Source organism: Phalacrocorax carbo, chromosome 10 (assembly GCF_963921805.1).
Source record: "Phalacrocorax carbo chromosome 10, bPhaCar2.1, whole genome shotgun sequence".
In the NCBI taxonomy this organism is placed as follows: domain Eukaryota; kingdom Metazoa; phylum Chordata; class Aves; order Suliformes; family Phalacrocoracidae; genus Phalacrocorax; species Phalacrocorax carbo.
Window position 1 is genome coordinate 1,695,679 of NC_087522.1, and position 278,329 is coordinate 1,974,007.

Below are 278,329 nucleotides of genomic sequence, written 5' to 3' on the forward strand. Positions count from 1 at the left end.
CCGACGTTCGGCTGGTACTACCCTGAACAATTGTTCTGGCTCCCCGCTGCTTGCACTCTTTGGATGCTTGCGGACAGCTAGCATGTCTCTCACCCACCCCGTTTTGTTGTGGTTTCTCCCTTGAAAGCTGCCAGGCTGATTTCCTGAGCCCACCAGTTGACAGGGCCCCACTGACACAGCGCCTGCTGTAGAGCGTCAGGGCGGCAGCCCCCCAGCACGCCCGCCGTCGGAGCGCTGGGGAACGCGCGTGGGAGCTGCAAAAGCTGGCGGAGGCGAGAGCTCTGCATGGGAGGCAGCTCTCCTCGGCTGCGCAAGCTGCTTCCGACAAGTACAAAACGCCTCTCAGCCTGGCAGCGGGGCGGCTGGCTGTTGGAGGGGTGCAGCCTCTCTGCGGGTGGGTTACTCACCCGTACGGCGGAGAGAGCGGCCCATCTCGCAGAGCTGCTTGTCAGGCAGCACTTCCAGAGGTTTTTGTAAAGAGTAATTGCTGCAACAGCCGTGACTGAACAGACCACGGCTTCGGTTTTGCACGAGGGCAGTCCCGGGGACTCCCGGGGACACTTGTGTGCTTGATGGTGGCAAGGCTGAGCGGGAGCGATGTGCTGCACTGAACTTAAATGTTGGATATGAATTTTTTAAAATGTGTGAATGGCTGCAAGAATTAATGGAACTGCATAAACGAAGAGCGAGACGCTCTTGTTTTCCTTCAGCAAAAAACCCTGCTCAAAGTTTTGTCCGGATCAGCAGATCTCAGAAGGAGAACGTGCCTTTGGTTGGCACTTCAGATACCAGCCCCCACCGACCAAAACAGCACCTGTCTCTGGAGGGTGTGCAGGATTTACCACTCTGTGAGTCTGTGCCTCTCCAATGTCCCTTCCCAGGCCACTCACTGCAGGGAAGCACTGGGCAGGGTGCACTGCTCCACTGCTTCCCCCCAAATCTCCATCTTTCTGGGGGTCAGGCCTCCAGCAGCTTGCTGCCTAGTGCCAGGCTTGCATCTCTCGCACAGACCACCACGTATATACACGTTTGCGGTGTTTATGGTGAGAAATCCCTGCTCGGCTGGGCAGGAGCCGCTGGTTTGCAGAGTTTCCATCTGGCATGGAACAAGACGAGTGCTTCAAAGCAAGAACTTCTTCCATATTTTATTTGAGCTTCCTTGTGTCTTCCCCTCGGCTGATGGCTGGGGCCATGTTCCGTACATACCATCCCACAGTAACATGGCATGTGTTAAACACTAACAAATTAGGGTCCCTGTAAAATTACCAGCTAGCACACCTTCTCCACTGCTTTCAGCCGGGGCTGGGTTTGGTTTTGGAGAGATGCCCTCTATAAGGACAGAGTTATGCTTCCTTTGGTTGCTTTATTTTAGTCATATTTTCAGTCACTTTAAACTAGAACCAGTTCAGATCCCTGAGGAGCCATCATATGCTGGCAGGATGGACCTCACCGGGTCTAGCCAGGTCTGAACGACAGCCAGTGGCCTGGGCCAGCGCAGGGTGCAAGTGGCACTGAAACCCAATGGCTTTGCAATGGTTAGCACTAAAAACCACACAGAAAAAGTACCTGCCTTGTTCTTCACCTCGCTCCAAAATACCTGAATGACCTACTGTGCTGTATGCATGTAACACACACCGGACCCTGCGAGTCTTATCGGACCCAGCAGCCTCGGGAACGGGCACCAGCCACGGGAACTGAGCACCAAACCCCTTTGGGGAGGGTGCAGGTGCTTATCCTCCCCCCTGCCCACCACCCATGTGTGCGCCGAGGGAAAGCCCTCCCCGGTAACTCTGAGACAACCAAAGCATCCGTCTAGCAGAACTCCATGCTGCATTGGCTGTCCCGCGCCGTTTCTGAGATGCCCCCCACCAGGATAACCCCTGCTTCCCGGGATGCTCCTGCTCTGCAGGAATGCCGCAGCCCCCCGGGATGCCCCCCTGCTCCCCAGGCTGGCTGTGTCCCCTGGGGATGACCCCTCCCCTCCAGGATGCTCCTGCTCTGCAGGAATGACCCTGCTCCCGGGGATGCCCCCTGCTCCCCAGGATACCCCCTGCCCCCCGGGATGCCGCTGTCCCCCAGGAGGCCCGTGCCCCCCGGGATGACCCTGCTCCCAGTGACGCTCCTGTCCCCAGGATGCCCGTGTCCCCCGGGATGGCCCCTGACCGCCGGGATGCCCCTGCTCCCCGAGATGCCCGTGCTCCCCGGGATCCCGCTGCTCCCTGGGATGCCCGTGTCCCCCGGGATGCCCGTGCCCCCCGGGATGGCCCCTGACCGCCGGGATGCCCCTGCTCCCCGAGATGCCCGTGTCCCCCGGGATCCCGCTGCTCCCTGGGATGCCCGTGTCCCCCGGGATGCCCGTGCCCCCCGGGATGGCCCCTGACCGCCGGGATGCCCCTGCTCCCCGAGATGCCCGTGCTCCCCGGGATCCCGCTGCTCCCTGGGATGCCCGTGTCCCCCGGGATGCCCGTGCCACCCGGGATGGCCCCTGACCGCCGGGATGCCCCTGCTCCCCGAGATGCCCGTGTCCCCCGGGATCCCGCTGCTCCCTGGGATGCCCGTGTCCCCCGGGATGCCCGTGCCACCCGGGATGGCCCCTGACCGCCGGGATGCCCCTGCTCCCCGAGATGCCCGTGCTCCCCGGGATCCCGCTGCTCCCTGGGATGCCCGTGTCCCCCGGGATGCCCGTGCCCCCCGGGATGGCCCCTGACCGCCGGGATGCCCCTGCTCCCCGAGATGCCCGTGTCCCCCGGGATCCCGCTGCTCCCTGGGATGCCCGTGTCCCCCGGGATGCCCGTGCCACCCGGGATGGCCCCTGACCGCCGGGATGCCCCTGCTCCCCGAGATGCCCGTGCTCCCCGGGATCCCGCTGCTCCTCCTCGCCGAACAGGGACCGGGAGCCGCGTACCCGGGGCCCGGGCCGGGAGCCCCGCCGCAGCGGCCGCCGCGCCCGGGATGGCGGTGGAGGGGGGGCTGGGGGGGGGGCGCGGCGGGGGCGGCCCGGGCGGGCGGCGGGGCTGGAGCGGCGCCGGGTTTCCGCCGGGCGGGAGGCGGAGCGGGGAGGCGGCGGCGGCCGCGGGCCGGGCGGAGCGCAGAGCCGAGCGGCGGCGGCGGCGGCGGAGCGGGGCTGTCAGCGCGGGGAGCCGGGAGCCCAGCGGGCCGGGCCGGGCCGGGCCGGGCCGGGCCGGGCGCCGCCGCCCAGCAGCGCGCAGCGCCAGCCCTGAGGAGGAGGCCGCCATGGCGGGCGGGCGCTGAGGCGGGCGCGGAGCGGAGCCGAGCGGCCGAGCGGGGCGGGGCGCGGCCGGGCCCGGCCGGCCGGCCGGGGGAGCGGCGGGCCGGGGCCATGCCATGCCCGTAGGGAGAGATGCCTTTTGGAAATGGAGACACTGGATCACAGCGCAAACATGGCGTCCCCGCGGCGCGGCTGCCCCTCTCGGGCTGGTGCCTGCTCTGCTCCCTGCTGTGCGGGGGGCTGGCGGCGGCCCCGGCCCCCGCCTGCCAGCCCTGCGCCGCCGGCTGTACCTGCGCCGGCCCCGCCTGCCTGGTCAACTGCTCTGCCCGGGGGATGGAGCACCCGGCGGCCGGCATCCCTCCCGCCGCCACGGCGCTGTGAGTACCGCGGGCCCGGGGGCGGCGGGCCGGGGCGGGAAGGGGGGGCGCGGCGGGAGGCTCCGCTCCCCGGCAGCTGGACGGGGGCCTCCGGTATTTCCTTGTTGTGCCTTGCGCCGCGATGGAGGTGGGACGCGTGAGAGCGGGGACGAACGTGGAGACGCGGCAGAAAGTTTGCCGTGAGGCTGCGGGGTCGGTCACGGGCAGGAGTGGGTTAGACACAGGCAGAAGCGGGTCGGTCACGGGCGGGAGTGGGTTAGACACAGGCAGAAGCAGGTCGGTCACGGGCGGGAGTGGGTTAGACACAGGCAGAAGCGGGTCGGTCACGGGCGGGAGTGGGTTAGACACAGGCAGAAGCGGGTCGGTCACGGGCGGGAGTGGGTTAGACACAGGCAGAAGCGGGTCGGTCACGGGCGGGAGTGGGTTAGACACAGGCAGAAGCAGGTCGGTCACGGGCGGGAGTGGGTTAGACACAGGCAGAAGCAGGTCGGTCACGGGCGGGAGTGGGTTAGACACAGGCAGAAGCGGGTCGGTCACGGGCAGGAGTGGGTTAGACACAGGCAGAAGCGGGTCGGTCACGGGCAGGAGTGGGTTAGACACAGGCAGAAGCGGGTCGGTCACGGGCAGGAGTGGGTTAGACACAGGCAGAAGCGGGTCGGTCACGGGCGGGAGTGGGTTAGACACAGGCAGAAGCGGGTCGGTCACGGGCAGGAGTGGGTTAGACACAGGCAGAAGCGGGTCGGTCACGGGCGGGAGTGGGTTAGACACAGGCAGAGGCAGGTCGGTCACGGGCAGGAGTGGGTTAGACACAGGCAGAAGCAGGTCGGTCACGGGCGGGAGTGGGTTAGACACAGGCAGAAGCAGGTCGGTCACGGGCAGGAGTGGGTTAGACACAGGCAGAAGCAGGTCGGTCACGGGCAGGAGTGGGTTAGACACAGGCAGAGGCAGGTTGGTCACGGGCGGGAGTGGCCCGAGCAAAGCAAAAGGGAGAACAGCCTCTGTGTGCAAAGTCTTGCCGGCCCAGCGTGGCATTGCTGCTGGGGCAGGGCTGGCACGGCTGCGTTAATGCCCCCCAAAAGTCACAGCCGCGGCGATGCGCTCGGTTCCGCACCTGGAGGAGCGTTTTTCAGGATTCAGCCCAAACCTGGTCATCCCATAATGCTGCTTCTGTCTTGCCAAGAGTTGGCAAGCCGCGGGGCGCACTAGGTACGGTGGCGCGTGGGGTCAGGGACACCCCAGCAGCTATGTCGGGCAGGCCCGAGGGTGATGTTCCCCGAGGAGCAGGAGGATTTTGTGCCGCGAGTTTAATTCCTGAGGTTCAGGGGGAAATCGCAGGAAGAGGATGGTGTTGGGAGATGAGCCGTTAAACACTGTCCTGTTAACAGCAAATCCAAAAGACTCAATTAACAAGTTAAAATCAAAAATTCTTCTGTGAAAGCGCTAGGATGGGATGATGGTTGTGTTTGTGTCCTGATGCTGATTCTGTTGTTTTGGGAAAAATCAGTCAGAAAGGTGCGTTTCTTGGAGGGGCATTAGAACGGTCCGTATCCTCAGTCACTTAAAGTCACTGTATGATGCAAAAAACAGACTTAGGAGAAAGGTGGGGGGTTTTTAAAATTTATTTTTGAACCTAAATTTGTTTTCCTTAGGGAGCAACTTTTTTCTTCTTGAGGAGAGAAAAGCATCCAGTGATTCATGTAAGAGAGATGACTTGGGGCCCGGCACAGTAGAAAAATCTCACATGAACTAATTTCTACTGGTATTTCAATAGTTAAGGGTCTGATTTTCTATTTGGATCTTCTTAACAAAGTTTCCAGTTTTTAGCATCAATATAGATGAGATATTGACAAAGTTGCAAAGTTGCACAGTAAACATTGAAGTGTAGATCGGCAAGCTCTATCTAGACTAACTTCAGCGAAGTGTGCGTGTCTAAGTCCAGCAGACAAGGTGTTTTCCAGCTGTTTTCTTACGAGATGCTGAAGTTTAGGCTTTTCCAAACAAACTTGCCATTGTTTGTTGCAGAAAGTCCCTAACTGGGAAAGGCTGATTTTTATTAAGGGGTTTCTAAGGCTGCGTTATCTGTCGTCAGTTAGACATGGGGATCTACAGCTCAGGAGACCGAATGCGCCGTTTGCGGCGGAGGTGGAACGTGCCAGCGCTTCGCTGGTCACTGCAGAGCAGCGCGAGCAGAAGGACTGTGATGAGAAGTCCTTCATTTGGCTTTTTCAGGATTTGGGGTTATTACAGTGTGTTTCTAGGATTATTAATTTTGGTAGTAAGCGTTTGAGACCACTTATATTATTGTTGTTCGGAGGCGTTGAGTTGTAAAAGCTCCCAGAACGTTTTGGATTAGATCCTATTATGCAATGACAAATTGAAGTTGGACATAAAGCTCTTGCAGGTCAATAAAAAAACGTGCCTGGAATGTGGGAAGGGGAAATCTTCTAAAGCAAATGGGCTGAAACGGCAGGATAGTGTTACTGACATCTTCCTCTGATTTCGATGGAGAAATGTTTGTTTACAGCACTGTTGAGAGCAGTGCGGTACGGGGAAGAGCTTCGCTCTGCTGAGGGATGATTGTCTTTGGGATTAGGGCTGTAGAGTTGCCTTTGTCAGCCAGCAGGTCGTCTTGTGTGTACGGTCACGACTCGGCTGAAAAAGTCTCTGCTGGTAATATTCTGATGACTGGTATAAGATGTGCTGAAGCAGTCTGCTGTGGCACAGGGACTTCTGCTCGGGAGAAGTCTACTGCCCTGTTTAACCTCCTGGCGATGGGAGGGAAGGCACGTCTGCTTACGTTGTTGTTATAACCATGAAGGATTTACAGATTCATTTCTGTCGGGATGAGAGGGACTCTGGCTCATGACACAGCAAAGTTACGCAAGCGGTTTTGTCTATTCATTTTATGTTCCCTTTACTGAACACTGACAGATAAAGTAAATAATGCTTTTAATGATTTGCTGTTTGTTCTCTCATTAGAGGGAAGGATTTTTTAAATATCTCCACAAAACACTTATTTTTTATTAGTCTGAAATGAAAAACAGCCTTTAAGAAGGCCGAGTTCAGAAAATCACCGGCGCCAAAGCTCCTCGATTCCGCGGCAGGCGTGTGTGCTAGCAGTCGCACTCAGCAAACGTGATCCCGTACCTCTAGCTGTAGAAGTAAGGCCTAGGAAACGAATTCCTCTCGTACCCGACACGACAGACGTAGCAACTTTGAAGAAATACATGCCAACTTCGGCAGCACTGTTACTAGGAGTACAGAAGAAATGCCACATCCAAAGAATCACTAAGGAAATAAGCTCTGCTGCTTGCAGACGCTACATACCTAGCTGGAAGCAGTCTCCAGGCAGACCGAATGGGAATATTGGCCCCTTCCCATTGCCAGAGTCGGGTTATTGAAGTGTAATGCAAAGTCTGGCTGGAATCGAGACCAAAGCCTGTATTTTTCCAAATAATCTGCAGCGTGCAACTTAAAAAAAGAAAATATTATACTTCAAGGGTAACACGCTTCAAGTGGCGGCATTTGCACTTCTCAGTTTCTCCATCTGAGAAATGCTTTGATCCGATCTCTTGTCAAGTGCTCTGCTCGCAGGGCTACCGGATTTTGTTCCCATTTGCTTTGGGACGTAGCTGTTCCGTGAGCTGGTATCGCTGCTCTCCTTCCCCAGCTGGAAGTAAACTCAAAGATTTTCTGACTTGCCCGTGCAAATATTGCCTGTTTCTGACACATCTTCAGTGTCGTGGTACTTCTGAACTGGAGATTAGAGTCTCGATTTATAAGACTAGAGTTGGAACTCCCTTATTTTTCCTTCATTAATGTGGAATACTCTTTGTGGATGGTTAAGAAGGAGAAAGGGAAAATATCAGAGGACCTCAGCTATCACCACACTCCTGCAGAAGCAGAAGCTTTGCAGATTTGGGGGTGATAACTTTCATCCAAAGCCCAGCGGGGGTTTTTTTGTGGATTTGGCAGTGAGCCCTGGGGTTGCACTGCCTAGCCGGTGACTTCACCTAAGCAAATCTTCTTAAAATAAACAGATTTTATGATTCAGGAACATACAGTCTGTGATATTTTAAAATTCAAGAGTTGGCAGCCATCGGTGGATTTCGGTATTGTTATGTGATGCAGTAAAAGCCTTTTCAAGGCTCGAGGTATCTTCAAAAGCTGTCGGGGGAAAAAAAAAAGCACAAAACGAAAATCCAACTCAAGTAAAATCACAAGCAGTGGCGTGTCCAGTAGTCTCCAGCCCTCAAAGGCAAAATAGCTTTACTTTCTGTTCCTAGAAAAAACTTAACCAGCCTGTTATGTCATTTTATAACAAGCCGTGTCCCCAGCGAAAACAAGGCTGTGTTTCTCTTTTGTAAGAAACTTTGGAGGGGGGAAAAAATGAGGTGCCAGGTGAATATTTTGCAAGTGAGGTTCGTTCAGCCTATGGAAGGGACCCATCGCGTAAGCAAATCCTAACTATAATTTAAGCACCAAACAAGGAGGCAATTCTGTGTTATTCTGTCAGAGCATAACGGTCTCTGGTGTGAGTGAAGTGTCACTGTAATGCTGTTACAGCAGTGGCACGAGCAGGTCTGCGTTGTTTATTGTGCTCCTTCCTAAAGCTTTGGAGGAATTTGAGTGCTGTTCCCATGAGTGAGAAAGTCGCCCTTCTTAAAATTAAAACTTGGGCTTTTTTTGGTGGGGGTTAAAAACGTCCGAACAAAAATGCTCTGCTGGGTAAGAAATGGCGGCCCCCGGAGAGGTGGCGTTTGAAGGCATTCCTGCTCCCTGGCAAATGGTGTGATTAAATAATCCCGAGCAGCACCAAGGTGTCTCGCTTCCTCGACGCTAGCCCAGCATTTAAAGATTTTTGCTGTTTGCAATTTGGTGCAGCCAAACGCACAAACCCCGGTAGTGACAGGAAACCACGCGTTGAGAAACCGTAGCCGAACATCTCCCAGCCCGGCTGGGCAGCGGGAAGACCTGCTGGCTGAATGCCCGCTGCCGGCCTCGTCGGACGTTAGTAGAAAGGAAGACAGTGTCTCTGCTCACCTCGTTTTTTGGGGTTCCTTTGACACCTGGTGCATTTTTTGCCGGGTGCTGTTTGCGCTGATTTCTCCCTGTATTTCCCACAATTTTTAAGTTTATTGGTGGTGTCTTTCTGCGTGTGGCTTTTTCCCTGTTGGAGCGAACAGTTTCTCCTGCTGGCAAGCCCCCGCCAGGTCTCTCTCACGTTTCACCCAGCTGCTTTCATTCTGCTCCCACAGAGAAGGGTTTTAAAAAGAAAATCACTTAAATCAGAAGGTAGGGGTGAAACAACTCATATGGTTTGCGAATGCTTCTCTCCCTGTCTGCTATTTAATGGGATTCCTTGTTTTATCTCTTGTCACGCCGCGGTTTCCACACTGTGGTTTCCATAATGCGTTTCTGCGTCATTCTTTCTTCATTTCTTCAAGCTTTGTTGTCCTTTGATTGATCGTTGCAGTTCAGCTTGATTTTGTATCTCGTCTCTTATTTACCCCATATGTCCCCAAACATTTCTCTGAGTTGTAATAAGAAAGCGAGCGGGGGTGAAGAAGGAGAGCTCAGGAGCAGAAGCGTGCTTTCCAGTGCCAGGGTGGAGCGGGCTGGGAGCTGCACGGGCAGAGGTGCTTGCTCTTACTGGGAGGAGAGTGCACGGGGGAGTGGGGGGGACCCGGCACTTGTGAATTAGTCCCTCCGTAGCCATGAGCACAATTTAGGCAGTCACTGTCAGGCTCAAAGAGAAAATTTCTGTCTCTTCCACAGTGGAAAGTTGGCAGCTCCGTTTGTGGGCTGCGCTTATGGCGCTATTGCTGTTTGGAGGAACGGCTGCCACCCCGCATCATCCCACCTTTCTCTCCAGGCTTTGCTGAGACCAGGCTTAAAGGCAGGAAAGCTACTGAGACTGCAGGGCCGCAGAGTTACCGACCGCACAGAGCTACCGACCGCGCTCCCCTTGCAGCTTCTGCCACCTACACGAACGTGCTCTGCCGAAGGTCGCTGCCTGTCCCACCAGCAGGATGAGGGCTTCAAATCAGACCTCCCCAGCCCGTATTTATTAACCTGTCTTTGCAGTAAAGAACTACCTTGTTTCTCATACCGAAGGACTGTTGTTTACTTAGACACTGAAGCTAAGTTGGCATCTCTGTTTGCCAAAACTAAAAATGTTGAATTGAAACATAACCTTATTTTTTTTGCTTTGCAAAGAGCACAAAAAGCAAAAAACCATGTGATTACAGCCATTCCCATGTTTTTAAGGGATAACTATCCTCGGGAAGGGCATCAACAACGTGCAGGTTGACCTCATCTGTAGCATTTGCGGTCTATTATAGGAGCCATGACCAGTAAACGGATTCTGTCCTCGCTTTCCAGCTCCTCCCTTTCCCTCAAAAGATGGCATCCATTTCGATAATGTGCTACCACTGGATTTAAACAGAGGTAATCAAAACAAAGCGTAATATTCTTCAGTGATCTGTTTCTGCCAGCCTGACAGTAAAAATAGTTCCCCTCAGGTTGGGAACGAGTACATCCCTTCCTGGCGTCAGGCCTAATAAAAACTTTAATAAGCTGCCGTTGGAGACGAAGTTTCAGATGTGGCATACGGTCTCATGTTTCTCCGCTTAATCCAGTGTCATTTTTAATTTCATTAGCAACCCATGTTAAGGTAGTGTAATGCGCTGGTTTGGTAACAGTACGTGGTGGAAGGAAATGACGATGTTCGCTTTGTGGTAATGAGTCTCCCACCTACGGCATTTTTCAGTCGCGGAGCATGTGTGTTGGCCGTGTGGCCCTGCTTTACCTCCAGTCTGGGGTCTACAGGCTGCTCTCCGGCAGCGCGGTGCTGGGAGGCGATGGGACTCTCTCCTCCCGCTGCCGTCGTGCTGGCATATACTCTTGAGCATCACCGGGAGGAGGCTTGTACATGCTCGGACAGCAGACGCAGTCTGCAGCAGCTCTTGCTTTTGATGAGCCTGCGGGACGATCTGTAGTGACATGAATTCTGCATCCAAGCCAGGGCTCAGTCAGCCTGTTTGCTATTCATTTGAAATTGTACCTGGACACCATACCATGCCCTTTTTTATCGTCGTGACAGCTGTGCAACAGGTATTCTGCCCGCCCGTACAGACACCTCCATGTACCAAGAAACACATTTGGCTCTGTGCAGTAGTATTTTGCATGGCTGTGATGAAGTCATGAGGTCTAATCACTGGTTTGAAACTGAGATTTCCAGGGTGGAGTCTGTAGCCCTGGCTAGAGCCTGTGCCCACCTCCTTGGACAGACATGGCTAATGGTACTTGCAGATCCCCAGCAATGGCTCCTTCACGGCTCCATTGCAACAACCCCTGGCAGTACCTCGGCCCTGGCTCCCACAGGATCCGTGCTGCGCTGGGCTCCTTTAGCAGGGAGGAGGACTTCTGCAGATCCAGGAGCAAAAGAGCAGTTTTCCCCTGCAGCTCTGGTTGAGATAGACAGTGAAACCTCTCCTTCCTCTCCCTGGTGTGGGGGCTGGCATGGGGTTCTGTAAACACCTTTCCCTGCTGGATCGCGGGGCATGGATCCTGCTGGGAATGGGTTAAGTAGGTTCTGCTAGAGCAAATGCTTCAGCGTCAGGGAGAGGTGGGAGTGGCTCTCTAAAAAGAGGATCTAGGGTGTGGGTTGAGTCCTCCTGAGGGAGGAACCCGAGGAACAGCTAAGCCTGGGAAAGCAAGAGCCCAGACAAATTGTGTTGGCCAAAGTTGTTAGTTTCTCTCTCAAAGCCACGCCTCGGGAAGGGGGTGGAGTGAGTCCGGCCTGAAGCATGCAGATTTTGGTTTAGGTCAGGTTGGTGACAGCATCTGTGTCTAGTCCCATCAGGGACCCTGTGTGGAAGCTGCGTGTGACTCTTGCTGCGCTGCAAACTTCTAGCTGGGGGGTGGCGGGAGTGCACTGTGAACACGGAGCTGTGAGTCGAGGGGATGCGTCTTTTACCTTGTTGCAGCGATGTGAGCGCACGTGTCCCTCTAACAGCTGGAAAAAACCCCATGATCATTCCTTTATGTGTATTTATTTTTGTAGGGCAACCTCGTGTTGCTTGACAGAGCACTACAGAAGTAGCTATTTTTATACTTCTCTGTTCATCTGCTTGCCTCACAGCTGGGCTGGTTGTGTTTTAGGGGTGGAATACAGCTTAGCTTTTCCAAGCGTGGCTCGGAAAAACCAGATGTTTCGGTTCCCGTCTCCACTGCCGATGCTCCCATATGCCACATTTCCAACAGCAGGACATCAGTGCTGGCACACAGGCCCTGGACTGTGCGCGGGGGAGGCTCTGTGGGGCTCTTCAGCTCTCCAGCGTCTCTGTGCCGTTTGTGGAGCTGTCAGGAGAGCTGGCCAGACGAGTGTTAACTTTGAAGGGACACTCATGGCTCCTGGTCAGCACCTGCGTGCAGCCCGGTGCCGGCACCCCGGCGTCTCGCTGGCAGCAGGGGCCGGCGTGCTGTCGGTACGGGAATGTTCACGAGTTTAGCCTCACGGGGTTGCTTCTGTGCTATCGCTTAATGGCTTTCACATGCCGAGGCTGCGTAGCTGTTTGTGAGCAGAGAGAACCATCTGAGCCACACTTCAGCCAGTGCCAGGCAGTCTGTGGGGTGATAAGAATAATAATCACTGGCTCCATCCTGCGATGCGTGCTCCCAGCGAAGAGCGTGTGCGCCGCATTTCCTCTCCTGGGGCTTAAAGAGCCGAGGGAACAGTTGGAAACCACAATGAGATGCAGAGTAGTCTCCAGGAAAAGTGTTGCAGCCACATTCCCTCTACTTAACTGTGCTTTTCACTCCCTCAGACACCTCTGCGTAAGCTGCATTTCTTCCTCGGAAGGAGGAGTGGGACAGGGTTTTGGAGACAGCCTCTTCCTCGTCACCCACAGACAGATGCTTGCACAGGAGCGTTGTGAAGCCCTTGTGAAAGGGTCCGTGCTCTGCCCGAGCCTGTGCAGCCGGCATCGTGTGCTACCTGGGGTGTGGAGCTGGCCCTCGGCAGAGGGTTGTGTTTCACCCCTCCCCAGGTGAAAAGGATTGGAAAGCTTTTTGGAAAGAGTGAGTTTTCAAAGGAGGAGTCTGGATATGGGAAGAGCAATCAACTGGCACCTTTAATATTTTGTACTGCTGTACCACCTCTGGGATCTCATCGCTTAGGCATAGTGCAGGCGCAGCAGGGAGACAGCTCTTACCCGAGACCTTGCAGGTGGTCCAAGCAATCCTGCAAAAGCATAAGCTTGGAATATGGGCACTTGCCTTTGAGGTGTTAGCAGAGCTGCTGCTGCTGCGCTCTTGTAAATGATTCCAGCAGGCCATGTAGTGACTTTCAGTGATTTGTGTCACGAACCTGCCCTTGCACCTAAGCATAGCACAATTAAAAAGAAATCTTCTCCTATTTCCTAAAACAAACCAAAGCACTCCTCTGAAATACGATGCAGGGTGATTCCCTGGGAGAAGAGTTTCCATTGGAAAATATCTTGGCTCTCGACCAACCCTCTGTAAAGCAGTTGTAGAGGGTGGCTCATTATCGCTACCTGGGTGATTTTCTAGAAGAGGACTGTTATATAAACAACTGGTTGGCAAAGCCCTTAGTCAGGATCCCTTCTCAGCTATTTCACTACATGGTAAAAAAAAAAAGATCCCTGTCCTCCCGGACACAGGAGGCGACTGCAAATAGAGAGCCACTGAAATGAACAAAGTGATGTTGGCCAGAGATTCATAAGTAATGAATTAAATCTGTGCAGATCAAAGGTTTCTATCAGAGTGTGGGAACGTTATTTTACTCCTACAGAGGGAAAACATGAAGTCACTGGCTTTATGAACAGAACTCTGCCTAGATTTGCAACCCCAGATTGCATGGATCAGTGCAAAGTTTGCATCAGAAGTCTTAAAAAAATTTAGTATAGACAAAACTGAGGTGGTAAGACAAAAGCTAGAAGAGGCCAAGGGGTAGGCTGTGTTAGTCTTTCAGTTGCCTTAAGAAAATTCTCTGTAGCTAATATATGTGGATTGGGTTCATACCAGCAGTCAGTAACGGCTTTACTTAAGAAAAGGGAAAAACGAAAACTGCTGCCCGTTCGTGCAGTAAAGCTGTTATAGGGCATAGCTCGTATTAGGATGGCACTATGGAAACAAAGCTTAAGCTGTCTGGGTGGTAGTCGAGGCTCTGCTAGTCTGGCACAACACAATTCCCAAGTATGAATTTAGAGAGAAGACACACCCCGTTTTTTGCAGGGAGTGCCAGGAGCATCGCTGGTTCCTGAATCTGTGTTTCATCAACACAAAATAACTTCAACAGCCAGACCCTGAACTCTGAGACCCTTGGCCCTCACTGCTGCCCCTGTTGTCACTCATTGCACCCAGCAAGTAGCCATTTCCTGAAAAGCTTTCTGCCTTTCCAGTGCCTGCAGGAGAGTAAACTGTCAAGGTAGCAATGTCACTGTCCTTGGACAAAATAGTTTCTGTTTACATGCACAGATTGCGTCTGATACAGCCAGCAATTTAAGTTGCTTTACCTTGGATTTGCTTTGCGCTGAGTGTAGTGACCCATGTTATGCAGCCAGTCAGATTGGAGTATTACTTTCTGGCATAGTTTAGAATTGGCAGCATTTAAAGGGTTAATTACAGCTAGCCATCAAATCTCTAAATCAAGCCAGCAAAGCCCACTGCTGCCTTCTGTCTTCCTGCGGATTAGCTGTGGCACGTCCAAGCCTGTAGCTTGATCCCAGAACTTCAGAGAGAACTGGGAGAGGAGACTAAGTTTGGAAATTCATCTCCAACAGGAGATTAATCTTTGCTTCCCGCTCCCACAGGATGCAAAGCTTCCCCTGAAGTAGATGCACTCGCTAGCTGCTTGGGAAAGATGTTTCGTAAGTCATCGGAGAGTCCTGGATCTTTGAGGGCATGCGGCCCTACTCCAGATCCTCTCCTCTTGCAGGTGATCGGTCTGATCAGCAACAGGGAGCACCTTTATCTCCCTGTGCGCACTGACCACAACCGCTGTTCGTTCCCGCGGAGAGGGGAAGTGGCAGTGGAGCAGCGATGGTTCATTGGCTTTCCGTGCAGTTCCTGGAAGCTGCTAAATTCTGCGGCAGCCATGGAGGGCTGCGTACAGCGTGCTTAAGGCTGGGATTTGCTTCCCCCTCTGTCCTCCCCTCCACAATCAGGGGACTGAAGTGCATACCTTAGTTTGGGAAGAAAGCCGAGCTACTGGGGGCAGTGTTGTCTAACAGCTGGAACACAGAGGGGAAAGCGGGACTTCTTGATTTTATTTTCAGTTCTGACCCTGGTTGTGTGGGCTGGGCTGTCATTGATTCATCTGCACTCAGTCTCCCCTGTCTGAGCAATGGAGCTGGTGCTTCCTTGCGTCGTGGGAGTATTGTAGTGGTTATTTATGGGAATGAAATGCTTGTGGAGGGCTTAAATGCTGGGCTGCTGGATAAATGCCCTGGATTTCTACTTCCTAGCTGCTTGGTGCTCTGCCATCCTTGTGAGAATGCAGCAAAACCTTACCCTATACCAACTGTCAGGAAGCTGAATCTTCCTGATTGAATTTTTTTTCAATCATTACCTTGACTCTGAGCAGGGTAGATGGCAGGCAGCAAAACACCCATGTATACTTGTTTTGACAGGCTTATTGGTAACCTTGGTCCTGCCTTCCTGCCCCTGCCTGTGCTTCAACCCCTTCCTGCCATCGTCCTCTGAACTAAACAGACAACCTTGTGCTTCGCTGGTACGTCTGTGTGGCAGGTACCGGAGCTGGCAGGATCTCGCTGTGATATTGTAGCTGGATAACCATCCGTTTTTCTTTTAAAGCATCTGAAAAAGCTTTGTTTTCTGCCCGGCTTTATTTTTTGTTTCGAGGCAGTGCCATCAGTTTCCCAAAGAGAGACATCCCAGCCCCAAATGGGAAGGCAGCGCTGCCTCCTGCCCGGGCCGCCAGCTCCTGGGAGAGATGTGGCTGCTCCCTCGGGGCAGAAGGATATGGGGCTGGGAGTGTTTTCCTCACCAGGAGCAGCCTGGGGAAAGGAACCGTGTAGCCCCAGGCTGCGGGTACAGAGGTGGATGTGCAGGCCCAGGGCCGTGCTGCTGGGGCAGGACAGCCTGCGGCCATGCTCATGGGCCTCCCTCCCCTTGGCGGAGAGCGAGGACTGGGGTGGCTCTCCAGTGCTGGCAGCACCTCCACTCTTCCTCCCTCAGCCAGGAGCCAGTTTACCTCAGCCAGGAGCCAGTTTACCTCAGCCAGGAGCCAGTTTACCTCAGCCAGGAGCCAGTTTACCTCAGCCAGGAACCATTTTGCTTCAACCAGGCGCCACTTCACCTCAGCCAGGCGCCATTTTAGTCTCAGCAGCTGCCATATTCCCACAGCTGTGGGGCAGTTTCTGTTCTCTTGTGCCATTTAACCCCTCCCAGATCAGCCAGCCCACAGCTCAGGGGATCTGGCAGGCAGGATGCTGTGCTGTTAGCAGTCCAACCCTGTTTCTCCTCCCTGGGCAGCCCTCCTGGGTGCCTTCACCCAGCAGGGCTGTAGCCGGCTGCTTGTCGCAGTCACCGTGGCACCGCGGGGCCCGTCATGGCCCCTGCGCCCCCATCTCCTTCCCTGCCTCGCACCTCTGCTGTCTCCGTGTCCCCTGCACGGTCAGCACCCGTCGGGCACGCAGGGCCTCGGCGCTGCGTGCGCCTCGCAGCGGGGCCGGCTCGGCCGCGGGGAAGGGTGCCGTGGGCTGCCCCGCGTCCCGGGCTGGGCGCCCCGCGGGGCTGAGCCGGCTGCCCTGCCGGGGGGCTGCGGAGCTGGCCCTGCTGACACCGCCGCGGTGCGGGTTCGGGATCAGGCGGTCGGTAGCTCTTGGCTGTAGTGCATACTACAAGATCCCCGCTGTTAGTTGTTTGTTTAATGATGGTTGATTAGAGGGAGAGGAGACTAGCCCTTTCCTCCTCCTTAGGGGCTGCGTTTCGGTATTCCGACTGGGAGTTTGAGGATGTCTTGATCCTCTGCCTAATCAAACTCAGCGCAGGGCATGAAGAGCCCCGTCTCCGCTGCGCTGCTGCCACTGCAGCCTGGAGCACGGCCTTCCAGAGGGGAGGGGTTCGGTCTTTTACAATACAAAACACATTTCAGCAGCAGCATTTTTTTTTTCTTTATTGAATCTAGAGCAAAAAAGCCCTCAGCAGGAGCTTGAGCTTACTGTTGGGATGAGACACAGGCCTGTGGCAGGGATGGGTCCCAATTCTCCTGGCTGCAGCTCAACTTTTACACTTGTTTCTTTTAACTTCTTGGGGTCCTAATTCTTGCCGGCTCATGGGCTGTCTGGCAGTAGCGAAGCCATGGTTGGCCACCTATGGGGAAGAAAAGAGTTTGCGATTGGTGGCAGTGTGAGTGGAAGAGGATCAGCATAAGGGCAAGTGTCTGGTGTGGCCATGAGAACGGTCCCGTCAGATTTATATTACTGAATTAATCTACAGAATTAAAGACCGTGGGGAACTTGTGTTGTTTTACTGTTTCTGCATGGGCCACAGACAGATGGGAGTCTTGGCGTTGCAGCGTCAGGTCCTGGCTTCTGCACAGGAGTGTTTAATCCTTCCCACCTACCCTTTCAGATGCACCATGTTGTGCTGAGCAAGGGCTGCTCCTAAATCCCACCTGTGTGCACGCTATGAAGTACCCTGTCTGCCATACTTCAAGAACAGGTTTCTGGGTCTTGGGATAATGGGAATCCCTGAATTTCAGACCTCAATGTACAGTTTTAGCTGGTATCTCCCTGTTTGGAGTGTGCACCGTGAAGGTCCTGGTGTTGAAAGCCCAAGCAGATACCTGTTGTGGTGCATGGGCTGAGGTTGCACGGGTGGCTCAGTGTCACTCACTGATGAAACCCAGGCACAGCAGTGGGAGAGCAAGAGCCATTTACTCACGTGTTGCTCTCCATGCCAGGGACTTTGGTGACAGGCTCTGGTGGTGAGTGGCTTTCAGCAGATGCCTGCGAAACTGTACAGTTCTTCTTCTTCTAGTGGGAGGAAATTATGAACTTTTAATGTGAGACCCAAAGACTTTCTGTCCTGACAGCAGAGCAGGACTTCCAGGCTTCTTGCCTACTGCTAGTCATTGGGTGCTGAAGAAGCAGCAGGGGAGTAAACTCCTGACATGTCAGCAGTGCTGTCATCTTTTTGTATGTGAAGGTACCAGAAAGCCCAATTAAAATGCAGAAATTCGGTTGTATCTCTACTGCATGGTACCATGGTATCTGTGGGTTTGCAGAAAAGACCCAAAGCTCTAGGAACTGTTTTTTACATGTGTTGTGCTGCACGTCCTGGGCAGGATTGGGACCTCATAGCGCTGCGTACCGCACGCAAGTGTACTGAAAACAGACCTTATCCTATCCTCAGGATCTTGTAATAAAAATAGACAAGGCAAAAGAAGAAGGAAGTCTTCCTGTTTTTCAGCTGGGTAAGGCTGTAAAAGCTTTAACTCATAGAGAGTAAGGGAGTTGCCTGAGGTCATACAGAGAGTTTGTGACTGAGCCCGGCACGGAGCCCTCCCAATCTTCTGGGGTGCAGCTGAGTGAGATAAACACGTGGGCTTGCACGTGCACATGGGGCCAATCTGACATGAAGATCTTGCCGCGTGAGATGACTTGCTGGGGGTGCACACGCATCTAGCTGCCACTGGTCTGCAGCATCTTAAGACTGGCAGGGCTGCATTCTCTCTCTTGTCCTAGTCCCAAAGGCAGCACGGCATGGCTGAGATGTGGTTCATTTTGGAAAGGGGAGAGCAACATTTCATCATGAATTTTTGCCGGGGTTCTGGATTAATCATTACTGCACTTAATGTGTTTTAACTCAAAGCTAGAACCATCTGCATCACCTGACCACTCTGCAAGCAAAACCAACCCAGTATCAGATTTTGGCATGGCTTTGCTACCTGGGACTGGGGTTTCTGCAAGGCATGGAGAGCAATGGTTAATAGGTAGGATGGAGTTAATCATTCACTGAATTCCTTAGCTACAAACTCTCTCCTCAGTCATTTTTTTTGGTGCATTGCTGGAAAGGAAATCCGGGTATGTGAAGCAAAACCATGCTTAACAAGTCACAGTAGCCCTGGTGTGTGTAGGATTTCTTGCTTCTTGCTGAGGGTGGAGCTCCCCTGTGGCAGGAGATGCTTGAATAACCTGATAGAGCTGAGCACTGCTGGGAAATTCAATATATCTGCATCTTTCACTTTGGATGCCTGGGCCAGAGATGGAAGAAGGAAGTGCCTGGCCTTTCACCTGCCTGAGACCCAAGGCAAAGATCTGTGTTTTTCTTGCAGCAGTCGGTGGCATCGCCCACACCTCAAACAGAAATGGTAAAACTTACCTTAATTAATAAAATAGTGAGGATGTAATTACTTACCAGAGTCCAGCCTTGCCAGCCAAAATATGAGTCAGCTACCTCTCATAAATCTTGAGATTAAAAATAAACCAAAAAAGGCCAAATGTTGTTGCCGTCTCGGTTTTGAGCCTGAAGTCCCACGTAGGAGATATTTGGAGGCATCGGTACTTCTCAGTAAGGAGATGCAAAGGAAGAAAAAATACTTCAGCAAAATAAAAGGGAAGGAAAGAAGCAGAGATTATAATTTAATGTCATGATTGCAGGAGACAACTTTAGGGAACCCACCACTTCTCTTACAGCAAGGCTGAGTATATCTTCTAAGTCCTTTTTTGGGGTAAAAGTGGGACATCTAGAGCCATATACCATGGGACTAGATACTGGAATTGGTTAGGATTCAAGCGAGGTTGACACAGGCTTTGAGGTTGGTAAAGAGGCAGCTGAAATGTGGAGGGTCATTTTTAGAGGATTTATCATGTGATCAGTTGGATTGTATGACATTTCTGCTGTTTAGAGGTAAATATTTAATCTGTAGGTAGCCCAAGGCTGAACTGAATACTGTGCCAGATGGAGCTGGCCTTCGATCCAGGAATCTGACTCTGCCTTCCTCTTCCTCCCAGCCCTGATTCACCTCCCAAACACCACTGAGACCTTGAGAAATTTTATCCCTGAGCTTGTGGCTTTTGCCTCTGTAGAGTTGGGGCTGGTGGTTACAGGGTGGTTGCAGAGTTGGGGATGTGATGTGCCCAACTGTGACAGATCTGCTGTCTTCCTCGAGAGTGCTGGCTGGACCCGAGAGGTCTGACTGTAACTGGGACCTGCAGGTTCAGGATCTATTTAGTGGGTAGCATCAAATTCAAATACTGCAAAGTATTTAATGGGAAGGGCAAGTTCCTCCAGCTCCCTCTTTGATTTCAGAGGTCTCTTCAGTTCTTCCAGCCTCAGAGGGATATCTTACCAATATTTTTCTCGCTCCTTCTCAGGACTCTGGTGAAAAATTGTGTCTTGAAGCCTGATTCTGATCTGTGTCGTGGCAAAGATCACAGTGTTGTTCAGCTGCGTGCTGTAAACCCACGCCAGGAGTACATAGGTGGGAGAGCAGATTCCGACTTTTCCTGTGCCGGTAGAACTTGTGAGCCTTTGCATGCCAAGTCTAACGGCTCGTGCCAGCCCCCGGGGTGTCTGCACATAATAGACGTGGATGGATTGCTTGTGTAGCTGATTGTTTCCAATTTGGAACTACACCCTCTAATTGCTCACTGTAAGTTACCAAGACTCCCCACGTGGAATCTCATTAGACAGCATAGTTAGCGGGAGAGCAGAGGGAGCATTTTCAAGTGTGTTTGATGATATGTTGAACTAAGGAAAATTTGTCTAAGAGTACAGATGCCGTTAGATGGGGAAATCTTGCTGTAGCTCTGTTCCCCTCTTAGGAGCCAGTAGTTGTAGGGTAGGGGCTGTTTTCACATCTAGAGAGGTAGGTTATTACAAGAAAAGGATGGATTTAATTTAGTTTCTTGCAGGGCTTTTTTTGAGACTTCTAAGACCCCAGGTAAGATGAACATGCTGGCCGTTTCCAGGATCCTCTGGGAGCTGCTGTTGTGCAGGGAGGGGCTCCTGGAACCGGCTCTGTGGCTGCATTTCTTGGGAAGTCTCTCCCATTTCTTTCCATGCTATTAGTGATGTTCCCAACCCAGTTTGCCTCCTCCATTAAGATGAAGCCACAGACTGGCAAGGAGGGGGAGAGGTCATGGAGGGAGAGTTCTGAAATCACCCGAATCCATGGTTCAGAGACATCCAGTTGCGAAAGACTTTTCCTGGTAGGGGAAAGTGTTGGTTCCATAGGGTGTTTCGTAAGCCACTGCCTGCCTCCTGCTTCCTGGGCCCGTCTCTGCCCCTGCTGCCAGGTCCTGGCCAGTTTAGTGCGTGCAGCTGACCGGAGTCTGCTGGTCTCTTTTAAGCACAGGGCAGAATATTGCTTTCAGGAGCATCAGTACAAGTACAGAAGAGCCTAAGTCAGGAAAGGTCCTGCAGCTCTTTGCTGAGGGCTGAAGCCAGCCTCATGGGAAAAGTCACCTTCCTCCTTTAACTTCTGTTACAGACTACAGGCCTGTAGGTCTGCATCTTTTTCCTTCTGCCATCCTGTCTTACTCTGCTACATCAGTTGCAGTTGCCCTCTATCTGAGAGAAAGTCATATTTGCACGCTGCTTTTGGTCGCCGAGTCAGGGAATGCAGCAGCTTGCCCCTATACCTCTTCAGTCACAGATTTGCTGGTGAACTCTTATCCCTGCACATCCAGCACCCTGTTTGTCACTCGCCTGTTACTCTGCTGCTCTGCTCCGCTCTCCTGTCTGCTATGACAGCCAAAAAAAAGCCAAATGAGACTGAAAAATAACCTAGCTGGTGTTAGTCATGCTGCAGAATGCGTTAGCAGTTCAACAATGGCGTTAAACACCTAGTGGGATCCAATTTAAACCCATAAAAGTGAGGACGTCCGGACTTGGAGCCAGTTCTTCTACCTGTGTAAGCAGCCATGTGTGTAGTAGCTGTGGTATACGCAGGCTAGGAAGGCATTGGGAATTTTTTTTTTTTTTTTACTCCTTTAAACAGTTGTCATTTGTTTCCAAGGATTTGATTTTATTGCTCCTCCTATTTCACGCAGCAGGAAATTAAAAAAACCCAAACTCACAAGACACAGATGCAAATATTTATTTGCTCAAATTATGCTGAACGTAGGAGCTGGGACTCCAGGTAGCTTCACAGACATGTCATGGTATTTGATGATTCTGAATGTAATAAAAATATATGAAATCCATGCTCAGGCCACCGAGACCAGATCTGCCTTTGCGTGATACGGAGGAACACTAGTCACAAGTACAAACCCCTTCCTGCGTTAAAGCCCAGGCCTGTGCATGAGCAAGTGATGGCTGTCTCGTTTCCAGTGCATTGCCTTCCCTCTTCACTTCATCTGCTGTAAACCTCGCCATGGTCCTTCTGTCTTAGAAAGCTTCCAAACCCCGTAGGAGCTGGGCAGCTGGCCTCCCTCCGAAGGACCCAAAATGCCTAATATACTTCAGAGTCACCCCTTGCTCTCCCCGAGCCTTTCCTCTCTAGGCTACCAGAAGAGTCTCAGCCCCTTGGTGAGGAGGGAGGACGGAGCTTTGCAGATGTCCCACGGCGCCGCTGAGCAGTGCCGCAGCGGCCAGCCCTGGTGCGGGTCCCTCCGTGTGCGTGCCTGTGCTCACTGGGAGGACTCTGCAGGAGGAAGCGTTTGCCAGACATGGCAGGCAGCTCTCGGAGTTTTCTTGGCAGGAGGGTGTGGAAAATGTTGGAAAGGGAAAATGGAGCAAAGGCAGTCTGTAGCTCAGTCTGCCTTGAGATCAGACGTGTGCGCAGGGCTGGGGAGCTCTGCATCACATACTCCGTGGTCCCCCTGCCTGCATGAAGTCCCTCCCCAGTCACTGCTATACTTAGACTCCTTACATGCTCGTAATTTTATTTTATTTTTTTAATTTATTTTGAGGGAAACAGTAGCTCTTTGACAGCCTTCCAAGGGGTGAGATGGGACAGACAGACTACTTATTGGGAGAAGCCTGGGGGTCCTTGTTTCCTGAACCCACCGACTAACACAAAGCACAGCTTCCAGCATGTCTAGGCTGCTGTTTGTGTTGCGAGACAGAGGGAGGGGTGCAATCAGCGTGGGTTGACACTGTTTGAATAGGCATGACTGGGCAGCGATCCCAGCATGACTTAGCCAAATAAGGGACTGGTTTTGTCTTTTAGTGCGTGACCCAGGACCTTTTCTGACCACAGGTGCCTGGGCCGTGGTTTCCCTGTCTGCTGGAGAGCAGCGTTCCCAGCCGCTCTGCTCTCCCAGGCACGCACAAGGTGCCTGGCAGTCTGTCGGGGCAGCACGGCCCCGAGCTGAGCTGGGGATGGCACAGACGTGCTCCCCCGTTGGCTGCTAAAGAGCGGGGGTTCCAGCGCTTGTCATTGTCCCGGAGAGATCTGGGCATAGTCTTGTCAGCAAAAAGCAGCACGTCTCCTCTGACAGGTCTGCAGAGGGCAGGCCGTGGGTCCTGGTCAGCAGCACGACGGAGGGTTCAGTTCTTGCTCCACGGCGTCCCTTGCCTAGTTCACTGGCGATTCCTCTTTCCATCTTAAACTCTGCTTTAATGCTGATTTCACCCTCAAAGAGCAGTGGCTGTATTTCAGGGGTGGATTGCATAATCCCTGTGCACAGAGCGTGCTGCAGTGAGTTAAATTGGTGATGTTCTTTTGGATCCGAGAGGAAGAGGGGTGCTATGGAAACGTAACTTGTTATTATTATATGGGAATGAAATTTGTTATTTCGTTCTTCTGCCTCAGTTTGTGATTACACCATGGAGCAATTTTTAGCCTTGGCAAGAAGGTGCTTTAACATAAGACCAAAAATGCAGCTTAACTCGGTGTCTACCATAAATCCTGAGAAATGATGGTGCCGTGTAAGGCTCGGTGCGCCTCGAGAACGGGGCAAATGTTCTTTCTGCCAGCAGAGCTGATGTAAGGTCTGATTTATGAATGTGATACTTCTTGACATCGCTGTGGCGTCCAAAGATTACCAGGGATGTTTACTGAAACTCCCCAGAGTCTCCGTATGGAGCCTAAGAAGGGATCAGACTGAATTTACGTGTCCTGCTGTGCCAAGCCTGCTCTTGGTAACCTTCCAGTCTCTGCGGCACCCGGAGCAGAGGCCGTGGATGGTGCTAGCAGGGCGCAGAGCACGCTGGTGCCCGCTTCGCCTGCCACACGGCACAGGAGAGCGGGCCACGAGCCTCCACTTGTTGGGGGCACTCTGTCCTTAGTATTTTATTGGGCTTAGCTTTGCTTCAGTTCATGCTCTTCTTTCCATTTTAAAAAAAAGCAAATTTACTGGTGGTTTGTATTTACCACTAACACCTTCTTACACAATCACCCTCGTGGTTTTTATCTTCAGCGTAGGGTAGAAGAATAGGGTAGAGTAATTTTGTATTTAATCATTAAATCAAGACGTACCCCAAGACAGTTGCCTGAACCTGAAGCGAAGCATCAGCGTCCCCAAAGACCCCTCAACCATGTTTCACTTTGAGTAGCGCTGTGCCAGAGACGGGACGCAACTTTGGGTTCTGTTTGACTCAACAGAAAGTGAAACAACAACAAAATCAATTCATTTACAGTAGAAAATAAATCTGTGAAGTTGAAGAGGTGTAACTTTTTTTTATTCTAACTGTCTGTGCCTGCTCCGGTGACATGTGCCCTGTTGGGTCTCTGATGGTTCCTTTCTTCTTTCTCGGTGTGTGCTTTGACAACTGTGTGATGTGCAATGGCTGTGGGTGTTAGACAGCCTGTCATTAAGGTGAGTCGTCAGAGGACCTGTGCCTGGGAACTTCGGGGAAACCCTGAACTGAGGAAGATTTAAGCTGACTAATCAAGTAAAGATTTCTGGGAGGAAGAATCAGCTCCTGGGGAAAAACCCCTTTGCTGCAGCCATTTGAAACTGAAGCGGAGGAGAGATGGGCCAGGCTGTGCTGGGGCAGACCTTCGGGTACCCGTGCTCTGTCCCCTGCGAGCCTTTGGCACCGCCTCGGTGACTGGGGGGGCTGGGAGCGCCATGGGGTGCTGAGCCCCTCAGCCACTGTGTCAGTCCCAGCCCACGCCGGCGTGGGCAGTAGGCAATGATTTAACAGATTTTACAGTTTGACGTGCCTGTACATATTGACCTGTGAAAGAAATGTCTCTTGGCTTTGCGTATGAAAAGGGAAAAAATACATAGCATAGGCTGCCGTTGGTGAGGTTCACCCCCGGGCACAGAGCCAGCACAAACACGGCCCATGAAACCACTTCAGCCTTATTCTGAGGTCTTGAGGGGGACAGGAGTGTTTCGCAGGCCTTGTTCTGGTCTTGTGCGTGGGGGAATGCTTAACCCTGGCTAGCTGAACCACAGCAGCCTTCGCCTGGGACTTCTCACCAGGGCTGCGGCACACGGCGTCTTGAGCAGATGCAGAAATCAAACTGCAGGCTCTGGGATGTCCCGTGCCTGTTCTTGCTAATACGATTAAGAAACTGGGGGGAAAAGCATCGCAAAAGGCGCAGGGAAGGGATGCTTGCCGGAAAGAAATAATAATTAAAGAAAAAGGGTGCTGTAGTAGAAGAAAATATGCTGATTGTGAATCATCAACTGTCCGTGACTTTCCTGCTGTAAAAGGTTGAATGGTCCACTCTGTGTATTTGTGCTGGCAGTGAGCGATCTCTACAATAACAGCCATACCCTGTTTAGCTTTGCTACTATTTGGAGGATCTGTGCCAGGACTTATTGGAATCCCCCGGGCGGGCATTTAGAAGATCTTTTAAAATTGGAGGGGGCAGTGGGAGCTAAAACCCCTACTCACCCTCCAGAGAAATTGGCTTTGTTTTAAAAAAAAAAAAATCCACAGTAGGATGCTGAAGCATGGTGAGATGTGTAATATGACAGCTTTTAATGCGATCAGGAAAGGAATACCTCCCAGTAGTATTCACAGGTATTAAATCATTAGGAAGATTAGCAGAGTTGCAAGGGTTTTGTTTTTTTTTTCCCCTCCCTGGACAGTTTATTCCACATAATGGCGTTTTAAAAAGAGGATTGTAGGCGTTGGTCCTGTGGGAGAAGGGAGCAGACACCATCGCGATCTTCCCTTTAACAGATCACCGACATGACCTGTAGTCTGAAGTGAATGGAATTATCTTTTCTGTGATTCCCTCACTACAAAACCAGACCGTCTGCGTTTCCATTATATGTTTGCTTTGAGGGAGACACATCCCTTTTCCAAAGCTGATCAGAGAAAGGAGTCTGCAGAAACAGGCCCCTCCTCGTGAGGAGAGGGATGTGGGTACAGCCAGCCTGTCGCACCAGCTCCGTGCCCACTGTGGTTCCTCTGGGAAGCAGACTGGGACCTTCGAGCCTCTTCCCTGTACGCTGTGGAATGGCTGCTGTGAGTTCCTCCTGTTTTTCCTTAGGCTGAGTTGAAACAAATGCTCTAGGGATAACTTGTTCTTGACCTGAAAGTGTGTGCGACTTACATACATGTAGGGATAGTAGAAGTGCCAGGACAGGGGGTGATGCCTGGCATCGAGCTGTGGAAGTTGTGAAGGGTCAGGGTGCCTTTCCCCAAGGCAGCATGGAATTTCTCCCTCAGAAGCACACACCTTCTTCTTCATCAGCCAGTGGTGGCTTTTGAGCACAGCCCAGCTTGTCCACTCGGACTGCAGCTGAGCCCTTCTAGGCAGCAGGTAGTAGGAAGAGCCTGCAGGTGCTGAAGGCCTTGTGGGCTGCAGTAAGGCAGCACAGAAGCTGGCTTACAGCCGGCAGAGGCAAGCCCAAGGGGTCTTTGAGTGAGCCAGAGGTTGGAGCTAAATTATTTTCATTGCTCTGGACAGGTAGAGGTCAGTCCATGCCAAGGGGAAGAGTTGAGCTGAGGGGAGCCATGTAAAAGCAGGTTATCTCGAGGTCAGCTGCATCTTTCCAGGATAAACTGATGACTTGACCGGAGCATTCTTCCAGAGCTCTTTCCAGGGATTTGTCCTTTGCTCTCCACCCCATACCTCCAGATATGTTGCATAGTGGATTTATCAGCCATTAATATTTGGCAGAAGTGTGGGCAGTTACTTGTCCCAGGCAGATCATGTTAAAGCTTTGGCTCTCTCCTATCTGGAGTTTAAATTTTCCAAGCAATGGGTAGAGTTTTAGATGTGTGAGTCCTGTTTAACCTGTGAGATCCAAACCCTTCCTTTCTGCAGCATCAGGCTTGTATCGTGCCAGCTGTATCACTGCTAACGTGTCAGTTGTGCCATGTACGCCCTTTGCACGTTGAGGAGCTGTTGGCATCTCTTGATGCACAATGCGTAGAAACGAGTGGATCCCTGGGGTGCGTCTCTTGGCTTCGGGGCTGGATTTGTCCCATGGCTGCTTGACAAGTTTTGTCCTAAAATTCCCTATTATTCTTGTGGTTTTGTCCTTCACCCTTCTTAGCAGGAACATTGGTTGGCTGTTTTGATGGGTTGCGCAGGGAATGGCCCATCTTCTCTGATGAGGGAGGTATGACTAAAACCCAGAGCTTAGCTGATAGTGATGCAAGAGTGCGAAATCCGGGGTGGGTTCAGAGGAGGACACTGCGCAGGCTCCTGTGCACAGCGGTCCAGAAGAGAACCAGAAATGTACGTCACCTACACCTGAGCCTGGCGCACGATCTGACTTGATGAGGACCGCCGCCGCGCTGGCAGCAGTACCTGCAGACACCGAGCCCGACAGCCCGCTGAAGCAGCACTAAGCGTGGCCAGGGACCACAGCAAGCCTCCTCTGATGGCTTCAGGGTGATGGGTCTGTCCTGCCTGCTGGAGGAGCCTCAAGAAAAAGGAGATTTCCATCTTCGTGCTTTTCCTTGGAACTCCCAAGAGGGAAGGGTGGGCGGTTTCTGTGGAGCGTGTGGTCAGCTCCTGCTGAAGCCCCTGTGCTTGGACCTGACGCCGCATCGGTTGGGTGATGGAGGATAAGGAGAATGGCAGGGGCTCCTCAGCCTGTCCACGCTCCGATCCCGGCAGTGGAGGCAGTGCTAAGGAGAGGAGCAGCGTTGTGTCGTTCCACAATTTGTCTGCTTGCGGTGCCCGCGTCCCCTCTTGCTACAGCAGCGCGAGGAAGTGTCAGCTCTTTCGCTGCAACAGCAAAGCGACATTCTTCTGGAGATCTTGCGCAGGGGACAAATCGGTTGCTGTTTCCCACGCCTGTTCACAAGGTCTTGTAGAGGGGGCGGCTCTGCCGCAGAGCTCGGGGCCCTGCAGAGGCCCAAGCAAGCTGCTCATTTTCCTTTGTACCTACTTTGGGGCCTCTGAACATCAGCATTTTTTGGAGTAGAAATATTCTGACTGCATCACAGAAGGCTTTCTAATGCTAAAAGGAAGCAACCCAACCACACAGATTATTAATGCCAGAAGCACGCAAATGCATTTTGCACTGGAACCAGCAGGTCTATATCAGGTTCTAATTGTTTTTTGTTTTCAGAAGGAGGATGTTTAAGGATCTATAGTGAACATGTTCCAAAAACATTCAGAGCAGAGCCCTCCAACCCAAACAACCACATTTGAAAAAACACAGGGGAGCTTGTATCAGTATCGGCACCGGAACACAGGGAACGTCCTTCGGCATCTTGTAAACCATTCCCTTTTTCTCTGTCTGTCTGTCCAGTTGCAGAACAGACTGGTTCTGGGTCTTTACCATGCCCTGTGATTTACGGCACATGATGTCAGCCAAAACTGCTGTTTAATGAATTCCTTGAGTGTTTCTGTTCCAACAGGGATTCATGGGCCTGACTTTGAATTATGGCGCCCTTGTGCTAGAGGGATGTTTACAACAAAACAGTAGATTGGAAGCCTTTTTTCCTGGGAATCGTGGAAATACTGTTATGTCAAGGTTTGGAAGGAAGTGTGGTGCACGGAGACCACCCGAGGCGCAGCCCCACCTGGCAGCAGAGCACCTCAGTCTCTGGTCAGTCTGTACACCTCCATTTGGTTTAGGCTGCTTAATTAATGAGGTTTGAGGGGGGGTTTTTATGCTTAGAGAAAACCTCTAGGGTTGATTCTAAATCTGTTATTGCCCAGCAGACCAGAATGGTAACTACACATTTAGGCAGTTTCTCCGAAAGTGTTTTCTTTAGCTGATAGACACAGCAGCTCCTGCAGAACTGCTGCTGGGATCCTTTAATGAAACACATATTTAGGTGTTTAAAACAACAGTCGCTGATTGTTTCTGTATCTGATAAAATGTATTTGAATAAGAAAGTCCATTTGGGGATAAAATATCTGTTTGGCTCTGTGTCTGTGTGTGTATATATCTGTTTGTCTGGCTATCTGTCTAATTTCAAACCCAGAATATTGTAACACCCATGGATCCAGGGAGTGTGGAAGTGAGCCAGGAGAGGAAAGGAGATGTGCTTCAGGGACTGGCATAGGTGATATTTGTTGGCAGATATTTCAGCGACCATCAGAAGTAGGAGAGATGCTGCAAACCTAAAACCTTGGCCAGCCTTTCAGAAGTCACGCCTGATGTTGATGCCCAGCCTGAAACAGCGGGAGGAGATCAGGGCTTCTGGAGCTGTCATCTGCAGACCCTCAACCCTTCTGCTGGAACCCCGTCGGCACACGGGTCACAGCAGCTTCGTGGCACCTTTCCCTGGGCCACCTGGAATCGTCCCAGTGGTGGCCCCATGGCTTGCACTGGTCTGACTTCCCCGCTCTCACACAGCCGCTCCTCACCTCCCATTTTCCCCGCAGCCTTCCCTGAAAGGAGTCATCCGTTCCCGTGTCTCTTCTGCCTTCGCAGCTCCCAGCGAACACCGCTGTGGTCACGCCACCCCCGTGTTCCTGCCGTGTACCTGCGGGGAGGCAGCGAGATTTGGCACAGGCTGGGCTGAGCCCTCATCCCCTGGAAAGCGTGGATCCCCTGACGCAGCTACGGCCTAGGGGAGATGGAGGAGTCCTCAACAGCCCAGTTTCTTGCTACGTTCATGGTAACTTCAGCCTGATGAATAACAGAGCTTTGCCCTTGATACTCCTGAGAGAATATCCCTTCCTGAGGGCCTGCAGGCTTTTCCCTGGTTGCTGTAGCACAGGACTCGCGTCCCTCACGTACTCATTTCACTTCTCCTCTTCCTGGTGCTGGCACAGGCTGCCAAACATTTTGTTTCTTCCACCCCACAGATGTGTCTGCATCCACTGCTGTTTGTGTTCCTGCTTTCCTTTAGAGGCCTTAGTTGGTTTTTTTTTTTTGAACATCAGTTGCATTTTTATCATATTTGGATCCTGCGAGTTAGAGATCGCTGCACAGCATGGGGCGAGGAGGAGGATGCTGTGCAGATAACGTCCCTGTTCTGTCACCTGCCCTGTGGCTGTCAGGAGCAGACCAGGTTGGCTGAAGACCAGTGCCCAAAGGGTTTAACCAGCAGACCTATAGCTTCCCCTTCTTTGCAGGCCACGCTGGGAAGCAGCCAAGCCTCCCTCTGGCTCCTTTGCTGCTCATTTTGCTCTCACGCTGCTTTTCAGAGGTGCCTGGAGAAATGGCCCTTGTCCTTGTCTCTCCTGAGGTTTTCTTTAATGCGAGAAGAAATCGGGCACCTGGAAGAAATGTGGACCCCAGGACCGGCTGAAATCTCTTGAAGGAGACCCCACAGAGCGGAGCGGCTGGCCTCGTGGCCAGCGTCAGCGTGGCAGCGCAGCGGGTGTCGGGTCCCTCGGTCCCTCCTGGCTCTCGGTGGGTGTCGGGGACCAGGGCACCGGGACGGGGCCGGAGAGGAGCCGCGCTCCGGGCTGGAGCTGGACGAGCGTTACATAACGCACCGCTCCGCTCCAGAGACAAGTCAAATGATTAATTTGAGGCTCTGGCAGCCACTTCCCTGTAATAATATTTTAAACATTACTTTTCCACTGGTCCTTGCCAGCAATCGTTATTTTGCGCTGTGGAGGCTGTAAAATTTCACTTCAAGGATGGGTTTCACTCCCGTTACAAAATGTGTCTGGAATGTGCAGATGTTTCCTTCGGGGAATAGCGAGCCAATCCGCTCTAACACATCATCCCCACGGGGAGGACTCAACGTGCTAAGCAGCCCTATTCACAAAGTCACAAACAAACACACACACACACACAGAGCCCTGTGGAGCCGTACCCGGGCCGGGCATGTCGCTCAAAGCCCTGTTGATGTAAAAAGCCCAACGTCTCTGCTGGAGCAGCGGAAGGCTTTGGGCTGGGCTGCTGCTGGGCTGCAGGGACACGTGTGCTGGTCGCGGAGAGGTGCCTCTCTGCAGCCCGCGGGAGCTGTGCGTGTTGTTATTGCAGCTCGGCTTTTACACAGTGCCACATATTACTGTTTTCTGGAGACGGATTGGAAGAACTACGAGAACTTTGGCTTGCGGGGTGCAAAATAACATCCCGCAGGTATCCAAGGGTGTGCACGCCAAGGACAAAGAAGAGTTGCTGTAGATGCGCCAGAGTTAGAGAAAATGGAGAGATGGGATTTAACTGAACAAAAAAAAAAAAGTTTGCATGGAGAGTGGAGAACACTGAAATATGGTTTTTATGGAACAGCCACTGGCAGACGGGAACACCAGCAGCTGGGACTTGACATTAAGGCTGTAGCCACCCCTGAGGAATATCTTATGGGGCTGATCCTGATTTTTTAGGAGGATCCAGGAGATCACTCATTCTTGTGACTGATTGAATCAAGTGAAAGTGAATGTGAGATTACACATTACTTGTGTAATTTTCTCTTTCAGTATCGTCTTTACTACGTGGGATGGGAGAGCAAAGCTGTTAGGGGCGGCAGGTCCTCGGCACCCCTAAAGGGGTTGTCTGTCGTGGACACGGCAGTAGACCTGCTGTTCAGTGCTCCTGGAGTCCTCCCGCTCTGCCCCACGCCGGCTGCTCCCCTCCGCTCCCAGCCTTGTGCCTCCTGCACGGCCGTTCCCGTGTCTGCAGCTCACAAAGGCCAGCCTTTTGGAGACGGGTGCCGTCCTTCTGCAGCTCCAGATGGTATATCTGGACTGTCTTAATCTGTGCTGAGCTGTGTTGCTTGAAACCCTGCCTCTAATGCAGTGAGAGCCTTCTGGGCCCACAGCATCTCTAGGGAGAACCTCATCTGGGGTGCTGGATAGGTTTTGGCGATGGGGTCTGCCTTGATCCTGATGTGCACCTCTGTATTAATCAGTATACAGGGCTGCCTTGCCTTACACCCTGCATAAAATCCAGGTGGAGCCTGGAGGAGAAATGAAGGCAGTTGTGGAAAATAAATGTGGAAGATGATACAGTACTGGGAAAGAGAGATGTTGGTAGCGATGAGTACGTGTTGGGTGCTCAAGCCCACTGAATGGTGATAAGCAAAGGAACGCAAGGAAAAGTCTGTGGCCAGTGAGGGTGAGAAGAATGAAGAGTTTTTCAAGTGTATTGGGAACTAAAGGAATTAAATGATACTGGTCTTTTAATAGATGGACTTGGTCAAATTATCAATGAAAATACAGAAAAGGCAGGACTGTTCAGTAAATATTTCTATTTTTTATTTGGAAAAAAGCCAGATGATGTATTTGTATCATATGAGGATGATGAAACACTTTCCACTCCAGCAGTAACTGAAGAGGATGTTAAACAGCTGCTATTAATGTTAGACTTTCTTAAACTAGCAAGTTCAGATATTTTGCATCCAAGAACTTTAAAAGGTCTGGCTGAAGAGCCCTCTGGGCTCTTAACGTGCACTTCTAGTGGGGTTTTGGGCAGCAGGGAAATTCCCAAGGACTGGATCAAAATGAACACGGTGCCAGTGTTAGCAGAAGGTAAATGGGATGGTACAAACATTAGTTAGCCTGGTGCCCTGATTGTCTAGCCCAAGGAGAAACAATACAGTGCATAGCATGGACATTAGCTGGAAGTTATAGGGGATAGTGTAATTAGTGGCAATCAACATGGAAAATTCACTTATGGAAAATAGATCTCACGAACCTCTGCCTTTTAAGTAAGTTTACAGATGGAGTAGATGAAGATGATGACGTTGATGTAATACACATATGACTTCTGTAGGGTATTTGACTCAATGTCGCATATATTTGTCAGAAATTGGAATGAAAAAAATCAGCACTACATATATTGAAGGGATTAAACACTGGCTTCAAAATGTAAGGGGAAACTGGAGTCGTCATGAAGAGCTGTGTTGCAGTGAAGTGTCTCAGACTGGTTGCCAGCTGCCTCCACAGTGTATTTGTCAAGAGGCTGGAGGAAGACAAAAATCATTAGCGATGCCGTACTGAGAGTGCCAAAGCGCAGAGAAGGAAACGGGGCTCTGCTTTGGTTGGAGACCCGGTCACAAAAAAGAGCAACGATGCTGCCAAGTGCAAGATCGTACATCTGGGACCAAGGAAGGCAGGCCTGGTGTGTAGGATGGGAACCTTCTCGCGGAAGGCAAGGACTTGGTCTTGGAAGGGGTGGTGTGGGATGAAGGATACGGCCACCAAAATGATTAGTGCAACCCGGGGATGTGTAAGCGGGGAGCTGTGGAGCAGAGGGGTTGTATTTCCTGGTGGCCTTGCTCGTGGAGATAGTGATATCCTATAGAATCCAGCCAAAAGTGTATCTGAAGGGCTGTCTCGTGGGAGGCAGCTGGTGTTTGCTGCACCAGCAGGAATGTGGTAGGTGACTGCAGCCTAGGGTTAATTGTGGTTAAACCCAGAAAACATACTAGAAGGACACCCTCAGTTTAGCGGACAGGCAGAGTGAATCCTATACCTGGTAAGACAAGCTAAGCAAATTCAGACCAGAAATAAGCCTAACTGACTAACCCCCAACAGCTTGCCAGAGGCGGTGATGGCCGAGCCGCCCCTGGGAGTCTTTACGTGAAGACGGGAACGTTCTCTAGAAGGATGAGGGATTGCTTGCGTAGGCTTCATGCAGGAGTTGATTGTGAGGAGCCCGATGGTTTGCAGTACGTGAGTTGTTGGGGTGAATGATCACGTTAATATGTGAGTCATTCCCGTTGCTCTTTGTTAGTGGGAGAAGGCGGCTGCCAAAAGGGAAGGGTTAGTAGCTTTGTGTCCTGTTCCCCCCTTCCCCAAAACTGGCTCATGTATTGGGTAGGTCCCAGGGCTTCAGAACATCTGGAGAGCCAGTCCCTCACTGAGGAGACCACAGAAAGCAGACATAACACCAGGATTGCAAGGAAAGCACAAACCGGATTGTGCTGCAGCCGTGGTTTGGCCAGGTCTTGTGTCCTGAACATGCTGCACTTTTCTTTTTGCTTCAGGCTCCCCTGGTTTGTGGATTTTCTGTCGCAGGCAGTGGGCTGTGAACTCTGTGGTTGTGCTCAGCATCATTGTTTTCACAGAGCGGCACCATTTACTTTGTGCTATTTTTACACATTTCAAGTGCTAATGTGACTGCCCAAAATCCCAAAGTTTCCTCTCTGGAGAAGAAGAAAATAAGTGAGGGGCTCAGCAGCTCTCCAGCACAGGCTGTGCTGCAACATGTTGCTGAAAGTTGTTCTCCATCGCTAATAACGCACTGCCAGGCCTGGACCTGGCTGAGTCTTCCTCGTCTTTACTCGGCCTTTTCCCCATCTCAGCTGTCTTTAGTTAGCATCCCGTGCTTTGCCCTCAAGGGTGTTGGTGAGAGCCTGGAATAGGGAGTCTCTTAAATGAAAAGAAACGCGGTTGGTATAACCTATCGGAGATGAAAATCAGTGGACAGACAGGGCTGAAATACACACAAAAATGTTTTTCTTAAGCAACCACGTAGGAACTTGGAAAACTTGCTTGTCTGTTAGAGATTGCTGTTAGTTAAAAGTCGAAGGAATTTGTACCGTCAGCCTCAAAAGGGAAAGCATTTGGGGGAGTGTTATCGCCCACGGGACGCAACTGTTGAGATCTGGCTATGGGGCCGGCGTTACCAAGGGTGGGTGGAAAGTCGGGTCCGTTTCGGCTCCGGGGCGATGCTGGCGGGTCTGTGCCAGAGCCTGGGGAGCCAGGCTGGTGGCACCGCCGCTCCCCTCCGCTCCCCGGGCCCGGCGGGAGCTATGGGCTGGGGGATTTTGGAGCAGGACCCTGGGAGCTGGAGCTCAAACTTTGCAAATGCCCGCGGAGGAAATGGCCGCAATATCTTTGTTAGGTCCGCGTCGCCTTTGCGCTGCTCCGACAGCGGGAGGTCCAGAGCGGGGAGCGTGCTGTGCCCACCCCAGGCTGCTCCCGCGCCCGGAGGGGTAAAGGGACACAGCGACGCTGTGGCATTTGGCCGTGAGACTTTCCCCGTCTGTTCTCACACTGGTTTGGATCCGGGGTGCCCTCTTCGTGTCCGCTCTACCTGCCACGCGTGCGTGGCTTTGGCTGGTAGGTGATGTTACTCCTAAGTCCTCGATGCTTTGTGAATCCCCATAAATGCCGTGTTTTGTTCCCTCGTGGCTTTGTTTCCCTGTTTGCGTGCGGGGCCTGACAACGCACTGACTGTTCTCCCAGTGTGAGAAATGAGAGAAGTATTTCCCAACCGTTTGAAAAAATTACTTTTGATCTGGTGCTGCCTTATCAGTCTCACTCTCGCTCAGCTGGCTCGCGGTCTGAAGTCAAGCAGGAAGCGGCATTAAGTTTTTTACAGATCTCACCAGGGCATTTCAGATGATCAGGAGGATCCTGGTTCACAGTTCTCGTGCTGTACTGATGCCCAGTTGTTCCGCTGTTCCTTTTGGGATACAAAACACGGATGCCCCAGAAGGTTTCCGAGGAAGAGGCTATGCAAATATTTTTTCATACTGTGTCAGTGTTTGCAGACTGGACGTGTGCTTTGGAGAAGACTTTGTCGGAGTTCTCGGTGTCTCTCGGCTCCAGCTCCTGTGTCAGCTCAGCGATGTCGGTTCAAGAGCATCCCGAGCCTCCTGCATGCCATGAACCTTGCCTGTGGCTCTCGATTGTTGTGTATAGCAGAAGTTACGGTGCTGGGGAAAAATAGCGTTGTGGTTTTATTATTTCTCACAGAGAAATAATATCCCTAAAGGATAGCTATTCAAGCAAAGGCATCACATTAAAATAAATAAAAATAGGATAATAAAAAAACAGGACCTAAAGGTTATGTACTCCATCCCCTGTCCCGGTGGAGAATTAATATCAACATTACCTAAACATTTATTGAAAACTCTTGACTTTCTGTGAGGAAGAGTAAGCACTGAGTAGCTCAGCTGCGTAATTCCTAAATTACAGCTTGCAGAGGGCTCACTTTTCATGGTAAAATAAAATATCACTGGGCTCTGAACATGCTGACTTGGAAACACTCTGTGTTTTCGAGAGACCGGAGCTGGGCACTGAAGGAGCGGTATGTTGGCATGCAATGCCGCAGGACCCGGGCGCTCCCTCGATGGATGCTTTTTCGGGGAAGAAGCGGGTATCTGCGTGGAACGTGGTTGGACTTGGGCTGCAGGCATCTAACATGGTCTGCTTTCTTGAACTCTGCCATGTGTCCTGGGAAGATACTTGGTTTTATTGAATCTTTGGTTTCCTTGCAAACTTTCCATGAAACAAATGTATATTTGCAGGGCTGACATTTAGCTGGATGAAACTGCAGACAGCTTGTTTATGTGCAGCACTAATTATGGACATTAACTTTATTTAAATATTTGGGCTGCTGCTTTCCCAAGCTGAAGGTCTTCTCTGTTCTCATCTTTTAAGTGTGATGTTACAGAGGCAGAGCAGGGCTGGGTGATGCCCGATGTTTCAAGCCTTATTTGATGCCACATTAAGTCACCTCTTGGCAGTGGAGGGGAGGACCACGTCCAGTGCCAGCTCTGGTCACTGCTGGCTCCTGGTGACTCATGTGGCTCAGAAGGTGAGACCTGGCATGAAAAGCCTCTCTCATAATGGTGGCCGTCCCTGTAGCCAGCTCCTCATCCCACCGGAGCGCCTTGCAGAGGCTCTTGGTGACCTCCACAAGCACAGGAGGCCCCTGGTGACTCCCCAGTGCTCCCCTCGCCTTTGGCTCCATTGTTCGGTGTTGGGAATGAGGCGATGAAGTCAGTGGCAGTCTAAGAATAACTTGTAAAATGAGCTGTGCTGTGGGTCCCTGCGCAGACACCAGCGCTCTGGTTCCTGGGAGCCTCTTGTGTGAAAAAGCCCCCACCCAGCCCTCCCGGCCGGGGACGAGAGGGATGGAGCGCATGATGCCATTGCCTGTGAGCCAGCCCTGCCAGAACATGACGTCGCTCCATGAGGTAACACGTCCCCTCTGTTTGAATGGCTTCATCCCTGATCTGACTTTATAACCATATTTGGGAAAGTCTGCGGAAAGCTGCTGGCTGTGGGGATCCGAGGAGCTGCGCTTTGAGTCTCAGCTGCCCTGCAGACAGCTCCCACCTGGGAGGGTGGGAATGCACTGGCCACAGTGGTGATGCCCTGGTCATGGTTGGGATGCCCTGGCCACGGTGGTGATGCCCTGGCCATGTTGTGATGCCCTGGCCATGGTGGTGATGCCCTGGCCATGGTTGGGACGCCCTGGCCGTGGTTGGGACGCCCTGGCCGTGGTTGGGACGCCCTGACCGTGGTTGTGATGCCCTGGCCGTGGTTGGGATGCCCTGGCCGTGGTTGGGATGCCCTGGCCGTGGTTGGGACGCCCTGGCCATGGTTGTGATGCCCTGGCCGTGGTTGGGACTCCCTGGCTGTGGTTGGGACACCCTGGCCGTGGTTGGGACTCCCTGGCTGTGGTTGGGACGCCCTGGTCGTGGTTGGGACTCCCTGGCTGTGGTTGGGACGCCCTGGCCGTGGTTGGGACGCCCTGGCCGTGGTTGTGATGCCCTGGCCGTGGTTGTGATGCCCTGGCCGTGGTTGTGATGCCCTGGCCGTGGTTGGGACGCCCTGGCCGTGGTTGGGATGCCCTGGCCGTGGTTGGGACGCCCTGGCCGTGGTTGGGATGCCCTGGCTGTGGTTGGGATGCCCTGGCCGTGGTTGGGACGCCCTGACCGTGGTTGTGACGCCCTGGCCGTGGTTGGGATGCCCTGGCCGTGGTTGGGACGCCCTGGCCGTGGTTGGGACGCCCTGGCCGTGGTTGGGACTCCCTGGCCGTGGTTGTGATGCCCTGGCCGTGGTTGTGATGCCCTGGCCGTGGTTGGGACGCCCTGGCCGTGGTTGGGATGCCCTGGCCGTGGTTGGGACTCCCTGGCTGTGGTTGGGATGCCCTGGCCATGGTTGTGATGCCCTGGCCGTGGTTGGGATGCCCTGGCCGTGGTTGGGACGCCCTGGCCGTGGTTGGGACACCCTGGCCGTGGTTGGGACTCCCTGGCTGTGGTTGGGACACCCTGGCCGTGGTTGGGACTCCCTGGCCGTGGTTGGGACGCCCTGGCCGTGGTTGGGACGCCCTGGTCGTGGTTGGGACGCCCTGGCCGTGGTTGGGACGCCCTGGCTGTGGTTGGGACGCCCTGGCCGTGCATCCTGCAGGCATGCGCAGCATCACCTCCTCTGTCTGCTCCGGGAATGGGGCACAGGCACAGGAGCAGAGGGAGTGCGGGTGAGCAGTGGCTGGGTAGGGACTGCCGTGTCATCTGGGGTGTCCCGAGCTCTTTGCTCGGTCTTGTGCAGGGCTCAGGGACCAGTCTTTCCCACGCTGCTTTTGAAGCACAGGCTCTCGCAGCCCCTTTTCCCCAGCCGCCAGCAGGGACGCAGACACCTGCTGCCCAGCTTCAACCCTGAGCTCACGGGCTCCGCCGAGAGCTAAGGGAGTTTTACACCGCCCTATGGGCAGCTGCCTGCTTCTCAGCAGGATCATGAAGAACCTGTGGCCCCAACCCAGCAAGACAAGTAGGATTTATTCATACAAATCTGAGGGTCACGTTGTGCTGGTGCTCCGGGAGAGGCTTGCGGCAGGACGAGGCAGGGCAGGCTGAGCCGGGGAAGGAGCATTGCTTCACTCCCGTTGCTCAGAGGGGAGCCCGCAGTGATGGGGTGACCTGCTCGTGGTCCTGCTGCGGAGCTGGGAGTTACATCTGAGTCTGCTTCATGTCAAACCCAGCTGTCTCCTGGCACAGCTGCCTTGCAAGGGCATGTGTGAGAGTGCTTTGCAGTTCTCCCAGGAGAGCGCAAAGTGTACAGGACATTGCAAAAATGCTTTTATCCTTGCCCTACGTTTTCATATCAACAATTACAATTTTGCTGTGGGACAAAAAACATTTAGATTTTAGATGTGTATTTGTGAAAAAGTCTTTTGGGGCAAATTCCTTAGAGAGAGCTAAGACTCAGGCCAGCGTTTGAAACTCATAAATTCAAAGCGAACAAATAAATTGTCATCATGCTGTGACAGCCTCGGGGAGACGAGGGTGCTCGCCGCCGTCTGCCAGCGCCAGCGTGCAGCGCTCTGCTCAGGACTCGCTCTCAGCAGCTGCTGGTGTCTCCCTAAGCCTTTCCCTGGGCAGCCCTCCATCTCGTGTGTTTGCTCCCTAACAGCCTCGCCGTTCTTCGGGGGCCGATCTCTGCAGTGGAGTCCCAGGCACGTGGATGAAACGCAGCCTCCGCTGGGGTGGGATGCATCAGTTCACGGTGACCCGCTGCTGAGTGGCTTTGGGAAAGAAAGGGGTGAAGCCCGCTAGCGAAAGGCCCCTCGTCGGCTGCAGCTCTCGGAGGTGATGTGCGGTGGAGCTGGAATCCCTTTGCCTTGGAAAGTCCCTGCTTCAGCGTGATTGAAACCAGTAGCTGGTGATGAAGATCTCCATATGCCGTTGCCCTCCTGTCTGTGCTGAAAGGCTGAGAGCTCATCGTGCCGGAGAGCTGTTCCTCCCAGCCTGCCAGCCAGGGTGTCCCTGCACCAAGTGCAGGATGACAGTGTTGCTTCCTGCGCCCAGCACACGGAGAAGCCTGTGTTTTTTCAGATTTCCATAGCCACTGTGGCAAGAACCTCTGTTCCCCCCTCCGCACACAAGCGCCGTTACTTCTGCTGTGCTTCCTAGGAGAGGTGCAAGCCAAAAGACAAAAAAAGGAATCAGATCAGCAAAAACCTATAATTTTTCCTGGCTCAAACATGCAAAAACACATAGGGTTTTTCCTCCTCTTTTCTGGAAAGTCTATTATGTACGTCAGGCAGTATCAGCACAGCACTGCTGCATGGGGCACTGTGCTGCCTTTTATTCCTGGAGACTAGAAATGTACTAGCCACGGTAACTCATAAGACAGCGTTTCGGCTGTACAGGCGACCTCTCAGGCAGTTTGCTGCTCTGGCAGCTGGCGGAGGGCTCTGGGAGCAGTGGGCTTCGCCGTGTCTCGCAAGCCGTCTCACATGTCCCTCTGTCACTTGTCCTCTCTGGCTGCAAGGTGTGGAACGGTGCGGCCCGGCTTTTGGTGGGGGTGAGCGATGGGAGCGTCTCTGGGGGCTGCTCGGAGCATCGCTGGGCAGCTGCTGCCGCCGGCGGCGTTTTCTGTGCCTCGGTTTGCCGCTCGCTTTGGCGGTTGCCTCTCCTCCCTGGTTGCTGCGAGGCTTTAGCCACAGGAACTGCCGAGGACTGAGCACCTTCATATTTGGTGGGTGCTTGGGTGAAGCATGTGGAGTTTGTTGAGATCAGAAAGGGGGAACTGTTTCCGCTGGAAGATGTGCTTGGGACAGAGAAGCCTCAGGCAATCTGGGAAAGGCTCTGGACTCAGGAGTGGGGCAGAGAAGATAAATAAGAACAATTATTCAGTGTTCATGGTGCATAAAATTAGGCAGTATCCAATGAAGTGATGCCTCTGGCAGGTTTCAGCAAACCTAAGAAAGTACTTTTTTTGTGATTATGTAAATTACGGAGTTCTTGTGGAGCCCAGGCTGGCTCAGGAAGGGGTGGACGCCGCTCAGGACGGCGTCGTGGAAGATCGGTCTGTTGGTGGCTGTTAAATATGACAGTCTGGTGCAGTTTCTGGCTCTGAAGATGCTCTGTTGCTGGCTGCCAACAGCTGGGAAGTGTGTTGGGGAAGGATCGCTCGCTGGGAGCTTTGCTTGTACGTCCCCCTGAACACCTGGTACTGACCACAGCGGGGATGAGATATGGAGCAGGATGGACCCTTGATCCCAGGGACAGTGCTGTTCCTACATCCCTGCAACCACTCCTGCTGTTAAAACACAGTTTCTGGGCCAAAATGGGGCCCAGCCTGTCCCTGTTACTGTTAGTTTGGTCAAACAGACGTGAGGCAAACTCCATTTTGCAGGGGGGGTCTGTCCTGGATCAGGGAGGACTGGCTGGCTGGGAAAGCCCAGCCTGGCTGATCCACGGGGAGAAAGTGGTTTTCCCCCAAGGACATGGTGTCTCTGCCGCAGATGCTGCATTTACTCACCCTGTGTGTCCTGTCAGGCCAGCCCAGCTCAGGAGGATGGGCTGAGAGGTAGAAAAGCTTTTCCCTTGACTGCAAGCTGCAGCCGGCAGCCTGGAGGGTGGATGCTTTATCCCTCCTGCACTGTTGCAGGCCCCTTAGTAGCCACTGTAGAGGCTCCTGTGCAGACCCTGGATGGAAATATGACTGAACCCAAGCCGACATCGTTCCCTAGCACCTCTGGAGCTTCGCTGACCCACAAAAATGTCAGCTTTTACTGTGGCTTACGGACCTGGAGTTCTACTGAACCGCTGCGGCTCTCCCAGCCTGCACACAGGCTCCTCTCTGCACAGACGCTTCTCTCCGTCTGCGGATGCTTTTCCCATTACTGTTCTGGCTGGGCTCCACGCACCAAAAGGGCTGGGGAAGGCACAAGCCAGCACTGCCCCCCCTTCCCTTCCCTCCCTTTTTTGTGAAATGAAGGCAGAGCGGGCCCACAAATGACATAATGAGAGCATGACATCAGGCTTGGCAGGCAGAGGCGTGCTATACTCTGCTTAACATTATATGTTCTGTGGAATTAAGGAAAAAACAGCAGTGCACCAAAAAAAGCCTGTCCACCACAGCGCTACAGAAATAACCCCCATTGCTGCCCCGGGCTCGCCGCTGCCGGGCCGTGGAGCCCGTCTGAGCATCACGAGGGGACAAAGCGGGCGGCACCAAGCCCTGCTGCTCGCTTCCATCAGCGGCTGCTGGAGGGCAGCAGCTAGGTGAGGGCACGCCAGTGCTCGATGCTTTTTACCCCCAGACGTTACCCGACCCCGTTTGCAGGAGGTCTTGCTGGCAGTGTTTGTGATTCATCCATCCTCACGCTCTCCGTGAGACGGGCTGCTGTTAGCCCTGCGGCGCGCACAGCTCTGGAGAGGTTCGGTGGCTCACCCAGCATCACGCGGGGAATCGATAGCAGAGCTGGGATGGAGCTGAAGGCTCCCAAGGCTCAGGTTGACGCCCTCATTACCAAATGTTCCCTTATCCAAAGCTTCACCTTCCCCCCATGACCAACTCCACTTCCAGAATAAGTGTTTTTGAAACTTCCTGTGCTTGGCATGTAAGTTAAACGTGGGAGTGTTTGCTGGGGCACTTAGGGAGCTGCAAGATGCTCTCTAAGGCACCTTTCACACACTGCTTGTTCTGTACCATAGTCGTTGTTGGGGTTTGGTGCCCCTTGTCCCACAGAGATCTGCGGAGAAGTGGGCCAGCCCTCCCAGCCTCCTCTGGCATTACGTGGCTCCATTTTACAGGTGTGGAAACTGACGCAGGGTCGAGAAGTTGTGACTTGCCCATAGCTGCCTTCTTCCAGGCAGCAGCACAGACTGTTCTCAATATCCCCTGCTGCAAAAATAAATGAAATTTTTCTTTCTTCTTGTGGAGAGGGTGGCAGTCTGCGTGCACAGTGCGTTTCAATGGAGAGCCTTGTTTTCTGCTGGCTTCAGCTCTGCTTTGAACCTGCTCCGAATTTCCTCCAGCCTGGCAGTGGGCTGGGAAAATACAGTCGTGGCAGTTTGTGGCACCGAGAGGCTGAGCTCTGTCCCACAGCCTTTGCCTTGGGTTTTATAGCTCAGTATTTCCTGATATTATTTTTTTTTTCCTGCAACCTAGCTTGGTTCACAGCCATCTTTCCCATGCCAGGAAGGCATAATATGATTTTCCATACAAGTTGGAGGGGGAGCAGTGGGAGAAGGCAAGCAGGCGGCTGGGAGCCCAGCTCACTGACTCGCAGCTGGAGGTGCCAGGCGCTGGCATCTGCTGCCGTTCCTCGCTTCTCCAAGCTGTCCCGTCAACAGCAGCTCTGCTTCCCTTGCAGGCTCTGCACCGAGGAGGTCTGGGGAGGTTGAAAGCTGGGAGGTTTTATACCAGTTCCTCATCAGATCATGAAGCCAAGGGTAGAAAATAGCAAGAGAATTGGGCTCTGGTTTGTAGGTACCGGTGGATGGTCTTGGGATCCCTTGGAAGGCACGTGGGTTGTAGTTAAGTGACAAAGTGTCAGGGTATAGACAGAGCTTGGGTAATTACAAGCTCCAAGGGTTCAGAGCATCTCACAGCCTCTGAAGCAGCCTCGCCTGGGAAATGAGCCCCAGCTTTCACCTTGAAAGCCCGCTGGTGGAGCTTCTCCGCTTGCAGGGCCGTGGGTCAGTGTTGGCTTTGGGTGCAGGATAGATGAATGAGCTCAGATGATCTGGCAGCATCAGCTTGGTGATGGTGTGTGTGGAACGACCGACAAGCTGTACTATCAGGAGAAGAGGGAAAAGGCGCAGGAGCCTGCTCCAGCCCATCCGCTGTGACACCGTGGAGGCTCACTGGGGCACGGCAGTGCCGATACCCCAGAGACACGCATCCGAGTGGCCTGAGGCCCCCACGAGCTGTCCCGGCCATACAAAGCAGCACAGTCCCTTCAGCAAATCAGGGGCTTGAGGGTTGTCACTTCTTAGTTTGTGAGGCACAGCTTCTCCTGGCCCTTCCTGAACAAAACCCGCTGGCCGCAGCCACGGCACCAGGCGTCCTGCACCCCTTGAGTCCCCGCTGGATCACCCTTGTTCACCAGAGCTCCTTCCCCCGTGCATGCCGCTCAGTAGGCAGTGACATCTAGTGTCAGTCCAACACACTGTGGAGAAGCAGCACTGCGTGGGGAATTACTGCCTGTATTTGCATTTTACCTGGTTGCTGAGGCTGGTGGGAGCAGCTCTGCCACTGTGCATCTTCCTGGAGCAGGTGCCGGGTCACAGTCATCCCTGGTCCTGCTCTTGGGGAGGAATGGAGCTGACTGACCCCTGGGAGTCGAGGTTTTGGGGTCTTAGCCTTCACTTACCTGAAGTTTAAAGCTTTCTTTGAGGTGAAATGGAAACAATGATAAGGGATGTTTGTAAGGGGCTGGGGGAGGCTCAGGACCAACCCCTCCATGCCTGGCACTGTGGCAGAGGGATGGAGAAGAGCAGACCTGCCCCGCTGGGGTTGGCCACTTCCTACTTGGGAAGGAGGGAGGTGGCTGGAGAGAAAGCCGCGGAGAGCTGCAGAGAAGGCGGCTGGGCTTGGGGCTGGCTGCCCCGGCACCCTGCGTGGCTCGCTGTGCCACCTGCGGAGCCGGGAGCTTCACCCTGCCCTGCGCGCTCTCTTCCCCCTGCAGCCGAGCCGTGCTCCTGAGGAGGCTCTTTGAAATGCCAAAGCCCTGGTTTTGTAGCAGCAGAATGGTTTGTTTTGGAGGCCTCTCTTGTCTGGGCAAGGAGCAAGAAGGCATCAGAGCTGAAACACCATTTCCTTCTGTTGTGGGCTTGAGGTGCTGCCTAAGAACTAAATGGATTATTTCCAGATGTTTCAAAGAAGAGAAATAGCTTTACTGGTCTCCCCATAAGGTAGCTGGTTGGTGGTCTGGTCCTTTCCAAAACTAGTCAAGTAATGGAAGGAGGTGCAGAGGCAGAGGAGTACAATTTATAGAAAATGCTCGTGGAGAAGCGGAGCAGGAGCCTCCCTGAGGCGGCATCTGACCTGGCTGGCAGCAGCTGGGGTTCCAGTCCAAGCTGTCTTGTGTGTTTGTCTTGCAAGTGGGAGCTGGAAATGAGTTTGGAGGTGACTTTCACGTCTCCTGTGCAGAATGTGACTCCCATGTGGTCTGTGACACTTCAGCAACGGGTGCTCTGTATTCCTGAACTATCGTCCCAGCTTCCCCAAGACAAAAGAGCGCTGGCTCGGTCGGGTATTTTTGCTAGCATCCTTTTTTAAAGTGTATTTGTTGAGCTTTCATTTTGCACATTTCTTGGACTTCTTTATTGATGTTGCTGGTGCACTCTTCTGAATCCACTCTCAGCTTGGCGAAGAAATCCTGGACAGCAAAATCAGGGAAAATAAACCTTTTAAAGAGACATCCATCCCTGTTACTTATCCCCAGAGTTTCCTGGAATTGTACGTAATTTTCCTGCCAGTTTGGCAGAATTCTTTTCATTGGGATAAATTAAGTTTAAATGTCAGCTCAAAGCAAGAATTAATCGGCTAGGGGATAAAAATGAGAGGTGAGACAGCAAGGAGAAATTACGGGAGATGCTTTTAGGAAGAAAGGTGAGAAAGGAGGCGGGTAGGAGAGCGCCTTTGTTGACGCGGCACGGCCGTGGCTGCAGAGACTCCAGCCCTGTCTGCCTCCCTGGGCTCTGCCAGAAATCCTTGAAGGATAATGACCATTGCATGGGCTCAGAATAAGTATTTTGATGCTGCTAAAAGAAGGTTTTGGCCAAAGGAAATTAGTCTGAAACCCAAGAGTGAAGTTTATTGGGAATGAGCGGAGACCGATCAGCGAAACTTTCACTTCTTAGCTGAGTGACATTTTAAAATTGAAGAAGAGGGCATGGGGTGGAAAGAGAGAGCTGGACCAGAGGACAGAAACCTTTTTGCTTTGGATGAGTTGAAGGTTATTGGTGTTACAGGGAGCGATTAGAGATTTTTTAAAACAGTGTTGCTTTTATAAGGACAATCTAATCTGATTTAAAATGGAAAATAGTCTTTGTTACTTCTTCTTCCCTTAAAAGTGTTTCCAAAAAGATCTTTAAAACGTAAAAGTTGAACACATCAATTGTGTAATTAATGATTACTTCTTTGGCGCCAGAAATGGACTTGGAAGTTCCTCATAAATTTTTCTCCAAGTTAATTACTACTTTGGTCTAAGTTATTTCTTAATTACTTCTTTGAAAATATATTGGACTTGAATTTTTTTTTTAAAGGATACATCAAATTTAGTAACACATTTGTCACGTCTGTAATTACTCTAGACACGCCGCAGAACGGTACGCACATAATGATAGTCCTAATCTGTATCTACACGTTACACAGAGCTTTGAGCAGCAAATGCTTTACAGCTGGGAGAAACGCTCCGCTTGAGCACACCAAAACCTTCCAGTCTGGGCTCTGGATGGAGTTTGGAGACAGGCTCCTCTGAGGTCTGGAAATGGAGGAATGACAAAATGAAAGTTGAAGGAAAAGTGAAAATTGTGTTTTCTTTCCCTAGGGATCTTTCCAATAACAAGATCAGTGGTTTAGATGTTCAGATATTCGAAAGCCTGACTTCCCTGGCAAATCTGTAAGTAGACGCTGTGTCCTTCCCGTCCTCCCGCTCACCGTGCACGTCTGAGCTGGTACCTAGAACGCATGCTTGTGCTTCACAAGTTAGCCTTGCTCTCGCTTGACCTCATCTGTCGAGCCCAGATGGATGTGTCCACGGGCTCCTTCCTCGAGGCATTTAGCTGCACAGTCCGGCCGATGACTGGTTCCCTCGTTGGCAGGGAATTTGGCAGGGTCTGACCCGCTGTACTGCTAGATGGAGAGGAGATCAAGGCAAGAGAATGAGATTTGTTGCAAGATGTGTGTCTGTACATGGAAAATGATGATAAAGCTGCGGTGTCCGGATCCCACTTATCTTCTGAGGGATTTGGGTACTGAGTCTGAGGGTCCTTTGAGGACCCTGGCCCTGGTGGGGGAAGGGCCCCAGTGTGCCATCGCTCCCCACACCCTGAGCTGTCCCAAAGGCTGCCCAGACTCTGTGGGCCAGCAGCAGAGGGGAGCTTTGACCGTTAGCAAACTCACTGGTTCAGCTGCTGATCAGGTGAGTTGGCACTGTTACTTGCTGATGGTTCATAGAGAAGATAAACTGTTTTTTTTAAAAGAAAAATTGGACTGTCAGAACAAAAAAGGCAGCAATACAGCCAGCACCAAAACCTGCTTTGGCGGTTCCAGCTGAGTAGCTGGCTGCCTGGGCAGCCTGCCACCTTTACACCTCAAAATCTCCTACAAGGAGAAGGGCTCATGGAAGGACTTGGAGCACAGGGACTGGACTTGAACATGGAAGCAGGCTGCCCAGGGAGGTTGTGGAGTCTCCGTCCTCGGGGACACTCAAAAGCAGGCTGGACATGGTTGTGGGCAGCCCGCTGTAGGTGGCCCTGCTTGAGCAGGGGGGTTGGACCTGATGACTTCGCGAGGTCCCTTCCAACCCCAACCACGCTGTGATGCCATGACTTAGTGCCTGACCGGACATTTTGCTATCATATGTTTGTGGCTGGTGAGACTCAAGGTACTCAGAGAGTAACTGGAACCCAAGCAGAGCTTGGGACAGAGGTTGATCCTGTGTGTTGGCCAGGAAGTTGTTACCAGCCTGATGGACTTTCCTTTTCATTTTCCCTCTTTTGCAGAGATATAAGCCACAACAAGATTTCTACATTAGAAGATGGAATATTTGATAATTTATTTAATTTAAGTGAAATGTAAGTTAATTTTCTTTGTTTCCCAGTTCTCTATTTGCACCTTTCCTCGAATCAGCTCTTCCCTTCCCGGCGGGGTGGGACGCAGCGCTGTCCCGGGGAGAGCTGGGGCATGTAGCCATCCAAGCAGCTGCCTTTTGGACTCTCTCCAGTTTCTTCCTCAAGCTGTGTCCTGGGCCCGGGTCCTGTCGGTGCCCTTCAAGCATAACCTCTTCCCAGACTTTGCTTCTGTCTCCTGGATACCTCCAACCTCTGCTGCTGCCTTCCTGGCTTCCCTGCTTCTCTCCCACAGCAGCTCTGCCGAGGTTCTTGTCTCCGGCCGTGCTCCGGGTCACACGTGCTGTTCCTGTTTGTATGGTCGCACCTTGGGACGGGGGAACCTGATGAAAAGGGCACTGACCTGCAGCGTGGGAGGCCCTGGCAGAGGTGTCTAAGTCACTTGAAGACACTTGAAGATGTTCTCCCTAAGCGATTCAAGTCCTTAGGCTTGTAGTGGTTTTTAATTGAAGTGATTAAAATCTGTTCTGTTATGTGAAGGGCGGCGAGGGGTTGCCACGCTTTTCTGGGAGCGATATATGAAGTGACAGCACAGAATGGCCATTCTGTATGTGAATGAGCCAAAGGATTAACCCCGTGCAGGCACTCGTGGCAAGCAGGAAGAAAGCTAAGCCACACATTCTCCCTGAGGACAGGACACAAAGGGCATTTTCAGCTCTGCATTTTTGCTTACAAGTGGCACTGAAAAGACACAGAGGATCCAGGCTAGGACCGAGTGAGTCTGTCCCTGCTAAGGCTGGTCGGCAAAGTGGTGCTTTCAGTATAAAAATCCTGGGTTCAGCCCCTGCGGCAGCCCAGCCCAGCTGGCGTCAGCTAAACAAACAGCTTTCCATCTCTGTCCCGTTCGCAGCTGAATGCCAAAGGCTGTAATTTGGATCAAGCTTAGCTGCAATTAAAGTTTCCATCCTTTCATTAAACTGCCACATGGAAAGATTATCATTGACTTTGCATTTCTTTTTTGACAGATCAATTTTATTCTCAGCTATTTTTTAATGGAGCTGTAAATAGTCTCCCTTAGCTGGAGAGGCTGCCATTACATCCAATGGCTGTTAGATGGCAGACTATTTTAAATATAAGATTGTGTCTGTAATTTGCTTCTAATTGCAACAATTATTTGTGGAGTGAAAAAAGTACTTGAAGTACTCGCCTAATTCTAGCCTCTAGAAAAATCATGTTAATTATTGCTTGATTCCTTATTCATTAACTCCCCTCGCCAATCTTTCTGAAGCATTTCGGTGGAGCGGCGCAGATGGGAACAGCGAGGGATCGGCACGCTGCTGTAATTAGCACTTAGCACATGTCACGTTAATGCCTGACTTTCGCCTGATCTCCCTGTTACAGAAACTTAAGTTGGAATCCATTTGTTTGTGACTGCAAACTTTCCTGGTTGCCCCACTGGGTGGAAGACAGAAAAGTGAAAGTTATTCAGGCGTCAGATACGAGATGTGCCCACCCTGCCGAGGTGGCAAACCTTTCCCTCTTCGACGTCTCGTTCGTCAATGCTACTTGTGGTAAGGAAACGCTGCGGGCTGTGGCGGGGGAGATGACTAAACCAGTGGAAATGATGGGCCCAAGGGGTGCTGGGATCATATCGAGACCTCTTTATTCCTCAAGTCACCAGTTCTAATCTGATTAAGCAAATAACGGTAGCGTATGACTATACCCTCATGCCTGAAGGCTGGAGTCAGTCACACCAGGGCTGAGATCAGCAAACTCATTGCAGCCCAAGCTTCAGGCAGCCATCAGAGGGCACTAGCTCCATGACCTCCAGCCTTAGGCTTTCACTCTCTCAAGATTTAGCAGTCTGACTTTTAAGCAGTGAAATCTCTTGGAGTTGATGGGACCTGAGGACACGCGAAGCTGAATCTTTGCAGGTGACAGGGCTCCATGTCGGGAGCGTTGAATGAACACTGCCCCGATCTGCAGCCTGTTGCCTGCTCTGGGTGTGTTTTTCTGACTGCTTTGGCTAGCAGAAACGTGAGGAGGTGTTTACCTGGAGAGTAGGAGGGGAGCCCTAAGAAAACTAATGCCCCCTGGATGCTCAGCTAACTCTAGGTAAGAGAGAGAGAGGGAGGGAGAACAAGTACTCCCCACAGCAGGCATCAAGCATCTCCTTCAGTGCAAGATGGGAGGATGCAGTGATGAGCTGGTGGGTGCCAGCTGAGCTGCCTGAGGAAGTGCAGTGCTCCCGCAGGGCCAAACCCCAGGTGGTGGTTGCTCCACCTTCCCCAGCAGTTACGCCAGCCTTGCAGCACCTCGGTAGTACACTGCTTGCCTGGTGCTGGAATTACCGAGGGAAATAACACCGGCACTGCTATTCCTCTTGACAATTAGTTGTTCCCCTCTTGAACTACTTTAAGTTAGTGCGGGAACAATAATGTGAGGCTGTCTTTTGGGTAATTCAGCGTAGTGGTAGTAGGCTGGGGACAGCCTGCCAGCTACTGACAGTTGTTACTGACCGCCAGGGAATGAAGAAGTACGACCAGGCTGGTGTTAAAAAGCAAAGCAGTTCCCATGCCTTGGTCCTCCTCACAGGACTTTTCTTAAGTGGCTCAAAATTTGCAGGAAGGCCGTGGAGAAAGCCGGTCGGTTGGATGGATACGATATGGGAAGATCACACAAGGCCAGAGCTCTTGAGATGTTCGGGGGGGAGATGTTGTAGCAACCGGCAGAAACAGAGGAGCAAACATGGCTCGGTTGCGTGGGCAGAGCTGGAGAGGAGGCCAGGCAGTCCCAGCTGGGCTGCGGCTGTGCACGTGGCAGGGGCCCTGCCTGTGTGTTTGTGGCAGAGAAACGTCCCAGCCCTTGCAAACCAGTGAGGGGGAAGTAAACTCCAGGGAATGAGCTGTTTCTCTGAGAATAGGGCCATTGCGGCTGCCATCATTGTACGTGTCCGTGCATGTGTGTATGTGTGCTCCCTATAGCCAGGCATGTGTTGTTTCTCTGCATCCTTCCCACGAACGCATACACATGCATCCTTCCACACCCCTCGGGTGCAGGCTGGGTGTGGCACTGCCTCCTTTCCTACCACCAGCTTTTGCCTGCAGGTAGGTGGGAAACTCTTGGCTCTCCCCGTGGAGGAAGGTGGCTGCAGTGTCTGCCCACCTCCAGCGTGGGCCTGGTGGGGAATCCGGTGGCATTTCCCCCGTGCCCCTGATGTGCCGCTCTGCCCAGCTGTGTCTGGTTACAGACTTGTTGCTGGAAGCCCGAGGCAGCATGCACTGAAATGTGCTGCACCGGAGCAAGCCAAGGGACAGCCAAGGGACAGCCTTTTCTCCTGGTCTCACTTGGTGGCTAGTCCTTTGGGCTCCTCTGAGGGTCAGGCTCAGCGGCTCCGTGTCCCGTGGGACTGCCAGGCTCTCGAAAGACCCCTTTTATGTGCTAAGTGTTGCTGCTCCATAAATCTGTGTGACTGGCTTGTTATTTCTGTCATCATTAATTAGCATAAAGAGTTTGGAAATCATTGCTGAGGGATTAAAGACTTCCCAGGCCAGTCTCAAAAAGGAAATGCTTAGAGTAGGAGCTTCTCAGGAGAAGTCCGTTCCCAGGGGTGTGGGGTGGTGTCTTTTGGAGGGTTTCACCAAGCCACGGCTTCACAGTGTCAATTTGCAAGAGGTTCTTCTGTTCTTTCCCCAGGAGCTCGATACATAACGTGTCCGACAAGCAACCACACAGAAGGGGCTGAATTTGTCATCCTCTTCACGTCTGTTCACCCCGGGAACCTCACCGAGGAGACCTGCAGTGCCCTCTGCTCTGCCGAACACCAGGAATATGGAGGTTTCAGCGCCGAGGGGCAGTGTTTGTGTGGTACTGCCCATAAATCAAACTCTTCCTCCAGCTGTTTGCCATTTTGCACTGAGCATTTGTCTGGGCAGGCCTGTGGTGGCCCATCACTCGTCCCCTCTCCCTTCCAGGCACACCTGCCTGCGTTTTTCACAGGACTCCGGCCCCGGTACAGCCTGCACCAGGCCGTGCTCTTCAATGTCAGTATTCCCATTGCTGTCAGCACTTTACTGTGGGAATTTGGGGACCAGACAGAGGTTCTCAACACCACTGGAAATGCAGCTGTCCACATGTATGCCTTACCTGGGCAGTACAATGTCACTGCCACCGTCTTCGTGGGTGCCAAGGTCTTACCTGTGCTGGCAGAAATTGAGGTGGTGGCTTCACCCCAACAGTTAGAACTGCAATGTCCTTCCTTGGTCAAGACGAATGAGAGTCTGGACATACGGATCAGCAACAGAGGTGGCACTGGCCTCATGGTGTTGTACGGCATCACTGCAGAGGCTGGAGAGCCGGGCAGAGGTAAGCGGGGTGGGCTGGGTAGGTGCTGGCCAAGGGAGGAATGGCACTGCCTCCTGGGCCCTTTCCGTTCCTTCTCAATAAGGAGTAAAGGGTGACTTCTTTGGCCACTTCTTGCCCCCCTGTCTGACCAGGCAGTGTTTTGCACTGTCCTGGGCCAAGAAGATGACCACACAGAGTGCAGGTCAACACCGACGGGGATTTACGGGCTTCAAGAAGGATGGGACATTCCTGGAGCCTCGCTCCTTAGATTGGATTGGGGGTGTGTGGGCCCACAGAAGGGACATCATGCTTGTGTTCTTCTACTTCATGCAGCAGTTCACCCCATGTGCCCCCCTGATGGCTTGGTTTTCCCGGGCAATAACCACTGCTACCAGCTGGTGGTGGAGAAAGCTGAGTGGCTGGAGGCCCAGCAGCACTGCCAGGAGCATGGCAACGGAGAGCTGGCTTTTGTGAGCAGCCCCGAGATCCAGAGCTTCTTGGTCGCTCATGTCATCAGGTAAGCGAGGAGGGAAAGGGTTAAGCTTTCCTAGGGTCAGGTCCTGTGTTCTGGGGGGTCACATCTGCAGAGGGGTCAGAGGGAGGGTCCCGCCAAGCCCCCTGTGCAGCCAGTCAGGCTGGAGAGACACACGGGTCCAGGCTGGGGAGATGGTAGGGGTGGTGCTGCTGAACAAAGAGGAGGGAAAAGTAGAGCTTGAGCCCTTGCTGAACTTGGCTTCTTTGCTTACAGACTGTGGAGGGAATAGGGCAGGAAGGCTGGGAGTCAGAACTGGGAACTGTGGGATTGCTGCTGGTGGGCATCTTGTACTCTGTGTTTGTGCCTGTGGGTGCATCTGACGTGGTGCAGGGAGGTGCAGGGTCGGGAGCAAACGGGGCTGGGGTGAGCAGACCTTCCACCTGGCAGTTCAGCAAAATCTGCAGGCTCACGTGGAGAGGGTCAGGTGCTCGTGTCCAGAGGGTGTTTGGCTGCCAGGCAGGGCCCGAGGGTGACCTCGCAACCAGCTCCCTCCATCAGCAGAATTACAGCCGGATTGTCCCATGCACGACAGCCACTCTAGCAAAGCCCAAGCCAGCGCTGCAATCCTGCCTCCCAGCTGGGATCCCGCACCCTCCCAGGCATGGCTGCAGCCTGAAGCCCAGACCTCTTCCCCTTCTTATGCCTCCTGAGAAGGAGCAGCGCTCATCTCCGAGTGTCAGGCTCCAGCAGCATCTGCTCCACCTCAGGGCTTGGGCTTTATAAACAGAGAGCACTGAAAGTGTCAGCCTTTGATTAAATCCGACCCTCTGAGTGTCCTTTCTGCAACCAGCCGTCTTGGGGGGGGAGGATGACCAGGAGAGCTTTCAGGGGTCTGACAGCTCTTGTCAGCACTCCCGGAGGCAGATGCTGGAGATGGCCCCTTAATAAAGACGGCCCAGAAAGCACATGCAAAGGGAGCAGCTGCTGGTGATGTAGGCCTCGAACGGTCCTGCCAAAGGTCTGGCAGCCCCTTCTCCCCAAATGTTGTATCCTTGCCCTGTTCCCTTCACACTGGGATTTATCCTGAGATTGTAAACATGTGGTCCCTGCTCTCAGGAAGAGGAGTCTGTCCTTTCCCGCGGGTTAGGGGCTGGTCAGTCGGTGCTCTGAGTTATCAGGCATTGCGTGCAGGGCTTTGATGGACTGCAGTGCAAAGAAAGCATGAGACCTCAGAAGGGAATGAGCCGCCCAAGCTGTTTCCCAGCTGCTGCCTCACGTTGCTCTCTTTCCCAGCCCCCTTTATTTCATGTATTTGTTTTATTAATCCATTCAGATAAACATGAATGAGGCAGTTCCAGGATGTGATTTCCCTGGTGATAAAAGACAAATCAACCGAGCTGCAGGTTTTTGGAACATGCAACCCCCATAGTTTCTTGTGGGAAAATGACAGAAGCAGAAATCTGTTTCCCATTAGATCACGCAGCGGCGAGGACCACTCTCTCCTCTCCTTTACTCCTGTCATTTGATGGCCTCCCCAGGAGCAGCATGCGCTGAGCTGGTCCCCTCCCCGCCTCCAGAAGCAGAGTGCTCAAGCCCACACCCCTGCCAGGGGACCCCGCTTTCCCCTCTGAGGCAGTGCAAGGAGCCCTTCTCCCCTTCCAGGCTTCCTCAGGCTTCATTCTGCTCCTGCTGCCCTGAGCAAGGCAGCTCGTTCCTTCCTCAGAGGCAGGGGGATGCTCACATCTCGCTTCAGAAGAGGGTGTCGTGACCCCTCCTGTTCCTCTCTGCAAGGTAATGGGCCAAGCAGTGGGGCAGAGGTGGGAAGGAAGCCAGCCAGCCTACTTTTTTTTCCCTTTTGATGACTTGCAGTTAGATCATAGCTGGAATTAGAAAAGGAAAATCTCTATCGAGTTTTACTAACAGCAGCAAACAGGCGGTTTCCTAGCCTGGTCTCCCTAATCCCCTGCCAGTGGTTCGGGAGCAGAGGATAGCGGTTATTTATTTTTTAATCTTATTTGCAGTGAAAACTACTGATTCACAGAACAGTTATTTTTGTCATCGTTTTTCAGCATGACCTCATTAATCATTTCGTCTGGCCTGAGCCTACTGGTGGAGAGACACCAATTACCTCCCTGGTCTGCTGTTTTGCAGAGCAGTTGTACCACCCTGGGAGCACACTGGAGCAAAGGGGCAAGGCAGAGTTTACTGCAACCTGCAGGAGGGAGCGAGGGGAAGGAGCCGGGGGCTTTGAAGGGTGCATGGTGAGGCTGTTCCCCCCCCCACCCCCCAGAAGTTAATATGGAACAAATGCCTCACTTTCTGCTGGGTGCGATTAGAAACAGTTGTCCAGGCTGTTTGTGGCTATGAAAGACCGCTCAGCACTTTCCACCAGAATCTCTGCTGGGATTCAGCCAGTTTCCAAATGTGGAAGGGACATTTCATCTTCCTAAAACGATCCTGGCAGTTCCTTTTGTATGTGGGGTTCATCTGCCTGCAGTGCTTTGGCCTCTGCTGCCGGTGCCTTGTCCCCAGGCGGCTGCTGCCTTTCAGTGGTGGCTGAGGAGCTGATGATCCCCCAGCAGCCGCATCAGAGGTGCCCCGGTTTGAACAGGAGCTCGTGGACCTGGCACCGTCCGAGGTCTAATCCTGCACTGGTCCCGGTTCCACTTGGAGTGGAGAATTGACTAGTGGCAAACTCCGCAGGTCTGCACAAATGAAGCACAAGATTTCTAAAGGATGCAGCTCTTTTAGAGAGTTTTGTTCGACCATACCATTCCTCTCAAGCGATGACTCAGTCTGGCTTGAAAGGGTCTGTGAGGGTCATTCAAGCCGCAGTGCAGGCAGGCCATTCCGACAAACTGCTCTCCTGAGAGGTGTCCGAGCTTCCAGTCAGCCTGCTGATACCCCTTAGTCTGCGGGTAGTCCCACTCCCCTGTATCGTGCAGGGTTTACTCTGCCGTGGGAGAGCTGGTCTCAGCCCTTCCAGCCCCCGCGGGTGGCCATCGGCCCCCCATGCCCGCGGGGAGGGCCAGCAAGGTGATACTGATAAACATATTGATATGAAGGAAGCAACTCCATCCTGGAGAAGCAGAAGATGTGCAATTGGAGGGGGTGCTGGGAATTTCTGAAAGCAATAAAAATTCGTTCTGCTCGCCGGCCGATGACATCTCATTATCCTCTCTGATATTTTTGTGCTGTACCAGTTGTGGCTGGCATGAATCAGTGCTTACCAGTATGTCACAAGCTCTGTGGTGCTGGTGGAACCTTTAACCGGCTCCTCGTGAAACTTGAGCGAGAGAGGCTGGCATTTTGGGAACGGGGTGACCCAAGCTGTGGGGTGGCGATCATCAAGGGGCTGACTCAGCTGCACACAGGGACCCCCTGAGCTGCTGCTCCCTCCCAGCTCTGCTGCGCTGCAGTGACGGTGTTCCTTGCTCTCTCTGCATCCTTTTGGCTCAGCTGTGCCCTCAGCACATCAGAGGGCAGGTGGCTTTCTGTAGGACAGAGGTTTGAAGGGCCGGTGGATAGCAGGATGGTGTGCTGTGAAGGAGCTCTTACCGAAGAGCCAGGTTCTGGTGGTAGAACAGATACTGACATCCTTCAGTAACCAAAAGGCTCCGTTAAACACAGGCTGTGACACCCAGATGAAGCTGTTGTTGCTAAGATGACTATTTTCATAGAGAACCATAGATGGCACCTGTCCCAGATCTTTCTAATATTCACGATTTCCTGAAATCCCTCCCCCTTCTTTATTTTTGTTTTTTGAAGGAGCCTCGATGTCTGGATTGGATTCAATGATTTTGCAAGCACCGGAGCGCAGCAAAGAGGCGAAGGATTTAATCTGGAGAGCTGTCAGAACTGGCTGCCAGGAGAACCCCATCCGTCAAACGCTGACCACTGTGTCCGGATGGGCCCGACGGGCCAGTGTAACACAGACCTGTGCATGGCCAAGCACAGCTACGTCTGCGAGTACAAGCCAAAAGGTGGGCTCCGCTCCTCTCCTGCTGTCCGCTGGCGGCGTGGGCAGGCGGCTGTCCTGCTCACTGGCGTGTGCCAAGGAAAAATAGGGCTGCATGGAGGGGGTCATCCAAAGCATCGCCCCAGATCAAGCGGGACTAGCAACAACCCCAGTATTCCCAACAGGGGCTTGACGGATAAACTTTCAGAAACCTGGCCTCAGCCCAAAGGGAAGAATTTGGCCCACTGCAGTCTTTGCCATCAACAGGAGGAGAGGGAGGAGCAAAGCTCTGAGGCAGAGCTTTGGAAATAGCTTTTCTCTCTTATTTGAGCAGTCTCTGCTGCTGCCAGGATCTGAGGCCGTGGTGCTGCCTCGGCGGCTCCTGCTGTCCTTGGCACCCTGTACTTTGTGAGATGTTGGGGTCTTGTGACTTAAAAGAGTATAGGGCCTTGGAGATCCTGAGGTGAGCTTTTATGTGGTGTGCGCTGTGCAGGTTTGTGTTTGTGCAGCCTCCCAGACCTGCCAAAGCGGTGTAGGGAGTAAGAAAGAGAAGCTGAAAGGACACAAAATATGGGAGAAGATGTGGGAAAGAAGGAAAAGCCAGCGCTAGGCAGAGAGCCCACTGGCCCTGGTAGGAGGGACAGCATCAGCGGGCTGCGCTCCGTCCCCAGAGCCTGACCTGGATGGGAATGAGCCAGAGGCGTGTGCCACTGGTGGAAACCAGCTGGTCCTGGCCACGTTCCCCATGAAGTCCAGGGGGACAGGGAGGATGGCGAGTGTACCTTGTGCTCAAAAATTCGAAGCAAGTGATGGGGTGTTGGAAGGGAGAAGTGTTTGCAGAGTTCCTAAAAGTCAAAGCTGCTGAGAGTTGCAAATGCAAACATTACTCGTGCAGGAAGAGAAAGAAATCAAAACACCTGTAAGAAGAAGAATGAAACTACAGGATTATGGCAGCTGCTTCTCCAGTAAAGCTGGAGTTACAGATTCCTGAGTGGTCCAAGCCCTGCTACAGCCCTGCTGCACGGTGTGAGCAAGCATGAGCAGGGTGGGGGAATAGCTTCAGGCCTTGCCGAGTCTCACGGGCTCAAATATTCCCTTTGTAAACAGGAGTTCTCTTAAATGCCGAAAACTTCTTTGTGGGAGACCCTATGTTTGACACACATGAGGCTGTGAAAAACGTGACAGAAGATGTGCTGTCAGCTCCGTGGCAAGCTGTGGAGGTAAGAAGGGTTTGCTCCTCCTGCGGCTGCAGAGGGAGTCCAGGGAGATGCAGGCGGGTGAGAGCCTTGTCTGTTTTGCAGGTGATGGTGTTCCCTGAGCTGGCATTCAGGCATGAGGGATATTTGACTGCCCTGGAGTTTGTGACACAGGAACTGCATCAACCTGTTCAAGTGAGGTTCCAGGTGCATAGACTGATAGATGGAGAAGGTGAGGCACCTCCTCTCAATGCTTGTGGTATTGTTAGAGCTGACACCATCAGGACCCTGTCAAACTGGGTGTGTGTGGCCTTGTGGCCCCTCTGTCTTCAAAGGAGAAGCTTTGAAGCCTTAAAGGCTCAGAGATTTGGTTCTGTTTTTTGAGGAGACTCAAGTGCAAATCTGCAGGCATGATTGGACAGCCTGAGGTTGCCTTGGAGAAGAAACTGTAAGTTTTAGGAACATGTGTAGAAGTGAATCGATCTGAGCTATTCTTTTATACTTTGGGAAGACAGGACATGTCAAAAGGGAATGTCTTCTGGTCCATCTGGCCCTACAGGTTAAGAAGGAAGAACGTTTTCCTGAGCCCATTTCTTCCTGATGGATGAGATAATCTAATAAGCCCATTATTCCTTGTACAACAGCTCAATAGTCAATGTTGGCAACAATTAATTTTGCAGCAGAATGTTTGCTCTAGCCATGGGGTTGGCTGGTTACAAAAGGATATTTTTTGACACTGAAAAGCTGATACTTTAACATGGAAACATTAACTTCAGAAAAGTTGCTTAATGTGTTTTCAGTGTCAAAGCCAGCTCTGCTTTTACTTGGACTCGCTTTCGCTTGAGCATAGATCTCTCTTAGATTGCGAATCGGTGCATTTTCTCTGGAAAAGAGACTAACTGCTTTTAACAATCTTTGTGCCTTTGTGAGCTTTTCCTGTAAAACAGGACAGTTGTCTTACGAAGTACCAAGATGCATTGCAGTTGCAGCTTTTACTGAGAGAGGGGAAAACCAGTGAATTTGGAGTGAAGTTGTCCACCAGAAGTGTTACTTGTCAGAATGGTGATCTTTGCTTTCTCTTTCACTTCTTCCAGACGACCAAGAGGGCAAAAATGCTACAGAACCATTCCACACTGTTCAGGATGACGGGAACTGGACTCTACTTGAATGTCCTCCTGGTTTCCAGTGGTGTAATTTGACTAATTTGTGCTCGTCACTAAACAATTGCTGCAACGCAACCGAGTGTGCCAACAGTTCTCTTGCCAGCAGCCCTACCCCCGTTTCCCTTCAGTACGATGAGAGCCAGCTCAGCTATGAACTCATCAAGGAATTTCTCTTCTCAATACCAGCTGGCCCATCTTCCCAGTATCTGGTCAGTGTTTATTAGCTGCTGTAACCAGTGAGTAGGTGGGGCAGTTTTCTCGAGTGCTTTGGGGAAATAAAGAATTGTTCCCAGTTTGCAGATGGAGATGCTGAAGTCCATTCAAGTGAAAGGAGTTGCCCAGTGTCACAAATGCCACCATTTTCTGTCTCCCCCGCTCTAAGCCATGGACCTCCTGCAGTAACCTGTTGCAGTAGCAGACGGTCAAAAGGCTGTGCAGATTTCCTGGGCTATTCCCATTGCACTTATGAAGTGGAGGTAGAGCATAAAGCTGCCTTCCGTGTGAACACTTGTAATTCAGAGTGGCCAAGGAGAGCAGGGTGGCGAAATGTCTCCTCATGCTGCGTTTGGATCTGCGGCTTTTCTGTTGGTTTCCACTAGGCAGTAAATCCAGCTGTCTTGCCCAGGAAAGAGTTGGGTGCTGAGTGCTCTTGATTTAAGGCATTAATCAAAAAACACCTCCTCTCTCTGCAGGTCACATTCAGAAAAGAAAACATTTTTGTCAGGCCCAAGGACATCTTCAGCATCCAGCACAACGCAGGCTCGGGCTTACTCCTCCAGTGCCAGCCAAGTGCCACGTCCCCTTACAGGACCAACGTCTTAATCACGAACTCTTCAGAGTGGGCACCTGGCCTGTCCGACAGCTCCGTCGGTGCCACCTGGTTAAACAACACTGTTTGCTCTCTCCGAGTTCGCTACGCCGAGGAACAGCTGGTCCCGGTGATCAGCCCCCACAACGCGGGGCTGGAGCATCCGGGTCGCTACACGGTCAGAGCCAGCGTGGACAACGGGGTCTTCAGCGCCAATCTGTCTTGCAGTTTCTGGGTGACTTCCTGGGTGTCAGGCCTGCGTGTCATCCATCCCGCTCCTCAGGGCGGCAGGGTCTACCTACCATCCAACCACACTACCCTGGTCGTCAAACTCTCCTCAGGGGTGAACGCCACAGCTAGCTGGCTCGGGGACAACCACACCTTCCCCTTCAAGGGGTCCTGCCCAGTGGCTGTCGAACCGCTCGTAGCAGACTGTGCCAGGGAGACCAACGACACCTGGTTTGCTGTGGTCAGCCTGAGCGGCCTCAGGGAGGGGGTGAGCACCCACGTGCTCGTTGCGGAGAACGCCGTGAGCTCCCAGAACATCACCGTCACGGTGAAAGTGGAGGAGCCCATCCGCGGGCTGCGGGCCACCCCTGACCCCGAGAGCAGAGTCCTGCTAAATACACGAGTGGTGAGTGATGTCTGCTGCTTTCAATTGGTTGGTAGTGTTTTTAGCTGACGTGGGTTTGGCTTACGAGGAGGGCTGGGGCTCAGCTCCACACTGGTCAGGTGTAGCGCTGCTTGCTGCTAAGCGCCAGCTCCCCGGCCATGCAGACAGCGCTGCTGCAGGCACAGGCATGTGGCAGAAAGCACTGATGCTCTCCAGCAGCTCAGCCCTATGTTTAATTACCTCAGAGGTAAGGCAGCACCTCCTTTGAGGGGGACACTGGCTTTCCAGTTCCACGGAAAAGCGGAGGCTTCATGAAAGGCCAGTATTTACCTTCTTTCGGCTTGTCATGGTAGTTATTCCTTTAGGTGTTCAGATTTACTATACTAAATCTTTCCATCAGCTGGCTGAAGCTATAAAAATGTTTCATCCACCCATCCCTCCAAGTCTCGGAGTTACTCTGGTGTTTGCAGTCTTTTTTTCAGAGCTACAGCCGAGCTCTAGGAACCTGTTCCATAACTGCCCATCGGGATCTGTGAAATGCTCTGTTCAATCTCTGGCTGCTAATAGCAGAACCCTGTGCCTGCAATGCCTCTTGGTCTCACCCTTCCTGGCTACCACAGCCTGCTCAGGAGGCACTCTAGGAGTGAGCAGGGAGCCTGCCCTGCCCAGTGCAGGTCAACCATTTTAGCCTTTGGGTCAGGCTCCATCAACAGATGAGGGTCAGAGACTCAGCTTACTGGTGTAGCTAAAGCTGAGTTGTTTCCGCAAAGGTACCGGAAAGTTTTTTAGCCAGCAAGAAAGAGCCCTGATCACAAGGGCAGAGCTCTAGGTTGTGGGAGCAGGCAGCATGGGTTCTGCTCCCAGCTCTGCTGTGGATTTATGGAGTCAGGGTTGGCATTTCTCTATCAGCAACAAAGCCACAGATGATTTTGCACCTCTGTGTCATGCTCTGAGGGCGCTGTCTTACAGGTGTGTGATGCCTCCCAGTCTGGCTCTACTCCCTCTCCAGTTCAGCTGGAGATCTCCTGGGAAGTACTGTGCATGCTTTTCTCTTGCACTGGTATAAAATGTCCTCATGCCTTTCAGAGCTACGTCCCTGTGATGGAAGCTGGGTCAGATGTGACTTTCCGGTGGACAGTAGATGATAAGCCATCTTTCACTTTTTACAATGTTGTCTTCAACGTTATCTACCAAAGCCCAGCTGTGTACAAGCTTTCGGTAAGCCAAGGCCTTTCCCATGATACCATTTCAATCCGGGGGTTCCATCTCAGCCCACAAACGAAGCAGGAAAAGCAGCAGGGAGAGGAGAAGGCAGAGTTGAGCTGGGGAGGATTTTGCTGTGCTCCTAATGAGCTCGTCTGCTATTTCTCACTGAGCTGCTCTTGCAAATGCAAATAGTAAGTTTCTTCCTGTTCTTCCATTACAGCCGACTTCACTGTCTTCGCTTTCTCTTCTTTTCTCCAGTGTTCTCCTTTCTGTTCCTGGAGCGTCTGTCCTTACTCCTCCCCAGCAGGAATGAGGCAGGGAGCCCCGCTGCAGGGTGCTGGCCCCGGCTTTGGCAGGCAGGAGGTGTGGATTCAGAACCAGGCAGAGGCAGGATGCAAACGTCAGGCTTTCACAGGCAGGGCAGAGCTTCTGCCACAAGCTCTTCTGGTCTTTGTCCTGTTCTCTTTCTACTGGTGCAGACTGGGACGCTGGGTTTTGTCATGACCCCAGAAGAAGGACAGGGGAGAGAGTCTGGGCAGAGCGAGGCATCTCTTGTGGAACAGTTTATCTCTGGCCAGTATCATGCCCTGTACTGCCATGCAGAGCCCTGGTCTGGCTCCGAGCTGCTCGATCCGTTTGCAGGGTAACTGCTGGCTTCCTGAAGCGACACCAGCCCTAGCTCCGAGGGCACGCTAGCACTAACTTGCTTGGTGCAGCACTATGCTGAGTAGCACTAATTTGCTGGGCGAAGCACTGTGCTGACAAGCCTGGATTGCTTTTACTTACAGAGTTGACAAGGTGGCATTAGTCTGGGATTGACTGGCTTCAGTGTAACAGATCTGCAGAAGCCTAGGCACAAACTTCTTTTATCTCTTGGGGTGGGAGGTCTCTATTAAACCAGGTTTGAAGGGTCCCTTCTGTCAGCAGCTCAGCTCTCCTGCAGGTGAGGAGGTGGCAAGATGCTTCGCCATTAGGTGCCGTGTCAGTGTTACATGCCTAGATAATCCTGAGGATGCTGCTCTACTGTCATGTCTCTTCGGTCTCTTGCCCAACCATTCTTCCTTTCCCTCCTCTGCCCAACTTTGCTCTCCTGCTCTGTGCCCACCGTCCAGGATGCTGGAGCTGCACTTGGCGTGATTGGTTTTACGATTCTCTCCCATCCCCGCTCTCTGTGCTTGGAGCCACTCGTCTGCCACTGTCCTAAGGAAAACGGGTGGCTGTTGCCCCCTCGGTGGCAGCAAGTGCCTGTGCTTAGCAGCTGGAGACAGTGTGCAGGGCACCTCGGAGCAGGCAAAAGGGTAACCGGCAAGTTCGGAGCCAGAGGAGTCTCAGGATGAGAGGCTGTTCTCCTTGTCCTCTTGCTGTAGAACCAGTCCTTCCTTGGACTGACTTTAGTGGTGGAGATGTGGTTCCAGCAAGAGGTGGCTTTGCTGGCTAGGTGACCTTCCAGTCTGTGCTGCTTTCAGTGCCCACTGAGGCTATTGCCCCTGCCTCCCTGTCCGCTACTCTTCTCTGACCTAACCTTCTCGCCTGCCTGGGGGACCTCTTCAGACAGCGAAGCCCCGCTCTCAGGAAAGGGTGGCACGGCAAGGAGATCCCCGATGCATTCTTTGTCCCACTGTCCTTCCCAGCTCACCGCCTCCAACCACGTCAGTAACTTTACGGTCAATTACAACGTCACGGTGGAGATGATGAATAAGATGAAGAACCTGACTGTGTTGGGTGTCCTGCCGGTCCTCCCTCAGAACAGCACCGTGGAGCTTACAGCAAGAGTTCGGGTTGATTCAGCTGTGGATGCTATGTTCCTGTGAGTCCTTTGCAAGTTGCCTGAACTTAGGAACTTACTGTGCATAGTTTACCAGCCTTGCCTGCACTATTTCTCTTCCCAGGGCCAGCTGATGTCAAACGGCTCATTTCTCAGCTGCTGTCTAGTTAATTTGAAATCCCTGCAAGTGAGGTTCTGTCACACTGGCTGGGACCTGTAGTTCAGGCTGAAATACTCTTCCTTTAAAGGATTGCAACGTTGCTTTAATATTGAATTCCTCCTCCTCTTACCAGTGCTATACTCCTCTCACAGCAATGATTCTGCAGCGTTGGGCACAGCTACTGCTTTGATAGTTGGCGTTGTATTTCCTACAGCTTTTCTGAAAACCCCAGCCCTGAGCCTGAAAGACAGCCCTAGACCGGGCCAGGGTTCCTCTGGGCTTTCTATGATTGTCCTGTTGTGCGGTGTAACATGGTTTGCATGTTTCTCCAGGTGGGATTTTGGAGATGGCGCCCAGGAGACATACCTCTTCCGACCTCCCTACAACAAGTCTTTCCTCGTTCCTGATCCCAGTGTCCATGAGGTTGTAATTGAGCACAATGTTTCACATGTCTATCAAGACCCAGGTAGGCTCAGGACGGTTCTCTGGGGAAGAAGGGGCTCAGCTATTTTTGTTGTGTGAGGGTTACAAGGCACCTTCCAATAAAACAATGGCTTGAAAGTCCTGAGCAAACAGCCAGAGTGGCTGGGAGCTTCCAGCAATTGCCATCCTCTGCAACTGTAGAAGTTTGTCCACGCTGTAAGAAGCAGGTCCACCGCACACAGTCCCCTCCCTGGGCAGTCCCAGCGGGTAGATGAGCGGCAGGGGAGCTGCCGATGGGAAGGGGGGTGGGGAGCTCTGCTGCCGGCAGCGGGAAGGGGCTCTGTTTTGTGAGCGAACAGAAAGAAAATACTTTCTCTGTATCTGTCGGACTGGCTTCTTTCTTGGTGTTTGGTCGTCATGTGCATGGCCTGGTTGTAATTCCTGCCTGGCCTGGGCCGGAGGAGGGAAGCCCAGGATGTGTGCGCTGCGGTCCCCTGCCACGCTCCCCACACTGCTGCAGGACTGAGGAAGGTGTTGCACGAGCATCTTCTCACAACCGGTCTTTTTCTGCTCTCTTCCTGTGCAGGCGAATATGCCCTGGTGGTTCTCGTGTCAAACCAGTTTGAGAACCTCACCCACTTGACCCCAGTTCACATCCATAGTTATCTGATTGATGTGAAGATGGAAGCAGAGGAGGAAGTATTGGTTGTAGGCCATCCGGTCACCTTCAGAGCCAATCCACTGCCGTCTCCTTACGGCGTCGTGTACACCTGGGACTTCGGGGACGGGTCCTCACCGTTCACAGAGAGCCAGTCTGCAGTGACGTACAGCTACTCCAGAAGAGGGGTATACAACATCACCGTGACAGCAAACAACACCATCAGCAGCGTGGAGACGGTTGAGTGCTACCAAGTGTTTGAAGAGATAACTGGGCTCCGTGTTTCCGCAGATGAGGCAGCAGAGCTGGGAGCGTCTGTGACCCTTAATGCTTCAGTGCAGACGGGGGACAGTATCACCTGGATATTTGATATGGGGGACGGGACGGTGCTGAGGAGTCAGGTGCCAGTGGTAGAACATGTGTACATAAAGGACATCAACTGCACGGTGAACGTGACAGCTGTGAATCCTGTGAACTCTGTCTCCCAGACTGTCCCTGTTCGGGTATTTGTCCTGGAAGTACTCAAAATAGAGCCTACGTCTTGCATCCCGGAGCACCCAGATGTGCGGCTCACTGCATATGTGACAGGGAATCCTGATGAATACATCTTTGACTGGACTTTTGGAGACGGCTCGTCCAATGTCACAATCAGTGGGGACCCTGTGGTGATGCACAACTTCACCCGAAGTGGGACATTCCCCCTCTCCCTGACTCTCTCAAGCAGGTTTAACAAGGCTCACTATTTCACCAGCGTCTGTGTGGAGCCAGAGATAGTCAACGTCACCCTTCTCCCTTCCAAACAGTTTGTGAGGCTCGGTGAAGAGAGCAGCTTCCAGGTCAGCGCCGTGCCGCTCTACCAGTACCGCTACCGCTGGGATTTCGGGAACAATGAGTCCACTAGATCGAGTGGGACTGAAGTGACCTACACCTACAAGAACACAGGGGTCTTCCTGGTCACGGTGACCGTCTCCAACAACGTCTCTTTCAACAACGACACAGCGTTTGTGGAAGTCCAGGAACCAGTTGGGGTAGCAAAGATTGAATATAACGGGACAAGTGTTCTGGAGCTGAACCAGATCTATCTGTTCTCCGCCAGCATGAACGGAACCAAAGTGAGGTACTGTTGGGACTTTGGAGATGGCACTACCCAGCCTGGCCAAATCGCTGCCCACTCCTACAACAACACCGGCCATTACACTATAACTGTGACGGGCCAGAACGATGTGAGCATTAATGAGACCATCATTGACGTCACAGTGAAACGTCGGCTCCATGGGCTGACCATCAATGCCAGCAGGACCGTGGTGCCATTAAACGGTTCGGTGAGTTTTGTAGCCACGCTTGTAGCTGGCAGTGCCACCCGCTACTCGTGGATCCTCTGTGACCGGTGCACTCCTATCCAAGGCTCCTCCACAATTTCCTACACTTTCCGGTCCGTGGGCACATTCAATGTCATCGTGACAGCAGAGAACAAGATCAGCTCGTTGCAGGACAGCATCTACATCTACGTCCTGGAGCAGATTGAAGGCCTGCAGGTGGTTAGCAGTGACCTGGTGGAGGATCTCTATTTCCCAACGAACAAAACACTCCATTTGCAGGCTGTGGTAAGGGAGGGAACAAACATCTCTTACAGCTGGGTGGCCCAAAGAGATGGCACTGCTGTGCAGACCTTCACTGGGAAAACCTTCTCCTTGAGTGTCCTAGAAGCTGGAAACTACACTGTCTATCTGAAAGCCACTAATATGCTGGGATGCACAACTGCTAACAGGACACTGGAGTTCATTGAAAGCATTGGTCTTTTAAAGCCTTATGCCTTCCCCAACCCAGTTGCGATTAATGCTTCTGTTAACATAAGTACCACCATAACCAGTGGCACTGGCATCACGTATGTTTGGTACCTAGAGGATGGCTTCTCTCCTCTTACCTCTGAACCCTTTATTATACACTCCTTCCAAAGCCCTGGAGTAATAGAGGTCGTCATTGGAGCAGAAAACAAGCTGGATTCAACCAACGCAACGATTTATATCTGTGTAGAGGAGGTCATAGAGGGGCTGAGTATAGGGACCGCAGAGCTGGACTGTAGGTATGTCTCATCAGGCTCCACGGTGGTCTTCGAGGGAGAGCTGCAGAAGGGGACTGAAGTGACATGGTTTTGGGAGGTGCCAAATGGCACGTTGACGGGCCAGTCTGTGGCAGTCATGTTCCCCACAGCAGGGTTGTATACAGTCTATCTGAATGCATCAAATGACATCAGCTGGGCTCTGGCCAGCAGGAATATCTCAGTGCTGGACAGGATTCAAGGACTGGAAGTTCTTGCCAGCAAGAAGGTGGTGGAGCCAGGGGAACAGGTCACGTTTGTGATCAGGATGTTGTCGGGTACCTCTGTGAGTTACTTGGTGAGCATAAGCGGGGACTACTCTGTGGTGCTCAACGGGTCCAAGTACACGCACGAGTTCACCAAGAGCGGTGATTATTTGGTGACCGTCACAGTGCAGAACCAAATCAGCATTGCGCACGCCCAGGTGCTCATCTCTGTGCTGGAGGCCATCCGCGATGTCAGGCTCCTGAACTGCTGTGAGGAAGGCATGCCCACGGGCACGGAGAAGAGCTTCAGTGCCCAGGTGGGAAGCGGCTCGCGTGTGTCATTCTCCTGGCAGTTCTCCCTGTGGAAAGAGCAAGGTCGATCCGTGGTCACTGTGGCAGGAGAGAGTGTTTCCTACACGCCAGAAGCTGCAGGGCTGCTCGAGATTCACCTCAATGCCTTCAATGACTTGGGAGGTGTCAATATCACCAGAACCATCCAGGTCCAAGACCCGATAGTCCAAGTCTCCCTCACTGCCTCCAATGCCTTTGTCAACAGGACGGCACTGTTTGAAGCAGCAGTGGTGCCCAGCAGCAGGAGTGTTGAGTTCCTGTGGACCTTTGGGGATGGCTCTTCCACTCAAATGACCAGGGTTGCGGTTGCCAACTATTCTTACCTGAGCCCTGGGGATTACCTGGTGGAGGTGAATGCCACCAATCTCATCAGCTTCTTCATAGCCCACCTCACTGTCACTGTCAAAGTCCTGGAGTGTGAGGAGCCAGAGGTGGAGTTAGCCTTGCCCCCTCAAGTAGTCATGAAGCGGTCCCAGAGGAACTACCTAGAGGCACAGATTGACCTCCGAGGATGCATCAAGTACCAGACAGAGCACCTATGGGAGATCTACCGAGCACCCAGCTGCATGAACTTGGATGACTCCAGCAGGATCCGCCTGCCAAACGTTGATGTGAACAGGCCCCAGTTAGTCATACCGAAGCTTGCCCTGGAGGTTGGGAACTATTGCTTCATCTTTATTGTCTCCTTTGGAGATACCCCGCTGTCCAAAAGCATCTTTGCCAATGTAACTGTGATACCAAGTAAGCTGGTCCCAATCATTGATGGGGGATCGTACCGGGTATGGTCCAACACTCAGGACTTAATCTTGGATGGAGAAAAATCCTATGACCCGAACTTGGATGACGGTGAACAGACTCCGTTGTTATACGATTGGTCTTGTACGTTCTCCTCCAAGGTAAGAGCAGCTTTGCACAGCCAGAGAGGGTGATCGTTTGGGAGCTCCAACTGCACGTCAGCTCCACTACAAGCACATGTCTGGGTTGGAATGGTGTTGAGGGGAGCTTTTGTGAGCATCTTTAACAAAGCCGCTCCGGAAGGAGGGTTGCAAAGGTTTCCCAGTTCCCAGCTCGGGGTGACGGTACAAATATCGCTGCGGAGAGTTGTGCAGCGCAGCCTGCTGCATCCCGCCGCTGCGCAGCGTCCCCGGGCCGGGCGGGGGTGTCGGCGCTGGGAGCTGAGGCATTCGCATTGCTGCTGCCTTTGTACTTGGCCTCTGGTTCACCGTTTCAGCGTCGCTGCTTCCATTACGGAGCTGCTGACCGCAGGCCAGGGGGCCGAGGGCTCTGGTCCCTCTCCCGTTAATGGTTAAATGTCTCCAATTTCAGCAGGGGCCAAAGTTAGACTTTGGAGGAGTCAAGTGACCCTAGGTCACGGTCACGGTGGTCACTAGCAGGTCACTGTCCTCACACACTGAAATGGTCTGACCCTACAGCGATAGAAGGGCAAGGGAGGACTGCCCCTCAGATTCTTTGGATCAGGAGCATTTTTTGATTGAATGTGGGATTCTTTTGCTTGTAAAAAGTCATTGTTTTCTATCTTTACCTCAGAATAGAAAGATGTGGAGTGTGCGTGGATTAGACTTTTGAGTTCGATGTGAACTTTTTTGTGTTGTTTGGCAATGTCTGTAAGCTATTTAATGAAGAATTAATTGCTATAAAATAAGAACATGAAGGTCAGATGAAATGCAGGAGTATTCCAAGTACTGCTTACTAACCTGAAGAATAGGATAATGTGCTTTATGGCCACACACCACCCCGTTTCTCCCACCCCAGCGGTGGCATTGCACAGTAAGATCTGTAACAGTGACTTTGTGTGGACCTGAATGTTTTGGCTGTGGACTAACCCGATGTGCACCCGTACCAAGGAGGGTTTGAAAGTTCTTTTCTCCTTGAAAGCAGAGCTCGGCTGCAGGGTGCTCTCTGAATTTCAGTGCCAAGGAAGGAATTGTCACAATTTCCAAAGCTGTATTAGAAGCAGATGTGGAGTATACGTTCGACCTCACCGTCAGGAAGGAGGGTATGAGTCCCGAGGCAACAAATCAAACCGTACGTACCCCAGACAACTGCCGCTTTCTGTTCTTGTGTGCCTGTTGCTGGACACAGCCGAGCTAGAAGTCTCCAGCCCTTTTTCTAGGCAAGTTTCTAGAGGAGAGAGCTGCTGGCTCAGGATGGTGCCCAGCCAGGGGAGACTCCCCGGGCTGCGTCCCCTGGCCCGGTCCAAGAGCTGGTGCCAGTTCAGCTGGGGGTGTGGAGGTACCACTGCCTACCTGCACCAGCCAGCAAGGGAAAGCAGGGGAAGCAGATTTTAGGGCATCACTGGGGCTCCATAACTGGTCCCGTCCAGGTCATTGACAGGAAGAGACACTGGTATTACCATGACATATTCATCTTACCCTGCTTCCGCGGTGCTTTTTGCTTGTCCTGCCAAGTCCTTTTAGTTTCTTCCTTCCTTTAGACCTTGCGTTAGTCGCTCTCTGTGCAGGGGCTGCGTTAGTGACCCAGCCCTGGACGGTCCTGGCCACCGTTCCTGCACTGGGAGTCTGCGACCGCAGATCTGCCGTAGGACAGCAGAGGGGCCCGTGGTCAGTAGCTCTTCCACCACTGTGTGCAGTCCCGGGCCCTTCACGTGTCACAGCACCGGGCTCTTCCCTGACTTCTGCCCAGGGAGAGCTTCCTAAGACCTGGGACTTCATTTTACTGTCGACAGTTCCGCTCTTTTCTGTTTCCGAATTTTTTTAAGGGAGGATTTTTTTTAAGTGCATGTTGTTTATGTCAAACTAAGCCTAACGCTGAATGCATCTGCACTCGGACAGCAGTTATGGTTTATGTCAGAACCATTCATCGCGGTGCGTTTGGCAATTAGGGATATAGTTAGTCTGAAAGTGGAAACTCTTACCGCCTGGGTTTTAAACCAAAGCTGGAGGATAAAAAGAAAAAAAAATTAAATTGATGGTCTTTCAAGGACATTCCGTACTATCTGGTTTCCATGCATGAGCACAAAACAATGATTCCAGTGTTGCAGGAAATTTGCAAATACTGTAGGAATGAATGAAGCTTCAATGTGCTCGGGCTCAGTGCTGTGGAATATTTATGCTTTTTTAAAAGTCTGCCATATTAAACAATGTCTTCATTACTGTCTGTCTTTGAATTCAGAATCTTAATTATGCCAGGGCAGAGGGCTCTGTAGAATGCTGGACAGCCCTGTTTCCTAGGGGATTAAAGGAATTTAGACAAAGTACAGGGGTCAGAGCTCAATAGCCGTTGTGTCTGAGCCACTGGTGCCTCTAAAGCTCTCCTCTCCCCGAGCGCTTTGCCAGGGAGGTGTGGCAGATGTCTTGAGATGGGCCGCTTAGATCCAAGCTAAAAGCCTGGAACAACATGCCGCTCTGGAAAAGGTGGTTCTCTCAGGCTGCAGAGCGAAATGCATTTGATGCACAGCAGGGGCTGGGTTTTCTGGCTATTTCTGTCGTCGATCCTGTCTCTCGGAGACATAGGTAGTGCCAGAAATGACGATGGTTCTGCACAGGCAGTGCACGCGAGAGCCTACGCGATCAGGACCTGAAACGTGGCACGTGGACTGTAAACGCTTCCCATTTAGCGTTCTTCCAAGCTGAGGACAGGGACCCACTCCTGTGTCCACGGCAGATCTGCTGTGACCCCACCGGGTCAGGCGCTCCACAGCTGCAGAGGCAGGGCCAAGAGTCTGGCCCACAGAAAACAGAGGAGAGCTGCAGTTGCTTCCCGAGGCAGGTGCTCACCAGATGTTTGGTCTGTGCCATAATGGAGGCCTTCCTCCTCCCAGTTAGACTGCTCCTCTTTTCCAGCCTCTAACACGGATCCCATTTTGGTAGGGTTAACAGCTGTTCCGAGGCGGCCAGTACGGGAAAGTGCTTCAGTTAGCGTCATCCCCACCTGAGAGCACAGGCAGCACTTGCTGGGAATTCAGCACCGGGCACCAGAGGGACATTCTGAAAGGGATTTCTGTTGTTAAAAAGTGTAAATCATCTAAATCCAGAATTACCTGGATTGGCCCAGGTTGGTGTTGGGCGGCTCTTGAAAACCAGTGACTTGCCCTGGTCAGTGTAAGAAAAGTGATGTAGCTTAAGCCTGACCTGAAATCCTTTGGAAATCCCTTTCTGCGCTTTCCTTAGCGCTGGGCCTGTGCAGAGCGATTCCTCCCTTGCAGAACCAGGTGCTGGGGTGTCTGCTTCCCTGTTTGATACCTGTATTTTTGCCTCAGATCTTCTGACGGCGCCTCTTCCTTTCCTAGGTATTCATCAAGAGGGGGGGAGTCCCTATCGTGTCCCTGGAGTGCGTTTCCTGCAAGGCTCAGTCTGTCTACGAAGTCAGCAAGAGCTCCTACGTCTACCTGGAGGGGACCTGCCAGAACTGTCACAACGACTCCAAGCTCGGGGTAAGGTCGTTAGCAACGCTGCTCTTTGCTTCCCCTTTGCTGGACTTCAGGGAGAAGGGGAGAGTCAGAGGGGACAGGGCGGAAAGAACTGTGTGAGAAATAAAGTCCTGCCATAGAGACAAGGAGGGGGAGCAGTCTCTGACCATAAACGCAGTGGCAGGCTGGGTCTGGCTGAGGGGAGGATGAAGGCTGGCTGATACTCTTCATCACAGCCCCTGGAGCTGGCTGCAGGACTGCCTTGCAGGGTCAGAAGTGGAAAACAGGCCCGGCACGGAGGTTGCTTGGTGTGACACGGGGCTCCCGCGTGCCGTGCCGTGCCGTGTCTCGGCAGCGTGGAGGAGCCTAGGAGGGCCTGTGAAGCAGGCTCCCCATGCCCTGTAACCGCTGGCCCCACTGTGAGGTGTCAAGAGCTTTCCTTTGCCCTGGGCTGTGCCTGCAGGACACATGGCCTGTCAGTCCTCCATCAGTGTCTCAGCCTACCCAGGGGCAAGTCCTTGCTGGGTCATTTTCAAGCCAAGCCCTTGAGTGACCAGCTCTTTTCATACAAAAGCCCCCTTTTTTTTTCCCTGGAAGAGGTCTGTAAAGTGTTTTCTTCTCCCTGCTGATCAGCATTTTGCGCATTATTCTGGTGGCTCAAGCAGAGGTTGTTCAGTCTCTTCTGATCACCCGAGTCCCTCACGCCCTCCTCTGATTACAGATCGCGCTACGCAGCATCTCTGCAACCCGTTGAATGGAGCAGAAGTGGAAGTCCTGTTGCGAGAGCTAGTCTGTGTTGCTGCCAGCAAGCCCAACATGCACTTGCATGGCATTTTCTGGCTGTCTCTCACTGTTGCTCTTGCTATCGCAATTGTACGTTTGTGCTATTAACAGTAACCATCCAGGACACGTTCAGCTTGAAGCGTATAAAACATGGTATCCCGTGGAGACTCCACCAGTGCTTAATTTATTTCCTGTGTTTTGTATTCTGTATTATGAAATATTCTGTCGGAGGGTGATGTAATCCCAGAGACTAAAGTAGATCTCACGGTGGAAATATTCCCACCAGACATTTTGGAAAGGTTCCAGTTCTTGTTGCTGTAGCACACAAGACTAAAGCTGAATTATCAACTGCAAATTTGGCAGACGCTCCCACTAGAAATCTGTTACTTTTTATAAGAGGCTTAATCTGAAAACATTTTAAGGACATAACTTTGGATTTAAACAAAACCTCTCCTGTCTTTCCCCTCTTCGTCTCTGTAGAGATGGGCAGCACACAGCTTCAAAAACAAGTCTCTCATCCTGGACAAAAAAACTACCTCCACTGGCGACACAGGAATGAACCTGGTCTTGAGGCAAGGGGCGCTGAAGGACGGGGAGGGGTATACTTTTACCCTTCACATCACAGACCTCACAACAGGGGAGGAAGGATTCGCCTCCATCGATCTGCTCCCCAACCAGCCGCCCGTTGGAGGATCCTGCAGGCTGTCTCCCAAAGGGCCCCTCAGGGCGCTGATGGCAAAGGTGCACTTTGAGTGTGCAGGTGAGAGCGTACGGACACCGCTGGGCACCTGCCAGCCCTCTCTGGTCCCCGTGGGCAAAGGTTTCTCAGGTCCAGTGTGTTACCAGCTGCCCTTCCTCCCACTGAGGAGGTGTTCTGTCCCCCGAGCTCCTACCCCAGGATGCTGTTGGCCAGGGCTGTGGTCAGAAATGGATCTTTCCATTTGTGATCCCCAAAGCTTGGACTATGAGCAGCTTTGTGTGCCCAAATTATGGAGCTCTAAAACTCACGGTAGCAGGCAGGCACTTTTTTTAATCCTAATTCATGTAGCTGAATGGTGATATCGAGGCCAGGGCAGTACTTGCAGAAGAAACTGGTATTTCAGTGCAGGAAAAAGAAGATAGGTGCCCAAAACTGAGTCACGCGTATGTGGGAAGAGACAAAAGACAAAGTACTGGGGTCTTCTCTGCCATGTGGGCTGGATGTTCCCATTGGCAGTTACCTTCTCAACCAGCTGCAAAGGCAGCAGCAACGAATCTAGCTTTGGAAAAGTGGCCTGGCTGATGTCCTGTAGCCTTGGGCCAAGGAATAAGTACCTCTGAAAACCATATTTCCCCAAATGATTAGTGTTAGAGATTAATGCTGTCTGTGCACAAATGCTGGGAAGCCGTGCTGCGGAGGAGCTGATGAATTCTGGTTCGGGGAGGGCTGGTCACCAAAACCCAGCTTAAGCTGGGGGAGAAGCAGAAGTGTATTTGGCATGATACGGTTGTAACTTTGTTAAGTTTTGAACTACCCAGAATAATTATGAAATCAGTACCTCTTTGGAGTGATGGGAATTTTAGCTCTTAGTGATTGTTTTCAAGCTGAAGTGAAACACACAGGATACAGACCCACTGGTCGATGTCCAGTGGAGCGAGCCCTGGCAGAGCCAGCAGTTGTTTTTTTTTTTGCTGTTTTTCTTTGCTGGTGCTCACTGGCAAGTATGCAGTGAATTCCCTAACTGCCCGACTCCCACGGGACTCCCCATAATACCTGGGAGCTCCAAGGAAACCTTTGTGCAAGTTTTATCCTAGACTCAGTCGATCCTGAGATGCTGAACTGCTTGAGGGCTGCACGGAGCCTCTGTCTTACATCAGGCTTTGCAGGGCTTGTGCAGAAGCTGTGGCCTTGGGTCAGTGCTGTTCCCAGCAGTGTTATTCCCATTTTTATTTTGCTCATGAACTCTTCACGAATCCCTTTACATGTTACAGGACCCAAATACCAAGGCAGAAACCCCTAAGCATCAGAAAAATTCTGAGAGGGTCAGAGTTTTACATTGCAGGCCCTGGAGACGTCCCTCCAGCCCAGTGGAGTCCTTAAGCCGTCCCTTAATGGTGGGGACAACCTGTCCCTCTGCCAGAGCAGGGTGACCCTGTGCTGGGGACAGCAGCAGGGGGAGATGCCATGCTGAAGGGCTGACCGGGGTGGGACACACCAGGGGAGGAAAGCAGTGCCAGCTCTGACGGACGGGCTGGGCTTTGGGACGGTGGCTGTAGCCCCCGCCGTGCCCTTGCCCCCGTCAGACCCCCTGTTTGGGTTTGTTTCGCAGGCTGGCGAGACACGGAGGACGCGGAGGGCCCGCTGGTGTACATCCTCCTGGCGTCCCGCCGCAGGGCCGGGCACTTCCACGAGTTCTGCGTGTACAAGGGCAGCCGTGCCGAGCACAGCGCCTTCCTGCCCCCGGGCTTTCACGAGAGTGGCTTCATGGTGTCCGTGTCAGTCCTTGTTCAGGACCAGCTGGGAGCGACCGTGGTGGCCATTAACCGGTAAGACCCACTGCGCGCAGGCTGGGCTTACGTGGCAGCACCAGTGTCCAGCCTAGGCTCCTGAATCACAGTCTTACGGCTTACCCACTGGTTCTCTGTCCTGAAGGGCTTGGCAGATCCTGGGTGAAACGTTTGCCTCCTGGAAGAGGCTGTTGGCAGGGAGGCGAGGGGAGGCTCAGAAGCGCAATACAGAGGATTCCAGTCTTTGTGAATCATTGCTCAAGGGAGAGACTTTCGCATAAGTTACTGCTTTCCTGGCCACCTCCTTAATTCCCCGGTGACACCTTGCTTTGAAGGCACGATGCCGCTTTCTCGGAAGATCTCTGTGCTCTGTGCTCTGCCACCTTCTCTGCATCAGGAGCTCTCAAAGGAGACTTGGCAGCAGCAAGCCCTGGTGCTGTGGGTGGCCTTGTGTCCCGCTGCTCAGAGCCAGGGGAGGCCTCACGTAGCCAATGTGGCGAGCACGTACATTTGAATGGGGTGGAAGGGGTCGCAACTCGAGTCTCAGCAGGGCCAGTGCTATGAAAGCCCAGTTATCCTGTCTGCAAACGCCCCTTGGTTTCCAGTGTGCTCCATGGCCACAGGTCTTTGGGCAGCACCCTGAGCTGGTCTCTGCTGCCTGACCGAGCTATGTGACTGCTCCTTCTTGGGGCTGATCTGCAACTCCCTGCGCTGTTCATGTGGTCCCGGCCTCCCAGGCTGGAGCGCACGGTCCTGCAGTGCCTGCAGAGGAGGATCTGTGTCCCAGCTGTTCCGCAGACCCCAGGGAACGATGCCAAAAGCAGCGCAGCTCCTCCCAGCAGGCAGACCCTGTTTGCATCCTCCATCTGCAGCTTTGCAGAGCTGGACCAGTGAGAAACCAGGCTTCAGGTCCCTGATGTTCCTACACACAGCTTGTGCAAACTGGGCACCAGGGCAGGCGTCAGCAGTGCTGTCTGTGTTTTTTAACCACCTGCTTCCCCTTTCATCTTCCTTCCCAGCTAAGGGGCAGATTCTGGCCCCTTTCCCCCAGCCCCATTTGATAGTTTGCACTTAACCCAAATGCCTCTTTCCCTTGGCAGCTCCATGGAGATCGGTTTACCCGAGGGGTTCCCCAGCCTCTCCCACTGGCTCTACAATCAAACTGACACCGTGCTCCAGGGCTTAGTGAAACAAGGGGACCCTCAGCAGGTCATTGAGTACTCTCTGGCCCTCATCACCATCCTAAATGAGGTAAAGTAGTGCACTCTGCCCAAGAGGGGCCCCCAAAAGGCTTTGCAATCACCAGTAATGGTCTTTGGCCAGATTTTGTACAGCAGTGTAGGGAAATGACTAAAGCTGCAGTTTTTCATGTAGATCAGTGCACATGCATGCTGGGAGCTGGGCTGGAGCTATTTTCACACATCAGAAACTGTAACAAGCTCCAGACACACAATGACCAGGGAAAGCAGAGGGGCTGCAAATTAAAACAGGGGCCCTAGAGAAGGCAGCGCCCTGCGTGTCTCGCATGCAGCCTGCTTTTTTGCCCTCATATTCAGATAGTTTTTCCTCTTTACTGCCAAACTGAGGTCTAAACACTGAATTTAGAAACAGAAATCTTAGCCCAAATTCCCCCACCTCCTTCATGCTTCCCCTGAGCCATCCACCCCACTCCAACTCAGCAGGGCTGGAAACTCCCTGTAGCTGCTCAGGTGCTGCTCTGGGTGCTAAGGGGACCTCCTTGTGCTGACTGCTGAGCTGGTGCAGCTAGAAGGATCTTCTGGCCACCTACAAGGCTCTTAATCCACAGTGCAGGAGCATCACCCTCCTGGCAGCATTCCCTTTCACACCTACCTAAAGTAGGGCCCAGTCCCTCCATGTGCATCTCTACAGGCAGGGCAGGAATTTTGGTCTGTATTCATGCTTTCCTGCCCAATTAGAGCCTGCTGCATGCCTGGAAGCCAGGCAGGGGTGATCCCCCTGAGCACAGGCACTGTGCTTAGCTGGCTGAGGACTGCACACTGGTGTACTACTTAGCCATCAAGTGCAAGGCTGTTAAGGTAATTGCTCGGAGAGCACAAGTGACATTGAGGAAGTTCTACTGAAAAACCAGCTCATTAGATCACCCTCTGGGGAGGAGCACAGGCAGGGAGATACACAGTGGAGGCAAGCGGTGACTTCAGCACAGCTCCTCATCCTCTGAAACCCCCTGACACTTTTCCTCACTGTACCTGCTTTCCTCCCCCCAGTACGAGCGGTCCATGCTTCTGGAACCTGAGACTGGGAACGAATTTGAACTCCGGACCTGGACTCGCAACAATATCACAGAAACCCTGAACTCGCTGAACGTGAACACGGTTGACGATATCCAGCAGATCTCAGCTGCCTTGGCGCAGTGCACGGTACGCTCCCCATCACCTCCTCCAGCCTCCTGCTCTTCCAGGTGCAGCTGAGATTCTCGCCAGTTCTTGTTCTGCTTCCCTGTTTCTCTCTCCCACGCACACACCCCACACAGGGAGGACGGGTGTGACTTGCTGACATCATTAGGGTTTCTGTGGTGATGTCCTAAGTGTTGTCAGCTCTGCCCCTCGCCGTGCCGCCACCTAGCAGGCGTGGGTAAGGTGAGGTATTCGTGAGCTGGAGGACAGCATCTAAGAACTCTGTGTTTCTTCTCCGGTTCTGGCCCTGGTGTGACAGCTTGCTAGCAAGTAGGTTCCTTCACTTGCAGGTAGAGACTGTAGGAGAGGCCTTGGCAGACTGGAGAGGCACTGGAATAAACTGGTGGGGGAGTTGCAGGATCTCCGAGGACAGGCTGGACTCCCATCAGGAGTAACACAAGTAGAGCCGGACCTGCCTTGAGCCAGGGGCCAGCGCCAAGGACTGGCGTTCCTTCCAGCCCTATTTCTACCATACAAGATGAGAAGCAGTTGCTGCCTGGAAGCGTCGTGTTCCCCAGCCAGCTTGCAGTTTCAGCTCCCCGGCGCTGGGGCTGCTGCCTGGTTGAGTGAGGAGTGTCTTTGTGTGTTTTGTCAGATGGGCAAAGGGAAGAGAGCCCAGTTATATAATGCGCTTGGGGTTTGGTGGTCAGCCAGGCGGCTCTGGCATGCTCTTCCTCCCCGCCCTCCCAAATCCTTGCTTTCAGGTCTGGAGTCGGGTACCCTGGCCTCGGCTGCGCATCGCCTCCCCAGGTCAGCAACCTCGCTCAGTAGGAAGAGGCTGCCATTGAAATGACGGACAGACTACTGCATCCCACCCACAGAGTCCCTATTCTGCTGCTCCTTTCTCTGCTTCAGAGTCTGTAAACCTTAAAAATCACTTCTTCCTGTTCATCTTTGTTCAGGGATTTGGGGTTCAGCACATCCCGTCTGATGCCAGATCGGTTTGTTTCTCTCTCCCGTGTGCTCCTGCCTTGTGACTTGATCTCGCTGTGGATGCTTAAGTCTAGAAATAGAATCTTTGTTCCATGGGAAAAGCTGACGTTCCAGGATTAGTTGGTGCTTGGGATTGGAATGAAAACCTTAAAAAAACCAGTAATCTAGAATTTCCCAAGTGGTTGAGACTAGCACGGAGTTCACACGTTTCCCTTCCTGTAGAAGTGTCAATCAGTGCTGATACTTTTTTTTTTATTTCACCTACAGGGGAGAGGAAAAATCAGAATTAATTTCTCCTGGAGGGATAAAAAAGAATCTCAGTCATCTTAGTCGGTCCTCCTTCCTAAGCAGTAGCTCCTTGGGTGGTTCCTCCCCATAACTCTTTGTCTTCCCCACCTCCTTGATACCTGACTCTGCCTTGTGGACCCCAGTATGTCCTCGCTTCTCGTAGCTTACAGATAAAAGCAGAACAGGGGGAATTCTAGACATGCAGATGCTGTTTTGATTCTTCACCAAAACATACGGTGAATCACGTCTGAATCCTATGATGATTACAAGAAAAAAAGATGAATAAGAGCTAGGAACGGGATTGTGGTAACAGCTTCCATGTGTTTGTTGCCTCAGTCCCTCCCATCCAGCCCTCGAGAGTGCCGGGAGCTCCAGGCCATGGCTAGAACATTCTGTTTCTTGGACACATCTGGGAGCAGAGGGAGGGACATCCATCATGCCTGAGTGGCAGGATCCCTCCCACAGCTTTCAGGAGTATTTGGACGCTGAAATGGATTCAGTTAGGGCTAGCTCTTGCTTCCATGGAAGATAGCGGCATGGATGGGAGGAATCCTATCCAGCTCCTTCTGGTGGATTTCTGTGGAAATAGTGTGTGGCCCCAGAGGGGTGCTCAGGAGATGCAGCAGCAGGAGACGTGCTTGGTCCTTACAAGTGAGCTCCAGGGAACGTGAATATGCTACCTTTTATTGCTCTTTGAACCCTAATGCATCCTCCATCAGGCTCCCGGCATGCCTGCCTGTACGCGGGCAGATTGTGATGTGAGGGGAGGCGGATGGAAGAGTCTTGGAGACACCAGTGACTTCTTGGCATCTCTGAGTGTGAGCAGAGCAGCCCTGCAGTCACCTCCCTGGGGCTGCAGAGAGCAGGGGTGACTTTCACAGTGGAAACGGTGTTTGATCTAATGTGCTCAGGTCTTTGCAGGACTGAGGCAGCTGAACTTGCCTACAGCTGCCTTCGTCGTTCCCTGGGGGTGTTCCTACTGAATCAAACTGTGTTTCCCGTTGCAGGTGGTGAGCAAGGAGCTGGTTTGCAAGTCATGCCTGACAAGGACCTTGAACAAGCTGGAGACCATGATGACCATTCTGCAAGGGGAAACGACCCAGGGCACCGTGACACCGACTGGTATCGCCGACAACATCCTCAACATCACAGGTCAGTTCTGTTCCTGCAGGAACGGGTGACGTTTGACCGGGCGCCGCTGAGGGCACGGGTCTCCCCGTGCAAGGTGCTGGGCAGAAGCGGGCTGGGGGAAGCTTTGCAGGCTTTCTCCTGTACCGTTAGGGGTTTGGCTCATGCCTTTGCAAGCTATTAGGGAGATTGCGTCTAACATTTGGAGTGTGGCATCCCAGTACTTTCTGCTCCCTGCACTTTTCCCAGGGCTGTCCTGGCTTTGGCAGCTGTCTCTGCGTGCATTTAGATATGACAGTTGTTAATAAACTCACTAATACTTCAGGGAATTGTCTTTTTAGTAAACAGTGAGTAACAGCTATGGCTTCCAGATGCGTGCCTTCCTGGCTGCAATCTGAGGAGGCCGCCAAACCTCACTGGGGCACCCATGGACACTGTGCAGAAATCCCCACCTGGTTACCCTGGGAGGAGGCAGAGGCACCTTCTCTGCACCACTTGTGTATTTCTGAGTGTTCTGCACTTTATAGAGCAAAAACTTAGTAACATATGGTTGCTTTACCCATTCTTTCCCTGTTTCCCAGTCTGCCATTCTAATCACTTCACAGGAGGAAATTAAAGCCTGTTGTGATTAAGTATTCACCACCGAGCTCTAGATTAGCCGAGAGCCTGCAGGAATTGCTGACAGCTCTATTTTTAGCTATGGGCTACTGAACACTTCCCAGTGCGGAAGGTCATGTGCACAGTGTAGAGTTACGGTGAGAAGACAATAAGGAAAGACTTGTCGGATTGTTTTGGGAAGGTGTCAGATGTTTTCTAGACTGTAGCAGTTGTCTAGACTACTCACCGCTTCCTCTGTTTGCACCTTTATTTCTCTCCTGGCAGGTGACCTAATTCACCTTGTCAATACGGTTTCACAAGAATCCAAGCCCCAGGAACTGCTTGCTGATTCCCACAATTTGCTGCTAGCTCCCAAAGCCTACAACCTGTCTTCCAGCCTGATGCGCATCCTCATGAAGTCTCGAGTGCTGAATGAAGAGCCCCTTGAGCTGGTGGGAGGAGAAATTAAGGCGACAGGCAAGCGGTCTGATCCCTTTAACTTGCTTTGCTACGAAAACACACCGAACTGCCAGTTCTCCATCCCCCAGGCATTCAACACCACCCTTTCCAACCTGACAGATGTCATTCAAGTCATGTTCCAAGTGGACTCCAATCCTTTCCCTTTTGGTTACATCAGCAACTACACCGTGTCCACAAAGGTGGCCTCCATGGAGTTTCAGACACACAACGGGGTGCAGATCCCCATTGGGAGCCTGGACTCAGAGAAAGCCATCACCGTAATGGTGTCAAACAACACAGATGCCGACAATCTCTCTGCTGGCACTGAAGTCATTGAGGCAAGAACGTCTGTGAACCTAATTGTGACTATGGAGAGCAACAACAGAGAAGCAGGGCTGCACTTCCAGCTCACTTACAGAGTCCTGAACGGTAACGCAACCCTTTATGCTCTTCGCTATTTCTTCCCGTGGGAGCGGAGGGCTGGGCGTTGCAGCCAAGCAGAGCTGTGTCAGAAGGTAACCGGTGTGGGAGGGGATGTCAGGTATGGCCAGCAAGTTCCACACTGCCTGGTCGAGGTTCCGGCAGTCACGGGCATTATCCAGTCTGCACTATAACCCTTGCTTGTGGATTCTGGCACTGAGAAGCCTTTTGCTTTTCCCAGCCCTTCTGTGGGGCCACAGTAGCACAGGAGGGAGTGCGTCAGGTACAATGGCATCCAGAGTCTCTTGCTCAGGGATCCTCTGAACTGCAGACTGAGAGTGTGATCTGGAAAAGCATCTCTCCCAACTCTCTGTGTTCTTGATACTCCTTCCCGAACATCCACTGCTGGCAGCAGGCTTGTGGTTGAGCTCTCCCTGGTGTTTACAAAATACTTTCTGTTTTTCCTCCCCCTCCCCACGCAGATCACTACATTGCAGGCGAGCCTGAGCCATTCATCATGGCTTATCTCCATCACGAACCAGAGCCCAACGAGCACAACTGCAGTGCCTCTAAGAAAATTGGCCTGGATGCCCTGGCTGGAAGTGACCACAAGCTCTACACCTTCTTCACCTCACCCAGGTAGGAGAAGCCTCCCTTGTAATCCCGGTCACCCCTAGGCTGTCCCATGGATGCACGAGAGGGATACTCAGGGCCTTGCCATGGCTAATGCCAGGCTGCTTTTCGGGGCCGGTGCTGTTGCAGCTAGGCACAGTGCTCCTCCGTCCTTGGAGGAGACAGCTCTCCTGGGCAGGCAGCTGCAGGCTGCCATTCCCACACCCCACACTGCCACCTCTTCTACCCCAGCACTCCCTCCTTCCCAGACGCCTGCTGCTGCTGGTGGTGCAAGAGCAGCTCAGTGCTCTGTGATTTGCCTTTCTGATGCGGGTGAGGGAGGGTTCCCCTTTTCAGAGCTGTAAATCATGTTCCCTGTGAGTACCGCAACCCTCGTGGTGATGAGTCTCCCCTCGCTGCCCTTTCCTCTGCTCCCTTGCCTGATACCTGCGTTAGTCCGTTTGTTGCTTGTCCAGACTTCCATCCTCTGTGCCCTAGTGATCCCAGAGCTGCCCATCTGTACCAGGACTCTTTCCCCAGGGGACTCAACACTGACCTTTGAAGATTCAGGGCTTGCTCCATGCAGCTCATGAAACCATTTCCCGGAGCAAAGCACCGCACGTTAGCCTAGTTCCTGAACTGCAGTGCAACCTTCACAAAAGCACTTCTATCCTCAGAGCTCATCTTCCCAACGTCTGACTGGAGGAGAGCGCAGGTTCCTCGTGGGCTCCCATCCACCCCGCTTGCCTCCTGCTTGGAGCGTGCCGGGGCTCATTCAGCACTGCCGTTGTGCTGTTGGGTTTTGCAGCAAAGCTCTCTTCTTTTTATCAGAGAGGTCATTCTTGTAACCTCAGTTGTTGACTTGCTGCCTTGCCCGGGAGCGTGCGCATTCATGCCTTGTGTTATTTACGAGCCATTCCTAGGCATTATCTGAGAAGAAAAGATAGGCAGCTTGGGAATAGGTGGGGCGAGAGCAGAGCCACTGTTGTGTAAGTTGACACAGCTTCCATGGCTATTGGTAACGAGATGCTCGAAGAGGGATTAATCGTCCTAATGAGCAAATCTGCTCCCAGCCAAGAATCACAGAGTTGCTATGGAAGTGTCGTGGGGGTCAGTGGGACGCAGGGAAGGGTGGGTGGGAGAGCTGTGCTGGGCTGCCAGCACAGAGAAAAGGACGTGCAACATAGTGCTCCAGGTGCTGAAATAACACAAAGATAAAGAATTAAAGTGGTCTGTAGAACACCAGAGTTTCTGCACAGCCAAAGGCTGGTGTAAATTACACCACCTTCACCGGGCTTTCCCTCCTCATAGTGTGCTTACCTGTCCCTGCAGCAGGGTGCTTTCCGTGGGCACACATCCATCAGAACAGGGTTTGTGTCCCTTCAGCAGGTGGGTTAATAATGTCTCCTTGCTGTCTTTCCCTTCTCCAGAACGGATGACACCATCCAGAAATACTACTTCAACATCACAAACCATTTCAGCTGGTCCCCGGTGGAGGTGACTCTGGGGCTGTACACCTCCCTCTGCCAGTACTTCAGCGAGCAGGAGAAACGGTGGAAGACAGAAGGCATCATCCCACTGGAAGAGACCAGGCCAGACCAGGCTGTGTGCTTAACCCAGCACCTCACCGCCTTTGGGGCCAGTCTGTTTGTCCCCCCAAACTCTGTCCAGTTCATCTTTCCTGTGAGTAAAACACAGCAGAGACCGTGCAGCATTGCCACACACTGAGCAGGTTGTTGTCACCTAGAGGAAAGCCTCGGGCTCCCGTCGGCTTCACGTTCAGGCTGGGTCCTGGCTGACCAGTGCCCAGCTGGCAGACCAGCACAAGTACCTGAGAGCCTTTGGGAGCTGCAGATGGGCACAGCTCACAGAGGGGCTGTGTCCTCTGATCATGAATCCTGGCTGCTGCTGCTAAAAACGGACCTTTGCAGATGGCTTTATTCTCTATTCTGGACACCTCGCAGTGCGTTCACCTCTTAGTGAGATGCCAAATGCTCCTCCCAGCTGTCACCCAGCACTGTTTTATCCCAGCGAGCTGCACCTGCCAGCTGCTCCCTGCCTCCCAGGGGCGTTCTGGCTTTTTCTAGCTGTCGGTGTGACGTAAGTGGGAGCAGAGAGCTCTCGGCAGCTGCTACAGCAGCTTCAGCCGGCTCCTGCAGTCGCTCTGCGGGGCTGCAAGCACAGCCTGTGCAGGGACAGGTCTCTCTTTTTGCGTGTGGTATCGTGTGTGTGAATGATGATCCTAGCTGGGAAGGAGGCAGCCTGACTCCTGGGGAATGGAGGGGGGGTCCTCCAGGGGAAGGAGAATGCCTCGCAACATACTTCTTTTCTTTTAGGCTCCAGGCCCAGGTCTCAACTACATCGTTCTGCTGACGTGTGCCGTCTGCTTTGTGACCTACTCAGTGGCTGCCCTCATCGTGCACAAGCTGGACATGATTGACATTAACCGAGTCGGGGTGATTCCCTTCTGCGGGAAGAACGGGATGTACAAATACGAGATCCTGGTGAAAACTGGCTGGGGCAGAGGATCAGGTTAGTCCGTGGTCTATTCCTGTGCTCGATTCCTAGGGTGACATCTGTGCAGTTCCCCTGAGATCTCACCTCAGCACATCATGCACCAAACATTCCCCTGCAGGGCCCAGAGCTGAGCTGGCGTCTGGAGCAGCACTGAGCAGACAGTTCAGGGCTTCCCACAGCACTCAGTTTTTATTGTGTGATGACGGGGCAGGCCAGGAGCTCTGGGGAAGAGCATGCTGCCTCACCACTTGCTCTTGGGGTGGGACAAGCAACTGCTGCTGGAAGGAACCACCCAGTACAGAAACACCCCACACCTGCTGGTCTGTGGTTGCAGGAAGAGCTGAGAGACAGTGATTGTTCCTCACTGCTGACCCTCTCCTGCATGAAGCATCCAGGCCTTGCGGGCCCTTCAGAGGAACTATTTTGTTGTCCACCAGCATCCGTCACTTTGTGCTGCCGTCTCAATCTTTCCCAGTGGCATGAAGGCAGAAAGCTTGGCTTTCTGACCTGAGGCTGGGTTTGTAGCTAGAGCTGCCAGAAACATCATCCTGGGCTTGGAAATCTGGGCAGGTGGGATGTGGAAGCTCTAAGCAAGGACAGAAGTGGAGTGCCACCATGTCACTGACCGAAACATGCTCTCATTGATCGTAGTATAACCACTGGTTTCACCAGCAGCAGCTTTCTCCTGAAGCCACCCCAGGGACCATCCAGGTTGAGCAGGTGGACCAAGTTGCACCTGGCAACTGGTACCGGAGAGAAGTCAAAGAAAACAGGTCTTTCCACTGCTTGGTGGAAAAAACATCCAGAATAAACATCTCCTCTGATTGGGGTGTTAGCAAGGCAAGGAATGTCGGATTCAGCCCTCTCCAAAGAGGAAAACCGTGAGCATGCCAAGGTCCATGCGCCAGGCCAACCTGAGCGGCTGCCCTCCAGGCTGTGTGTAACACTATCCCTGGGTGTGGGATGGCTGTTGAGCACATTCCTTCCGAGCGTCCAGGTCTGAAGGGCTGTTGCATCTGGTACCAGGTCACTGGTAGGAAGGCAGGGCTGGGTCACAGCTCCACCTTGGGTGGGCTTCCCTAACCGAGCCCTGTTAACCCTGCCAGGTACCACGGCCCACGTGGGGATCGCCCTGTATGGTGTGGACAACAAAAGTGGTCACAGGCATCTGGATGGAGAAAACGCCTTCCACCGCAACAGCCTCGACGTGTTTCAGATCGCGACGGAGCGGAGTCTGGGGAGCATCTGGCGCATCCGCATTTGGCACGACAATAAAGGTGAGACGGGAGCGGGTGTGTGGGCCTGAGGCAGCCGTCGCACACCCCAGGTCGGAACCAGCCTCTGCTCTGCCTGGTACCTGGGCCAGGAGAGGGTACCTGGGCCTAGAGTCCGGACCAACCCTGATGGGAGATCACGGTGACCCGCTGGCTTGGGGGAAGATTGCTGGGGGGGTGGACATGGAGTGACCATCACGGGGAAGTCTGCAGACTGGTCAGCTGTAGTCCCGTACACGTACGCTGCAGTGTGCTGTGACGGTGTCTGTAAGTGTCCGTACAGCCTCGGAGGCGACCTGGCTATGCCAAGCCTTTCTCCTGGGGACTGTGCAATTCCCACCGATGAAGGCATTGTCACGGGGCTACTGCTGCTGCCCCGCTGAGGGGCTCCTGTGTTGCTCTCTCGGCCTTGCAGGTCCACGCAGGGAATGTCTGCCACGAAACGCATTTCTTCATCTCTTAACTTTTAGGACTCAGCCCATCTTGGTACCTGCAGCACGTCATAGTCCGGGACCTGCAGAGCAGCAAGAGCTACTTCTTCCTGGTGAATGACTGGCTTTCAGTGGAGAGTGAAGAGAACGATGGCATGGTGGAGAAGGAGGTGTATGCGGCCAGTGAGTGCTCAGCCCTTGGGGCGTGGGGCGGGGATGGCTGAGCAGCATGGCAGTTCTCACTGCGCTGGGGAAGGGCCCTCAGCAGGAGGCAGCGGAGAGACCCCAGAGCCTGCACACTGGCTCTCCCTCCCTGCGTTGATGCCTTGCGCAGCCAAGTGCTCTGCTGCGTCCTTTGTGCTAGAGGACAAGGCATGGCAAGGACCCAGCTGTGCAGGAGGGACCATATAGATGCAGTGTGGATACTCTGAATATCAGTCTGCAAGGCGGGACCATGGTGCAGCTGGCCCTGAGAGTCTCTCTCTTTTTGTGCTCAGGTGAGACAGAGCTGAGGAGCTTCTCCCGGATCTTCATAGCAGAGTTGCAGCGAGGATTCTTTGAGAAGCACGTCTGGCTGTCCATGTGGGACCGCCCGCCTCGCAGCCGCTTCACCCGTGTCCAGAGAGCCACCTGCTGCTCCCTCCTCATCTTCCTCTTCCTCTGCGCCAATGCTGTGTGGTACGGCATGGTGGGGAACGTACACCTCAGGTGCGCTGTGTCCCTTGGTGCTTTAGCCGATCCCTTACCTCCGCAGGGCTCCTCCTGCCCTTCCCGTCACATAGGGCAGGACAGACCTTGCGTCTGCTGGGAAGAGGTGCCTTGCTTGTGGCCTTGAGTCTGCCCTTCCCATTCCAAAGAACCTGGGACTGGGACATGGATGATGGATGACCAAGGACAACCTAATCAGCTTTCCCCCTTGGTTTTGCTGTGTCATCTGTTATCACAGCATAATCTGTAACACGGGCCGGTAGCACAGCCCACGCTCCTTTCTTTCTCCGCACGTCTGAAATGCCAGGCTGTGCAGTTTCGTCTCACCCCTTGCTTAGCTGGCAACCCTGAGTGCTCCTGCTAACGCCGGTCTCTGATCTCTCTCGATTCTCTCCAGCAACGGGGCCGTTTCCAACCTGATCCCTGTTAATGTGGACACAGTGGCTGTTGGTCTGGTGTCCAGCGTGGTGGTCTACCCTCTCTACCTGGTCATTTTATTTCTCTTCCGGATGGCTCGTGGCAAGGTAATGAGGAGAAGTAGTTACAGGCTGCCCAGATGGGTGTGATGCCACCGGGTTTGTTCATCTGAGGCTAGATTCTGCCCTTTGTGGTACCTCACTTCTCCAGCTGGTCTCTGCACTTTTCCCAGTTGTGCCTCTGGGCTGCCCCGCACCATGGCCAGACCCTCGCTCTTAGTGAGTCTCTGCCTCCCTCTTAGGCTGGGAGCAGCCCCTGACCTTAGAGGAGCCGATGGCTGCCTGGATTCTGACAACGCCCAGAGAGCAAAAGGGCAGATTTTAAAAGCTGTTTAGGCACTTACTCCCACTTGATTTCAGTATGCGATAGGTACCCAAGTGCCATTTAAAGGCATGACCCTTTGCTGCATTGGCAGGAGCTTGAGAGGTGCTTGGTGGAGCATTGCTAATGAAATGCCTACCCTGGGTACAAATTCAGCTGTTGGAGCAGAGCTGTGGTTAGGCAGCTGTGAAAGGATTAGCTGGGGATTTAATGACTAGTTAGACACAATTAGCAGCCCCATGAAGAACTGTAGCCAGCTGCTCAGTGACTGATGAGCAGCAAATGTGCCTGATATTTCTTGTTCCTGTAAGCACTCCCTGTTCTGCAGGAGGCTGCAGACTCATACAGCTCCCTGCAAAGTTGTACCTGGGACAGCCTAGGAGGCACTGGGCTGTGGTACACGTGGGTACGTGCACCCAAGGTGCCTGGGAGGCAGTGGAGGACGTGCATGTGCCTGCTCTCAGCCCTGCTGGGCAAGCCTGGGATCCCCCAGCCCTGCCTGGTGGAGCTCCCCAGCAGAGCAGTGAGCTGATGGGAGCCACTGAGCAGCGGGGCTCTGAGCCACCGTGACGCTGTCACCTCCATCCCTCCCTTTTCTGCTCAAGCCTTCCCGTGTCCTGCAGGTCTCCATCAACCACACCCTGACTCACTCAGACCAGCAGTCCTTGGAGATCGACAACTACCTGGACTCCTCAATCCTCGACAGCTCCTTCCCCACCTTCCCCGGGCTCCGGGCAGAGGTAAGCTGCTTCACACCCGAGAGCTGGACAGGCTGCATGGGTCTGTGTGCTCCCCTGCACGGATGCAGTGTCCATCCACAGCTGTCGGAGCAAGGACTGATGCACTCAAGTGCCTCTAGCAAGTACCCATGGTGGTGGAGAGCCACAGCCCTTCATCTCTCACCTGCATCTCTGCCCCGTCCAGTCCCAGGTACTGAGCACGAGCAGTCTCCAGCTACTGCTCTGTGTCTGGGACTATGGATCTCAGCGTGGCTGGGCATTATCTGTTGGAGGAGAGCAGGCTCCTGGTTTAATTAGCTGGGCTAACAGCAGCTCAGGCTTTAGGTTTCCAGTGACTCCTGATGTTAACAACCTGCTGTTTTAACCAGGCACAAACCAGTGTCATGTGCCTGAAACGTCTCCGCTTCCTCCACAGGCCTTCTCTGAGCAAACCAAAACAGATCTGTTCCTGGAGGACTCCAAAAGGTAAGTAGGTTTCTGGGAACGGAGCAAGGAGTTTAGCATCTGCTAAAGACAGGTCTGCTAGCTGCTTTGGTAGACTGGGGCTTGTGCTTCCATAGCTGTTGCCCTTCTAGACAGTTCTGTGCACTAGCACAGTTGTTTTTCTCACGCTTCCCATTCCTCACGCATACCTGATCGCACCCATTCCTCTGTTTTCCCGCAGCCTCGTGCGGTGGCCCTCCAGCGAGGCCCTGCTCAGCTGGCCAGACCTCCTCAGCGACCCCTCCATCATGGGAAACACCATCCAGAAGCTGAAGAGAGGCCGGGCCAGCCGCCACCTTGGACTCGAGGCGCCGTTGGCAACTGAGGAGGACAGCTTGTCGCTTGGCGTTCACCAGGGACAGCCTCGATATTTTTCGGCCTCAGGTGGGTGTGTGAGTAGCATTGCTCTGTGCCAGGGTTTGAATGCCCCAGGAAGGGCAGGAGCAGCAATCTGGTCCCTAGGAGCCCTGGCTCAGCGCTGGAAAAGGCAGAACAGCAGAGCCTGCTGCCATCACCGCTGGCTTCAGTTTGAAGGGTGGAGGAGGAGGGGTGTATTTTCTTAATGGAGATTTCCGTCCGGGAAAGCAGAAATCCTGATGTGGATCAGTCTGAAGTGAGTGGTCACCGTGCTGCCAGCTCCGTACTGGGAGCAAGGAGAGATGTGTTCCCATGGGCTCTGAATGTTGCAAGCAACCAGCACTTCTGCACTGGTTGCAAGGCCGCAGTGTGGCTCTGAACTCTGTAAACGGATGGAGAAGGAGAACTTGGCAGCCCATACCAGCAGTTTCATGCTAGGCTCCATAGCCAACCTGGGGACAGACAGGAGCTGGAAGACAGGGAGGAGGAGATGGCTGCCTCATGGAGAAGGACCTCACCCTGGCTCCCCTCCTTCCCAGCTCCACAAAAGTGGCTGAGCCAGAGCGGAGCAGAACCACCCCGGTGCGGCACTGTGTGCTGTGCTCCCACCAATGCTCCTTGTACTCTCTCTTTCCCCAGACGAGGATCTGATCCGGCAGATCCTGGCAGATGGAGCTAGCGGCATCTCCCACTCCCAGGACCTAGGGCCGTACATGAGGGCCGAAACAGATCTGATCTCAGGCTTGTAAGTATTCAGGGAGCAGAGTCCCCCAGACAAGGCCGCTGAGCCAGTGCCTCCTGTCCCTTGCCCTCCCACCCAGCTCTGCAGCAGCTGCTGGTACCCAGCCACAGTGAGCTGAGCTCAGCTGGGCTTTGCAACATTGCAGATGCCCTGGTCAGCCTTGTCACAAGTCACTATGTTCTTGCTGGCCACGATTCCTGCAGCCCCCAGGGCCAGAGCTGCAGGAGGGCGCTGCTGCCCTTCCAGGAGCCGCCTGGAATATCCCCTTAAATCCCCAGCCAAAGTTGTGTCTCCAGAGCCTTGTGGACTCTGACAAAGTGCGGGGACATGGGTTCGCTTCGTGGCACTGACAGGAGGGAGAAGGAGGTTTGAATTATCGTGCCCAGAGCACCCTGCTCTGGGACCCTGAGCACCACCCGGCTGGGCTGTCAGCTCACCGCTGGGTAGCCATTGCAAAGCGGCAGATCGAGGGAGGGGAAGACTTCGAGCCTTCCTCCACGAGACGCAGAGCAGAGTGTCTGCGTGCCTCGGCAGCCTGGGCCTGCCGCCCTAGAAGGAAGCGCTTCTAACTGGTCTGGGGCTGTTGCACTGGTGTTAGCGCTAGAGCTGAGTCCACCCCGGTGCCAGCCTGCTTACTGCAGAGCCAGCAGTGGCACAGCTCACCAGTATCACCCCTTTGCCTTGGCAGGTCCAGCGTGTTCGGGGAGAAGGTGGAGACTGTCATGATGCAGAAGCTGAACGACAAAGGCCAGAGCATGGCAGCCCCTCCCAGGGAAGTGAGCAGATCAGCCAAGTCGACGTGGACAGGTACCAGGGCCGCGTGGCTGTGCCAGCCTCGGGGCAGGGAGGGTGGTCGCACCCAGCAACACTTGGGAGGCACAGAAAAGGAGCCTTAGGAAAGGCTGTTCCCCTGCTTGGCATCTATTTTCTGTTTCCTGCCAGCTTCTCTTTGAGCCTGAACCTCAGTAAGCCTTGGGCCACCAGCTGTGCTGTGACAGTCCCTACCGTGCACCCTGGGGAAGCTGTGCTCCCTGCTTCCCCAGTTACTCTGCACTCTGCACCCCCCTGCAGCCATCGGTCCCTTCATCCATCTGGCATGAGAGAGTGAGAGTCTCTGTGCATAACCAGAGGGGAAAGGGAGTCCGATGCCAAGCAAAGTTCAAATGAACAAACAAAGCAAAGAAGAGATGCTTCCTCCCAGGTCATGCAACACGAGAGCTGGCCAGCTGGGCGTGCACAAGGCGGGAAGCAAGCTGTCAGGCCCCTCAAGGTCTGGGGGGTGATAAGTGCCCCGGTGCCCTGCAGAGAAGCTCAGCATCTGTTCTCTTAGCATGAGCTCTTGGCTTCCTGAGGCGCAGCCTCCCTGGGGCAGGCTGCAGCATGGAAAAATGGGCACAGCAGCAATCCTCTTGGGTCGGTTAAAATCCATCATTTCGTCTTGGTTGATGAATGCTTGTAATATCTTCGTGCAGGCACTGATTTGGATGGGTGGGTGGAAGAAGCGGTGCTGAGCGAGCCCCAGGGCAGGGTGGCTTGGCAGTCTGAAGGCAGCCAGAGCAGCAAATCTGTGTGGCTTTTCATGGGTTTGACAGCAGCACCTCCAGCTAGGCTGGGCATGCCCAGTGCCCTGCGGGTCTGAGAGAAAGCAGGGAACCCATCCCACTATGCAAATCAGGATCCCATCTCCATCTCCTTCTCCTGCCCACCCTGTTGCCTGCAGGTGGGAGGCTGCTCTTCTGAGGCTCGCTGTGTTTCAATGTGCTGTCTGTGTTGCTGCTTCGTGGGAGATGTCTGGGATAATTCCTCCAAACTCACCCAGGAGCGGTGGCGAGCTCTCTGCTGGGATGAGCGGTATGCTCAGCCCGCTGGGACCCTTTTGCAGTGATGTTTACGCTTGGTTTTTCCTCCCTCCTTCCAGTTGCAGACCAAACGTTCAGGAAGCGCTTGCTGCCACCCTGGTGCTCCTATCTGGCTCATGGTATCAGTCTCCTCCTCTTCGCCACCTCCGCAGGGGTGTCCGTGTGGATCGGGGTGGGCTTTTCCTCCAGCGTTGCCCTCATGTGGCTCATCTCAGGGATATTCAGCTTTCTGGCATCCTTCTTGGTCTGGGAGCCCCTGAAGGTAAGGAAAACACGAGGGAGTACACACACATATCTGTACAAATTAGCTGTAATTAACGTCTTGACTTGATTAATATCTGGAAGTGCCGGACACTGAGTGGACTGGATGCTCTCTCCCACCTTTGCATGCCTGGAGGAGGGGAAGGGTGTGCGCACTGGCAGCAGGAGGAGAGGCAGAGCTGGTGGCAGTTTGTTTTAGAGGTCGTCTGGCTGCTCCACGAGAGCGCTCAGCAGCTGTGCCACGCTCGCTGTCGGTGCTGGAAGGCCCGCAGGAGCTGCTGCCCACGGCGGTTCTGGCGGCACGGCTCTCCGCAGGCCCACGATGCTGCTTGTCCCCCCAGGTTCTGCTGGAAGCCCTCTATTTCTCACTGGTTGCCAAGCGCTTGCACCCAGAGGAAGATGACACCTTGGTGGAGCATCCGTTCGTTGAGCATGTTTCTGAGAAGATCAGCAAAGTCCGGCCCCCGCAGGGATTTGCCCTTTTCCAGGCCAAGGAAGAGGCCAGGAAGGTCAAACTGCTGCACAGGATGCTGAAGGTAAGACATCTCCTGGTGCCTGTGCTGCCCAGGGCAGGGGCGGAGCGGTGGCTCCGGGAGCTGAGACGCATCCTTGTGTGGGTCCGTACAGTCCAGCTGTGATCTCCTGAGCTAGTCTCCAGCTTCTACCTCCAAGTGTCTCCAGTTTCTGCCTCCATTTCCCCAGCTGTGAAAGACTGGCAGTGACATTCATCTCTGGGAGGCTCTGAGATCTTGTACCAGATTTTGTACCAGTACTCAAGGGGCAGCTACAAAGGAGATGGAGCCTCCCTTTTCACAGGGAGTCCCATGTTGAGGACAAGGGGGATGGACACAAGTTGCTCTTGGGGAGATTCCGATTGGCCACCAGAGGGAAATGTTTCACAGTGAGGACAGTCACCACTGGAATAATCTCCCCAGGGAAGGGGTTGGCTCGGCCACGTTGGGCACCTTCAAGAGTCGGCTGGGCAGGGTGCTGGGCCGTCTTGTCTAGGCTGGGCTCTTCCTAGAGAGGTTGGGCTAGATGGTCCCTGAGGTCCCTGCCAGCCTGGGGTGCGGTGATTCTGTGATCTGAGGTGGCTGGAAAGCAGAACCCTAAGGGGGTTGATCTGGAGCAGCTGGTGCGTTTGACCCCATAACTCAGGTGTTTGAGGTTAGGGCGAGGTTTGCAGTGTGGAGTAAACACCAACTTGCACAAGAAAATTCATTAGTGGAGTCTTATAAAACACGTAACTTCCCAACTAGGAGCAGAAGTTCAATCTCTTTGTAGCTCATTCAGTACTAATCCTCCACGCTTGTGCTGGGAATACACAGCTGCTTTAACCGAGTCAAGTTATTTTTAACTGAGTGATTTCCCTTTAAAGGATGAAACCCCCCAATAACTATCGTATAAGCCGAGCTGCCAGCGTACAGGAGCTCGTACAGGGGGGTTGTGCAGTGCCTATCAACTGAAACATGCGGTGCCAGGCTGGCCGGTTTGAACAAAGAATATTGTTATGAGCCTGTGGTCTGGGTTTCATTTTAAGCTGCTTCCCATATGGAAAAAGAAGAGCACGCTCTGGGTCCTGATCCTGCTGCATGGCAGTCAGCAATCAGTGGAAAGCAGTGGTTTGCTGCAGGATTGGGAACCAACCCCTGCCCCCGTGCTCGGGTGCAATCCCTTTCTACTCTCTGCTTGCCAGAATTTCCTCATCTACATGATGTTCTTGCTGGTGATCCTGCTCACCAACTACGGAGATGCCTCCCGCAACAGCAGGGCCTTCCTTCTGCAGAGCTCCATCAAGCAGCAGCTGGGCAGCAACGAATTCCTCCGCATCAAGAGGTAACTGCAAAGTCCCTGGGAATGGGGAAGAACGAGATGTTGCTTTATATCAGAGAAGCTGTGCAGGGCCGCAGCGAGGAGTCAGGGAGCAGGCTGGGGCTGGCTGCCGGGCTCGTGCTCCGCAGTCGCTCCCAAAGAGGCTCTCGACTCCGCGGGGAGCGCTGGTGCCTCAGCGGAGCTGGGCACTCGCACACGAGCACGGCGTGGCAGTGAGCAGGTCCCGTGTTGTCCCTGTGGGTCTGCTTCTCCCCTGGAGAACAGAGGGTTTTCTAGGGGTTGAAAGCTTTAATTTCTTTGAATTGTAATTATTTCCTCAGTGGGAAGGGACTGTGTGAATTACAGATGTTTATCTTTCTGTATCTGGTCAAAAAGACACAAGTTTGCTCTGTCTTCAAAATTTACAGCTGTACGGTTTAGCCATAAACAGGGTCACGAGAACCAAAAATAACATCTCATATAAATACAGAGCCCTCCCCTTCCTTGCTCTGCGCATATGGTTTAACTAGATCAAGTTTTCCCAGCTGAGTTTCCACACTGCTGCAAACTCGGGCAGCCCCGACTGCCGTCGGAGCGGCTGCCCGGGATTGGCGGCGCCTCTGCACCCACCTCGCGACAGACCCCTCGGTTCTTCTGTGCAGACAGACCTGCCTTGTCTGTGCCACACAAAGTCACAGAGACTTCGATTCCCCACAGTATGAGTCGGGAAAGATTCCAGTGAACTCGGCGGAGTTTCTGGGGTGAAAGTGGTGTAAAGGGGGAGAGCAGAGCAGAATCCGGTCCTAAATATCCTCTCTTTTCCACTGTGCTGCCACAGACCCACTGGTCTGATCCTCATCCGGATGCCAAGTGGATTCAATCACCTTTTGGTCTTGCATGTCAAATAAGCATTTCCCTGACCCCAGCCCTCTTGGAACGGATGGAGATGCTGCCTCTGCCTGCTGGCCAGGCGCCCGGGGGGAGAGCAGCCCGGGTTAGCTCTGCAAAACTCAGCCCCCGGCTCCAGGTGAAACGCAGACGGCCACGGGCGAGACAGGCAGAGCCTGCCCTAGCAGAGCTGCCCCGGGAGCTCTGCCTCTCATGCCTTTCCCCCCACGGCAGGTCAGATCAGTTCTGGGTCTGGATGTCGCAGGTCTTCCTCCCTTACCTCTACAACAACCGGTCGGGTCAGGAGAGCTACAGCACGACGCTGGGGACAGCCCGGCTGCGCCAGCTCAGGCTGCGGGAAGGTAGGTGGGCAAGGGCCCATGGCTCTGCTGGCACGGGCTGGGTGGTGACACTCCTGGGGGGCTGAAATGGCCAGGTCTGGATGCAGCTGGGGCTGAACGAAGCAAGGCAGAGGTTGTGGAGGCAGGTTTTTCTTGGCAGCGTATATATCTGTGTACCTCTGGCTCTGCTCCTGCAGAGATAAACTGGGGCAATCGATCATTTGCACTAAAGAGAGAGGCTGACTTGATTTCTGGAGGCGTAACCGAGGATGCGGAGGGGGCTTGGGAAGGAGGGAGCTGCTAAGCGTGGAAGCTCAGCTGTGTGCCCCAGTGCCGCGCCGGGCTCCCCATCCCTGACCGGGGTGACAGCGTTGGTCTCATTCCAGCCGAGTGCCAGCACAGTGCCCAGGACGTCCTCCACGGCGTGGGCATGGCTGCCAGGAGGAGCTGCACCGACTCGCACAGCTTTTCTACCGCTGACTACGCAGCCGGCTGGGAAAGGGCGGCCGTGAACGTGACGGCCGCATGGTCCTACTCGCCACCCGACCTGACGGGGTAAGGAGCTGCCCAGCCTGCACCTACCTCCCCTGCTCCATCTGCCAAGGCCGTCGCATCGTTAGAGTTGATTCGGTGCCCGGGGTGGTTCCCAGCCCTCGCCTCAGTGAGCCCAAGTGCAGCCCCTGAGCCTGGCAAAGTGCAAATAAATACAGAAATGGCAAACGCCTCCCCCTGAGCGTGTTCTCGCTGGCGGCATGGGTGGTGGGAGGCACGTAGCTGCCGCTCACCCAGCTTCCCTGGAGACGTGTGTGTCACCTTGAGCTGTCTGAACAGCAGCGTAGTGCTGTTCTCAGGGGCCCAGGGGCAGAGGGTTCAACTCTCCATCTTCAAGGGCAGAGACAAGGTAACCCAGCCACCCCCAGAGAGCACAGAGCAGCACTAGCTTTCTGTGAAAGCGGGTTATGGGAGATTGGCCTTTACCAGCATACTGGACATTAAATCACTGTTGGTTTCTGCTCTGGTTTGTTCCTGGATGCTTCTTCATGGAAGTCTGGGGCACCACAGGCCTTGGGGCTGTTCTGAGGTTGGGAAGACAGAGGTGGATCAATGCACTTCTGTAATTAGTCTTGTGAAATAAATAATGGGGCAGCTGTCGCCCTTGGATGTGCAGTGTAGGGGTCGGGGTCTGCACCTGCACGCTTGCTCCTGGCCTGCGACGTAGGAGAGCATACCAGTGGCTGCTCTGTCCTTCCGCTCTCACCCTGTGTCTCCTCTTCCTCTGCAGGGTCTGGTACTGGGGTTACATCTCTTTCTACGATAGCAGCGGTTACGTCCAGGAGCTGGGGGCTTCACTAGAGGAAAGCAGGGCTCAGCTGAATTTCCTTCAGGAGCACACCTGGATCGACAACATGTAAGTGTGGCAGGGGCGAGGAAATGTTCTGCTGTCACTCGGGTTTTTAAGGGGTGCTGCTGGAGTGTCACAGGGTAGAGAATCTATGGCACCAAAGCCCAGAGTGGTTGTCCCGGTGCCCTGAGCTGCTCTTCTCCCCTCCGCAGGAGCCGGGCAGTCTTTGTGGAGTTGATGCAGTATAACCCCAGCGTGGACCTGCACGCTGCCATCACCCTCCAGCTGGAGTTCCTGGGGGCCGGCCAGGCCATCGCCGCTGTCACCATCAGCCCCTTCCCGCTGCTGCGGCTCAGCGGGGGTGTCACGCTGCAGCTTCTCATGATGGTCAGTGTGTTATTTCATCGCTGCGCTCCTCTTTCCTCCCAGTCACTGCACAGAGGGCTCTGGGGACCCATTGCCTGGGCTCCCAGAAGGGATTGAAGCTCCCCTGCCTGAGGCCACTTGTCCCCATGCCTGTCACCACTCCGCTTCCAGGCCAGGACAGCACACAGAAATCATCCCTGGCACCACTGAGGGGAAGGAGATTCCTCATGCCTGGCAGCATTTGTTGGTGTTGCCTCAGCCTTTTTGTTTCCTTGAACTCATGCCTGTCGCTATTGGAACTTGAGGCTTGTGTTCTTCTGTCCTCTGTGGGGACGTCAGCCAGCCAAGCCGTGTCCCCTGGGCCAGGGTTCAGCGTAAGCAGAGCTCGCTCCCCCTGGACACTGGCACCCTGCACTGGACGTGGTTTGGGGAGCGTCGCTGCTAGGGCGGGAGGGAGGGGGGCCCTGAGTGAGCGAGGAAGGCGTGGAAGGACTCGGGGGTGGGCTGCAGCTGTGGGCTGGCACAACTCGCCCTCACACGTGGGGCTTTTGCTGCGCTGGGGCGCTGCAGGGTCCCCCGCTGCAGCACAGCAGTCAAGTGTTGCCCTCTCCTTCCCTGGTGACCTCTCCGTTCCTCACCCAGGTCTTCCTCATGATGTTTGTGGTCTACTTCGTGGTGTCTGAGTCACTGTCCATCAAGAAGGAAGGCAGATCCTACTTCACCCTATGGGGCAACTACGGCCAGTGGGTCTTCATCCTCCTCACCACCTGCACCGTGGTGGTGCACCTCAGCCAAGCCACCCTTGCCGACCAGCAGTGGCTCAAGTACCTCAACAACCGCAAGGGTTTCACCAACTTCTACCAGGTGGCCTTTCTCAACACTGTCTTCAGCACCTTGGCTGCATCCCTCCTCTTCCTCCTGACTGTTCAGGTATGGAGAGGCTTGGGTGGGAGCAGCACGTGGGCAGGGGTGCGTGCTTTGGTCCCCCCCGTGCCAGCTTGTCGTCCGCGCACAGTCCCGCGGCAGGGGTAGCAAAGGGCCCCGAAGGAAAAATAAATGCAAGGACTGTGGTCCTGCTGCGCCGGGCACTGGCCAAATGCAGCGGGGCTGCTGCCACATCCAGACTCCACCGCAGGGCAGAGGTGGTGGGCAGTGACGCCACATGCGTCTCTGCTGTAGGAGTTTGGGTCTCTAAAGCCTCTGGGCTCCCAGTTCCCTTGGGGAATTCAGCCTAGAGTGGCTGATGGGATGATTTTGTCTGCAAGGAGCCCGTTGACTAGGATGTCCTCTGCTCTGCCAGAGCTTGCATTTCTCAGATTTGTAGAGATGTCTCAAAGACCCTTCCCTGGGCTGGAAGGATCTCGCAGCAGCCTCTGCGATGGGCCCGTGTCGTAACACCGCCCTCTCTCTTGGTCCTAGGCTGCCCAGCAGCTGCGCTTTGTCAGGCAGTGGTCTGTGTTCGGGAAAACCTTTCAGAAGTCTGCGAGGGAGCTGACTGCTGCGGGGCTGGCGTTCGCCGTCCTCCTCCTGGCCTACGCTCAGCTCGGCTTCCTGGTAACTACCCGCTGTCCCCGCCGCGCCTTGCAGAGCGGCCGGTCCTCAGCAAGGGCTGCCCAGGCTCGCGTTGTCCCTCGTCCCTCCCCACGCCACGACTGTGAGCGAAGCCCAGCGGGTCCTTGGGGTGCTCCGATGCCCAGCCAGCGCAGGGTGCTCTTGTCTGCCACAGGCCAGGCGGGTTTGGCCGGGGGCTGTGTCTGTGGCCTGTCCTGGCCAATCCGTGGGTCGCTCCTCAGGGCTCATGCCCTGGGTTACTAAGTATTGTGGGTCAAAGGGACGTTGTGCCGCTGATCCCTTCTCATTGCGCCTCCAATGTCCCCTTTGCAGCTCTTCTCCTCCTCCTCGGAGTCCTTCCGCAGCGTCGGCAGCAGCCTCCTGCTGCTCTTTGCCATGCTGCGGGGCAGCGTGAACCTCCGCCCCTGCCTGCCCGAGTCCTCAGGCCTCTACTACCTGTTCTGCACCAGCTACATCATCCTGGAGGTGTGGATCGTGCTGAGGCTCTTCACCGCGGTGCTTATCTACAGCTACCGGGAAATGCACTTTGAGCTGTACCGCCCCGCCTTCGAGCCCCAGGACTACGAGATGGTGGAGCTCTTCGTGCGCAGGCTGAAAATGTGGATGGGCTTCAGCAAAGCCAAGGAGGTGAGTGTAGCCTGGGAGACACCGTGGAGAAGGGGCCCGGTAGCGGGCAGTAGGCTGCAGACACCTGCAGAGAATCAGCCCCTGTCCTCAGCCTGCCTTTGCCTCTGGCTGCTTCCCGCTGCTGTTCGCAGTCGGGTTCCTCTGGCAGGTGAGGGCTGGAGCAGCGGCCATTCCTGGAGGCCCATGAGCTGGGCTGGTGATGGGGCATTGTAGGGGCATCTGCTGCCAGTTCTCAGTCCCACAGTTCCACGTGTTCTTGTCTGGGATCTGTCCCCAGGTCCGGGCCGTGGCCTGACCCACCAGGAACGGCCGGCAGCAGCGCTGGGGCTGTTTGGAGCAGGACAGTGCCACAGCACAGCGTTCCTGCTCACCAGCTCCTGAAATAACTCTGCCTCCTGCTCCCCTCTTCTCTTCCAGTTCCGGCACAAGGTGAGGTTCGAAGGGATGGAGCCGCTGCCATCCCGAGACTCCAGCGACTCCAAATCCTTCCGGGGCCCCACTCCCAGCGCTGCCTCGGACAGCTCCAGGGCCTCCACCTCCTCCAGCCAGCTGGACGGGCTGAGCCTCGTGCTGAGCACCCGCGACAGCCTGGAAGTGGACGCTGACATCCAGCGCCTCCTTTCCCTCTTTGAGATGCTGCTTGCCCAATTTGACCGGGTCAACCAGGTGACGGAGGACGTGTACCGCATCGAGCACCAGCTGGAGGGCTCTCAGAGCCGCCGCTCCCGGAGGAGGTACACCCAGCTGTCGGAGGATGTCCTGAGCAGGTACTGTGCAGGCAGCACGGAGCAGGGGCCCTCGCCCGAGATCTCCTCCGACACGGACCTGCAGCCCCCGCGGGACGCCCCACTGTCCCCCCACTCTCCTGCCGCCCCACCAGGCCGCAGGGGCTCGGTGCCCAGCCGGCTCCTTCGAGCTAGCAGAGGCATCAGCGTGGCGGCTTCCGTGCTGCCCCCACACAAACCCTGTGCCGCCGTAGCTCCGGTGGTGAAGAAGAAACGGCCCCTCCGGGCCAAGAACAGGGTGCACCCCGCTGTCAAATAACGGGCGGCGCGCTGGGCGTCGTGGGGAGCAGCGCCCTCGGAGGGCAGAGAGCGCCTGCGAAGGGGTTTGCGAAGGGTGGGCTGTGCCTGCCGTGCAGACCTGGAGCCTCAGGAGCTGCCGCTTCTGATAGCTCCCGCCGCGGCGGCTGCGCCTGCCGGGGCGCGCGGGGCTGCTGCCTGCAACGGGGCTGCCACAGCCGCCACCCTCCACAGACCTGACCGTGCCCGGCTGGCGCTTCCCAGCGTTAAGGGGTGGCTGGAGAAGGCTGAGCCTTTCCCGCGGGGACAGCTGGGGGCGGCTGCGCCGGGGTACGGTCAGCGTGCGGGAAATCCCTGCCGGGGTAGGGCAGTATTAAAAAAAGCCGTCTTCTGTTAAGTGGCCCCGTTGCAAACAGCCCGCGTGTGGCGACCGTCACAAGGACACTTTACTGGGCACTGGCGCAGGGTGACCGGTACGAAGCTCACCTCCCTTCCCTGCTGGCTGTGCCGGATGGAAGGGGGAGAGGAAAGCCCCAGGCCTTGAAGGTTTGAACTGAGTCTTGGCTTTTTTGTCGACCAGACACACTGTGGAGGAAAGCTACAGGTTTCAAGAAGATATTTAACCCATTGTTTGTGTTTTCTAAGCATAAATATATATAGATATAGATAAATAATATCTACACCCAGAGCAGTTAATTTCCAGTATTGGCTACTTTTATCCTCCCGAAATTGGTACTATTATTTGTATTTAAAAAAAGTCCAATATTTAAAAGAAATGACATTGCAAGCTGCAGCGCGCTGCCAGCCCTGCTACCCGGCCAGGCTCGGAGGGGAGGATGAGCAGCGGCTCAGCCCGTGGGGCGCGGAGACCTGGGGCTGCTCTCAGCCGTCGCTGAGCGTGGGGTTGCCAACGTGCTGGCTTCGCTGCGGTCCCCACCCACCCCTGCCCGCCCGCGCTCGCCCCCCGCGCCGTGGCCCACGGGGCGCGGGCGCTGCTGGCTGCTTGGCTTTTCTAATCCAAGGAATGTATTGACATAAGTATATGTATTTTATTTTTTGGTTTACTTGTTCGTATGTACTGCCCAGCACTTTAAACAATGCTTTCCTCGGCTAACAATGACACATGCGATCTAACAAGAACGGGATAATATATCACAAGAGCAGTATTTTTTGTTTGTTTAAATCATAAACTGAAATGAGCAAGCGCTGACGAGGTGAACGCAGCCCCCAGCACGCCCCCGCCTGAGGCAGCCGGGCCGGTACCTCCTGGCATCTTCCCTACGAGAAGCACAAAGGTGTCGGGGCAGGCGGGTGAAGCCCTAACGGAGGTTATTTTTCGTCGGGGTCCTTCCAGCCCTGGCGCCCCGCAGCTCCCCGGGACGCGCCGTGCGCTGGGCTACAGCTGGCCTGTGCTCGCCGTGCCCGGCCGGGGAGGGGCTGCGCCGCGGGGCACCCCCTGCTCGCAGCGCGGGGGTGCTGAGCGGCGGCTGAAGCCTCCCCAGGGCCTGCGTTCGCTTCGTCATCGCCATTTCACGTTATGTATATTGTAAGTAATTTATATGGTGGGGTTTGTTTTTTTTCTTTTTAAAATGTATATATTTTTGTATGTTTGCTATATTTTCATAGCATCGGTAACGTGTTTGAAACATGTAGATAGGAGACAGAATACTATTGTCAGAGTTATTTAAAGGATGTATTAAGTGCTTCTTCCTGGGAATGTCCCGTGTATATAAAGTATTAGGTGTCTGTGTGCATGTGGTGCGTGTGCTCTCCTCCCGGCGGAGGTTCGGCTGGGCTGGCTCTGGGCCAGTCCCTGCAGGTGGAGCGGAGCGTGGCAGGGCCGTGCGAGTCGGTGTGTTCCCAAAAACCTGCTCCGTGCTTTGGAAATGTAAGAAGGAGGCTTGGAGGGGAGGCCAGGCGGGCAGCGAGGCCAGGCGGGCAGCGCGCCCCGGGTTAGACTGCGTCTTGCCTCTGAGGCCGCTGGGCCTGGGAGCGTCCTTCCCGCAGCCCTGGCTGGGGAGACCTTTCTGGGCAGAGAGAGGGGTTTTCTTGGACACCCCTTGGACGTCGCCTCCCGAGTGCCCCCACCCAGCTCCCGGCACTTCTGCCCCGCTGTGTTAGAGGCTTCCAAGGCTGTTGTTCCAGCCCATCCACGTGCTCCTTGGCTCCAGGCACCTGCCCGCGGCCCTTACAGGTGACTGAAGGAGGACGCAGGGGTGCTCTTGGTGATGGCTTTGGCTCTGGTGTACGTTGCCTTTGAAGGACTCGGCAGGAAGGAAACGTTGCAGAAGGATGAGGGCGGGAGAAAACAAGCGTGCTGTAGCTTGAAGATCACTTAAAAGTGCGATGGTGGCTTGGGCACCACAGAGGTGGGGGAAGAGCAGATGGCACAGAGGGAAGTAGCGTGCAGGGGGGAGAAAACTAATACTGGTAACCACGAGGCTCTCGTAACGGGAAGGAACAGGCAGGTAGACAAGGAGATGACAGGGAAGTGGCTGGAGCTCAGGAGCAGCGGCTGGAGGTGGAGGCTCCCAGCCTGGAGGCAGCAGGTGCCTGGGGCAGGCAGAGCCAGCGGTGAGGTCCTGTGAGCGCGGCGCTGGTGCTGAGGTTAGCAAGCTTTGTGCTCTCTGCAGCTGTGATTCGTTACACCTTTTCCAAACAGCTCCGTCTTCCCCAGACCGCTGCTGGTATCTAAAACCGGTTTTCAAGCCCGAGTTTTAACACTATTGGCCTTGTAGTTTTTTGGTTCCTTTTACTTAGCCGAGCCGCGCAGCCCCCGGGCTCAACGCCGGTAGGTGCCCGTGACTCTCTTTTTTGGTGAGAGGCACAGTGCTGGTCCAAAAACCCCTAAGGCAGCAAAAGGAGCAGCTGTGAGAGGCAGCAGGATACCTGGGATGGGGCACTGCAGCTCTGGCAACGGCACCGGGCACACGTCTGCAGTCGCAGCTGGCTGCTAAGCTCAGCGTCCCAGCGCTGTGGCCTCCCTGGGGCTAGGAAGGATGTGCTTGTAAAGCAAAACCCTATTTGGAGAGATAAGCACAGACCCTGGGTGAAACTCAGGAACTCTGTTCTACTTCTGTCCTTCTGCCCAAAGGGGCTCTTTGGTTATGCCTCAAAAGAAAAGGCACTGGAGAAGCATTTAGTTGCGTAAGTAGCAGCTACCTCCAAAGACAAAAAAGCAGGTTGCTCATCGTCTAACAGTGCTGCTTAAGCATGCTGGCGCTGTTCTGGCCGGCAAAAGGAGGGTTACTGCAGGAAAACACTCGCTGGCACGTGCTGCTGGGCGGGCCACCAGCTCTGACTCTCTCTCGAGTTCTTACGTGGGAGCTCTCCTAACCACAACTGCACCAGAACCACCACTTTTAACCTCCGGGCACCCGGGGCGGCCCTTCCCCGCTGCCGCGGAGCAACGCGCGCAGATCCAGCCGCCCCCGAGGGCCAGGCGGGAGCGTGCCGTGAGTAAAATGAACCAAGCAGGTCTTGGCAATCCCTTGCAGCGCCAAGAGGCGAAACGTTCCGTTCAAGAACGCCAGCTCCGTCCTCAGCCCCTCCCGATGCCCCCAGCTCGCGTGTGCTCATTTAAAAGCGGGTGTTACTAGGAGGGCCGTGCAGGCAGGACGGCGGCGAGAGGCAGGGGCAGGCAGGGACGCGGCTGCTCCAACAGCCGTCCATAAGCTAACGGGAGGCGAGCGGGCGGGTGTAACGGGGACGCTCCCCCGGTGAAGCGGCAGGATTTTTGGTCCCAAGTGCCTGTTTCTTACCGAGCTTCCTCTGCGTGTGTGTGTGTGTGAGTGCGACGTGATGCGTGTGACTTACCAAGCGCTTCTTCTAATCAAAGAGGAGCAGAAACAGGACAACTGCCCTACTTCTTTCCTTCACTTGAAGTACGGAGAGCAGCTCTGGAACCTACAGTTGTTTCTTGAAAAGCCAAACACCTCCGCGAGGGCCCACGGGCGTGGTGGGCACCACTGACAGCTTTCGGGCAATCACAGTTCTCATATCGCAGCGTTTATTTGTACAAACTATAGCAACACTCACAGGGTTCCTTCACTGTCCCAGCTAAGGTACCGCGTACACAGGCACTTCGCTGCAGCCGGCGTTACTAGGCCTGGAGTTATACCCTCGACAGAATAAACTTGACTTGCAGCCCCAGCCAATAAATACTCCTGAATGTATATGTCTGTGTTTGTAGTCACCGAGAGATGGTTTCTTATTTATTGTCTTAAGTCTCACAAAGATGCAACAGTATCAAGCTGCTTAAATAAAAAATTCTATCCATTAGTTTAAAAGGGAGAGGGAGGGACTTACTTTGGTTTGTTGGTTTTTTTTAAGAACAGACGATTGTGACCAATACGCCAACTGTTACTGTCTGGTCAGCATTTCACTGCAAACAAAAATATCCTATTTTGTAACTATGGGGATGTTTCGTAAAAAAAATGACAAGGTCAAATAAAAGATGACTGCTACGACCTGGCTCTGGTGCCTTTGTTACGCTCCCTCCAGCCCCCCAGCGCTACCAGCGAGAGCGCGGCAGGGGCACAGGGCAAAGCAGCGCTGCCAGAGCCGTTCCTCCCAGCCCCATTGTCCTCCTCTGTGTGACCGGAATTCTACAAGACACTCGGTTGAATCAGCCAGTCCAGGCTGTAATTAACGCCCTCAGCTTGTCAGGGAAGGGGCTGTGGTCGCCGTAAAGGAGCCTCAGCCCAGGCAGAGCGTGGCACGAGGGCTCGCCCGGCCCCAGGCCCGGCGGGGGCACATGGGCTGCTCTGGCCCGCCTGGGGTGGGAAATGCTGCCCAAAAAGCCCCCCCCCCCTTCTCCCCGCTCTCCCCGCTGCAGAGGTTACCTGAAGCTGAACCAGAGGGAACAGCCCCAGTACAGGGCCTGCGGCACGGCCACGTATCGCACCAGGGCCAGCGCTCGGCGGCGTGGCTGGTGGTCACTGGCAGAGGAGCGATATGGAGCGGAAAACTGAGAGGGGGAAAGAGGGACTTGCCATTATTATGAAAGTTTGACTCTTCCCAGGCCAGCAAGAACCCACTGACCGTACGAATATTTTATTTCTTTTATGACTTAGAAACACTCAAAACACAACGTACACTTAGAGTTCTGAAACAGCTCTGCACAAGCTAATAGCATCACTTCTGTCCCCCCCGCCCGTCGCTTCACAGTTCCGTGTGCAGACTGCACTCGTCTTCATCTCCGTGGCACGGGCGCTGCCGGTACCCGGTACCAAAAAGCCACGCTTCCCCTTTATTGGCAAAGCAGGAGATAAAGTACTCACAGTATAGTCCAGCTTACATGGTTTCTCCCAGTTTGGTAGTGTAGTGTCTGATGACCATCTTACCGCAAGATGGGCGACGTGATCCCGCTCCGCCTGTACACACGTGCGCGGAAAGGACCGCGTGTTACCCGCGTCCCCAGGAGGAGAGACTGGCGCTAGGCGTTAGTGCAACAGGCAAAACTCGGTCAGAGGTGATGCCCCAAGACATGTCAACAGTCTTTCAGAAAAAGGGATTTACCGGGTGCACAGAGAAGGGCAAGTTACCCCCAGCATCGCTGCAACCAGCGGAAATTCTGCAGCTGGACCCAGAAGCCAGGTCTGGCCTCTGGCTAAACCCTTGCAGGCAGCCCTGTGGGTCGGCCTGTTCATCGCGAGCGGCTCGTGCCCCAGCTCGCTGCCACTCCGCTGCGCCGGCGAGCGGCACCCGCCTCCCGGCTCTGTGTGACTTCTGGCAGCAAAATCATCCCTGCCGACTGAGGGAGGGTGTGCCGCGCATCTCTCGAAATCGAGACAGACCCCTCGGAATTTAAGCAGCGTGTTTGGCAGGTCACTTGAGAACCCAAATTAGCTCTTACCAGAGCTGGCAGCAGAGCAAGTCTGAGAGCCTGAAGTGCTGAGAGGTACCAAGGCCTGGAGAGGAGCTGGGATTCCAGGGTGCTTAGAAATAGTGACTGGATTTTCAATACTTCATATTTCATTCCCAATAAAGTCGTCAAAATCTGCACCTTCCAACTATGTGATGAACTGCAGAATATCATACTTTGCCTGCTTCCACCAGACTCTGGCGTGGAAGGAGTCCAAAGAAAGGTTCTGCAAGAAAGGTCCCATCAGAGACGGAAGCCTTGAAACAGTTCAAACCAAACAAAACCAAAAACACGTAGAGTTTGTCCTCTCTTGGAGCATCTGCTGGGGATACAGCGTCCTCACTAGACAACAGAGGCGGGCCGAGACAGTGAAACGTTCGAGTCTCCCGGTACGGTTCAACGCCGAGTCCACGTGCGAGCAGCACAGCCAGGCTGCGCCGCCAAACCCCGCTCCTCTACGTCCGTGCGGCCGCACGGAGTCAGCACGCAGGTAAAACGCTTCCGCCGCCTCGTCCGCCCCAGGACAGACGCGCCGACCCGCTGGGATCTACACGAACTCTGTGAAGTCGTCCACCGAGGAGATGAGGCGCTTCCTCTGCCCTGTCTCGTAGGTGGGTGGAGGGTCCTGAGGGATCTGGGGAGGGGGCTTTGTCGGAGCAGACGGATGCATCTGCAGGGGAAGGCCAGGGGTCTGGTACTGGGTTTCTTCACGTAGCTGAAAGTCAAACGAGAACAGCTGAGCTCCATTCTCTCTGAAACGCCTTTCACTCTTGGTTTGGGCAGGGCAGGGCAGCTTGTCCTACCATCCCTAGCAGGGGGCCGAGGGGGAGCAGCTCTGTGTCCAGACATTAGGGCTCCCAGACCCTTTGCCACCAGGGAAGCTGTTTGGAAGCTCGCAAGGCCAGACCGACATCGGTACCCTTGTCATTCCCACGATAGCTGGATTCTAGCCTTCATACACATGTTCCTCCTCTTACTCAGCAGGGTTTGACAGCTGATTTTATGTGCCTTATTTGTAATAAGAGTCTAAGATAGAGCCCAGTTCTAAACACTAGGAACAAAGAGCTTTACTTACCCGGTGCCTCAGCCTCTTGATGTGACGTAGCCTTGCAATCCATTTGGAGGGGTAGGTGTCAGTAGGGTTGGATCGACTATGATGAACCTGGGAAGCCATCTGATGTGGGAAGGGCGGGGGAAGCAGGGAAAGAGAGGAGGCACGTGAACATAACCACGACAATAAAATGAAAAGAACGTTTCAGTTTGACAGCGACTGAAATACAGCCCTAAGTTAAAGCTGTTCACGTGCTAACTCTGACTTCAAGGTTGGCAGCAATAACTGAAGCAAAAAACGGACTTGCTTTAGCAAGCCCTACTCATCTCCTTGGAAGCTGGTGATGGACCAAAACACCAGCTATTTGAAGACAGGAAGTCTCCGGGAGCTCAGGGGTACTCACGTTCGCGTGCAGGGCCATCTGACGGGCTACAAACGGCAGGTTCTTGTCGGAGATGATCTTCGCGACACTCGTGTCTACAAGACCCTCCATGTCTTTGTTTTGAAGGAATAAGAAAAAAATTCTTGTAAGACAGCGAAGAACGAGCCAAAGGTTGCCAGTAACGAAATAGGTAATTGATTTAAGCCTGAGGAATTGCATGACAATCTCAGAAGGTCCCATTGAGCTCTACAGCTCCAACTGTAACACAGCTTGCACTGCAGCTAAACACAACTGCCTCTCAAATTCTGGCTGCTCTGTACAGGTTTGAGGAGAGCCTGCTGGGCTCTTCATCACACGAACCAAAGCGCAAGCAAAAAAAAAACACCCCACAAGTGCCCCTTTGGTACGAGGAAAGCAAACGCCCCTGCAGATCACTGCGCCAGCGCTGCTGAGCTCGCACGGAGCCACGCAAGCGTCAGCTCCTGCAGTGCTGGGCAGGACAGCCCAGAGCCACGGGCACCTCCACCTCGTACCTCCTCCCGTGTCCCCACGCCCTTGTTGGAGGGACCTGCTCTACTCTGCCGGTACTTTGTCTTAAGCTCGAAGACAGTATGAGTGGTACAACGGGAAGATAACCCTTGTCTTGGGGAAGAGACACAAACAGGACACAGCCAGACGTAATTGGGCAGCAAATCGGTTTCAGAGAGTTTCTCCTGGAAGTTTTTACTTTTGAAACATAAAAACACAGCAAAGTGAAGGCAGTTACTGCGCCACCAATACAGGAAAGACTGAGAACAAAGGCTGGAGGGATTCCTACCTTTCCGACACTGCAGCGTCACCAGGTTGCAGTCATAGTCCAGTGGTGTGATGATAACATGCACAAAATTGAACTGACCCTAATGGGAAAACAATAAAAGAGTCACCTACGTGTTACTGGCAGCCATCGTGATTCCTGTGAATGCCATCAACTGACACATGTGGACCCACCAAGGCAAATAACCTCCGTTCATGATGTCAGCACTGTTTGCTAAGATACCACGCATCGGATTAAGGTTTTACAAACAGCCACGGGCCCGTTTTACAGCACAGCCACAAGTAAAATCTTGTACCTTTATTGTTCCCAGTTTAAAGTCTTCTCCAGAATCATTGTAAACGATAGAAACGAAATCATTCCCGAGGTGCCTCTTCTTGTCACAGCGGTATTTATCCAAGTCCTTTGTGGGCATCAGAGTAGCAATGTGGAAAATGGCTGAAGGGGAAACAGAAAAGCCCTTAGGCTGGCCTGGGAAAGCAGTGCTGCGAGCAGCAAGGGTCAGCACGCAGCACTCGTCTGGAAGACAAAGTAGTACCAGCACCACGATAGGGAAAAATAGGAGTTGTGCTCCCTCAGTGGGTTTGTCCCCACTTGCGACAGCTGAATCCGGTCCCGCCGGACGGCTCCAGCGGTACCGGAGGCACAGAGCGCAGCGGGCAGTGAAAAGGCAGCTCTGAGAGCTCTGCTCCTTGGTACCCCCCTGCAGAGTCTCCCCCAGCACCAGGCTCAGCGAAGTGAATTCAGGGCCTGGCTTTCAGCACGTGCCGGACGTACGCTGGAAGCAGCGTCCTCACCGCGCTGGGGTAGGTGTCATCCATCCGTTCACAGAGAACGAACGGGCACCTGCAGAAGGGCTTCTGGGTAGTTTTTCCGTGACCACAGTAGCACGGTGAGTAGCACCTGGTTTGAGGAGGAAGAGTGAAATAGCTTAAACCAGCACCTCCCCTAACTGAGCTCTGCAGAGCACCAGGGCCACGGTGAGTAACCGGACTAAGTATGATACGATGACTGGGACGCACAGAGCTCCACAAAAAAATTTGGGAAGTTCATTCCAGCTGGTTGGATCCTGGATGATACCTGCACTGCTTGGTGCTGCAGGAGCTCCGTGGCACTGCAGTTCAGTTAGGAACGACCGCAGTAATGACAACCCTCCCCTTTCAGCACTGCTCCTCAGAGGCATGATCAGCAGAGCTTTGGCACGCACACGCTACCCTCCGTTAACAGCCTTCGTAGCAGCTCAAGAACAAACAGCTAATTCTACAAACCTCTAGACCAAACCATAGTGACCTTTAATAGAGCAGACTATTTTAAAAGTCAGTGATTTATTCTTTGCTTTAATAAGGCAGATATGCACCTCTCCCAGACTCTAACACATGGCTCGCAGAGATAGCAGAGGAAAAATGGGAGGGGAACAGAGCCCAGGTCGTCTTTACTACATCCCTGGAAAGGAAAGAGTTTGTAGAAGGCAGGTCAGTCTTAAGATGAGACAAGACCATCCTTCCAAATTCTGGAGCCACCTTACCTTGCATGATGTCATCGTGCCAACAGTAGGTGAACTGTCCATCCTCCCCACACACGTCCAGGCCACCAAGGTAAATTTTATCTGGCTGACAGTCTTTGAGCTCAATGAGCTTCCCTAAGCCAGTCAGGAACTCCGTATAGCGGTAGGATCCGTGTTCGTTTGACAGAATTGCGATTTCATTGTTGCTCTAGGAAATAAGAAGACGGGAGTCCCACACTGAACACTAAGAGCACTCAATCAGCACGAGCGATTAGGTTATCACTTTCCTAGAAGGGCTTCGTGCAGGCACTGATCTTTAGGGCAAGAAACTAAGGAAAAACAAGGTTACTGCTGTAAGAGAACAACCCCTCCCTGGAAAGAACACATATTGTATATGCTTAATTAGCATGAATCTAGACTCCTTTCTTTTTGATCAAGCGCTGTTTCATGTTTTAATATTTAACCTAAGCTTAGGGACGGGATATCTTGGCCATCAGCGATTATCCATTTAATCAAGAACAAGCGTTCCTTTTAGGAGAAAATTAAGGAGAGCTGGCAAGAGAAAATAGCCTTAAATTGTCCTTGAGTAACACGCGGCCATACACAGGTAAAAGAAGTTAGGGTACTTTGTCTGTAAAGGCCACCAAAGACCCCTGAAGAGAGGAAGGCACGCGCAGAAGAACCTGAAGCAGAGCCAAGAGGAGTGACTTAATGCCATTACACAACCTATGTAGGTTAGGATGAACATGTATTAGGCAGAATATGTATGGACTTATTGTATAAATATGATAAGGCAGCCGGCTTCAGGGTGCTTGATTTGTGGAAAACGATCACGCACCCAGGCTTGCGCAGCCCTGAAATAAATTAGCGATGTCTCTCCCGAGTGTGTGATTTTTAGAATCACAGAATCACAGAATCATTAAGGTTGGAAAAGACCTCAAGGATCATCAAGTCCAACCATCAACCCAACACCCCCAGGCCTCCTAAACCGTGTCCCCAAGTGCCACGTCTGCACGGTTTTTGAACACCCCCCCAGGGACGGTGACTCCCCCACCTCTCTGGGCAGCCTGTGCCAAGGCCTGACCGCTCTGGCACTAAAGACATTTTCCCTCATCTCCAACCTAAACCTGCCCTGATGCAGCCTGAGGCCGTTCCCTCTCGCCCTGTCACTGGTGACTTGGGAGCAGAGACCGACCCCCCCCTCACTCCAGCCCCTCTCAGGCAGCTGCAGAGAGCGAGAAGGGCTCCCCTCAGCCCCCCCTTCTCCAGGCTAAACCCCCCCAGCCCCCTCAGCCGCCCCCCAGCACACTTGTGCTCCAGACCCTGCCCCAGCCCCGCTGCCCTTCTCTGGACACGCTCCAGCCCCTCAAGGCCCTTCTTGTCCCGAGGGGCCCAAACCTGAGCCCAGCACTCGAGGTGGGGCCTCCCCAGGGCCGAGCACGGGGGCCCCATCCCTGCCCGACTCCTGCTGGCCACACCACGGCTGACACAAGCCCGGGGGCTGGTGGCCTCCTTGGCCACCCGGGCACTGCTGGCTCGTGCTCATGGCACACTGGGCAACGGACACGCTTTTCGAAAAACACTGCAGCAGCAGGACAAATCTCGCAGCTGAAGCAGTGGTGCCTGGCCTCCTGCTGAGATGGGAGCGTTAAAGGACGAACGCATCTGCACACAGCTCACCTGGCCTTCCCCAACATAGAGCACTGCAATCTTGTGTGTGTCGTAAGAAGGAATTTGATCCAGGAGCTGCACCGATCTTTCAAACGTCTACGATCAAAACATTGGTCACATCTTTAAAAACTCACCTCCGCACACCCACGGCCCTCCCCAAAACCCCGTCAGGACAACGAGAGCACGACGTAAGCGCAGATTCCTGACCTTCACTAGCGTCTTCCCGCATGAACGCTGCCCTGCTCTCTTCTGCAAGGGCGCAGTGCCTCATCACGCCAAGGCACACAGCAGTGCTGTACGGCGCCTGTCACCACACTTGCTTGGTTTTATCCTTCAGATGAGATTAATCTGGCAAACTGCAGGAGTTACATGCACTTGCCGTGACAAATTCCATCGTATCTTCATTTAAGCTCCAGGCATGAAAAATCATCATGTCTCTTGCTCTGGAGAACATTTTTAGCACACGGCATCACCTCACCTAGGCCCCGTACTGCCTGACCGCCCAGACCTGAAGTGAGGGGAAACCATCGGCAGGTCTGTGGTGCTCAGCTCACAAGAACCCCATTCCAGCACTTCTCCAGGAAATTTAGCACTAATTTCTCATATGGCCACAGAAATCTGCTCGGCCGCTCCCAGTTACAGGGAGAGCCGACAGGTTTGTCTGCTGACCTTCTGCCTGTATCACCTAACGCTCAGTTTTCATCCTGCACTCCTCCTGCCAGCAAAAAAACCAAAACTCCACAGATCATCCTCCCTTCTGGCTGGGATTCTGAAACAGCACCAGCAAAATCTCCCAGTATCTCAAATTCAATCCAGAGCCACAAAGCGGGAGCCACCAGGATGGGGTACGGAAAATCTCCCGCCTGTAGCACTGTTGGTAGGAAACACCTTTACATCGCACCACCTGAGCTGGGCTTTCATCACTATCATTTATGTTCAAAAAAAGTAATGAGGTTAGAAAAATTAACTACAAGAATTGAAAAAAAAAAATCCTTGCCTACCTCGTTTGGCAACAAAAGGGGCTTGTTGTTTTCATCGCCAAAGAATGGGGAGTGGTACAACTGTAAAAACACAAAGCTAAGGGAGAGAGGGGGGGGGAAAAGTCCTGTTACCATAAAAACTAAGACAACTTTCATCTGTCGTATGTGAGAAGGTTACGTACAGAAGAAAAAGAGGAGCAATTAACATGCTAACGGAGTATTATCTTCCAGAAACACTTCAGGTGCCTGGACTGCCTGCAGTTTGTAACAGACCCGTCATAAAAAGCAACGGTTATGTCAAACAGCGGCAGCTGCACACGTTCCCCGTTCAGAAGGCAATCTTTGCACAGAACGGAGTAGGGATGCGCTCCTGCCGCGCAGCTATGGGGGTACCGCTAGGCTGGCAGATAAAGGACTTTACAGACATTTGCATTTTACCTGCCCTCAAGATTGTCTCATAATGCAATTTTGGACAACTACCAATATCTGAAGTTCAAAAAGCAACTATTAGAACCCACTATTTTCCTGCTTAGTATTTTGCACATTATATTTCCTGAACTTCAAGGCTAGTAATTCTTCTTGTTCACAGCAAAATTAACTCTAGGTGACCTCCACTCAAGCATTTGGATTCTGAACTGGGATAGCCTAAAAACATGAGGAAACTATTTATCTATTTCTTTCGCCATTTAAGAGACCTGTTTCCTAAATCACAAAGTTAATTTGGTGGTAGTGGGTTCAACACATCTGCATTAGCTACTGAAAAAACAGGCAATTAATCTTCCTTTTTAATCGGATACTGTTTTGTAGGTCCCACAAAACCAGCAGAGCACTTTAAGCGAATCCAGCCATGGCTGCAACAATTCTGAGCTCACCGTTTCTACCTTCAGATAAGCCCCTCCACCCACCTTGGGTTTATTCCAGGTACTTTCTCAGCATTGGAGGCTGCTGTTCTGCTCTTGAAGGCATCTCTCTCGATCCTTTTTCCCCTCCTTGATGGGGCTGAGTCAGAGATGGTGTATCCTCGGGGCCGGTGCCCAGAGGGCGAGCGAGGCGAGGTGACAGGACCGGTGCCATCCAACCCGCCTGACCCAGTCACTCTGGCGTCGTCCCCCTTGCCCAGCCAACTGCCCAGCCCTTCCCCTTCGAGGTTCCCAGACTGGGATTTTGATTTCACTTCTGTGCTCAGCCTCCGCGTTACTTCTCTGCCGTTTGCATCTTTGAGGACCTCCTGCAGTGTCTGTAGCTCAGGGGAAGAACTGGACTTGCTGAGAGGCTGGGACGGCTGGAAGGAAAGCTCCTCCAGCGTTCGGCCGTCCTCTGACGGCAGGACTCTCCCGATGGGAATTCCACCCTCCACCAGGTCTTCCGACTTCAGAGATTTTTCTTCTTGGCTGGAGGTTGAGGAGGACTTAAAGAGGGAGAAACAAAGACGAACAGTTTTCCTGACATGCAAAATAAAAGCTAACAACAGTAACGCTCGAGGCACCCGCTGACGCTTCCAGTGAAAGCTGAGGGGAAAGGTGCCAAGTACAAAGGAAGGCAGATGGAAGACCCTGCAGAAAACAGGCATTTACTGCTGCTGCTCTGCACGCAGGCCCTCACAAGCCGCCCACGCTCAGTGACGACTCCACGTGCATTTTGCTGTCATCAGTGAGATCTTTCAGAGGGTGCCAAGAGGGGCTCATCTGAGCACAATTCTCCCCCGTGTCTGAAGACGGGGCTGCCGTATAGGACAGAACTGGTTAACCTGTTTCTTCTTACCCTGCTATAAGACTCCTGGGGTTTTCCAAACCTTTCCTCGCTCAGCACTTGCTCGGAACATGAAGTCTCGATGTCCTCGCTCTCTGGAGACTCAGCCGGGGACTCGGTTTCCTTTAGCTCCATTTCCGACGGGCTCCCTTCCTCCAGCACCACCGCTGACTCTATCGAGACACAAGGCAGAAGAACTGAAGTCTGTAGAGAGGCACAGACCGGCAGGCCCCCATCCTCTCCTCTGAAGTACCAGCCTTTTCCCTACGGGATTTCAATGGAAGGCCATATTGAATGAGTGCTCTGGCTCTTTGATTTCTTGTCATGTCAGACTTGCTCCTCGTTCCCCTTTTGTATGGAATAACTGATCACCTTACCCTCACAGCAAAGGGCTGCGTCTGCTTTGGTCAAAATAAGCGCAGTTGTTTCCAATTGTTACTGACGAACAAGCAGGGGACAGAATGAGGAAATGGGACCTTGTACATCAATGCTCGGTTATCAGGACAGACAGGAACTACAGAGATGGAAGAAAGTACGAGACTAGCATTAAAAGTCCGTCATTATCCAGGCAATGAAGACATCGGTTCTATGCAAGTGTGTAAATAAAGTAAGTTTTTCTCGTATTGAAATGCAATGCTCCTGTGCCTTGTAGCGGCCTAGAAGGCGGTAAGAAACTTTACTAGGAGCCATTTACTTGCAGTTGGGCAGTTTTCCTAGTATGTCTCAGTAGAAGCAAAACAATTCTGCCCTAGACATATGAAAGGACAAGAGAGCAAGAGTAATACACGCACTGCAGCAACACTGGGAAACCTGCACGTGCCATCTGAGCAGACAAATGGTTAAAGAAACCACACTGACAAGAAAGCTCCTCGGAAGCCCTGCCTACGGTGGAGGAGGTTATCGCAGCATTTAACGTTGTCTCTACTCCAGGCAGTGACCCTGAACCACAGGGATGAGTCTGACCAAAGGCTCCTCTTGGCCTTGCTTTTTGTGTCCTGAGGAAAAGGCTGGAGAACAGGAGGCTTCCCATTACGCAAACAAGGGACTGGAAGACCAATCTGAAAGGCCAAGATTTGTTTTCCAAAGTAAAATAAAATAAAAAAATTTGCACACACACACAAAAAAAGAAAGAAAATCAGCAAAATTAAAAAAAAAAAAAATTACTAAAGCAGCTTTTCCTGGATTGATTTCAGCTCGCAGGACCAAAGTTATTTCAAAGAAGCAATTAAGAGTTAGCATTGCACACACATACCTTCTAAAAAACGAAATAAACCAAAACAAACCCAAAACAACGTGCTGATCTGGTTAGCTGTCCAAGCCAGAACACACCTGCATTTATCCAGTGTTTCCAAGCATCCCTAGCTCTTACACTACTGCCAAGACTGCTGGTGTTTTTAAATAACGCCAGAACTCACTAATTATTCTTTAGGTGGGAAGAGAATAATATAAGCAGAGAGGAGAAGTACAGAAAAATATTTTACTGCAGCATCTCTGTGTTGCTCTAAGAGGCCTCTGTCAACAGCGACCGGCAGGTAAGAACACCCTGCTGCTCTGCAGAGAATTTTCCAGTGAAGGAAAGAAGGCAGAAAGACATTTCAACCCTCTAATTAAAATCACAAAGCGCTGCAGATTATCAAAGCAATGCAGGTGGGGTGCTCACAAGGTATGCAATTTGATCTCCACTTCATTTAATTACAAAGGCAGTTTTACTGAAGCAGAGAAAGATTTTACACGACTGTAGAGCCTCCAAAAAACTAGAATTTAGCAGGTTTTTCCCTGAAATATGTGTCTTCTTTTTTATTTAAAAAACTTTTAACCAGCATTAACTGTAATGTCAAACTTTACACACATATATATAATCAGGTACATATATATTGTCTCCTTTTATCTGCTCTGCGTCCAATTCTGGCCGAGCAGCATGGGACTTCACTTCAGGGTAGCTTGTCCTGTGGCACACGGCGCTATTCGGAGAAGTGGGAGCTTTTACATTTAGCAGAAGACAAAGCCAATTGTAAAATGAAGGTGAAAACCAATAATTCAATTAATCAAGCCACTCAGACGTTTTGACGGGTCATTTAACGCTGTGCCTCATGACTCCCGATCCACCCCAGCTAAACCAGAAGCTGCTTTAAGAAATAGTCTGCGCTTGCAAATGTTGGATCTGGCTTGGACTTCTTCATGCTAGTCAAGATCCCATTTGTTGAGAGTAATGAGACTGGGTACAGACAGGAGACATGGAAGGGGAAAATGAAGTATGAGGGATACATTTTCTATGAATCAGAGGTGTTCTTCTATGGCAATACTTTTTTTATTTTTTTTTTTCCTTAAAGATATATAAATATACCTGCCCAGGATATGCTCCTGTGCAACTTCCCTTGACAACTGGACTGGTACATGGAAGAGAAAGAGGCCACTGCAAAGGGAAATCAAGTGAGCAGCTACATCAAAAGGAAGGAGAGACTATATGAAAAAAAAAAAAAAATTAAGAAGCACAGAGTTTAAAATGTAACCAAGAGCCTATTTTAAAATAAATAAATAAATAAATGAAACCAAAGGAAAGAACAAGCTGGGGTAAGCTCGCTAGATGCCAAAGGGATACTTTAAGGGCACAAGGTCTCAGCACGAATAAGGAGGCATAAACACATTCAAACAACGCAGACTCGAACTGCCCTCTCTGAAGAATGCACCTTCGGGCGATTTAGGAACAGAGAATTCCTTAGCGATGTCCTAGCACGCGCAGGACACCAGCCTGAGCTTCTCCTGAGCTGCACGCTTTTGGCAAAAAGATCGTTTTTAAACCCACGGAAGAGCCTGAAGAGGAGGAACACGGATAAAGACTGACACAGCTTTAACCACTAAAGAGGAAGAAGAACACGCAATATGACAACCTGACAGGAAAACTTCGGAGCGTTCCTTCCCCAGCCAGCTCCGGCGAGGCCACTGCAGAAGCGGCGCTAACACGAATGCGGCCTGAATTATTTTCTCGGCCTGCCCCAGGAGTGGCATTCAGGTGGGTGCTTCTTTCGACTGACCGGTTCGCACCTACGTACCGCGGATTCGAAGGAGCTGATAACAGCGTTCAGGGATAAGTATTTAAATCTTTTTTTTAAAAAGGTGATCACTTGATTTCGGCACTAATTTTGTGTTTACACGTGCCGAAATCCTAAAATCATATCCTGCCCTGTTTAAAACAAACCTGAAAACGAGCATTTTTACCAGATTTCCAAACAATCCATACTGTTGATGCCACCTCCCCAGAAGCGCCTTGTCTGCTGTTACCACTGCTCAGTTTCGATAGCGCTAGCAGTGCCCAGAGCCTCAGTTTTAGATGGTGTTGATAAGAGCTCCGAGCAGGGGTTACCTAAAGCTTTCAAAATCGCAGCTGCTGGTCAACACTAACCTCCCAACATTAGCAGCTCTTTTGGAAAGTGAACTAGCACCAAAACAAATATAGTGAAAAGCCCTGGCCGCTATGTTAAAATAAAGCCATCAAAACAAACTCAAATGACTGAACTGCACCAGTCTGAAGGCTAAACAGTCTTTTTAAGAGGTAAATAAATCCACAGCCAACAGGACTAGCATTCTGCTATCTCATGCTTTAAAAGACGGTGGCGGCTAACCGACCCTGGCTGGCAAGGCTGGTAACCTAGCGCGCTCAGTGCCCCACACAAACTCCCACACCGAAGACAAATGGAAATGGAAACGCTGCATGGGAAGATCCATCCGCATGTGGGATGCCCAGATCAGCCCCAAACAAGTGGAAGAGGGAAAAGGTCCAGGACTTGTTCATTTTCATTTAGGAAACAGCATGAAACACGTTACTCCCACAAAGAAGCTCCATTACTCCTTTTACTTTTCTTTTAGAAAGCGGAGTACTTTTCTGATCGAACATCAGAAGGAAGGAGGAAGGGAATTTTCCACTGAAAACTCCTACGGACAAGAACCGATTCCCCTTCTCGTTGCTACGTTATTCCTCATGCTACTAACTTCACTGTTCTGAAGACCTGCAGTAACTTCAACAGACTTCAAACCGGCTAGCGACAGCTGTGCTGGACACGCTGCTGGCTTGACATCTCTCACCTGTGTTGGAACGCTGGAGGAGCGATGGTTTGGCTGTCCCGGTGGCCAAGCTGGAGGAGGGGACAGAGAGGGATTTATAGAGAGCCGTTTCTCGGTGTTCTTTAAAACGCTCTGCAGCCATGAGTGCATTAGAGAGCTCTTGCAGGGGCATATTGTTAATATCTGAAGAAAACGGACTCAGTGGGTTCTCCAGGCTCATCAGCCAGCTTGTGTTACCTGAGAAGAGAAAATTAGGGAAGAGTATTAAGTGCTCCCAACTCCAGAAAGTTTATAACTCGCATTGAAAAAAGCATAAATTGTTTTGGATTTTGCAAGTAAAAATCAAAACGGACCGAGTTCTCCGTTCTCCTGACAGTTGGCAGAATCACTTGATTAGTTGCCTCTTTTCAGTAAGTAGCTCCCAATGCTCTGTACTCTACTCCCAGCTCTTCAGAAACCATCCCTGGCAACTCATTACTACAGCAGATTCCCAAAAGGCATCCAAAACACTCAGGTATTTTAATTAATGATACCAGATCAGTTATTTTCTCATGAAGCAACTTTCTGCTGAAATAAACAATTCCCTGATAATGTTGTGTAACATACCAGAATGCAAGAATTTTGACCTTGAACGTGTCATTACTCCTTCCCTAAGAGCAGACACAGCTAAGCAGCTGCTCTAGCCATAAGCCTCATTCATCTCGAATCTCGCACGGGAAGGTAAGACACAGCACAGACAGATTTTCAAGACAGACCAGACAGCAGTGATAAAATGGAAAATGCAAAGTAGGGTTGATATTATCTGGCTCTATTTCTGTAACAGTACTTAATATACAGATCTAAGTCCTTGCTTCAATCTTTTCACAGGTCTTTTGCAGATTTAAAACACTGAAGAGTGATTTCGAAGAATCAAGTATCAGATGTATTAGTTTCAAGAGGCAGTAAGCAATAAAGAGATCCATTTGCAACTAAATATGGATTTTTCTTCTTCATTCAGGCTCCGGTTCCTTAGCAAGTCAAAAGTGCTCACTCCACACTCGAGTAAAGATACCTGTGGGTCTGCGCACTAGGATTTCTGCCCATCCCTGTGTCAGCAGCGGGACATACGCAGCTAAGTTTGCTTTTTCTTTCTGCAGAGGTGTCTGTGGAGCTGGATTAGTCTTCTCTGACCGAGGTGCAGGAGCGGGAGGACTCTGCGTCCCTTGGGAAGCTGAGCCGCTGGGGAAATGGGAGGCTGAGCTGTCTAAGGCACCAACACGTAAGGCATGACCACCTAGCAAGACAGACACAAAGCAGAAAGGAGAGCCATGCTTAGTTACTAAAATATCTCTAAATATTACTAAAAATATCTCAGAAGTAATAAGTCTTTTAGGCTCCTCTAGCAGCTGCGCTCACAATACCAGGAACCTAGAACTTTACCTTGAATGTTTCTCATAAACCATGAGGTTAAACACAGGTGATTCTCGCTGCAAGTGCTCACCACTTAACCGAGCACCAAAGCCTTCCTGCAAGGAGGGCCAGGCAGGAGCACCACCGCTCCTGAGGCCAGCAGCTGCTGCTACCTGCCCGCTGTTAAATACCAGACAGGTCCAGATTCTCAAATTGGTTCAGACACAGGTCTCTTCCGTAGGCACTTGGACCCTTAACACTGTGACACGGACCCAGAAAGGGCAGTAAGACTCCAGGATAGGAATTTACCAGACATGGATCGGACTCTGTTGCGAGAGGTTCTGCAAACCTGCTGCCCAGCTTGAGATTCCAGTTTTGCTGGCGCTTCTTTAGTTTGTCTCACTTGCAAAACCGGGTCTGAGCTGTGGAAAAAGGAGATATTGATGATATTGAGAGAGGAATCAGTCATGCTGGACAAGACATTTCTCTTCTGGTAAGAGGAAAATCTGAAAAGATGCACCATAATAGTGGTTTAAGTGACTTAAGTGGAAATTTCTAGAAATGGGAGCAAAAATCACCTTGATTCCGCGCTGCCTTGGAGCTCTCCAGAGTCTAGGCCGAGCAGGGACCTCGTCCCTGTTCCAACGCTTGTAGTGATGGTCACCAGCTTGTTACCAACCAGCCACGTCTTCGTCCTTCCGCCAGCCAACAGAAACTCACCCACAGGAGATCTGGAAACACACTTGTGATGAACGCAGCTCTCAGGCTGCAGAGCGCAGAGCCTACACAGGTGCCTTGTTTCATGGAACTACGCAGGAGGAACTGCCTGCTTTCCTTTACACAGCGTTTTTAACATACCCCCGGTCATCAACATACAGGTTATTCATCAGGATAAGGAATGAGCTGAATTTAATGTCAATTGATAGCAGTACTACTAGACACACATCACACAGCAGCCTCGTTCAACCCCAGACACACATCACAGAGCAAAAGGGAATGAGCCTCGTCTGAGCTGTGTGTCTCCTTCTGGGAAGGGCTAGCAAGAAAAGTAAATGCCCTCCATCTGAGGGCAGCTGGCAGGACACTCAGTTCTGTAGCAAAGACTGCAATTATCCAGCAAGGACACAAAGCAAAGCACTGCTCACAGACAGCGTGCCTTCAAGGCATCTCCTTCTGACAGTTCAAGGCTGAGGCAAAGGCTGGTTGGCTCCAATGGACTTCTCTCATCTAAGCTCATATTTAGCCAAGCCAGATTTTATCTGCGAGGAATGGCTTCAGAGCTGGGGCCTGCCAGAACCTCAAATGTGTCACGGTAATTTTCCACTAATAAAGCGAAATACGAACCTCAAACAAAACCATCCCTCCCACGATCACCGACTGACCCCTACCTCTTAGGCACTGCAGTGAAGTTTGAAAAGACGTATCGAGCCATCATATCCAGGCAGGTTTCAGTGAGTTCCAAGTGGAGATTTTTTAAGTTGTCATCAGCCTGAGCCATTGAATTTTCATCTGCAGAGCCCAGGCTTGAACTAGTGATGGACGTTTGTATCCGACTAGAAAAGAATGTTTCCAACTGACAGATCACATTGCAAAATGCTTGATCCTGTCACCCGAAAGACAGTGCGATGCAGGAGAACCTGCGATACATGCACGTGCCAGATCAGAGAGGTGGCCAGACGTTAAACCCAGGACATAATCCAAGTATTTTTGGATCAGCCTCATGTTGCGCTTTGTAGATTGTTGTTACAGAGCCCATGGTTTATCTTGAGAGACTGAGAAACATTTCAATGTCCATCGGCTGACTAGGTCAGGCCAGCGCTCTCTGATGTTGGGTGGCCCATGGGCAAGTGCACCAAGCAAATAGCGAGTGGCAGCACCATGCTTTGAGTTCGCTGATCTACAGTGAGGGCAAGCGTCCCGCAACCTGCGCGGCTTCCCAGGCAACGTGTTGCCCATGAGCCATAAATCAGGGCACTCTAGACAAAACTCTATAATCCTGTGGACGGCTTTTTTATCTGTTGCATCCCTTTCATAGATGGATTTTTTTCCCCCCTCCAAATTCAATAGCTATGTAAAACCTAATTTAACTTGAAATAGAAAAAAATTGCACTCTGAACAGGAAGTTGGCACACAAATAGAGAGCAAGTCTGCCTTCAAATCGGCCAAGTCAGCAACGTGGTTTAAAACAATTGCAATAAAGGCTGGATTGCAATGTTTTGTAAAGACGACTCCTTAAGCCATCGTAATACAAACTAAGCCGAGGTACAGCCAAGTTTTTCATGACATGACAACTTCTTTGGCATCATTAAGGGTTATTATCTGAATTTTTAGTTGCTACCGTTTACATATAAATGCAAGAGAAGAAAATCACCTAATAGATCAATGGGGATATCAGAGAATGAAGTGCCAGAATTGTATTCACAACTCGGTTACTTCAGTGTTCTTCCCCCAGATACCAAATAGTTATCGTCAAAAATAAAACCACAGAAAATAACGTTCCACTGACAGCAACCCTTACAGATTACGGCACAAGCCTTCAGGTTCAGATTTCAAACCAACGTGTTATAGACAGCAGTTTAAGACTCAAGGGAAGCGATCCAGAAGTACGTTTTAAAAACTAGCATCAATTGCTTCATCTTTCAAGTCAGCAAATCAATGTCTGCAATCAAAACTTGTTTTCTTTAGTCGTGAAAGCAATAGCTCCGTATGGGCCAAGCAGACATTTCACTGCTCTACAGAAAGACAAATCAAGGTTTTCACGGCATCGCACTTCAGACCAGAATACTTCTGTCCGCTCCCTCTGCCTCAAATAACAAATCCTAAACTAAGGCCAGAACTATTCCTCATAGTTTGGGAGGAGGGCCTGCACATAAGTTTGCGGAGTATCAAAAGCCTCTCCTGGGGCGAGTCACTGAAGAAGGCTGAAGGTTTAGCGAGCTGTAACCAGGACACTCACTTGCACAGAATGCAACCTTTTTCCTTTTTTTTTATGTTTTGGTGGAGTTTGTTTTTCCCCCCTTCACCAACTTTACTTTGAAAACAGAAATTTTTGTTGCTAAAGCATCAGAGAATAGGGCAAAGCAACGGCACACAACACAGGGCGCGATGTGACAACCCGATAGCCGGCGTTGGGAAGCCACGGGATACCCACGCTGCTTTCCCAAAACCTTTGACTGTGGCTAAGGCCGGTTTTTTATTGCGTAACAAAGTCATGCAAGCATCCCACATGCAAATCCACCCTGCTTCCACCCACCCTTGCAGTAAAATTTCCAAGTGCTGAGTTGCTCTTGGATTCTCCCCATTTAAAGTGCCTCTACCTGCGGACCACATGTTCAGACACACTGATGCTGCGGGATCGGAAGGCATCAACTGCAGAGGATTCTTTCAGCTCTTTCACTGGAGGAGAGTTATTCAAGCCTTGCTTTGCATTTTTGGCTAGTCTTAAACTACTAGGTGGAGAAGCACCAAGCCCCAAAAGAGGTCACAGGAAGGGAGGAAATCATTGTAGGGATGTAGGTTGAAAGATCACAGGTCACAGGGTCAATATTGGGGGATCCCGGAGGGTGATGTAAAATAAAACAAATGCCAAAAAAGGAAAACAAAAATTAAAACGTACAAACAAGCAGAGCTGAAAGCATTAAAAAGACAAAACACATTTTGAAAACAAGATTTTAAACGTGCTACAAAACAAATGAAATTAGTTGCAAGTTAAAACAAAAAACTGATTGAAATGGTAGTTGGAATACTGCGCTGTTAAACAAAGGCAAGAGCACCTGAATACTAATTTGGCACAAATTTCTCAAGGCTGAGAAGTTTTGTGCAGTTCAACCACCTCTTGCGTTGCCCCAACTCACCGCTTCAGCACAGCTGAAAACCTGACTACTTCCACAGAGACCAGATCCTAAAACACTTTACCAATACCAGGCAGCAGCACATTTTTCTAAGGGACACGTCTAAGGAATTTTCTAAGGAATACGTCAGGCATCCCTATCCCTGTTAGGCCTGGCCCAAATCCGAGCTTCCACCCTGAATCACAAAACCACCCCGGGCCGGGCAGCGGTGCCCCTTGGCTCTGCTCGAGACACTGCGGGAGACTCAGCCCGTCTATACGAGCCTGATCCTTCTCGCGCTGCACAGACAGAAGGGCAAGAAGACAAACACCCTCTTGGCTGTTGCTGACTGCGCGAGGCTTTTCTGTCAAACAAGCAATCTTATTTCAGGTGGCTCGAGGTAACCCACTTGACTTCCAACTGGAACAGAAAGGAATATAAGCCTTTACACTGTCAGGCGCTAACCACATGTGGGAGATGACAGCAATTAACATCAAAGAGGCACTTTAATTAGTCGCAGCTGAGATGCAAGCCTGGCTCAGTACTAATTGGGACATAACAGTTGGTCCAGCAGTCCACGTCCCCATATATAAAATGCAGACACTAATTTAACCCTCCTGGCTGTTTCTAAACGCGATTTATTTGCTCCTCCTTTCAGTGAATCATTACGTTTCGGAGAGCCACCTGGAGGGATCTGAATTTATTTGTCCTTCTTCTCCCAACAACCTCCGACAGATCACTTCAGGCCGCAACTGGAGATGTGACTGCAGAGAGCACGAGCCCATACTCCGAGATAATCACCCACACTGACAACAAGCCATTGAGCAACCTTGGGAACCGCTGGGGTCCTGGTCTCTTGGAACACCCAGCACACCTCAGCTAGGGCACAGAAACGTTTATTCTTTGGGCTTAAGGAGTGAAAACCAAGCACGCAAGCTTCTCAGGCAGGGAAAGATATCTGCTTAAAGCTATTTCCTCTCTCATTTAGCCAGAATCCAAGCTCAGACAGACTCAGAGGCAGTGGCATCCTGCCATTCTGGCGTTTCGGGTTGCTGCCTGAGTACAGCCCACACTCCTCAGCAGAGATTTCTGCAGAAAGTGATCCAGCAGCGTTAGCAAAAGCCTTTAGATACAGTAGTATTCCAACCTGGTAGAATTTAACAGGTTTTTGGAAAAAAAAGATTAGTTGAAATTCTAATTTGAGAGATGAGCATCAAAAGGCTTCTCTTCCAAGGTTCTGAATGAAAGAGGAGGAGATGGGAGAGATGAAACACAAAACAGGGTTTACAGCTACAGCATTAGGGCAGGGATGGTGTTTCTTCATTGCAAGATACTCTTTGAGCCTTGCAGTTAAAGTAGAGGCACTTTCCCCAGGGTTCAAATGCCACTGAATGCTTACTGCACATTAACACTGAAGCAAGTTAAGTGAACCAATTTAGGTAAGCCCTGCAGGTAAAAGGACGTTCAAGAAACCCTGAATGCCTTCCAAGCAATACTGTCCTATCCCAGCAAATGTTACTTTGAAAGACTGTTGCCAAGACACATTCTGACTCCTACAGACATCAGGCTTTGCTTAAAACTGACATAATCGCTTCAAAATTTAAAAACAAAAGGATCAGGCCACCCAGATACGTAGAAGACAGCTGTCTGCCACCCAGCACAGACTGACTGGACAGATAACACCACGTGAAAACACAGCACTGGTGCTCTCAATTTCTACAGGTTGCTGCTAATCACAACAATTTCTCTGGCAATGATTTAAATAGTCGTTACAGATCAAAAGGAGTTAACACTGTCAATATGAACAGGGTATTCTATTACTTCTGGTAGCATTGTACTCACGCACATCAACCTGAAAGAACTGCTGATTTTCAAAAATTAACATCAGAAAGCCCCACACCTTACTGCAAAGGCTTACAGAACAGCCAGTGGTGCCCTCGTACGTACTGTGAGGCTGTCACCTTGGTTTGATTCCAGCTTCTTACCAACCTAAGTTTGTCTTTTACCAGTCCCCTGACCTAAAGAGGTTTACTTTGCTTGCTTAAACGCAGTCAGACTTTGGATACCCAGACCCAGCTCCTTCGGAAAAAACACAGGGAAGGGGGTGAGCACTAGAACAGGGAACACCAGACCCTGCTGGAGTCAAATATAATTTACCTTTTTGGCCTCTCATTCAGGCTTGTACTGCGAGCCCTAAAACTGTCCTTCTCCGGCGTGTCATCAAAGGAAAGGAGGACATTCGAGCGCAAACCCTGCCAGTTGAGAGAAACAGGTCACAGTTTCAGTGGCTAGGACACGCAGCTGAAAGACACGCAAGAACTCACAAGCGGTTTTGAGCCAGATATCGACAAGAAAAGGAGAATTTTTCTAGCTTCAAACAGAACCTTTAAACTTCTCAAACCAGTTTTTAAGTCATCGTTTTTATGACGTACTGTTTGATTCAGTAGCGCCCATTACCTTTGTAATATAGGGGACAAAGTCCTTTCGGAAGGGAAGGCGACACCGAATGAACCACATCGCTATCACATGGTGGGCCAGGCAAACGATGTACTGGTTAAACCTAAAACAGCAGAAGGACCTCCACACAGTTTAATGCTGCATTACGATGCCATTCCAGAACTGAGCAGAAGGGCTTTTCAACCTGAGAAACGGAACAATTCCTTTACCTACTCTAAGTACAACGAAAAAAACGCTCAATTCTCTTCAAGAAGAACAGATATTTTGTCCGAGGTGAATATGTCCCTCCTTCAGAAAACGCCTGGCGATGCCAGAATGAGCAATATCCTATAAATAACCTTGACCCCAGTACTACAAAAAAAGCATGTCTCATTCTCTTAATTTTACAGATGAGGAAGAAGAACATTTGCTCTGAACTTACTTGGAAGGGTTTGTGTACGGCAGGGAGATGGCGAACACACTGGCGTACTGCTCTGCTGCGAAGTTCCTGTAGAGATGAGGCAGCCTTGCTAGAGCTAGAAGAGCGCAAGAAGAAAACCAGCACAGGTGAGGTGCAAACACAAACTATTCAATATCACAACTCAGTTTAATTTGAATTGTTTGGCTCCTACTAAATCATCAGCTGACATGGAACTTAACACCATGGTGTAATTTCATGCTATTTAAGTTATAAGCAGCAAGGTGGGGAAAGCAGCTTTGTATTTCCCATCGCTTTATGGCTGCACCACACAAAGCACGGCTCTTCCTTCAGTGTGTACAGGTGCTTTCCATAGAAAACCAGTAACAAACAAGAGATGATCAAACATCTGTATCCTGAGGACATGCAAGGGCATCGCCAAAACCCAAGAAACCCTTACAATGCATTCCATTGGACCAACACAACCAAAATACCCACATTCAGCGCAAATACATTTACAACTGTAGAAGATGAAAAGGAGAAGAACTTTACAACTTACTTGAAAGAAATTCTAGGAGAGGGATTGCCATATTGGCCGTAGCGGAAATGTGGGTTAACTTGACTATTAAGACAGGGAGCGCCTTTATGATGATGTCGGGCATCTCCACGCTACAGACAGAGAGCGCCACCACGCACTGGTTTGCACAGCGATAAATAAGACCGTGTTCCAGGCAATACACTATTTCACGCTAGAAGAGTGAAAAAGAAAACAAAGTCATAATACAGGGAAAGAGAAAACCTCTGATGTACTGGCTCCTGACTTCAGTTAGCCTGGCAGAATGGTTTGCAAGGTGTCGCTGCTGCAAGGCCTGCCTGACGCACAACGATTCTTAGCCAAAATGCACTAACACAGAACCCTAAATACTGCCGCTTGTGTTCTAGGGCAAAATCTCAAGGTTGGACTTCAATCAAGCAGACATTTTAGAAACTAATATTTAAGTTTCTGATGAAACAGAATTTTTATGTTCACCAGGGTCTTCCAGCAGAGGGTAAAGTCACTCAGCATCCTGCGAGGGGGGACGGGTATGGTTGGAGACCACCGAACCCAGCTGACCGGACAGTTACTGCTGCACAAAGTCAGCAAGTATTCTTTTCACCCCTGACCCCACCCAAAATACAGCAAATGCAGCTTTTGATAACAGAAAAGGGCAGCGTTACCTTGCACTTGACTCTCTTAACCAGCTGGCATGAGAAAATGCTCTCCTATACAGGCTCAGGCCCCGTCTCCCCTGCACCCCCTTGCTTTCCACATACCTGTTTAGCTTTGTCCAGATAATTATGGTAAGATATTAATGCCGTCAGTACTGGAACTACAGCCAGATGCAAATCAGTGCGAGAAAAGCCTTCTGGGGTACCATGGAGCCTGTCGGTAGTCTTTTTGTCTGTGAGCTGATACGTCACACAGTAAGTTGGAACAGTTCACACTAAAAATACTCTCTGAAAGGCAGTAGACAGGCACTGCCCGTAGCTCCCTTTTCACATGTATACATAGATACACAGAGAAAGACACTTGTTATTACCTAATTCTGCACCTAAAACAACCCTCACAAAAAGGGAAGGTGAGTGAGGATTGACAACCAGCATGCTCATCTTCAAAATACTAGACTGGAGGAAAAAAACAACCCCAAAACCTCGCCACCCCAGCCCCCAACTCTCAAGCAAACTAAGGATTTGGTGATTATACATCAGTAGGGTGCACGGCATTACCATGTAGCTCAGTGCAGAGGCCAGGAGGTCTATGTTACAAGGAGAGGTTAAAAATAGCACTTTATAGCGGAGGGATTCAGGTAATTTGTTGAGCACCAACTTCAACACCTTCCAGTCCGTCTCCTGGAAAGGAAGCAAAAGTTAAGGTGGAAAATTTTTGTACGATTTCAGTTCAGTTTGAAAGTAAGAACGATCAAATTTCAGACAACAAGCCATTTCCTAGGCAGATGTATGTCTTGTCATGGTAGCTACATAAAAAGAAGCAGCATTTAGCTGTCACAAGTGACCTCCTGCCTGTCATCCAGCTCTAGGTGCAATATTGGCACAGCAAGCCGCAAGACAACTTGTACCCAGATCTGACTGAGCTCAAAAAGAGCCAGAATTCAACTCTCCCAGCCACTAGCACAAATTAACTTCCAGAGCAAGACAACCCCTCAGCACAGAACGATGTACAACACTAACAAACAATGTATATTTACAGTTTATTAGTGACCGACACATTTTATCAGTTCTCAAAATACTTCAAAAACTAGCAGTAGGAGGGTTTCTTTTAGTTTCAAACGCCCTGTCAGAAACAGGATGACTTATTTGATCTAACAAACACATTATTTGGCCCCGTCTGCTCTGAAGCAGAGTGAAATGAAAGCTCTGCTTAGTTTCTGAAGAGCTGAACTGGTGCTCCCGCTGGTGGTTGTAAAGCTGCACAATTACACACAGATTCTGCCCAGGAAGGAGGATTTACTTACTGCTTTTCAGGTGTTGTTTAGATACCCCGGGATAGAATTCTCTAGCCGGCTGGTTTAAGTTGGCATTTTTCCCATGACTGTCATTAAGAGTGGACGTACCTGCTTCAAACACTGCAGAAGGACACCAAAGACCATTGAGTAGGGCAGATGCCCTATCCGAATCGTGGCGTTCTGAGAAGGCACACTGGGACTTCCCGAAGGCGGAGAGAGCGTACCAGTAGGCTTTTTCTCAGAAGCCCTCTTCTCTGCTTCTCTACAACACGGAAAGGGAGAAAAATGCATGGAATGTAAAATCCAGATCAGAAAAGCCTATTCACGTGACCTACAATACTACCCTATTTGGTAGCCAGTTTAATGACCAAACAACAATATAAATTGCATTTTCAATTAAAAAACACAGGATTGCCCAGTAGACGGACAGCAGCGAGCCAGTTTGGTCAGGTGAAGGACTTTTCTAACCAGGCCCCTAGCAAATTTAGAAAGATATCTTTTTGGGGCATGTTACACAAAGAACTTCAGACCAAGCTATAAAATTAAAAATAGCTGGATTTGTACAAATCATTGAATCAAACCTTATGTGAAAACTGGTTTCTGGGAGGAGATGGCCAATATTTTTGTTAAGTTTTGTGAGCAGGAACAGAAATGTCACATCTGAGATTGAGAGCTCTGTAGCTAAATGATTTGTAAGACAAATTCACCAATGAGTTATCAGCTGAGATAATCCCAGGCTGTAACAATAGGCTTGTCTAGCAGCTGACTCATCAGGATTTGGAAGATTTAGAAAAACTGCTGATTGCTAGTGACGAACCATTAGGCCTGTGCAGAAATACCAAACAGTTTGGAAAACAGCTTTTGCTGAATGCAGTGAGAAACTTACACAAAATCACATAGACAGTAAGGGCTGAACCTCACTGCTCCATCCTTGTTGGCAAGGCCAAGACGGTGGAGGGAGTCAGCTCGAAGCATCAGCAGGAAATCAAATACCTGTATCAGAGAGGGCACTGGAATCACTCAAAACCCAAGCCAGTGGAATACTCTCCCACATCCCCCCTGCAATACAAAGGGATTTTTAATTGGTGCTGTGGCTAGTTCTGTAGGAGGCATCAATTCTGGTGTTACAGTACACGTGCACACTCCCATTAGCCAAGAAACATTTAATTCTACCTCTGGCAAGCTCTAGAGCACACATACCCCACCTGCCACCCAAGAATTCCAAAGGCAGCGTGCAGCTTTTGACCTGAAAGCACAGGTTCCTGCTCATACCTGCAACCTGATGCTGCTAGCAACGGCAAGGCTGTACGCATATATATAATGGCGTTGGACGTGGTGAATCAGCATCTCGTACACCCGCATTGCATGGCTGGAGGGTAAGCTGTAGAGTTTTGTCTGCAGAGGAACGGGAACACAAATCAAAAGGCAGACTGACACTTGTTATTCAGAAATGTGTATCTGCACTGAGAATTCAAGAAAAACGCAGCAAAAACTCACTCCTGAAAGTGAGACAAACAGGTGGCGCTGCACAGAACCTCTGCAAAGGCTCCAGGGCAAATCTGCCCCGCTCCAGAAGGGCAGTGGCTGGAACAACCAGCTCTTAGCAACGGCTTAACCGTATCTCAGGACACGCCACCCAAGCACAGTGGATCTATTCAAGGTTATGAACCACTCCCCTTCTCCTAGTTTATGACCACATCTGCCCCCCACACATGAAAACGCGCTCACGTTCATTGAACAATGGAAATGAAGAAAATAAAACATTTGGCGAACAGCCATACGGTAACCAAAAGCAAAAGAAGTGACTGAAACAAGAGTTAAAATACTAAGTGGACAAAAGTTGGAATATTTAATAGTGGAAGAACGGTTACCTAAAAAGCCAAGTCCAGCAGAAGCCTATTCTGAAGAAGACGTGTTTAATGATCTGCAGAATTTACCTGAAGAATTATCAGGAGTCCAAGAACTGCTGTCTTGACATCCTCCAAAGAAGCCGAATACGATAGCAAGTCCCTCTCTTCCAGTTCAGAAGGAGATGAGAGAGAATGCGCAGCCACCTTTTAAAAAGTAAAAGCAATACATGGTTTAAATCTGCAAAACACCTTTTCTTTATTTCCATCCTGGAAGGTCAGGAAAGACTACAGCAAGCCAGCCATGCAGGAAGTTCTGCAAGCCGCGTCAGGTAGCTCGGATGTGCGTGGGTAGGGTTTTGAAAGCTCCCTTCCGCCCTGCACTTCAGGCTTGCATCCTCCAAAACCCAGCACTTGTACAATAGCCTACTGAACCGTGGAAGTGGCAACAGCCATGGATTAGTCTCCTCAGACACAGTAAGAGGATCTGGCATGAGACGCGGTGATGCTACTGCCGACTGACCAAACTCTGCCTCACCTTTTCTATGATATCAAGCAAGCTGTTAAAGTGATGTGTGTTGCAGCCTTCAGCCAGGTCTACGAGTAGCTGAGTAGCCAGTTTTCGGACTTGATGGTCTTTATCCTCCGGAATGTGAGCCAGCTGAGAGATCACAACCAAGTTGATGAGCTCTTCCTGCAAGAGGACAGACCTTAATAAGCCTTGGCACTTTGCTGTCAGTTGTTCAATCAGCATGTTAAAGAGACAAATAATTACAAACAATAGGACACTGATATTCTGATATCAGGCTTATTCCTCAACTAACTCTTTGGTTCCTTGATCTTTCCCCTTCCATCCAATTAAGTATTGCTGTATGCCATCCCTCCAAATATTTATGACTCTTGTTGAACTTGGATTCAACGCTTTGGTTTTCATCTATCCTACAGACTTGATAGCCCAGGCTCAAATAGACTGTTGACAAGGGATCCCTAGGGCTTGGGTTTTTTTGAGAGAGAGGAAACGTGCAACAGCATCGCATTTTCACAAATCTTGAAGGAATCCAAGAGGCACCTCTGTCCCTTCTTGTCCTCGGACGCTCTGGGTATGTTCCAAGGAGCTGAAGACATACCCAGAGCTCTTCCATAGCTCCTCTCTCAGACAGCTTCTGTCTTGGATTGCAGTTAAACTGCAAGCACCAAGACGAGTCAATCTGCTCGCGTCAGATCATAATCCAGACCTCACCTTCTTACAAAGCTTTTAAATAAACTCCCTCACACTGACTCTCCTTTCTTCCAAAACAAAACAAATATGGAATTAATGGCCTTAAAACGGGGAAGCAAATACACAACCAGGTATGTCCTCAAAACACAGCAGCTCCCACTGCAAGCTGCACATACCTCTACCCAAGCGAGGACAATTAAAAGGCAAGTCCTCCCACAAGCATCCTAAAGGAACATGTCTATTGTGCGCAACATTTAAAGCACAGTTCTGTGCCCTCCCCAGAAGCAGAGACAACCTGAAGCACACCACAAAATATGCCTCGCCAAAGCCTTTCCCACCCACTTCAGATCTCCCACGTGATCACCAGAAACAGATAAACACACACCTCATAGAACTGTCTGTTAATACTCAGGACAAAGGACAAGACATCCAGAACTTTAATACGAACAGCACTACGAGTTTCGTTCCTAAAACGGGAAGAGCAAATTCAAGATGAATAAAATAAAGTTGCTGATATTTAGGGAAGGGGGAGAGGGGAAAAGGAAAGTAAAACTAAAGTAAACTAAGAAGCTTCTGAAGAGTTACAACAGTACTGTTAGAGATCAGCTAAGCCTTCAGTTAATGTCTCTACATACAAAACCAGATTCAAGAACAACTGGAAACTGGAATTCCAATTCAGCTTTTACTACTTCTGGAGACTTGTAACTGCAGTTTTCCCACTCCAAGCCAAACTAGGCAGCACGTGTCAGAAGAACAAGTGCTCTGGTGAGCAAATTTAAAACCAAACATATGGCACCGAGGAAGAGCTTCTCTTTGGCAGCACTTCACATACGAGACAGAAGTTTGTTATTGCTGTATGTTGATATTTTAGAGCACAAGAATACTTTTAGGAGTAGCAATTCAAAAAACAGATTACTTCAATACTGGATAACCATATGCAATCCTGATGCTTAACAGGAAGGTCTTGTTTGGTGTCAGAGCTACGAAGTGCTGTGGAGTGGAACACCTAACGGCCTACGCTAACTGGAAGAGCACTGTCTGATGGAAACAACAGCGGGGAAAAAAAGCATAAATAACTCAGTGGGAAGTTTTTTCTTCTGTTAAAATCCTTTCATGTACTGTGCCCCTGGAACTACTGTACTTCTTAGCAGTTATTTACTAACATTAGAAGTTCAGGAAACAAAATTATCTAACATGAAAAGGTGGCAGGAAACATTTGAAATGGCTTGTATTTGCAAAGTTATGATTTCATACCTGAAGAATCTCTCCATTAACATCTGCAGGTTGTGAATCCAGCCATCTTTGGCAGGATGAATAGATTGAGCTCTGTATGTTATCAAGTTTAATACAGAAGATTCCTTTCACAGAAAGATCAAGAATTTTTTTTTTAGTGTATAAGCAAATACAATATATCCATTCTCCCAACCCCCACCCTGGGAATAAGGCTCATATAAGTCCTTGCTGTGATTTTCTGACCACTTGCTGTTTTAGGACTCCCAACTTTCAACTGGACTGAGTAACACAAAACAGATTCAAATGGCAACAAAGGAAGACAATATAAGGAAAGTCTTACTGGTCTCTGATCAGCACATCTTTCCACCAGCTCAAAAAATCTCTCTTCAGAGCCGTGGAATTCATTCTGGTCACAGAGTTCTTCTACTGTAGTCAAGAGATCATGTACAATGGACTTAAGTTCTTGGCTCTCCAGACTCTGAAACAGAGACAAAAACATTCCTAAAAGACTTTAACCTTACCACAAAGTGCTAGTTTTAAATACAAATAGAAAACTCGGTTGAGAAGCACAGTATTGAGAACTGGGCTAAACCTTCATTCAGCTTCAAAGTTCACCCGAGTGTAAGAACAGGAGATCAATTTGCAAAAAATATTTACAGCAAGGTCTTTCGATCGAAAACACGTCAAGGCAGGCTCACCGCTTACCTGCAGCTGTTGCAGTAATCGCTCCATGATGTCCAAAAGGATATCCCACGTTACAGCCTGCAGCTCCTTCCCGTACTTCTTTATTAGACGTGTTATGGACAGAACTATCTCATAAGACACAACTGCATTGGGACATGTCATGGCCTGGAATACAAAGCATTTCAGTCAGGGAACAGTTGAAAAGCAGTGATCAGAAACCCTCTTAAATTCAAATGAAACACACCTTCCTAATTAGGAACTTAGCCTGAAGGTCTGAGATAAATATATTCAGGTCCATACACACAAAGGGCAAAGCAAAGAACCATTCTATGAAGGGCAGGTCTGCACTCCTGCGAACAGCTGCAGGTCAGACACCAAATACAGGCCCATCTTACAGGGCAGACACCAGGTTAAAGTTGGGAATTACTGCTTGATGCACTTGGAGGAGAAAATTTCAAGAGAGCTCCGAGGCTGTCCCTGAAGACACCACCCCTCTACTTTTTGTACCACACGCTGGAAAGAGTGAAAGTTTTTGCTTTGTTTTTATATTTTAAGCTAAAGAACCCACAATGTAGATATTTGGTGAAAAGAATTCAGACTTTGCTTTTCTGGCCAACAAAGATAATTCCATTAGGAGGTCTCACTTTCAAACTTTAATCCTCTGTTGTTTCACTGTCTCCCCATGCTTCACCCCATACCCAATTGCTGCGTCTCATCTTTCAGACATACAAAGATCTCTTTAGTGTAGGGGACCACATTTTTGTTCTGAATTTGTACAGGTCCAGCTGTATACCTGAGTAAAAAGTTCCCTCAGCATCCCATCCTACCTTGAGGAATGAAGGCAGCACTGAAGTTGGGGAATTCTTGAGTGAATTGAGGCGATGAGCACCCCACAGAGCCATCCCCACAAAGAACACAGCTCCTCTCAGCAGCGCTGCATCCGCCATGTAAGCTCTAAGACCAGAAGGAAGGAAAGTCTTAGACCATGCTATAATTATTTTAGCATGCAGGAGTCAATAGGAATATACGCTGTGAAAACAGCAATCCCCAGCTGCTAGACATCAGAACCTTGCACAGCAATTTACAAACATTAAAACCAGAAGATTGTTTAGTACAACTTTAAACAAAAGAAAATTAAATTCAGAGAAGCCAAAAAATGAGCACTCCAGCAACGTAACTAGGAAGGGAATTCATTTCCAAGCACCAGAACCTTCAGCTTGTTCTACTGAGGTCAGTGACTCCCTGCCTATCTCAGCGGGACCTCTACTGAATTCCTTGGATACACCTTCCTTACCTATCTTCCATGATCCGGCACATGTTGTAGATGGCACTGTGTCCCAAATGAGTTCCCAGAAGGTTGCGCATAAGCTGCAAATTCAATGAGAACACTTAAATATCCAACTGTTAAAACACCCATTAGCCTAAACCCGCAGTTAGCTGGCCGATCACGCCCACTCATGGTAAGTAAATGTGTCCGGCCATTTCCACGTCCCTAGAGAAAAGGCAGCCTGTCACATCAGCTGAGAGGAAACTATGGGGAAATTCCGTGGACAGGACAGGACTTACACTAACAATGTGCCCACCCCTTAATGCCTGAAACAATTACTAATTTACGCTTGAAAACAAACTGAAATTTATGGCAAATGTGCACAGGCACATCTGACACTGCATCCATGAGGCCAAACCAGCGACCTCACCAAAAAACAAAACTACAGGGAAGTTCTGACCTTCCAGCACGGCTCGCAGAGCTCCTTCACGTTGATGGTACGGCACAGAGTGATGATAAATACTGGCAGGTTCTCTGACGGCAGACAGTTATAGCAGACAACTGCGTCTAGGACTTGCAAGGAAATCTTGGGGAAAGAGAAAGACAAAACGGTTATACACTTGTCTAGGAATAAAGCAGGTCAAATCCTAACCCGGCAGATGAGGAAATCTTCTGGAAGTGAAAAGGGATGCAGATATGTCTTTTTTTATATATATATTTAATTGCAAATGGAAAGTAAACCATAAAAAGCACTGCTGAAAAACTGAATCACTTATCAGATTTATCCGTGCTCTGTTTGTCTTAGAATAAAATGATTATTGGTGTACGAGATTCAATGGCTTAGAAACACTTCATAACATTGTATTAGCTCTCTTGTAAGAAGAGAGTAAACTGAGAGTCTGATCATCTGATTTTGTTTGTAAAAGTTACAGTTTCAAAGAATTCCAAGGAACTCTGAAGTACTAAGAGAGACTCAAATTACTGACCTCTATGTCCACCGATGACGAAGTCTGAATGCACAAGAGGCATATCTTGCTGTTAGGAAAGAACATTTCTTTACAATTGTTTGCTTAACATGATTTTAGGCAAATTACAAAGAGCAAAAACAGACGTAAACTGGCACATTATTTCACTCATCATTCCCAACTGTTGATAACACTCCTAGAGACACTCAACACTACAACCTCTTTTATAAAGTTAGCTTAAAGTTGCACTTAAATGTGACCCACCCTAATGCAACAGCAGAGACCCTTTGTGAGACTAAGCAATGCAGTCAGGTCCATCCCATGAAATGGGGAAAGCACACGCAGCTAAACTAACCCAGATCTGAACCCTGTAGGAACTGAAAATCTAGTGTTTGTCAGAAATGTCACGTATGACCAGGAATGACACAGATCCAGATTGGAGGAAAAAAGATTCCACCTATCTGTATCTGTATTGATCTGCAATTTTCTCCTATCGCTTACCAAGAATAAGCACAGAGGAGCTAAAAAAACCCCAACTTACTGGACCATGTCAGCTACATAGTCTTCCAGATAGCAGCTATTGAATTTCACCAGGTTCACTAAAACCAGAAGGAACTCGGAAGACAAACCAACATCCATCCACTGCAGTACAAAGTCAGCTAAAGAAGAAAGACAAACTGTTACAATATGCTTTCTACCCAGACGCGTTACCACTACCCTGGGCTCGTATCACTTATTCCCACCAAAGGGAAGTGGGGTAGAGACAACACTCACCTAACTCTTCCTCTAAGTAGGTGATGTATCGTCCATTCTCCGTTAGAGCCTTGAACACTTCAAGCCGTTCATGCAAGTCTTCATTGGAGGGATAGTCCTTAATAACCTTAAAAATATGTGCTCTGAGGATCCCTAATCTCTCACCCTTAAAAAAAAAAAAAGAGGGGAGGGGAATAACAGTGTCACTAATGAAAAAAGACAGTTAAGGCCTGGACCTTCTCAAGGTCTGTAACAGTGATCTTCATGCCTGAAATGATTTTCCTTTCCTACGGGCTATGAAAGTCTCCCCCAACCTCTACTGGCTCCTGACAATGGCTCAGGTCTTCTCAACCTGTTACAGCAGCACTCAGGGCTGGAGGCATTTTGTCCAGCAACACATAGACACCCAATACACAAAGTAATCCATGGAAACTGCAGCTGACAGCACTGCCCGTATAGTATTTGAAAAAAACCCAAGCCGACAAACCAGAATCAATGCCTATTCTTTACTAAGCACCTACCCCTACTTTTTCAGAATACTGAAAACTAGAACTTTGGTCTGATACATTCGTACGTTTGTATGGCACATCGTTAAAGCTGAAGAATTCGTAGTATGTTTAACTTGGCCAGGCTAGAAAAGTATCTCATACAGAACTTCTTGCATACTTGTCATGCTGAAACACCAAAACCAGCTGCAGACTAGGACTAGCAGGTCTGGGCAAAGACCACATAAAATTTGCTGTACTAGGCTGAACTTAACCCAAAGTATTTCCTCTTTTTCAAGAGCATTGCCCCAGAACAGAGAAGGTTCCTACAAGCTGTATGAAGAGTTTTGCTATGAGGTCAGACCAAGACCTAAATTTAAATGCTTCCTCTTCCCACACAACCAAAGCAAGAACCGTGGAAAGTTGCAGAGAAGAGCCACCCAGTATTTTTCACGCTCATACTCTGCACAAACCCTAGTTTAAGTGTAGTGTTTCTTCTACAGTTTGTTTGTTTTCACCTGTCCTTGAACGATTGACTTTAGCAGATGAAGAACAGCATGTCTGGCTTCGACGGGGCGCTCTGGCTGGAGCATATCGGCTACCACTTTCCATATTGCTTCCACTGCGTGCTGAAAACAATCACAGGAGACAGGCAAGAGTAGGAAACTTTAAGCTTCTTCTGGGATCTTTACCCAGTAAATCAGACATTAATTATGGCGAGTTAACGAACAAGATCTCCAGGGATTTCATATCCAGAGTTCTCTTTTCTGAGGGACACTCTCACCTGCCCGTCCTGAGCTCAGATGAAACACAAATCCCATCCTACATAACAACCTGCACCCCAGTAACTGAAGTTCTTCCTTCACACACTTACTTCAGTGTGAACATTTGTGCAGAAACCTTCACGCAAATACAAGATGAGTTTAAAACCAATCTGAGGGTGCTTATTAACAAGACGCAAGGAGCTAGCAAACACCTCTTCTACAGGATTAACATCATCTCCCGTGAACCGTCCTGAACAGGCCTGCATGCTCGCAGCAGCCTCCTTCCATTCAGTTCAGGAAGCCTGTCAGCTGTGTCCTCCCTGCCCCACCGTTGGGGGGCTGGACAAGACTAATTTCCTTGGCACGTGAGCCGCCCTTCCGCAGGTTTGGACAGCACAAAACAGTTTGTGGGATTACCGATTTTAAAAGGCAGTCTAAACTACAGGAGCCTCTTAGGTTAAAAGCTGTTGCTTAAATACTCATCCTTCCAATATTCACTGAACGCTTTGAAACTCACCTCTTCGATTTTTTTTGTTTTTGCCACTTCGCAAATTTGACTGATCGCTCGTATCCTATTACTTAACCCGCATTCTATGCTCAGTTCCTGGAAAGAAATGTAGAAATAAGTTAACAGTTTATCTTACTAGAAACACCCACTTCTCAAAGGGGATCGTGAGCCGCTGGCAAATAAATTACGCATTTGTCCAAAATGAGCTAACCATTAGTCATCACGGGAGCTTTTCAGGAATTTCTCCAAAAACTTTTTTCCATTAGTAAATGATTTGTCAAAACTAGAACTTTCACAGATCGGGAGCCAAGCAGCTTTTCACCTCCAGGGCAAAATATCTCATTTTCTTCAGAAAAGTTAGAAACACACTGGCTGTGGTGCTCGCCCAGTTCCCGGGAGAAGGGCAGAGAACGGAGGGACATCACATCTGGCTCCCCAGCCTTCCAGCAGGTAAGAGCTTGGCTGCTCCAGCACAGACGGGAGGGGATTATGGTCTCCTCCTTCCTTTTATGTGTTTTCCTCCCTGCGTGCCAACTATTCTCCTTACAGACTTGCTGTACCAATTACTGGAATCAATTTTTTTTTCAAATTGTCACAAACCCGTAAGGTTTTCATAAAATAGAAAGTTTCCAGCTTGAGCTAACTGCCACCACACAAACTTCATCAAGCTCAGGCTATAAAAAAACCAACATATTTTAAGGAAACTCCCTGTAACCCAACAGAAGATGACACCACCCTATCAAATATCTCAAAAGTATTCAAACACTGAATAACTAAAATGCCATAACTTCAAAGTAGGTGAGTTTTACACCCATTTCACTAGAGAATGAATTGAGAGATAACATAAAACGGCATGACTGGAGAGGGGAAGAATGCCAAAGCTGAAAGGAGAATGAGCGAGCCCTCCTTCTGACCCTCTCGGCTCAGGTAATCCAGGCACTGTCCCCACCTTCACTACAGTCAGTTCTCACACCTTGAGTATTTCTGCAGTGATGATAAACTCTGTTTGCTTGCCCTCCGATGACTTTGAACTTCCCCGGGATGTTCCCAGCCCCAGGAGATTCCTGAACTTCTCCTTCAGTCCCGAATCTTTGCTCTGAGGCTTTGCCATTGCTGACAAGCAAGCAGCGCGGAGCCCCTGCAAATACAGAACAGCGTTTCTGTTAAGGGAGACCCAAGGGGAATAAGCAAGAAACCACCACTAACAGCCGTCACAACACGGCTTTCACAAACAGCTCTGGTGTCTCGAACAGTTTCAAACAAAGGAGAAGCCCAGCGCTGAGGACGAAACAGCGAGGAGCCCGCAGGCGTGTGGAGCCTGAGCTGCTCCTGCCTCCAGCACCCACGTCCTGCAGCTACCCATGGAACGGGCAGCTCGGGGTTACCCTTCTCTGGGAGCTCTGAACACCCTGCACCACCACAGCCCGCCCAGAGCAACCACCATTTTCAAACCCCTGGGCTGATTTCTGAAGTATAAACGCACACCCCCTACTTTTGGGCGGGCACGAGCTGAAGCACTCGTTCCCAGTCCAAAAGCAACGCACAAGCACAGGGCACTGTAAAGCAGATGTTGAAAGCAGCCAGGTGTGAGGAAGGACTTACAAATCTGAGTGTTCGAACATCCAAATGCTGCCATGGCAAGGAGAAAGAGGGGGAGCGAGAACAAGCACACCCATTACACCAACAGCACATGGACAGCAACATCCTTCAGAAACTGTCTCCCCAGCCAGCCCCAGCCCACTGCCCCTCGGGGAGCCCCGCACCCAGCTCAGAGGGGGACACCCGCTCCTGGCATGCTGGCGCAGCCCCAGCACCCTGACCTCGGCACACGCTCCCACACAAACCCAGCAGCCCCCACGGCTACGCCCCATGCCCCCACGGGCACGCCACCACCTTCCCCGCACTCACGGACACGCGGCAGCAACCCCTTGTGCTCCCCGGGGACACGCCACAGCCCCCTGCCCAACATCACCAGGGGACACACCACAGCCCCCAGCCCAGCCCCCCGAGTGACACACCAGAGCCCGCAGCCCACCGCCCCAGGGGACACAACACAGCCCCACATCACTACGGGACACACCACAGCCCACAGCCCCACATCACCAGGGGACACACCACAGCCCACAGCCCCACATCACCAGGGGACACAGCCCACAGCCCCACATCACCAGGGGACACACCACAGCCCACAGCCCCCTGCCCCGGTACATGCCACAACCCCTTACGGACACGCACGGGGGACAGGCCACGGGCTCCCCCAGCACACCCCGGTCCCTGACGGGGGGGACACCCGGGGGGACACCCCTCCCCAGCCGGGGGCAGCCCCACACACCCCCCGGGGCACAGCAAGGCCCCGCCTCCCGCTAGGCCCCGCCAGACCCCCGCATCCCCAGGACACGGGGGGGCGGCCGCTCGCCCACCGACCCCCCCCGCCCCGCTCCCTTCCTCCCCCCCCTCACTCACCCGCCGCCCCCGGCCCGGCCCGGCCCCGCCGCCCCCGGCCCGCGCCCCGCTCCGCGCCGGCCCCCCCGGCCCGCGCCCCGCCCCCAGCGGAAGTCCCGCCTCTTCCGGCGCCCGCGCCCGCCGCGGGGCACGCCGGGACCGGTAGTGCCCGGGGGCCGCCGCCATGTGCGCGGCCCTCCCCGCCGCCGGGGGCGGGGGGCGGGCGGTGGCCCGGCGGCTCGGCAGGGCCCGGGGGGCGGCCGGAGGTACGGGGGCAGTGATCGGTGTTCCTCGGGGTTGGTGGGGTCGTGTGCGGCCAGGCCCAGCCCGGCCTTCGCACGGGAAGGGGGGCCTGCAAGCCAGGGGTGAGAGCCAAGCCCAGCCTAGCCTAGCCGGGCCGGGCCGGGGGCTCAGGGGCACGATGTCCTCGTCACGTCCCCCTCGCAGCCCGGGATGTGGTAGCTGTCCTGCCTGTGGGCCTGGGGACGCATCTTGTCCTCCCCCGTGTGTGCGGGACACGCGTCCCCGTTGGGCGACATGTGCCCCCGACTGTTGTCACTTGTTCCCCCCGGTCCTTCCCAGCCGCTCCTCGCCCCACGGCTGGCTCCAGATAGAGCTGGGTGGATGGAGGTGTCTCTGCTGGGTTGGGACTATGGGGAAGGCGAGCTCAGTCCTTGTCAGGGTCCCACTTGTCATGGTCCTACGGGTGGTCGCCAGCATGCGGGGCTGACGCTGGGCTCTGGTGGGAGACGAAGGATTCTTTCCCCTGGCCTCAGCCCTGAGAATCCCTCTCCCATCTCTTGCAGCGAGCCAGGTCCACAGCACAGCCAGCATCCCGAGGCGCAGCAGGAGGAGGAAGAGCATCGCCATTGCCTACGACGCTGGGCAGGGGGATGGTGTGGAGCAGGTGACGTCTGAGCCCCAGAGACCACGCTGGGAGCCGCAGGACTGGCGGCTGCAGCTGGAGCGCATCCGGGAGATGAGGAGGAACAGAGACGCTCCCGTTGATGAGATGGGAGTGGAGAAGTGTTATGACAGCAGCGCACCTCCACAGGTAACAAACACCCTGCTCCATCAGGCAGGTGCAGGAAAATACAGCCTCACCTTTGCAGCCCTCTGGCCTTCCTCATCCTCATGTTGCCCCTGGATATGTCCCGTTTGGGATATCTCCAGAACAGAAAAATAAACGTAAGGCATATCAGGACTCTAGGCTGGGATTTGTCCCACGCGAGGTTACTGCACAAGCATGCATATGAGAGGAACCGTTCATCCTGCTGGAGGAAGAGAGTCAGGAGGCTCCCATACTGGGCTCGTTGGCTTCAGACAGTCCCTGTGAAATGGCAGTGGGTGTTTTCTGAGGTGTTTCCTGCTCATATTCAGCCCATGCTGGGCATTAGAGACCAGCTAGCAAACACAGCTGTGAAAGGCCCTTGTCCTCTGCTTAAACTGCTGCCGGAAGAGTTAGCAGGCCGAACCAAGTGCAGGAGCTGAGGCAAAAGTAGGATGATTTTGGACCCTGAGAGTGTATCGTGGCAGTGCTGTCTTCTGGGGCAGGCTGGCAGGGTGTGAAAGCATGTCCCTTTTTTCTTAAAAATCTCTGTAGGAGTCCAAGGAAAGTATCTAGCAAGATGGCCCTGTAATACAGAGGAAAATCAGTACAGAGAAAAGGCGAGGGGGTCCGCAAAGAAACGTTCCATGCTGCTTTTATGCTCTTCAGAGCAGCACATAAGCATAGGTTGTCTTCCTCCCCTCTTGTGGCCCACTTTCAAGGGGATACTGGTTGAAAGGAAGGGCCGTACTGGGACGGCACTGTGCTCCCCAGGCCTGGGAAGGCAATCAAAGGCCCCAGATGACACCTCCCTCTGAGGGGACCATTTGCATCAGTACAAAAAACAAAGCGGAGCGAGGCCGTGGCGCAGCGCGGGGACCCAGGGATGCAAGGCTGCGCTGCCCGCACGCAGCGCTGGTGCGGGAACCCGGAGATAACCCGCAGGCAGGCTCAGCGGAGCAGCGGGGTGGGAGTCGTGTGCTCCACAGTGACCTGCCGGGCTCCGAGGGAGGGGTCTTGAAGACACAGCTGCACAGCTTCAGCACATGTAGCGCTGTCCTTGTTGCTGGTGTCGTGTCTTGGGCTTGGGTCCCTGGGGAAAACGGTTAGCTTTGACTCTGGGTTCAGACAGCGTCACACGCTCCGCAGCCATGTGGGCTGGTGCCAAGCGCAGCTCTGGGGCCGGGGGGGGGGGCACGGTACCCGGTACAGAAATAACTTTTCTTCCCTAGGGAAGCAGGGTTGTTGCTTCCAAGAAAAAGTGGTTGTTGTAACCCTCAGCACACAATTTCCGTGCACTCGGAGATTTTTTCCTGGTGCACCTGCAGTTTTGTAAACTTTGTTTGTAAGAGAGCTGAAGGAAGGCTCGTACTGCATGTTATCCTGGCTCGGTCCAGGTTAGTTTGCATCATCCTTGTTCTGGTGGGGACAGAATTGATCTGGGGAAAAATCAATTGCAAAACAGGAGGTGAATAGTATGGGCTAAACCCTGCATGACAGCATCGGAGGAATTTGTGGGTTTTGTGCTTCATCTCCCAGCCTCTGTGATCCCAGTTCTTTAGATTTGGTTTCATAAGGAGCTCACTGGAGCCAGACACGCAGTTCGTACTGAAGCCTAGTGGGAAAGGGACAGGATTTTCAAAAGCTCCTTTAGAGCAGAAGTTGCATGAAAAATCATTGGGCGTTTGTACTTCTGCGTCCTGTGGGGTCCCCTGAGAATCCCCTCATCAGGAAAAGCTTTCTCTGACCCTTTGTAGATAAGCATTGGCACCCTTGGATGGGAGATCCCAGCAGGCGGTAGCTGCTCTCTGCCCTTTTACACATGCTGACTGCTTGGATCGAAGGTGTTTCTCTTCTTCCTTTATTGTGTGGTAGAAGTAAAAGGTTATGGATTATTTCTGTTGCAGCCTTCCAGCCTCTTGTAGGCTGATGTGGCTGAAAGAAGGTAGGTCCATGCTGTGCACTGGACTGAAGATGGTGCCGGGTGGTAGAACCGAGCCCCCGAGGCGGCCGGAGAACGTGGCGTGTCTCACTGTCTCCTTTTCCCCAGGTTATGCGCTACCAAGTTCTGCTGTCGCTGATGCTTTCCAGCCAGACCAAGGACCAAGTAACATCAGCCGCCATGCTGCGCCTGAGGCAGCATGGCCTCACGGTCGACACTATTTTGCAGATGGATGATGCGACGCTTGGGCAGATCATTTACCCTGTAGGATTCTGGAGGGTGAGTGCAGGATCGTGGCAGCACCCAACGTGCGTGCGGAGGAACTCCCTCTACTGTCCTCCGCATCCACGCAGGTCAGGGGCCCAGGAGAGGAGCGCAGGGCGGGTGCAGGCTTGTCCTTTGTGGGCTGTACTCATGGCCAGTCGCTGAGCTGCCAGCAAGGGATGAAGGCAGGAGGTGGGTGCGAACCAGCCCTGCTCCTGAGAGACGCACCCCCATTCAGCCTGCGTGCCGTGCCCCGCGGTGATCTTTCCCCTGGGATAAAGCTGAAGGCTGTATTTTACACCAGTTTTAGCAATTTGTATTCACAGCAAGATTGTTTGCTGCAGTGCCTGGAGTGTGCAGGGGACGTTACAGCTGCTCAGGTCTCAGTGTTTTGCTTTCAAGAAGTCAAAGACCTCTGTCTCTCCTCTGTAAACTCCAGTGTGTGGCCTCGTATGTAACATACGCTCGGGAACGGTTTGTTCTCTGAGCTGTTTGTCTCTTTTCCCTGTATTGGAGGGCAACTTGGATTTTCTGCCTTTTTCCCTTGGTTTCCCAGAACAAGGTGAAGTACATAAAGCAGACAACAGCCATCCTGAAGCAGAAGTACGGGGGCGACATACCGAGAACTGTGGAGGAGCTGGTCCAGCTGCCAGGAGTTGGGCCCAAAATGGCCCACCTTGCCATGAACATTGCCTGGGACAGTGTGTCCGGGATAGGTAGGTTGGACCATGTTTTCCTCATTCCCCTCCTAAATCCTGCCTGATCCATTCTCTGGGCAGAGGGGAAGCATCTCAGCTGGGTAAACTGCCTGCCCTGGGAGCCTGATAGCATCACTTCAGTATAGTCATCTGCAGAGTATTTGGGTGGGTGAGGGATGTGAGCCTCGACCGCTCACAGCTGATGAGTTGCTAGAGGACTTAAGCGTGGATCCAGCTACTGTTTTGCCCCAAATTTGATAGAAGAAATCTCCAAGGGCAGTCTGTTCCTCCCCTCGGATGCTGGTAAGCAGTGCAAGTATTGCCGAATTGGGTAGGCATCCAGAAAGATGTGCTAGCAGAATAATGCTTTGAAATCTCTTTGGTGTCAAGTGAAAGAGAGATGGAGATTATTTTGTGATTTCAGGATACTTTTAGGATAGTCTGACGTTATTTTTTCCCAGGGTTGCTTCCGTTTAAACAAATCTCATCTGGGATTTTTCTTTGGCAAGCCATGAGAGGGCAGAAGCAAGGCTTAGTCAAAGTTACCATTTGAAATCGGTAATTCATGATGGGTCTTAGAAAGAAATGATCTCAGGCAATCTGTAGCTACAGAATTTCTGATCTGCTTTCGTTCCTGCAGCTGGGTGATAGGTGACCGCAGGTGCATTTGTTTATTTGCCGTGCTTATTGAACAGAGAGCGTAGGAGAGCGCATAGCCGTACCCGTGGAGCCGTGTGCGTTAGCAGTGATGGGCTGGGAGGAAGTCTGCGACGGCGGTGGGCCCCGGCCAGACCCTGGGCAGGTTCGTTCCTGCACGATGCTCCTTTGGGGACCATGATGTTTGTTTGGGGAGCACGGAGGGGAGCGTGGCTGGCAGCAGAGCTCCCCACAGCAGCCGGCAGATGGGGCTGGACAATCAGTTGCGGCGTCCCGGCGGGCTGCCCGGCCCAGGGGGCCCCTGGGGACAGATTAATATTCCAAGTGTATTTGCTGCTTAATAGAGGAGCCCTGGGAAAGCTAGGAGTGGTGCCACCTGATGAATGACTGCTGCCGCGGCGAGCACGCAGCCCAAGGTCAGCGCGGGCGGCAGCTGACTCCCGCCGCCCCGCTGGTGACCGTCAGCTGTACAAAATGTGGCTCTTGCACTCGAGTCAACGGCGCTTTGGGGTCTGTTGTTCTCTCCCTGCTGTGGGGGAGGGGAGTCTAGAGGGAGCCAAACTAGCCAACTATTTTCCAAATAATTGTGTGCTCGGTTTTGATTTAGGAGGCAAGACTAAGTCTTCCTGTTTACAGCAATTTCCTGGGTTTTGCCCAATTAGCCATAGAGACAGGTTTATCGCTACTGATCTAACAATAATATACTTTGCATTCAGAGCTTTTTAGCTCAAAGCACTTTATAAACATTCATTTAAGCCTCACAAACCCTCTTGTGTTGGTGGGTATTATGAAATGTGTTTTCCATCTGGGTAAACTAAGGGGCAGAGATTGCAACTTGCGTAACATCAGCTGAAACAGGGAGGAAGAGAACCAGGGACGGGCTGCCCTGTGCCTGCTAGATCAGAGCACGCAAACCTTTGAAGAGAGGCTGGGTCAGATTGTGCGAGTGTGTCGGTAGCTGCGTGGTGTGAGCTATCTATCCCATCTTGCTTTTGGCTCTGGGCCTAGGAAGGAAGCAGCACCTTTGTTCTGCAGGTGAGCCTCCCCTCCTGCTTCACCTGCCTGGTCCTGCCGGCCCCTGGAGGAAGCCCGTGCAGGGCGCTGTACCTGGTGCGCTGTGACAGGCAGCTTTTGGCTGTGCTCTCTCCGTTCAGGTGTGTCTGCCCCCACCTAAACTCTGGGCTCTCCCTTCCTAGCTGTGGACACCCACGTGCACAGGATCACAAACAGGCTGAAGTGGGTGAAGAAGGAGACCCGATACCCCGAGGAAACTCGGGTAGCACTGGAGGACTGGCTGCCCAGGTGAGGCCCAAGACCCCAGCCTCCTTCCTCCACACCAAGCCCCTCGAGTTAGCTGCAGGAGCCATGTCTGCACGCAGTCCTGCTTACAGCACTTCCAGTGACTGCGCTTTGGGTCCCTCCTCTTTATGGGGGATTAATCTGCAGGTGCTTCTCCTCTCCCAGAGAGCTGCACTAGCAGCCTCTCAGCTGGCTGTTTCATGCCTATCAGGTATATCAGTCACCACTAGTGCAGGTCTGGAGGTCCTGGTGCCTGATTCGTGCCTGGACAAGTTTACCGTGACCCAAGCCAGGTGCTTTTCTACACAGGACCTTGCTGAGCGTAACAGCCACAGCAAGATCAGACCATGGCTGGATTCTGGCCTTCATTGATGCTGAAGCTTCAGTATCACATGCCAGCTGACAGGTACTCTGTTGCAGCGCCATATCTGGCACATGCCTTAGCACAAGAGAATGACCACAGACACCGTGTGTGTCTGTCCTCTGCTCCCCACCCCAGTTCAGGGGGATCAGGAAAGGTTACGAGGACTGTTCTTCGTAGGAAGCTGGGACCCGCCTCCAGGCGCCTTGGGAAGCCAAGAGGAACAGGCAGTGGGTGAAAGGGATCCATTTAAAAGCACGGGCTGTTCTTTAACCCATCCAAGCAGCTGTATCGGAAGGCTCATGTTTTTCTTCTCACTGCAGGGATCTTTGGAGGGAGATAAACTGGCTCTTCGTGGGCTTCGGCCAGCAGACCTGCCTGCCTGTGAATCCTCGCTGCAATGAGTGCCTCAATCAAGACATTTGCCCAGCTGCTAAGACACGCTGAGGGATCATCCGGTCTTTGTAGAGCAACAAAGCTGCCTCGGCTCAGCAGCAGCCCAGAGCTGAGCCCTAGTAAAGCTGTGCTTTGCACGGGGCTGGCTGTGTGACTGCAGGGAAACAGGAGACTGCTGCAGCCAGCTCAGCATCTCCGGGGAGGGAGCAGCCGCTGGCAATGGCTGAGCTCGAGAGGAAAAAAGGGTCTTTCAAAGTGCAGCAGTCCTTAGCAGCACTGCTAAAGGCTCCAGCCCCCGTGTGAGGGCCTGAGCATGTCCCGGCAGAGCAGCAGGCTGTGCCGCGTCAGGATTAGCTGGAGAGAAATGCTTTGTCTTAGGGGACTTGCTGCTGCTTGTAAATACGCATTTAATAAAGGTGGTGGGGTTGGTTGTTTTTTTCCACCCATGAGGTTTGCTGGCATCTGTGCAACACAGGGCAGCAGGAGGCGACCTCACCAGAGCGTGAGACCATAGCAACCAGTGCGGAGCAGGCAGCACGCGACCTGCCAAGGCGCCCGCCTAGCCCAGGCAGCGACGGGGGCTGCCGTGAATAAGGTACAACCAAAGACTTCACGAGCCAGGATGAGAGGAGGCTGCTGCCTGGACAAGTGCCCTTTGGGTCCTGGTAGAAGAGCGGGGGGTAACGCAGAGCAGGGGCAGGCGGGAGACAAGCCAGCATCGCTCGGTTCTCTGTGTGCCAGCAAGGGTTACAGCGGCCACAGGAGCCAGGCTAGTGTGTGCTGCAGAAGCTGACAAGGGACACCAGCACCGTCTGTGTTTTGTTCTTCAAAGAAAGGGCAGTGCTGACTTCATTGTAGGGCTTCAAAGGAACAATTTCAGCTACTCTTTAAACAGGCAAGGGAGGAAGCAAAGTTTATAATGTGCTAAAGAAGGCTGTAATTCTGCTCTGAAGTTCCCTACCAAACAGATGAGGAACGAGCAAATAAGTACTCGGTACATGGGAAAATGAAGTTTATTACTGACATTACAGTGTACATTATGTTTTTACAATGCAGCTGACAGCCTTAGACTTTATTGATATTTTTTTTTCCAAGTTAAATGTACAGGAACTGAATAATTACTACTGAACTACAAGATGTCAGAAATATAAGTGCTTTAACCAGGAGCAGTTTCCATGGACTAAGCAGAGATTAAGATTTTTCAAATCTTACCAGTACAGCTTTGCACACCTGATTTCTTTTGATCTGCATTCAAACCTACATGGCCTTTTTTTCCTCCCCCCTGCAACTACCGTGGGCCAGTCTTGTATGAGAAAGGCGGTATTTACAAACAGGTCTTTGCCCTCTGCCATGCATCGGCAGATGCGCCTTTTAGCTCGGTGTCGCATGGGCACGCTCTGCCCCACGCAGCCCGGGGTGCTGCCGGGGGTTTGGCTGTGCAGGCACGGGCAGCAACGTGCATACCATGAAAAAAGAAGGGCTCCTTCAAAAGATGACTGATTTAGAGAGGCAAATATTTTTGGGGGGGGGGGCCAAAAAAAAGAGAGCAGGTAATTGTCTTTGAAGTGGGGTAGGGAAGAGGTGTCATGTTAATGGCCGAGGCAAACCCCTCCGCGTCCCAAGCCGTCATCCCGCTGCCAGTCTCCTCACTGATAGCCAAACACCTGCACCAGATCCTCTTCAAAGGCATTATTTTCAACCTGTTCAGCTCATCACCATTCCTAAACAATAACTTTTGTAAAAGAGATTGCATCTCCTTCACCCCTGAGGCTTTCCGTGCTCTCCTGCCAGCCAGCTAACAGCCATCAGCTGCTCCCCCAGGGTAAAGCCCGATGTCCTGGCCCCGCTCCTGCCCCCCGCCCCGCCGCTGTGCCGAGCCCCAGCCCGCTGCCAGGACAGCAGTAAATGTTATAAGGCACCTTTATCTCAATCCTTTGGGCCATTACGATAGCCATAGTGCGCTGACTAGCCCAAAGGCCACGGGTCTGTAACACAGCAGCACTGGAGTAACGCAGGGCAAACCCACAGCCGCCTGCTGTAAAGTGGTCGTCGACGGCCACGTGAGCGCTGCCGTTGGCTTTTAGCTGGGAAAAGTGGGTCTGTACTCGACTGTCCTGCTGTACCCAGCCCCTTCCCAGCACTGCCGCGGCATTTGGGCTGAAATACCGGGCAGCCGCCGTGGCTGGGCCTGGGGAGGTGCGGGAGCGTGGGAGGGAGGGGGCCAGCTCACGGCCGGGACCCTGCCCTGGTGAAACACCTCTGCCTGCAACCTGAGAGAGCTGTAGTTCACCTTAGTCACCTTCCCTCCTTTACGGCCAAAGGCAAGTAATAAAGAGCTTAAATGGGCTTAATCTGTAATGCTTTAAAGATACGTTTTTGAGGCTTTAACACCAAAAGCAGGGTGTTTTCAAAGGAGGCCACAGAAAGCCAAAGCAACTGCCCGCTCCATCAAACCGCTGCCTTCTTCATTGCCAGCCCCGCGGAGACCCCAGGGCTTTGCAGGACTCCCGGTGGCGAGACAGGGACTCGGTTCTGCTCATGGGCTGGAGGCATCGAATACCAGCCCAGAAGTAACAAACCAGGCGGGACCCAGGACGCGGGACCCAGGACGCGGGACCCCGGACGCGGGACCCAGGCACAGCCGCAGCTGAGCCCCGCTTGCCCAGCGCCCAGCCCGCAGCTGGAACCGGAGCCCCGCGTTCCTCCCTGGAAACAGATGCGGGGTCGTGATCGCTTTCAAGTCAGTCCAAAGAGTTTTTGTAGCATCTCGTGGCTCTTCTCGTCTCGCAAGGCTGCTCCTCGCGCCGCGGGGCAGGACTGGCCCCGCTCCCTGCCTTCCCCCGCCGCTCAGCGCTGCACCGACGACCGCAAACGGTGACGCCTGCGGCATTTGGGCTGCTGGGTTTGGGTTTTGTTTTTAAATCCTGCCCTCTCCCCTCTGCAGAGCTGTCGGGGATGAAAAAGGGGCTTTTATTGCCAGGGCAGAAGTCACTGGTGGGGAGGGAGGATCCTAAACTAACTGGAAACATGTGGGACTTCATTTAAAAAAAAACCTAAAAACAAAACAAACGTTTTCATTGCAAAAGCAAAGCCAAGAAGAGCCATTTACAGCCACTGTCCGTTTTCCCATCGTGTGAGTATTTAATACTGCAGACGGGGTGCTGGGGAGGGGGTGCCAGGTACACCCCACCCCAAGGGCCCCCACCACGGCAGGGGCACGAGGCCGTAAGACGTTTGCAGAGGGGCACAGAGCATCCCACGGGGCTCAGTCTGGGACACCCGCAAAACCAAAACAAACACCCCAAATTTAAAAAAAAAAAGTAACAGAAGCCTAAATGGTGCAGGTAAGAAACAGGAGTTAAACTCTTCCAGTCCTTTCTCATAGGAACGGGGGATGGCGGGCAGCCAGAGCCGGGCTGAAGAGCAAGCAAGAAAAGGAGCTTTGGTCACATTTGTCTTATGAGAATCGCTGGTGAGTAACAACAACAACAATAATAATAATAATAAAAAATAAAAAAAAAAGGACTTTAAAATACGCCTTGTAAAAGCAACCAGTGAAGAGCAGAGCACAAAGCATCTCACATGGACACTGAAGGACAGGGCGTAGGCACCTCAGAAACGTCCGAGCTGGGGCAGGGGCAGGAGAGCGGCAGCCGGCAGCCACCAGCAAGGCTCAGAAATTGCTGAAAATCTCTCGCTTCTTGTTCCAGTCCATCTGCGGAGCTCTCTTCTTCACCCGCTTGGCCCGCACCTTCTCCTTGGCCTCGGCCGCCGTTGGGCTCAGGGTCAGCCCGCTCTCCTCAAACGGGTCCTTCTTCTCCGCGTCTCCATCCTGCGTGGAGAAGGGAGAGAAGACGTCAGCCCGCGGCAGCGCGTCCCCCACCGCTGTGAGCACGGCCACGGCGTCCTGCAGCCCTTCACCCCGCGTGGCCCCGGGACAGGCGTTTCCTCCAGCGTGTACGATAAGCAAACGCGCAAGGGTGGGTTTGTTTGGAGCAGAAGGTCACAGTCCTTCCCCCGTGCCACGTCTGTGGTTTCACTGGCGGCGGCAGCACCCGTGTGGCCACAGATTTACTTACTATGTTGTGTTTTGTGGGGTATTTTTCCCCCCACCCCCGAAGAATCTGTGGCTGCCACGGCTGGGAGTGGAAAAGCAGAAACACAGAAGCTGCTGCCAGAGGGAAAACAAGCTGCTCCGCTTGTCTGCTGGGAAAATGGAAAATAGGCCCCTGGTGCAGGCAGAAAGCAGGGACGAGGGAGCAAGCTGGGCGAGCCTCGGGGCTCACAGGGAGGGGTTCGCCTGCCCGGGCACCCGTTTGCTCCCAGAGCACCCGTGGCTAACCGAGGCGGGGAGGGGGGGTGCGTGCCCAGCCGGCTGTGCCCAGCACGGCCACCGTAACACACCAGTCAAGGCAGTATTTGCTTTGGGAACTGTACTGAAAACAGCGTCTTCCCATCTGCTTAATAAAAGTACTTTTATATTAAGAAAATTAGCCTTCTTTTCTAAAGTCACCGGCAGCAATGCCTCAATCCAGAAACCCCAGGCACCCCTCCACTAACCCTGACCCTCTTGCTCCTGCAGTGGGTGAAGGACGGCCACCACGTCCCCAGGGTGCAACTAACGTCCTGGCCAAAATGCTTTTATTCCATCGCATCCCTGCTGGGGACCCAGCACCGGGTCTCCGAGCCCCTCAAACCCCACAGGTCGGAGAAGCATCATCCCTGCCAGGGCTTGGTTATCAGAGCTGGTTTCAGCGGGCAGCACGCTCCACAGCGGGCGCAATCTAAACTTTCAGCTTCATCAATCACATCTGTACTGAGCCTTTGCCAGGTCTCGGTGCCGGGCAGGCCAGAGGTGCCCGAGGAGACCAGCTCGGGGAGAAGCGGCTGCACGACCGCGCTCATGTCAACAGTGGGCAAAAACACACGCAATCGAGACCTTCCGTTTTAAGGAAACATTTTAAAGCCAGCCTACTCGCGTTGCTGCCCTACCAGGCATGCAAAGCTCCAAAATAACGATTTCACAAACCCTGCTGATAACCGCGGGCAGGTCTTCCACCAGCGCTGCAAGACAATGGCTCCAGCTTACGAACGCAAACTGAACCGGGTGGTGGCTTGAACGAGCACGCCAGGCTACGAGCTGGGGGGCAGCGCCGCAGGCAAACCCCCCGCCACCCCCCACGGACGCTGGTTTCTCGTGCAGAGGTGGGACAACGACCTCTGAAACAGCCCAGAGGTGACTCCATGGGAGGAACCGCTGCACTCGGGCACCGGGACGCAGCCTGGTTTTCCAAAGGCAGCAGCCATTGGATCAGGACATGTATTATTTAATGCTCAGAGAGAAATGGAGATGCCAGACTGCAGGCGTTTGACCACAGCTCTCAGACGCAGCTGGCATTCAAGATGTTTTAGAGGCTCTGGGTGCTCGGAGGAGGCTGCGAGAGCACTTGCTGCCGTCAGACTCCTGCTCCCAGCCTCATCGGCGCAGGCGACAGCGCAAGCACCGAGAACCAGCAGAGACCCCACAGGGCACCTGCACGGAGGCATTCCTCTATTTTTAGCAGAGCCTCATGCTAAAGATAACTTTTTGAGCACTTTAGAAATCCCCTACTTCATATTTTAAGAAAAAAAACCTGCTAAATTAATAACACCAAGACAATACCAATCTATGCCTTGCATTTACTTGCGGTCACTCATTCAGCTTGCACAGCGAGGTCTGCCCCTTCGCTGCGGCGCTCAGCCAGGCTCCATCAGAGGAATAGCCCCAGCCTTGCAGGTCACCAAATCCCTGCTCCTCCCATCCTGAGCAGCTCCTTTAAACACTGAGATAAATTCACTGTGCTCCAAGCTAAAAGAAATTTGGCTTTTTTTAATTTTTAGCCTGCCTTGTCCCTGTTAGCAGCACTCGAACCTCGCAGCTCCGCTCCTCCTGCCCTCCCCGGCCTCGCCTCCTGCCCTGTAGCTTGTCAGTGTAATTACACTTAAGATCCAAAACTCTTGTGGGCATCCTTTCATCTTACACCGCCTTTCGAACTATTCGAGCACAAGTCACTGCCCAACGCAGCTCCAATTAACGCACTGCGTTACCCCTTGACGCTCTCTGCTCGGTTTGGGGTGGTGCTGCCTCCTCCCGAGGTCACGATGCCCGAAGGGACAAGCACGTGTGAGTCCTCCCAGAGCCAGGAGCTCGCCCGGGGAATGGAGCACGCATCCATCGCACCCTGGCAAAACTCATCCTTTAGTAAGGGACATCTGCTGCTGCTGGCAGAGGCCATGCAGCCCCCACAAGCTCTTCTGTCCCTCCGGGGCAAAGAGGGGAACGAATTCGCAGCCCAAACTTTGCCCGTGGAGCCAGCGGCTCGCTGGCAGGGGACAGACACAGTCAATAACCCAAACCTCGCAGAGTCTCCTTAAACTCTATTTAATCAAACCCTGCGTGTTTCAGCCTCTGCCCAACTGAAGGTAGAAGGGAAGGAAGGCAGAACAGGATGGGATTCGATTTGTGGCCGAATGCTGCTGCATCTCTCAGGCGCCGGTTTGCAGGGGGCACTTCGCAAGCGCAGTTTACAGATGCTCATCTTTGCACGTACGTCTCGGCGACAGCAGCTGCTACAGCGCACGTCGCCCCGAGGGTCCCGAGCCCTCAACCAGCCACTTGAAGGAGTTACCCCAGAAACGCAGCCACCTACGTGCTGGACCCGGCAGCCGCTGACAGCTCGCGGCTCTATCTCATGCACATCCACAGCACAAGGGATGAAAGAAAACTGTATTTCACCTGCTGGATGGATACAAGCGTACCTAAGTCTGCGAGATAGAACTGAAAACGCACAAAAAGGCGTTGTTACAGAGTACCATAAGGCCAGGAAGTACCTACAACAGCATGTAAAAGGGAGGGGGAATGTTTGGGGTTTTTACCTCTGATTCCTTCCCAGGACTCTGAAGGTCACTGTGAGATGAAGATGTGGATCCTCCGTTCAGCTAGTGGAAATTAAAACGTTAGTCCAGTTTGCACAAAGATAGAATTAGAAAAAAAAAAATAAAAAGGCAGAAAAATGCCCCAGCCTGGTGGGGACGGACATCCCAGCCCGGGCAGGAACAGAGCCTGGAGGGGAGGGTCCTGCCAGGGGGACCCTGCGCGCACGCAGGAGCTCCCTGGGATTTGCAGCGGCTCCCCCGCGCCCAGCCGAGCGCAGTACCCATCCTGCCAGCGGCAGACAGCCGCTCACCTCCTCCCTGCCACTGGGAACAGCGGTTAAACGGGGCTGAAACCAGCCTTGTTCAGCCCCTAAATTAAAGCTGCAGTAGGAAGCAATTAAAATCAGCGAGCAGCAGTTACGCTGAGCTAAACGAGCCTTGGGGACACGGTGAGCATCCCTGCTCTGCAGGCTGGCAAGTCATCCCGACAAGCTCAGGGGTCACAGGTGGGAGCCAAAGGAAGCTGGCACGCCAGGAGCCTGGACTCCCACCCCCAACCCCTCTTGATCACTCCAACTCGTTCCCCTAAACCGAGCTAACCCGGGATGCTGCCCAGCCCCGCCGGCCGTCGGGGCATCCAGGAACAGGCAGGTACTCACCTGAGTCTGTGCGGATCCGTTTGTCATGGGCTGGGGTACCACACCTATAGACCACACAACGAAAATACACGTTAAATACACTCAGCTGGGACTGCTGGCCTCAGGGCCCAGGCAGGCATCCCTCGGCATCACCCACCCGGCCATCCCGAGCCTGCCTTCTCCCTGCCCACCCCACCAGCTCAGCGTCTCTTGTTGCTTGGCTTTGTCCTGCGCTGCTTCCCGGCCCACGCAGAAGCCCGTCCATCCCCCTCGTGCCCTGCTGGAACCAAACTCCTTCCAATTCCCCCGACTTCACTCGATTTCACCCTGTTTTCATCAGAAGAAAACACCTTTCAGGAAGGGGTCCTGGAAGTAACTTCCTTCTGTGAGCACTAAATTCAGCGCACTCCCATTTTTTTTGACTATTAAGTGGTTTGGGTTTTTTTCAGAAGCTGTTCAATCAGAAATCTTAAAGACCAAGCCAACGCTCTTCACCAAAATCAGCATCTTTTTGGTGTCACAACAGCATGTGGCAAACAACCCACCCCCCAGGTACCCTGGCATTCTTTCTTTTTGCTCAACTTGCAACAATTTGCACTAATACTATTTGACACGATGGCAAATTTTATGCAGATAAGCTGCCAGTCACCACGATCGAGTCGCTGCTAAAGGCGTTACCGTGTCTCATCTGTCCCAGGCTAGCGGGTGTGTTAGCTGTGGCGGGATTAATAACTGAATTATGCCGAGCATGAATGGTTCTCGGGGGCAAAGCCCTCACTCTGTGCACCTCTCCAGCAGAAGACAACGATGTGGATGCGCGTCGCCGCGTAACCCAACATGCAGGGAAGCGAGCGCGGCGCATGGTGCCAGACGTGGCTTGCGGCTGCGGACGCCCAGGGCCGCCGACGGCACAGCCCCAAAGCCGTCATCTCCCCGCACCACGCGCGGACGCGGCCGGGCTTTCCGAAGGACCGATCTGGGGGCTGCATCAGCGCGAGCTGCAGGGATTCCTAGTGCAAACCGGGGCACCTTTGTGTTTAAAAAAAATAAACCCAAAGCATAATATTGAGAGCGTGCCGCTGCAAAAGCCTCGGTTATGGGGTTGGGGTCCTTGGGTGTTTTATCATACTGAATGTTGGTTTACAGTGTGATAAGCTCTGAGCAATGGTCATCAGAAGGAAGTCAGCTCATAGCAGAAATGATGCTAAAGTCTCCAGTATCATAAAAAGCTAATGTTACTTAAATGAGAAGCAAGCTTCAAATCACAAGCAATATTAAAGTGGAACTGGACTTTAAAAAAAGAAGCAATTTCAAAATTCGGCATGTCTGGAAATAGTCTTCTATTCCCTTAATCCTGAAAGGTGCATCGCTCTTAAAATACACTCACTGGCTAAGACGTTGAGGTGCTTAGTATCAGCAGTAAGGCTTTGAAATTGTCAGCCTGAGATCAAAGCAGTTTGATTAAAGAGTGCAATTATTTCCTCTTATCCTGCAAACAACGGAATTTACCAGAGCACTTTGTCATCGACGCAGGCACCGCCACCAGCCCGGCAGACCCAACTCCTGATCTCTGACGAATCCGTCCAGACGGCAGCGAGGGCTGCAGAGCCAAGGCAGGGGCTCGAGCACCCACCCGCACCCCCGCAGCGCGTCCGTGGCCCTGGCTTCATCCGCACCCCCCCAGCGCGTCCGTGGCCCTGGCTTCACCCGCACCCCCGCAGCGCGTCCGTGGCCCTGGCTTCATCCGCACCCCCCCAGCATGTCCGTGGCCCTGGCTTCATCCGCACCCCCCCAGCGCGTCCGTGGCCCTGGCTTCACCTGCACCCCCCCAGCATGTCCGTGGCCCTGGCTTCATCCGCACCCCCCCAGCGCGTCCGTGGCCCTGGCTTCATCCGCACCCCCCCAGCATGTCCGTGGCCCTGGCTTCATCCGCATCCCCCAGAGCGTCCATGGCCCTGGCTTCATCCGCACCCCCCCAGCATGTCCGTGGCCCTGGCTTCATCCGCACCCCCCCAGCGCGTCCGTGGCCCTGGCTTCATCCGCACCCCCCCAGAGCGTCCGTGGCCCTGGCTTCATCCGCACCCCCCCAGCATGTCCGTGGCCCTGGCTTCATCCGCACCCCCCCAGCGCGTCCGTGGCCCTGGCTTCATCCCCACCCCAGGGAACAAGGGCTCCTTTATCGCTCGTGCCAGCAGACAGCTCTCGCCCCAGCTCCTCCTCGAACCGATGCGGAGCATCTGACACCGTTTTCGCCCCGTGCGCTTCTCTGCATTGTTTGACCCATTTCTTTGGACAAACCTCCCCATTGAGCATGGGAGGGACCCGGAGTGCAGATCAGATAAGGAAACAGCTGTAGTGGGAAACAGAGCTCCCCATTCAGCTGGGGGGAGCAGGACGGGCCAGGGAGCGCCCCGCTCCCTCCCCATCTGGGAGCTGCAGCACAACAGGTTGGAGAGTGGACAGGCTGCTTTCTCTGCCAGGTTCCGAGAGCAAGGAAAACATGTCCTGCAAGAGCCAACCCTGTGATCGCCCTGGCGTGAAACCCTTCCCCCTGCACGCACACAGTGTTTGCTCCGGTGTTTCTCGATGCACCCTCAGGCTCCTTCACGGAAGCAGAGAGCAATGGGGGGTATTTACTGCACTCTCCCTCCCAAGACCCCAGCTCAGCACCCCAGCGGACTGCTCCGCTCCCCCAGACCCTGCGGGTCCACCTGCTCTGACGCCAGACTCCCCATCTCCCGGGGGCAGCCGAAAATGGAAGGGCCCAAGGAACAGCCATCGGAGAGGCTTCCCAGCCCCAACCAGACAGAATGGTCCCACCTGAGCATCCCTCTGCGAGCTCATCGCTCACCAAGCACCCAGCTCCCCCTGAATCCCACCACGCTTTGCCTCAGCCACTTTATGGCAGCAAATTCCTGAGTTAATTATTCACCGTGTAAAAATAACAAATTGTTTTTTGCCTGGATTAGGAAGTATTCTCACTATTTATAAATAGCTGGGTGGTGCTCAGGAAACTACCAAGAGATGAGACAGAAGGGAAGCATGACTCTCCCTCACTTCTGAACACCCACCCACGACACAGTGGGTCACGGGAACGGCGTTGGGTCGCCCAGGGAAAGCGAGGTCTCACCTTTGGTGTGCTCCTCCGTGGGGGTCACCCCCAGCTTCTTGAAGTAATCATCTGTTTCAGGGTCCACCACCAGGAGCCTGGCTTCGTTCTCCCTGGACTTAATGTGGGACACCACCTCCGAGTGCCGCAGGCCTTCCACGTTTATGCCGTTCACCTGCAAAGCGACAGCATCAGAACCCAAGTCTGTGCCTGCCCGCAGCGGAGATGCTGGTCCTGGCTCACAGACCCCCAGGGCAGCCTCCTCATCCCCTAAGGGATGGGATTTTCCGTTTTTAATTTTGGTTGGGATGATAGGAAGGGTACAGGCTTTTTTCTTCTCCCTCTAAAGCCAGCTACAGCCTCCTACCACCCCCTCAGCGCCTCTGCCAGAGCATCCTTCATGTTACTGCACGCATCCCAGATGCGCCCATTGGAAACCACAGCCCCCAGCCTCCGCCACCACCTCACCCACCCAGGTCCTGCCGAAATGCTCTGGCGTTAGTGATCTCAAACCCAGCTCTCACCTTGGATGAGCCCCAGCTATCTCAGGCTCCCTACAGGGTGCAACCATGTGCACAGGCAGCAGGCTGGGTGCTGCCGGCGTCTCCTGCTCCCTAGGCCTGCCCAGGCGACTGCAGCATCGCCACACCATCATTCATCCCTCCATGAGGGAAACCGTGGATTTCCCGTGTCTCCCAGCGGGCGAGCCCCCGTGCCTGCTGCACAGATTCATTTCTCCCTTCCCTGCGTGCGAGCCAGGACCCACCGGGGAACGTGATCCTCTGCTCCCAATTGTTCCCCACAGGGAGGGGACAATTGTGATTTTGAGGCATTGTTCGGGTGGGGAATGAATTACCCTTTGTCCCGCAGGGGAAGGTCTCTGCACCGCCCAGCCCCTCGCTGCTGGACCCGCTTTTGTGCAACAAACTCTTTTCAATGCTCCAGCCTGTCCCTGGGAAAGCTCAACCCACCCTTCGCCACCCATGCTGCCTTTGGCCTCCAAAGGAGCCTGCCCGCAGGACAGCAGAGCGATGTGATAATTCAGCTTGGATGGAGAAGGGGAGAAAGCGCTGGTGCTACAGAGATCACCGGGAACAGAGTAACCCCCTCCTCTTAAAAAATAGCTACTGCGTTACTACAGCTTTCTGAAACAAATCAAAGATTTCGGAAATCTGTGCAGCACAGAAAGGCCTTCGTTGGGAGGAGTGGAGGGCAGGTCTTGTTTGTTTTTTCTAAGCCACACATTATAACATTATAACTGCGTGCTTTGGATGCACACGCCTGCTCTCCTGCAGGGCCACGGCAGTCCAGGATCACCAGTACCAACACATTTTTATTCCTCCTCCTCCTGCAGACAGACAACTGCCTTCTGGAAGCACACCGAGGGAGAGTCGGGGACCGAGCCTGGGAGCGAGGGTAACCCTGTCCCGGCAGCACCCCGGGGAGCTGAGCTACACCAGCGTGGCATTGCCCCAGCAGCACCCAGGACACTGCAGCCTGTCCCAGGGAAGCAGGACAGCGGGTGAGGCCGGCTCTGGCCCAGCCGTGGTCCCTCTCGCTGCGAAGTCGTGGCTGCATCGCAGCGGGGGCGAGCAGCCGCCTCCTCTGGGTTGTGCCAAGGCTGCCGGCACGACCTAGGGGAGGCAGCAGCTCATCCCTGCTGCAAAGGGACAAGGCAGGCGAATGCTGCAGACCTGAGCTGGGCCAGCTCCAAACTTTGGGTTCCCCTTTGTGTTTTGGATGCCTGAACACAAACCTGGGGCAGAAGCAGGTCCTGAGGGCCGGGATACGGCTGCGAGGGCTGGGATGGAAAGGGAACCCTCTGCCCAGGCTTTGCACCTCACTGGCAACCTCAGCTGCCGGCTTGTAACCCCGCTCCATCCCCGGCAGCACCCTGCCACCTCTCCCGGTCACCCCGATTCACCCCTGGCTGAGCTCAGCCAGGCAGCACGGGGCTGCTCTCCCCCTGCCCCAGCACAGCAGGGCTGGGGGGCATCAAATATTTATCAAAGCCCCAAAGAGCAGGTACGGAGGGCATCGGGTTTCCGAGCTCGCCAGCTCACCCCTTGCCGCTTTGTATGTGCCAGGCACTCCGCCAGCCACCAATAAATAAATAACACAACGCCTCGCCGTGACACCGCGCTGCCGGGAGCCGCCACCGGCACCCCGCTCCCAGCCCCACGCTGCTCCCAGCATTAAAGTTTTAGGGGCTGGGAAGAGGCATCAGCTCGCACCAGCTGGGGGAAGATTATTCTTGGGGCTAGACAGCAGGCAAGTGCTCTGGTCTTAGTATTTCCCCGACTTGCTCAGGTCTGCAGGATGGATGTGTTCTGTTCCAGGAGTACAAACCCCTTTCCCCCTCTGGAGCCAGTGGTGAGGCCTCGGCTTGGTCCCTGCAGGAGGGTTTCGGGGTTCACCCTCCTGGGGAAGGGCCACATGTCGCCCTGAGCAGGGACATCCACGTGCTCCCACGGTGCAGAAGTGAAAGGGGTGACGATGCCTGTGGCACCAGCTGCCGGATCAAGCCCTGCCCGTCCCGCTGTCCGTGCGCTGCTCATGCCCAAAGCACGGGCAGCTCTGGATGGGGAAACCTCTTTCTTCAGGAAAAACACATGACACAAATGGAAGGGAGGGCGATTCCCAGCCACATCAAAACTTGTGTTGTCCAGCACTCGGTGACCAGGAAGATGCTTCCAAGAGCAATTTTTCGTCTTAAAAACTCTGCAAAGCTTTTTCCCCTCTCTTTCTGAGCGCCTGCCTGGCAGTGCATCAGCTCGCCTGGGTGGCACCAACCCGTCCCTGCGCCCACGGCAGGACTCCAGACCGGAGGGTGGCTGGGTGCGATGTCACCCCCTTCCCCACGCTGGCGGTGGGACGAGTCCCACGTGTCCCCAGACCCCTTTCACTGCAGCGGGCAGAGCCAGCTCCAGCGCCGAGCGGCACCAGGCAATGCCACCCAGTACAGGGCTTGCCGTGGTACGGGGGGGAGATGGGCACCCATCAAGCACCCCATCTGTCCGCAGGATCCCACGGCCACCCCCGAGCCACCCCGACGGGCACAGGGGCAGCAGTTTGCCTGCTCCGACCCTCCTCTGTGCCAGCCAGAGCCAGCAGCAGCATCTAGATTTCAGCGCTCACGAGTGCCCACTTTGAATGAACTGCCAAAGGACCACAAAGCCGCTGCCTAAGCGCCCACATCGGTCTTGTGGCTCCGTATTAGGGAGGATATGGGGGGGGATCTGATGGAAAAGGTCATGGGATGGGGGTTTGTCCCAGCTTCAGGCTTCCCAAGGGTCCCATCACTTCTGCTGTCCCTCTCCCCACCCGCGAGAGGGGGGACAGGACCCAACCGCTTCTGCCAGGTAGGACTGAACATCCCTGCCGAGGACACCCCAAAAGGCCTCCCAGGAAGGGAGGTGCCGAACCCCGCGCCGTTACCTCCACCAGCCGGTCCTGGGGCCGCAGCCCCGCTCTGGAGGCCGGTGAGTCGGGGTCGACCGAGCGGATGAACTGCCCCGGCCGGGACTTCTCGCTGTGCAGGTTGAAGCCGTAGCCATTGGGGCCTTTCTTCAGGTGGCAGAGACGTGGGCACAGCTCCTTCTGTCCATTTAAATCCTGGTTAACAGAGGAGGGGTTCGGGGGAGACAAAACATTTAATTTATAGGTTTGGTTTTGCTCTAAAGGAGATGTAATCATAAATAAAACTACCAAGGAAGCACCACATAAGCACCCTGTCCTCCTGTTCCCCTGAACAGGGACAGGTTAACAAATGAATTTCCTCTCATTGAGTCTATTTTAGAAAATCAATTGTCCGAAACCATTACAGAAAAAATTAAAACAAAACAAAAAATGCATTTCCTTCATCAGAAGCAGCCCAGATAAAGCCTGCCCGTACACCAAGACCCCCCCAGCAGCAGCCGAGCCCCAGGGCTGCAGCCCTGGGCAGGGAGGAACCAAACCCGAGAGCTGAGACACTGGATTAACCTTAGTAATTTATTTAAGGCAGCGCCATGCCCTTGGCCCCGGTGACATCGGCATCGCCCGTGGGTACAACCACCTCCCAGCGGAGGGGCTCTGGGGGCCGGGGTGATGAACCCCAGGCCTGACGGCTCCCTGCAGCATGGAAAGGCTGAGCTTGCTGTAGGATGAACGGCACAGGAGCATGTGAGGAGCTTAGCACCTTCCCCCCATCCCACGATCAATGCTTTGCAGCTCCTGGGGGCAGCCGAGGGAGCAACAAATACCAGCTTTCCTCCAGGTCTGCAGGACCCTTTATGCTCCCTTGGATGCTGCTCTCGCCACCAGCCTCCGCACGACCCCTTCCAGCCCACACACGTGGGGCAGCACCGGCTCACGGCACAGCGCCGCGTCCCTGGCAAGAGCCACCATGGAGATACGGGTTTTCATTTTCCTCTGTGGTTTCAGGAAAACACCCCCTGTGGCTGAGTTTTAATGTTTCCTTAAAAGAAATGCTGCTCCCCTCCTGATAAAAGGCCTTATTTTTTTTCAGAGCACATTTATGGTGAAATCTCTTACAGCCTTTCCTTTCAAATTAAAAACCCACGCGGCAATTCCCTCCACGTGCCTCCAGCACGGCTCCTACACGCCGTGCTGGCTTCGTGCTGGAACTGCCCGCACCAACAGCACCTTGCACTCGCGGCACCGCGGGGCTATTTCTGCAAAACACCCTCGATGTCGCTTAAAAGCTGTTTCCACTCCAGGAAGGGCTGCGGGAGCTGAGGGCACCCATGGCTGATGCCCAGGAGACCTGGCCTGGCCAGCACCCGCGTGGGGGACCCCAGGGGTGATGCCAAGGGGCTCCAGCTGCACACAGACCCTGCGTGGCAAGAATCAAACAAGCCAAAGGACGTTTCCCACTGCCACCGTGGAGCCAGACTATCCGCAGGGTCCTCACGTGCCCCGGTGATGACGGGGAGTAACTCCATTTGCAATGATACAAGGTGATTTTTGGCCGCTGCGAGTCACGGTGGGGCAAGTACAGAGGGCAGCGAAGAGCTGAATCGATTCACCAGCACTCGCTGGTCTCCTGGCACCCTGGGGTCAGCACCTAATTCCCGCAGGAGCAGCACAGCACATAAGCAAGCCGATTACCAGGCGGCTGGACACCGCCGGCGAGCCGCTGGCTCCTGCCAGTCACCCTGGGGGCTGATCCCGTCTCCTTCATCTCCCCAAAGATGGGATTTTCTGTAGGAGCATCAGGCAGAAACACACAGAGCGGTCGCCCCCGGGGACACGCCGCGCTGGGGAACGGCTCTGCTGCCTTTTCCCTTCGGCACGGCCGCAGAGCCACCGGCTGCCAACGGCTGGAGAGAGCAGCGCCCTTCCACCCCCGCTCGGTACCAACCGGCACCGCGGTAACGCAAACGGCAAAACACGACTCATAGCACGCACTGCTGGGTTCCCCACTTTGCAGAGCTCAGGGCCAGAGGACCCCCAGGCGCAGGGCATCAGCCGTCACCCGCACCGAGCACAGGCACCGCGGGTCACCCAAGCACACCCGGGTGGGGTGACGCTGCTGCCACTGGCGGGGCCAGAGGCCACAGATGATGAGAGATAAAGCCAAATAATCCCAGCAAGAAATACCTGCTTCATGCCACAGATAGCACGTGTCCCCGTGCCGTGAGCCGTGACCACCCGGCAAGGAGGGGCCTCTGGACAACCCCCCCAGCACCAACTGCCTGTTGCAGGCTTTAATGCAATGGGATGAGGTGAGACCCGGGGACAGCGCAAGGGGAGGCAGAAATCCACCGCAGCTGCTTCACAGCCCGAGGAAACTCCCCCTTGCTCCCACCAGTGCTCGCTCTGACGCGACGGGATGCAAATAAACCCCAGCAGAGCTCTCCTCGAGCTGCATATGAAACACTCAAGCTGCTCACGGTGGGCTGGAGACGTTCAGGGGACAACACTTGCATGACTGCAGCCTCCATCCCTTTGCTGGGAATACAAATGCAAAAAAAGCCACTGTTCCCCCAAAATCACTTAAGGCTGCAACTTCCCAGGGCAGCTGACCGCACCGAAACGCCTCCTCCATTCCCTCTGCGACTTGCTTCCTCACACCGAGCTCTTCCAAACACAGCCCCTGGGGTGCTGACAGCCTGAACCCCCCAGGTCCCCAGCCCCACCGAACCCCAGAGCCAGGAGGTGAGAGCAAAGCCTCCCCCGGCGCCAAGCGCCGGCGCTCAGCAACCCCTGGCCAAAGCAAGAGCTGGAGCTGCACCCGCCTGCACCCATCTGCTCCCGCTTGCATGGGTGCGTGCCGACCGCGCTCCGCCGCAGCGAGATCGGTCCCAGAGCCCTGGGGCAAAAAGTGGAGGGAATTTTGGCCGTTGCTGCAATGCCCAGAAGGAGCAGAGGTGGATCGGGACCCAGGACCAGCTTGACCAGATCAATCTCAGGAAACAGGGATGGGAGATGACCAGCCCTTGCTGACACCAGGTCAGAGCCGCCCGCGATGCCGCTGCTCTGGCACAGGAGGGACACCTCGGTCACCCCGACTCCTCAGGGCCAGAGCACCGAATTCCTCAAAAAAACACTCGCAAATGAGGGCTCCCATCAGCAGCGCCCGTCACGGGCATCGGGGTGCGCTCGGACCAGCTGCAACATCGTCAGAGATTAACTTGGCATTGCAGTTTTATATAAAAGCAGCACGGAGGGAGCTGCAAGACAAGCCTTACCGACTGACTGCTCACGTGCACATGCGGCGGCTGAGCTTGTGGGGCGCACGGATGCTACCAGGACAAGTTTTGGAGGAAGAGAGACCCACAGGCACCTACCCGGGGAGATGCTCTTGGCATCGACACCTCAACGCACAGATCGGTTCTTAAAAGGGAAAAATCATCAGTGCAACACCCACTGATGGATAAAACCCAGCTCCTGCCAAAACAGGGCAGGGCTCCCCAACGCGCTTCAGCCACCTGCCCAGCGAACGCCAGGACCAGCCCCTCTGCCTGCCGCGACCCCTCCCTCCGCAGATTCAGCACGCCTGTATTTTTCCCATGGCCCCGGCGCAGTTAGTTCACCCTATCTGCAAACATTTCCAGCTTGCCTTGGAGTCCCTCAAAAAATGAAGAAAACAGGAAATGATTCAACCGGCCAAAGAGGGTCGGATCCACGCGACCTTAAAGGATGCGCAGGGCTCTGTGCAGCTAGGGCAAGGGGGCATGTCTCGCAAGCAGAGGGGAACGCGCCTGGGATCGCCTATTTGGGTTTGGAACGGACCTTTTTAAACCATTTTCCTCCCGATCCATTTTTCATGGAGTCAGCTGTGTGAAAGCACCGAGAAAATCACCAAAAAATGCCCCGCTGTGGCCGCCGTCCCAGCGCGGGGATCTCTGGGGCTCGGCAGGCGGCTGCGGAAGGGCACGCCGGGGGATCCCCCGGGATTGCCAGTGAAATCAGATTACTCAATAAATAAACCACACAGGGGAAAGCTTCGTCTGCAGGATCCCTTTGGCTGTGAGGGTGGTAACCAGCGCCGCGTCCTACGCGGGCTTGCTCTACTTTCACCATAAAATCTTGAATTCGAGGTCCTTAACTGAAATGAATTCAAGATCTTTGTTTTAAAAAAATAATAATCCCAATTCAGCATCTGTTCTGATCAGAAATCCTAGGGCAAAACTGCTTATCCCCCAACAGAGATGATCCGGGGCTTTCACTGGGCTCTTATACCCAAGACTAACACAATCCTCAGCCACTGGAAAAAGCAGGTCTTAGACGACAACTCTGCAAAGCCCCTCTCTGGGATTAAGCAAACACTGACACCCCTCGCTTCGCCCAGACCCGAGTACATGCTCAAACGCTTTGCACTTAACGTGCTCAGTTGACACGGAGCCGCTGCATCTCTTGCCAGCTCTGCTATTTATTTTCTTTTCGACCCGTGCCAACGTTTCCCTGGCTGTGTTCTGGGAAGATATTTCCTAAGCTCCCGGGGGGGTGGGGGATTTTGCCTTTGTGAAAGCCAAGCCCTGCGACGGAGCATTCCCTGTAACGGTGGCACGTTATCTGGGCTCCCCAGAAACCTGCCAACACTCACCCCTGCAGAAACACTTCGGTATTACTCTGGAGGAGGCTTTGCCACCCTTTCACATGCCAAGAACACAAAAGCCAGCTTGCGTAAGTTAGATCCACACGTATACTAGAAAGCAACAAAAATTAACTGTGTTTTTTGTCTATTTGCATGCAAAAGAAATTGCACGCAAAAAACAATTGCAAAAGAAAGCAAATTTTTTTTTGCTAGGTATCCAGATGCTTCCAGCGGCCACTAATTTCGTAAGCAGGATTAGGAAGCAACGCCATGTCCTGCTCCACTTACAAGCATCGCTCTCCGCACCCATCCACAGATATGCATGTGCACGTACAGATACACAAGCTGCATTGCCACGCCACCCCTGGAGCTGCTGCTCGAGGCAAATCATCGTCATGGTAGAAGGAAAAAAGCTTCGGAAACGCTGTTCAAGCTGGTCCATTTAAAAATGCACAAACAAGACATTAAATAACAATGAAACGCTTTCAATAAAAAAAAGATTGGTTGGGTGTTGCCAGCTCTCACAATCTCATGGCAACTCTTGCAGCATCTGATTATTTTTTCCCCCCTTAGTTTCCAGTGCTGCTACTGGGAGCGGGGGACCCTCAGGGACACGCCTTGGCTCACTGGGGTCCCCTGAGGACACCCCCCTGGCTCACCGGGATGCCACAGCACAGGCTTCATGCCACCCCCGTGCAGCTCCCTGCAGTGACCGGGACCATTCCCGTTTCGTACACCTGGATGTTTCAGGCACGCTCCATCATGGGGCCGGTATAATAAACATCGCTGGCTCTGATTAACAAGAGCTTTCCATGCAATTAATAAGTGCTGGAGCAGCCGTGGGTCTCTCCCTGCCTGGGATGCTCACAGCCGGCGGTGGCCAAGCACAGCCGCGTCGGATCCCAGTCCCACCTCCAGCCCACCCACCCCGCAGCTCCCCGTGCTGCACAGGCGAGTGCACGCCCTGCGATGGGCTAAAATGCCTTGAAAAGCCACACTTTAGGGGTTTATACCACAAATAAGACACCAGTGCCAGCACGGACACCCACATCTCCCAGGTCCTCCAGGAGAGGAGGAGGAGGAGGGCTGAGCACACACACACGCACAGACACAGAGCTAGTCTAGCGGCCGAGGCCGGGTCGGTACCATCTGCCGTGGGAGCCCAGCGGGTGCCGGCACACCACGGGGCAGAGCAGCTCCTGCAGACCAGCACGCTGAAGCCACGACGCTGCTGTGCACCTCAGCAAGGAGGTTCACCCCCAAACCTCCTCCAAGGCTGAAGGGATGCTCTCGGCGCAGCCGGGAAGCGCGCGGTGTCCCATGGCGGCACCGTGAGGGGAGCAGGAGCTCCGGCCCGACTCGTCCCCCTGGAACGGGGATTTGCTCAAACCGAGCTGAGCTCATCTGCCGCGGGCGTGACGGCCGCCTCGGCCCCATCGCAGCACGTGATCACCGGAGATCAGGGCTCACCACCTAATCGGCTCAGTCCTGCCCGGGACCACCTCACCCCGCAGCACTCTGCACCCACCGGCACCTTTGGGGCTGCTCCCGGCACCAGCTCCATCCCTCCACGGCCCAGCCCGGTGGGCTTTGCCATCTCCTGGGGGCAGCCAAATAGGCTCTAATCGCCACTGTTGGGAATTGCACCGCCTGGACGCGCTCCAGGCTCCGGATCACGCTGCGACACGTCAAGCCTTTCCGCCTCTGCTCGGCCGAGCTGGAGAAAACACAGGCAGGAGCATTCCTGCCTAATTTACATTGTTAACATATTTTCTTTTAAGTCAGCTCCCGTGGCGTTTCCTCTCCTTTTGCATGTGGTTTCGGTCAGAAAATGGCTCCTTTGCTCGCCTGCGAAGAAAACCTCCACCAGCAGAGCCCGCCGGGGCTGGGGGACACTGGGCTCCCGTCCTGCTCCACGGCCACCTCGGGACACTGAGATGTCCTGGGGGGACAAGGGACACTGCTCAGGGCCTCGGGGTCCGTCCCCGCTGTCTCACCTACCCTCCATCCCCTCACTTTGGCTTCCCCGCTGCAGGCAGCGAGCACCACGGGACGCACGGCTGCCTTTGGGGGTCGCGGAGGAGAAGGGCAGCTCCGGCAGCGCGGGACCCTGACCAAAACCCAAACACCGGCGGGCAGAGCAGCGAGGGGCGATGCTGGGAGCTGGCAAAGAGCCAAGTGGGGGGAGAAACCCGTGCAGGAAGGGGGCCCGGGATGTAGCAGCGCCAGAACAAGGGGCCCATTTACACCCGCCCTGACACGGGCACCCTCCCTTGGCAATAATGGTTACACTGGGAGCTGAGCTGAGCCGCGGGCAAGCTTTAATTGCCGCTATTATGACTACAATTTTGTTGGAAGCTCAAAGGCTCCTGCCTTTGCTCACATTTAGGGATGCACTTAACTTTAAGCAGATGCTTATCGCCCTGATCTGGGAAGGGGAGGGGGATCCTCACATCCCTGCCATGAAAACCCGCTGTCTTTCGTGCTACAAAGATGAGGAAAGCTAGGAGAAGTGGGTGCCCGCAGCCCTGCTCGCCGTGAGAACCGGGGAGGCTTTGGGCTCGCGCCACAGCCAGGAGCGGGATTACTGCCTCCATTCACTGCCGTGCCAGGGATCCGCCGCCTGCTACAGCGGGGCTGGTTTTCATTCCCCTTCCCCCAAGAATGACTCAAATTTTCCCATTAAAGCAGCACCAGAAAGGGGACTATTGTAGCTCTGCGTCCCCCCAGGCCAGAGGGACCTCGGTGACACTTTCGGGGTGGGGGTGATGGGGCTGACGGCTGATGGCAAATGTCAAAGGAGCCTCCAAACCCAGCCAGAAAACAGGACCGTGGGCCAACATCACTGTGAGGGGGAGACGCGGCAGCTCTCCCACCGTCCCCACTGCTGGGGAAAGCAGAGCAAGGATGCTCCTGGGGTTTCCCAACCCCTGGGTGGTCCTCAGGTCCACGCCGGGATGCTGCAGACCCCGCACGCTGCTGGGGAGGGCTCGGGGGCTCCCTCCCTCCCCGGCCGCACACATTTCACCCAGCTCCATCCCCCAGCTCGGAGTCAGCCAGCGCTGAATCGGCTCAAACTCCAGATGTTGGTGAAATGCTATAAATAAAGGAGGGGGAAGGGGAGAGGCAGCTGGTGGGACGCCAGGCCCACCGAAAAACAAGCAGATGTTCCCCTTCCTCGCAGGGCCAGGCTGCGCCTGCCCGCAGCTGGCCTTGGGGAGAAAGGTGGCAGTTCCAGCACCCAGAGGCGCCCTGGCTGGTGAGACACCCACCCCCCACACCCCCCCCAGCACCTGTAAAAGGGAGGTAATTCAGAGATTTTCCATCAGACAGGCCAGGAATAAATGCTTGGGCAGGACCAGCTCCGTAAACAACCTGCTTCCATTTTTATACAGCCACAACTCTAATTACCGCCCGCCCCGTTAGCTGAGGAGGTGTTTTGCCTCCAACACCAGTGGTCAAAAGAGAAAAACTTCGATTTGTTTTTCCGATACGGACCAGACAGCCTGACTGACACTCGCTCTTAAAGCTTGTTGCTTCACAGCATCTCCTGAGCAGCGGTCGCAGCAGCCAGCGGAAAGTTTTGGATGCTCCCCAGTGACTGCGGCAGCGCCCGTGACAACCCCTGCCCTGAGAGAAAAGGAGGAGCTCGAACACAGCCGAGCTGCCGTGAAATACCTTTTGGCAGGGCCTACGATCACCCCGAAATGAGCAGAGTTATCTTAAATAACACCAGGGGGAGCGGAGGGGTGCTGCAGGCTCCCAACAGTGCCGGCGCAAGCCGTGCCGCTCTGCCGCCGTCCCTCGCCTCGGTGTCAAAGCTTTGTGTCACCATGAACCCAAAGGGCCAGGCACCTCGCCTGCCCGCACAGGCTGCCAGCCCCAAACGCAAGGTCTGGGCTTTTGCAGCTTATTTAAATTGCTTCCATTATTCAAATTACTCCAATTATTTAAATTGCTCCAGCTGGGTTTGAGTGATAGAAACATAAAAAATATATATATATTTGGCTTTTAAAGGGCAAAAGACATTGATGTTTGGGCTGTTTTCCTTAACAGCTGCAGCACTGCTGCCCCAGCATCCTCATGCCAGCCCGCGGGGCTCATCCAGGTGCTGTGTCTCTGCCGGGGGTGCTGCTGGAGGAGCAGGGGCTGCACCGGCATGCATGCCCGGCATCCTTTGGACACGTCCTGCTGCTTTCTCTGCCAACACACAGCACAAAGGGAGCGAGCGAGGATGGCAGGCAAGCCAGGAGACAGCCAAGCGATCCCAATTAGCAGTGGAAACGCTCCAGCCGCGGGTACTCAGCAGGACCCACAGCCAAGCCGCAGCTGATATGGTAAATTTGGATATTTTCAGTGGGTGAGTCTCCAGCCCTGCCGGGTGTGCTGCAGCAGATGGGAGCACCGCGTCGGGGCTGGCTGTGCTGGCCGGGGTCCCTGCTCTGCCCTTGGTCACAACCCGACGGCAGCCCCTGGGAGGAGGAAGATCAGCCGTGCAACGGAAACCCTGCGCCTGCAGGACGGCTCCTTCCAGCAGCCGAGGGGAAGGACGATGCCCACAGACTGCCACGGCAGGCACTGAGCCTCAGCAGGGACCCGCCGCCCCCACGGACACTCGCCCTGAGCCCTGCAGCTATTTCAGACACAGCGGAGGGGACGGCGTGGCTTGTCACTGGCGACCCTCAGCCCCCGGCAGCCCTTTCCAGGGCAACACAAAAGCAATCAGAAAAAAATTAATCAGGTCCTTCACCGTTCCCGGCACTGCGGGAACGGCATGAAGAAGTATGTGCCCTCCCTGAGCTGTGCACCAAAGTGTCCAGGTCTCACCCAAGTCCGTACACCCCAACCTGGCCCCTTCCAGGCACTACAGCATGCAAACCCGGTGGGAGAGTGGGGCAGCAGTGCCAGCACCCTGCCACAGGGCTGGACCTCGGCCACGGCCCCAGGCACGACAAAAGGTTATTATACCGAGAAACTGCCGGGCAGGAGAAAACAAGAGCAGGAAGGATGTGAAGGGTGGGGAGGACGCCTGATCTCCAGCCCACGGTGACAGTGCCTGCCAGGCTGGGCTGCCCCCCGGGACAGCACAGCTCCCACCCCCCCGCCCCCGGGCACCCTGCACCAAAGCAGAGTGATGGGAAAAGCATTTCACTTACAGCCTCCCACCGCTGTTTCACCTTTAAGCAATTTGCTGCCAAAGAAATAAGAGCTTGGCCTTAGCTGCTGATGCCCTAAGGCGAGGGGGGTAAGCCTGGATTTGCCCCTCTCTGAAATCCCAGCTCTGCGCTGCAGCTCCGGCCACGGCATTAGAGAAATCCCTGAGCACAAAGGGGCCTCTCAGGAGAGGGGCTGCAAACAGGGCCGTGTCCCTGGTGGGGACAACCCTGGGCAAGGGTCCCAGACCACCACATCCCCCAGTGAGGGCAGCTGGCTGCTGCAGAGATGCCAGCCCACTCCGGCTCCGTGGGGTCCAGCTGATCCCCCCAGCAGCGATGCCTCTGGCAGAGCTGTCCCTGCCATTCCTCAGCAATCCCACAGCTGGGGAATTTCTCAGCCACAAGCCACGAGAAGCAGCTTTTTTTTCCCATTTGCTGGCGTTTGAGCAGACTCAGACAGCAAAGGCACCCACGCTCTCCCCCAGGCAGGGCTGGAGCCAGGAACAGCAGCACAGGCTTGGCTGGGAGCAGGGAGCAGCTGGCCCAGCCCAGGGAGAGACAGGGAGGGAGGGAGGGAGGACAGACGGAGGAGACCGAAACCGCCACGTGCATGTGTTTGCTTTAAGAGAGACGACTTTTCCAGCACAATCTGCCAAGGGAACATGCAGCCGGGATGCCGGCAAGCTCCCCTGCTCCAGAGGGATGGGCTCCAGGACAATGCAGGGCAGCAGCATGGGTCCTGGCAGACTGGTGTTTCTCCTCTTGGATGAATCCAGAAACTCCGTTCTGGATGCAAAGGGGTCTCATCAGATCTAGAGAGATCTATTTTCCAGTGGGTAGGAGGGAAAGGAAGCAAGGAGCATTGGTTGCTCCATGCAGAGCTCAAACCACAGCTCAAGCCTCTGGAACAGGGGGAAAAGTCCTTCCCACGCTCGCCATGAACCCCCCGGGGCAAGGGGAGGGATTGCTGTGGGCGGTGGGAAGGCAGCGGGAGATGCTGGGAATGAGCTTCCTCAATTGCATGGAGCTCCCTCCCTCCGCAGGGGCCGTGCTGCAGCCCCACAGCTCCCGGGGGAGAGACGTGCCCCGCTCTGCAGCACCCCAGATCAGAGGTACAACTGCCACCCGTGCCACGGCGGCACGTCTCACTGTCCTCAGCACTGCTCTAACGACAGGCAATGTATCTCAGACGCAGCCTCCTGCCCGGGGCAGGACGCAAAGCACGCTCTGCACGCGAGCTCATGCTCTCTTGCAGCCAGAGGCTCTGGCCAGGGCTGCGCACCATAAAACCGCTGACCACGACGTAACAGCCTGCCCTTTGGACTCCTCAGCTTCTTGCTGAGGCCAAGCCTTGAGCAATCACCAAATCATTCGTTAATGCTGGCCCCATTCATTGCCTTTAATAACTCCAGGTCCTTAGCAGGAATCCAGTCATCCCAGCTTTGCGCTCCCGCCGCAGCGTGGAGCCCCGGTTGCGGCCACGAGCATCCCAGCCCCGCGCTGGGCACACGTGGCTGCATCACGATGACCAGCTCAGCACCACCGACACCGGGGTAAATCCCCCTCGAGAAGGTGCGGGCTCTCATGCGATGTGCCAGGGAGCACCGGGGGCTCGTGCGATGCACCGGGCACTGCGGAAAGCACTGCTCCCTCCCCAGAGCCTGTGGTGGGCACAGGGGGACGACTGCTGCGCGTGCCACCATCTCCTTGTTACAGGTGGGCATCTCTCAGCCGCACACCCAGGGAAGGAAAGATATTCTCTGAAGGGTATAGGCTGCTCAAGCTCTTAACTCGTGGTTTTCACCCTGCGGGCTGCATGGCTGTGCTGCAGTACCCGCGCAGGACCCAGGGGACACTGTGACACAGCGCGGCCGCTGTGGGACCATGCCCCGCACCCCACGTCCCACAGCTGCTTCCTCCCTGCTGCAGTGCCAGCCGCGATCTGCATCCCACAGCGGCCAGCACCAACCTGCTCAAACCCACCGAGACCTGCCCTGAAAGCCTGGTTTTTGGGGGCAGGGGGCAGCCCCCAGCAGGTTAATAAATAACCCGCAGCCCTGCAGAAAGCCAGCTGCTAGAAGAGACGTCTAACACAGGATGGGGAAGCCTCTATTGTGCACCATGGACCAGCGACGACATGGCTCCCGGTCCTCCCTGCAAGCCCCTGCAACTTCCCCCTGCTGCAGAGAACGAGGTCACAGGCGCTATATTTAGACCTGCAGAGCCCAATAAAGCACACGCAGGGTGGGAGCGAGACCACGCAAGCCATCGCACTGGCCCTTCAGGGCTGACCTTCCCCCCAGCTCCACCACCGAGCTCCCCCCATGCCCAGGCTGGGGCGGTGGGTGGGATGGATGCAGGGCAGGGTGAGCTGGGAGCAGCCCTGCAGGTGCTCCAGCGCCGCAGAGCGCGCCGCACGCTCGCCGCACGCCTTCGAGCTCCCACCGTCGCGCAGCAGCGTTTCGGGCGCCCGGGCTGTGCCCAGCACGGGGACACATCTGTGCCTCCCCAGCTCGGCCCCTGCCCGGGGAAGGGGGGAGAACAGGCCCTGCTCTGTGAGCGCCGGGGAGCACTGGGACCAGGGAAGTTCAATAGTTTACTACCAATATTTGTCTTGGCCGGGCAGCACGGCTTGCTGGAGGAAATGGGGCAGGGGGAGGGCTCCAAACATCCTCTGCATTCCTTATAATGAAAGTAAAGCCAGTGCTGTGGCACCCGCGCTTGGGGCTAACCAAATGTAAGGCCTTTTGTATTGAAAAATCCAGCAATAAAATATCCAGAGGTGCAATTTTCCAAGAAGCACGAGTGAGGGGCCTCACGCCCAGCCCACGGCTTGACACACGAGCTACCTCCTCCTCCCAAAAACCCACAGCTCAAAGGTTTTTGCACAAAATCAGCCCACGGAGCTGATCCACATACAGCACCCAAAGCCCATACCTCACCTGGGGCTCTCAACCTCCTCCACGCGAGTCAACCCTCCTTCCACAGCAGCCACTGCAAGCTGCTGGCTCCAGCTCCATCCCACAACGCCGCTGGACAACATGGAATCAAACCCAGACCTGATGCAATGGGGGAACATCAGGGCTCGCTCACTCAGCCCGTACCGCTGCGATGTTCAGCTCAAAAATGACGTTTTAAACCCAGCTCCTTAAAAATGAGAAGACCACAGAAGACGCCCCTCGCTTGCTAAAGGCTGTGGGGAGCCGAGCACCCTCCCGGCCGCTGCTCCTCGGGCGATGGGCTGGTGTTTATCTCCAGCCAGGGCAGGCGAACAGCACCTCTGTGCTGGGGCAGATAAGGTGGTTCAGAGGCAGCTCTGCCAAAGCCCCGCGCAGCGGCGGGGGGTCCACGACAAAGTGCATTTCCCACGCAGTGTGGGAGGACCTCCCGTGATAACCCCCGGAGCCAGCACCAGGCCCCGGCTGCTCCTGGTGATAAACCCTGGGCAAAGGTGGGTGCACGGTGTTGGGCACGCTCCGGTGCCGGCTGCGGGGCTCTGAGCACGCTGCGATCCGTGCCCACGGGAAGGGATGAAGAGGACCAGAAAGCTGCAGGGAAAGCAGCCGCCCCAGCAACAGCCCCGGCATGGCGCTTGCCAAACCAAGCGGTGAATCCAGGCGCCCGACAAAACCCTGCAGCCGCTTCAAGGAGTGGCACCAGGAAATTTTTATCCCCACCTCTGGGGTGCCCCAAGCACCTCTCCAGCATGACATGGGGTCTCCCGTGTACCCCCATCCCCAGGACAGACCCAGCCCCTTGAAGGCAGTGGGAGCCCTGCACTCATTAGCAGCTGCCAGGGAACTCTTCCAGGCAAAGCAGACTATTCATCTGCTTAGAACTAATTAGGGCTCGTCTTAATTAAATCCTGCTAACCACGAACAACCCCAGGGCCAGAATTAACTGATTTACCTGGGATGGCCTTTGGCCGCTCACGAGGGACCGCCGGCCCCGTGCGAGCGAGCCAGCCCTGCACAGGCCACGGTGGCTGTGGACACGGCAAGGCAGGAGCTCTCGGGGCTAGGGAAGAGCCACTGGAGACCTGCCCCACGGCAGATCATCGCAGCGCAGGGGATGCCGGTGCAGCCGGGTGGTACAGCCCCATCCCCGAGGGCTGCGGGAAGAGCCACCGCAGCACACCCCGGCGTGGGAGCTCAGCCCGCCAAGGCGGGAGCAGAGGGATTAGACCTCCTGCCGCCTTTTGTGCTGCTCTTTAACAGGATTAGTCCCTGTAAGCCCGTAAGAGGGTTTAATCACATAATGCCCCAGGGCAAGCAGTGGGGCTCCTGCCGGGTCCGTGCAGGTGGCGATAGAGGGGCCCGGGGCTGCATCCAGACACCAACTCACCGCTGCTCCCTGCCTGGCTCCCTCCTCGAGCCTCCCCGGCCGCAGGGCAGTGCATGGGACGGCTCAGAGCCAGGGCTGGAGACTCCAGCAGGGGAAAGACCCGCTGCCCATTGCCGGCCAGGCAGCTGGAGCCCGAGATGCCTGCAGAGCATCCCTGCGCACTACTGCAGCACCGGTACCTATAGGGAATTGTCTTTCTTACCTTCCCCTTGCTCATAAAACCACCTTTCAATTTGGCTTTCAGAGACTCACCACTAACAGACATCTACCACCGGCTTATTTTACCTGGTAACAAACTCTTGCAAGGTTTCAGTGGGAAGACAGAGACATTCAGCCAACAAGATCCAGCTCCAAGTCTGGTTACAGTTTAAACATACGCAGCATTGGAACCAAAACACTCAGGAGTCCAGGCAAAAGTGGTAATGAAATTAAATTACGATATGGATCTTGCCAGAAATAATTATGTCGACAGCTTGGGTTTTAATTCCTTATTTATAAAGACCTGTGGATCTGGAGAAACCCTTTGCCGATTATGAGTTTAATTTTCTCTTTCTCATATCCCAACCTGGAGTCTCCCAAGATCACTGCCTGTAAAATCTCTGTACCTAGAGATAGAGCCAAGGACTGGGAGCCAGAACAGGCTCAGTTCAGACCTTAATTTATGTGTCGAGTTCTGCTGTAGTGCTGGGTAAATTACTCAACCTTGCAGCCTCAGTCTCCCTGACCGAAGGGCAGGAACGAAGCACAGCGGCGATGCCACGGCCATCGCATCACATGTATGTGCTGTTAGGGCTGCAAGCAGTAAAGGGATGTTGCCTTCAGATTAAAAGGAGCTCTTAAAAACCTCCTTTGGAAGTCAGGCTTGCCAGGCCAGCAGCTGGAAGCTCTGACCCCCTCCAACCTGGGAATGCACACTGTAAATCAACATTGCACAGCATCTTTGCTCCACGTGTTTCCATTCTCCACGAGCAATGCCATAACACCGGCACCTTCTCCCCCAGGTGGGAGCAGCCCCGTGCCCGGGGGGCTGGACAGGAGGAGGTGGGATTCACCCAGACCCGCAGCATCCCCTGCAGCACCGCCAGGTCCAGCGTGAAACACCCGGAGGCGTTTTATCCAGCCACGCTGCACAGTGGCACCAGGGACAGTCCCAGATAAAGAGATAGAAACATGCAGCGTGCCCCCTGTCCACAATTAGTTTGGGTCTTGGGAATAAACAGATAATGAAAAAAAAACCAAAACAACCCACCCCAAAAGCAATACTGTTTTAAGGTTTCCTTGACCATGACAGGACCACAAGCCCAACCATCCTAGAGAAGCTCCAAGGGATGGAGCAGTCACGGCAGAGGCTCTGTGCAGCTGCCAGGACACATGCAGAAGGCCCTGATTCTGCCAGAAGATTTTTAATTTATTTGAAACCATTTAATATTTTTACTATTGAACAGAACCATTAAACAGCTGGCAAGGAGCCCACTCGTAAGCGGGGCTGTTATTAAAGCAAGCTGCTCGAGCGCATCCCTGCGAGCAGAAGGGGGCCAGGACCAGCTGCGCCGGAGCGAGCTGCATTTTGAACGGCTCCCATCTAATGTCAGTTTTCAAATCATGTTGAGGGAAAGCTTTCGATTACTCGAGGATGCAGAAGGGAACATCACCGGCTGGACCACACGCAGCACCTCTTGGTGTCAGCAGTGTCACCGCTCTGCAGCCAGGCGATGAGCCGGGATGCAAACACCCCTCCAGGGAGGTGGCCGGTCCCAGAGGTGACCCCACTGTCCCCTCGCAGGACTGGGTGTCCCTTGGGAGCACGTGGCCCCAGGAACAAAGGCTCTTAGCAGGGCACAGCTCCTCCCGATGCTAATCTGCCTCCTGCCTCCCGCTCCCTTCCACTTGCTTTGTGTTTCACTAAAAATATCACAGCGGAGGAAGTTTCTGCCGCGGGGTGGATGCTCTCCTCCCCGGGAGGAGCTTCCTGCGCTGCCCTGTCGCAAAAATAACCCCCCAGCCAAGCTCCTCCAAGGACCCACTGCCTGCACCAAGCCCGGGCAGGCAAGCTGCAGCCAGGGGACACCCGCTCAGCCCCCTCCCTCTGTCCCTGCAACCCACCCACAGCTCCCTCGAGTTTTGCATGATGGGACACAGCCACAGTCCACATAAAAAGAAGCATTTTGCATCCAAATTCCCTTCCCACAGCACTAGGAAGATGCGAGTGTGTGGGACCCAGGCCTTTGGGAACCAGGGCTGACCCTGCCAAGCTCCAGCACGGCAAGCAACACACTGTTTCCTTCACCTCACAACACCATGGGTAAGCGTCCCATCTCCTATCTGGACTGCATCCAGCAGGATGAGGCTCAGATCCCTGCCAGCACCTCCTCCGAGTGCTGCCGCAATACCCAGCACACGCCGCTCCACCGTGGGCTCATCACAACCCAAGCCCAGGCTCCAGCAAACCCCGCTGCACACAGCGGCCTTGCGATGCCAGCCCCAAACCGATACCAAAAATCCTGCTCTTGGCTGCACACACACCATGGGGGGCAGAAGTGCAACCAGCTTCTGAAACACCCCAACGCTCACGCAAAGGCAGCTCTGCAAAACCAGGTCTTGTCCTGCTCCTACTAACCAAGCGCCAAGTCGCTGGGCTGTCAGAGGGACCGATGGTCTGAAAAGTCAGTCATTTTTATGCATTTATTCTCCCGCTGCCCGCACAGGAAAGGGGCAGGCTCCCAGCAAAGCAAAACCCTCCAGGCTCCTCTGAGCCAAGCCCATGGTGTAGGGGGCGAGGGGCCGCCACGCCGCTGCCCTCCCCAGAGAGGGCCCCTCTGCCTGCCGCACATCCCAAACTCCATCCCCGGGATGCTGCGAGCTGGAGCTGCTCCAGAGCCCACCTGCGGCCCCGGCACAGCCCTGCGACACACGATGCCGGCGAGCCCAGCGCTATCAATAATGCAGCAGGGTCAATGCCAGCACGGGTTTCCCGCAGCTCCGCCGCACACCAGCCCTGGGACAGCACTGAAACACTAATCCCAAAAGCAAGCCCAGCTTTGCAGCCGCTCCTCAGCTGAGCTCCTGCGGTAACCAGACCCGTGTAGTCCAGCGCCCACTGCAATGCTGCTCTTTGCAGGGAGGCAGGGGGTCTCCAGTCACCCCGTCCTGCCTCCCAGCTCCGCGCAGGCATCTCCCCTTCCCCAGCAGGGACACGGGAAGCCGCGCTGCCATCCCAAGCCCTCCGTCAGGCACAGCAGAGCGGCAGCCCGAGCTCCCGGCAGCCCTGGTGCAGCTCCACGCTGCGGGTGCAGAAATGGCCTTGTAAAGGGTTTTTTTTTTCCCTCTTTTTTGCTAACGCAGAGCACATGCAGTGATGCATCCCTGCTCCGACGGGGCACACACACGGCTTCGCCCTTTCAGACCCGCAGCGAGCGCTGCCAGGCTGGCAGCATCCACAAAAATAGCTGCTGTGGGAAGGGCCGGGAACGCTGCAGGGATACGGCCACAGCTGCTCAGGCTCTGTGCTGGAGGGTTTCCCCAAGCCTCTGTCTGCACAGCAGGATCCTCGCCCAGGTTGTACCAGAGCCGAGCTTTGCTGTCCTCCCCAGTCACCCTCTCCCCGCAGGTCTGAGCCTGCCACCGGGACCTGGGGAGCGCAGGACGCTGCAGGGAAGTACTTTAATTTAAAGCATGCATTTATTTTCTTGGGTTTGTTATTTTTTTTAATCGCATAATTACTGCAGACATTTCTGCTCATGTTCGGGTTTATTACATCTTTGTGGTTATTCTACAAGCCCTAAATTTTGGGCCTCAACTGAGTTGGCAAAGTTCTCCAAAAACATCTGTCCCGAGTTACTCCCCTTCCAGCGCTCCGGCAGAAAGCTGGCAGCTGAAGATGTTGCAACACAGTTTTATTTGCAACAGAAAAAGTTCTTATTCCTGACCCAAACAGAAGTGTAAATATTTACTGCCTCGATGTCAGCGCTGGCCCCACACCTGCAGGTCCCGACAGGCACTTGTCCATCCTCCTCCAGAGGACAGCACATCTGTCTCCAGGCTCACCAGCTCCTCTCGAGCGTGGGCAGGCAGCACGCAGGATGCTAAATGCCTGCTCGCTGTCACAGCAAAGAGCCAGCCAAAATCCCCCGTGTCAGCGGAGGGACACCCATTCTCCTCCTGTTTGCAGTCCTTGCCAGCAGCAACGCTAAAGACGACGCCGTCTCTGAGCAGGGGCTTAATTAACAACCTGCCCCTAATTCCCCCACATTAAAATTCCTGTACCCAACAGGCTGCTTGAATCCAGCAGCTACTAAACAAGACGTGGGTTTGTTTTCCAAAATATAAATGCCAGTTGTAAAGGTCCCTCTGCACACCCACCCCTTCCCACAGTCATGCTTTGGTGTGACCGGAGCAGAGGTGGAAGGGAGTTGCATCACCCCAAACGCATCTCAGTGGCTTTACTGTTGTTCTTGTTTCTCCTACAAACACACCTGGAGGAAGCAGTGAGGCAGCAAGTCCCAAGGACGTCGCTAACGTGGCCCATGAAGCTTGTGTGGCCGTAACCGGCATCCCAGTAACGGCACATCCCTCCCACTGGTGCCAGCCCCGGGCCACACTGCCTGCGCACCACGAACACCTCCGGGAGGGCCGGCAGCACCGCTCAGCGCCTGCCTTTTACACGCCATTAGCCCAGGCATTTAATTAACAGCACCGCCAGCTCGCACTGCTGTCCCAAAGGCACCTTTGCAATAGAGGCAAGTCACCGCCAAGCACCCAACGCACCCAGAGCAGCCCCTGCTGCGCTGAGACCCCGCTGCCCTCCAGCACAGCCCTGCCGGCTGCCGCCCAAGCTCCTGGGGACTCAATGCTGGGTGCTCAGCAGGGCAAAGCCAGAGCTCCAGGGAAAAGCAGAAAACAGCCCGGCAGCCACAAGAACATGCCTGGGACAGGGGAGTGCACGGCATGGGGGCACGGGCCCTGCTGCTTCCCCTCCCGGCGGGCACAGCGAGGGGCAGGCGGCGAGCAGGCAAACCCCTCCAGCTCAGGCAGCGCTGGGTGCAGCACCAGGGGACGGGGCAAGGCAGACCCTGCTCCCTGTGCCACCACGGCCACGCAGGGCACGAGTCCCCGGGGTGCCGCTACTGGCAGCCAGCCCTGCCAACCTGCTCTCGGGGCAGCCAGCCTGATTTTTAAATACATGCTGAAAAATTCATGGCATTACCGTGGCTCCTGGAGCACAAGGTCCTGGACACCAGGTCTCTGCCAGGGGTGTGCATTGGCCTCCTCACCCACAGGAGCTCTCTGGGGGGGTCACTCCTCTTGGAAAATAATACTAGGGCAGCATGGGGGGGGGCTGGCAGGGCTGTGCCCACCCAGCCTGCTGCATCGCCTCCCCGCTGCCCACCTTTACAGCTGCCCCGGGTGCCAGATTTCCCTCCTCTTTGTTTCAGTTGCTCGTTGCTTCAGGCTGCACTGAACAACCCGGCCTCAAATCAAGGAAAAATGCAGCATTTACATAAACAAATGCTGCTTAAAAAAATGCTGCTCCCTGGGAGCAGCCCGGAGCATCAGGGCACCAGTTCCCACAGGGGCAGGTTGGGGCCAGGGGTCTGCAGGGGGAAGGGAGCTGCCTTTTCTCCTCCTTCACTAAACACCTCCAGGGAAACTGCACTAAAGACCCAAGTGCTGCCAGCCCAAGCCCAGCTTCTCCCGGTGCCACCCAGCTCAGAACCCCATCACTTCCAAACCTAGTTGAGGGCAAGCCTCTAACTGGACTCCAGCTGCCACAGCCCCACTGCAGGGACCAGAACATCTCCTAAACAGCACCCACATGGGTGCAGTGCCAGTGATCTGCAGAATTAGGGTCAGGCTAGAGCTTCCCCATGCAGAGACACAGTGCTGGACGGCCGAGCACTGCAGGAAGTGGGGTGTACCATCACCCCCCTGGCCTCCAGCCGTTTTGGACCCAGGAGGAGAGCCACATCACCCAGACCACGAGCCTGGAGCAGGTATTACCGCACTGAAGCGAGCAGGACTGCAAGGCACAGGAGCAGGATGCAAGTCCTGCTGCTCCGGCCACCCCTGACCTCATACCAGAGTCACTCGTGGCCCCAGAACAGAGAAGTGACCTTGGCCAGGAAAGGCTGAAGCGCCCAGCTCTTCAAAGAGCTACCGCCCGCGGAGGCAGGAGCAAACCAGCCGCTGTGCTGAGGGTCTGCAAGCACCCGACATGCTCAGCACTGCCCGCTCAGCAGCCACAGTCCCCAGCCCCACGCAGTGGGCATCACCCCCAGGGTCATTCCCCTTCATCCAGCTCAGGCTTTGCCAAATACCAGCCCCAGCTCCGGCTCAGCAAGCACCAAACGTCCCAGCCATGCTGCCCCAGACAAAGCCCCCAGCCAAGACCCCCAGCCCCTCCGAGGGGAAACGTGGGTGCTTCTCCTCCCCTTGCACCCCAGCCCTTCTCGGCTCTCCCTGTCCCACCCTCTCCTTGGAGGAGCCAAAACCCAAAGGCCGGAAAGGACCGTCCCGTTCCCCTCGCCTGACTTCCCGTCAGCACACGCTGTTGGATTTCAACCAGCAAACGAAACAGAGACAGGATAGGAAATCCCCAGCTTGGAAAGCCGCCCCCAGCCATGCCCAGCCAGCCCCCACCGGGGAACAGCTCCTCTCCCACCAGCCATCCTGGGGGTGACCAGCCCCCCACTGCGCCAACCCCCAGGGGAAATGCAGCCATTATCATCGCACAGACCTTCAAACCGCTTCAAATCATGGAATAAGCATTAAAAAGAAAATATTGCCTCCAACCCTGCTCCTGCCAGCACCAGGGAAGGAGGGTTCCTTTGCTGCAAGATGCCAAACAGCTCTGGAGGGGAGGACCAGAGGCAAGACCCCCTCTTTATCGCTGGAGATGCACGTGCCTCCTGCCTCATACCAGCATCGCCTCTTATCTGCGCGGGGGAATTTCTTCAGCTGTTACTCCATGGGGGCTCCTGAGGACACGGAGTTTTCCTGACTTTCCCACCTATGTCCTCCCGGCAGCCCCACGGCCACTTGTGGGCCAGTCTCCAGCCACCACCCCACCTCGGAGGGGGCAGAGGCCAACAGCCGCTGCAGCACCTGCAAGCTCCCTGGGGATGATGAGGAGGAGGAGTGTGCCCACAACAGCTCTGCAACGGAGGAGGCAGTTGACCACCAGCACTCCCTGCCCAGTGGCACAGACCAGTAAGCACAGGGGGGCTGCAGGGTGGGGACATGGAAGGGAAGGGGACAGACGGCCGCAGAGGGGTGACAGAGTCACGGGCTCGGCCACGCGACACCCGCACCGCTCCTGCCGCATTCACACCCCGAGCAAGGGCAGTGCCGGGACCGAGCCCTGCTATCTGCCGAGAGCAAGGCTGCGCCGTCTCCGCCAGCCCAGCCCCAGCAGCAAGGCAGCCATGGAAATTGGACGTTTTCCACCCCAAATTCTTTCCTTTTTGGAAAGGAGTTTACCAATAAAAAGGCACTTACTGCAGAATCACAGTCCAGACCCAGGCCACTTGAAAAAGAGCTAATTTCCTTCCTATTTAAGCAAAAAGCCGAGAACACATTTGCCCCAGATGTTCCCTCCCTCCTGCAAATAATGGAGGAGAGAGAAGCTCATTCATGAGCTCCAGCTTCACCACGTCCCTGGTCCGCGCAGCCTGACCCTGCAGGGGAGCAAGACCCAGGCTCAGTCACCCCTCCCCAGGGCTGATGACCCTCCCCAGCCCCCTCTATCCCAGCCCCCGGGTCTCACAGGACCCTCAAGGGGTGGAGGAAGGGAGAGAGCAGCGAAGCCCCCAGCAGCCGATGCTGCTTCAAGCAAGTGAGGCCAAGAGGCAGCTCACCCACTGCTTCGGGACACAGCGGGGTCTCCAAAGCCGACAGCCACGTATGGGAGGTTTTTTTCTCAGATGGGAAGCAAGCTGTGTTTGCAGAAGGAGGTGCTCCCAGGGTGGTTGCACCCGTTCCCCGGCTCTCCGCCCAGCAGCCCCGTGTGCCGCCTGGCTCTGCCCTCACCTTCCTGCTGCCGTGCGAGGAGAAGCTGTGTGAGTGCCGCTGGAGGCTGCCCCCGCTCAGATCCAGCTGTGGCTTCCAGACCTCCCCGTTGTCGCTGCCCACTGACTTGGTGGGCGAGATGCTGGAGTTCAGCAGGATCCCGCTGTGCACCATCTCCTCCGTGCACGTCAGGCGCAGGCTGCACAGGTACTCGTCCGTCTCCTTGTCTACCACGAGCAAGCGCGTCTCTGTCTCCACAGCTTTGATGCGCTGCACAACCTGGAAAGGAGAACAACAACTGAGCAGAAACCCAGGGACCCCCCAGCTGCAGCAGGAGCTGGATCCGAGGACTAGCAACTCCCCCACTCTCTCCTGCAGCTTCGGTCTTGCTGCAGGGTGCAAGTTTGCTGTCACTTCCAGCCATTGGTGGTGGGGGAGAAGGGCAGAGCGCGGCTTCGGGGGACCCCCAGGACAGAGTGCCCACTGCCTGCAGCCCCAGGTGATGACAGCAATGGCTCTTTCCACTCCATGCCCCGGCACCCACATGACAGCTCTGCCCAGGGTGGCTGCACAGACCACCCGGGATCACCCGCTCTGCTCAGACAGGAGCTGTCGCCGAGGCTGCTGCATGGCCCGCCAAGCATCAGAAACCCTGCTGCCTGGCTTTGCCCCACGAGGGACAACACAACCTGTCCCACCAAGCAAACAGTCCTGCACACCCTCATTGCCTTTATCTGGGCCTTCTTCGTCCCCCCATAACTAGGGCAGGGTGGAGAGGTGGGGTGCACAGGGAGGCACCGAGCACCCACACGTGCATTCGGTGGCCGGGCTGCCTTTGCTGGGTGCTCCCCACCACACCGGTGTACCAGCTGCCCTGTGCCCCAGGTGGATTTATGAAAGAAACAGCCCAATCTGCGCGTTCATCCCCGGTCTGTGCTAGGGGCTGGCAGAGATAAGGGAACCCAGTGCTGGGAGGAGGAGATGGGCCCGTCCCTGCTGGGATCCAGCTCCAGGCAGCGCTGAACGGGCAGTATTGTCCTGCTGCTCCCCAGCGCCTTCGTGAGGATCGGTGACTGGCAGAGACTCCGAAAGGAGCTTGCGGTGTCAGCATGGTGGGGAGAGCCAGGACGAGCCGATCCCGGCGGGGCAGGCTGGGGGTAAATCAAACCGAGGTGGGCTGTGATGGAAACAGGGCAAATCCAGGCCACGCACAGGAGCAGGGTAAAGGAAAACCACCTCCAGACTCCCTGGCAGCAGCCGCAGAGGGCTGGCTCTGCTGGGCCACCTCCTCCCCGCACAGGCCTTCATCCTGAGGAGGAGGAGGAGGGGTGGTATCGCTGGCAATGCTGCTCAGCGGCCATCCCCAGCCGTGGGGTGGCCCTGGAGACCACAGACCCATGAGCCCCCGGGGCGTGCTGGAAAAGCCCCGAAGCAGCGCTGGGCTTTCTTACAGGGCTCCTGCTCTGATCTAGGTCACGCCGGCCAGACACACTGCAGCCGCCAAGGTTATAAGAAACAAACGAGCCTAATGCGCAATTAGTTAGCATTTATTTACTCCCCTGCAAGCTCCATTCAAGGTCAACAGAGTCGGTATCTGTTAATGAAAAAAAAACCATCCAACAATAAATTTATAGACTGCAGACAAGGCTGCTTGTCCTGAACCAACTAATCTGCTGCAGGCTGCAGCCTCCATCTCCACACGCCGTGCCGGGCGGCGGCGTGCCCAGGGCTCCCATCCGTAACCAGCCTGAAGGGTGCTATTCCATCAAGCCCCAGAAAATCCATCTGCTCCCTTTCAGAACTATTTACATGCGACATCAGACAGCGCTGGCGATACCGGCGAGGCAGTCTCTGTGCAAGGCCACTTCTCCCGGAGGGGACCTGGGAGCTGGCAGCCAACGTGTGGTAGCAAGAGATGCAGGTGGGCAACGCCTGTGGGGAGCGTGCAGGACAAACACGCCGGGTCCCGCACAGCGACATCCCCCAAACCCCGCAGTGCGGGTGCTCCAGGCATTAGGGCAGCACAGTTAACCCCTGGCAGGGAGCAGGGTCCTGCAGACCACCACCAAACACAGAGGGACCGCAGGAGCAGCCGGTGGAGAGCGATGCTGGGGCTCGGCCCGCTGCCGAGCTCCCGCACAGCCACGGCAAGAGCAGCGATGGAGCAAGCGTCCCCCCAGTCCTGCAAGTGCCAGGGACTGAGCCAGGCAGGGATGGGGAACGGGCACAGAGCAGCCCCTCATCCTCTCCCCGTTGGCAGGGACAAGCAGAAGGGGCTTTCCGTGACAAACTCCCCAGGCAGCAAGTCGCTTTGGGGAGAGAGCAGCAGGGCAAAGGCAAAGCAGCAGCCAAGCACACAGCAAGGTCCTGCACGCCGCGGGCACCGTACCCGTTTCCGAGCCATGGTTGCAGCCTCGAGTCCACAGCTTTTCTGAAGACGACACAGCCTCCCCTGCGCGTCTGGCGCCTCGGGACCTTCTCAGCACCGGTCCCAGCCGCATGATTTCCGCAGCCCCACCCAAACAGAATTTCACCCCCAGCTACACCAGCACCAGCCCGGCAGAGCCGGCCCAGGCCCTTCCACCCTTGCCAAACACCACCTGCCCAAGAAGACGACTCATGGTGCCACTGGGAACAGCTCAGTTCATCCCACACGCTCCAAAAAAGATGCCCATGCACGGGGCTGCCAGCCTCCGCAAGGCCTGGGAGGCTTTCCTCGCTTTGGGCACGGCGGGAGGGCAGGAGCCCGCTGCTCTGCCCCACGCACACGCTGCCCGCCTGGGCGAGGAACCAGGATGCGATTTTGCATCCGAGACATGAAAACGCCCCGAGAACACGTTCTGCCTTTGCTCCTTGAGTAAGGCCAGGAAAAAACAGAGAACAAAGACACAAACAACACCAGCTTCAGCTCGAAACACGGTTACACCCAAACAGCAAGGCCTTGTTTGCCGCAGGCTCCGTCCCACCGCAGCTTCAGATGCATGGGGAGAAGCGCTACTTATTCAAGGTCAGGGACCCCAGCAGTGCAAGGAGGAGATGCCACGGTGAACTGGCTGCTCTAACGCATCGGCCGGAGCCAGTGTCTGACCCGGCGCGGCATCGCCGTTCCCGCAGTCCGTCAGTGCCGGTGTTTTGTTGGGTTGGGGTGGGAAGAGGTTCTTGTCATATTGAGGCAGAAGGAAGAGCGATCCCAGAGGGTGTCCTGGGGCAGGGCTGCTCCTGCTTGCACCACACGCGCACGCTAATGCCACCAGAGCAGGAACGCGGCACGGCTGTGAGCTCCACGACACCGCGGATGGGCTGCTCCGTCCCGTTCACTGCTCTGCAGCCGGGAGCCAGTGCCAGGGTTGAATCCTGCCTCCACCAGCAGAAAATGGAAGACAGAAAAATTTCTCCCATTTCACTTGACCTACCGGAAAACCCCTGCACATTTCAAAGACACAGCTGGCTGTCTCAGCTCCGCTATCGCCCATCCCCAGCATCCCAGCTTCAGCAGGGAGTTCTGATGGCTTCTAATACGACACAGCTCCTTAGGGGAACACAACCCTCCTTTCTGCCCAGCCAGATCAAAGATGTGAATCCTCCTTCAAAGGTTTTGAAATCCCATTCAAGACAAACATTAACTTTTACCCAGCTGGCTCAGATCATCAAAACAGGCTCAGTTAGCCATGAAAACCCACTGAGCCCATGGAAAGGGGTCCACAAGGCTTCACTGGAGCCACCTGGGCTTGCCCTGATGCCCTGGAAAGCTCTGCCTCACCTTGAACACCGCAATATCCACGCCTGCCCGTGAAGCCCAGGAACCCACACACCCCCCAAAACACTGCTGGGTCCACCAGCTACGCGAGGCACATCCCTGCCCTGCCCCAATAAAGCGCTAGCAGCGGGGGCCGGCCAGATGTTTTAAGTTACTGAAGCACTAAAGCCCACAGAGCCCCGCGAGCCATGAGGCAAAGGGGCACATTCAGCGCTGTGCCCCCGCTGGGCTCCGTGTCTCCGGCGGGACAGGAGCAGCTCAAATCTCATGGCTTGTTTTTTTTGGACTAAACTGTTTAATAAACACGAGCTTCAGTTTTGTAAGCAGAAAATGACACAGCCTGAAGTGCGCAGCTTCTGTAACAGAGCTCAGAAACAGCTCGCTTGAACCCCCCCCAGTCACAGCCATGGTCTAAAACCAGCCATTATTCTCCTACAAGCCCTATCTCACTTAAGCCAGCCAAACTGCTCAACATCTGCAGAGCTTTATCAGTAGATTTTAAGGTATCCTTATTCGCTCTGGGCTGCATAAGCAGGAGCAGCTCGCCCAAAGCGGCCAAGAAAACACATAGCAGAGCTGGAAATAAAGCCTGGGTCTCCCCATTCCTTTCCACCACAGATTGCATAACGCGGCTCTGCCCTGCCCACACCGAGCCACTTTCGGCTTTCCCACCTTTACACGATTACCACATCCTTTCCCCAGCAGCGAGGCAGACCACACCACGCAACCGCTCTCATGGGAGCTCAGCGTCCCGCGCACGCAAAACCCACCCCCTTGCAGCCCAGGCCTAAGATTTGGGGGGGCACCCATCCCACCCCAGCAACCACCAACACCAGCCAGGCCAAGGGTGCTCCGGCACCAATATTTTGGGAGAAAACCACTCCTCTAGACCACCCTCCTAGGGAGACTGGAGCTGGGCAGAGCCAATACCAGGGGTGCTTGGAGCTGGGGTGCCTCGGGGGTGCCCTGGAGCCTGGGGGGGTCAGAGCTGGAGGGGTGCCCAGATGTGGGGTGCTCAGAGGCAGATGGGCACCCTAGAGCCTGGGGGTGCTCAGAGGCAGATGGGCACCCTAGAGCCTGGGGGTGCCCAGAGGTGGGGTGCTCAGAGCTAGAGGGGTGCCCTAGAGCCTGGGGGTGCCCAGAGCCACGGAGTGCTCTGGAGCCAGAAGGGTGCCCTGGAGCCGGGGTGCTCAGAGCTCAGAGGGGTGCCCTGGAGCTGGGGTGCTCAGAGGCAGATGGGCACCCTAGAGCCTGGGGGTGCCCAGAGGTGGGGTGCTCAGAGGCAGATGGGCACCCTAGAGCCTGGGGGTGCCCAGAGGCAGATGGGCACCCTAGAGCCTGGGGGTGCCCAGAGGCAGATGGGCACCCTAGAGCCTGGGGGTGCCCAGAGGTGGGGTGCTCAGAGCCAGAGGGGTGCCCTAGAGCCTGGGGGTGCCCAGATCCACAGAGTGCTCTGGAGCCAGAAGGGTGCCCTGGAGCCGCGGTGCTCAGAGCCCGGGGGGGTGCCCTGGAGCCCGGGGTGCCCTGGCGCCGGGGTGCTCAGAGCGCGGAGGGGTGCCCTGGAGCCCGGGGGTGGCCCACCCCACTCCACCCCACCCCACCCCGCCCCCTGCCCGCACCTGGTGGTGCGTCTCCTGCTCCACGTTGAGCCCGTTCACCTCGACGACGCGGTCCCCGGCGCGCAGCCCCGCCGCCTCGGCCGGCGAGCCGGGCTCCACTTTGCGGATGAACTGCCCGCTCTTGCCCTTCTCGCCGTGCAGGTGGAAGCCGTAACCGCTCTCCCCCTTCAACATGCGGCACAACCGCGGCTTCAGCTGGTCCTTGGCCATGGCCGGGGCGCCCGGCGGGCAGCGGCGGGAGGGCGGGCGGGGGCGGGCGGCCGCGGGGGGCCCCTTTTATGGGCGGCCCGGGGCGGGCGCGGAGCGGCGGGGCGCGGCGGGGCGGGCCGGGGCCGGGGCCCTGCGCGGCGCGGCCATGCTGCGCGCTGCCCCGCGGCGGCGGCGGCGGGAGCGCGGCGGGCGGGGACGGCGATGGGACGGGCCGGGAGGAGCCAAGGCGGAGCCGTAACCCCGGGCGGGGCGGCGGGACCGGCACCGGGCGGGCGGAGCCGGGGGAGCCCCGGGACCGATGGAGCGGATCGGAGCCCCCCCGGGGCTCTGCGGGCTCCGGTTGCCGCGGTGCCCCCACCCCCGGTGCAGCCCCGGAAGCCCCCCGCCCTCCCGGCCAGCCTGGGGATCGCTGCCGACACAAAGCCGCCGAGCTGGGTCCCCCCCTGCACCCGCGGGCCCGGCCCCCCATCCCCGCTCCCCTCCGGGAAGGGGTGCCCGGGCCGAGGCTCGCCCGTGGGGCAGCGCAGCTCCCCGGGACACGGGCAAGGGCCACCCGGTGAAGGGGAGGCGATGGGGAGCAGGGCACGGAGCAGAGGCCGCTCATCCAGAGGGAGGTCATCCTGCACTGATGGGGTGTGCTGGTGGCCCCCGCTCCGGAGAGGGGGGGACGCAGCCCAACAGCATCTCTGCCCACCCAGCCCGTGACCGTGGAGAGCCGCAGAGGTCTTCGTGGGATGTCTGGGCCGAGCCAGGCACGCGGAGCTTGCAGGCTAATGCACTTTGTACATACATGCAAAATTGGTCAGAAGTGGTTTGTGTCCCCCTGAACACTGGGCAGGGGACGGGGTTCGGCAGCGGGCAGCTCTGGCGTTCCAGTCCCAGCCATTCCCAGTGGGAAAAGGCTCCTGCTCCACCCCGGGTGCCCCTGCGGAGAGGCCGTCCAGGTTTCACCAGGAACAAGGTTGTTTTGATGGAACACAGAGATCCCCGTCTTCACCCTTTTGCATTCCTCGTCTTCATTTCCTTGAAATCTCTTACAAGAAGGAAATGACCCAGGTTAGTTGTCGCAGCGTGCGCTGGGGCTGCGTGTCACAGTCCTGTGTCACAGGTTTTCTACCTCTCCTCTGTGGCACTTCTTCCCCAACCGCTTTCCTACCAGATCTTGCTGAAGCAAATGCAGCGGCCAGCTTGAGGGGGTAAATAAGATCCAGAAACTAATATTGATTTGCTTGTATTTTGTAGTCTGCTTTAAAAAAAGACTTCCACTGCAATTATACATAAAGTCACTCTTAAAGGAAAGATGCTTGAACCAAAAAGATGCTTAGGATCATAGAATCGTTAAGGTTGGAAAAGACCTCGAGGATCATCAAGTCCAACCACCAACCCAACACCCCCAGGCCCACTAAACCATGCCCTGAAGTCTCATGTCGGCAGGTTTTTTGACCAGTCCCCCCAGGGACGGTGACTCCCCACCTCTCTGGGCAGCCTGTGCCAAGGCCTGACCGCTCTGGCACTAAAGACATTTTCCCTCACACCCAACATAAACCTCCCCTGACGCAGCCTGAGGCCGTTCCCTCTTGTCCTGTCACTGGTGACTTGGGAGCAGAGACCAGCCCCCCCCTCACTCCAGCCCCTCTCAGGCAGCTGCAGAGAGCGAGAAGGGCTCCCCTCAGCCCCCCCTTCTCCAGGCTAAACCCCCCCAGTCCCCTCAGCCGCCCCCCAGCACACTTGTGCTCCAGACCCTGCCCCAGCCCCGCTGCCCTTCTCTGGACACGCTCCAGCCCCTCAAGGCCCTTCTTGTCCCGAGGGGCCCAACCCTGAGCCCAGCACTCGAGGTGGGGCCTCCCCAGGGCCGAGCACAGGGGCCCCATCCCTGCCCGGCTCCTGCTGGCCACACCAGTGCTGACACAAGCCCGGGGGCTGGTGGCCTCCTTGGCCACCCGGGCACTGCTGGCTCATGCCCAGCCGGCTGTCAGCCAGCACCCCCAGGGCCTTCTCCGCCGGGCACTTCCCAGCCCCTCTGCCCCAGGCCTGGGGCGCTGCCTGGGGTTGGTGTGACCCAAGGGCAGGACCCGGCACTGGGCCTTGTTAAACCTCACACAACTGGCCTCGGCCCATGGATCCAGCCTGTCCAGGTCCCTCTGCAGAGCCTTCCTGCCCTCGACCAGATCAACACTCCCGCCCAACTTGGTGTCACCTGCAAACTTACTGAGTTTGGTGATGTGTCTTAGCATCTTACTGATGCTTGGCGATGTGTCTTAGAGGAGTGTCGCTATCTTGGAAAAAAATGGCATTTTTATCCCCGACAATTCTTCCCACCTCCATTTCCTATAGACAACGTGGCTATTTGGATGCTGCGTAAGAGGAGGGGGCTCAGTGTGGCTGTGTGGTGGGCACCCAGCGGTGTTGTCCCTCGAGGTGCCCGTCACCCTCAGCCAGGAGCGGGCTCAGCCCCAGCCCCGGCTGTGCTTCGCAGCCGGCGAGGTCCCGCCAGGGACAATGTTGGCTGCCTTTGCTCCTTTGCTCTCTGCGGCGCCGCAGAAGCGCCGAGCTCGGCACAAAATCTTGGGTGACACGAGAAGAGGCCAGAGAGCTGGGAAATTCAGACTGTTTTATTTGCTGTACAAGGCAAGTACTCCCTTGAGCCTCTTTGTGGAGTCCTGAAGCTTTTTATCAGGCTAGAGGAGTGCGAATAATTGATTTTTCCACTCACTGGCGAAACCAAAAAACTGGAGGGAGGGGGGGAGGAGAAGGAATTGTTTCAAGTTTATTTGAACAAAAAAGTTTTTCTTTTTATTCAGTGCAATAAAAACATGAGGGAGAAAATCTTTTGGGTGGTCAGACAGAATATTTTAACCCTTTTGAATGTCTTTTAAAAATGTGTTGGTAGCTTGCGCAATAAAAAAAAAAAGGGAGAAAACCCCATTTCAAAAAGGTGAAAGTTGGATGTTTGAATTTTCCAGAAATGCTTTTCATTTTTGGAGCGCAAGCGTTTCCTCAAGAGTGACCTGAATTTGTTGATTTTTTTTCAACCTCAGTGTCCCCAAAAGGCATCTTTTTTCCACAAAAAGCATCTATTCATTTTAGAGAAATTAAGGAGGGTCAGGTACCGAGTGTCAGCTGTCAGGCAAGAGGACGTAACCCAGCAGAGATGCTGGGATCTGCAAACTGCTCCCGGGAAGGCTTTAGCGAGCCTTGCAGCCCGAGCATCCCTGCCCGTCTCCGCTGGGAGCTGCCCTGGGATGCGCAGCTCAGCGCCTGCTTTGGCACGGACGTGGTTCAAAGAGAAACGCTGCTGAGGGAGGCTCCTTCGTGTAAAGGTGCTGGAAAGAACTTGCAAACGCATTGTGCAAAGGTGCATCCTCGCACGGTACAAAACCCCTTCAGCTCCCAACGCTGTCCCGCCTGTTGTAGAAATAAGGGAGAGAGCACAGGAGGGCTCCTGCGCTTCCAGCTGTACCAGAGCCGTGATTAAATCCAGCAGATACTGCACAGGTGAGGCTTCTCCATTGAAATTTCTGTGTTTTCATTTGGGCAGATATTTAAGTCCGAACTGGGCCGGCCTGGAGGCTGAGGAAGTTCACGGGATCTGGGTGCTTACTGGCTTGGAAGGGTTTGAAGCTCTTTTTGTTTGACATCTGCTTATAATTCCTTTACTGCACTTGGTTGAGCAACGACAGAGAATTACACCTGTGTCCTGAATCCTGTTTGCTTTAGGCCTGATCCTGTTGCATCACTTATGCAAAACACAGATGCTGTGAAGTTTCACAATTGCAGAAATTAGGCTCGACCAGCAGGCTCCCTGGGGTGTCAGAGGGAGGGAGTTTTGGAGCCCACAAAGTCTGTCTTCATTCTGAAACTGGCAAAGCCTCAGCTGATAAGCCGAGCCTGCTCAGGCTGGCTCGTTTCTAAGGCGGGTGGAAGGTCAGGGCGAGGGGCTTTCTGAGGGGGAGGATGGTTTGCCGGGGCCGGTGACGGAGTCGCTGGGCTGTGCCGGCGCTTCCAAAGAAATGAGAGGTTTTGCACATGCCTTTGGGCCACCTTCTGCCAACGAGGGCATATGTTTTCAAGGCGCCAGGAGCAAAGTGTCTCGCTCGTGGCTCCATCCCACGCCTGCTGGGTGGCCTCGGGCAGATCTTGTGGCTTCTCTGTTTCCCCCCTCTCCTCAGCCCTCTCCCGGGATGCGGGTCGCTCCCCTGTGCATGTCCTGCTCGGGGATGGGAGCTTCACCAAAGGCAGGGGGAGGGCGAGGGAAACGTGCCGGACACCCCTCCCTTCGGCTTTCGTGAGACGCCGGTTTCTGTCTCAGCCGTGGGAGCAGCTGGCAGGGAGATGCTCTTCCTCCCACTCAGCCTCCTCCTCCCCATCAGCGCACTTTGGCCGGTGTTTATCCGCCTCCCGCTCCACACCCAGCTTTGCACCACGGAGCCAGAGCTCACTGGGCTGGTGGCAGCCGGGCTCCACGTCCCAGGAGACCTTGGCCACCCACAGCACCTTCTGCCCGGGTGTGGAGGAAGACCCCTGTCCCTCTGCCCAAGCTCTGGGATGTACCCGTGTCGGCAACGGCGTCTGACGGTCCCCGCTGGGAGCTGCAGAGAGCCTTTGCTGCTGCAGTAACTAGCTCTGTTAATAAATGAAGCCTTGGGCTTTCTGCCTGGCATGGACGCGGCCGTGCTCATTCCTCCCTTGTTTCGCCATCGCTCAGCGTGGGGCTGTGGTGTCCCGGCCCCTCTCAGGGAGCAGCGGCTCTCGAGGAGCAGGGAAAGGCCGATGATTTATTTGTGCTGCCAGAGGAACAAGAGGAGAGCTCATAAAAAGCACCGTCTCATTTTCTTTAGGCCTCTGTGTGTGGCACTAGTGAGCTGTAAATGTGTTCCAGGTTAGATTTATAGAGATAGAAGGAGAACCGATCATTAGGAGGATTAATTATATCCTTTGTGGGTTGTGAAAGTCCAGAAAGTTCATTTACGCTGCTGAGAGCTGGGAGATCCCTCTTGCACAAGCTGGCAGATAGGAATCTGCCCAGGTCCTTTATTATTTGGAAGCAGATAGCAGCGCTATAATAGGTACCACGGCAGAGGAGGCCTGGTGGCACTTGGTGCTGGTGACGGTCCCCAGCCAGGCTGAGCACACCCAAGGCCTCCCACGTGCCAGCACACCCACGGACATGTGTGCAAGCAATGATGCTGCTCCCATGCCCCGGCGGGGTGCAAGCTGCCCTGCTCCGCACCCGCTGTGCCGCCGCGGCACAGGCACCCCGCTGCCTGCCCTGTGCGGGGTGACAGCCCTGCCACTGACCACCATTTTCCCCTAGAAGAGCTGAAATGTCTCTGGCAGCTACAGGAAAACCACACAGATAATACAACTGCAAAGGGACTTGCTCCTGGAGAGGCTGGTGTGGGCACAGCTCATTTCCTGAGCTGGATGCCAGCCGGTGCCAGTGCCAGGGCCACGCCGGTGTGTCACTGCACCCATCCCCAGGAGCACCCGTCCCCAGGACCATCCATCCCAGCATCTCCAGGAGCACCCATCCCTGGCAGCACCCATCTCCAGGAGCACCCATCTCCAGGAGCACCCATCCCCAGGACCATCCATCCCTGGCAGCACCCATCTCCGGCAGCACCCACCCCCAGGAGCACCCATCCTGGGCGAGGGTGGCGGCGGCGCAGCGCGGGTGAGCACGCCTGCGGAAACGCCGGTGCGGCGGAGGGGACCTCCCTGGGCAGGAACGCGCCCGCCAGGTCCCTGCCAGCGCCGCCACCCAAGGAGAGCGTTGGCATCCATTCACACCGCACTCCACCGCAGCTGCCGCCTCTCCTGCCAGGAGAAGCAGAGTGGAGGCCCCACGCCATGAGACGTGGGAGCTGGACCTGAGCCCCGGGGTGGTGCTGGCCTGAGCAGGGAGCAGCAGAAGCACCTTGAGAGGCTCTTGCAGGGCTGGAGGTGGATGGAAGTGGGGGGGCTCCTGGTTTCACCCAGTTGGGGCATCCCCTCCGCCAGCCGAGCCGCAGCGGCCCAGGGTGCTGGGAGCGCAGCCGGTCTGTGCTGGTGTTTCAGCACGGCCGTGCCTGGGTTTAATCCTGCCATGCTGTAGAAGTCATGGTCCAGGCTAAGGGTTTTGGAGGCGTCAGCTCTTCAGCTGGCCTGTCCAGCCCTGGATGCCACCCCAGCACCCAGGGGACCCTGCGAGGGCTGGGACCGTTCCTGCAACATCTTGGCATGAGCAGAAGGGCTACGACACCCCCAGGGACCTTCGCTGGCCTGTGAGGTGTTTGCAGCTCTTTACAGGGTTCGGGGAGCACAGTTTGATTAAGGGGCTGCTTCTCTTGCAGCAGCCGCATGGCCGGGCTGGGGGAGGATGGCTTCGTTCTGCTGCTCGATGGGGCTGCGCCTGGGTTTTGCTCTCTCCAGCACGCAGAAGGATTATCCACCAGAAAATAAGACAGGGGAAATGCTCAGGCCTGGGAAGGCACCCGTAGCCCAGCATCTCATCACCCAGGAGTGGGTGAAGGGGGGCTGGATGGGACCCCAAGATAACACTTCATCTTTGCTGCCCCACCAGCCACTCCTGTGCCGGGAGCAGCGTGCGTGCGCGTCCCCAGGAGAGGGGCACGGGGTCCGGCGGGATGCCCGGGGAGCAGGCAGAGCTGGGCAGTGCAGGCAGGGCAGCGCTGGCACGGCTCCCCTCCGCTCCTGGGGGCACGTGGCCATGGAAGGTGAGCTGCCCCAGCGAAGCAGCGCGGGTGCTCCCCAAATACAGCCCTGTGTACAGTCAACACCGGGGAGGCTCCTCCAGGGCAGCCTCCGTGCGGGGCGGACACGGCCCTCGGGACACCTGGGGGGACACTGCTGGGTGGGAGTGTGGGGCCCACGGGAGGGTCCTGACCCAGTGTTTCCCCAGGAATAGCCCTGGGTTCCCCAGGAATAACACCAGGTTGCTGCAGCTCGGCTGGGGAGATCTCTGCCCGTGTCTCCAAGCCACTGTCACCTTATCAGTGCTCTGGACATCTCGGAAATAGGCAACGCAGCAGGCACAGAGATACCATTATCTCCTGTTCTGCCCCTTATCTCCAGCCTCCGTCAGTGCCCCTGGGCGATGTCAGTGTGAAGGTGTGGACAGCCTGACAGGATGGAGTGAGACCCCTGGCAGACCCCGGCTCAGTGCTGCGTCCTGCAGCCCGGGGCTCCCCGCAGGCGCATGTGGGGCCATCGCAGGGATCATCCAGGGTACCCAGCTCTGCCCAAGGGCTTTCCATCCCCAGCCATCATCGCACCCAACAGGGGCCACCCACCAGAGAGGGGCTCAGACCTGGCCTGGCTCAGCCCCAGCCGCCTGCATCCCGACGGGGTGAGGAACAGCTTCTGGGCAGAGCCGACGATGGAGGAAATTCCTTGGGGAGTTTTCTTCCTCCTGGTGCACGCAGCGGCCCTGCAGCCATTGTGTGTGTGCATGGGCCAGCCCTGGTGTGAGCTCACGCCGGCTTCCCCAGGGCTCCGGTTCCTGTCCCAGACGCTGCCCTCCCCAAAGTCCCCAGCCGCAGCGTGCCCGGCTGCCTCAGTGGATGCTGCTGGTCCTCTGGGAGAGGCCGGGGAGCCGGGAAGGAAAGGGAGCCGCCCCAGGTTCGGGCCGGGTTGGGGTGGGACGTCTTCCTGCCCACCACAGCCCCTGGGATTCACCCGCCTCTTGGACTGGAACAAAATGCATCCGCTGGCACGGCAGGCTGGGTGACGGCGCACCCCATCCGGGAAAGCCTCCCTGCGTCAGCCGGTCCCGGCTCCGGCCGGCGGTGCTGGATCTGCAGAGCTCCCAGGCGACACCTCAGGGATGGACCTGGACCAGGGGCAGGACCCAGGTGCAAAGCCCACATGTGGTGCATGGGGATGCAGAGCCCAGGAGCAGCCTCATCCCTGGGCTGCCCTAATCCAGAGCAGCAGGACAGGCTTTAGCCCAGAGCTCCCATCCCCTCCCAGGCCCGTGGTCTTGGCCAGGGGCAGCTCCCCACTCTGCAAGGGCACAGGGCTCATCCCCACCCCTCTTGCAGCTCCCCGGCCCTCCCCAGCCCCTGGCATCAGCGTGGCCACAAGATGGCATGGCAAAGCCACCCGGGTGCCACCGCACCCCCTGCACCCTGCCCATCACCCCACAGCTTCAGCAACCTGGCAGGACATGGTGGGAGGGAAGGGGTGACATGTCCCACTGTCACCTGGGGGTTTCTCAGCCCCCCACGTCTCCCAGAGCAGTGCCGGGAATCGCCCCCGCGGGGGTCAGAGGGCAGTGCTGCTGCAGCTGCAGCTGCTGTCCGTGATCCCCCCGGAAGCTTTCAGCCCCCCGCTTTGCTCCCGGCCATGGCAGGCAGGGACCCAGCACCCTCCCCAGGAAGCCCTGGGGCTGCATTTCATCTCGGGACATCCACAGGGGCCAGGTCAGGGGGTCCCTGTGGTCCAAGTGACAGGGTGCCCACGGTCCGGGCACGCAGAGCCCTGGAGCGAAGGGGATGGGAAGCAGACCGAGGGGAGCATGGTGTCTCCCCCGGGACCAGTCTTTTAGAAGGGATTAGATTAAGGTCCTTCAGGAATGGCTCAGTCCTGCCCTGAGGTGGGAGGGATAATTAAACGCTTTCTTAAGCTTTCTTCCATTTTATTGGGCTTGTTGACCCCCAGGGAAGGCCTGGACCTCTCCAGAGAGCTAGGAGCACGGAGGAAATTATTTCCCAGCCCCCACAGGGAACCAGCTTATTCTCCTCAACAGCAAAAGGAAAAATTATTTTACAAGGTGAGAAGCGAAGGGCTCGTGGTTAACTGAGCGCTGCGCTGGTTTTGCCCCAGTAATTGGCATGAACACTCGAGTCGTGCCTCTCATCATACCGCCCTTCATCCCCCTCTCTATGCATCCTCCTGCGCAAAGCTGACCTTTACGTTTTCTACCTCTTTTTATCACTTACCTCCATCAAGAACGGCAATCTGCCTTGGCGGCCACTCCACAGCCTGATTGGCACCCTGACAGGTACGGCCCTTTTCAAGTGCAGCTGCCTAATGGGTTACTGGCAATCATGTCTCATTTGGCCCATCCGAGCGCCGCGCTGCGCTAATGAAGAGCAGAAATTGGAAAATCATGGGGAGGAAGGGAGATGGAACACGGCGGAGAAACCGGTTGGGAATCAACTGGGCGAGAACGATCCTTCATGTGTTACGGCACCTGAAATCCTCCCCGAGACCCGGCGAGGGGTGACGGCAGCCCCCGCGGGAGCAAGGGGCAGCGCGGCAGGCAGGGCTCTTGGCGTGCACCCGGCTTCCCCAACAAGCACCACGAGGGGTTTTTCCTTTCAGATCCGAACCAAAGGCTGCACAAACCCTGCTGTCGCCGCTCCACGGCCGGCCACAGGGGCTTGGCAGTAGCAGGCGGTTCATGCGAGGGGTGGAAACGTCTCTTTTTGCCAGATTTCCTGCAAAATCTGCCAGTGCTGGCAGGCGAGAGCTCAGCGATTCACAGGAGCCGGACTCAGCCCCCAAAACCCTCAGTTTCTCTAGAGCCCAGATCCCACCCGCTCCAGCACGCCTTCACCGTGCGCTCCCGCCCGGCCCTGAGGCTTCTCCCTGTTTTAATGGGGAATAACATTTATTTTCATCAGCGGAAACATATAAAATTAAGCTTTAAGCAGGCAAATAAACAACTAGAGCAGCGAGGACTCGCAGAGCTTTGGTGCAGCCCAGTCCAGGAAAGATTTCTAACTTTGTCATCTTAATTGACTCTTAGCCTGGCAGTAACTCCCCGATGGGCAGTGAAAGAGATTTACTGTAAAGCTGCAGAAGAAATTGTGTCAGGGAGTTAAATCATGTCAGAAAAATCTGGGAGTGACCCGACCGCTGAAGTACCTGCCCCGTGCGGAGCCGTACCAGGTTTTGCTTTTACAATAAAAAAAACCCAACCCCAAACCCCCACAACAGCGTAACGAAGCCAAAGTTTCCTTTGATCGATTCTCATTTTAATGAGTGCAGGTTCGTAGGAAGCAAACAGTACATGTTTGTATCATATTGCAAACAAGCTAGTACAGAAATCTAAAAAAAATAAACAAAAATAAATATCTTCCCTGTTTATTTCTCCCCAAGTTTATAGCACTAGGTTGACCTGAAAACAAGATGAATTTACCACTGCATCTGGACAGCGGCCACGAAAAATCAGATTTTTTGGAATGCAATTGTCAGTGTGGTTTCAGAGAGGTCAGAGTACCAGGAGATCCGCCGACGAGACTCTTCCTCGCCAGCTAGGGTGAACGGTTTCCACCTCGGGCAGTCACTGCTCCGCCGGCGCTTGAAGCACCGCTGCTGGGCCCCTTCAGCGGATCAGAGCCATGTCTTCAAGTGGGACAAGCTGAAAGGAGCAGAGGGGCCGCGTTATTTCAGAGCCTCACCTGAGCTCCCGGCTGCGAGCCCGGCCACCACCTCCCTCCCCACGTGGGACCGCATTTCTCCACCGTACAGCGCTTAAACCAACGCTGCATTCACGATATTCACAAAATATTCTCCTCCGCGGGCTCGGATCCGACCCGCGGCGACTGCGGGCTCCCTTTCTGCCACTGCGCACGCAGATAAACCCCGGGCAGACGTGCAAAAACCAGGCTTGGACCTGCCTGCGAGTCTCCTGTGGAAATTTTGCTGAGAAATCAGAGGGATGCACGCACGTACGCAGGTCCAGAGCCACGACCGCAGCCGCCGGGACCACTCTGCCCATGCAGAGCCAGGCTGCTGGAGGTAACCGGGCAGCGCAGATGTAACGCAGGGCTGGGCTGACCTGTCCGGGCTTTCCCAAAAAGATACTGATCCCAGATTTCCTCAAAAAAAGGAAGGTGGGGAGGAATACAGCTACGTGTTTCAGGCGCTGAGCCAACAGCTAAAAGCCTCCACGGATTTCAGCTGGATGTTGGCTCCAGCTTTACGTAAGAGGGAAGAGATTTAATGTCTGGAACCAGCGCCGAGACGGCCCCACGCAGGCTGGCTGAGCCCCGAGTGGGCAGGGAGAGGGGTCCCACCTTGGCACCATCAGCCTGCCGGCCCCGCGGAGCTGGCAGCTGGGTCCCGCAGGGTGCGGGTTTGTGATGCACCAAACGGGGGGCACAGAAATCATCCAGCTCCTTTTCCTGCCCTAAAGCCAAAGCGCAGCTCCTCCAAACACGTCCCTTGGGAAGGAGGAACCACATCGCCCTGCTCCCGGCCCGCTTTGCTGGGTGCAAGTCGGGGGGCAGCTCCCCATGTCTGGGTGATGCCATGGGGCAACCCAGCTCTCTGCTTGGGGCACCCTGAAACCCTGGTGCCTGCAGGGTGGGAGACTACAGCAAGGCTCTGTGCACCCCCAGTTACCTGGTGAAACCCCTCCAAGGCTCCGTGCACCCCCAGTTACCCAGTGAAACCCCTCCAAGGCTCTGTGCACCCCGTTACCTGTTGAAACCTCTCCAAGGATCTGTGCAACCCATTACCCGGTGACACCCCTCCAAGGCTCCGTGCACCCCAGTCACCCAACGAAACCCCTCCAAGGCTCTGTGTACCCCCAGTTACCCCGTGAAACTCCTCCAAGGCTCTGTGCATCCCTGTTACCCCGTGACACCCCTCCAAGGCTCCGTGCACCCCAATTACCCAACGAAACCCCTCCAGGGCTCCGTGCACCCCCCCACTAGCCGGTGAAGCCCCCCAGCACCCCCGGGCGCCGCAGAGAGCCCGCAGCAGGACCCCCGCCCCCAGGCAGGGCTGGCACCCCTCCAGCATCCCGGGGCGCTGCTCGGAGGCCGTGCCCCCGGCGACCCCCGCGTTGCCGCCCCCCCCCCCCGGTCCCCCTCGGTCCCGCCGCCCGTCGGGGGTTACCTGAGCTGGGCCGGGGCCGGGCGGGGGCCGCCCCAGCCCCAGCCCCGCCGGAGCAGGCGCTGGAGGAGGCGGCCGGGGCCGGGGCCGGGCGGCGGCGGCGGGGCCGGCGGCGGGGTCTCCCCGTCGGGGCGGCCCGGGGGCGGCGGGGCGGCGGCGGGGGCGGCTCCCCCGGGGCGGCGGGGGGGCTCGGCCGGCAGCTCCCGGCGCCAGAGGTAGGGGGAGCGGCGGACGCCCATGAGCAGCCCCGAGGCGCGTCCCACCGTGTGGTACCGCGGGCTGGCGACGTGCTTGTACCAGGCGCCCGCCGGCAGCATCAGCCCCAGCAGCACCAGGGCCCCCCAGGCGCCCCCCGACAGCCGCCCCCTCGCCATCGCGACGAGCTCCGGCCGGCCGGGCTGCAGGCAGGGGTGCAGGCAGGGGTGCAGGCAGGGGTGCACCCCGGCCCCGGCAAAGCCTGCCCCGCTCCCGCGCCCCGCCGGTTTATACCGCCGTCGGGAGGGGCACCCCACGGCTCCGCCCCGGCGGCCCCCGGCCCCCCCCACCTCCCACCCGCCACCCCCAGCGCCCCCCCCCGCCGTCCCCCTGCAACCTCCCCCCTCTCCCCCTGGGGACGCCGGCAGCATCCTCCCCATGGCCCCGAGCATCCTTCAGCACCCCCCTGCAGCCCGGAGCCCCCCGCTGCAGCCCTCAGCACCCCCCTGGCAGCCCTGGGCACCCCCTGCAGCACTCAGCACCCCCATGCAGCCCTGGGCACCCCTCCCCCTTGCAGCCCTGAGCATCCCCCTGCAGCCCTGGGCATCCCCCTACAGCCCTGAGCACCCCACTATAGCCCTGGGCACCCCCCTCCCCAGCCTTGAGCATCCCCCTTGTTGCCCCAGCACCTCCCCTGCAGCCCGACCATCCTCAGCATCCTCCAGCATCCTCCTTGCAACCCTGAGCATCCTCCTCATGGCCCGAGCAACCTCCCTGCAGTCCCCTTTGCAGCCCCGAGCACCTTCCCTATGGCCCCAAGCATCCCCCTACAGCATCTCCCCTGCAGTCCCCCAAACCTCCCCGCAGCCCAGCATCCTCCCCAGCCCCTCAGGACCTGCACCACAGCAGCAGGATTTACAGCTGGAGGAGATGTTATAAACTGACCACAAATGAGGGCCTTCAGGGGCACCTGCACCCCCCTCTTTCAGGTATGACCCCCAGCCTCACTGCCTAGAGAGAGACCGACTGCAAGGCACAGGAACATGCCCTGGGGGAACCATAAGTAAGAACAAATTGCAGTGATTTTCAGCAAAATTCCTCCCGAGTGGGTTCCCAGGCAGAGGTGGGCGATGCGGACTGAAGCCCTGCCTTGGTTACCTGCCTCCCTGCAGAGACCACACTGCTGCCGGGGGGGTGCGGAGGGTCCCCATGCCCCAGGGAGTGCGGCGTCCTGCTGCGCAGAGCTCGACTGGCTCCTCTCCACCTTCGTAGCACCCACAGAGTGGATTTAACTCCCGTCTCGCTCAGCTCAAACTAATATCCCCCTGGGTCAGGGGTCCCAGTGCCCATGAGCTTGCCTTGGTGCAGGGCAAGTTACGACTGCTTAAGAGGTGCAAAGTGATGGGGAGGGTTGAGACACCGAACCCATGCGGGGGGCTCAGACGGCTGCTGTGCTTATGCCCAGCTCAGGCCCCCGCAATGCAACCCTGGGGGTCGCTGCCTGCTCCTGGTCATTTAGCCATCACGGTTAAAAACGGCCAACTGCCGGCCTTCCTACCCAAACGGCTACTTCAGTGAGTAACTCCTGCTCTTCTAGCTCTTCTTTAGGAAAAAAAAGATGACCCAGGAGACGAAAACCTGATTCCCATGGGACTCCTGCCAACTTGTCTTCCTCTCACTGAAGCCTACTGCCTCCATAATCCAGAGAAATTACAGGACCGGGTATTTCCAGCCCCTTCCAACACTCCTCTGGTGCTGCTTCTTAACAGGAGATCTGGGGATTCAGTAACACCCTCCCTGCTGCCTCCTGCTGAGAGCCACATTATGTGCATCAAAATCTTGGGACCACACACTGTTCTGCCCGTAGGTGTTTTGGACGGATGCGAGAAGCCAGTCGTTCTGCTCTCCACTGAGATTTGGGAGCCCGCAGCGGACAGGAGTGAGCAGCCCCTTTGCACTTTCACAGAATCACAGAATCCCAGCCTGGCGGGGGTTGGCAGGGCCCTCTGGAGCTCACCCCGTCCCACCCCAGCTTGAGCAGGCACCCCCAGAGCAGGGGCACAGGGCCGCGTCCAGGCGGGGGGTGAATGTCTCCAGGGAAGGGACCCCACAGCCTCTCTGGGCAGCCTGTGCCCCTGCTCTGGCACCCGCACAGGGAAGGGGTTTGGCCTCATGTTCAGGGGGAACTTCCCGTGTTCCAGCTTGTGCCCGTGGCCCCTTGGCCTGGCGTTGGGCACCACTGAAAAGAGCCCGGCCCCATCCCCCTGACACCCGCCCTTCAGATATTTATCAGCATTGATGAGATCCCCCCTCAGCCGCCTCTTCTCCAGGCTGAACAAGCCCAGGTCTCTCAGCCTTTCCTCACGAGGGAGATGCTCCAGCCCCTGATCCCCTTGGCAGCTCTGCGCTGGCCTTGCTCCAGCAGTTCCCTGCCCTTCTTGCACTGGGGGGCCCAGAACTGGCCGCAGCCCCCCAGATGTGGCCTCACTGGGGCAGAGCAGAGGGGGAGGAGAACCTCCCTCACCCTGCTGGCCACACTCCTTCTAATGCCCCCCTGGACACCACTGGCCCCCTTGGCCCCAAGGGCCCGGTGCTGGCTGACGGTCACCTCGCTGCCCCCCAGCACCCCCAGGGCCTCTCAGCAGAGCCGCTCTCCAGCAGGTCCCCCCCAGCCTGTGCTGGTGCGGGGGGCTGTTCCTCCCCAGGGGCAGGACCTTGCACTGGCTCTTGTTGAGTTCCCTGAGGTTCCCCTGAGCCCAGCTCTCCGGCCTGGCCAGGGCTCGCTGGGTGGCAGCACAGCCTGCTGATATCACCAGGGAACTTGCTGAGGTTACGCTCGATCCCATCATCCAGGTCACTGATGGATATGTTGACCAGGACAGGACCCAGCACAGACCCCTGGGGAACACCACCAGTGACAGGCCTCCAGCCAGACTCTGCTCCGATGATCACGACCCTTTGAGCTCTGTTGTTGAGCCAGTTCTCTGTCCATCTCACTGTCCACTCATCCAACCCACGCTTCCTTAGCTTGCCTGTGAGGATGCTGTGGGAGACAGGGTCAAATGCCTTACTGAAGCCAAGGTAGACAATATCCACTGCTCTCCCTTCATCGATCCAGCCAGTCACACCATCATAGAAGGCTGTCAGGTTGGTCATGCATAATCTTCCCTTGGTGAATCCATGTCGACTGTTTCTGATAACCTCCTTGTCCTCTACATGCCTGGAGATGACCTCCAGGATGAACTGCTCCATCACCTTTCCAGGGATGAAGGTGAGGCTGACCGGGCTATAGCTCCCCAGGTCCTCCTTCTTGCCCTTCTTGAAGACTGGAGTGACATTTTCTGTCCTCCAGTCCTCGGACACCTCTCCGGTCCCCCATGACCTTTCAGAGATGATGGAGAGTGGCTCAGCAAGACCACCCGCCAGCTCCCTCAGCACTCATGGGTGCATCCCATGGGGGCCTGTGGATTTGCGAGGACCCAGTTTGCATCGGATCTCCTGTGGCAAAGTGCTCAGGGCCGACTGCAGCAGATTTGTCGGGCCGATTCCCCTCCTCTTCTGCGACTCTGTTCTTCTTAAACAGGATATTACCGTGAATTTTGCCATTCCAGTCAGGTGACTTTTCCCCCCAGATTCCTTCATAAAACCAAGCAGGTCAAATTTATGCTCATCAGGGAGCAATTCCAGTTCCTCTAGTTTATTAGTCAAGTTCTTGGCTTTATACACTGAACTATGACTAAATAATTTCTTTTTTTTTTTCAGGCCACACAGTAACTTGATTAATTTTATTCTCAGCATCTTGCATGCTCCTCTGTGCCCATTTCTCCTTGTCGATATTATTTTAACATGCTCCCAAGGAGTCTGCCCAGCTGCTTCCCACCGTCAGGCTCCCCAGCTCTTTACCCACATCCATCCAGCCCCCAGCAAGCACAAGTTCCCAGCGGCGAAGCTTTCTCCATCAGCCCAGCTCGCACACGTCGGTGTTTTGCCAGACCCTGCTCGGGCACGGGGACACGTTCGCACGTTCAGGCGGCACACAGACCCATGGCGGGGACCCCTCAGCGTGGGGGAGTGGGTTCTGCTCATCTTGACCAAGCAGCATCTTGTGCCTGATGGAACCAGCCCCTTGGCCAGGCAGGGGCTGGAGAGAGCGGGGCTGGGGGCAGGAGGGAGAAAAGGAAAGGGCGAAGCAACAGTAAGACACGGGGAGCTGTAAGATGGTCGGTGCGGAGCTTCACGATCTTCCTCTTCTGGGAAGGCTGGGAGCGAGTGAAGTTCCCAGTTGGTAAGAAGGGGATCCCGGCCTTTCCCCAAGCGGAGTGCTGGAAGGTACATTGGTGCAAAGCACAACTCGTTTCTGTTAATGAACCGGACCCGGGGAGCCCAACTCACCCACGGCCCAACTTCTTGGAAGCACCCAGGCTTACAGTAAGGACAAAGGCAGGCTCCCATCTCCCACCAAGCAGACCATCGATGGGTGGGCTATTTTTGTCACCCTTTGAGTGCTCTGGACATTACGAACGGCCTCACCACTTCCACGTTTTAATAGATCCATTAATGAATGGCATCGGTACAGCACACATCACATACCTCCCCGATCACCGGACCCCAGGTTCATAACAGGACACGCGCTGCCAGCTTTATCTCACTCAATAAAAAGCCATTATACGTCCTTTCCCCCCTGAGATCAGTTCGGAACGACCTGACACTCAGTCTGGAGAAGGCAGAGCCTTGTTCCTCCCTCTGCCCCCATTCCCAAGCAAACCGGCGGGTTTAGCAGCTTCTGTTGTGCTGCAGCGATACACCAACGTGGGCTCAACCTTCCCACCCAGGCGTGGAAGATTTTCTCATTCCTAGAGATGTGCCTGAAGTGTCTTTTACGTGTATTTTTGGCATAACTTGAATAACTTGTCACGCTGATAAACTCTCCGGGAACTGAACTGAACTCTTTCCTCCCGGTGCATCAAATGATTCCTGCTTACAGCCAGCCTGTTGTGTCTGCAAGGCGCTTCGAGATCCTTCAGGCTCCGGATCTCAAGCAGAGTGCACATTTCCTCTCCCAAGTATTTTTAAATATCTTTTGAGCTAAACAGCTGACAAGCAATTTGTCTTCTATTTATATTCTAAGTATCTAAAATATAATTTTAGGACTCCTATTCCCCTCGCAGAAGCTGATGCTCCCGCAAACACCAATAGCACGTCAGCGGACACGCGGCACCGTGCTGCTCCAAGGTGGTCTTCGTGCCAGGAACTCCCCCAGAGAGACAAAATCCTTGTTCTTCCTGGTAGATAAAAAGCTTTTGAACAAATCCTGGCTCCTATGGAAGTTTTCTACAGACTCCTGTGAGATTAAGATTTCAGCCTTTCAGGTCAATTCTATAAGCTGCAGGTGCTTGGGTTCACCCGAGAGGAGTCCAGCTAATCTCAAGTCCTTTTGAAAACCCCGCTTTTATGTTTTCATGTAATAAACACAATTATTAGCTCCAGCATCACATTTACCAACTACACAGACACCGAGCCGATGCTTTGCTCAGCTACCCCAGTGCTCGGATGAACCCTTTAATGATGTTATTCCACATTTATTGAGGCGAAGGGCAATGGGATCCAACTGTATGGCTCTGCTGCTGAAAGGATTTAAGGTCTTTTTCTTTCATTTTGGAACAAAACTAATCTTTCTGTAGGAGGAAGACTTTGCTATTGGAAGGGTCGTGGCTCCCAGTCACCGAGGAGGCAGCTGCAGCTGCTGCAGCTCCCCGGCCGCCTGGATGCTCGGGCTCTCCAGGATGTACCTCCTTCTTTTCTCGGCAGAAAAGCCACCAGCCACCTCTACCACAGCTCTAAGCTGAGATACCAGAGCGCAACCTGGGGTTTCAGTCTGAAAAACTGCCCAGCTGGGGGGCGAGGGGGGACAAGCAGCCGGAGGCATCACATCTTAAACCCCTGCAATGAGCCCAGCCCGGCTCTCTTGTCAGAACCCTGATTCTCTACTCGATTAAATGCCTGTTGTGCTCTCGCCTCCCACCACACACATTACTGCACCCATTCAGGATTTGTGGCTTTTGAGAATGATCTAAATGAATTTGATGTCCCAGAAAGAGGCACTTGAAAAATAAACCGGTGTGGTTTAATGATAGCATTTTCCACATTTTTATTATAATGACTCTGGTGTTTATTGGAAGGTTAGCGACTGAGCCGAGCATGAAAACAAGGCAATTGAAGAGGCCAGCCCTGTGACGGGGTCTCTGCACACTTGGTCGTTAATGCTCATTCCCCACATGACACTTTTTGGCCATTTGGTCCCTAAAGCATCTCCCTGTGGGAGTATGATGAGAGGATGGAGGCAACACCATTTTGGATGAGGAGCCTCATGCCCTTTGGTACAGAGCCTGCCTTCCTCCTCCTCCAGCTGCAAAGTGCTCGGTGAACTCACGCCGCCTTTGTTAATTGTGATCATCCTGTTTTTCAGGTTGGGAAACTGAGGCCCAGAGAATTGAAGTGAGTTGCCAAAGACCACACAAGTGACTGGCAGCTCTGGCCAAGTAACAGAGCCTCCTGCTCCGAGTTCATAGAATAGAATCATTAAGGCTGAAAAAGACCTCGAGTATCATCAAGTCCAACCCCCAACCCAGCACCCCCAGGCCTCCTAAACCATGGCCCCAAGTGCCACGTCTACACAGTCTTTGAACCCCCCCAGGGGCGGTGACTCCCCCATCTCTCTGGGCAGCCTGTGCCAGGGCCTGACCGCTCTCGCACTAAAGACATTTTCCCTCATCTCCAACCCAAACCTCCCCTGACGCAGCCTGAGGCCGTTCCCTCTCGTCCCGTCACTGGTGACTTGGGAGCAGAGACCGACCCCCCCCTCACTCCAGCCCCTCTCAGGCAGCTGCAGAGAGCGAGAAGGGCTCCCCTCAGCCCCCTCTTCTCCAGGCTAAACGCCCCAGCCCCCTCAGCCGCTGCCCATCAGACCTGCTCTCCAGGTCTCCAGGTCCTTCACCTGGACACTCTGCCTGGCTCTTCCCACGCCGGGCACTGGTTTGCCTCAGAGGGATGGGCACAAAGCAGCCAAAGGGCAAAAGAGGCCGTGCTACTGTGAAACCTGCCAGAGGCACGAAAAAATAGCAAAGGAGCTGAAGTCAGAGGTTGGAGCAGGGATGAGATCTGCTGGCCATCCCCTCCCGGGCAGTGCCGCGCTCATCCTGAGCCCGTGCAAAGGCCGGTGCTGCTGCAGGCAGTTGTCTTTTGGATAAGGTTTGAAGCTCAGCATCTGAGTGGCCTGGTACTAAAGGTCCCATCTGAAAGGGTGAATGTGATAAAAACCCTGCCTGGCTGCCCAGGAGGTCCGTGGTCTGGGTCCCCGCCGCTCCATCTCTGCCTGCACGCCGAATTTCAGCCGTTCACCCTTCACCTACTTTCCCAGATTCACATCCCTGCTGCCTCTTGCGTTACTTCAATCCAGGCGTGAGCGAAGCCTTAACGGCAAGAAAAAAAATATTCCCACACATGTGGCTCAGCAAACCCCGATGCTTTCCAACACCCAGCCCACCGCTGAGCTTCCCTGGTGAATCAGAACGAGGGTGTTTTGCTAAGGAGGGTGGATGAGCCACTTAGCGAGCGGGACCCAAGCAGGCTCGGTCCCTCGGGTGCCGCGGTGACGGCACCCCGGGCAGATACTCCCAGGAATAACAACCTTTGCCATTTTCTTGCATCTAGAGTGTGTCCTCGTGTAATAAATTCAGATTACGGAGCGATTCCTTTCACCAGTGATTCAGAACACGCTCTTTAAATGCCATTTCTTTGTTCCTCTGAAATAAAGGAACTCTAGCTGATACAAACAAATTACGATTTCCAGCTGTGAGGCAAGACACACCTTGACTCCGCGCTAAAGGTGCGGCATATTTTGGTGGCTCTGAAGAGAAAGAGGAAACAATAAGTGGTGTTTCCTAATGTTGCACATCTTCATATTAAAGTGCACTAAATTAATTGTTTTACTCCTAAGAAACGACTAATTCCTCATTATTTTTAGGCGCGTGCACTGTTTTCAGAGACTTTTTTTCCAGGGTCCAGTCACATGGAAGTTAACCAGCAAGCAGTAAAGTCTCCAAAGGATAATAAACCATCTCAAATTACTTTGCTAATGGAACAAAGAGTACTGTAAATGTCACACACGCTATAACAAGAGCGGTAGAAACCTTTACATGAAACAATGGATCCATTAGCACGAAGTTAAAAAAAAAAAAAACCACCAACCCCACCGGCTGGCGCTACTTTTGCACAGATCCTGCAGCTGAGCTCACAACGCGGCATCCAGCTTACTAATCACCCGCACTCTCAAGGCATCGACCCTTTAGGATTTCAAAGCCCTTTATAGACAATAATTAAGGCCCATCGCACCCAGCTGAGTCAGTGGAATTATTTCTGCTTAAAACTGAGGTATGGGGAGGGAATAAGTGAGTCACTGATCAGAGACCAAAACTGAACCGAGGTACAGAGCCCGGACCTCTGCACTACCCACCAAACTCCACTCATCGGTCCTCGCCTCTCCAAGCCTAACGAAGAGTCCATCATCTTACAAGCCACAGGTATGATCCTTCGCTCCTTATGTGACTCATCAGCTTGAGAACCGGACTCTGACGGGGCCGCTTGGGTGAAGGGATGAACCGTCAGAAACCATCCCAACGCCCAGCCAGCCCGCCCTGTATTTCGCCGATTTTGCCTCCAACGGCTGCGGTTGGCAGGGCGTTAAGAGAGTCTCTAAACACCTCAGTGTCATCGTAGGGTGACTTGGACACGACATAACCACGACCAGAGAATCACGGTGAAAAAATCATGAGTGTGGGGCACAAGAGCGTTGCCTCAGAAAAGCAGCAAGTAAGCAGCGAAGACAAAAATCTGAAATGCAAGTAAAAGAGCAGGGGGAAAAAAGATGCCATCAGATGGCTGTCTCGAATGCAAGCAGATTTCTCAGCCCCCTCCAGCCCGTGATTCAGTCTTTCTCCTGGAAGTAATTTACAATAACGAAAGCGAGCTAATACCCAGATGTGTGAAGTGCAGAGTATATTTGGCTCTGATCTGAAGCGTGTTTACTGTAAGGAGGAAGAGTAGCTCAGCTCTGAGATCTCTTAACCAAATCCCACACAACCCCAAAGTGCTCTCCTATTTTCTTGAAATTTAATTAGGTGAGCCTATATAGCACACACAATTATGCATGTGTAAGATAATTGGAGTAGAGGGCTCTAAGGCATGCAGATGAGAAGAAAATTTGTCTTTAAGCAAATCTGCACAGGTGGAGTGTGTTTTGCTTGGCACGCACGCTTTGCAGGATTAAGAACCATATTTGTAAAACCCTCTGAGATACCAAAAAGGAGGCGCACTAGCAGTTCTATTCCTGGACCAGCACTAAAACTAGAATTAAATACACTACGGCCGTGTTGCAAGAAGCATGATGCTACAACGAGAAGCCCCATGTCCTACGCTGACCACATGCAATTCTTTACGCAGTCCCTGCAGGCGGGAGATCGACACTCTCCTAAAATCTAGCTGCAGGCAAGCAAAAAAAATCACATTATTCAGGGCAGAGCAGTTGGGCTGGCAGGCATGAAATGGGGAGTTATCAGTCCTTCGCTCTCTGACCTCTCCAACTTTCTGAGCCTTGGTACTGCTGAACACAGAAATGGGGGTGAAAACGTATCTTGCCGCTCAAAAAGCACACCCTGAGCACCAGGCAAAAGACCTCGCGTTCGCCAAGTCTGATGCTAGGGCAGGTTGGACTAAGCGTGGCTTAAGGTTTGGTCACAGCTCAGCTCCACAGAGGCTCCCGAGGCTCCCACCCTGCCCGGAGCGTCACGCAGTGCCCCGCTCCGGCTGCCCCGTCCCCTCCGACGAGCCCCAGCACCAGCTCTCCTCCCCCGTATGAAAAGTGGGGCACGAGCAGCGAGGGAGCTCTTGCTGCCGAGCTGCTTCGCTTCTGTCCGTTGACGTTAGCTCCTGTAATGTTATTTGAAAAGCGAGCTCTCTCGAGGTCCCCATCCTGTTCTGGGAATTTGCACATCGGCGCTTCACCTTGAAAGCCTAATGCCGTTTCTTTCCCCCGCTGTTCCCTTGAATTCCCATCTAGGTACTCTATTTTCGCTGGCTGCACTCAGCCTGCTCGCATCCTCCAACAAGCCATCGCTAAAGAAAACTCTATCACCAGACTAATGTTTATGAAGGCCCTAAAATAAAACACTGCTTCCCAGCACGCATCTCTCTTCAGACTTTACGGATCCTTCCCCTCCCTGCTCACCCTCCCCCTTTAAGGAATCGCGACTTTTCAGGAAAGCTTCTATCCCCGAATTACGGGGGTTTTGCAAACATAGATTTTGGAGGAAATCTGAAGTTGTGCCTCTGCAAAGCGCACGGTGCCTCCTGACAGATCAAAGGAGTGCGGTATGTGCGCGCCTCCCTGCAGCTGAACTTTGAAACAGAAAATACATTTTGGTTAAAAAAAAAAGGTGAACAACTAACGTGATCCCAGCAGACCGGGATGTTTCTTCAATGCAGACTGAGCCTCTATCAGCCCCACCGATAGGGCTGTCGGTATATTTGATCCCTCATAGATGATTTGATCCCTCGTAGAGTGAAAACCCCCAACCCTGCTGGCCCCTGTGTGTTCTGAAATGCAAGGGAGGTCTCAGAGAAGGCAGCATGATCTGTCTGGGACAAACCACGCCGACCTTATGGCAACCTAAAACGCTATTTTTGGCCTTAAACTCCAAACCATAACCTCTGGTACCTAAAGACCAGCGATGGTCAGGGCTGTAAATTTAAACCTGCCCTCCAGGGAGGCACCTGTGTGAAGCCACCGCTAACGAGAGGCTGTTTGAGACTTACTTAAAAACAAAAAATGGAAACGCCCTGAGAAAATGATCACTGTTAAGAGAAACTTTGTCAAATGACACAGATTTCACTATTCTGCACTAAGTATCTTGGCTGCAAATGAACCACATCCACGTCAAGCTGCGAATATGAAATTAATCTAAGGCATAACCTTTAGCTCTGCACTTTGACAATATTTCAGTGCTGAGCTATAAATATTTCATCTGTTGCTCTTCTGAGCAAAATGGATCTGCTGTGCTCGTCTGCAGAGTTATCAATTAGTCCAGAGTATATTTATCGCTGATTAAATGACTTGAAAAGTGCCTTTTTCTTCTGATGTTATTACGTGATATTTAGCGAGCAAACATGGAAAATAACTATCCCTAGCATCAACGTTCACCCTTTACCTTGGGCAGAAGACATTTCCCGAATGACAAGACATAGAACTAAGTTCCAGCCGAGATACTTCCAATACATGCTGGAGCCTGGTTAATTATATATGATTATATTTCTTTATGTTTTGGGGTTACACTTAGTGCTAAGCGTAGATCCAGCTTCCATTTGCAATCACTAGAGAAATAAAACAGCATCCTTAAGTCATCAGCAAAGAATGATTCAATCCATTGAAAGAGTATTACAAAAACCTCTTTGCACCATGAAATAAATTAATCTAAACCCATGACTCACATAGGCCAGCAGGATGATTTTTCAGAACGATGATGAGTTGAAAACAGGCTTTGGTGAATAGTTTGAATATTGGCTTTTTAGCAATTCCTTGTTCTGCTTGCTGAAGGCGCAGGCATCAGGAAGGCGGGAGAATCCTGGGCGATGGTATCAGCATGGCACAGAGCGGGGGCTTTGGGCATTTTACACCCGCGTAAAGACCCGGCACGCGGCTGGAAAAGCAGTTGCAGGACTGTTCAGACCCTGCTGTGCTGCAGAGCAAGAACGAGACAGGCGTGAAGGAAACCCAACCTCTGCCGGTGGCTGCCTCGGCAGCGTGCCAGAGGCCGGGGTCTGGGCTGGTTTGGAGAGGGCTGGATCTTAGGGCTGGGTATTAGGGAAAGGCTCTTCCCCCCGAGGGTGGTGGAGCCCTGGCACAGGCTCCCCAGGGAGGCATCACGGCACCAGCCTGGCGATATTCCAGAAGCGCTTGGCCAAGGCCCTCAGAGACACGGTGTGAATTTGGGGTGTCCTGTGCAGGGACGGGAGCTGGGCTCGATGGCCCTTGTGGGTCCCCTCCAGCTCAGGGCATTCGATGAGTCTATGATCTGGCCGCCCAGCCTGCGCTGGAAGGACTGATAACCTCACACGTTCTTCGTTCCAGAGAAACTCCCTGGAGCTAGTTTAAAACTGAGGGCTCGGGGAGGGTGCGAAATGTGACTGCTCTGAGCTTTCGCTGCTGATGGAAGTTTAGCAGCGCTGAGAAGGGACACAAAACCTTCAGCGGTTTCCCCCTTCGGACACCGATTATAGTAAATATTATTTGAGAAGCGGCAAACGCCCTGGCTGACGCGATGCCAGCAACGCTGCCTGCAAGCCGCTGCGGCGCTTTCACCAGGAGCATCGCACACGCGGTGGGATGTGGGACAGCGAGGCTGGCACGAGCGCGCTTTGCGGGACCCGGCCCTGGGCGCTGCCGGCCCCGCAGGCACCGGTGCCGCCCGCCAGCTCCTGCCCACACAGCTGAAACCTGAAAAGTACAAACTCCGGTTCTACCCAGTCGCTTTGTCACCGTGTTCTTTGCGATGAGTAATGTCACTTTTAAGCCTAATTATGCAGGTGTATTTATTACCCTATGCTTGGCCATAGTGCTGGGGTACTTGCGTAATTTCACAGACGAGTGACACTTAAGACAGCACATTACTGTCAGCAGCCTCCATCTCATTTCATGCTAATTGCTCTCCAAAATTGTGTGATGCGGTTTTGACAAAAAACCATTTTCAACAGTATCATTAATTCGAGGGGGGGGGGGGAACACGACACACACACACACACATTTCCTGAAGTAATTACAGCCAACGTCCTCAGTCATTCCTAATTATTTAATACAGCCCCACCCAAACGCACTTTAATGTTGATTACCAGAAAGACACGTATTATCTGCTCTGCTGTGAAGTGTGATAAATGGGTCTCTTTAGGAGAAAGTAAATATTACCTGTCGTAGCCAATGATCCAAAATGCTAAAATACTTAATTTATCTGTTTTCCAAAATACTTATCAAACCTATTACTTACTTTATTTTACGGCTCAGAGGTAGTTATATGATGCTGGTGTCGGACTAGAGAACATCATGATACATTTTAATGCGCTCGCTATGTTTTAGGGGCTCCTTTGCCCTAAAATGATCATTTATGCATCAAAGAAAACGCAGAGCATCTTTTAACTCAGATGACAAGGAATTTGGTGAAAAGAAAGCAGATCTGAATGATAGAGAACCTGCTTGTGCAACCTTCCTGCTAGCCATGACACACGTGAGTAGATCCTAGGAATCTACCGTACATTTTAATGTGGAATTTAACGTGGTTTGTCTCCATTTCCCTTCTTAGAAAATGTGGTTTATTTTGGGGGGAGGGGTTTAAGGGTTTTCATATTGTGGCGGTGAGTAACCCGAGCGTTGACCTGCTTCGCTGCAGCACGGTGTGTCCTGCAATCATTCCCCAGTCATCCTCTAACACCCGCTCTGCAGGTCATAGGAGACACCCATGAAAAATTGGGCGATTTTATAATTTCTGGGACAGATCGCAGCCCTTGACTCAGGGGACAGGACTCCAGGAATGTTTGCTAAGCAGAGTGATGTGCTGCTCATCTGGTGACAGAGAGGATGGATGATGTGGCAGAACGAGCGCCTCGTGCTGAGATCTTGGTGTTTCTTGAGACTTTTTGGGTAGGTCTAAAAGCAGACCTTCCGTGTTTGACAGGGATCCGCTCTGATTTTTCATGCATGGAAAGGAAAGTGACCCCACGCGTGGTCATTTTGTGGGAATCAGGGAGAAAAAAAGGTGGGAGATCCTAAAGCTTGTAAAAAAGTTCCCCTCTCTTCCTCCGTGCTGTCCCCAAACAAGCTTTTACGCCTTTTAACTTTATTTCCAGAGGAATATGGCTGCTGTGCCCGTGTTAATGCTGTTCTCCGTGCTCCTGGAGCACCCTCTTCTGTTTAAGGAGCTGCAACTTCTGTCTTGGGCCCCAGCAATGCGCGGACCTTTAAAGTACAAAATCAGCCCTTGAACCAAGTGCGGGAACACACATTCCTTTACCAACCAACCAGACACGTTAATGATTAACTCTAGTTCACCTTAGCTCGCTCTGACAGCCCTGACAGCTGTCACACGCTCGTGAATCACGGCCTGTAGCACGTACACAAAGATTTCTCCATCAGGCTGAGCTCTTAACATGCCGACACTAACAGAGCCCTTTTGTGGTACTGTTCTAATGGATTCAGTAGCCTATTTTCCAGTCTTTTGAGTACGTTTTTAGGAGTTTAATTTGCTTTTTTTTCCAATCGCACCTAGTTTATGCAGGCTACCAGACGCCTGTGTTGTCAGGTCGGATGGGGAGGCAGAGCTGCAGGCCCGGTGCATCCATCGCGGGGCCGTCTGCCCGGCCAAAACCCCACGCAAAGCACCGTCCCTCGGCTGCTGGCGGGTCGCCGCGCTGCCCCGTCTCAGGGACACCGACCCCAAGGCACACGTTGTGGCCTGAACGCCCCGTCCAAGGCAGAGCCAGAGCCGCGGTGCCGTGAAGGCGCAGGGCAGCACCCATGGGTGCTGGGGAAGGGGCCTCGGGCCCCCAGTCTCCCCACCCCGGGGGTACCGGGGAATGGGCCTGGGGTCCCCGGTCTCCCCAGGGGCAGCCCCTGAGGTGACACAGCGCAAGGCACCCCCACTCAGCACCGCTCGGTCGCCACCGGGCGAGTGGCCGCCAAATGGCTCCCGCGGGTCGCCCCCGCCTCAGGGGACACCACCGAGAGGCGGCCAGAGGGGCACTGTCGCAGGGGCGCTCTGCGCTGCTCCTCGATGGTTGGGCGCTGGAGGACGTGCGGTGATGTCAGGAGGAGTGGCGCTCTAGCCACCGGAAGGAGTAATTGCGGGAGTGCGGCGACGCTCTAGGCCAGGCGTTCTCCGCGCTGGGGCTCCGCGAGGGCGGATCTCTATGGTCGGATTTCTATGGTCGGCAGCCGGGCGGAGAGTCGCGCTTTGGGGCGGGCGGCGCTCTAGGCCGCCTCTCTATGGTGCGGGCGGTTGCTAGGCGGTGCGGGGCCTGGGCCTAGGCCGCGGCGGGTCGGCGCCGCCATGGCCGCCTCGGCCTCCGGTGCCGCGGCGGCGGCGGGGGGAGGCCCGGCGGACGGGACGTGCGTGCTGTGTTGCGGAGAGCTGGAGGTGGTGGCGCTGGGCCGCTGCGACCACCCCATCTGTTACCGGTGCTCGGTGCGGATGCGGGCGCTGTGCGGCGTGCGGTACTGCGCGGTGTGCCGGGAGGAGCTGGGCCAGGTGAGGTCGGGGGCGGCGGCCGCGGGGACGGGGGCGGCGTGGGGCCGGGAGGGAGAGGCCTCGGGTCCGGCGTGGGGCCGGGGACCGGCGGCCTTGGGGCTGGCGTGGGGCCGGGAGGGAGAGGCTTCGGGGCCGGCGTGGGGCCGGCGACCGGCGGCCTTGGGCCGGGCTGGAGCAGGAATTGGGCCACGGAGCAACTCATGAAATCCGCCGCTGTTCAGAGGAGACCGGAGGGGGGTTGGGAACAAAATGCGAAGAAAATGGAACTCAAAGGGAATTTTTTGTGGTGTTTTTTTTTCCTTAAATCAGCAGCGCTTGCTCTCCAGAGCTGATATTGGGCAATCTCAGATGACTCTCTCATCCTGCCGAATTCCTGACTTGATTTTAAGCTTGTGGGAAGAACATATTTTGTATTCTTCCAGGGCTTGCTCACGCCTCGCGTCGCAGCACGCCACACTGCTGTGCGTCCGGTTCTTGTTGGCGCGAGTGGTCTCTGAACCACTCCAAAAGGAATTTCCCCTCGGTTATAATATTTCTAGAGAGGTTTCTGTTTCCCCGCGATGGCGCAGGGCCAGGGAAGTCGTGCTGACGCTGTGGCTGGGCTGTGCGGAGGGAGCCGAGGGCTCGGCGTAGCGGTGAGCTGCGTGAGGAGAAGTTGTTCGAGGACGGTTGTAAAAAAGCAAATCTTTGTGCGAGAGTTTGTCTTTGCAGAAGCGATACGGAGGGAAAACAAACCCTTTAAGAAGAAAAGAATTCGTACTAGCACTGAGCGAAATATGCTGAGATGGTTTAGGAAATTAAATAAACCAAATATATCAGGAGAGGGGGCTCTTCTAGAGTCCCCCCGCCAGGTAAATTGTCATTGTTGGCTGCTTTTTAAGTTGCCTCAGACTTTCTGGAGGCCAGAAAGGTCAGTGTGGTTTTTAGACAGAGCTTACTGGCACGTGAGTAGCCTCTGTGTACGGAAACATACTCCGTGAAAGTAACTTTATCTCCGATCATCCTCTGAGGAGCTGCTGTTCTGCTTCTCCCAGCTTAGGAAGAAGCAAGCTGTGATGCTGCTCTTCATCCTCAAACCTGCTTGTCTTTGGGTCACAGGTGGGCTGTTAAATCTCAAGAGCTTTTCAGTTCTGTAATACTGCTGTGTTTTGTGGCCTGAACCTTGGTTCCTTCAGCCATCTTTCTCCCTCCTTTATTAACTGTTTAAAGTGATCCTTTTATTATAATTGACTGGGAGGTCATTTTTAATGGCTGTGCTCTTTTTTGTTCCCTTGTCTTTAAGTGACACTACAGTGCTGTTCTGTCTGTTCACCCATCAGCCCAAAGGAAAGAAAAAAAGATATTGGGGGGCATAAATCACATCAAAACTGCTCTTGAATGAAACGAATGTATATGTAGGACCTAAAACCAGGCTTCTCAATTTGCCTAGCGTGCGTGGAATTAGAAGGGGCAAGTACCACGCTACCAAATCTCAGCTGGTGTCAAACAGAGTGGCGTAGGCCGAACGGGTGAGAGAATGTCTGAAGGAAATATAACTATGGAGAGGAGTGGCAGCACAGGGCATGATGGAGGAGAAAGCAGGATATACTTGTTATGGTAATATGTGCATTCAGTGATGCATAATCGTTGCAGTGAGGCTGGGAAGGATTCCTCGTTGACCTGTAAAGTAACCCTGACACATACTTGGATCAGGCTCGGAGGATCTGTCAGTGTGCGCTTGTTATATGTGTGTGTGAGGTTGTTCTTGGAACTGCTGTAGGAAACTGTTCCACTCCTGTGATAAAATCTCCTTTTCAGCAATTCATTCCTCTCTCCTAAAGCTCACTCTGGGCTGAAATGAAACGTCGGTACAATTTCACTGAAACTAAATTTTTTGAATAATTGGAGTTGGACATAGTTGTCATTTATCCACCAAACTTAAACTTGTATTCATGTTATTTTAAGCTTGATAGTTCAGCAAGTTGGGTGTATTTTTGTTTCATTTAACTTAGAAGTAGCCCCACTGTAAAGAAAGCTTTAAAAAAAATCCCACAAATCCAGACACAAAAGACTTGCTCCATGGTATTTCGCCCTAACAAGGGTAGAGGAGTGATTTAGCAAGACTAAACTGTGTGTGTATTATGTAATTGAATTGAAAAAGCATAACTGATCCTTTTATTAGGATTTTGGGTGTTTCTAGGTTTACAATGTTTACTGTAAGAAGTGAAAGATGCTTACTCTGTTTGTGTCTCAGCCTTTCTGAGCTGCCGAAGGTAACTCCAGCTGTTTCATAAATGTTGCTGCTACCCCAGCGCTTCCCAGACTGGGAATGCGTGCCGGAGCAGACCGGTGTAGGTGGCTCCTCAAGAAGGATGCGACATCGTCAGGGGCTGCAGGGTGAGACCCGAGGTCTGCGGGAGCAATTGTGAGCAAGCAGATTCCCTTAGAAGGGGTGCGCGGTACGAATAATTTGGGAAGTGATGTAGCATTTTGTTTCCTGGTGGCTAAGGAAAGAAGAACCGGTGGTTTCCCAGTCAGACCCTGAGTAATGTCCCTTCTCGCTGAGGGACTGCAGGTTTCTGGACGATCTCCCACCAGGAGATAGGAGGGAGCTGAGCGCAGGGCTCTTGACAGGCCTTCGCTCCAGAAGGGGATGAAGTGGTTGGAGATGTTTACTCTTGGCGCAGCTGTGGTAACAAAACAGGCTGTAAAAGAGTTTCCTAATCTAGTTCAAAATCCAAAGACCAGGCAAGTCCAATCCACTTTGGTTTGAGCTGGCTTGCTTGCCGACAGTTGATAAGGAACTGTCAGTCGCTGACTGACAGTTGTGGGGCAGTAACCGGGGGTGGTGACGAGCAGCTGGGACTGACACAAAGTCCTGCAAGGGCTGTCCAAGCCTCAGGCTGTGGCGAGTTCCCGACAAACAAAGTCTGTGCTGAGGACTTTGTCTGGAATCCCAAAGCCTGCGCAGCCTGAGCGTGCTCTCGCTGACTCTTGTGTTGCGTTGCCTGCAGGTTGTCTTCGGACGCAAGCTTACATCTTTCTCAACGATAGCACTTAACCAGTTGCAGCATGAGAAGAAATACGACATTTATTTTACGGATGGAGATGTTTATGCAATGTACAGGTAAGTACTGGAATCCTTTCTGTAACGTATCCCTAAAGCAGCACATTCTTACCTGCGTTACGTGGCAGGAAATGGATGCTTTAGTACAGCGGCGTGGTTTTGTTTCATGGGAATAGAGTGGCTGCCGTGCCATGTACCTTAGTCACCGTGCGGCGCAGGAGGCTCTGGTAGGATGAGGGGCTGGAGCGGCGCGGTTGGCGTGAGCGCTCGGTGCCGCGGTCAGCAAAGGGAGCAGCTCCTCAAGGCTGGAGCGTTAGACTCGCTGGCGCGTGATACGCGAGCTTTGCTCTGTCACTGAAAGTTGCTTTTTTGCTTCTTTAGCACCAGCAAACTTGCTGAAAGGCTTTTCATTCCTTGCACGGCTGCTGTGGAAATAGGGAAAGACTGAACTATTACTATAACTCTATTTATTGCTGTGCTGCACAAGGACTAATCGAAAGCAATTGTACCAAAATTGTATGAGAAGAGGAGCAACGTTGTCTGCTTACAGAGGTCTTAATTCTAAACAGGAGAGAAAAAGGGTGAAGTAAAGAACCAGTGCGGAGTAAAATACGCGGTGTCAGCATCACGTTCTAAAAATGTTTCTCATAACGTGGTTAATGTGGAGGCTTTAAGATAATTAAAAGGAGAGCGAAAAAAAGGTGAAACCATGCAGGCAACGATAGCTTTTTCTTGGAGAATTGTGCGTTATATCCAACGTGATTTGGGCTAAGAACGTCGCTTTGCTGATTCGGTTTTGTGTGACTTCGTATTTACAGAACTGGGCAATGGGTTTGGTGAGCAGAATCATTGGAAGCATGTTCTGATTAATTACACACCAGCTCTGGGACCTGCTCTTGATGATGCGATTTCTGGAGAGTTGCTGAGATTATGGTTCCGTGGGCAGCAGTCAAGTGCGAGGGAGTCGGGTCTCCCACTGAGACCAGCGCCCCGCCTCCAGCTCTTGCTGGGAACCATTGTGGGCCTTCTCTTATCTCCCCCACCGTATTCTTTGGTTTCTGACAGTAGAAAATGTAACTCAATGGGATGTGAATGCCACATATATCGGCTGAATCTTCAACAAGCGAAGGGTTTGTTGCATGGATGTGTTACAGTCCACTCAAAATTTTATAGTGGCAGCATCTTCCTTACACCGTGACTGTTCGGCTCTTCTCTTACAGCCGTGGCCTCTGTGTGATTTGGTTCTGATCTGTTCCTGAAAGATGACACAGTATTCTTGGAATAAGCAGGACGTTAACCTCACTGCACATTGCCGGGGGAGCTGTAAAAATGCAGCCTCCCGCCACTGACGGAACATTTGTTTTTTCGATAAAGGTATTGAGTTGCTGAGAGGGAATCGAGTAATTTCCAGGAAATCTTTCTCGTCCCATAGGAAGCTGCTGCAGCATGAATGCTCTTTGTGTCCAGATGCGAAGCCGTTCAATACCTTTGCGGATCTGGAACAGCACATGAGGAAGCAGCATGAACTCTTCTGTTGCAAACTCTGTGTTAAACACTTAAAGGTGAGCTAGTTCTATGTTTTCCATGTGTGGGGAGGAGGGGTGCTTCCTTGTGTGACCCGCGAGAGGACTCGGAGGGGGGAGGAAGGGTGTGGCTGAACAGCGCTGATTTATTCCTTAAATTTCCTTTGCCTGCAGTGATGCCAGTTGCTCTGTTTTAAGTCTGTCTTCTTCCATAAACTGATTAATGAAGAAGGCCTGAAGGTTCTCAGTGGATTATATTTTAAATTAAGCCCAACCATATTAATAACCTTCTGATCTTAGCTCCTCTGCCACAACGTGTGTAAATGCCAAACCCTAACTGATAGCAAGGTAATCCTGAGTCACAGGCAGACTTTGTTACAACTGTAACTGGTAGAGATTTGTTGTCTGTTAAGACTTTACAAGCTAAAACCGTAACTTAAGAAAACATTTGGTGCTGGTTCAGGGAGCAGAATGCATCATGGCGTGATGGATTCTTCTCTCAGATCAGAGTCAACATAGCATTTACAGTTGGATCGTGTACAGGATGAGAATCCATCTTGCTGGTTTAATGAAATATATTTCATTATCTTGTTTATTTGTTCAGAGCAAACTTCCTGTGTCTTGTTGACTTGATTGGAAAAAGAAACTCACTGTTGCCTGCAGTTGAGGTCTGCTAAGTTTGATGTACACATGTCAAACTTCACCAGGGGCTGTTTTAAAATGCTTTTTACAAGCTGCTAAAGATAAAACAGTTACTGGAAAGCTGAGTTGTTGGTGGCTGAAAAGGTCAGGTGTGTTGAGCCTTAGAACTACTCCTCTCACTGTCACCGTTGTCATCCTTTTGTATTATTATTTTTTTAATCCCACCCAGATTTCACTGAGAAGGGCTGGTGGTTTATCAGTCAGGCAGTGCTTTTTCATGGTCTGAAAGTCAGAGCTCCACCGTCCCTGGAGCTGGAGAGTGTTTTGTATTTTTCTGAATCACACGTTGAACAAAATCGGCAGCTACTGTTTAATGAATTCTAGGACTGCTAACCTCCGTGTCTAATAGCTGTCACCATTCCTTATTGTTGTAGGAGGGAATTTAGTGCATGAGAGTGTATTTTTAGCACTCGTTACACATGGTTTTGGATGTGTGTTTGTCTTCTCTGAAAGTACTTATGTATCGAATCGGAGAAATGCATTTTTGCTGTGGTGCCACAGTTGGTTTATGCCAACAGAACTGTAGTTTACTGCCTAAAGGGACAGGATCCAGAAGTGGTCAGGTTGACCTGAATGAACACTAATATGGGTTTTTTTTACTTAGCAGGGTTAGCTTTCAGTGAACTGATTTGACTCTTCCTTGTGGTTGTGCAATCACTAGAGCTAATTCAAGGAAAGTGGTCAGGGACGGCAAAACCTCTTCTTTCGGTCGCTGTGTCCTTAGAGCTCTGGTGTTTCCACGGTCAGCTTAAGTAGCCGGCACTAAAGGAACTTGTTGTTTGCTGTCTCTCCCAGAGAATCCACAAACACCAGTAGAACTTGTTGGCTTTTAATGTCAGATGTTTGCAGAGATTTTTATTTCACAGAAAAAGGTTCCATATTACTAGCACCCACTGACAAGAAGTTCTTAAACTCGCAGAAGCTTCACTTGGTCAAGCCTAGCTAAGCCAAGCGAACCTTTACCCAGAAGTTAACACTCCTCGCCTAGGCAAGAAACAAAGGATATTCTGTTCTCAAGGATGTGTTGATCTTTTTGGCATCTTCAGAACCCTTCCTACCAAAATAGCTCACGCATTAGTAGGGACAGAAGATTGGCTTATAACACCAAATTTGTTCGCTGAACTGCAGCCTTTGTACGTAGCTGTCTTGGGCGGTTGCTGTCTGAGGGAGGTGAACCAGCTCGCGTCTGGCTCATGGGTTTTTTAGTTTGAGTATACAAAATACTGTGTGTTCAGAAACACGTATTTAGGATTTTTTTTCCCACCAGAGTTTATAATTTAAAGTTTGTTGCATTATGTTAATACACAAAAAAAGTGAAGGAGGAAAAAAGTGAATTAGATCTGTTTTCCAATGTTCAAACTGAGTGAAATGCAAGTCAGATTTAATTTGGATCTATTGCTTGAGTTTTGTTTCCTGTTCACTAAAAATTTTAGGTGTTGGTTGTCAAATTGCATCTTTCTGAAGCAAATCTTCTACTCCTACAAATGAACAAGCTGTGCACAACCCGGCTCGCTCCATTTCCTTCTCTGTTCACAAGAAGTAATACAAATATATTTATTTCTTCAGATTTTTACTTATGAACGGAAGTGGTATTCTCGTAAGGACCTCGCCCGTCATCGAATCCACGGGGATCCAGACGACACCTCTCACCGCGGGCATCCCCTCTGTAAATTTTGCGACGAGCGTTATTTGGATAATGACGAGTTACTGAAACACCTAAGACGAGATCATTATTTTTGTCATTTCTGTGACTCTGATGGTGCTCAGGAATACTACAGGTTTGTGCAAGCAGTTTATTCCTCGTGCTGTAGCTTAAATTTTGAGGAAAAATTGCTTGGGTCTGCTTTGAATTTTGGGGAGAGTAGTGCTTGAAGACAGAAGGCAAGAATGTGAGCAGGTGGGCTGCAGCCTCTCTCGTTCCTCCAGCCGACAGCCAAAGTAATCACCGTCTGTCTAGTTCATGCTTTAAAGCTTTCTTCGTTAATGTTAAACATTAAATGTTACATTTTGCAGCATGACAGCAGATGTCCGCAGCTGTCTAGTGCATTACCTCTGATACTCCAGAGTTCCTGTGCAAAGCAGATAGAAGTAAAGTTCCTTTTATGAAATACAGGCCTTAGGTACAGCTGGATGTGATAAGTATCAGCCAGTAGGTTTAGCTTCACATCTGGGATTGTGTGTTAAGGTCGATGTTGATTGTATGCAAGTGGTTTCACCTGGAAAGCTTGCCTGGGGATAAAGAACCAGTGCCTAGGCTTGTCCTCACTTCGTAAGAGTAACCAGATACCGTTAGTCACTATTAAGCTTTCCCAACAAATATGTTGGGGAGGTTGCAGCTCTGCCTCTTTTCTCTTTCCAGCGATTACGAATACCTTCGTGAACACTTCCGTGAGAAGCACTTCCTTTGCGAAGAGGGGCGGTGCAGCACAGAGCAGTTTACCCATGCTTTCCGCACAGAAATAGATTATAAAGCACACAAGACAGCCTGCCACAGCAAGAACAGGGCAGAGGCCAGGCAGAACCGGCAGATAGACCTTCAGTTTAACTATGCTCCTAGGCACCAGAGGAGGAGTGAGGGTAAGCGTGGTTGGGGGACGAGGGGGACAGAGACACAGGCATTCTTACTGCTTTGACGGACATTTCCTAGCTGTGAAGAAGCTCTTCCCAAAGAAGGTGGGCAAGCCCTGGCACAGGACCCTGAGAGGGGTTGAGTTTGTCCTTGAAGATAACCAGAACTCAACTGGCCAGGGCCCCAGGCAACCTAATGTAGGTTCAGAGTTGGCCTTGCTTTGAGTGAGGGGATGGAGCAGATGGCATAGAATCAGAATCAAAGAGTGCCCTGAGCTGGGAGGGACCCACAAGGGCCATCGAGCCCAGCTCCTGTCCCTGCACAGGACACCCCAAATTCACACCATGTCTCTGAGGGCCTTGGCCAAGTGCTTCTGGAATATCGCCAGGCTGGTGCCGTGATGCCTCCCTGGGGAGCCTGTGCCAGGGCTCCACCACCCTCTGGGGGAAGGACCTTCTCCTAATGCCCAGCCTAACCCTTCCCTGGCACATCTCCCTGCCATTCCCTCGGGGCCTGGCGTTGGTCACCAGAGAGCAGAGACCAGCCCTGCCCCTCCTCCTGCCCTCGGGAGGGAGCTGCAGAGCGCCATGAGGCTGCCCTCGGCCTCCTCTGCTCCAGCTGAACAAACCCAGGGACTCCAGCCGCTCCTCGTACGGTTTCCCCTCTAAACCCTTCCCCAGCTCCGTGGCCCCCTCGGGACACTCTCCAGTACCTTTATACCCTCCATGTCCTGCGGCGCCCAACGCTGCCCACAGCGCTCAGGGTGAGGCCGCCCCAGTGCGGGGCAGAGCGGGACAATCCCCCCCCTCGCCCGGCTGCGATGCAGGGCTCGGTGCCCCCCAGGGCACGGCTGGCCCTCTGGGCTGCCAGGGCACGCTGTTTCTTCCTACCTAAATTGTTTTAACATATTTTTTTTTCTCCCCATGTGTGGGTTTAATGATGGTAATAGAACTTTTAGGAAAATTGCTGACTTTTCCAGTTTGGAGGTACGTGAATTACTTGTATTACAGTTAATACAACGTAGTGGTGAACATGGAGCGTGAGCCCAGAGTAGCACGCCCACTTAGGAGTGCAGAGATCTCCATATATGCTCTTCTTCTGTGTGGAACCGTATGTAGAGAGATCTCTGCGTGAAAACCAAACTACTCAAAACTCACATCGCAGGTTACAACACACTGAATCCACATACCGCAAAATATATTTTAATGTAGCAGTCCTGAAGGTTGTGTAGACTACGTCATCATCAGAAAGAAATCAAGATAGATTTGTTTGTACTAGTATATTTTCGCTTCTTCCAGGCATAGTGTGATGCCCAGACTAGAGACGTAACTTAGCGTTATCAACCCTCCCTCCTGTTTAGGTGTTATAGGTGGAGAGGACTATGAAGAAGTTGACAGGTATAACAGGCAAGGGAGGTCGGGCAGATTGGGCGGCCGAGGAAGTCAGCAAAACAGAAGAGGCAGCTGGAGGTATAAGAGGTGAGTAGCCCAACATTTTGTGCATTTCAATTGCTGCTTAGCGTTGTTTTTTACTTACCAATTAACAGCGTTTTGGTGGACCGGTAGGTTGGAAGTGGGTACAAAATTTGGAAGCCTCCAGAGTGAATCCTCGAGAGCAGAACTAGCTTTCAGTCTAAGCCTGTGTGCTGACTACGTGCTTGGTCAAAGTGAAATTATTGTGCGTGAAGTTTCAGCTCTCTGGAATTGACCCAGGAAGCAAACAATGTAATCTTTGACTTGTGGGTTAGATCCTCAGAATCCTAAATTAATTTCAGCAACTGTTTTTATGCTAAATCTTCTAAATAGGATTTTCTGAAGCGAGTGACAAGCATTTGCAGGCTTAATGGACTTTTTGGTCTGGGTAATCATGAAGTTCCTATTCTAAGGACCATGCTTTTCATTGAACTAACAGATCTCTGTGTGGCCAGACTGAGTGCTTTGGAAAAAGAAGAGGGTTAAGTATTGAAATGAAACTTTGCATTTATGTGTCTCTTCATCCACAAAAGACCTGAGCGCTTTATACATACTGCACATGTATTTTTTCTTCTTTTTCTGGCTGGACGGTCAGCTGATTCATTTCTGGTGATTTCACTGGGGGAAAAAGTCCATCTCTAAACACTTATTTATATGTTGGTGTCGCATGTGGATCGTGCATGTGTTGAGAGTTCATGACAAACCATGTTTCAAAGAATTGCTGTGGCCTACAAGTATGATTCCATGTGTTTGAACACGAATGGGAGAGACAGGTGGCCCCATGCATCCTTGGTACTGTCTCTCCCAGTTCACCCCGGTTTCTTGTGGCCTGGATTGTTATTACCACGTGTAGAATTTTGCAAATCCAGGGGGTGAACGTTGCCTGTCTCACCAGCCGGCGCCAGGGTGTTTTGGAGTAGCGGGTTTGTTTTAGCCTTCTCAGCAGGTGGCAGCACCAGATCAGGGACAGTCATTGGGCCTGATGCCGGAGAGGTGAGAGCTGGAGCGAGACAAAGACGCTCGGTAATCCTTACTGTGTGACCAAGAAAATCTGCCCTGTCCTGTAGGGAAGAAGAAGACCGGGACGTTGCAGCAGCAGTCAGGGCATCTGTAGCAGCTAAACGGCAAGAAGAGAAAAAACGCGTAGAAGACAAAGAGGACGGTGGCGGCAGCAGAGGTAAAAAGGAGGACTTGAGGGATTCTGAAGTGCTGAGCTCCAAACGTGTGCCAAAATCTTCAAACGACGCTACAGGTTAGTGCTGAACGTGCTCTGCAGCTGCAGGGAGGCAGGACGGGTCTGGAGACCAGCCTGGCAAAAGCGGGGATCGCCACGTGGTCTTCTCAAAAGCTGGTGGAATGGGGTAGAGCTCTGCGGAGTTGTAATCCAACCACACGGATTTGCAGTGAACCGTGTCCGCGTGGGCCGGGATTCCTGCAGCGGGTTATACCTGAAATGGAGCTGGGTCGGAATATCGAACGCAGTTAACGTGCGACAGTATGTGTGACGTTCCACCCGAATGAGTGTCGTCTTAGAATGTGCCGTTTCCTACTCAGGCGTGTAAGAACTGATTTATTGTGATGCTTGAGCTGAGTTTCCTGTTTTGAGAACAAGTTATTCTCAGTAGAAGTTTATAACTGGTGAAAGCAAACCTTTAACTGTTTTGACCCAGTCCAGCTTGGGGCAAATAAATATGACGCGGTGGTGTTTTGATATTGTTGTTGCTCCAAATCTATTTTCTACTGTTGTATTGCTCCTACAACATGAATCCAACTTAAAGATTATATGCTTTTCTTATGAACCGAGCGCTCTGTTTGGTTAATGGGAACAGCCCAGTTGGGGCTGACGGGCCAGGTTATCTCCCCCCGCTGCCTGCCCGGCTTTTGCTGCACACACGCCAAAGCTGTTGCCGGTCTGTCCCTGAATTGCTGCAGTCTGCAGAACTGGGTTTGGATTTTAAGGCAAATCTGAATTAGGACCGAGGTATGTTTCCATGTAAAATGACTGCCCAGGGGCTAATTGCTGAGCAGCTTGGGCATCCATGCAGCAGAGGTGCAATGGGCGGCTCCGAGGAGCAGCTTTCCAAGTGGAGCATCAGCATAACTCGGAGCACTGAGGCTCCGAGGAGCACCCTGACCCTGTGCGGGCAGCTGAGCGCTAACCTCTGGTCGAAGGTGGGGGCATCGGCGTCTCGAGGGTTCCCTCACAAAGTACTTACCAGCCAATGTTTTGCTCGTGTTAAGTATCGTGAATTTTGTGCTGCAGCCCGTATGCGATGACGTAATGGCGAATGCGGTTAACTGAAGGAAATAGTGATGCATGGATTTAACTTGTCCTTTTGGAATGTCACAGTTAATGACATCATCAGCTGCTGAAAATAGGGCTCGTTAATGCTGCTGTCATGTTCATTGATAGCTTCCACTCTGAAATGAATGGATTGTAGTTGAAAACATTTCTTTGCTCTTTTTGTCAACACTCCAAAAGAAGCAGCTGCTAACGGTGCTTTAAGCCAAGATGACTTTCCAGCAATCGGTTCAGCGGCGGGACCTCTGCAAGGGTAAGTCTCTGCAAGGCTGCGGCAATGAGAAAGCAGTTTCAGAAACTTACTTATGTTCTGTGTTTCTGGAGAAAGATAACTTTACAGATCACTTTAAACAACAAACGTTTCCCCCCAGCCCTGGCCCCCTTCTCCTCGAGCGGTTTCTGTGCCAGTCACCCGCATGAACAGCATCGGTTGTTGCTTCAGTTCATGGCTTGATCTTTTAATGGTGCAATTTCAGGGAAATTCTCAGTGCTCTCTATTCCAGCCATTTTTAACTCGGTGGCCTGTCTTGAAGGAGCTGTATACTGTGAGGTGTAAAATCCATCATCTCCTGAAAGCAGTGGTGATGAGAATAGTGTCTTTGCAGGATGTGGCGGCTCAGACGTGCCTGTGTGCGGAGCTCTGCCCGAGGCGCGGTGCACTAAGGCAGTACTGATATCGCGGCAAGGCTAGCGTGACTCCGAGGGGGAGACCCGTTCCAGGCACAGTTTACAGACCTGAGTGCGTTTGCTAGGACAGTTGTGCCACCCTAAGCGGTGGTTTGAGGAAGAGCGCAGGCAGGTACAGCGCTCGCTCTGCCTGTTGGAGTTGTGCTGCCTCGGCAGCACCGCTGTAACGGGGTGTGCTTCTCCTTTCTCGCAGCTCTGCCCCGCTAGCAGCGGTTAAGCTTAAAGAAGAAGATTTCCCGAGCTTGTCATCCTCTGCAGCACCCACCATCTCCTCTGGCATGTCTTTGACATATACAGCGACTGCAAAGAAAACGGCTTTCCAAGAGGAGGATTTTCCAGCTCTGGTGTCCAAAATGAGGCCTAACAATAAAACAGTGACTAACATCACCTCTGCGTGGAACAATGGCTCCGGTAAAAACGTGGTCAAAGCCATGAGCAACCCCTGCGTAAACCAGGTAGCCAAAAAACCATCCTCCTTGAATAGCACTAAAGGAAGCAAGAAGAGCAATAAACTCTGTCAGTCAGACGATGAAGACGGCGGTAGCGGCTTGACAACCCAGGAGATCAGAAACACGCCAACAATGTTTGACGTATCGTCCTTGCTGGCGGCTTCTACCTCACAAACTTTCACGAAAGTGAGCAAGAAAAAGAAGGTGGGGGTTGAGAAGCAGAGTCTATCGTCCCCACACCCGTTACAGGAGACATCGTTTCCCAGGGCATCGACTGAAAAGCTGCCAGAAGCGGAGCAGACGTCAAACGCGCCCTCCGCTCTTCACGCCCCCGACAGACCCGCAGCCGTCATGAATGGTCATTCGGAAAAATCGTTAGCGATCTGCAGTACGCCCAAAGAGCCCCCTGGCCTTAAAAAGCCCGCAGTGACTAACAAATGCCCTTTACCTCAGGAAGATTTCCCAGCTCTTGGGAGCTCAGGACCAGCTCGAATGCCGCCGCCACCAGGTAAGCGCTGCAGGGCGCGGCCAGCCTTGCTTGCCTGTAGCTTCGGGAATCGTCGTGGCACGCGGATGAGATGTATAAGCTGCTCCTTCTGGCTCTCGTGCGAAGAGCAGCTCTGCCGCCGCGTGCTAGGTTAGCCTCTGGAGTTTAAAAAGGCAGCGTGGGGAACATGGGCAGCTTGAATGTCCCCTGTGAAACGCGGTCGAAGCGGTGGCGATGTTGGGAGAGCTCCGCAGCTCCGTGCAGCTGCAGGTGTCTGCTCTCTGGGGGTGCCTCAGTGACGAGCAGCCGGTTGTTACCTGTCACTGCTCTTCTGATGAGTCACGGCTGACGCATATGTGGGCTTTTGTGCTTTAAGATCTAGTTTGGAAGCCCCTGCGGGCAAAGGGAGTCTCTTCAGCTGCGACACGGGCCTGCTGGTACTTACCAGTTGGCTGGCTTGGTCGCTTGCTTTCTGTGTTTGCAGAGATTTAGTGCTCTCGCTTTTAGCAGTGCTGTAATCTTGTAAAACCGGGGTAACGTAGCAACAAGCGGGATTTACGGTGCTTTTAATGAGGGTAGCGTGGCATCGGGAGGTGTGTGCGTAGCTGGCTGTGTGCTGCTCTGCAGATGCTGCTGGGTGGAGTACGCCGGAACACGCGACGCCTAGTGCTGTTGTGACTTCTGGAGTGATTTCTGTTCACTTTAATAACGCAAAAGTGGTTTTCATTGTGAGTTTGCGTGGGGTTTTTTATAAAATTAGTTTGTATTGAAAAAGTAAATTATTAATTAAAGCACTTTCTCTGTAGAGTAACATCAGCCACTCTGAAGTGCTTCTTGACCTGACGGTTAAGGCAACAGGTTTCCACCTCTCTTAATTTTTAGGTTTTTCCAAATACAGTGGTGTCTGTACCGCTGGCTCTTACTTAGTGCTTCTGGCGAGTACCTCAGACCACTGGTGTTAATTTTAGACGGTGGTACGTGGGTGCCACAGATACACGCTCTAACTTCCTGCCCGTTCTCTGCTTTCATTTAGGCTTTAACACTGTGGTGCTATTAAAGAGCCCTCCTCCGCCTCCAGGACTGTCGGTGCCTGTCAGTAAACCCCCCCCAGGTTTTGCTGTTATTCCATCCACCAACCTCTCCGAACCTGTCACTACATCTTTGAAAGAGTAAGTAAAAGTCCCTTGAGTTAGAGTTACTTTACACGTTACATCGCAGTTATGTCACATGGGCTCCAAACAACGTACGAAACGCTCCGAGGGGATTATTCTAAAGGGGTGCAGCCACAGAGGCCCGTCGCTCCGTGGTCCCCGCGGCCGCTGGAGTCAGGAGAGCTGCGTAAAACACAGCACGAGCGTCGTGTGGGTGCAAGTCCGAGGAAGTGAAAACCTGGGCAGTGTGGCAGCTCAGACTTTCGCCTTTTCTAGATTTATTTGGAAATCTGAAGCTTCAACATATTTCTTAACCTTTCCGTTGGTTCTCTCTGGGTCCCTGAAGCAAGGCGCTGAAGTGTGTTTTCCTTGGTGACCCCTGAACGCCTTTGTTGCTCTGACCTTTGCAGTAGCTGGTCTCTGGCCGGGGCCCTTCTGGGCTTACAGGAAAAGGGGAGGGGAAAATGTGTGTTTAAATTTAATGCAAGCGTCTGTATCAATCCGTGCAGTTCTATTCATGGTGCAGTCTTTGCTGCTCATGTCTCTAGAGTAAACCTGGCTTACAAAAGGGCTAGTCGAGCCTATGTTAAACTTGGGTTTTACATATTCTGCCCAGGCAAAGCTGGAATCTGATACAGTAATTCCACAGGACGCGTTGCAGCGTCCCGTCAGGGTAGCTGTGTGCTGCTTAGAGTGACCGCACGCGCGGCTGGGTGGAGAAGGGAGCGCGTCCTGCGGAGGAGCACGGCCGCACCACGCGTACCCCGCGGCGGCTCTGTGTAACACGGGGCAACGTCAGTGTCACTTTTGGTCTTTTCAAATGCAGGCCAAAATCCCGTCACGGATCGTACTTGATACCCGAAAACTTCCAGCAACGGAACATTCAGCTGATACAATCTATTAAAGAATTTCTTCAAAGCGATGAGTCCAAGTTCAATAAATTTAAAACTCATTCTGGGCAGTTCAGACAGGTGAGTGGGCAAGGGCCTCTGGATTCCCGACACCCCCCTCTCTGGGAGAACGTGAATCCCTGTGAGAGAGATTTTTAATATATTTGGTTTTTTTCTAATTATTCCAATTCTCTTTTTCACTGAAGGGTCTGATATCTGCGGCTCAGTATTACAAAAGTTGCCGAGAACTGCTTGGAGATAACTTCAAGAAAATTTTTAATGAGTTGTTGGTGTTGTTGCCGGACACAGTTAAGCAACAAGAACTGCTCTCTGCTCACAACGATTTCCGAATCAAAGAAAAACAAAGCTCAAACAAATCCAAAAAGAACAAAAAGAACGCTTGGCAGACAGACTCCAACTCTGATCTCGACTGCTGTATCTGCCCGACGTGTAAGCAAGTGCTGACTCAGCAGGACGTTGTCACCCACAAAGCTTTGCATATTGAGGATGAGGAGTTCCCTTCCTTACAAGCGATCAGCAGAATCATCAGTTAGCTTTCCTGAAGACCAATAAAACAGTCTCTTGCCTATGAATATGCACTTTTTGGAATGAGGTTTGGCGGTGTGGCGTGGCTGAGAGCCGGGGCCGGCTGAGTAGTCGGGTAACCATCGGCGAGCCCTCTCAGTGCCGTTCGTAAATACTGCGCAAAGGGATCACTGGACTGCGCCGTAGCTAACGAGCATCCAAAGTCTGAGCTTCCCAAACGCCTGAGTAGAAGTAGGCTGAAATGGCAGGGCGGGCAGGCGGGGGCCACCTTTCTCCTGTAACATGCAATAGCTGAGAAAATCCTTTCTGATCTGAAGACCGATAGGGGACACAATATGGGAATAACCACCTGGTTCGGGGTTTTTCTTTCTTTTTTTCTGGGGGGGTGGGGGGTGGGAGAAGATGATGAATCACTGAAACGAACGGAAGCAGAACTGCCTTCCCTTATAATATTCTGATTTTTCTGTGTGTGTGCTATTTCTGTGACCACGGAGATCGCAGTAGTCAGGGGTACAAAGGTGCAGGAAAGATGCTACTCGCTGCCGAGACCGTTACGGCGGCGTGTCTGTAAGCGTGGGGCTGCTGATAGAGCAAAGACTATTCCTGTCCGAGAACGGAATTAATTCTACTACTTGAAGAATGGGACTGATCTGTGTGATTAGTTGACCGTGAGATTTGAAGTTGCCTCTGACCTTTTCTGTAACGTGTTCTTTAAAGAGACTTATTTTGTAGCACTGCATGTAGAATAATAACGTTAAGGCTTTACTTCCTGTAAAGCACACTTCACCGTAATTTTATTTAATGACTGCCATGTTTCTAATTTCTTGGATGTATTACTGGTGGTAGCTCCAAACAACAGCACGTTGGGACATTAAATGCTGCTGATCGCTGACCATGTTTATCTGCAGTGCCTTGAAGTGCATTTATCTGTTTACAGTGGTCTGCACTAACGAGGATAACTTGTTCAGACTGTACGGAGCGTTCGCGTCCCGCGCCTGCCCTGGCGCTACCCGCTCCGAAGCAGCTGTGCTTCCGTGGCTTGGCCTCTCCCAGCTCCACCTCGCGGAGGCCAGAGGGGGAATCTATTCATCGCTTGAAGTAACTCCTCCGGCAGCGCTGACGTGACGGAGTGACAAGGGTCCTCCCCGCAGCACGCTTTCACGGCTGTAATGCGGTGTCTGACTCTCTCCCACCCTGGCAGACCACGTTTAGTTATTTTTAACATGTAGAAATAAAGTTGAAATTAATTTATGTGATCTTTAGTGACAAAACACTGCTTTAATAGAAGCATCATTTGTATGAAATTGAGCTCGGAGTATTAAGGAAGAGCTCGGCCTGGCTGCAGGCAGCTTTCCCCGCGTGCTGTCGGGCAGCCGAGTGCTTTTGGTTTCTTTTCTGAATCATTAAGGCCATTTTTTAATACCTGACCGTGTTGTGTTCAGCCCAGGGCCAAGCTCCGCGCCTCCAACGGGGGAGGGGGAGGATGATTTAGCTGCATGGCTGATGATAAAATGCATGAAGAGATGACACGCAGTGACTCTCCCGTGTTCCCGCTTCGCGCAGCGCAGGGGCGCGACGCGACCGGGCCGCGACCGCCCGCGGCGGCGCTTCGCTCTGCCGCCCGCTGCCCCCTTTTCCGCCAGCCCCCGGCCGACGGCGTCGGCTCTTCGCCCTTTTCCGTTGCTTTGGGAAGGTGGCAGGAGACGCAGCGCGTGTTCCCGGCGGGAGCACCTCGCGTCTTCCCTCGGTTTTTCAGTCAGTCCCCGCTGGTGGCGGACGCGTCGCTCCCGGCGGGCGGGCGCTGCGCTAGGTCTCCTCGAGGCGAGCGATCGCTTTGGCCTGATGCCGCGGTTTCCCCGTTCCTTGTGCTCCCCTGATTAAATAAAGTATTACCAAATTTTGTTTTTTTCCAGGCCGCTTCTATTCATTTTTAACTCTTTATTGAAAATAAGTTGCAGTTGGTACACGGACACTGAAAATACATAATCACGGATTGTTCTCTCAAAAGATAGTTTTATATATAATATATACAAAAGTTGTAAACATTTTTAACTGACTTCCGTACATGGTCCACGCTCTACTACAACGCACATAAGGTTAGTGACAAGGGCAGCTCTTCGAAGCGGTCTGCTTATACAGAGGTATCCGCGAAACAACTGGACTTTGCAAACCACATTTGGTATCAGTTTGATATTAAAACCCTTAAAGAATCTGAGGTTTAAACGCGTATTGCAACGAAACACAGGCAGCTGAACTTGGGTTTCAAGTTGAGCCGGTGAGGGCGGTTTCTGAGCCTCGCTGGGGTGGGAGAGGGTCTTCTGAGACGCAGGGCGAGCTGGAAGAGTATGGGAATAAAGCAGAGCGGAACTAGACCCACCCCTTCTCCCCAACGCACTTTGGGAAAACAAAGGCTGAAGGGAAGTCTGCAAATCTCTACAGCAGCTTTTAGCGAGAGAAATACCGATCCCGCAGCCGCGGTGCCGTGATTTACTCGGGAGCGGACGCCGGCCGGGGTTAGCTTGGTTTTGTGAGCGACCTCAGCGCCGGCCGCGCGCCCCCTCGGTGCCTGCGGAGGGGGAAGGGTACGAGCTGCCCCTGGAAGGAATTGCTGGTGGGCAGAAGTAAAGAGAAATGCCGTAGTCGGCACTTGCTGTTGTAGCGTGAACCGATGGGAAACGCGCCCCCGCAAAGCGTCCAGGCAAACCGGCCTGTGAAATCCCGACTGCCCAAAGGCACGGCCTGAGGGAGGGTCTGCTCGAACCGCGGGAGGGGAGGGAGGAGATCTTTTTACTAACTCAAGCAAAACTTCTGCCTCACTAGGAATAGCTTAAAATGTTAGAAAAAAACCACCCTAATTCTTTCAAATCTTTTAATATGCTTAAAATGCAAAAACCACACCGTCGTTAACTTCGGTGCTGAGAAATACCTACGTTGTCGCGACAGAGCCCCCTGCAGCAAGGTGATTTGGTAGAATACATCTCCAGGAAAGGTACAGGAGCATTTAAATTCTATTCTTTACACCCAAATTCAGTGCTAACACTACGCAGAAGCTTTTGGCACGCTAGTCTGAGAGCAGCACGATCCTGCAAGCTCGAGTTAGCTGCTGGGCTTCCCAGATCTCCGAGCGAAGGGAGGATATATTAAACAGCTTGCGAGGACAGCATGGGGGTAGCAGCTGGCACGGCACACGGTCGCAGCGCAGCCCTGGCATGCTTTTAGGACGTGGACAGGACGGGTAGGAGGAAAGCCGCTAGTGCTACTGTGCCACAGCGAAGGCGCAGGGAGGAAAAAGAAGTGGGGGAAAGAAGTACGAAGGTCGATGTTACAAATACTTGAACCCCAAATAATATACTACAGTTATTACACCGATGGACTTAATTCTCTAACCATAAGCCCGTAAGGTTATATTTAGTTGCAGTCCATAGCTGTACACACTAGTCTGCCTGACGAGCCGCGGGCACGCCGACGTGCTGCGGCAGGTAACGCACGGCGCCGACCAGCGAGCGGGGACGCTGCCGGGGCTGGCAGAGAGCGAGGCTTTTGGATGGGGTGGGCACGTGGCCTCGCTGGCCAGGCTTGGCCCCGGCGTCTCACCCTGCCTATAAGAGCGGTTTTAATTCAGCGGGGCCTCGCCGGCTGCCAGCCCGCGCTGCCGCGGGGCCGGGGAGCAGCACAGGCAGGCAGCGGCCTCACCGATAAACCAGAATATGGGCTTTGGTCAAGGCGGGCGACCGCTCGTTCCGAGGCATGTGTGTCTTAGGCGGTGCGGTACCCCATTAACCACGGCTTGTCCCGTCCTGCCTGGCTGCCACAGCCTCGGTGGGCGACTACGTACACAAACTCATCGCTGCTGCCTGGAAAACATACACCGACTGCGGGCTGCCTGCCCGTACGTGCCACCTGCCTCTGCAGACCCGCTCCTTCCCAGCGCCACCCCAGCGGGGACGCCCTCCCCTCCGCCGGCGGGGACCGCGGCAGATTTTCAGTGGCAGAGGGAGCGGGGTTAAACTTCCTTGAGGTGCCTGTTGGTGTGGCTGGACACGTTATTCCCAGCTCCGGTTTAATCAAGGAGCAATCTGTTCTGCCTTCCTGCTGCCAGGAAGCCTCTCGGGCGCCCAAGCACCTTCCTCCTCTCCTGCCCAGCAAAACACAGCCAGCTCCTTGCACGCTCACCGCGCCGCCCGCAAGCTAAACGTAACGCTGACTTTTGGGGAGCTGTTAAATAACAAACAACCCGATGACCTTGAGAAGGAACAACGGTGCCTCGGCCGGGGGCTGAAGTCGTGCCGAAGTCCTCCCCGTTGCACCGTTGCTGCTCTCGAGGTCGGGGGCCGGCGTGAGAGCGTGCGTGTGCGTCCCTCCTGCGTCCCACCGCCGGCGGGTGGGAGGGTGGGGAGGAAAGAAAGGCAACGCAGGCCTCGGTGCGTACATTCAGATGTTGTAATATTCAGCATGGTTACACCGGGGGTCAGGACACATCCCGCAGTCAGACAGAGCTTTAGTTCTTTACGGTTACAAGGAAACTCTGGAACAGTTATATAGTTAGAAAAAATACAATGTACTGAACAAACATTATCTCACATACAATCAATTTAAACATTTAAATTGATTATAATTTTGCTAAAATATTAACACAAGTACTGTTTGTGCTGCTAAAATTTCAGTGTTCCCTCTAAGGAAAATATTGCTACAGTTCTACCGTACCCTGTATTAAAATCCTTTGCCTTTTTTTTTTTCCCAGCAAGACTGACTCTAGAAAAAGCCACGGGTCACGTAATTAATCGAGGCTGATACCGCACTGGGGTTTGGGTCTCCCTGCTCTACTTAACGCAAGGATGTCTCACTGTTCCCCAAGCCCTGCTGGCACCGGCCACTGGCAGATGACCCTTGGTCACCTCTTCCTTGCTCCTCGCATCTGCCGAGCAAGCGACACCCCGATAAAGCAGCGCGGCATCCTCCTGCTCGTGCTCCTGCCTCCGCCGCGGGCAGCAGGGCCGGGCAGCGGGGCTGAGCGTTACCTGCCCCGATAGCGTTTGGACCTCGAAGTGGGTGCAAAGGCGCCCAGAGGCAGAGGTCTCCTCCGCTGCCGCTGTTGGGAAAGCCCGTGGCGGGGACCGCCGCGGTGGGACGCCAGGTCTCGGTGCCGCCGCGCTGCGCGGGGAGGCTGCGGCGGCGCGGGACAAGCGTCCCAGTTGGGAAATGCTGCCTGAAAAATCCCGGCGCAGCTCCGGTGGCTCCGGTGCGGCCGGGCGAGCGGGAGGAGCTCAGCTCCGGCAAAGCCAGCCTTCGCTGCAAACGCACATTTCAACCTGGCCTGAATAGCAGGGGATTCCAGTAATGCACTTTGTCGCTCATAATGACTGCTCGAGATGAGATTTGCTGCTTATTAATTAATGCATTTATTTGCAATTTAGCAGCAGAAATGAGCTGTGTTAATGACGACAAAAAAAAACCAAACCTGCTGGATGTTTTTGCTACAAGGAGAGCTGGGGCAGTGCGGTAACTATTGCTTGTCACGAGGTCAGAAGGCAGCGCGCAACTTTTGCCGGCGTAAAACCAGCAAGGCGAAACCCCGGGAGCTGGGAGAGTCGGGGGCCTCTAAGGATGGAGCTGCCACCAAGGTGGTCGGGAATTCAAGTTTCAGCTCCTTTGCTCAGTCCCTAGGGACAAACAGCTCAGCGCGCAGCCACCGCGCCGGCAGGCGCGCGGGGAAGGCAGGCAGGTCGCCGAATAGGATCTACTGGATTTTGCACCTGGAGTTTTGCAGCTGAAAACCAAAACTCGGCCTCTTTCCCAGGCATTTTTCATTCACTCTCTTCTCCCAGTATTTGCAAACACGGGGCCATGCGTCCCCGATCGATGGACTCCAAAGGCCTGTAAAGTCTTTCCAATTCTCTGAATTCCTCATTTCTAGCGACCGCAGGGTACATTCACCCCTGAGGTTCTGCTGCAGCTGACGACAGATGGTGGCTGCTCCCAGTATAAAAGTACAAGTTCAGCGCCACTTCTAATTGACCTGGACTTTGAGTCGCTGAGACACCCGCCCCTCCGGGGCTGGTAGCTCTGGGTTTGAGTGCGAGTAAGCGTTCGGTGCTGCCAACCAGAAACTAGTAAATCTGCAAACCTTCCCAACCCCTCGGTGAAGAAGTGGAACTGCAACGCGCCGTACTTTCCGCTGATAAAAGGCTGTTCCTAATCAGCAGCCAACTATTGCTGAACTGGTTTCCAGTTCCAAACAGTAACTTTTTACATCCTCAACCAGAACCGCGTGGAAACGTCGAAGCGACTTGGATATTCAGCACAAACCCCAACCCGCTCTGCCCCCCCATGCCCCTAAGCTAAGTTTGAACCGCCTATTTGGATTTTTGTTTTTAATACAGTAAATATATACAAATAAAAGTAACACAGACGCCGCTTATTTCTTTGTGAATTTGGCACTTTCCATGGAACGCGTACAGGAAAGCTCTGCAGCGGGAGCGGCACGGGGCCAAACCCCCCAGCGCCGCCCACCCACCCTTGCCACCACGAGACCGATTCTGTGTTAGCTCTGGAAGAACGAGATAAATAGCAACTCCTCAGCTACCACGTTTTCTAACAGGTAAAAGGTATTCTGGGCTTTCCCGGGCGCTCAGCAGAGCCCAACGCCGATCGCCCGGTGTCAAGCCTCAGAGAGAGCATTTATTCATCTTTCGCCACGTGTAGGTGATCTGGTAGCAACCTTCCTTCCTTCTGACTTAGAGGGAACACTGCTTTTATAAAACCCTTGGACAGGTAAGACAAGAACCAATACCACTGTACAGAATTCACTGCACAACTAGCTAATAGTAAGGAACCCAGCACTGACTTGCCACATTAAGGAAATGGGACTGAATACATTTGCAATCAACCGGTTAAGTGTACTGCACCGTAGGACTCGGTCTGTTGGTACGCGGCCCTCGCCCCTCAGTACGCTGGCACTTGGTAACCTTTCGGGTTGGTGTCTAAGGTCTCGGTGAAGGGGGGGCTCTGGTAGGTCTCTGTGCTCTCGATGCCGCTGGCGGCGGTGGGGTAGCCGGGGTACGCCGCGTTGGGGTCGGTGGCGAACTGATCGGTGGTAAAGAGCGACATGTCTGTCCCCAGGCGGTATCTCTGCAGCGCCTTCACCGCCAGCGCGACCTGCCGTGGGATGGAGGAGGGTTAGGGGGAGATGGCAACGGCGCGGCCAGGACCCCGTGTCTCCCCAGGACCCCACGTCCCCCCAGGACCCCGCATCCCCCGGCTCGCTGCAAAGCACCGAGCACACCACGGCATCCCAGGAGGCTGCTTGCCCCGCTCCATTAAAGCTGAGCACTAAAACAACCCCGAACCACAACCCCTTAGGCTAAAGATGCCATTTCTGTGTAACAGGTTGACTCCCATGAAGCTCCGCGTGGGCTGGGCGTCGCAGCCTGGGCTCGGGTCCCCGGCTGTGCAGATTTGGCACCTTTAGCACCAATAAACCCATCTGCTGCGGGGAGGGAACGCTGCTGAGTCCCGGGCCAGCAAAATAGGTCAGTTCTGCCGAGACTCCTTCACCCTCTTCCAGGTTGCCAGTATTCAGGTCGCAAACCATGGGAAATGCTGGTGGCAGAGCTGCGAGCACACCACGCTCGCTCTTATTTCAGGAGGTTTCATTAACAATTCAATTAGTTTATAAACGACAGGCTCAAGGAGGGGAAAAAAACTGCCTGCAGACATGGAGAACGGCTTCCCAACCACCGCCCAGCGCCCGCTCCCCGGCGCTGGCTGCGTGATCAAGCAGAGCACCTGGGTTTATTAATGGCACCAGCAGAGGGGCTGCTGGTGCGACGCCACCTCCCAGCCATCCTCCGTGCCGGTGGCGGGGGACCGGCGTCCCCACTGCCCTCCCTGGGGCGGGAGCAGATGCTGATGGGACGGCGGAGGGCATCCCACCCAGCTCCCTTCCCCGGCGGCTGCGTTAAACGGGCAGTCTGGCAATGCAGCGATGGAGACGAGCTGTGAGGGAGCTGGGATTGGAAGAGATTTATATCTATAATAATAGAGCAGGGAGCAGTTAAACAGGCGAGTAACTGGAGCCAGGCCTGCTGCTGGAAAGCCTCAGACTCTCTTTTGCCCCAGTTCTTTTAACGCAATATGGAATTACTGCCCACCTTGGGTGCTCTCTGCCCGCAATATGCCAAGGGAGGGGTGGAGGTGATGCAGGGGCCACCCCTGCCCCTCCACACGCAGCCCCCGGAGCAGGAGCCCCCTGAGCAGTGCAGGTACCCCCAGGTACATGCGGGGTCCAGCAGCTGTGGGCAAGGGGCCCCGCGGGGTTTTGCACACCCCTGGCAGACGTCCCTCTGCCACTGTGCAGCCCCGGGGACGCACAGGAGCAAGAGGTGTTTCTGCAGGCCCTGCCTCTGGGGTGGGCAGCAGAGGAGCCAGCCTGGCTTCCCCTGAGGGTGGGCTGATGGGCCTGAGAGCTCCCAAAATCCCCCTGTCATACCGTGCGACCAGCTCATCGTGGTGATACACTCCTGGGGACTTATGTGCTTCCAATCAAGCTACTCCCAGGGGTCTAATGAGGCCCTGAAATGAGGGCAGCTCATGGCTGGCCACGTTTTCAACGGGAACGCAACTTTCCAGCCTCAGGAGAAAGGGAAGTGTGGAATTCCCCAGTGAGAGGGGACCAGAGCTGATGCTTCCTGGGTGAGGAACTACAAGTTTCTTCTCTAACTGGAGGGACCGCAGGTTTCCTCAGTACAGCCCCTTGCTGCCTACCAGGATTCACTTCTCCAAACTGTGCCCAATTTCTCCTCCCAGCTCAGCGCTGAGCCCAGGGCGGGTTTCATTTCTGCTCTCCCCACCTTAGCTCTGAAGCTGAACTCACCCAGACGATGATGGAGAAGAAGGAGAAGGTGATTGCTGCCCGGGCAGCGTCTGCTCCTTGCGAGACCCCTTTGCTCATTGTCGTCAATTGCCACTGGTTTGTTAGGAAGCAGAAGGCTACAAACCACAGGAAGGACAAGAAACCTGAAAGAAGACAGAGCTGGTCAGTGATGTCCCTGCCCACCGCTGCCTCTGCTGCAAGGACCCACTTGCTGATGCACAAACACGCCGCCATCAAGATTTTCAAACAGCAACTGTGATCATGGGTGCCTTGGCCTCTGCTGTGGCTCAGACAGAGCTATGTCAAAAGAGGCTGATTTGCAATTGCTGGAAAAAACAGGGACAGAAGGAACCTTGTAGGGTCACCCAGTGTGTTGCCCGCCTGAAGGTTAGCTCACCCACATCTCAACCTGATCTCAAAGACCTACAGGGAGAGCACACCCTCTCTGGGCATGCTGTCCTCACAGCCTGTGGGATTTCAGCCTGCTCGCAGGGGTCAAGGCACTACCAACTCAATTCCAGCACCCCAGCGTGTCAACCCACCATTCCCTCTGTTCCCTGGACACCACCGGCTCTTAGAAACTTTGGGCTGGAAACGGCAAACCTCACCCAGCAAGAAGCCTGGACTTCTGAGAGCAGCACCAGGCTGCTTGGCTGATGCAGGAGGAGGCTTTACGGCTGTCTGCGATGAGCTATGCTTTGCTCCTACCCAACGACACAGCCAGAGAGCTTAAAAAAAGGCAAGGAACAATCACCCAGGAATATGGACAGGCTGAGATTAAGCCCTGCTCCGAACACAGGGATCACGAGTGACCCTGGAATGTCAGTGCATCCCACCAGCGCAGCAAACAAGCAAGTGCTCGTCAAGGGCAGGGACACAGCAGGGCTGCCCATGGGGCTGAGAGGCACAGCGGCTTCAAGTGAGGGAGCTCTGCTCATCCTCGCTGCCCTCCGCTGACTGCGCTCCTGTTCTCAGCCTCTCTGGGCTCTGCGGGACTGAGCAAAAATGCTCTGGTGTTTATGCCTTACTGGAACCAAAGCTGGCTGAGCAAGATAGGGCCGCAGCTCCCCTAATTCAATCACCAGCCAACAGCACTGCCTGGTGCCAAGGAGCTCAGAAAATAGTCAAGAAGCAAGCCCTAAGCGCACAGTGTAAGGAGCAGTGATGCCTTCCAGCGCTGGGAAGAGGAGCTGCACAACCTGAAGCCTTCCATGATGCTGTTTTAAGGGTCTCCAGCTTTCCTGAGCATCCCCAGAACAAAGGTTCCCCCACCCACCATTTTGGGGTGTCGGTGGGACACTGAGCTACCCAGCACCTTCCCAAGGATTGTTAGCGCATCAGCGTGAGTGGTCCCACGGGGCAGCCTGCTGCAAAGCACAGCCTGACTGCAGGGAGAGGAAAGAAGCTTCCTTTATTCCCCTTTATCTTGCCAGTCGTTCCTAAATACGATATAAAATGCACGCATGCATTCACATCCAGTGTGAGTTACAGGGCTCATCGCACACCTCGCCTTTAATTCAGAATTTACTCCTAAATGCAGTTTAAGAAAACGCACTCGTCACCTCCTTCTCTTGCACGGTGGGGCCTGGGGCTTCCCGACCAGCAGATGCTTTTGTCTGCCTGGCCGTGCTTGAGCCCTCGAGCTGCCCTCCCAGCAACACAACCTCCAGCCAGGCTTTCCTTTTTGAAACTACAGACTAACACAACAGCCTCATTTTGCCAAATACAGCTAATGCCTGCCACCAAAACCGCCCCAAATCTCTGCATATACATTTTCACTTCCCCTTAGGATGACCACTCATTGTCAGTGTTAAATGAGGCCTCTGGGGTTTATTCCTCAAAGGTCATCCTCAGGCACGGAGATGCTTTTTAACCTCCCAGCTCTGTTGTAATGGGGCTTTACCAGCAGCTGGGCCCCGTTACGGGAAGCAGATCCAATGCCTACATGTGGACACAAGATGCTGGCCTGAGGTACAGCGCTGCCTGCAGCTCGGATGACCAGTACGTGGTGAACATAGCGGGGAGCGGTGCCCCGGCATGTCTTGGTGCAGGAGATGCTGAACCACATCTCCAGATGCTGCATTGCTGAAGCGCTCCCACCTCTGGGTACTTGGGGAGCAAATGCCACGGCAGTGGGGAGCACTGCCCTCCTGTGCCCGAGAAGCAAGCCTCAGCCAGGAATTTCTCACTCAAATATGCACTTTCCTGGGGACAGCAGTGTTTGGAAGTCGAAAGACCAGAGATGAAACCTAAGAGCAGCTCCCAGCAGGTTAATTTGGAGCCACACTGTGGGGAGCAGACAGATGCTCAGGGACAAGCTCTAGGGCCACGCAGTGCTGGCACCAAGGGACACGGGGGCTCTCCAACAGGACTGGGCTGTGTCACTGGTTTATAGAGGGTGAGCTTGTCTGGGAGGACTGTTTCTTTGTTTAACACTCAATCTAGTGCAGTGGGTCCTCCCTCATACGCTCCTGGGTAGGACACTACCCCAGAGCACAAGTCACAGCCACGACATGGGGGCTGCCCACCAACCAGCAGCACAAAGCCCCGTCTATCGCTGGTGTCTTCTAAGGGTTTTCAAGAGTTAAAATGACATCATGCACATCTCTGAACGTGCACCGGCTGCGCTGGGTATTGCAGTTACTGGCTTCCTCTGCAACACTGAGATATGCAAGACGCTGACCTTCCCAGTGCTAAAACCGTTAGCTTCTTCAGACAAAAACCTCTAGCTGGGGTCACTTCTGCTGTTACCCATGTTGACCCTGGAGCTTTCACAACGCAGGGGCAAGCCTTTCCCTTCCACACCCAGCTCTGCCTGGATCCCTGAGAAGAAAAAGGATTCCCTCCAGTTCCCTGGAGAAGAAGGAAGGCAGGTATCGCTGTCAACAGAGGAAATGGGGTCAGGCATCTCCAGAAACACCAGCCAGATGCTGTTCAAAGTTTGCTGTGTGTATGATCAGGCCTTCCAGAGAGCTCTACGGGAACTATTTTTGTTTCTGTACCAGTGCTTATTTTCATTTGTGATCCTGTTCACCTGCTAGCACTCCTTGGAGATGAGGCTTTGCACCCGATAACACAAATCAGACATGCGGGGATCGCACCCGGTGCCTCACGGGGAACGTGGCCGTGACCTTGTCTGGCACCCGCACAGTCCCAGTCCTGCGGAGGGGCTGGCAGTGCCTGCACCAAAGCCCAGGTGTATTTGCAGCATCAGGTCTAAGAGGGTGTTTTGGAAGTGTCTGTCGCTACCCGTGAATTTTAAAACCTCACGAAGAGGGCTGAGCTGACAGTAGCGTGGTGTGGCTACATGTGCCGGTCCCGACTGCAGCTGGAAACAGGCACAGCCGCACCCTCCAGCATGCCGGGGAAAAGGAGAATGCCAGGAAGCACCGCAAAAGCCAGTAGATAATTATCGTTTTAGGATCTGCAGACACCAGAGTGCAAACACCAGGAAAGATGCGTTACAGCCATAATTACAGCCTGGTCCCAAGCAAGCGCATGTCTACAGGAGCAGCTGTAAGAGCAGATGGAAGAGAAAGTCGCAAGTGCCGTTTGCACAGCACCCCGGCCCTGCCTGCACCCCTGCCTGCACCCCAGCATTACCTCCCAGCCAGCTCGGGGGGTCTGGTCTGCCACTGATCTAACCCACAAGTCCTCTTTCCTTCAAGCAAAAGAAAGTTGTGGGTTAACACTTTCATTAACTTCCCCCCCAACAACCTCCAGAGACAGCAACTGCCTGCTGACATCTGCTTTGCTGGCAGCCGGCACCCGGCTCCTGGGTGACCCGGGCGAAGGGCCAGAAATGACCTGCTTCTCTCACCCCGCCACACGCCGCCCGGTTTGCAATGCTCCCTCGCATCCGAGCACGGCCCTCACCCGCTTAGTTCCCAGATGCATTTTTGGCTTTTAAATTAAGCAATAATGCAGAGATCACACACGGAGAGAAAAGATGAAACAGTTACAACGAAAAAGGAGGATACCAAGCGTCCCATCCTCAGTGGGGAGGAAAAAAGGTGACAGCGTAAGAGAGTCCCACAGGTGAAGTCTCATGGGGTTACTAACATGGAAGTAGTTAAACAAGGCAAATTATGTGGGTCAGCTCTGCCTCCTGGCAGGTTCGGTGCCCGAGGCTGCTGGGAGCAGCGGGGTACGGTGGGCCGCGATCTCTGCAGCTGCAGAGGCTTCACATGCCAACGAAACCCTGCACTTCATCTCCGCTGTGGGATCTGCTTGTATCAACGCTTGTTCTGCGAGCAACCAACTGCCTGGCATTTCTGAGTGAGTGGGTGTACAGGCTATGGCAGTAGGGCTGTAAGAAAGGTTTGGGGCAGCCGTAATTTTAGAAAAGGGAAGGCACAGCAATAGGAAAGAGATAAAATACACTGGGCAGGGACCCACCCTGACATCTCCCGGTGAAATGAACCCATTTGCTTGTCCAGGCAGCAGCAGGGTGCTTTGCACACCGAGCATCCGTGCAGCTAACGGCTTGTGCCGCTGCTTCAACTGCGGCAGGATTTCGGTGGGGAGGGACCTTCGGGTGCCGCGTGTCCAACCTGCTGCTCCAAGCGGGGTCAGTGGGGAGGGGAAGGACCAGGCTCACCGATTCCTCCCGCCAGACCTCAGGGACCTCCACCCTCCCCAGGAGTGAACAGGGCAACTGCATGTCAGCAGCATTTCACTGAATTTGGGCTTAGAAGATGCAAAAAACAGACCTTGGTGGAGATGTGTTTACCTTCAACCATGGATTTTGTTACAAGAGCCCCAGACAACACTCCTGTTTATATCAGCATCAAGCTGGATTTCAGCACAGCATTTGCTAGTCGTTGCCCTGTGGGAAACGACTTGTTAAGTGGGGACAGCGGTGATTGTACAAGAGCAGCGAGAAAGGTAAGGAGCTGCTGGCAGGGAGACCTACTGGGCAGCGTTAACAGAGGCAATGCCAGGCTGGAGGGGAGCTATAGAAGGCTGCTTTTTGCAGACCCCGATAGGTGACACTGTGTCAGTCACAGGCTCGTGTCCACATGACCTGCATGCAATTGATTTATTTGTTTTACCAGCAAGGAAGCAGCTTGCCTGTCTTCTACCAAGAAGCCTGCAGAGGGGATGGCCTGAGGGAGCAGGACGTCTCTGCCTGGACACAGGCTGAAGACACGATGCACCTGGAGCACACACACTGGCCCAGGGTGATCCTGGGGTAAATACAGTCTCACCATGGGCAGCAGAGCTGCGTTGGGTGGATTTACCAGCACAGACCTCTGGTGCAATGCTGCAGCCTGTCCCCAGGGCACAGCGCAACCCCTGCACGGCAGAGGCTTTGCAGGGCAGAAATCATCTTCGCCAGCTCGCTGCTGAAGCCTGTCAATGTGCACACAGTGCATGACAAGTACAAAAGAGAAATGAGGCAGAGATTGAGAGCGATACCATTTCACACAAGCGTGGCAGGGGAGAGAAGGCGGTTACCAGGTGGAAGGCAGGGAGGATCACAGCCTCGCACCGTGACATGCAGCACCAGCCAGAAGACGGATGTGATGTTCCCCTTTCGTTTGATTTGAAAGGTTGCAGGCACTGAGCCCCACAGAAGGGATTGTAAATATCATCTAACAAGGGCTGGATGCCGGTGCTCTAGGACCATGGAAATAAGCTTTCTAGCAAGGAGAGAACATCCTTAACAACAGGCAAGTGCAGGGAGGTGATGACGGATGTTTTCATTTGGGACCAGAGAGCCATCAGCGGTGCTTGCGCTGGATAAATCACCTTCAGACTTCGCTAACACAAGAGGCTGGAAATGGAGAACATCCGCTGCAAACTCAGCCAGGCAACTCCCACGGCAGCCGAGCAGAGGACAGCCTCTCCCGGCTCAAGGCATCCCGCCTGCTCGTATTCACATGGATGAGCCCCAGGTCAAGGGGCTCGAGACGGCACAGAAGATCTGTGCCAGCCCTTGGGAGCCCCAGACCCACCTGCACACCGCAGTCCTCGAGGCAGCAAGGGATTACAGTGATGTGTAGAAACGTGTTTCTGCTTTGTTCCAAAACACAAATGCACAAAGTGAAAACAGACCCAGATGTAACCGATGAAATGACATTTGCTTGAGCCAGAAACTGGAGATGAGGGAGGGTAAAATACCCCGTCTGGTCTCTGAGATGAAACCATCAAACCTCACTTCTCTGCGTGGCCTCACTGAATCCAGCTCAGCAAATGTCTCCGGTTGCAGAAGTGACACAGACCAGTGGGACACCCCACTGTCCCCAGGCTGCCACACACCAGCTTCCGCGTTGCTGCCTCTGAGCTCATGGCTGGATGGGACAACCAATCTGCCACCTCTCTTCTCCCCAGCTGAGGCACGCGAGTCCTGCCACGCCATGGGAGGGGAGGGGAGGACTCAAGTGTGGAGCTGCAGGGCATGGCAACGACCCATGGAGCCAGCATCGCCCTTTGCAAGCACAGCAAAGCCAAAGACGTACCTGAAAAGCCAAGGTCCAGCAGGACGACCCGTTTGCGGTCCTTCACGCTGCTGATCTGCTGGAAGTAGAGGTCCACGACAAAGAAGAAGATACAGCCAAAGAAGGCAATGATGCCAACGGCAATGCCGTAACTGCAGGCACTCTCATTCTCATTGAAGATGCAGAGCAGGTCGGGGTTCTGGCTGTCCTTGTTCACGTAGCACTCGTTCACGATGGAGCCAAACACTACGATGGAGAAGATCTACAAAAGGAAGGAGAAAACACAACTTGCTGCTGTTTACATTTAACTCTGTTTTCCAACAACAACATGATTGGATTCAATCCTGTCTCTGACTCCATGGCAACATGGCATTTGTTAGACAGATCCTGACTCTCGCCCGGTTGGTGGCCCAAAGCAATGGGCTGGTGGACAGTACCTAGGTCCTCCTTTGCTGTGAGCCTGTCTGCCTTTCAGTGGCTTGGTTTGCAGAGTATTTTAAGATATGTTATTCTCCAGACAGGCTGGGGAGGGAAAAAATGAATAGATGGGATGGGTCTCTGCACAGTCTTTCTGCTTGTGCTGCTCTCCGCTGTCAGGCTGTGCTCGATAAACCCCCTTGTGTCACTGCAGAGCGGGGAGAAATGAAGTTACAGAGGATAACTGAGCTGCTGAGCAGGCTGACCCAGGGAAAGACTGGATGCCCAGTGGAGCGGGGATGGGACATGGCAGCATGGGGAGGTGGGGAGCAGCTCACCTGGGCACAGCAAGGCAGAGGGACAGGCCGCCCTGTGAATGACAGGGCAATTTTTCGCCTGGCTTAGCAGGCGTTGAAGGATGCAGCATCTGCATCCATTATCCAGTGACCTGCTTTTGGCCCTGAGAGGGACAAAAAAGGGCAGGGGGGTTGCTGGTGGCTGCCCAGCTCCCACCGCTGGGACCCAAGGGTGTTTCATGTCCCTGCAAGCAGGGAAGGAGCCGGATGGCAGCGCGTAGCCAGCTGCCTAAATTAATACCATTCCCGATACTGCATGCTAAAGTAATTCCCTTAACCCCTCCAACACCAAAGGCAGCAAGCGGAAGCCGTGGGACCGGCTACATTACAATTCGCTCTGGAACCTGCTCCGTTAGAGCCTAGAAAGCGCTGCACCACCGTTTGGATTTCAAGGCTGCGAGCAGGGAGGGAAACAAGGCGTGCAGACACCCCTCCATCAAGCTGCGAACCTCTGATCTTGTCCTCGCTGCCAGCACCACCTCCCCACGTCCCTGCAGGCTCCCCCACCCCACCTGCTCGCAGGACACAGTTGGAGGCCACGTATGCGGGCGGAGAGATAAGAGGCTCCTCCGGCACGCCCCAGCGTGGCGGCTGCGTGGGAGCAGCTGGGGTCTCGGGGTACGGCGCAGCTCCTGCTCTGGAAGCCCTGCCACAGTCTTCTGCAGTAACAGCACGACACGAAGCGCACGAGACCGAGACAAGCGACAGACAGAGGCGGCAGCCGAAGAGCCACATAATAAACTGCAGCCGGTGGCCTTTGCAAAGTCACCTGTGTCTTACCCACAGAGCTGATGCCCAGCCGTGGGCCACCTCCTACAGCTCTGCGCTCCCCGAAGCGCAGTGTTAGCAGAGCTGGGTGAAACGGAGCAGAAGCCACTATGAGCAAATCACGCAGAAAGCTCTAACCACTCTTTAACATAACATTGTGATATATATTTTCTCTCAAGCACCGTCCAGATATCTCCCTCTTGCCTGCTGCAAAGGATTTAATCCAGACTTCTCTCCTCCAAATTCCTTTCAGTGCTGGGGTAAAGCTGCACCGGAGCTGCTTCTGTCTGAAGCTACTTACAAATGCAAGTGTCCATTAACAAACACATCTTAGAGGGTGTCCACTAACACTCCCCCAAGTTGGAGGGGACAACAAACAAATGGGGATTGAATTACTAAAATGTGAAGGATTGGTGAGGGATATTTTTGTTTCCCTCTAAGGTGTGATCTGAGCAGAAGCAGCAGAGTCTCCGGAGTACATCCTACCTTGGGTGTGTAGGAGCTCCTGCAAGCAGCCACCCCAGCACCCCAAGTCCAGGGCTTTGCCACCAGCTTCTCATGCTGATGTCTGCAAGCACATGGTAGATGAGCAGGTTGCACCATGCTTACTCCCACCTCCAGAAACCCACCAGCAGGGCAACCGAGGGCAGGGCTCATCTTTAAACCCTTTTAGCCAGGAGCTACACTAGTGACAGCAGACTCCTACTGCTTCTAGCAGTTAGAATTCAGGCCAGCAGTAAGCTGGCCTGTGTCGGGTGGTGGAGATGCTCTCAGACCTGCTTGCTAATCTAGCTGGCGCCCCTGAGTTACCCCAAGATGCACAGAAGGAACAACACCTTGTATCCAGCCCGGAGACCCCCCACGCCGCGGTGTGACAAGGCTGCAGGCAATCACGCAGCCAGGCTCTCCCGAGATGCTCCATCGCTGCAAGGAAACACAACATGGGGGTCCCACCATGGGGTGAGGAGCGGAGCAGAGCTTGCTCCCAACACCCGGTGCTGCTGACGGCGGTGGCTGGAGAGGGAGGCTGTCCTGCCCTGCACGGCCGTTCAGCTGGGAACGAGCGCCGTCTTGCAAAATCCCCCAGGGCTTCACCTGTGGGTCTCACAGCAGCTGTTTGAGGCTCTTCCCATCAAAACACCACGTGCACATCCCATGGCTGCCCTAGACCCCCACCGGCTCTGCGCTGGCCCCTCTCTCCATGGCCTGCTTAGCCCAGGGGATCAGCATCTCCACCCCAGCAGAGGTGAGCATGCGTCCCCCTCTATGCAGCTGGCAGCAGGAGTGGGTTTCTGCCCTGGAAACGCTCCTCAGCCCCAGGAATTAGCCTGTTCTTGAACGACTCACTCCTAGAAATGCGCATCTGCAAAATTCAGGTGCAACAGATGATTTTCCCTGGAGCATTAACAAGGGGTAGAAAGTACGTACGTCTGACGGACCTCTCCCCAGCTGGCACAGGGAGATAATCAGACCTTCCTCCTCTCTGAATTTAACCACTAACTGGGGTCCTGTTCCCATCCACCCCCGGCTCATCTCAGCTCCGAGCATCAGCCATGAGCTTGACGGCAACCCAAGTCACCCACTTGCATTTGCACCCTCTTCCTCGATGGCGCTGCACTTACGGAGCGCTCGGCTGTCACACCGCGATGGGCACATCATCATCATCACGCAGAGAACAAGAGGGTTGCATTGTAAGAAAGAAACAACACAAACAGTAATAATAATTTTCCCAGTGCTTTGGCAGCAGCTGTAATATCAGCAGTTGTAAAAATCTCTTCATAAATAATGCAAAATTGTTATTTACCATCAGAAATAGCAGCAGCATTTATAAAACAGGCCCTGGAAGAAATAACGTGATTCTGAAAAACATGAATAATTGAGAACCTCTGATTCCACAGGATTAGTTCTCTGGCAGGCCAGCAAAGTCGTACCCAGCTTCTCTGATAAGTGTTTTACTTAGTCCTCCCAGGATTAACAACCTGGGCTACTTCTCTGTGCTTTTGGGGGCCAGCTTCAGTGGGTGAGGGAGGGCTCCCATAAGTACGCTTGAGGACGTTACAGGACAGGGTGGCTGGCTGCCTGCACGCAGGTTTGCACACCTGGGGCTGTCGACAGAGGATGCCCAGACAGCGCTTCTGGGACGGAGACGGAAAGAACAGACGTTTCACTGCTTAACTTCTAACTCCAGAGGGTTTTGCAAAGGAAAGCGTCCTCCTTGTGGCTGGATGACCTGAGCAGCTCACCCCGCGAGACGCCCTCGGCCAAGCGCTGCCCACGGCGATTTGGTGCAGGCAACGTGGGACACGCAGCTTCTTCTCGGGAGGCCAAAATAGTAACAAACTGCAAGCGCACGCACTTGATAGATGAGCTCAAAACATCAGCGCTGGCTGAAATACTCCTGTCAAAACATGCTTTTCAGTGAAAACAAGTCTTTCCATGGGTTTTCTCCCCCTCCCCCTGTGATGGAAATCTTATGGTTTTTCATTAAAAAAAAAAAATCCGTGCCGGTAAAAGATTTTAATGAGAATAGATTTGGTGCTGTCTTTCTAAGTATAGGTGAAAAGAGAATTTTTTGAGAAATTGTGGGTAGATGGGGGAAAATAAAACCCATATGACTTTTTAAAAGTTCATGCAAAGCAAGTACCATTTTCCAAAGACCTCTACAAACGCCACTTTCTCAAACCCACAGCCAGTTCATCAGAGACTTGAAAGCAAAAATACAAGGTCAGATTTTCCACTGCGAGTGAGATTTTACAGGTCCTGAGCAAGGATGCAGGGATCCTGCTCTCCAGAGGCATACCTCCGACTCCCACCTCCTCCTGCCTCTCAGGTCAGTCCCCAAAACTGCGGTCCCTGGGACCAGGCATGGCAGTGACAGGACTCGGGACCGAGGGCCAAGGTCGCTGGCACGCACAGCGCAGGGGCATCTGCCGCACAAGCCACTGTCTCCAGGCCATCCACGCTTCTAACAGGGCTCCTCCATGTCTCATAGGCTTTGCAAAGGAGCCTGAGCTTTCACAGGACGCTCCTTTCTCCAGCTGAACAACCCAACGCAACCAGCAACAAGTTTTGCTCTCACTGGGTGAACTGGTGCAAGACCCAGTAAGAAAACTGGATTACCTCCAGCTGCCCCAGTATGAAATTGCATCCTGCCTGCCAAAGCTTTCACATAAATCTGCTTGCAGCTCGGGGTCTCCTGGCCAGCAGCCTGGCTTGCGGGTTGCTCAGCCCTGCCTCGCCCCGGTGTCAGAGAGCGGCTGGGAGCCCCCAGCACACGGCTCCAGCAGCTCCAGCAGCTCCGGCGGCACAGACCATTAGCGGCCCTCTTGGCATTCAGCTGTGGGGAGCGTTGGGAAGGAGGAAAGCTGTCTTCTCCCATCCTTTCCATTAAGACTTGCACTTCAGCCGCACAAAGGAGCTTCTGTGCCTCAGTCACACCCTGGGCGGGAGAACAACGCTGGTCAGGGAGATGCATGAAGCGCTTTGAACCAAAATGACGCAGCTCGGCTGCTCGTGCAAGTACAGATGGAGCTCACGTTACACCAAACCAGTGAGAAGCCAGGGATCTCACTTCTTAATGAAAGCCAGCTGTCCAGTTCCCCCAGTTTAAAGCTTGCTTCCAAGCAAGAGGGGACACCTCGCCAGGCCAGCGAGCATTTCTGTAATGCAGGGCAAAGGGACGGGTCTCGGCAGCGATCGGTGACGGGGTCTGGGTACGCCATCCATGACGGACTCTGTCAAATGGCTGGTGCAAAGCCAAAACCAGACGGGTTTTGAGTATCACCTTAAAAACCTGGGAGAGCACCGTAGGGAAGCTGCTTACCCAAGGCTGGAGGCTGCAGCTCCGAGGCTGCCTTTGGTATCCAAAGTGCTGGACCCAGGTGCTCATCTCGCCCACTCTCCTTGCCTGCTGCCCACCTCCCATTTTCCCCACTCACCCTATTTTAGGCAAGACCTTTTGCCTCTTTTTCCCTCTCTGGCAATGGCTGTGAAGTGCAGAGGACTGTGACCGAGTACCCAGTGCCCGTCGCTGGTGGATGCCCTGGCCGGGGCTGTGCTGGAAGGGCAGGGAGCTGCCGACACACGGCAGGCAGACTGCCAGCAGCACGGACATGCAGACAGCCTTGCAGCAGGAGAGAGTGAAATCTCATTCTTTTCCCCCAAAAAAAGGAAAGGGGGAGCCTGTGAGGGCAGGTTCCTTGCTCGGCAGTGTCCAGGCACTCACGCCCAGGACCCGTGGCCGCTGCCAGACCCTCGCAGGAACCCAGGGTGCAGGGGACGCCTGTGTGCCCCACGATGGAAACACCATTTTAGGTGCGCATAAAGCTGGAAGACCCGCGGCTGCCTTCTCTGCACCAGATTTTTACCATCTGGAAGAGGGTGGCTGGCCAGGCTGCCTGGCTCGGTTCTGTAATTATACTTTGCAGATCCGTGTTCCCTCCCAGGGCCTGAGCTGGCCAGACCGCAGGACACACACATTTTTCATCCACGTTGCTTTTAGCCTTCTGTAGCCCAGGCACCTAAAATGTGCTTCAAGAGACCTCACGGTCTGAGCACAACCATCGCAAGGAAGACAAAAAGCAAATAACGCAAGAGAGCGCAAGCTGAAAGCTTCAGCGTGTGAACTGTCAGCCATTTTAAGGTGAGATGTTTCCACTGCTGATGCACTGTACTTAGATTTGGAACCTATAAAAAACATTACCAGAAGGTGTGGGGTTTGTAGGAGACTGCAAAACGTTGCTTTGATTACACACGCAAGCAACCACTAATGTCAACATCAAGGAAATTTAATGCATGAAGAAAAATAATCCACCGCTAATTTGCTCCGCTGTAGCTCACAGTCAACGGCGTTGGGCACAAACGGCACGTACAGAGAGCCTGTACCAACGTCTGGGCGATCCTTCGCCGCTTTAACACGAGCATCAGTGAGACAGATACCACCCTGCTCAGCACCCTCCGCTCCGCGAGCCACCACCCAGCAAGTGAAGGACGGACGAGCAATTAAGGTCAAATCAACACCGGCCAAATCCTGCCTGCCCCAGTTAAGCCCTTGCCTTGAGTTGCATACGTACCTTGTGCAGATACTCTGCTCAAGGATGAGTTAGACCCTTGGCAGAGCGCCAGCCTCCTTCAACACCCACCAAGCTCAAATTCTGGGGGAATCAGGTCCCGTGTCCCTCTCCAGTTTATCTTTACAGTTGTCAGTCACGGGGAAGTTTCCAGCACAGATCTGCATCATTTACTGGGAGGGTGTGAAGACTAAAGAACTACTTTAAGCACTGCCAGATCTCCCACAAGGGCTATGGATACGACCACAAAGGAAAGACCTGACGCAGTTTCTGGCACAGAAGGAGGTGGTATGATGCTGGCTGTAATAGGTTTATGGACATGTCTACCAGACTAATCAGCTTGGGGAGGATGCGTATTGATGACCACATGACCGATTTTTACTGAATTACTTTTTCTAATGTGGCAAGAGATGCTGGCTGAAACACAGCGCCCATTCAAAGTTCCTAATCTAGTAATGCAATCTGAGCACATGGCAAGCCAGCAACGTTTTGAACGAGTGATGACAGGAAAATGATAATTTAGCAGCATTTTAAGCTCAGATACAGTGAAAATTCTGTGCAATTCCATTACCAAAAATGTTAAGTTCTGCCTTTAATCTACAGCCCACGAAAAGAGAGAATTAAGATGGAAATCTGGTGACCCTACTGAAAAGCAGCCAAAAGCACACAAGTCCAAAGCAGCCAAGATCACACTAATGATTCTCAACATCGCAACGGGCTCCTTAAGCGCCAGACCAGCCTTGCAGCTCTTCTCTAAGAGCCACGAGCACTCAAGAGTCAGTGAAACCCCTGAAGGTCATGGAAGCTATTTGGAGCTTGCAGCACTGGGGCTCCCACTGCCTATTCCTTGGCGATGTCCCCTGGCGGGTTCTCAGCCTTTGGGCTGGGTGTGCTGAGCAGCCACCTCCATCTGCATCTGCAGGACACTGGGAGCAGGCAAGGTCTGCTCCTGTGAAGGAGCTTTCCAGGCTCCCTCTTTCCAAGAGCTGTGTGTTGCAGACCTGCAAGCCCAAATGTATGCCCCATAGCATCTCAAACCAGCGCTCCTGCAGCTTCACCCTGGTTTTGAAACTCCTCAGAGTGGAGGACGTGCTCTGTCCTCAAGGTGCAGGACAGCAACAATGCTGAAGCCATATTCTTCTTCATTTACTGCCTGGCTCTTCTGCTCTTGAGCTTGTTTTTTCTAATAAAAATAAAAACACCTTTTACCACGAGCACAAATACCGCCCTTTCCATCCCTCTGGAGAAACACAAACCTGGACTAGGACAGAAAGGGCACGCTCCCTCCCTCCAAGAACCACCACCTTTTCCTAACGCATCAAGCCACCACCCATCACATCCCTTACCAAAGTCACAACTCATCAAAGCACGTTTGCCTTGCTGAAAGACAATGATCTGCTGTATTATGGACTAAGACCCATATCAGTGCAAAGCCAAGCACATAAAGACTTTGCTGGATCTGAGCCGAAGTAACCTCTGGCCATAAAAGCTCCCTACCTCATTATCAAAGGCTACAGGGACTTTGCTGCCATGCCTCTGCCAAGTAATCAGATTTTGCTGCCCTAGTCCAGTCCTTAATGAAGGTTTTGCTCTTAAAAGCATAAGACTGTTGCAAGGAAAACCAAAACAAAATACTGGGCCTAATGAGATAAAATACTGCATATGAAAAGCTCTCTCCAGCGATCCAAGCGATGAACTACAAATTCATTCAACTTCAAGAAAGAAGCGATAACGGCAGCAGATAGGGTCAGGCAGCTGCCCACATGTCGGTTGCAGGCAAGGTTGTCCAGCTGTGCAGGTCATGCAGGCAGCAATAGCGGGGTCGCTGGAGCTAGAAACGACCATTTTAAAGAAAATACTGAAGTATTGCTCTATGTTGTAGCAAAATAGGGACCCGATCTCCTGCTGAGTTCCACAGAGGCAGAGGGAATGAATGGCTGCGTGGTGCAGGGAGGCGAGAGTGGCCCAGCCCTTCCAAGCAGGCTGCGTGGCAGGACACGGCACCGCGCTTTTACAGTTGCTCTTACTGAAATTCAGAGGAATTACTGAAAATATTTTCCAGAGCTGCTTTTAAAAGTCAAACCTAATTCTATGTTAAACGAACAATGCCCCTGCAAAGCTGTGTGGCCACTTGAAAGTCTAGCTGGTGCTGGCAGTCACAGAGAAAGGAACTCATGATTCTGCGGGCATCCTTCGTGAATATCGAATTTGTTTTGCTGTGCAAAAAAAGGTCTCAAAAGGAAACCACAAAAGTGATCACATCTTCATCTGACAAACTGCATCAGACAGAGGGGGAAGAGATGAATGAGGAACTGTTAAATGGTTCTTTCCAGCTTTTGATTTTACAGCTCATACCAGGAGTGGTTTTTTCCCCTTCAGATACTCAGAATTACTACATCTGTCATGGAGAGGCTGCGGTGTGAGGCAGAATCAGGAATCCCCTTTTGCTATCAGTTACATTTGGGGAATTCTAAACTGAAGTCACCATTCACCTGCCATCCCCTTAGATGTTTGCCAGCACAAGGTCTGAACCCACAGCCCCGAAGCATCTACCAGAGTCACGAAACTGAGCTGGACCCTCCTGTGGCAGCAGCTCATCGTGAAACCTGAGCAATGGCCATCGGCCAGATCAGCACCGAGTCGCTCACATCAGGCGCGTGGGGCTGGCCCCAAAGCCTCGTGGTGGTTCTCCAGCGCCCATACTCCCAGCCGAACCAGCACACCTCAGGCAGCCCCCTCCTCCTCTCACCAAAGGAACATAACGTCATACATGCGGCAAGGGTTGCGTCTCCAAGGTTTGATCCAACTGCATAGGTTAAACAGATTTAAAAAGATGCAACAACAAAGCACAGGAAGGAAAACCACATGAAAAAATCCCACCCCAATATTACACTCAGTCATCCTCTAACTCTCAGTCAAGGGCTTTCTGAATAACCATCCACGGCTGTTATGTGCAGGCACAGGCAGCTCATCCCTCCTGTGACAGCAGGCAGGACAGCCTGGGAAGGTTTCTGTTTGCTTTGTGAATCAGGGAGCATCACGGCGGGGCGTTGGTCGCTGCCGCCCGCCCGGCCACCAGCACGGTGCAATAAGGAGCAGACGCCACCACGTACCACGGCGCTGCCGCGCTCTCCGGGGCAGCAATTACGAGTGTCATGGTGGAACAGAAAAGCAGCAGAGACCTCGCAAGCAAACCTTTTTGGCTGCGTCCTCCGTCCAAGCTCTCCATCGTGACATGGGTCCCATCTGGCAGGAGCAGCAAAGCAACTGCTCAGAAGGAGCCCGGGCACACGTTGCTTTACAAAACATGGAAGAAATAGCGATGGCCACGCAGGCAGGCGGGCAGGAAACCTCCACTCATACCTCTCACCTGCCTACAGTCCCTGCTCACACTGGGAAGGAGCGTAAATGCTGAACTGGTTTAAGGCAGTAACCGTACTGGAACAGCCAAGCAAGGGCCAGCTGGGGCTCTGAACCCCCAAGCTGGAGCAGCGATGGAGAAGGGACCCCAACAGATCTGCCAGCAAATGTGAGACCTGGGAAAACAGGTCCAAAGGGCTTTTAATGTGAGATTCCACAGCCTGATCCCAAGCCCACTGAAAACAGCAAAAAACCCCTCCCTTTGAGGTCAGTGGGCTTTGGAACCGACTCCAAATACTGCAAACACTCACACTTGGGACAGCGCAGTGCGATCCCACATTTGCCCACATTAGTGCCCCCCTGCTCTTGTTTAGAGTTAAGCTGATGCGTTTCTGTAGTTGTAAGCGCTCGGTTTTCACAGATTCCCTGTGAACTCAGAACCATGAAACGGGTGACTTTGCCACTGAATAAACCCGCCAGCGAACATATGCATAAATATTTTCTAAGCTGGAATTTTAATTTTATCTCTCTATTCCATATACTGTTCCTGCTTCCCAGCAGCGTCCGATCCCCTTCTGTACAACAAGGATGGCGAGCCCTCCGGGTGCGTGGTGGCAGGTCTGTTTCACAAGGGGCCCAACTCACCATCAGTGGGTCAACAATTTAACTAACCATACCCAAACCTAACACCACTGCCAAGAGTTTGCCAGTGCCACTCGAGGACGATCGAGGAGGATCCAGGTGGATCCAGACCAAGTTTTCTGGACTGAGGAAAAGCTTCTAGGAAATGACTGCTGCCAGGTGGCCAAACCCTGCCTGAAACACCCCATCCACCCCAGGTTGGATGCTCCAGATCCATACCTGCCCTCCTTCCTTCTCCAGTAATGGAGTCGGGGGCTTTCTCAAAGCCCTGGAAAGCACGCTGGCTCCCACCCTGCAAAACACTTCAGCGTGTGGTTTAACTTTAAGCATATGATTGTGGCTGGAATTGTTCATGCGCTTAAAGTTAAGCACATGCTCCCACGTTGTGCTGTGCTGAGCCTCAGCTGGGGCACCCCACCCTGGAGAGCCCCACAAACGCCCCCGCCGTGTCGGCTGGCAGGAGGGCCGCTGGGAAGGGAGGCAGCACCTTCTCATCACACCTCTCCTTCACTCACTGCCTGCATTTGGCACTGCTGAAGGTGACACAGAGCCAGCGTGGGCACCGAGGGCCTCCGTGCACAGCAGAGACACAGCACAGGTGAGGATGAGCCCCCTCGGCCCAGCTCGGCTCACCCGCAGCCTCCGGCCAAGCACTGGAGCCAGGAGCCGGCCGCGGTGAGAGCCGGGCAGACCCTCCCCACTGGGGGCTTTTAGGAAGGGCCAGGCACTGCCAACCTGCCAGGGCCACGCACACTTGGAGACCTTAGTAGGAGCAGGTGAATTAGTGGCTGCCGTTACCCCTCGGGCAGCTGGGGACCACGGCCCCAGCAAGCATCAGTGCGCAGCTTCCCGTGCCGCTTATTCACGGACCATCAGCGAGAGGAGCCTTCTCTGAGCGGCTGCACAGCACACTCCACCTCCTGCTCTCTGCTCCACGGCAGGAACTCGTAGATGGGAAACAGCCAAAAAATATGACATCCTTTGAGAAGAACAGGGGGAGTTGGGCAGGGCTGGCTCTCAGATTTCTGCTGTCACACACAGACACGCATGGAGTGTGGAAGGAAGGAAAATGTCCTCTGCCTCCTGATTTACACCCATCCCCTAGCCCTTTGCTCCAGCAGCAGAGATAACATTGATAAGGGGCAGCAGCACATACACCTGCTGCACGTTGCCCCCCCTCCCAAGGAATCTCCCTGCAAACATCCAGGGGAGCCGGCAAGCCCTGCCGCCCCGGCCGGGACCCGGCCGGCCCCAACGCCGCACGGCCGGCCACCACCCGCCACGGCTGCACCAGCGCCGCACCAGCTGCAGAAACACCGCACACTGCACGAACGCTGCACGATCCCTGCCGGCTGCACATCGCACGGGCACCGCACGCCGCACGGTCACTGACTGCGCGCTGCAACGGGCACGCAGCGTTGCAACGGGCATTGCAGGCTGCACGGGCACTGCACGTTGCAACGGGCACCGAGCGTTGCAATGGGCACCGCGCACCGCACGCGCGCTGCCCGGGCGCTGCCCAGCGCCCGCTGCCGAGCCCCGCGGCCGTTCCACCTTACCCAGGCCGTCACACGGAGGATGGTCTGCGGCTGCTTTAGGAAATCCACGGGGTCGATGGCCCCCCCGGCCCGGCCCGCTCCGAAGGAGGCTCCTTCCATCTTCCCCCGCCGCCCGCTCCGCTCCGAGCCCAGCCGCGCGCGCCCCGCGCCGGCCGCGCGCCCGCCCGCCCCCCGCCCCCCCCCACCCCCCCCCACCCCGCGTGAGCTCGTCCGCAGCGCCGCGTGCGGGCAGCGGGAGGTACCACCCGCCCGGAGAAGGGAGGGGGTCCAGGCACGGGCAGGTGCGCGCGCCCGGCGCAGTGCGCTCCCCACCTCAGCCAGCCCCGGTACGACGCCGTGGGCACCACGTCGAATCATTGAGGTTGGAAAAGACCTCGAGGATCATCAAGTCCAACCACCAACCCAACACCCCCAGGCCCCCTAAACCATGCCCTGAAGTGCCACATCTGCACATTTTGTGAACCCCCCTAGGGACGGTGACTCCCCCACCTCTCTGGGCAGCCTGTGCCAAGGCCTGACCGCTCTGGCACTAAAGATACTTTCCCTCATATCCAACCCAAACCTCCCCTGACGCAGCCTGAGGCCGTTCCCTCTCGTCCCGTCACTGGTGCCTTGGGAGCAGAGACCGACCCCCCCCTCACTCCAGCCCCTCTCAGGCAGCTGCAGAGAGCGAGAAGGGCTCCCCTCAGCCCCCCCTTCTCCAGGCTAAACCCCCCCAGCCCCCTCAGCCGCCCCCCAGCACACTTGTGCTCCAGACCCTGCCCCAGCCCCGCTGCCCTTCTCTGGACACGCTCCAGCCCCTCCAGGCCCTTCTTGTCCCGAGGGGCCCAACCCTGAGCCCAGCACTCGAGGTGGGGCCTCCCCAGGGCCGAGCACAGGGGCCCCATCCCTGCCCGGCCCCTGCTGGCCACCCCAGTGCTGACACAAGCCCGGGGGCTGGTGGCCTCCTTGGCCACCCGGGCACTGCTGGCTCATGCCCAGCCGGCTGTCAGCCAGCCCCCCCAGGGCCTTCTCCGCCGGGCACTTCCCAGCCCCTCTGCCCCAGGCCTGGGGCGCTGCCTGGGGTTGGTGTGACCCAAGGGCAGGACCTGGCACTTGGCCTTGTTAAACCTCACACAACTGGCCTCGGCCCATCGATCCAGCCCATCCAGGTCCCTCTGTCCACAGGGACATGATACACCTGGGGAAGGCGTGCTATGCCTGGAGTCACAGTGCTGCAGCCACGGTCACTCTGCAATGGCTGGGGACAGCGTGCTGTGGTTGGGGATACCATGCTATGACCAGGGTACTTTGCTACAGCCACAGTCACCATGCTGCTTCTGGAGATAGCGTGCTATGACCAGGGGTAGGGTGCAGTTGCAAGGGTCACTGTGCTATGCCAGCATCACCGTGCAATGGCAAGGGCTACCTGTGCCATGGCAACACATGCAGCTGCAAGTACCTGGGCTGTTGGCTGGAGGGAGATGCTGTAGCGCAGGGAGTTCACCACACTGAGCAGGTCCATCTGCTCCACCACTACAGATACACACCTTGCTTCCCCTGAAACAAACACCCTTTCTCCATCCAGACCCACTGGTGTCCCTGATAATAGCTGGGACAGGCAGATGCCACAGCAGAGAGGGCTGCTGTCACCTCTTCTGGGGAGCGAGAGCCTAGGAGGTCCCTGCAGCAGGCAGCATCACCTCAGTGCTGACCTACAGCACAAGCGAGGTCCTCTGCTGGCAGCTCGCTCGGGGCCTTTGGTGAGAGCAGCCCGTTTGCATGGCAGAGGCAAAGGTTTGGCAGCTGCTTCACAGCAAGGCACGTCATTACGCACCCACGAGCTGGTACAAGGAAAGGGAAGACTGATGGGGCTGAAGCTCTTGATTTTCTGGTGCAGGAAAGGAGGCACCCAGAGCTGCTGTGGGACAGGAGGAGGCCATGCCCTGTCCCTGCTCTCTCCCCAGGGACAGCAGGAAGGAGAGGAACCTTACAGAGGGAAACCCTCAATTACTGCAAAGGGAGTTCCCCCCTCCCCGCAGCTCCAGGACCATCTCCTGAGTTAGTTTTCATAGCACCGTGATGATGATCCCGGTTCCATAGATACCGATGCCATGACAACTCTGACATCATCTCTGCTTCAGACGGGAACTGCAGGGAAAGTCGCAGGGAGGAGTACGCATGCACTGCTGGCACGGAGCAGGCCTCCGGTTGGGGCTGGGGGGCTCCTCATGGCTCCACCACCAGCTCTCTCCCAACCCAGTGTCCGTACAGCTCTGTTTCCCCATGCAGGGACCGGTGCTGCTTGCTGTGGGATCACACGGGGTATGCATGTAGCAGGCGTGTTAAGACCCTTACATGCGAAATGCTGTAACAAAGTGAAGGATTTCCGTGTTGTGGGCCCCATCTCCAGCTCGCTTTGGCCTTCTGCAGCTTTGTCAGTGTGTTCTTTCTGGCAGGTAGAATCAGGATTTAACTGTTAAAGCTCGTGATGATGCCATTCAGTTTTTCTCAATTACAGGTGAGTCATCATCTCTCCAGATCTATTTCTGACTCTCAGCAGGAAAAGCAGAATTCAGCCTTTCACTCCCTCAATGTCACCAGCTCAGTAGAAATCACATTTTACTATGCAAAAAAGAAATGGCTACGAAGAGAACACCAGGTTGGTCCCTCCCGCTTTCTTCTGGCAGGATGGCTCATGGGGCTGGCCAGAGATTGCACCTCAGCATCAAGAGCATCTCCGGCTCATCCCCCAATTGCAGATTTAAGAACAAAGACCGTATTTACTTGAAGGGGTTACCACAGGTGAGGTTTTTCAAACAGCTTCAGCAGTTTAGAAGCAGCTGTTCCAGCATCCTGAAAAATTATTTTCATGCTTTAAGAACAAACCGTCCTGGATCCATCCGCCCAGAGTTAGGTGCGATGGCAAGGGCAGCCCTGCTCCCCAAGGGCAGCCAGTGCCAAGTAGGCTCCCTTGTACGGGTTGGGCTCAGCACACCCCACATCTCGCCCCACGAGCAGGTGTCCCCTATAGGTATTGCCGCACCATACGCCCCAGGTGGGTCTGTGCAACGCGAGCAGCTCGCACACAGAGAAGGCTGCGCACAGACCTTCAAAAGCCAAAGGCACTAAGAAAGCTTTGCAGTAGGGCGCACGTGCAGGAGAGCAGCGTGCTCCCAGGGTACCACCCAGGGAATCATCCAGACCTCTGGGGCCTGCTCTTGGTTGTCTGGTGACATTGGAAAAGATGCTTCAGTCCTCCTGGGCCTCTGCTCCCCATTTCTAAAACATCTTGCCCAGCTCATTTGTCCCGACCAGGGCAGGCATATTTCAGACAATGCAAAGCACAAGGGACCAAGATACTGCCTGAATCTTTTAGATGTTACCGTAGAACAAACCATAACCATTTCCAGACAGATACACGTTTTATATACTTCAGGGCATGACCATGATGCATCAGGCAAGATCCCCACAGAAATCCCTTCTTTTAAATTTGTCCTCTTTCTTCCGTGTTTGTGTCTCCAACTTCTGCTGCGCACAGCACATTTATACAATCGTTTTTCACGTTGTGTTGTCCTAGCTTTTGTCCCCTGCTACAGTGCAGATAAAGCACAGTAGCTATCTCTAGCCTACATGCAAACTGTAGTTCTGTTTCACTTCCTATTGCTGCAAATAAGCTAGCAGATACACAGAGCCAGCCAATAACGGGAAAGGATATTGCACCTTGGAATATTTTCCCCATCAAATGGGGGAAAAGAACAGTGTTTGGAAATAGCACTTTCCAGAGCATTATTTCAGCTTTAACAAGTTCTGTCTGCATTTACCGTTCCCCCTGGATTCCAGTGACAGGGAGCAAGGACAGCAGCATGCAGGCAAGCGCCTGAGATCTGTGCGTGTTTTGATTTCACGTGAGTTTAATTAAGGGCAGTGGAAAACATGGGTTTGCCTCCCGCTTCTTGTAGTCACACTGACGACTTAATCTTTGTCTCCAACACAAAAAAGCAATCCGGTTTGTACCCAGGAGTTCATACATGGATGTGACAACCTCGGGGTTACAAAACGTGGGGCTTTCCTTCTTCAAAGCTTGAGTCAGCCCTCACCTCTTGGCTAAGGGCTGATTTCACCTCTACAGAGCTAAGAGCAGCGATGTTTCTCAAGGGCATATGGTGAAACATAAAGGGGTTATGAAAGCTCACCAAGTTACCTATTGTCAGCTGAACGACTGTAAGCAATGCTAGTGTCGCTCTGTGAAACGCAACGTATTTGCCAAAACTGCCAAGCAGATGGCTGAAGCTAAGGCACCCTGCTTCACAACGCCAGTGCTGCGATCGCTGGGATTGGGACCTGGCCCATAGGAAGCCCGGTAAAGAACAAGATATATTGATATCATTTCTTTCAGCAGGACCAACCATATTTTCTGTGGCAGAGGGTAGCAGCAGCATGCACCTGATTTGGCAGGCAAAACAACCAGCCACGCTTTCTACTTAACATCTCTAAAATAAAATAGTGATGTGAAACTGCCCTGCTCAGAACAGCTTTGACAATGTATTTACAGGGAGGCTGCTTCGGCCGAGCAATCCAAATAAGCAGAATGCTGGCTCTCCACAGCACGCGGCCCGAGAGAGCAGCCAGGCTCCGGCCGTGGTTTACAGCCCACCCACTTCAGCAACTCGGCGAGGTCTGACACTGTCTTTTGCACAGGCGTGGGTGGTAAAACGGCTTGCCCTTCACATTCCCTGGGCAGCACGCTTGAAGCAGTACTTTGATATATATGTTCATTTACTTGTTACTCTGAAATGCTTCGCTTGATGTTCATTAGAGTTTGGCTGATACTGCTTTCACCCATTAGTATCTAGAAAAACAGGTAAGTTGATGGGAATACTTGAGAGGTGTTTAGAAATTCATAGTGTCCAGTAATGGAGAGAATGGCTTCCTGATTAGCATGCTAAGGTATCGCTATCACTAGAAAGCTACTTAATGCCCTCCACCCTAAGAGATCCAAAAATATCTGGGAGATGATTTATTAGCTGATTACTCATCCACTTCTGAAATGCAGCCATTTCTCAGGTGGGGTTCAGCAGTTTCTGTGCAGGTATAAACGCAAGCTAAGTACACTATAAAAACAGGCAGAAAACTTTACTAACTGAAATCGCCAGGGAAGATTTGGGTAGCAGAATTCAGTTAACCGAGACAGCATTTGTAAGAGTTAACATCTCAGTACCTGCATAAAAAACAAACTGAATGAAAACCCCAGAAGGTTTCAAAACGCTTTCCAGTAGTGCAACTGTAGGCTTGACGTCTCATCTAGTAAATTTACTCTTTGCTTGTCCTCAATATATATCATAGCACAAAAAGTTTGGGGTTTTTAGCAAACCAGCAATCTAATCTGATTCAGTCACTGGGCTGAACTCTGCTCCGTGAAGGTGCTCACCACCTTGGGAGGAGCTAGATGAAAGAGAAATAAGATCTCTAGCTGTTTTCCAAACTGACCTCCTTAAAATCACAACAGCAAGTCACATCATGTAGGGCCTGACCAACAAGTTGACTTTGGTGCTTGTCATCTGCTACCTGCTCGGTGTTGCAGCTAAGCAGGTATGGTAATGAGAGCTGAGCTGACAGCTACAAGGACCCGGGGCAGCCTCCGAGCAGCTCGAGCCATGCTCTGACATGCATAGCTTCTACAATTCTCATTTGAGCTACACCAAGCTTTGCTGCCAAAGGAGCTCTCCCGGTTCAGTCTTTTTGTTATCATCATTTCTGCTCATGTTACATAAGAACGCAAGATCCACAGTGCAAGTTCTGGGAGGGGGGAAAAAAGGGACATGATATTTGCATAATGAATGTGGTATTTATAGTGATATACTGAAAATGAGAAGTGCTTTGTTTCTTACTGAATGTAGCAAACAGCCAACAGGTCCTCGGATTCAACAGAAAGACGTAACCTGACATAAAGGGGATTTGTGGGATGGATTGAGATGAGCTATTTCATCGTAGCGAGCAACCTCGGGCCCAGGACTATGCAGTACAAGCACACTGAAATAGCCTCCCTGAAAGAGGTTGTCGTCTGAATAGGAAATACAGGCGAAAGCTGATGAAACGGCTATTTTTATCCCCATTTTGCAGAAGTGGAAGTGTGGCTGCAGAAGTGACTTACCTGGAGTCCAGCAAGAAGCTTATGACTAACTAAGAACTGAGTTTTGATCTCTTGAGTCTCCGGGCACGTGCTTGAGCAATCCAGGCCTCATTTTATATATACCTTGCATAACTTTTACCTCATCTAAGAAGCATGACAAGAGGCACAGTCACAGAATCCACTTTTTCACACTACTGGTAGTTTGGGCCAGACGTCAAGGATGGAAAAAACAGGGAAAGCCTAGCTTTGGCTGACTGTACTCGGCATTTGAAAAGCAAGTCCCCATCCAGCACCATCTAGTACTGGGACTTGAGTCTAGGCCTAAAGCTTGGTGTTCTGGAAAAAATGGAAGCTTTGAGGGACTGTATGAAATACCTGCCTGGTGTCTGCAGGAAAGATGTCAACTTAACTCAGCTGTTTTCGTTCTCGCAGATCTGCTAATTCATAGCAAGGCTGCCATGAAACTCTGTGGGATTTCTTCCTACCTCTGTCCATGCAGAAAGGCTTGGTTGCATCCCTGTATCTCAAAAGGAACAACTTTGCTGAAATCATGGCTGTCTTGTGATCTTCCTTCCAAATCCTTTTTCCTCCATGAAGCATCCTGAGCAGATGACACCTGTGCCAAGTGAGTTTGATCCCTTCTCTGACTGAAAATGATGCCTGTTTCATGACTGCTGCGTACCGTTCCCCTTCCCTATGCCTGGCCTGTGCACAAGCCCAAACGTGTCTGCGCATCCACTGAAGAGCTTGTGCATGGCACAGCTGAGTTGTGGCAGCTTGGACCAGCTCACCTTTAAGCAAGGTACACATCTGGCTCCCATCTGCTGTTGGCTCAGGTCACGGGGAACAAAGCAAGCCATGGGACCTAACCCAAAGCAGCCCCTGCCACCAAGAGGACCTCTGAAGGATGGCCACAGCTGAAGTCACTTGCCTACAAGCAAGTAAAAACACCCTATATTACATACACAGGGCTCTGTATAAGAAAGCGACTGTTACAAAATTATCTGATAAAATTCACTCACCCTTTCCAATCTGTTAATGACCTAATAAAAAAAGCCAGAGCTTTTCCATATATGACCAGCTATGGGCTGAAGATCAGGTAGGAAACACGCTGGAAATAGCATCCGGTGTTCCATTATACTTCTGAGTACAGATTTTAGCTACAAACAACACATCCCTCATTCAGGTAATTATAATGAGGTATTGCACACTAGTTTGAAAAGTACCTGAAGTCACCAAAATCTCCTCCCAAACCCACAGAAAAGGGACTAGTATGAGGTAAAACATTCGATATCTTGGAGCAGTCAGCTATCCCAGAGAAGTTTGAGACAGGAAAGTCAACAAAATACATGCTTTGTTGCCCTCTACTGTTTCCTTGGTTAAGATGCAAAGCAATTTTCCCCATAGCTGCACCCCTGTGAAGCACATTGCAGTAACAGACAACAGACACCAAGAAGCAGAGTGGCATGTGATATATGGGAGGGAAAGCCTAAGACCAGGAAGAGGCTTCTGCATTAGGAGTCCTCGAAAGGAAAACCATCAGCCTGCACTAGCACAACGCACAGAAGGAGATGTAACCTTTCTGCAGGAAGCAACACAGCAAGGTCATGAGAGGCAGGGGCAGAATCATAGAATTATTAAGGTTGGAAAAGACCTCAAGGATCATTATGTCCAATCATCAACCCAACACCCCCAGGCCCCCTAAACCATGGCCCCAAGTGCCACGGCTACATGGGTTTTGAACCCCCCTAGGGACGGTGACTCCCCCACCTCTCTGGGCAGCCTGTGCCAAGGCCTGACCGCTCTGGCACTAAAGACATTTTCCCTCACACCCAACCTAAACCTCCCCTGACGCAGCCTGAGGCCGTTCCCTCTCGTCCCGTCACTGGTGACTTGGGAGCAGAGACCAACCCCCCCCTCACTCCAGCCCCTCTCAGGCAGCTGCAGAGAGCGAGAAGGGCTCCCCTCAGCCCCCTCTTCTCCAGGCTAAACCCCCCCAGCCCCCTCAGCCGCCCCCCAGCACACTTGTGCTCCAGACCCTGCCCCAGCCCCCTGCCCTTCTCTGGACACGCTCCAGCCCCTCAAGGCCCTTCTTGTCCCGAGGGGCCCAACCCTGAGCCCAGCACTCGAGGTGGGGCCTCCCCAGTGCCGAGCACAGGGGCCCCATCCCTGCCCGGCTCCTGCTGGCCACCCCAGTGCTGACACAAGCCCGGGGGCTGGTGGCCTCCTTGGCCACCCGGGCACTGCTGGCTCATGCCCAGCCGGCTGTCAGCCCGCACCCCCAGGGCCTTCTCCGCCGGGCACTTCCCAGCCCCTCTGCCCCAGGCCTGGGGCACTGCCTGGGGTTGGTGTGACCCAAGGGCAGGACCCGGCACTGGGCCTTGTTAAACCTCACACAGCTGGCCTCGGCCCATAGATTCAGCCTGTCCAGGTCCCTCTGCAGAGCCTTCCTGCCCGCGACCAGATCAACACTCCCGCCCAACTTGGTGTGATCTGCAAACTTACTGAGGACACACTTGAACCCCTCATCCAGATCATTGATAAAGATGTTAAACAAGACTGACCCCAACACAGAGCCCAGCAGGCCTCAGTGCCAGGACCACTGTCTAAGAGCTAGGCCATGCCAGATGCTCTGAGCCCAGACAAGCGCTAGCATAACTTTCCAGGCTGTATTAGCTACCCTTCACCAGCCCAGCATGTGCAGGCAGGATTGTCACGCACCGAGGGGAACAGAACAGCGTCAAAGCTAGTGCTGCTCGTTAAGACTTCACTTCCAGAAATAATTACAAAAACAAAGAACTGACAGCAATAACAGATTCCCTGGCATCAGTACAGACACGGATTCCGAGAACATTTACCCTTAGTTGGTAGGAACAAACCTTTGTTTCAGAGTTTTGCAAACTGCAGCAAGTCTGACATGCAGTAGCTGCACGCCGCATGCCAACTACCACCATCTCTCAGGTCCCTCGACTGGGAATTAGTTGTGCATCGGTGCAGACACACCTGAACTCGCTGCGTCAGCCAGCCTGGAAGCATCACATGTTGTGCACAGACACTTCCCTGTGGGACTTGCCAATCCAGGTCAGTGCTCCAGCAAACCACACCGCTGACCGCCAGCCTTTCAGAGAGTCCTCTACGTTCTAACTGCTGATTTGCCTACATGCCTTTAACTGTCTTTTTGCTTTACTTGCGTTATTATATTTCCTATTAGCCTACAAAATCAAGAGCTGGCTTCACATAACCTTGTTGGCAGTTTCTACTCAAGTGTTTATTCCCGACTACACAAACTACTGAACGGCTCCTCTCCATCATTCAGACAAAAAACTGAAAAGCCACTCCAGAAATTAAAAAAAAAAACCAAACCCAAAACAAAAACAAAACATTGCTGATAGAAAGGGGTGAAAAAACCAAAGTAAAGTCTAAACCCTACCCTCTTCAAGCCTGTAAAACTCCAAAAGGTAGAAATATCACACACTGCCTGTAACAGGCTGAGGCAAGAGACACACGCAAACAAAGCAGCTCCTGGGAATCTTACCGTCAACAGGAGACTCTCTACGCACCGCAGAGGAACAGCTAATCCCTGGAAAAATGTTACAGGCATAGTGGTGCTTCTGGCAACACCTGTACTTGTTACTTGCTTAAGCAGCTCTGCCTCCCATTCATGAAGCCGACAATACCCTTGTGGCTCCCTGCTCTTTACTTTCAGCTGGGGGGTGGGAAGAAAAATTCCAGCTATGAATGCAAACTAGTCCATGAAGACAGTAAGTCCTTTGTGAAGCTGAAAGGTTAGCCAGGTGCCTATTACACAGGAGCAGCTCTTGAGGGAGGTCCCGCAAGCTCCTTAGGCAGCACCTGCTCCAGATCCTTTGTCTTGCAAGAGCTCCTCATGCTGATAGAAAGCAGCTTTCCCTTTCTGGTGACCGTGATGGCATGTGCACAGCTGCATGGTGAATATGCAGTTAACAAACGTTGCCCTTCAGTAGATAACTCTGCCAATCCTGCCTCAAATTCAGCAAGATTTGAGCTGCTCCCAGCCATAACGCTACCCTTAATGCTGTTAGAAACACAAAACAAATCACTTGAACCCCATAAAAAAATCCCACTGGTCCCCACAAAAAAACACACTCTGACCTGATGGGTAAGGGCCCGCTGTACAAAATCATTGCATTTTTGTAGCTTCTCAGCCCAGAAAACTGCACCAATTCAGCAGCACAACAGGAAGAGATCGAGTTGCAGCGCCACCTCGTCTGATCAATAAATGCACACAGAATCACGCAACCTCAGCTCAGCAATCAAGCTCAGACAGCGATACTCTGGCATGAAGAAAGTTAGACACACCAGCACAGTACGATGCCTTTTCCTAAGGTCTCATGCAGTAGGGAAGCCAGGAGTGAACTTAGTTGCTTTATTATTTTCACATCAACAGGAAATATAATTTGAATACAGATATTTTTAAAACTAGATTTAATCAAGTGCATTTAGAAGAGATTTCACAATTGCCTGTACACAAATACAAGTATCTTCAATAGAAATTCCTTACATAAGATTAAAACTCGAGATGTGATACAAACGAGCAGCAAAAAACCCCCACCCCCTTCCCCGCACAGTCAAGTCCACAGAGATTAAGATATGCCTGAGAAACATCTAAGTCAAAGCTCTTCTGCAAAGCCATAAACAGGAGAGAGCAGAGTGCAAGCATATATTTTACCAAATGGCCACTTAGCAAAGCTGCAAACTGCCCTGATAACATCCGTGCAGCTGCAGCTGGTGGCCTCGTTATTAGGAAGCATCCACTAAAGATGCTGGCACCACTGCCAGGGCAGCAGAACCCTACCCGCTGGCAGAAGGGGTTCTCTCTCCTGCACCCCTCTTCCGCTTCCTCCAACAACACAAGGTGACAAGAATGTGTTGCCACAGCTGCTCCCCCTGATTTTGCACAGGATACACATTTATTTTCCTCTCACACCCTTAAGACGTGGACGGACGCTGCAGTATGGGGGAAGGTTACCAGCAGCTTGCCAGCACAAGACAGCAGCGATCCCAGAACTCAGCTGCGGAGATCGAGCACACTTGGACAAGTAAGTGCAGCTTACCCACCTGGCCCATTTTCAGTATGCAGATAAGACAGGTGTTCTACCAACCTGCTCATTTACACTGAAGGAAATTATGAAGAGATCTCGTCACCTGCTCCATGGGCAATGAAATTGTGCCAGAGAATAGTGGAGGGCAGATTGGAGAGGAAGAACAGTAAATTCCTCCTTTAGCACAACCAAGTCCAGCCTGTCCACACCCCCAGCTGCTAAGGCCATCCTGGCAGAGCTGGGTAATTTATGTCAGGCCTAACAAGGGGGAGGGGGAGCGCTACAGCCTTTTTCTTGGTCCTTTCCCCACTAGTGGGTACCAGTGTGCTTCGTTTGGGGGATTGGCTTTAATACTAAAAACCAAGGGCTGGAATTTGTTTGTTCTAAGCAGCTCAACATGCTAATAGGGAAGTTTTCTGAGCACTTTCAATAACCTGAATGATACCTTCAAGTCATAAATCAGATTGCACACTTCATGAAGTACCTTATTGGTCACTTTCTTTGGGTTTGTGTTTAGAAACGTTACTACATAGAAACCTTCAATAACCAGTCCATCAAGTTTGCCTCATAGAGTTTCATCAGGTCCAACCTGAAAGAACTAGGATACGCCATAAAACATTAAAACGTGTTTCCAAAGTTCTTATACTTTTCTGAACACTAAGGAGCCCCATGCGGGCAGGTTTGAAGATCAAAGTTCTTAGATACAAGCTGTTATCACTCTAATACTTCTATAAAAGTACTGTTAACATTTCAGGTAATACCCAATCAGCAAGATTAAATTTACAAATGTAGTGTAGTGCATGAAATAAGGAAGCTCACTGACACACACAGGAAAACCTCAGCACAGAAGGAAAAAGCTTACTATTGTTAAGGTTTGTGCAAACTCCTGCAATCTTTTCACAGCCATAAATGCAGTAAGGGCATGATATCACTATTTTAAGAACTTGAAATTGTTTCGACCTTTTTTTTTTTTTATAAGCTGTCTCTTCTTATAAAGAGACATGTTTCTAAGCATTATGGTGTAAATAATTTGCTATTTCACTTCAATCTGAAATTCAAAATTATGTATCAATACACTGATGCGGTATAGCTGACCTAACAAATACATATAGCATGGATTCTGACTGGTTTTGAGAGGGGGAATCTACCCTAGGGACTCCTTTGAGTCCCCTGTGCAATAAATACTATGTAAAGCTGACATCACAGACTTAAGCAGGTCTCAAATACTGCAGGGGGCCTGTAAAGTCTTTTTGTTCTCAAGCATTTTTTAGCTAGGGGATAACACCAGAATAATCAACCAGGTCAGCAAGTACCAGTCAAGAGTTTCAGAACACAAGTGACATCTCAGAAATACCATACAGTAAACAAAGCTGAATATGCTTCATTACAGATATCAGTCTCAAGCTATTTCCATAACTGACTAAAGTTCACAGCAGAGATGAAGATGTTATCTGGTTTAAGAACAAACAGTTCAGTGAACTCACCATCATGGCACTTCTGGATCCAAAGAAAATTAGCAACCAACTTAAAACATTTGAACATCACCCAGTTAATACTTCATTCCACTCATCAGATGAAGGGTTTTTTCGGTTCTGCTTTAGTTTTCCTTTGTACAATGTCCTCTTACATGATAAGTTGAAACATAAAAACAAAATGAGAAATCCACGCTCTATGATTTTAGTGTTTAAACTAAAAATGTACCTGCCTTCAGGCCTTTTATCAAAGGAATTGGATCCAAGTTTAAAGAAATGCATTGGAGATCTTGGAAAGAGAGATCCAGGGGTACAGGCTTGGCACAGAGCACAGCATGAGTTTCCTCTACCAGAACAACAGAAATTAAAATTACAATTCATCAGATGCATTTTCTAAAATATCAGGATAATACCTGCAGGTAAACGTAAAATGCCACAGGGCAGCCCCCTACAACCACGTTCAGGGGAAAGGAATTCTAGTCATAGAAATAAGCAAATGCCCCTAAAATAAGGAAATGTCAAAATGAAAAAGTCTCCATGAGTTTGTCAGTCACTTAATTTCACAACTTTCTGGCAATTCCTGGGTCAAACGTAAGGCCTCAATCCCTCAGATAACACATTTATGTAATCATTTATCAACATACTATCAGGATAAGATTTTCAAATTTACTTTTAGAACTGGTTTACCTTTATTTCCACAAGCCGTATCAGTCACACGCACAAGCACGCAAACACACAGTTATTGACTCGCACATTTCCCTGCGGTGAGTCGACACCAGGTTGAATCGGTCTGTTAGATTTCCAGAGCAGTCTCTACGGATTAATCACAACTACCATCCTTCCAACCATCTCGCCAGCGCTCATCCACACGAGAGCAGTCAAATTCAGATTTCCCCAGTTTCCTGTTCACTTCATTATGAAGAAGACACAACCACTGGGAGAAGTTATTTCTGCTGCTAGTATCAGGCTGATTTGTACGTAATCTGCAAACAGGGAAGAGTAAACAAATGTTACTTCTTTACAGTCACCAACTTCAATACCCAAAGCGGGCGTATAGCGCACAGACAGCCAGAGTCGCCTTTTCTGCTATTGCAAGATGAGCCCCAAAGAGACCCCAGAAGGAAGCACGCAGACATCAGTCATTATCAGAGGCCAAACCTCCACTATAAAATACTGATGCCTGCGGCTGGCTTGGTTTCATTCAGTGCCTAGTCTTGTCGACTGGAAAAGACGCAGGAGTCAAACAGCTTATCTATGAGAAAAAGCAAGAAGTACTTGAGTTTATCCAAACACTGAATTAAAAAAAAAAGTAGAATAATAAATGAAAAATACTGAACAGTTGTTTTGCCATGTGATAACTGCTAAGTCAATAATTAGGTTTCATCATTCAGAAAAGAGGAGCTGAAATTTTCAAGAAACAAGTTGACAATAACAGGAGTAGACACCTTTATCAAACATCACTGCCCGTTTCAGTCTTTGCCTCCACTGCTGAGGTTGCCAATAAAGGGTGTTTTCTGGAGTATAAAACCACCTGCCTCCTGAAAGCCAAATTATTTCAAGCCCTAGACTAATTCCACAACCGAGCGCAAATCCAGTTTGAACCAGAAAAATCCTGAAATCGCCTCAGGGAGGCCTTGGAGGCAGCACATAAGCTAACAGCCCAGGAAAAGGTATTTGTTTTCTGAGTAACTGTATCTCTGATTGATGCAATAATGGAAGAAACCAATTCATGTATCTGCCAACCCCAGCTGCAGGAAGAGCTGCTGATATGCAAATAGCTGCTGCAGCCCAGCCTTTCAGGCTAGCCTCTTCAGCAACAGCCACCCAAAAAAGAAAAAAACAAAGGATGAATCAACTCACCTTTCCCTCAGATCCTCAGCACAGTGCTCACAGGGGTAAAACTTAGAGAAAAGGTTGATGAACTCCCTCATCTCCTTCTGCTGGGCACCGGTGGGGTGGTCGGGGTAGTAGGCTGCCATGGTGTGCAGGAATGCCCAGGTGTTGCGGCCCAGCTGCTCGCTGTCCAGGGGACAGTCCGGCGGCGGCTCTTTCTCCTCCACGACCGTCGTCGAGTCCTGGAGAAGGGGAGAGGGTTGTAAGGGGACGAAGGTGCTTGGTGGGGAAACAACCCCTCTGGCCTCGAAGAAGATGGAGGCCCCGTTCACACCCCCACCGAGGGGACACCCTACCCCTGGCCCCTCGAGGAGGGGGCCACGCAGCCCCTCAAGCTTGGCGGGGCAGGACAGAGGCCACTTCACAGCTCTACAGGGGCTGGAGGTACGACAGCCCCCCGGGATGACAGGGGAGGCTCCCGCCGCCGCCGCCGCCTCACCCCGCCGCCCGGAGCCGCCCGCTTCCTCTGCTCGCGGAGCCAGCTCTTGAAATCCGTGCAAGCTCGGCACGGCTTCTTGGACGGCTCCTCCGCCCCGGAGCCCGCAGCGCCGTGCGGGACGGCGAAGGGGAAGGCGAAAGAACCGTTCTCGGTGCCCGGGAACGACGATGCGCCGCGGCCCGGCCGGCCCTCCCTGGGCGCCGCCATCTTGGCGCCGCGGTGCACCACGGGCCGGGGCGGGAGGCCGCCATTTGAATTGTACCCGGTTTCCCTCAGGCGGGAGCGGGCAGCGTGAGGAGCCGGGACCGGGGCTTCGGCCTCGGGAAGGCCTCGCTGAACCCCCGGCCAGGCGCTGGCTCGAGGGACGGGGCTTTTCCCGGGTCTGGGTGAGGAAGCTCAGCCCGGGCGTTCACCATTAAACACCGCTGCACACAGAAGTGCACGTTTCTGATGTTTTCTTTTTTGCCAATACAGCAACAAGCTCTGGGTTTGAATCTTGTGTTTGAGGAGAGCAGGGTAGGTTTTCCTTCGCATAGCGCAGTGACATGAGCCTCCATCATGTATATACACACATACAACGTGTGTGGCAGAGGTCGTGGCACGGAGCAGCTCTCCTACATGCCAGTTGTGGCAAAGGGCACCTCGGTGTTATCTGTATCCGATACCGTCAACAGTGTGACTTAAAAAACAAATTGATAACTCAGTTCCAACTTATGTACCTGTAGCAAAACATGCCTGTATCAAATTTTACACATTTTAACACCTGTCATACACTTGTAAAACTATATTGAGGAAGGATTTACTTACCTCTTTCCCAGAGTGTTTGCACGTATTATATGAAGGCAGATATGTCGAAGTGAGCCCTCGCCTGCGGCTGGGCGCAGCCAGGGTGCTCGGGGGTGAAGGAGAGCCCAGGCCTTGCCCCAACTCTTTACTCTCAAGCAGACAATGACTTTCCTTTTAATCCTGTGGAGCCACAGGCTTGCAAGCATGCGAAGAGGGTGACCCAGCTCCTGGGCGGTGGTCCGACACGGCATCGGCTTCAGAGCTGGGTCTCCCACACCGTGGAAAGGTTAATTATCTGCGGCTTGGCACTGTGCTGAAAGCGCGGCTAAAGCTTTTGGCCGATTCAGGTGTGACCACCTGAAGTGCACCCTGCAGCCAGGCTCTGAGACACAGCCGCCTTGGGAAGTTCTTGATGGGGGTTCAGAGGATGAAAAGTCAGAGGGCAGCACAGCCTTGCTTTTTTCCATCATTTTGGCTTGATGCTAGAGGTTTTGAGGCCGCAGGATAAGTCTCCCACTGTGGACAATGCACACTAGAACATGAATTTTATATCCACTGCCACTTTTGACCTCTTCACGTCCTGCAGGTCATGTGAATAATATGGTTATTTTGTTTAATGCAAACAAATGTATGGCCGGGATGGAGGTGGACCAAAATATCATCTTAAGAAATCTTGTTTTGGCTGGCTGCAATAGGTTTTTGCCTCCCCTCCCTCCTTCTCTTCCCCTTCAGGCAGCCCCAGCCCTTTTCCTGTCCCTTCAGGTTGTCGTGGCCTGGAGCCTTCTCCGTAGCAGCTCCTGCCCCCACAGACAGCTGTACTTCCCCACATCCTAGTCCTTCCAGGCTGTGTCATAGCCCACTTGAAATGCATCTTGAGTCTTTTGCCTGATGTTAAGTGCTGTTGTGCCGCCAATTCTGCAAACACAATTGTATGAAAGTTGCTGGGAAAATACTGCTCATTTTTGGCTGTTATCCTCTGATATATTTAACATAGCATGGTGGAAAATGTTTAGTAGCTAATGCATCATTTTAGAGAAATGCTTCAAAGACTTGCCTTCGAAAAGATTTCAAAACTTAGTGTGGTTTACGTGGAAACGGCTGATCAGTTTCCTGGTCTGTGTAGCACCGAGTTGATCTGGATCTCCATCTCTGGGCTTCCTATTTACCAGTGCTCCGTTTTGTTTTTCATTTGCTATCTCATGAGAACATTTCTTTGCTGATAATTATGAGGGAGGGAGAAGAGACATGAGTAACTGACAGAAACTACTGAAATGGCTTTATCTAAACAAATAGACAACTATATATCTAAATTGCATACACAAAGAAAAGTTCAAGCAGGGGAAAAGGCGCTCTTTACGTTGGTTTTCCTTATCCACCAATAAATATTTAAACAATGTTGATTACATCATTCTTTTTTTTTTTTTTTAATTCAGGAAAAAAGGTATGTTGGTACCTGGAAGAGAGACCCGGGGAATTTCCTACAGAGCTTTATTGCTTAGCTTTGAAGCAATTAAATAGTTGCAGAGATGTTTCTAAATCAAAGCAATTTCTTTGTTCGGCTGTTAACAGTCTGTTTGCTTCTTCGTTAGTGGTTTAGTTTATTGAGTTAGTTAAAATATAAGCATGTTTTATGTTTATTTAAAAGGAAAAAGGTCATAACCTGGAAAGAAGCGGTTGCTTACAGAGGGATTTGTGCTCAGTGTTGCTCCCCCGTCCCTTTTCTGGTTGCTGTAAGAGCAGAGCTGGCTCTTTAGGAAAAGGTGCTTCTAAATTTCTTTATTTGCCCTTGTGGCCAGCATCATCTTGTTTCAAAGCAGGCAAGATAAAAAATGGAGAGATGCTCAGATTCAAATCAGAGCAAAGAAATCCACTTTATTCTCTCTTATTGAATCCAAGCACGGAGCCTAATTAATTCTGTCCGAAGGAAGGAGCCTGGCGCAGAGCAGAGGAAGGACGCGGCAGCCCTCCTTCCTGCTCCCCTTGGACAGCCCTTCTGTCACGTCCCAGCAGGAGCCCGGCAGATGCCCCGTGGAGGGTCCCGATGGGTGCCGGTGTTCGGCCGCGCATCTCTCGCTGGGGTGGTGTGACACTGGAGCATCCCAGCGCACCCTTCACCACCGCTGCCCTGCCTGCTCCAAGCCTACCCAGGGGTGCTCAGAATGGGCAGAGAAGCTGCAGTGCGGCCGGGTGACACCTGAGCTCGGTGGGGAACAAAGCTCTGGGGCCGAAGGAACCCGCGGTGAGCCCCGGCAGGCTGGCATGGTGCACGCTCTCACCTAGCCCTCTGGTTCCAGCTCTGTGGTTTAGGAGCTGGCGGTGTGGCAGAGCCCGCTACCAAACGAGCTCCTAACAAAGACCCCTCCTAAGGGTGGCTGCTTCCTGGGGGCAGGGGAGCAAAGCACAGCTCCATCCTGCGCTGCCCGGCCAAGGCTCCCTTGGTGCGTGGTCCCGGCACCTGCTGACAGTGGCACCTTGCAGTGCTCCTGGGCGCGGGTGCTCCCAACAAAGCACCTATTTTTCAATTACTTATGTTTGCAAGACCAGGCTTACTGAAGCCTACTGGACAGGTGCCTCTTCCTAACAGCTGCTTAATCCGTGACTGGAACAGGGGAATGTGCAGGGCGGCAATGATGGTAATTACCAGGAAGCATTAGTAAAAACTGTGCTTGGGAAATTGAAAGGGGTGTGTTTGCCTTTCTTGGTGGAAGACTGCTGCTTAATGTTCTGCTCTTATCTTTGGCACTTGCTAAACAAGAGCTTGGGAACTGGCAGCTAACAGTGAGCGTACAGGGAAGGAAGAAGAAATGGGCTGGCAACAGGCGATGACCTATAGTTGAGGCCAGATACGCAACCCTCTGCTCGCTTTCCTGGGGCCAGACACCCCCTGGCACCCTGATCCCTGCTGCACCGTGGCCAGAGAGTTGAGTCAGGATGGACAAATGCATGGCACAGGCATACCCACAGTGGGCTTTGGGCGAGGACAAAAGGCTGAGCTTAAATGCAGCTCCTGACCAAAGGAGGGGAGACCCCAAGGAGGGGTGACCCCAAGGAGTGGAGACCCAAGGAGGATGCTCATTTATGTCTGGGTATGATTATATCTATAAGAAAGGCTGCTAATTTTCAAAGATAACTGGCTTAGTTAACACAGAGAGGACAAAACTCTTGCAACTATCCTTACAGTCCACTTTCTAGGATGCAAGAGGATTGTATGGAAATGTAACAGCCTGCAGAGCCAGTGAGCCCCGACTGCCTGCTGGCATGTGTTTTGCTCCATTACTGCAAAAAAGAGTTAGATTTTGACCACAGAATAAGGAATAATATTCTCAGAGCCTTATGCTTCATTTGGGAACCTAAACACCACTGACTTTTCATT

General features: G+C 53.4%; 8 protein-coding genes and 1 long non-coding RNA gene across 20 annotated transcripts; 3 read left to right on the forward strand and 6 right to left on the reverse strand.

Moving 5' to 3' along the window:
* Window positions 1-3,083: 3,083 nt before the first annotated feature.
* On the forward strand, window positions 3,084-103,662 carry PKD1 (polycystin 1, transient receptor potential channel interacting). Of its 2 annotated transcripts, none has more exons than XM_064461362.1 (46): window positions 3,084-3,606; window positions 45,858-45,929; window positions 47,035-47,106; window positions 48,502-48,671; window positions 50,797-51,465; window positions 51,778-51,961; window positions 55,688-55,902; window positions 56,985-57,097; window positions 57,179-57,305; window positions 58,168-58,445; window positions 58,929-59,678; window positions 60,744-60,875; window positions 62,495-62,670; window positions 63,121-63,254; window positions 63,798-67,420; window positions 68,421-68,570; window positions 70,795-70,938; window positions 72,178-72,457; window positions 74,007-74,223; window positions 75,285-75,435; window positions 76,431-76,583; window positions 78,848-78,992; window positions 79,851-80,453; window positions 80,927-81,083; window positions 82,487-82,739; window positions 83,393-83,588; window positions 84,680-84,850; window positions 85,318-85,461; window positions 85,776-85,986; window positions 86,384-86,510; window positions 87,408-87,524; window positions 87,940-87,989; window positions 88,189-88,391; window positions 89,004-89,109; window positions 89,795-89,913; window positions 91,025-91,227; window positions 91,568-91,762; window positions 92,923-93,062; window positions 94,161-94,288; window positions 94,654-94,822; window positions 95,550-95,675; window positions 95,822-95,996; window positions 96,618-96,905; window positions 97,395-97,529; window positions 97,860-98,174; window positions 98,592-103,662. In XM_064461362.1, the coding sequence occupies exons 1-46, from the start codon at window positions 3,362-3,364 to the stop codon at window positions 99,216-99,218; spliced, it is 13,158 nt and encodes a 4,385-aa protein (XP_064317432.1). In that variant the 5' UTR covers window positions 3,084-3,361; the 3' UTR covers window positions 99,219-103,662. The 2 variants fall into 2 exon arrangements, with proteins under 2 accessions (XP_064317432.1, XP_064317433.1); XM_064461363.1 differs by having other exon boundaries at window positions 3,085-3,606; window positions 68,424-68,570.
* On the reverse strand, window positions 16,765-19,440 carry LOC135315105 (uncharacterized). Its single transcript, XR_010374550.1, has 3 exons — window positions 19,294-19,440; window positions 19,018-19,198; window positions 16,765-16,968 (listed from the first exon to the last, which is right to left on the reverse strand). It is a non-coding gene; the product is annotated as an uncharacterized LOC135315105 (long non-coding RNA).
* A 573-nt stretch (window positions 103,663-104,235) lies between the features above and the next one.
* TSC2 (TSC complex subunit 2) lies at window positions 104,236-140,052 on the reverse strand. Of its 8 annotated transcripts, none has more exons than XM_064461368.1 (42): window positions 140,035-140,052; window positions 138,545-138,709; window positions 137,581-137,667; window positions 136,818-136,928; window positions 135,836-135,980; window positions 135,603-135,720; window positions 135,083-135,131; window positions 134,557-134,682; window positions 134,124-134,197; window positions 133,657-133,783; window positions 132,851-132,994; window positions 132,486-132,623; window positions 132,167-132,270; window positions 131,298-131,379; window positions 130,232-130,387; window positions 129,784-129,900; window positions 129,119-129,241; window positions 128,733-128,839; window positions 127,955-128,108; window positions 127,110-127,232; window positions 126,657-126,791; window positions 125,902-126,091; window positions 125,367-125,460; window positions 124,946-125,048; window positions 124,646-124,740; window positions 121,976-122,107; window positions 120,047-120,211; window positions 119,237-119,389; window positions 118,968-119,080; window positions 118,321-118,542; window positions 117,291-117,506; window positions 115,555-115,623; window positions 113,223-113,383; window positions 112,367-112,869; window positions 111,483-111,558; window positions 110,491-110,577; window positions 108,832-109,018; window positions 107,605-107,744; window positions 107,313-107,391; window positions 106,517-106,608; window positions 106,138-106,236; window positions 104,236-105,777 (listed from the first exon to the last, which is right to left on the reverse strand). In XM_064461368.1, the coding sequence occupies exons 2-42, from the start codon at window positions 138,680-138,682 to the stop codon at window positions 105,610-105,612; spliced, it is 5,502 nt and encodes a 1,833-aa protein (XP_064317438.1). In that variant the 5' UTR covers window positions 138,683-138,709; window positions 140,035-140,052; the 3' UTR covers window positions 104,236-105,609. The 8 variants fall into 8 exon arrangements, 7 of the variants coding, with proteins under 7 accessions (XP_064317438.1, XP_064317435.1, XP_064317434.1 ...); XM_064461365.1 differs by lacking the exon at window positions 140,035-140,052 and adding an exon at window positions 139,174-139,464 and having other exon boundaries at window positions 121,976-122,104; XM_064461364.1 differs by lacking the exon at window positions 140,035-140,052 and adding an exon at window positions 139,174-139,464.
* A 98-nt stretch (window positions 140,053-140,150) lies between these two features.
* NTHL1 (nth like DNA glycosylase 1) lies at window positions 140,151-147,120 on the forward strand. 2 transcript variants are annotated; one of them, XM_064461373.1, is made up of 6 exons: window positions 140,151-140,279; window positions 140,820-141,067; window positions 143,112-143,282; window positions 143,824-143,983; window positions 145,819-145,924; window positions 146,606-147,120. In XM_064461373.1, the coding sequence occupies exons 1-6, from the start codon at window positions 140,198-140,200 to the stop codon at window positions 146,727-146,729; spliced, it is 891 nt and encodes a 296-aa protein (XP_064317443.1). In that variant the 5' UTR covers window positions 140,151-140,197; the 3' UTR covers window positions 146,730-147,120. The 2 variants fall into 2 exon arrangements, with proteins under 2 accessions (XP_064317443.1, XP_064317444.1); XM_064461374.1 differs by lacking the exon at window positions 145,819-145,924 and adding an exon at window positions 145,658-145,776 and having other exon boundaries at window positions 146,606-146,820.
* A 553-nt stretch (window positions 147,121-147,673) lies between these two features.
* Window positions 147,674-188,618, reverse strand: NHERF2 (NHERF family PDZ scaffold protein 2). The gene is made up of 7 exons (XM_064461372.1): window positions 188,265-188,618; window positions 182,910-183,167; window positions 160,779-160,955; window positions 157,362-157,515; window positions 154,253-154,296; window positions 153,594-153,656; window positions 147,674-150,510 (listed from the first exon to the last, which is right to left on the reverse strand). The coding sequence occupies exons 1-7, from the start codon at window positions 188,472-188,474 to the stop codon at window positions 150,352-150,354; spliced, it is 1,065 nt and encodes a 354-aa protein (XP_064317442.1). The 5' UTR covers window positions 188,475-188,618; the 3' UTR covers window positions 147,674-150,351.
* A 9,817-nt stretch (window positions 188,619-198,435) lies between these two features.
* On the reverse strand, window positions 198,436-200,812 carry NPW (neuropeptide W). The gene is made up of 2 exons (XM_064461220.1): window positions 200,328-200,812; window positions 198,436-198,843 (listed from the first exon to the last, which is right to left on the reverse strand). The coding sequence occupies exons 1-2, from the start codon at window positions 200,696-200,698 to the stop codon at window positions 198,816-198,818; spliced, it is 399 nt and encodes a 132-aa protein (XP_064317290.1). The 5' UTR covers window positions 200,699-200,812; the 3' UTR covers window positions 198,436-198,815.
* A 14,743-nt stretch (window positions 200,813-215,555) lies between these two features.
* Window positions 215,556-232,579, forward strand: ZNF598 (zinc finger protein 598, E3 ubiquitin ligase). Of its 3 annotated transcripts, none has more exons than XM_064461376.1 (12): window positions 215,556-215,863; window positions 218,857-218,969; window positions 220,342-220,471; window positions 222,701-222,912; window positions 223,494-223,711; window positions 225,064-225,181; window positions 226,243-226,427; window positions 227,661-227,730; window positions 228,358-229,121; window positions 230,134-230,269; window positions 231,078-231,222; window positions 231,348-232,579. In XM_064461376.1, the coding sequence occupies exons 1-12, from the start codon at window positions 215,666-215,668 to the stop codon at window positions 231,693-231,695; spliced, it is 2,637 nt and encodes an 878-aa protein (XP_064317446.1). In that variant the 5' UTR covers window positions 215,556-215,665; the 3' UTR covers window positions 231,696-232,579. The 3 variants fall into 3 exon arrangements, with proteins under 3 accessions (XP_064317446.1, XP_064317445.1, XP_064317447.1); XM_064461375.1 differs by having other exon boundaries at window positions 215,559-215,863; window positions 227,658-227,730; XM_064461377.1 differs by lacking the exon at window positions 215,556-215,863 and having other exon boundaries at window positions 220,284-220,471; window positions 227,658-227,730.
* Window positions 232,580-236,109: 3,530 nt separating this feature from the next.
* On the reverse strand, window positions 236,110-259,298 carry SYNGR3 (synaptogyrin 3). The gene is made up of 4 exons (XM_064461378.1): window positions 259,174-259,298; window positions 247,024-247,264; window positions 240,560-240,702; window positions 236,110-238,842 (listed from the first exon to the last, which is right to left on the reverse strand). Exons 1-4 carry the CDS (start codon window positions 259,270-259,272, stop codon window positions 238,630-238,632), a joined length of 696 nt encoding a protein of 231 aa, XP_064317448.1. The 5' UTR covers window positions 259,273-259,298; the 3' UTR covers window positions 236,110-238,629.
* Window positions 259,299-269,676: 10,378 nt separating this feature from the next.
* On the reverse strand, window positions 269,677-274,408 carry GFER (growth factor, augmenter of liver regeneration). Its single transcript, XM_064461379.1, has 3 exons — window positions 274,171-274,408; window positions 273,699-273,913; window positions 269,677-272,821 (listed from the first exon to the last, which is right to left on the reverse strand). Exons 1-3 carry the CDS (start codon window positions 274,375-274,377, stop codon window positions 272,659-272,661), a joined length of 585 nt encoding a protein of 194 aa, XP_064317449.1. The 5' UTR covers window positions 274,378-274,408; the 3' UTR covers window positions 269,677-272,658.
* Between the last annotated feature and the right edge of the window lie 3,921 nt (window positions 274,409-278,329).

What these genes read in the sequence shown, in the direction of transcription:
- PKD1 (XM_064461362.1), top strand. Translation starts at nt 3,362, where the DNA reads ATGCCTTTTGGAAATGGAGACACTGGATCACAGCGCAAACATGGCGTC. An exon ending in CTCCGTGGCAAGCTGTGGAG is followed by an intron (nt 57,098 to 57,178) that starts GTAAGAAGGGTT and finishes TCTGTTTTGCAG; the next exon opens with GTGATGGTGTTCCCTGAGCT. An exon ending in ACGCTCAGCTCGGCTTCCTG is followed by an intron (nt 97,530 to 97,859) that starts GTAACTACCCGC and finishes TCCCCTTTGCAG; the next exon opens with CTCTTCTCCTCCTCCTCGGA.
- TSC2 (XM_064461364.1), bottom strand. Translation starts at nt 139,275, where the DNA reads ATGTTGCTGTCCATGTGCTGTTGGTGTAATGGGTGTGCTTGTTCTCGC. An exon ending in ATGTTCGAACACTCAGATTT is followed by an intron (nt 138,710 to 139,173) that starts GTAAGTCCTTCC and finishes CTGTATTTGCAG; the next exon opens with GGGCTCCGCGCTGCTTGCTT. An exon ending in GATTACTGCAACAGCTGCAG is followed by an intron (nt 132,624 to 132,850) that starts GTAAGCGGTGAG and finishes TCTCTGTTTCAG; the next exon opens with AGTCTGGAGAGCCAAGAACT.
- NTHL1 (XM_064461373.1), top strand. Translation starts at nt 140,198, where the DNA reads ATGTGCGCGGCCCTCCCCGCCGCCGGGGGCGGGGGGCGGGCGGTGGCC. An exon ending in ACCCTGTAGGATTCTGGAGG is followed by an intron (nt 143,283 to 143,823) that starts GTGAGTGCAGGA and finishes TTGGTTTCCCAG; the next exon opens with AACAAGGTGAAGTACATAAA. An exon ending in CTGGAGGACTGGCTGCCCAG is followed by an intron (nt 145,925 to 146,605) that starts GTGAGGCCCAAG and finishes TTCTCACTGCAG; the next exon opens with GGATCTTTGGAGGGAGATAA.
- NHERF2 (XM_064461372.1), bottom strand. Translation starts at nt 188,474, where the DNA reads ATGGCCAAGGACCAGCTGAAGCCGCGGTTGTGCCGCATGTTGAAGGGG. An exon ending in CCCAGGACCGGCTGGTGGAG is followed by an intron (nt 157,516 to 160,778) that starts GTAACGGCGCGG and finishes GTCGCTTTGCAG; the next exon opens with GTGAACGGCATAAACGTGGA. An exon ending in ACGGATCCGCACAGACTCAG is followed by an intron (nt 153,657 to 154,252) that starts GTGAGTACCTGC and finishes AATTTCCACTAG; the next exon opens with CTGAACGGAGGATCCACATC.
- NPW (XM_064461220.1), bottom strand. Translation starts at nt 200,698, where the DNA reads ATGGCGAGGGGGCGGCTGTCGGGGGGCGCCTGGGGGGCCCTGGTGCTG. An exon ending in CCGGCCCCGGCCCAGCTCAG is followed by an intron (nt 198,844 to 200,327) that starts GTAACCCCCGAC and finishes TGCTCCTTTCAG; the next exon opens with CTTGTCCCACTTGAAGACAT.
- ZNF598 (XM_064461375.1), top strand. Translation starts at nt 215,666, where the DNA reads ATGGCCGCCTCGGCCTCCGGTGCCGCGGCGGCGGCGGGGGGAGGCCCG. An exon ending in GATGTTTATGCAATGTACAG is followed by an intron (nt 218,970 to 220,341) that starts GTAAGTACTGGA and finishes CTCGTCCCATAG; the next exon opens with GAAGCTGCTGCAGCATGAAT. An exon ending in GGCAGCTGGAGGTATAAGAG is followed by an intron (nt 225,182 to 226,242) that starts GTGAGTAGCCCA and finishes CCTGTCCTGTAG; the next exon opens with GGAAGAAGAAGACCGGGACG.
- SYNGR3 (XM_064461378.1), bottom strand. Translation starts at nt 259,272, where the DNA reads ATGGAAGGAGCCTCCTTCGGAGCGGGCCGGGCCGGGGGGGCCATCGAC. An exon ending in TCCTCCGTGTGACGGCCTGG is followed by an intron (nt 247,265 to 259,173) that starts GTAAGGTGGAAC and finishes TTCCTTTTGTAG; the next exon opens with ATCTTCTCCATCGTAGTGTT. An exon ending in GCTGGACCTTGGCTTTTCAG is followed by an intron (nt 240,703 to 247,023) that starts GTACGTCTTTGG and finishes GTCTTCTTTCAG; the next exon opens with GTTTCTTGTCCTTCCTGTGG.
- GFER (XM_064461379.1), bottom strand. Translation starts at nt 274,377, where the DNA reads ATGGCGGCGCCCAGGGAGGGCCGGCCGGGCCGCGGCGCATCGTCGTTC. An exon ending in GGGCGGCTCCGGGCGGCGGG is followed by an intron (nt 273,914 to 274,170) that starts GTGAGGCGGCGG and finishes CCCCTTCTCCAG; the next exon opens with GACTCGACGACGGTCGTGGA. An exon ending in GCTGAGGATCTGAGGGAAAG is followed by an intron (nt 272,822 to 273,698) that starts GTGAGTTGATTC and finishes CCCTGTTTGCAG; the next exon opens with ATTACGTACAAATCAGCCTG.